Source organism: Stenella coeruleoalba, assembly GCF_951394435.1.
Source record: "Stenella coeruleoalba genome assembly, chromosome: 5".
NCBI lineage: Eukaryota > Metazoa > Chordata > Mammalia > Artiodactyla > Delphinidae > Stenella > Stenella coeruleoalba.
Window position 1 is genome coordinate 74064570 of NC_137150.1, and position 207962 is coordinate 74272531.

General features: G+C 38.6%; 2 protein-coding genes across 7 annotated transcripts; both read left to right on the forward strand.

Moving 5' to 3' along the window:
- Positions 1 to 11274: 11274 nt before the first annotated feature.
- LOC307186712 (nephrocystin-1-like) lies at positions 11275 to 13530 on the forward strand (the record flags this gene model as incomplete). The annotated part of the gene is given in 4 exon segments (XM_079922144.1): positions 11275 to 11400; positions 11404 to 11809; positions 11812 to 12378; positions 12381 to 13530. Coding segments are annotated over 4 exon segments (1968 nt in total). The 3' UTR covers positions 13250 to 13530.
- A 54463-nt stretch (positions 13531 to 67993) lies between these two features.
- Positions 67994 to 198765, forward strand: ZNF148 (zinc finger protein 148). Of its 6 annotated transcripts, none has more exons than XM_079923157.1 (9): positions 67994 to 68218; positions 99371 to 99451; positions 107381 to 107516; positions 117126 to 117474; positions 143703 to 143828; positions 153883 to 154006; positions 155208 to 155291; positions 191097 to 191215; positions 191539 to 198765. In XM_079923157.1, the coding sequence occupies exons 4-9, from the start codon at positions 117142 to 117144 to the stop codon at positions 193135 to 193137; spliced, it is 2385 nt and encodes a 794-aa protein (XP_079779283.1). In that variant the 5' UTR covers positions 67994 to 68218; positions 99371 to 99451; positions 107381 to 107516; positions 117126 to 117141; the 3' UTR covers positions 193138 to 198765. The 6 variants fall into 6 exon arrangements, with proteins under 6 accessions (XP_079779283.1, XP_079779284.1, XP_079779287.1 ...); XM_079923158.1 differs by having other exon boundaries at positions 99376 to 99451; XM_079923161.1 differs by having other exon boundaries at positions 192824 to 193024.
- The last annotated feature ends 9197 nt before the right edge of the window (positions 198766 to 207962 follow it).

Below are 207962 nucleotides of genomic sequence, written 5' to 3' on the forward strand. Positions count from 1 at the left end.
CAACTACTGGGCCTGCGCTCTACAGCCCACGAGCACAACTACCGAGCTCACACATCACAGCTACTGAAGCCCGAACGCTTAGAACCCATGATTTGCAACGAGAAGCCACTGCAATAAGCCCACACACCTCAACGAAGAGTAGCCCCTGCTCGCCACAGCTAGAGAGCGCCTGTGCACAGCAATGAAGACCCGACGCAGCCAAAATTAAATAAATAAATAAATTCCAAGTAAGTAGAAGAAAGAAATATTAAAAGTAAGAGCAAAAATCAGTGATACTGAAAACAGGTAAATCATAGAGTTAACACAGCCAAAAGTTCGTTCTTTGAGAAGAGTAATAAAGTTAAACCTCTATCAAAACTCAGTGGAAAAAGAAAAAGCACAGATTATCCCTATCAGGAATGAAATTGGGGATGTTATTATAGATCTTACAGTCGTTAAAAGGATAATAATGGACAAATTTTAACCAATAAATTAGATGAAGTCATCAAATTTCTTGAAAAATAATAGCTTTCTAAAACTGATATGAGACAGAAAATGTAAATAGCCTTATATCAAAGAAATTTATTATCAGAAATTTTCCTGCAAAAGAACTTCAGGTCCACATGGCTTTATTGGTGAATTCTATCAAATATTTAAGGAAGAAAAGCTTTAATTCTACATAACTTTTCAGAAAATAGGGAAAAGGGAATACTTTTACCAACTTTTTGAAAAAATGAGAACAAGTATTACTCTAATACCAAAACTGGTGAAAGACATTTCAAGGAAAGAAAGTGACGTATCAATATATATCATGAACATAGATGCAAAAATCATTAAACTATTAGCTAATTGAATCCAGCAATATGTAAAGAGCATAATACCTTATGAGCAAGTAGAGTTTATTGCAGAATGAAAGGTTAGTTTAAAATTAAAAGTCAATAACTATAAGCACCATATTAACAGAATAAAGGAAATACTTCATGATCATTTCAAAACATGTAGACAAAGCATTTGACAAGATTCAACACTGATTCATGATAAAATTCAGGAAACTAGGAATAGAAGGAAACAGTCTGATAAAGGGCATCTGTGGAAAACCTCCAGCCATCATCATACTTAAAGTTGGGAAAGTTAAGTCCATCACTAGACAATTGCCCTCTAGACAATATCTGTCCCCATTTCCCCCTCTCCTCCCACCAATGCTGAAATTCCTCTGCCTTTCTCCCTTCACCTACCTCCCGCCCCTATTGTTCCCTGTGCTCATTTTTCTCAGAATATTTGTTGAACCTTGAAGAAGATGGATCCCTCATTCTTAAAGCTCTAACAGGAAGTATGTTCACTTCCTGGGCACTCCACAAGTCCAAAAGGTTTGGGGAATCTGTTGATTCAGCAAATATTTATAAAATCATACCCAGATGAAGGTGGAACCAGTTGATTCAGTAGCAAAAGTCCAAATGAATAAAACATCCTTTCACACACCTGTGTGATCGAAGCACCATCAGCAGAAGATACGGAGAAATTCCTAAATATTCAGTTGTTAAGGCCTTGATTTCAGAGGATGATAGCTAACATGCATTAAATCCTTATTACTACTACACCTGAAACTGAGGTACAGTGCAGTGATGTGCTTGCCCAAGGTCCCACAGCTTGTAACTAACTAGAGCTGGAGTTTAAATGAACCCAAGTAACATGGCTCTAGAGCGTGTACTTTTCGAGGCTTTTCCCTTTCGGAGGAGCAGAGACCTGGAGGAGACCCTCTGGGACAGACCCGTGAGGATGGGGGAGGGATAGAAAAGGTAACTTTCATCATACTCAAGTTGTAAGACATTTGAAAGGAAAATGTCTTGGGTACTTCTGGGAATGGGAGCAAGAAGGGGAAACCTGAGAGAGGGGCACGCTATGGTGAAATACTAGATTAGTTTTCCAACTTTAATGTGTTTGTGAATCACGTGGGGATTTAGTTAAAACACAGATTCTGATTTGATAGAGTGGAGCCTCAGAGTCTGCATTTCTAACTAGTTCCCAGATACTGTCAGTGCTACTGGTTACACTTTGAGTAGTGAGGTGTTAACGAAATATATATATTTATATAATGTGGAATATTACTAGCTATTAAGCCAGTGGCCTGGCCAAACATCTATTTTGGTACAGTTATTTAGAAAATATACAAAAATTCAGCAGTTATGCAAAAAAAGGGAAGGAAGGGAGGGAATTAGGTAATACCAATTTCTTAGTACAGTTTCAAGTTTGCAAGTTTGTATCAAAAGCAAATTTTATGTTAAGCTTTAATGATAAAGATGAGTATATGGATAATTATGCAGAAATTAAGATGGAAATTCAATAATATGGTAATAACAAAAATAGCATTAATGAGGCTTTCATCAAATATTGTAGAAGATTTCCTATTAAATACTACAGTGATTTAGACTGTGCTTTGGGTTTATCTTTGTACCTTCTCAAAATTCCTCTAAAATGGCAGTAAGGAAAAAAATATTTTTTTGAGTACCATTAAGGACAAAGGAAACAAGAGACACTGTGTACAAGAAATGTTCACAAAATTTTGGAAGATAAAAAGATGGAGGAGTATTAATTGAATAAGCAACACAGTGGCAGCTCAAACTTATGTGCCTATAGCTGGGGCTACTAATGAGAAAGCAAATTTGCACAGCAGAATCCAAGAAAGACTCAGGAATTAGAGGAAACAGGTACACTGGTAAGAAGGAGCAAGTGTGGAGTTGGGTGTGGGGAGGGGCTGGTGGAAAGTCTATACCAAGAGCAGTTAGATGCCCGGGTCCTGACCCTTTCTTCACATGCTTAGGAGACCACCGTTGCACATTACCATGAAATTTCAGATGAATAAAAGTCGTCAGGAAAACATTTAATATACAGAAAATTGCCATCAGAACAGCATTAGGCTTCTCAATAGCAAAATTTCTTGGATGCCAGAAGAGAATAGAGTAATCCCTTCAGAATTCTGGAGGAAAATTATTTCCAACTTGACAGCCAAACTGTCAGTCAAGTGTGAGGCAGAACAAAGACTTTTTTGGATATGCAGTCTCAAAAATTTCTCTTCCTATACACTCTGTCTCAAGAAGCTATTGGAGGGGCGGAGTCAAGATGGCAGACTAGGAGGACGCGGAATTTGCCTCTCGGCACAACTAGGGCACCTACCAGGCACCGGCGGGGGACCACAGACACCTAAGGGGACGGGAGGAACCCCCAGCAACTGGGTAGGATGGGCGGGGTGGGGCGGAGTGAGGGGGAGGCGAAGTGGAGGCAGGACAGGACTGGCGCCCCTGAGGGGTGGCTGGGGGAGGGGAAGGGATCCCACGTCCAAAGGGGGAAATTGGGGGACCATTGGGAGGGCAGAGGATCAAAAGGGAGCGTGGCCAGGTTTCCCCTGCCCACTTGGGCCCCCGGGAGTCTGCTGAGATCCCGGGTCTGATCCTCTGCCCACGGGTCCTGAAGGAGTGGGAGGGAGGGATGGGGAGCAAAAGTAAAGGCCGGACCTACGGGACTGGCACCCTGACAGGTGGCTGGGGGAGAGGAGGAGTTCCTACACCCAGCGGGACCCACCCACGGTTAGGGATCCAGTGGGGATGGGGAGACAGTGGGGGAGGGGTGCGAAGGAATGGAAGGGAACGGGGCCAGTGCCTTCCCTGTCCCCTTAGGCACTGGGGAGCCTGTTGGGCTCCCGGGCCTAATACTCTACCCTTGGAGCCTCCCTCCTGCTGCGTAGAGCCCAAGCTCCACCCCTACACCCGCACCCAGAGCCTTACCTCTACACTCGGAGACCCCCTCGGAGACCCCCTCCAACCATGCTGGCCCAAAACCCCACCCACACACCCTCAGGCAGGGCCCTACGTCCAAACTCCAGAACTCCACACTCCAGAGGCCCTCCTTTCGACGTGCTGCCTAGTGCTGCCTATCTGCTTTGGCGTAGGTCCTAAACAGAGGCCCCGCCCCACACTTAAACATTGCCCCGCCTAAGCCCCCAGCCCCAAGGCCTTTTCCGGCTGCTTAGGTCCTGAGCCTAGGCCCCGCCCCATGCTCCAACGTCACCCCCCACCCGCCTAGGTCCCACCCATCATAAACCCCGCCCCTGCCTGTTCCCCCCCACCTAAACTCCATCCCCCATAGCCAAGACTTTTTTTTTTTTCTTTTTTCCTCTTTTAGACTGGGGTTCTGTTTTACCTTGTTGATTCATTGTTGTTGACTCATTTATATTTTTATTTTTTCTAATCTTTTATTCTAATTTTATTTTATTCTTTATACTTTGTTATTTTTCTGATCCTTTTGGCTTGTTCCCGCCCCCCCCCCCCCATTTTTTTTTTCTGTTCTGGTTTTATTTTACCTTGTTGCAGTTGTTTCAATTATATTTTTATTTTTCCTATTTTTTTTTTAGCTTTCTAATTTTTTTTTTTATTCTTTGTTATTGTATTGTTCCTTTTTTCTTCTTTTTTTTTTTCCATGCCACACGGTTTGTGGGGTCTTTTTTTTTTTCCACGCCACACGGTTTGTGGGGTCTTGGTTCCCAGGCCAGACGTTGGGCCTGAGCTTCTGTGGTGGGAGCTCTGAGTCCAAACTGCTGGACTAACTGAGAACCTCAGACCCCAGGGAATATTAATTAGAGTGAGGCCTCCCAGAGGTCCTCATCTCAGCACCAAGACCCAGCTCTATCCAACTGTCTGCAAACTCCAGTGCTGAATGCCTCAGGCCAAAAAACCAGTAAGACAGGAATACAGCCCCATCCATCAAAAAAAAAAAATGCAGTGACAAAAAAATATGTTACAGATGAAGCAGCAAGGTAAAAACCTACAAGACCAAATAAATGAAGATGAAATAGGCAACCTACCTGAAAAAGAATTCAGAGTAATGTTAGTAAAGATGATCCAAAATCTCAGAAACAGAATGGAGAAAATACAAGAAACATTTAACAAGGATCTAGAAGAATGAAAGAGCAAACAAACTGATGAACAACACAATAACTGAAATTAAAAGTTCTCTAGAAGGACAAATGAAAACAAAAACACGACGATCCAAAACCTATGGGATGCATCAAAAGTAGTTCTAAGAGGGAAGATTATAGCTATACAAGCCTACCTCAAGAAACAAGAAAAATCTCAAGTAAACAATCTAACCTTACACCTAAAGGAACTAGAGAAAGAAGAACAAACAAAACCCAAAGTTAGCAGAAGGAAAGAAATCATAAAGATCAGATCAGAAATAAATGAAATAGAAACAAAAAAAAACAATAGCAAAGATCAATAAAACTAAAAGCTGGTTCTTTGAGAAGATAAACAAAACTGATAAACCATTAGCCAGACTCATCAAGAAAAAGAGGGAGAGGACTCAAATCAATAAAATTAGAAGTGAAAAAGGAGAAGTTACAACAGACACCACAAATACAAAGCATCCTAAGAGACTACTACAAGCAACTCTATGCCAATAAAATGGACGACCTGGAAGAAATGGACAAATTCTTAGAAAGGTATAACCTTCCAAGACTGAACCAGGAAGAAATAGAAAATATGAACAGACCAATCACAGGTAATGAAATTGAAACTGTGATTAAAAAGCTTCCAACAAAAGTCCAGGACCAGATGGCTTCACAGGTGAATTCTATCAAACATTTAGAGAAGAGCTAACACCCGTTCTTCTCAAACTCTTCCAAAAACTGCAGAGGAAGGACCACTCCCAAACTCATTCTATGAGGCCACTGTCACCCTGATACCCAAACCAGACAAAGATACTACAAAAAAAGAAAATGATAGACCAATATCACTGATGAATATAGATACAAAAATCCTCAACAAAATACTAGCAAACAGAATCCAACAACACATTAAAAGGATCATACACCATGATCAAGTGGGATTTATCCCAGGGATGCAAGGATTCTTCAATATATGCAAATCAATCACTGTGATACACCATGTTAACAAATTGAAGAATAAAAACCATATGATCATCTCAATAGATGCAGAAAAAGCTTTTGACAAAATTCAACACCCATTTATGATAAAATCTCTCCAGAAAGCAGGCATAGAGGGAACCTACCTCAACATAATAAAGGCCATATACGATAAACCCACAGAAACGTTCTCAGTGGTGAAAAACTGAAAGCATTTCCTCTAAGATCAGGAACAAGACAAGGATGTCCACTCTCATCACTATTATTCAACATAGTTTTGGAAGTCCTAGCCATGGCAATCAGAGAAGAAAAAGAAATAAAAGGAATACAAATTGGAAAAGAAGAAGTAAAACTGTCATTGTTTGCAGATGACATGATACTATACATAGAGAATCCTAAAGATGCCACCAGAAAACTACTAGAGCTAATCAATGAATTTGGCAAAGTTGCAGGATACAAAATTAATGCACAGAAATCTCTTGCATTCCTATACACTAATGATGAAAAATCTGAAAGAGAAATTAAGGAAATACTCCCATTTACCACTGCAACAAAAAGAATAAAATACCTAGGAATAAACCTACCTAGGGAGAAAAAAGAACTGTATGCAGAAAACTATAAGACACTGATGAAAGAAATTAAAGATGGTACCAACAGATGGAGAGATATACCACGTTCTTGGATTGGAAGAATCACTATTGTGAAAATGACTATACTACCCAAAGCAATCTACAGGTTCAATGCAATCCCTATCAAATTACCAATGGCATTTTTTACGGAACTAGAACAAAAAATCTTAAAATGTGTATGGAGACACAAAAGACCCCAAATAGCCAAAGCAGTCTTGAGGGAAAAACACGGAGCTGGAGGAATCCAGCTCCCTGACTTCAGACTATACTACAAAGCTACAGTAATCAAGACAATATGGTACTGGCACAAAAACAGAAACATAGATCAATTGAACAAGATAGAAAGCCCAGATATAAACCCACGCACCTATGGTCAACTAATCTATGACAAAGGAGGCAAGGATATACAATGGAGAAAAGACAGTCTCTTCAATAGTGGTGCTGGGTGCTACATGTAAAAGAATGAAATTAGAACACTCCCTAACACCATACACAAAAATAAACTCAGAATGGATTAAAGACCTAAATGTAAGGCCAGACACTATAAAACTCTTGGAGGAAAACATAGGCAGAACACTCTATGACATAAATCACAGCAAGATCCTTTTTGACCCAGCTCCTAGAGTAAGGGAAATAAAAACAAAAATGAACAAATGGGACCTAATGAAACTTAAAAGCTTTTGCACAGTAATGAAAACCATAAACAAGACGAAAAGACAACCCTACAAATAGGAGAAAATATTTGCAAATGAAGCAACTGACAAAGGATTAATCTCCAAAATATACAAACAGCTCATGCAGCTCAATATCAAGAAAACAAACAATGCAATCCAAAAATGGGCAGAAGACCTAAATAGACATTTCTCCAAAGAAGATATACAGGTGGCCAACAAATGCATGAAAAGATGCTCAACATCACTAATCATTAGAGAAATGCAAATCAAAACCACAGTGAGGTATCAGCTCACACAGGTCAGAATGGCCATCATCAAAAAATCTACAAACAACAAATGCTGGGGAGGGTGTGGAGAAAAGGCAGCCGTCCTGCACTGTTGGTGGGAATGTAGATTGATACAGCCACTCTGGAGAACAGTATGGAGGTTCCTTAAAAAACTAAAAATAGAACTACCATATGACCCAGCAATCCCACTACTGGGCATATACCCTGAGAAAACCATAATTCAAAAAGATGCATGTAGGACAATGTTCATTGCAGGTCTATTTACAATAGCCAGGACATGGAAGCAACCTAAGTGTCCATTGACAGATGAATGAATAAAGAAGATGTGGCACATACATAAAATGGAATATTACTCAGCCATAAAAAGGAATGAAATTGAGTTATTTGTAGTGAGGTGGATGGGCCTAGAATCTGTCATACAGAGTGAAGTAAGTCAGAAAGAGAAAAACAAATACCATATGCTAACACATATATATGGAATTTTAAAAAGCGGTACTAATGAACTTAGTGGCAGGGCAGGAATAAAGACGCAGATGTAGAGAACAGACTTGAGGGCACAGGGTTGGGGGGGGGGACGGGGAAGCTGGGATGAAGTGAGAGAGTAGCATTGACGTATCTATACTACCAAATGTAAAACAGTGGGAAACTGCTGCATAGCACAGGGAGATCAGCTCGGTGCTTTGTGACCACCTAGAGGGGTGGGGTAGGGAGGGTGGGAGGGAGGCGCAAGAGCGAGGGGATAATGGGATATATGTATATATATAGCTGATTCACTTTGTTATAAAGCAGAAACTAACACAACATTGTAAAGCATTTATAGTCCAATCAAGATGTGAAAAAAAAAAGAAGCTATTGAAGGATGTGGTTCACCAAAGCAGGAGCATTGATGAAAAATCAGGACAACATGGGATACAGAAAAAGAAGATCCAGCATAGAAGGGAGATGACAGGTACACCCAGGATAAGGTCAGAAGGAGTCCTGGGAAGGCATGTCCAAAGGTGAGCTAGAGATGGGGAGCTCCAGGAGGCAGAACACCTGAGAAAAGTTGGAATTGTAGGCTTCTGTATAGATTTGACAAGCGTGGAGTGTTGTATTTGGATGCTATTGGAGTGGGATGTTTTAGCCATAGCTAGAAAGAGAAATAAGCAATAAAAACAAATCTATTATAATATTCAGGAGAAAAAGAAATGTTTTGTAAGAAGAGAATCATAATCAATATACTACCTGGCTCTGAAGTTAAAATATTTACATGATTATAATAATGGAAATAGGACACTCAGCTTATCCAAACATGGTGCTAACAACTGTAGCAGTTGTTTGGGAGGGCAGGTTAAGAGAGCCAATACTCATCTAGTATGTCTTGATAAATCAAGACATACTACCAGAAGCATTGTTAAGAAATAGGAAGATAAATGTCCAAAGAAATGGCAAAAAGAATTGAAGGGACTGAGGAATGGGGAATAGGTGGAAGTGAGGCAAGGGGCAGCTATTTTATACTATAAATCTTTTAACATGTTATTATGGAAATTCTCAAACATATTCAAAAGTGTAGAGAAAAATACAATGAGTCTCCATGTACCCCTCCTCCAGCCCCAACAAATACTGACGTGGCCAATCACATTTCATCCATACTCTCACTCACTATCCCATCTTATTTTATTTTATACCATAAACCTTTAAGTACTATTTAATTTTTTTTAAATTTATTTTATTGAAGTATAGTTTACGATGTATTAATTTGTACTGTACAGCAAAGTGATTCAGTTATATATACATTCTTTTTCATATTCTTTTCCATTATGGTTTATCACAGGAAATTGAATATAAGTATATACTATTTAATTTTTAATTGTTGATTAAATACCTGCAGATGATAGGAATAATATTTGTGAAAAGATATCACTATACACCAAACTGCTTTGCAACCAAAAGAAAAATAACAGTAATCACTCACTACCTCAGACAACATGGCCCAATAGGAACTTTATCAAAGTTGGTACATGTACTACAGATATACAATGGAATACTACTCAGCCATAAAATAGAACGAAATAATGCCATTTGCAGCAGCAACATGGATGCAACTGGAGATTATCATACTAAGTGAAGTAAGTCAGAAAGAGAAAGACAAATACCATATGATATCACTTTTATGTGGAGTCTAAAATATGGCACAAATGAATCTACCTACAAAATAGAAACAGACTCACAGACACACATCAGACTTGTGGTTGCCAAGGGGGAGGGGAGGAGGGAGAAGGATGGACTGGGAGTTTGGGGTTGGTAGGTGCAAACTATTACATTTAGAATGGATAAACAAGGTCCTACTGTACAGCACAGGGAACTATATCCAGTCTCCTGGGATAAACCGTAATGGGAAAGAATATTAAAAAAAAAGAATGTATGTGTATAACTGAGTCACTTTGCTGTACAGCAGAGATTGGCATAGCATAGTAGATCAACTATACACCAATTTAAAAAAAAGTTGGTACATGTACTAGACAGCACAATACACTGGGAATGAATATGGACATGGGTAATGAAATTGACAAAAGCACACATCTTCCCTCCAAATGTGGCTCCCAAAAGAATTTTAACTAAAAGTCAGAAGATTAAAACAAATAAGTATCAGGAATTAGGCTATCAGCAAAATATGGCTACAGCATACTGAAATGAAAGGGCAGTGTCCACACCTGCCCTTCCCCACTTATTAATAGATAATGTCTTAAAGTGATGGTTTCCAGTAACCACAGTGAGGAACACTGCATGGGGTGTAAATGCTGTGCTCCTTTATGTGACAAGATGAAGAAAGGAGAAATAGTGTGAGGCAGTAGCTAATTCAGAATATGTGTAATAAAAATGTAAAAATAATTCCTTCTTCCTCCTAATATATAATAAGCAGAGAAAAAGGCAGAGAATACACAATAGGCACATAAAGGCAAAAAAAAAAAAAAGCCAAATTCTGTTTCCCCATCCCCACCCAGGGAAGTAAAAGAGGTCAAATCAAAGACTGTATTAAAATCAAGGATCCCATAGTACTATAAATGTAAATGTTAAAGGACATATCAAAGTTTCTTGTAGATTGTGAAATTCATATTTGACATTTCAAGAGAATGTTAAAATGTTTTTTTAAGTTAATATATGGAGATGGTTAAAAATTTTTTTAGAATGGTGCTAAAGGCCTATACATGAAAAGTTGGGTCGTTCTCTCTCATTTCCCATCCCTCAGTCTCCCTGTTCCTGTCCACAGAGGTAACCACTCTTGTTGGGTTCCTGTGTATCCTTCCAGAGATTGTCACACGCATGTGCATACACCCCTGCACACACACAAAGGGGAGCATACCACGCATACTTACTATAGCTCGAAGAGGGCTCCGTGTCAATACATATACCTCTATCTCTTTTTGGCCATGTGGTATTTCATATAGACCATAATTTATTAGCCTCACATTGGTGGAAATGAGAGTGGGTTCCAGTCTGGGACCATTATAAATGATGCAATGAATTTCCTCATCTTTATGCTCATGTAAGAGTACATCTGTAGGATAAACTTGGTGGGAATTTTTCAAAATAAAGTTTTATATCCTACATAAAATGGTACATAGTGTATTTCCAATGACGTTGAGTGAACTTCATGTTCTAATTCCAGTTTGAGCATGTGCTTCACAAGGAAAAGTCAGCTCTTGGTTATCTATGAAAGGGTTGCCCTGTGAGGATTTTCATGTAGCGGCTCTGGCTGAGCCTCCTGCTGCAGCACTGGTCAAAAAGGGACTGAGGCCGAGGCGAAGGAGATGCTGGCGAGGCGGCAGCGCGATCCCCTCCAGTTCCTACAGCGTCGCAGTCAGGAGCTGAAGCAGCAGTTTGATGATTTGCTTTCTGAGAGTCGACTGAAAGGAGCTCTAGAAGCCAGTAAAAGGTGAGATATTTACCAAAGATGTATCCAATTAAAACAGGCAATAGATGAAAATAAAAATGCTCTTCAAAAATTAAGCAAAACTTATATTCTCTCACAGGCTGATGAACCTGCCCCTGTTGGGAGTTACAATCAGACGAAAGAGGAGGAACACAATCTTTTGGATAAGCTTACCCACCAACTGCAGGAACTTGCTGTGTCCATAAGTAGAGAAAATGTCGCTGAAACTGGGGCGCTTACTGAAGGAGAGGACGATGACAATTCTGCTGAAGAAGATGAAGAAGAAGAAGAGGCCACAAGTGGAGAATACGTTGCTGTTGGAGATTTTATGGCTCAGCAAGTTGGAGACATTACATTTAAGAAAGGGGAAATTCTCCTTATAATTGAAAAAAACCCTGATGGTTGGTGGATGGCTAGAATGCCAAAGGAAACAAAGGTCTTATTCCCAGAACAGACTGGGAGCCCTGTAATAAAGAAGAAGGCCAGGAGTCTAGTGAAGAAGGCAGTGAAGAAGATGTAGAGGTAGACATGGCAGAAGGAGCAGAAGTTAAACAAAGAACCGATTCTCATTGGAGTGCAGTCCGAAAAGCCATCTCAGAGCAGATTAACACCGTCGACGTATTGACCACGATGGGAGCTATTCCTGCCGGGTTCAGGCCTTCCACCCCCTTCCAGCTTCTAGAGCAAGGGGATCAATTTCGAGCAAGTTACTTCTTACAACCAGAGCTCACTACTTCACAACTGGCCTTCAGAGATCTAATGTGGGATGCTAAAACAGGCTCTATTAGGTCAAGACCAAGTTGTGTTTCCTTGATTCTGACCCTCTGGAGCTGTAAGATGATTCCTGTCCCAGGAGTGAGCATCCAGGTTCTGAGCAGACACGTGCGCTTCTGTCTGTTTGACGGCAATAAGGTTCTGAGCAACATTCATACAGTCAGGGCCACGTGGCAACCTAAGAAACCCAAAACATGGACCTTTTCTCCCAGGTTACTGGCATCTTGCCCTGCTTGCTTGATGCTGACTGTTTCATCAGGTCCAATTCTTCTTCTCCAGATCTTGGAATATTATTTGAACTTGGAATTTCTTATAATCGCAATTCAACTGGTGAAAGAGGAGAATTAAGTTGTGGCTGGGTGTTTCTTAAACTTTTTCATGCCAGTGGAATTCCTATTCCAGCAAAACCTTATGAACTCTTCTTGAATGGAGGCACCCCTTATGAAAAAGGTGTTGACGTGGACCCTTCAGTGTCCAGAAGGGCACATGGTAGTGCTTTCCATCAGATGATGACAGTGAGAAGGCAGCCTCAACTTCTAGTAAAACTGAGATCTTTGAACAGAAGATCAAGGAACATGCTAAGTCTACTGCCGGAAACATTAATGGGAAGTATGTGCTCCGTTCATTTGTTGATATTTTATCGCCAGATTCTTGGAGATGTGCTCCTGAAAGACAGGATGAGCATGCGCAGTGCTGATTTAATTAGTAATCCAGTGCTGGCCACCTTCCCCAAGCTCTTGGGGCAGCCTGACATAATGGATGCACTCAGGAGTTCCTGGGCTGAGAAAGAGAGTACATTAAAAAGATCAGAGAAGAGAGACAAGGAGCTACTGAAGGCCGTGTTCCTCCTGGTTTACCACGACCGCCTCCTCCACTCCGCGCTCCTGCCCCCGTTCAGGTGGGCAGAGGAGGAGACAGAGGCTGCCCAATGGAAGGTCATCGCTGACTTGCTCAAGCAAAACCAAGAAAACGAGGGCGCCCTCCAGGCTCTGCTGTCGCCAGCGGGGCTCCATGAACCTTTCGGCATTTCAGAGCAGACCTATGACTTCTTGGGTGAAATAAGAAAGAATGCAGCCTGACAGCGGTGCCCCTTGACCTTCCACTTCCTGCTGAATCTGATAGATCCTCCATGACAACCTGCATCGCGTGACAAAACCAGAAGTAACTGTCCCATCACAACTTAGGCTTTATTCTTTTTTGTTCAGGCCACATTCTATAAGAAATATTTATCTGATAATTTGAATATGTGTTAATACAATGAAGTAAATTTTTATAAGGAATACTGTTATATCTAAATTTAAAGAGAATTTTTTTTCACAAACCAGCTAACAAATTTTTGTTTTGTTTTTCTTTTTCTTTTTTATTGAGTATAGTTGATTTACCATATTATGAAAGTTTCAGGTGTACAATATAGTGATTAACAATTTTTAAAGATTATACTCCATTTAAAGTTATTAATACTGGCTATATTCCCTGTGCTGTACAATATATCCTTGTAGCTTATTTATTTTATACTTAATAGTTGTGCCTCTTAATCCCCTACCCATATTTTATCTCTCTCCACTGGTAACCACTAGTTTGTTCTCTATATCTGTGAGTCTGTTTCTTTTTTTTTTATTGAAGTATAGTTGATATACAATGTTGTGTTAATTTCTTCTGTATAGCAAAGTGACTCAGTTATACATATATATATATATATATATGCACTTTTTTTTTTTTTTTTTTTTTGCGGTACGCGGGCCTCTCTCTGTTGTGGCCTTTCCCGTTGCGGAGCACAGGCTCCGGACGTGCAGGCTCAGCGGCCATGGCTCATGGGCCCAGCCATTCCACGGCATGTGGGATCTTCCCGGACCGGGGCACGAACCTGTGTCCCCTGCATCGGCAGGCGGACTCTCAACCACTGCGCCACCAGGGAAGCCCAATATATACACTCTTTTTATATTCTTTTCCATTATGGCTTATCATAGGATATTGGATGTAGTTCCCTCTGCTATGCAGCAGGACCTTGATGTCCGTCCATTCTGTATGTAATGCCAAGTAACAAATTTAAGTTAACTGTATCTATAGATTTGTATGAAAGCAAGATTTTATCAAAAGCTAAATTTATGACTATTCAAGAAAGTGAAAATATAATCCACAGACTAGGAGAAGATATTTGCAAATGATATATTTGATAAGAGTCTAGGACCCAGAATATATTAAATATATGATTTTGCTAATAAACTTTGTGTTGTGAGATGTAGGGGAAATCAGAAAAAAAAAAAAATGGGGATTGAGAGTGGGAAGCAGAGTGTGTAACCCAGGGAGCAGCTGATGCAGGAATGGAGGTGTATTCTAGCACATCCATGTCTAATTAGATTCCCATGCTGGTTTTAAAATAATTTGGCAATGACCTACTACTTAGAACTGCCTACATTTTACTCATCCCCACCCCCCACCTCTGCCCACAAGGTGAGCATAGCCATATTTTGCTTGTTCAAAGGGAAGAGCTATCAAAAGTACAGAAAGGTAGCCAGCAGCACATCGAGGCTACAAAATGACAGATTCTTGTCAGATATCTGAGGCCGGAAACTCAGGGCCATCCCCAGGTCAAGGGGCAGCATGGGAGCCCACTGAAAATTGGTGTGGGCCAGTGTGGAGGTTAGGACATTTCGGTGCCTGTCCTGGCTGCCCTGCCCCTTCTTTCCCTACTTCTGAGCTGCCAGTTTGGTGGCGGGGCAGGGTGGAGAGAGGGAGAGAGAGAGTGATTTAAGAGTTTCTCCAAAGAACAGAATTAGTGTGAGAACAAATTAATACTGTACAATCAACCACCTGATGCTCAGAGAGGCCAAATGAAGGGTAGATTCCCTCTGGAGGCATCAAGCGGATAATGCTTCCCATTGCTAAATTTCAAGAGAATGGTTGAGAGGTGTATTTTCCGGTTAAAAGTGGTGACAAGAGCCAAGGCATTCATTCCCTCGAAATCAATTCCTGATCTTTCCTACTGACTATAATAAATGTGAGAAATGAATTTTCAGTGGTGAAATTTATGACTTGTTAATTAACATAATGGACTTTCGTTGATCTCATTAGTGGGAGTCAAAATTTGAAAGAAAGAAAAGTTAAGATTCTTGGGATTCTGATTCATGGAGTTTTGGGTGGGGCCTGGAAAAAAATCTGCATTTTCTAAAAATGTCCCAGGTGATTCCGATGAGCAACCAAGTTGAAAACACCTCATTCTAAGGATAGAGGCAAATGGAAATGGTAACCATTTACCATTTAGTTATAAATGACACATTCCATACCTTCCCTTGCCTTGCAGATGTGGTTGGTAAAAATGCAGCCCATAAAACTTGAAGCCCTTTCCAATATGGTCATGGATGTGGTGAAGAGTTCACTTCAGGACATGTAGAGCTTGGTATGCATGAGAACATCCAGGTGGAGGTGACCAGGAGGGAGTTGGATGTACAAGTATGAAGCTCTGGGGGGATCTTGGCTGAAGATGGGTTTGGGAGACATTAGGAGATAGATGGAATGAACAAAGTCACTGAGGAGAGCAGGCTGGATGAAAGGAGACCGAAGGATGAAACTCTATGTGCGGATATGGACGTGGCCATTGTAACTAATCTTTCTTCCTTCTACTTACATTTTCGTAAAAACTCAACTCTATTTCTATGCTAACCTATATATCCCTTGCCTTTGTGTGTGCCTTTACTACATTCCCCCCCGTCTGCTCCTGTCCAGGCTCCGAATGCCCAATTCTTTCAACTATCACTCAGTGCTTTCCAGACTCCACCCCACCTGAGCTGATATTACATGGGAGCCTCTGGTTTGAAGTATCCTTCTCAAAACTTAGGACCCAGAAATAAGTATGACCCTTCAGAGGCTGGCCCAGATTAAGCAGGAAACAGGAAGACTGCTCATTGCTGGTGTTGAGGCACCATAAGTTCCCATCAGCAAGCTGAAGCGCACCACTGTGAACTGGGGTATCGTCCCTGTTTCCCTTACACCCCCAAAGATGCTCAAGAACCAAACCTACATTTTATCACATAATTCTACTTTTCTTTTATTTCTTTTTGGTCATGCCGCGCATCTTGCCGGATCTTAGTTCCCCGACCAGGGATCGAACCCGTGTCCCCTACAGTGGAAGCATGGAGTCTTAATCACTATCACTGGGCTGCCAGGGAATTCCTAATTCTACTTTTCTTGATTCACTATACATTCGTATATTTTTGAAGAGAGAGAGATCACAAGTTTCTCTACATATATGTATCTCTGTAGGTATCTGTAGATACACACATGCACACACATGTGAAGGACTGACTTCTCTTAGGACTTATTAGCATATCAAAAATGTTGGTCAGCCCTGATAGAAACACCAGTGTTCCCCCTGTGTTGATTCAGGCAGGTGGGGATGACTGAAGAACAGTGGACCTATTGCCCCAAGTCCTGGTGGCAGCCGTGAGACCGTGGGTAACCATTAGTCAAAAATCCATTTCACCTGCCTTCACTAGTCAAGGTTGTCTAGGAAAGGCTTGCACGTCCTCCGCGCAGCACGTAGCCGAGACAATAACGTTTTTGCCCGACTTGCTTTCCGGGAACTTGGAGTCACCTGCGTCTACTCTGAGCTGAGCTGGTCCTGAGACTGGACGGACTACCGACCTTTCAACTGGGCATGCGCGAGTGTCCACTCGATGACCTTTTGACGTCAGAGGGCCGGAAACTCCGCCCTCAGGCGGAGCTAAGCGCCTCCATTTTTCAACGTGTTGATGCCTGTGGCTTGGATCCGCCTGCGCAGAACGTGGATTACCTCACCTTTTTCCAGTCACCTTTTTTCTCCTGTTCCCCACACCTCGGGCCGCCAGGTATCTTTATCTCTATCCCATAAATGCCCCGAGCCCCTTGTCCGTGGGAAGGCAGATGTGAGGCGTGTTCTCCCTTCGGCTTGGCTGCTTTGTGAATAAGCGCTGTTGTTGCTGTAAACCTCAGCGTCTCAGCATTTTGGCTTGCTGCGTGGGGCGCAGAACGAATCTGGTACCTGGTTCGGTAACAGCCCCTTGTGAGGTCTAATTCCCGGTCTGTGGCTCAGCGAGCCCCACTTCTGATTCCTTGCACCTCTCAGCAGCCCTGGTAAGTCAGTGGAAGGGAGGATATCCTTTGATTAAGAATTTGCTCAACTGACCCTTGAAATAGACCTAGTTCTTTCAATGATAGGATCCCAGAATCTTCAGCAAGAAATGAGCTTAGAGATGATTTCCCCTCTTTTTAAAAATGAGGAGACATAACCAGAGAGGGGAAGTGACTTGCTCACAGTCACACAGCAGATTCCCAACTTCCTTTCTGTATTCTCCCTTCATATTTGTCTCTTGAGCTAAAAGGCCTGAGTGGCTTGCCCAAACCTCTCTTGGCTATCACATCTCACCACTTGCCAGGGACGGGGACTGAGAGGGGGATAAGGCGAGGTCCCACACCAGGTCACGGGGGCACATGGAGAGTGGTTTGTGGGGAGGACACGGGAAAGCAGTTGGCTGAATGAATGTTTGGGATGAACACTGGCTTTCCACCACGCAGGGGCTTTGGACAGTTACTGTTGCAAACACCTCTCGAGTTCCCTCCTAAACCTGAGCCTGTGTATGTGACACCTTGCTGGGGTGGGCAGGAGGCCAGTGATACCTGTGTTTAACAGGTGGCCTGAGCCCCAGAGGATGACGGGTGATCTGGGTCACATAGCTGGGTTGGACCAGGCCTGGAAGTCTTGGCTCCCACTTTGCTTGGCCCAGCCTGCAGGCCTCTAAGGCTCTTTAGGGGTCCCCGTAGGCGAGGGACAGAGAGTTTCTTTGGTGGTTGGCGGAGCCGCAGAGTCCTGTGACCTTCCCGCTCGTGGTGAGCTAGCTCACCACGCCTGCCTGACACCTGAGCTCTGGACGGCTCCTTTTCGGGCCCAGCTCATGTTTCTCTCTGGGGGACATGCCCCAGCTTGGAGGTAACTGAAGACCCCCGTCTCTTGTTAGAGGCGGAAACTGAACCATAGCTTTTGGTGGGGCCTGGATATTCATGAGAGAGCCTCTGCCTGGAAGCAGGCTGACTAAGAGAGCTTGGTATTACAGACACCAAGGGATGCTCTCTGTAGTTCCCTGAGCTCACTTGCTTTTGTCTGCCTCAGGACCCTCGGACCGGCGACTTCTGCCTGAGGCAGGCTCAGCCCCCAGCCCCATCTTATTTATCTGGAGAAGTGTCTTCACAAACTCATCTTAGCCATAACCTCCTGTGGGGGATCTTCTCTGAGTTCCAAACAAAGAGCATCTGGCTCGCTATCCTCACCAGTCTTAGAATTTAGCATCAAGTACTGATATTTCTGGTTTCTCTGTGTGTGTGGTCAAGTCTGCATTTGAAAAGGACATGTTTTCTTCAGCTGTATGGTGCAGTGTCCTATGCAGGGTTCTTATTAAGCTTCTAAATTGTGGAGTTCAACCCTTCTTCCTTACTGGTTTTATTTTTTGTCTGCTTGATCAGCTACTCAAAGAGGTGTATTAAAATCTCCTACTTCAATGTTGAACTTGTCGATTTCTCCTGATAGTTTTGTCAATTTATGCCTTACACAATTTGAAGCTGTCTCATGAGGTGCATGAAGTCTTCTAATTTTTATCTTCATTTAATTGAAACTTTGTATCAGTATGTTATGATCCTCTAGTTCTAATTATATTCCGCACCCCAATTTATATGATGAGATTTTTCCCTTAAATTTTGAAGGACTGCATATGGGTAAGCCACAATTTAATTAACTAGTCCTCTATTATTGGACATTTATTGTTTTTAATTTTTCACTGTAATGAGCATCTTTGTGTACAACTCTCTCTGGGTAGAGTCCTAGTAGTGGAATTAAGAGGTCAGGGTGAGTGAACATTTTAAAGGCTTGTCATATCTGTTGCTCCTTCACGACTGTTGATCAAATTAGTTTTCAGTGTGGAGTCACCCAGTTGGTTGTGGTTGAGCTGTGTGTTCTTACAATCTCTCAGTGTTTTCGGCCTGGTCTTTTTTTGTCAGCTAGACATCCCCCACATTTGTGGACACTTGGTGGACAATAAATATAAATTATAACTTTATTCCTGTTACATTTCCCCTGTTAGATTTGGCCCAACATGCCAACATCTCTCAGCCTCTGATTCAGCCGCCAATGCGGGGGCCACGCCTTCCATAGCTTCACTCGAGTCAGAATGGAAATGAGGAGAACAGAACCCCACGGGGATATCAAGTTCTTTCCCAATACGACTAATGAATAGTTTATTAAACATTTACTCTGCACTAGGCACTACACATACGTTAACTCATTGGATCATCACAAAATTCCCCCAAAGCCGGTATTACGGTCTCCACTTTAAGATGTGGAAATTGAAATTCAGAGAGTGGAACTCTGTCGAACTGGTCATCCTGCTCTGGGTGAGCGGAGCCAGGATTCCAACCCTGGGCTGGGGTTCTGGTCTGCGACCCAAATGGCCAGCCCCGCGCTAAAGGAATCCACCACCAGGTGGCAGTAGAGCCAATGGGCCAAGGAAGGACCTCTTGGTGGAGATATGAAATCAGCCACAAACTGCATTTTCTTCCTATAAAGTAGCACTGACTCTTATTGACATGCTTAAAACTAGATTATTCAATAAAATAAACATTAACCCAACAGGCACATTCCTCGGGGTAAAACGATAATAAAGTAAACAGACCTTTGAACGTGGACCTCTCTAGCCTAGATTTCATCAGTATGATTCCTCAGGGGGAAATCTCCACTCCTAACTCATCTCCCTGGCTTTCCGCCCACGCCTTGCTGCTTCTGCCCCCTGCATTCTCCACCCGTAGCAGTAATCTAGGCTTTGGGGCCATCCTCAGCTGGGAGAGCCTATCAGAATCTGGGGCAAGGATATTAGAGAGGGGAACTTGATGGCCCGAAAGCCCTCCTGGGGATTGGGACAGTCCCCGTTTTGGAGAGAATTCTCAACTCACCATCCAACCACCCACCCTTCCACCCATCCAGCTTGTGAGAGAAGATGTGTCTCTTTCTGATCTAAGAGTCCACAAACCCCTCTCATTTCGTCAGTCTCCCAGTCATGGTTTGAGATTTTTCTGCCTCCTTTAAAAAAAAAAAAGAAAAAGGGTTTTATACTTTCTTTTTAGAGTTCCTGAACAAGCATGAGGGCTTTGCTTGCTGCTTTCCCCCTCTTGCCCAGCAGCATCTCTTTCAAGCCCTTCGAACAAGCACACATTTGTATTGTCTAACTGTGTCTATCCTTCAACAGAAATAGAACAGCAAAAGGATTTTTTTTTTTTTTAACATTCTGCCACACGTGGGTTCTGCCTAGATGGTCCAGGGTTGAACTCCAAGCCCGCCTCAGCAGTGTCCCTTGCTGCAATCTGACTGCTCCCAGTGCCCTGTCCTCATGCTTGGGGGAGGGTCTCTCTGCTCCACAGGCAGAGTGAGTTCCTGACTGTCACAGGAGTTAGGAACCTCTGGGTGGGACTGATGCTGGAGAAGCAGCCAGGAGTGGAGCTCTAAGCTCCACCTTTTACAAGTTCTGTGATTTGGGGTAAGTTACTTGAGTTTGATGAGACTTGGTTTCCTTGGTGCAAGGTGGGCATAAGTATAGCCCCTCCTGTGCAGAAATGTTGTATTTGGTACAATAATGCATGTCAAGTGCTTAGCACAGTGCCTGGCACACTGGGCTAAGTGTTCAGTACTGTTGGCTATTGTTCAGGTAAGTAAGGAATGGGGATAGCTCATGGAATCATGGAACATCACTGCTGATGGGCCCGTAGGGATCAGGCTACGCTATGGTCTGAGTGTTCATTTCCCCCCAGATTCATATGTTGAAGTCCTGATGCCCAGCCTGATGGTATTAAGAAGCGAGGTCTTCGATCCTGAGGGTGGACCCCTCAGGAACGAAATTAGTGCTCTTATAAAAGAGAACCCACAGAGCTCTCTTGTCCCTTCCACCATGTGAGGGCCCAGAAAGAATTGGCACCTGGAAGAGGGCTCTTACCACAACCTGAGCCTGCGGACACCTGATCTTGGACTTCCAGCCTCCAGGCCTGTGAGAAATTTCTGTTGCTTATCGGCTGCCTGGTGTGTGGTATGACGGCACAGCAGCCTGGATGGGCTAAGACAGGATAGTTCTCTCAAATAACAGATGTCTTGCTTTACCAACTTGGATGAAAATAAGCAACTATTTTTTGAGGCCCAAATAAGCGATTCCAAGCTCCCAACATACAACTTATTAAGAATGTCTCCCATTATTTTTCAATTTTACCTCAGTAAAGCTTAAAAAAAGGTGTCCTCCCGATAGTAAGTCTAGAGACCCTGAGCGATTCCCGGTTGTGGTCACTTCATGTCTGAGAAGATAAAGAGGCCAAAGGACCATTCTCCGTGCGGCCTGCCTCCCAGGCCACAGCTGTTTCTCAGGGCTCTCTCTGCAGATTATGGTCAGCTGGGGCTGGCCTGGGCTCCCGTGGCGATGGTGTTTCAGAGGTGGAGCTCTTTGAGCTTCTCCACACAGCTTATGTCAAGCCTGGGCTAGTTCTCCCCAGAGCTCTGAATCCTCCAGGGGCTCTTTGGGTCCCCCTGGAAGCTGGAGGCTGTCCCTCACTGCAGCCGCCAGCAAAAATGAAATGGCAGCCCAGTGATGCTGTGAACCCCCCCTGCGCTCCACACCCACACTGGCCACCCCCAGAGCTGCTTCCTGCCCTCCCGACATCTCCAAGCCGAGTTCCAAAACCCCTGGAGGAAGGACTTCCTCCCCGAGTCCTAAGATCATAACAGCCCTAGATTTCTCTTCTCAGCAGCACCTCCCATTTCCTTCAGCAGAAACTACCATCCTGTTGCTCCTGTATTTAGGTGCGAAAACTGCAGCCGGCTGGTCAGTAGGCGGGCCCACATGTCCTGACGCCCAACGTAGGGCTCTTAGCCCAAACCCTAATGGGCCTAGGTTCGAGTGGAAAAATTGGGAGGAACAGATAGGGGTCGGGGGTCAGGAACAGGTCAGTTAAGTCAGGGCACTGAGGGGAGCTGTGGGGGCGGGTGAGTCTGCAATTGGTGGGGGTGGGAGTGATGAAGGGGCCAAGGCCCACTGGATGCTGATATTCATTTTTGGTAGAAAGGTCCCTCAAGAGCTGTGCAATTAGGTGCTTGATGAATCAGAAAGAGTTTTTTTGAGGATGAGAAGGAAATACCCAGTGCTGGCTTATGGGCTGTAGGGCTGTTGTAAAGACCAAAACCAAAACCATGAAGTCTGGGGACTGTGAATTCCATTCATTTGCATGTGAGCTGCCATTAATTTGTAGATTGAATTTGGGACCCTAACAAGGAGCACATAAAATTAAATTAAGTAATTAGTGCTAATGTCTGCAACTGCTCTCAGGACAATTACTCAATGAGGGAGCAATGAGAGCCTAAGAACTTTAAATCGGTTCTTCTTTTCTTGGTCAGTGGTAAATGCGGAGCTGCCAAAAGCATAGAAACACACGTGAGCACACCACCACCATGCCAGAAGCCCCCGCGTGGATGGATGGGGGTCCACACGGAGTGGTCGGAAACCAGAAATCCCATCAGTCCTGACCCACGTAGGGCCTGACTTCTCTGCACTGGCAAATTGTAGACCCTTTCCCCAGGATACTGTTCCTTATTGAGACCAGGAGCAGCTTGGGACACCTGGCATCAAGGTGCTCGCGTGCAGGAGAGATGGGGGAATTCATCTAGCTTGGGGTACATGTACCTTGGGGTTGCAGAGTGGGGCATCCAGGCTGCTCAGAGCCCTTCATCCCAGACCCTTAGAAAAGAAATCTAGAGAAGCACCTGTTGCTCTAGGTGCCGGCTCCTCCTTCCACCTTAAGGCAGTGGATCTCCAAGTGTGGAGCCTGGACCAGCCACATCAGCATCACCTGGAAACTTAGAACTCCAGATTCTCAGCCCCACCCCAGACCTACTGAATCACAAACTCCACGCAGCTGGTTGCGTCAGCACCCTCCTGGTGGCTTTGACGCATCTTCACGTTTATGAAGTTCTGCCCTAGGGGATCCTCGGATGGTGGCAACTTCATGGATAAGAGTGTGGCCTGCATTCCAATTCTGGCTTTGTGGTGGGTGGGCCTATGGTGAGGCTGGGGTCACGTTCGGGTAGATTGTAAGAGGGCCTGGCTGTCTGGTGCACCCTGGCTCTAGCCGCCTCCATTGACTCCCCCTATTCCCAGCCCTGTCTTCCCACTGGATAGGTGTGAGACCTTGGACCCTAAAGAACTGAGTTCTGGTTTTGTTGTTGTGAGGTGGGGCCCTAGGAATGTGCATTTTAAGAGCTCCCCAGTTATTCTGATGGTCAGCCAAACTTGGGGATTACTGGTTTAACATCTATGAACCTCAGTTTTCTAACCTGTAAAGCAGGGTCATAGTATGTGCATCGTGGGGTCGTTGTGGGGATTAAATGAAACAGTGCAGGGAAAGCACTTAGCATCCGCCTAGCATGCAGCAAGTTCCCAACAGTGGTTGTGAGGGAGGAGTTCCTGGGTCACCATGTGGGGCGCTGAAAAGGCCTCAGGGCATCCCAGCAATTCTGTGATCCTCCCAGTCGCCTCAGCCTTTCTCCCACCTGAATTTTATCCTGTCGGGGAGGGAAACCATGGTTAACCCCTCCCTTACCAGGAGTCTGGCCACTTTCCAGAAGAGGGGCTTCGCTTGTCCCAGAGAGTGACGATCTGCAGAGGCCTGGGGTGCTGCGGAGGGCTCTCTACTGTTGAGTTGAGACTTGAGTCAAAATGAAAGCAGAGACATTGTGGATTACCAAGTAAGAGCAGATGTGCTTACACTCTTGGGCTCATCCAATTCTCCTAAAAACGGTGAGGCAGGCATTGTCATCTTCCACATTTCGCAGATGAAGAAACCGAGATGCAGAGATGTTCACCTGCTCCAAAGCCCAAGCTGGTTGCCTTACACAAGTGGTGTTCAAATTGTGCTCTGCAGACCCCAGGCCATTTATGTTGCTTTAGGGGGATAGGAGCAAAGAGAGGTGCCCTGGCCCAGCTTGGACGTCCCCCTCCCTCTTCAGCTACAGCATAGCTTTTGACTCATTTGGACCTTCAAATAGGACTCTGCCAGGATTTCTTGCCTAAAAATTTTTTTAAAAATCACTGTTGCATCCATCTGCTTGAAGACTCCCACCGTCAGTGTCTGCCCCAGCCAGTCCTGGACCCAGTGCCACAGAATCTGAACGTGAGGTTTTTTGAGCCCCAGCTTTAACTGAGGAATTAATATGAACGGTAGTAGACATCTGTGTGAGCGTCAGACAGAATTCCCATACACTTTGACCTTATAAAGGAAATTTTAAAGTGGTTTTCACAACTCCTCAGGCAGATCAGGGATATGAAAACTGGTTAGAGTGTGTGGAGAGTGTGTAATTTGCAAAGAGATTTCCTTGGAGAGATCTGTTGCCATGCTGAATCCCCCATCCTGCCATCTACTTCACCTCAAACTTAGTGAGAAAGGCTTCCACGGGGCTACTTGGAGAACTTGCAAAGCGTTTCAGTTACCTATTGCTGCAAAACAAACCACCCTAAAAACTAGTGCCTTAAAACAATAATCACTGATTTGTTCACATTTTTACAATTTAGACCAGGCTCAGTGGGGACATTTGTCTGTGCTCCAAATGGCTCGGTCATCTGGTTGGCAAGTTGGTGCTATCTGATGGCTGGGAGTTCAGCTGGGATTGTTGGCTGAGGGGCTCGATTCTCCTCCATGTGGCTGCCTGGGCTTCCTCACAGCATGGATGCAGGTACCAACAGGGAGGAAAGGCAAGGTGCTAGTCTTCTTAAAGGATGGGTCCAGAACTGGCTGAGTCACTTCCAGCTGTGCTACTGGTTAAGCAGTCACAGGCTAGTCCACACTTAAGGGGGCGGGGTAATAGATTCTGCTTCTTGATAGCTGAGTGGACACGCACATAAAGGGAAGGGAGACATTGGTGGCGGCCACCTTTGGAGACAGTGGCCACAAGACCTCTGGAGTTGAGAGGTGAATAGGGGCCCAGGGTCTGATTCCTTTCTCTGGGGGATGACAGAGAGATGTGCTGACTTGGGTCTTTGAGGCAGAGCCAGGACCTGGTGTCTTAGGATCATCTGGGACTTCATGAGAACTAAGGGGATTGTGAGTGCTTCCCATGGATCAGAAGTGGGCCAAGCAGAGGGGAGAGGCTGTGGGGCCCAAGCAGCAGGAAGCTGGAACTAAAGGTGTCGCCAGTGACCATTTAGGATACAGATGAATCACGGGGGAAGGGAACCGTAGGAGAAAGATCTAGGGGTGGGAGTCTTGGAGCACCTGCAATTGAAAGTCAGCTTGAATTCCCTACCAACCCAGAGAGTACCAAGCTGTCTAGCCTAGTGGCATGTGACCTTACCTCATCTGCTGCGCTCTCCCTCACCTGGTGATGATGGAAACAGCTGCTGTGGGGTGGGGAGGAGAGGGGATCGGGTTGGAGGAAGAAGCAGCCTTTCCTAGAGGCGGCAGCACCAACTGCAAGCCTTGGCTGGGAGAGAGGAACAAGACTCCTTTAAATGAAGAGTGAAGACTGACTAATATATAACTACAGAACAAGCGTGACTTTCTGACCTAAAGTAACTGCGAGGCTCTCTCTTCCCTAAAACTGAGCACACGAAAAATCATGAGGCCTGCTGCATTTTCATCCTGTGGCAGAAGAAAAGTTTTACCCACTGAATAAAATTTAAAGGCTAGTGGGAGACAAAAGAAAGTTCAGCTGGCTACAAACCGTGCTTGTTCCTCATACAGGTACAATCAATGATTGTGGCCACAGCAAACCCTGGGCCCGGGTTGGAACTGTGCCACAACCCTGTGGTCCAAAGGCCACAGTGTAGAGCAGGCAGAGCACTAGGTGTTGTGCAGGCTGTTTGTTCCTGTGACCTTGCTTTGCAGCGGGGAGAGGCTCACCAGAAATTTCTCCCAGATCCTGGGGAAGGTGATTTTCATTTCCCTGCAGGGCCTCAGATACATCAGATAGAGAAAGTATCTCCAACCCTTCTGGACCTCTTGTCCTGGTCTGGAGGTGTCTTCCGTCTCTGTCTGCCTCAGGCCTTGGGTCTGGAAATGACTACACCTCCCTCACAGATATGACCTTGGCACTCATGGGCCAAGATCTTCACATTGCCTGGATTCTTGGGCTGCTGTGTTGACAGCTCTGGTTGTGCGGTCAGGCAGATTGGGGGTAGCTGGTAGGAACAAAATGCTGGATACATTAATAGGATACAACCCAGAATTTCTAGGTCTGCTCATGAGACAGACTCTCTTGTTGGGGAGGGGGCCGGACCATGTGGCTCTCTTCAGCTACTCCTGTCTCCCATGCACTCTTTCCCCTTGATGCTCTGACCCAAGTGTGGATACATCGCCTACTCTCATGGTCTGGTCCTCTGAGACAAGACTAGCCCATTCCAACAGGTTTGACCAAAAGCTTAGGCCATACACATGAGCAATGGACACAGAGAGGCCCCTCTTTCTGACCCCAGACCTCCCAGTTCCACAGGGTGGACACCACCTTGGCCCCCAAGGTCGGAACAATGAGGATCATAGAGAAAAGCGGATTCCCCACTCCCGCCTGCCTAGGGCTTCATTTTAAGTGAAGAAGCTCTTCTTCCCAGAGGGGATTAGCCCTGGGAATGACATCATTTCAAGGAAGTCTGGTTGCTGGGCTTCCCCCTCCCCATTCCAAGGGATTCCTGGATTGAGTTCAAATTATATTTTCAACACCATAACCCCAAGATTCATATAGTAAAGACTCATAAACACAGCAGTAAACCTCGGATCGAGATCTTGTTGAACTCTTAAGTGGCCAATGAAATCTCCTAGGATTCTTCCAGTCATTAGTACTACTCACCAAATGTTTATGCTTCGTCTCCCAGCCACGTCTTTTGCTTTGAAGTTAGGTGCAGGCTTGTGAAGTGGTTTTAAAAAATCCACATGTTCTTTGATACTCCCCCCTTCGGGAGGTGGAGCTTAGCTTTGCCCATATAGCATGGGCTGGAGTTACTGACTCACTTAGAAGTCTCTGATTTCTGAGACTAGGTCCTTAAAGGTTTTGTGGCTGCTTCTTGGACTCTCTGTTGACTTGCTCATTCCAGGGGAAGCCAGCTGCCATGTCATGTGAACACTCAAGGAGTGCTTTAGAGAGTTTCATGCGGTAAGGACCCGAGGCCTCCTGCCAACAACCAGTCCTAAGCTGCCAGACGTGTGAGTGAGCCGCCTTGCAAGCAGATCCTCCAGCCCCTGTCCAGCCTCCAAATGCCTGCAGCCTTGTGCGGGACCTGTGGCCACAACCACCCAGCTAATCGGCTCACAGGTTCCTGACCCTCAGAGTCTACATGAGGTCATAAATGTTCATTGCTTTTAGCTACTAAGGTTTAGGGTTATTTGTTATATGGCAATTGATAACTAATACACCTGTGATTTGCTTTGGCTTATGAAGAATGGACAGAAGTGTCACGTGTCATTTCTAGGAAGAAGCCCTTAAGAACAAGGTACACGCCACTGTGTTCTTTTTCCAGACAGGTTCCAAATGGTGACAGCTTCATCAGTCTGGCCCTGGAGTGAGGACTGTGTGTGGGTCAGGGTTCAGCAGGGGAAAGATGACATAGGCAAAAGGGGAATTGAGGAGAGTTTAATGAAGGGTCCGTCCACAAAGGCTTGGGCAGCCTTAGCAGAAACCAGCGAAGGATGGTGAAACATCTCAAGCCAGCATTACTACCCCCAAGCCTGAAGAGGCAGGGGAGGGAGGAGTTGCCAGAATTTGGTGAGAGCTGTAGCTGTGGGAGGGCTTCAAGCAGGACTGTAGCTTTCTGTAGAGAAATGCAGCCACGCCAACCGACAAGGAGGCCTCTGGAGGAATGAATACCCGACCTTACCTCCTCTGGGTCTTCCCATTGGCCAACACATGTAGTCTCAAATATTGGTTTTGCCAGTATTTAAATGACTCTTTAGAAGTGGTACCAAACAGTTCTATCTGTTAGCTCTTTAAGGATACAATTTGTAGCTTACTCATTTTGCTAGTTCATTGAGAGGACATTTTTCTTAAAATAGCTGTACTGCTGAGGCCATTCTGAGGTTCTTCTATGGAAGAGGTGGCCAACATCTGCTTTAGATACTTTTTCACAATGAAATATTTTCTTCCTTGTTCGACGGAGCTTTCCAGATGCCTACTGGCCTACCCCTGGCCTGCACTCTATGAGTCTTGCTCTTGGAGGTTGTGGCCTCCAATTTCCAGAGGATACATCTTTTTCTGAATGATCTCGGGCCTTCCATAAACACATATGATGGCCCAGGCCATTCCTAAATCCACCTAGAGGATTTGCACAACACCCCTCCCCGCAGGGCTGCTTTAGCTAACCCTAGGCTTGTAAGATCCAGGAGTCCTAGGCAGAGAAAGGGCCAACTGAATAGGAATGAGCTTATAAGAAAAAAGACTCAACGTGCAAAATTCTTAGAGTGTGCTTGCTCTCACACAGTGACAGGTTGGAGATTTCAAACCTCTCCTTAGAGCCTCATTTTTCTAGTGAGATTAGCCCCGCCAAGTGTCCACCACCCAGGCATCTCCCCCCTAGAATTTCAGGTAGGTCACAATCATGAATGCTAGAGATTAAAAGATCCTTCTTGAGAAGTGTGTTGGCCCTTGCCTAATGTGGTCACTGGATGTTTGTACCTGTGTAAAACAGTGGCTGAGCAGTAAGTCCAATTCATTTATGTTCACCAGCTAATGTCACTTAAAAAAAACAACAACACAAAACCTGTCAACCAAAGCTTATATAGACCCTGTTTTCTGTACTTTAGAAGAATACATGATGTTCTGTTCCAAGACATCTAATACTGGAAAGGAGCAGTTTACTAATCTAGACTCTGAAAGCACTGGCCCAACATCAAATTAAAATAATGGTGTATCTGTGGGAGTGGGGAGGTCCAAGGCAGCTGGCCAAGGGATACTCAGATAGGACAAAAACAGCCCATCTTCCTGGAGCACCAATTTTGTTAGAAGTTTTAAGGGCGGGGGACACATTTTTACCTATAACACATTATGAAACAGACTGTAATTCACATGGATTTTAAATATAAATTGCAAATCTTCAAACACATTTTAGCTTACAGCTGGCCTTTTTGGGCTACAACATCTCACCCACCTCCAACTCCTATTCGCGTGAGGGTGCTTTCATGGCAAAGCTGGAAAAGCACGGGATCTGAAAGCGCCTTGCTGGTGGTAGAGTCCCCGGATGAGAGGAAGACACAAATATGACCAGAAGCCAGAATACCAGACCCCACTCTCACCTGTTTGCATAGATACCTTCCCCAGGTTAGGAGAGGATATCTTGCCGTGTGCTTTTATGCAAGTTCATAGAGAGCCCTCCAGGCCAATGGGTTTAACAGGATTTCTTTATAAACTGTTCAAAGATAGTAAGGGGTCTGAGCACCCAGTCCCAATGTGTGGCGGAGGGTGGATGTGGGCGTGTGTTTCCCCACAGGCAATTCTCCCCCACCAGCTGGGTGTCCTACGATTCAACTCAATTCTGACACTGTCCACCTGGAGATAGTGCCAGATCCCACAGGTTAAGGGCTCAGTCCCGCAAGACGTCCCCTGCCCCTCCTGTGCCAGTCGCACATCCAGTTTGTTATCTGTACTTCTGACCTACTGGCTGTAGATTGGAGGTTCTAATAACCCCCACTTTGGGTTCAATCAATTTGCTAAAGGGGCTCACAGAACTCAGAGAAACATGTTACTTACTAGATCACCAGTTTATTATGAAAGGAACAGCCAGATGGAAGAGATGCCCAGGGCAAGGCATGGGAAAGGGCTCAGAGCTTCCTTGCCCTCTCCATCTCCCCCCATCTCCATGTGTTCACCAACCCCAAAGCTCTCCGAGCCCTGTCCTTTGGGTTTTTATGGAGGCTTCGTTACACAAGCATGATTGATTAAATTATTGGTCATTGGTGATTGAACTCAGTCTCCAGCCGTCAGGGAGTAGGACTGAAACTTTCAACCCTCTAATCATAAGGTTGGCTCCTCTGGTAGCCAGCCCCCCATCTTCAGGTGCTTTCCAAAAGTCGCCTCATTAACATAAAGTCAGTTGTGGTTGAAAGGGACTTGTTACGAATAACAAGACACCCATTTCACCTTTATGGCTCTGAAGTAATTTCAGAAACTGAGGACAAGCAACCAAATACTACAACAAAAGATGCTCTCATGCCTCTTATAGCTCAGGAAATTCCAAGGTTTGGGGAACTCTGTTCCAGTCTTCAGTGTCCCTCAATACCCATTATATGAAGGTTCACATAAATTCCTGCTTGATTTTATTTTTTATATATATATATATATATATATATATATATATATATATATATAAATTATTAGCTTTATTAGCAGTCAAAAAGGAAAGATTGGAATCCCAGAAAAATGTCATTTTCCTCTGGCATAATTATAGCAAGGACTGACCAAGCCCTTCCCCCTGAACTGCCCAGAGGATGGTGGGTAGGGGCTTCAGACCCCCCCACACCTGCTTGATTTTAGATCCCAGAAAAAACTGCCTCCACAAAAGAATTACTCTGAATTCTTTGTCTTATTGGACAATGGAAATTATGTAACTTTATTGTATTTCTTTCTGCTTCATTGCCAGACATCTTAGAACCGAATTTCTCAGGTCTTAAAACATGTCAGCTTTGATGCCAGAAAATGCCTGCCTCTTCTGCCTCCTTCAGACAGACTAGGAGCTCTTTCATCCTTATATGTCAAGTCTTGTTCTGTGTTGTAAACAGTCAGCCAGCTCAGGAAGCAGGCAGGGCACAGATTTTAATGTAAATATTTTTTTCAATCGGCATTTAAAGGGATGTGATCAATTTACAACCAAAATTCAGATACAAGACCAAAAATTATTAACACAGACAAAAAGATAAGCACTGAAGAGGAACAGCTGATGGATCTTATTTTTAAAAAAGGAAAACCTATGCAAATTCATTTTGTTATAAATAATGCTGCAATGAATACCTATGTGCATAATTCTCTGATTAGTTCTCTAAAGTGTATTTCTGCAAGTGAAATTATTGCCCTTATGGTGTAACTATTTTCAAGGGCAAGTTAATTTTCTATGAGTATTAGGATATTTGGGGTCACAAGAGAGGCCGTACAGCACAGTGGCTGAGACTGTGGACCCCAGAGTTCAAATTCTGGTTCCACTGGGTTCCGCCTGGGTTCAGATTCTGGTTTGAGTAGAATTAAAAGCAGGCTGTTTACACTCCAGTTCATATTATGAGATAATGGTAAACACAATGGTCTACTCAGCAAAAAATAAAATAGAAAAGAAAGAGCAAGAACACATAAAAACTAGAAAGCATAAAACAAAATGAAAGAAGCAAACTCATATAAAACTATTATGAAAATAAATGTAGATGAGTTAAACTTGCTTGAGTAAAAGACAGTGATTCTCAAATTGGGTCAAGTGTCAAATGAGAGATTGGCTGCTTCCTCAACTTCAGATGACTCTTTACTGTGAAATCTGGTCACCATGCCCAACTCACCCCTGTCACTCACTGCTCTTGTCGTGTCATGTAGGTAGTCACTAAATCCATCATACTCTTTTCAGCCCTTGTCTTTCTTAACTTCTTGGAAATATTTGATGCTGTTAGCCACTCCCTTCCTCTTGACACAAACTTTTTCCTCAGCTTCTATAAGGCTGCACTTTTTCCCCCTGGTTTTCCTCCTATCTTGTTGGCTTTTCCTTCTAAGTGTCTTTTTCCTTTGCCTGTCCCTTCAGTGTTGGCGCCGTTCTTCAGGGTCTGCCCTAGGTGCTTTTCTTTCTCTCTCTACATATTCTTTCTGTAAGATCTCCACCACTCCCAAACCTTTGATTACAACCCATATGCTGATGAATCCCAAATCTAGAATTCCAGTCCAGATCTCAGAAGTGATCCTGAGCTGCAAGTCTGTATGTCCAATTGCATTTTGGCTATTGTCATCTGGGGATTTTTTAGGAGCCTCAAACTCAACATTACCCAACCAAACTCATAATTTTTCTCATCTCTTTCTCCCGATACTCGTAAATGGCACCACCTGGTTGCTAAAGTCAAAAACCTGGGATCCAGCTTTGACTCCCCTCTCTCTTACCACCCCTATCAAATGAATCAGCCTCTCCTAAATATTTTCCAGGTCCATTTGCTTCTTTGAGTCTTCACTGCCAGCACCCTCTTTTGGCTCACCACCCTTTCTTGCCTGGGCTATTGAACAGCTTCCTAAATGGCCTCCCTACCTTGAGTCATGCTACACTTCAATCTAATGTCCATTGTGCTCCAGGGTGCTTCCTCTAGAGCAAAAAAACTGGCCACGGAACACCCATGCTTAACATCCTTCAGTGACAAGGCCCTTGGTGACCTGCCACTCAATTTCTTTCGTCTTGAGTGTGTCCTGCTCTTCTCATATTCAGGCCTTTGCACATGCTGTTCTTTCTCCCTAAAATATTATTTGCAATTCTTTTCTTAGCTTAGCTCCTCTCATTTGTCAGGTCTCAGATTACATGTCACTTTCTCAGGAAAATCTAAAGTAGGTTAGGCTTCCCGGCCATGTGCTTCCTTATTACCATACAATTTCTCTACCATTTATCACAAAAGTGTTGAAATTTCTTACTTAATTGCCCTGTTTCCCTGTTGGGCTGCAAGGTCCATGAAGATGGGAACTGTGTCCATCTCTTTCACTACCATGCACCCCAGCATGTGCCCGGTAATAATCATTAGATGCTCAGTAAATAACTATTTATTGAGCAGATATACAAGAATGTGTATATCTTCACATTGCGCAGAATGGCAGAAAAACTTGGAAAACGCCTAATTTTCTAACAAGAGGGTAAGTTCAATGGAGTATGACCCTTCATATGTTGAATTACCCATGCAGTCCAGTTATTAGGAATATTATGGTAAAAAATATTTAATGACATATGGAAAGATGTTTCTCATATATAATTAGGTGAAAACAACAGTATAATGTGTATAGATGTAGAGTCTGATCATATTCTTGCCCTTGTGTTTATGATTTTTCCCTTAGAATTCTTTCTCATGCATCTACCTTTCTATTTATTTTGTTCTTTTTTCTTTTCAGCTTGTTTTCATCCTCTGACTATCTGCTCATGTTTTATGAAAGACATCTCTTCTTCCATCTTATTGAGGATGCCAAATAATTTCACAGTATTTTCTTTCTGTGTCCTGTTGCAGTCTGCATTTTCAGGGATTTGTCCCTTCCCCTTTTCCTTTCCCTTATTTAGTAGCATTTTTTCATGGACATCATTTTTCTCCTTTTACTTACTTGGATTGAATGAAACAATGCCATCAGCTTGGCCCAACACTGTCTGCTTGGGAGATAATAGCATCCTTTTCTTAGATCAACAGCTTGAGAGGAGGTTGGTGTGAATGGTTCCCAGTCAAATTCTGAGTTCTAGGGGACTCTAGTATAGCTTTGCTCACTGAAGTGACATCTCCTTCAACACCTACCGCCTGGCTCTTTGATTCTGTGACCCTATATGGTACATAACAACTTCAATTCCTTTTCTACTAAAAGGAACCAGGGCTTCTAGGGGAAATGGCTGATTCTAGGTCTGGATGGGAAATATAGAAGGTAAACCTGAACATCTTGCCACACCAGATAGTGAGTATACATCAAAAGGATTCAGGAACCTATGTGAAGGGGCTTCCATTGGCCAGTGGTGGATAATTTGAGCATCAGTGAGGATAACTGCAGTGGATTGAAACACTCAAATAATTAAATCCATGCATTCACAATACCCTAGTTGGTCTCTGTGGGAGGATGCTAGACACCAACTCATTATTTTTAAAATTGATAAATAAGAAATTAAGCATTATAGTGCCTTTCCGTTTTTGGACTGTATCATGGAGAAACCAAATACAGATTGTGGGAAGTTTCTCTTTATAGAAGTATTACAGTTAGTAAATGAAGAAGGATGGATAGAGTTAGAACCATTTTGCAACCCCCAATGTGATGATGGATCTAGGCTTTGACCATCAGCAGCCACCAGCATCACAAAAAAGAGGAGCAACCAGACATTAAGGGACTCCTGGTGGAAGAAAGCAGCAGCACCTATAAGGTAGTCGTGCCAAAAAAAATCTGACAAACCTGATTAAGCCTCTAGATTCAACTCCTTTCTATAGGAAATTCAGAGGATAGAGGAGCATGCTAAGCATTTCAGCACCACCAGCATGAGAATGCAATCATCAAAATCCAGATGGTGGGAAACTCTGCCTGCTCCCTTCCACAAACAATTTGCCAGCTATTAAAAAATCATGATATTTATCAAACAATTGAAAACTTGAGCACTGGTTGGATTTCTTTGTAATAAGAAACTACATTAACTTCTTGCGGGTGATAATGATATTGTATTAATGTGAAAAAAAGTATTTTTATAGATGAAATGGTATGATGTTTGGAGTCTGTTTCAAAATGTATGGGGATAGTGAATGGAATAGAAAAGAAACAAGATTGGCCATGAGTTGGTAATTGCTGAACTGGGTGATGGGAACACAGAGGCTATTATATCATTAGACTATTTTCCTAATTTTGCACATCTGCTATTCTCTATAATAAAAAGTTTTTAAAATTGCAATTATCAAAAAAAAATTCAGTGAAGTAAACCCTTATACTTGACCCCCAGTAAACACTACCTCTGTCCTTATAGTATGTTAGAATCCTCCCAGTTCACTGGGACCTACAGTAGATCCCATTCCATCGCAGTTACATTCTTGTGTCAGCACCTATGGCTAAAATCAAGCCAAGTCAGAATTACCTTGAAAATCTTTTAAATTTCCCACAAAATAACAAATAAGGTATTGTCTAGATGCTTCGTAGAGTGATTCTTATGCACATGGGCATTTGGAAAAAACTGAGAGAAACTAAAGGAAGATTCAATAACTTGGAATACTTTCTTCATTTGTTTTCCTGGACACCACTTTTTCTTGATTCTCCTCCTGCCTTACTAGCCACTTGCACTTTTCCCGTCATCCCCCTCTCCACATTAGAGTGTCCCAGGGTTCAGTTCTTGGATCTTTCTTTTCTATCTACCCTAACTTCCTAGTGAATTCATCGACTCTTAGGGCTTTAATTAATGTCTATAAACTGATGACTCCAGATTTCCATCTCTAGCCCAGAATCAATCCCTGAACTCCAGACTCATTTATCCAGTTGCCTACTTGATTTGTCCATCTGGGCGTCTAATAGGCATCTCAAATTAACATATTTGAAACAGAATTCATTTTATTAATTATTTATTTTTATTTTATTATTGTTTTAATTGAAGTATAGTTGATTTACAATATTGATTTCAGGTGTACAACATAGTGATTCAGTATTTTTATAGATTGTACTCCATTTAAAGTTATTATAAAATAATGGCTATATTTCCCTGTGCTGTACAATATATCCTTGTGGCTTATTTATTTTATGCATCATAGTTTGTACCTCTTAATCCTCCAACCTTGTCTCACTGCTCTCCCCTTCCCTTTCCCCACTGGTATCCACTAGTTTGTTTTCTTTTTCTGTGAGTCTGTTTTATTATATTCATTTGTTTGTTTTATTTTTTAGAGTTCAAATATAAGTGATAACATACAGTATTTGTCTTTGTCTGTCTGATTTAATTTGCTAAGCATAATACCCTCTACGTCCATCCATGTTGCTGCAAATGACATTATTTCACTCCTTTTTATGGCTGAGTAGTATTCCATTATATATATATATATATATATATATATATATATATATATATATATATATATATATATATACCACATCTTCTTTATCCATTTATCTGTTGATGGACACTTAGGTTGCTTCCATGTTTTAGCAATTGTAAATAATGCTTCTATGAACATTGGGGTGCATGCATCTTTTCGAATTAGTGTATTTGTTTTTTTCAGATGTATACCCAGGAGTGGAATTGCTGGATCATATGGTAGTTCTATTTTTAGTTTTTTGAGGAACCTCGGTACTCTTTTCCATAGTGGCTATACCAATTTATGTTCCTACCAACAATGTATAAGTGTTCTCTTTTCTCCATGTCCTCACCAATGTTAATTATTTGTGATGTTTTTGATGATGCCCACTCTGACTGAAGTGAGGTGATATCTCATTGTGGTTTTGATTTACATTTCTCTGATGATCAGTGATGTCGAGCATCTTTTCATGTACCTGTTGGCCGCCTTTGTCATCTTTGGAAAAATGTCTATTCAGGTCTTCTGCCCATTTTTTAATCGGGTTGTTTGGATTTTTGATATTGAGTTGTATGAGCTGTTTATATATTTTAGATATTAGCCCTTTATCAGTCATGTCATTTGCAAGTTTTTTCTCCCATTCAGCAAGTTGTCTTTTCACTTTGTCAATGGTTTCCTTTGGTATGCAGAAGCTTTTAAGTTGAATTAGGTCCCATTTGTTTATCTTTGCTTTTGTTTCCTTTGCCTTAGAAGACAGATCCAAAAGAAATATTGCTATAATTTATGTCAAAGTGTGTTCTGCCTATGTTTTCTCCTAGGAATTTAATGGTTTCTGGTCTTTAAAATTCATTTTGACTTTATTTTTGTATATGGTGTGAGAAAATGTTATAATTTGCTTTTTACATGTAGCTGTCCAGTTTTCCCAGCACCACTTATTGAAAAGAGTGTCTTTTCTCCATTGTGTATTCTTGCCTCCTTTGTTGTAGATTAATTGACCAGTGGTGTGTGAGTTTGTTTATTTATTGACCAGGCTGCATGGCTTGCTGGATCTTAGTTCCCTGACCAGGGATTGAACCCGGGCCCTTGGCAGTGAAAGCACAGAGTTCTAACCACTGGACCGCCAGGAAATACCCCCTGGGCTCTCTATTATGTTCCATTGATCTATGTGTCTGTTTTTGTGCCAGTATATACTGGTTTGATTACTGTAGCTTTGTAGTATAATCTGAAGTTAGGGAGCATGATACCTCTAGCTTTGCCCTTTTTTCTAAAGATTGCTTTGGCTGTTCAGGGTCTTTTGTGGGTCTGTATAAATTTTAGGATTCTTTGTTCTGGTCCTGTCAGAATTCTTGATTTCTGAACCTTCCGCATCTTACTCCTCCTACAGTGTTCCTCTTCCCTATCAATGGCACCAGTTGCTCAGGCCAAAAACTTTGAAGTTGTCCTTAATGCCTCTTTTTTTGCTCACATCCAAAATTCATTCTTTCATTAAATCCTATTTATTCTACCTTTAAAATAGAACCAGAATCCAGTCTTTTTTTACTACTTTTGCCTGGATGATTTCCATAGTTCTGCAACTGGTCTCCCAGCTTCCAACCTTGCCCCACAGACCATTTCTTTTTAAACCTAGCAACCAAGTGGTCTTACATCCAATCATGTTACTCCTCTTGTCCAAATCTGCCCACTGTATCCCACATCAGAGTAAAACCGAAAGTCTTAAAATGACTTACAAAGCCGTTAAAATTATTGTGCAGTGAGCTCCACTACTTTCCATGATTCAACCAGCTCTCTGACCTTCTGTCTTGCTATTCTCTGCCTCACTGACTTTGCTTCAGTCCCACTGACTTTACTGCTGTTCCTTGAATGTGCCAAGCACACTGCCGCCCGAAGACTTTTACCTTCTATCAGTTCTCTATCAGTTCTCTGCTCAAATGTCACATTATAACCTCTAATCACACATGCATACACAGCCCTCAGCACTCCCTCTCCCATTTAGCCCACCTTATCTTTTCTATAACACCTGTCTTCTGATATACTGTACATTTCTTATTTATTTGTTATTTGTCTTCTCTACTAGAATGTAAACTCCCTAAGAAATGGAAATGTGTCTTATTCTTATGCTGTATTCCCACTACCTAAAATTGCTCTTGGCACATAGAGAGAGCCCCCAAATATTAGTTGAATGGATGAATCAGTGAAGGAAGGAAGAAGGATGTCTAGATGCAGATGGGTAGGCATGAAACGTTTAAGATACTCCTCAGATCAGCTGTGAGTGGGGAACGGGTGGGGAATTTGGATCATTCCTGCTTGTCTCCGGGTTTACTCCATTCTGTTATATTATTAAAACTCCTCAGAAGCTGCCAGGTTGTGATAAGCCCTGTGGAGAAGCCCATATCTCAAGGAACCAAGGAATCCTCAGTCCGACCACCAGTGAAGAGCTGAATCCCATCAACAACCATGTGAGTGAGGGAGGAAGTGAGTCTTGTTGAGCCTGAAGAGAGGCCCAGAGCTAGCGACCCAGCTAAGCCATGCTTGGACTCTGACCCACAGGAACTGTGAGAAAATAAAGTTTTAAGCCCCTTAGTTTTGGGGGTAATTTGTAACACAGCAATAGTTAACTAAGACAGAATTTGGTTTAGTGGCTAGACCAGAAATTCCTTGAAAGCAGTGACTATTCAGTGCTTGTCAGATGAGTATTTTTTAAATCCCTGGATGACTTAGAGGTTTTAATCTTTTTCTGTGTCTGCATGTATTTTGGGGGTGGGGAGAGTTCCATCAGGCGGCTGCTAACCAGGTGCTACTTTAAATGTAATGTCTGCCTCTCAGTCCTAATCCCTCCATCTCATTTATGTGAACCTCCCAGTGTTTGTGATAATGTGGACAGAGTGAAGTTTCCTAAACAAGTGATCACTTTCCACCCTGTATAAGATGCATTTTTCAAAGAGAGGGATAAGCACAGAGGGGATAATTATTATCAGTAACAATGCCCCCTTGATTAGAAATTGGAACGCTGCTCTTCTTAAAGCATTAAACTGTAGTTAACAATCACAGGTTATTGTTACAGATTGAGCTGCTTGAATATTTCCTTCTTCATTTAAGATGCACATCCTTAGAGGTGTGGTCCATAGGGAACAATCTTCCCAGTCTAAATAATACATCATAGAGTGGACTTTTCTAGAGCCACTGATGATGCTAGCTCCCAGGTCACCAGCATTTAATCCCTCATTTTGAATCTCAGCCAGAGAATGTGATAAATACAAGAGATCCAACACATGAACTATTGAGTGCAAGCACCTGATTTTTCCATGTGTGCATTTTGATACAGGCAGTGCTTATACTGAGACATAGTGAATTCTTTTCATCAGAAAGCTGACTGAGCCTCAAAGTAAAAATTCCTTATTGTACCAGTCAGAGGCTCAGGGAAAACTGTTAGGCTCTGCCAAGTCACGTGGTCGGCGGCCAGGCTCACGGGGAAACTCAAAAGCAATGGATGTGAACACTTCCCTTTATACCCAGGCTGCTTCTGGGGGTGGGAGGATGATGTGAGAGCCCAGGAGAAAGGTGGTTAGGTCAGAATCTCTTCATTCAATCCCACATTCCATATTCCAAGAAATGATTTATACTCTCTATGGGGTGTGTTCTAGGGCCCTGGGGATTGGGAGAATGCAGCTGCTTGGCTTTTTTCCCTCAAATTTGCATGCTTCTCCAGCAGATGATTGCTAACACTGGCAGGGCTGGACAAGCCTAGTTCTAATTTCTTGAGGCACACACACAAAAAGAAAAATTGTAAAAGATTTTCTAAGCTGCTTCTGAGGAGGAGGAAAAGGGCTTGGTGATGCATCACCCAGCTGGGCAGGGCAGGGTGTTCTACGATTGGTAAAACTGGAGTTATGCAAGGGTGTGAGGGGTCGGGCTTGAGACCTGGGGCACAAGGAGTGGATTTGAGAGGGGCCCTCCCTGGGGGTGCGGTCAGTTAGTACGGCTAATATCAGGGGATCCCGGAGTTGGGGGAGGCAGCTCTGTGGAGGGGTGCTTCTTGATGCTCAGGCTGAAGGGGGTGGAGGTTGGGGAACTCTTGGCAATGAGAGCATTTGGGCTGGTCATTTAGAAGTAGATCTAAGGCTTCATATAGGTTGAGCCGTCTTTGTCTGTCCCTCCCTAAGTTAATGTGTAAAGTTGTCCAGAAGGTCCTCCTCTGCTAGTATCTGAGCATTTCTGTGACGCTCTAGGGAAACCAGAATCTGGAAATAAATATTTTACTCATTTATTTATTTATTTATATAAATTTATTAAAAATTTTTTTTAAATTTTTGGCTTCGTTGGGTCTTCGTTGCTGTACGCAGGCTTTCTCTAGTTGCAGTGAGCTAGGGCTACTCTTCGTTGCGGTGCACGGGCTTCTCACTGCGGTGGCTTCTCTCGCTGTGGAGCACGGGCTCTAGGCGTGCAGGCTTCAGCAGCTGTGGCACGTGGGCTCAGTAGTTGTGGCTCATGGGCTCTAGAGCACAGGCTCAGTAGTTGTGGTGCACAGGCTTAGCTGCTCCGCGGCATATGGGATCTTCCTGGACCAGGGCTCGAACCCGTGTCCCCAGCATTGGCAGGAGGATTCTTAACCAGGGAAGTCCCTTTACTCATTTATTTTTACATAATATTGATAGTCTCTGGCGTTCTCTCTGGGCCCTGATTGACATTTGATTCATTATCCATTTATACAACCATTGAATACATTCCTTGAGCACCCCCTTCATGTCAGATGTTGTTTAGGCTTTGAGGTCACAGGGGTGTAGAAGACCCATGGGATCTGTGCCTTCATAGAGTTTACTTTTGTGCGGGGATGACAGGGATCTAGCAGCATCCAAAAGGATGAGTCTGCTGGCTCATCAACTTCTGTGGGCAGTTTTATTCCAATAGTCAGCACAGATGTGATTTCCCCAGTGGGTAGCTATTCTTGACTATAAACAGCTGTGAATCAGCATGTCAAAAGCCTCCTTAAAGCAATGCTGTCTTGTCTGAGACTGTGGAAGCTTCAGAGAAAGATGTTTTTGTTCAGGCCTGGGGAGGCTGTGTGTTAGCAAGGGGTACCCAAGAGAAACTCTCAAAACACCTGTAGGTGAGTGTAGCTTGAGCACCCTCCCCTGCACCGCCCCGGAATTTTGTCATTAGAAATATAAAAACATCCCTCAACCTCCACTCCACTCTCACTCCACCATCATAGTTGGGTCTAGTGGACCTGAGGCACGAGGTCCTCTGAGAGTCAGGACAACAGATAAAAAGAATTCATCCATTGATTCCGGAATGGTGTTTTGCGATATGATAACACTGTTAAGTTTCTAGAACGTAAGCAAACTGGCTTGTTCTAAAATGAGGTCTGAGAGGAACATGGTTTAAAATGGCAGTTCTCAAACCTTCAAGAACAGAACTTCTCACCCCTAGCTGCACATTAGAATGACCCAAAGAATTTAAAAAAATGACCGATGCCTGACCCAATCCCAGCCCAGTTGGGAACCACTGCTGTAGTCTGCTCCAGACAGGAGGTGGGCTGACCTACCAGAGGACAAAGGTAAGTTAAACAGGCTGCTGGCAGAGGGACTTCCAAGCTCACCACTAAATTGGTCAATAGGTGTACATTTCAAAAGCCAGTTTCCAAAGTTCAAGTCACCTTTCTTGTGGCTAGAAACCTTTAAAATTGTAAAAGCAAATTTTAATTTCCAAAGCAGCTTTGAAGTTTGAAATTTAAAGCTAGCAAGCTGTGCCGTCCTGTAGAAGGGAATATTTTAAACTCCTGGAGAGCGTGTCAGAATTTCAAAAGCTAACAATAATAGGTGAAAGCTGACTGATGTCTAGTGTCAAACAGGCAGCAAGGCTTAAGAGGATTATAGTAACCGAAAACCTCTGGACCCTCTCTCTGTGTTCTCCATAGACATAGACAACTATGGAGTTGGAAGGCCAGCCCTCACCCAGCACACGAATCTCGTGTGGAACATCTCTGCTGGAAGGAACATTGCTGCTAGAACAATTTAGATAAAGAAACACTGTTTTCTAGAACAGTCTGAACCCCTTTAGCGTAGCTGAGTTAGTGTAAGAAAGGCACATCTTTGGGTTGGGCTGAAAGCAGCAAAGGTGTCTCATCAGTCTCTAGGACAGCCATGTCCACTCCCCAAGACCTCTCTTCTCTAGCCCATGTCCTCAGTTTCTCTGGCCATTCTGGGTGTAAGATGGCTTTCAGATCCCTCACCACTTGGTTGTTCTCTCAAGTTTGTCAATGTGCTTTTTAAACGATGACACCCAGGACTAAACACAGGGTATGAAATATCAGGTGCATCAAGTGGCAAGATTCAGACACAAGACCACCACAGTCTAGCTTCTCTGTAATTACAAGAGGAGGACGGGCCCAGACCGGGTCAGCATGGGGACTGTCTGGCATAGTCTGAGATAGACCTGGGAGAGGCACAAATCTTGGGTGACTATAACTGCGTGATCAGAGAAGGATGGACAGGATTTAGCACTGATTTGTAACCAAGGATTATACACAAATGCTACTTTGTAATTTTAGTACAATCACTCCTTTAATTTTCTTTAGTAAACATGTTGAAAATGTGTGGTCTGCTCTGTGTGGTGTCTTTGTAGCATGGGAAAAGGGAGGTCACAGATGGAAAAGAAGGAAAAGCAAGGTAGGACAGTGCTCCCTGTGCCCTGGGCAGGAAGAACCCTGTTGGCCGCTCTGGCATGTGGGCTGAGAGTCAGAGGCTCTGATGTCAAACAAAAGTGATATGGGAGGACTGGTAGTCCCCCAGAGCTAGTGGAGTAATCTGGAAGGCAAGGGTGGATTGAGACCAACAGTGGGCATTGGTGTTAGTGCCCTGTCCCCTGCCAAGAACAGTGGGAAGCTCAGTGTTCAAGGAGAGCACGGAGGCGGCGAGGTGGTGCCTAAATATATTCACCAAAAGCCACTTTTCCTGGAGAAGGAAGAGGACAGTTATTTCACGTCCCTTGCACCCCTATTTCTGTCTCGTGCCAGAGAGTCTGGGCTTTAAAGAAGGCTTCAAAGAATGTCTTGTCTTGGAGAGAGACAAGTTAAGGGAGATTTCCAAGGGTAGAAAACCAGAGGCAGCTTTGTCCTTCAGAAGGTAGGGGCTGCTTGGGGAGCTGGCAATCTGGAGGTGAGGATAAAAGCTAGCACACTGTTTCCTCATGTTGGAGCAAGAAAGAGGAATTGTTATTAGAAGTGAGGGAATCGTTCTGCTTGCTTATAATTTCTTCAATTGTAATAGTTGAACTTGGAGATTCTCCCTCTACAGTGAAGGTGTTCTGTGACTCACCAACAGAATGGGCTTGTTTCAGAAAGAACTCAGGGCAGCGTCTCAAGTGGTCATGTGGTTGGGACCATCCTACAGCAGGAGGCTTCTGAACCTATGTTGACACCAGCGCAGGCAGCAGCCACTAGCACTTTGTCATTTTGTTTAATCCTCAACACATTACCACGTACAATAACTTCATGATGAAAGACTTTCTGATTTTGTGGGGACTTGATGGCTGATACAGCCACTTCTGATCTGATTTTCTCCTGTTAATTTCACCATCTTCCTAGAAGTAATCTCTTGAAATACAAAGTAGAGATGATGAACAACTGTAAAAACTGAGGGTGAGGGAGAGAGGGGAGGGGCAGTTTCCTCATCTGAAATATCTGGATTCTTGAGTTCTGACATGGCTGGCCTGACATCTGAAACAATATGACATTATGGCAATTGGAAACAAATACATGCAAAGAACTTCCATGGAAGGATATTTTCCTCTTGGGGAAAAAGCAGCCTATTTTTGGTGCTATTTCTTTAAACTGGAAGGAGCCAACATTTAGCCGGATGGATCCTCACGAGCTCCTCTAACAGCGCAAACAAAAACCTGGATAGATATTGCCTAATAATATCCACAACATCTCAGAAATTCCAGGGTACGTATCCTTCTCATGTTTTAGAGAAGAAGGAAGCAGGTTTGGAAATGGAATCTGTTGAAACGAACGTCAGCCTGTAAGGAATTACGCTGCTTGAAGAGGAATTTAAATGTTCTGGCATATGCAGCTATTCGGAGTCGTGAAATGTGTTTGTTCATTTGCTTATTCACCCATTCATTTATTCACTGATTTAACAGATATTTATTGGGGGCCATCTCTGTATCCACAGTGTCTATTTGGCTTTCCAGGTGAGAAGGAGCTCTGTGTAGGTTTCTAACTCTGTAGGAGAGCGATAGCGCATAGTTACTAATGTCCCCCTGAGAGACAGGCGACAGGACAGTAGACAAGCACATGAGGCATCACCCTTACGTTTTGTAAGCTCCCGGCAGCCTTCACACTTGGAAACACACAGTTATGGAGGTGGATGATCTCACCTACATGGCTGGCGTCGGGGCCACATGAACCCATGCTTGTTCAGCTTCCCTACTCTCCACATTGAAATGTACATCTTTACTCACTGTCTTCTCCTGCCCTCTTGTTTCAAAGAAAGAAGTGTCCAAGGCTGATCTCTTCAGCATCTGGTCTCTCTCTTCCCTCTTGATTTTTTTCTGCTCTCCATAAGCATACCTAGTTCCCCCCACACCTTTTTTTTTTTTTGCGGTACGCGGGCCTCTCACCGCTGTGGTCTCTCCCGTTGCGGAGCACAGGCTCCGGACGCGCAGGCTCAGCGGCCATGGCTCACGGGCCCAGCCGCTCCGCGGCATGTGGGATCTTTCCGGACCGGGGCACGAACCCGTGTCCCCTGCATCGGCAGGCGGACTCTCAACCACTGCGGCACCAGGGAAGCCCTAGTTCCCCCCTTTTTGTACAGACCATCTTTCTATTCTGCTACTCCTCAAACTCCATCTCTTTTCTCTATTTCCAGTGACCACTAATCTTCTCACATGGTCTTTCTTCCTCTCTATTCACTGCATCCTCTCCCTGTGAACTCCCTACAGCCCACTAGATGAAACTAACTGCAAAGGTGACCAGTGACCTCTGTGGTAGAGAGTTATGTCCCAATGTCTGTCATCTTTTTCTTCCTTTAGAAATAGAACCCATCAGTTTTAGCTGAGTACCAAACTTCCCGGCTGAAGACTGCATTTTTCAGGTTCCCCTGCAGCTAGGTGTTGCCAGGTTCATAACTTCTGGACCATCCCCTTGAAAGGAAGGGGTACGTTTTCCATGAAGCTTTTAACCCTATGCTGCCTAGACTGTGGAGGGATGACAGGAACCGTACTTTTAGACCTGAGATAGAAACCTCATGCACCAAGCTGAGATGGTGGGCCATATTAGCCTGGAGCTGCTTATGCTGGACTGTTACGTGAGGGGAAAGTATGCTTCGCACTGTTATTTTGGCCTTTATTACAGCAGCCAAGTATGTATCCTTCAAGAATAACCCATACCTTCATCAACACAAGCTTCAAAGTGTCAATTCCAGTGTCTGTTTCTCAGGCCCCACCCTTGTTGATCTCTCTGCAGCACTGGGCACTGTGGATGACCTATCTTCCTGCAACTTCGTCCTCCTTGCACTCGCCTAGCTTTTGCACAGTCCTGCTTCCCTTCCCATCTCTCTGTTCCTTCTTCGTCTACCTCTGTGGCTTTCCCTTCTCTATCCCTCCTTTCACCATGGTTTTCTCCACTGACTTTCTCCTCTATATTCAGTGCCCTCCTTTGGAAAGCTGATTCCCAACTGCTAATTGCAATCCTTTCCTCAGAATTTACCAGCACTGCCTTGGTCTGCCTCGTGGACAGGTGCAGATACTTAGCACACAGTGGTATGGTGTGATGGTTAAGAGCACAGGCTCTGGAGCCAGACTGTTCTGTTTGAGTTCCAGTTCTGCCACTTACTCATTGAGGGATCTTGGGCAAGTTACTTAACCTCTCTGTGCCATCATTTCCTCAAGGATGAAAGGAAGATAATAAGAGTACTTATCTCAAAGGGCTATTGTGATGATTGAATGGGTTAAAAGTTGTGCAGCACCTAGAGCAGAGCCTGGCACCTGGACAGTGCCATGTAAATGTTAACTCTTGTTGTTGTTGGCATCACACCTGAGGACACAGGTCCCAGGCCACAGGACCAAAGCTGTGGTTGGCCCAGACGTTACCTCAGAGTCACAGTCACTCATGGTGCTTTGGTGGCTAGAAACATGATTGGATTTCTTCGCTTGCCTGGATTCCTGATCTCCTCCCTGCCCTGGTCTCTGGAAGTTACAAGATAGTTTTATTTCCCTTTGTGTCAATGACTTTTGACACCAGTCCCCAGTCCTGGCCCTTCACTGGAGCTCCAATGAAGGGGCTTAAATTATCCACGGCTGTGGCACCTGGAGCCCATCCTTCATGTCACTGTCAAAGCTGCCTGCGTGGGTTCTGCTTGGCTGTTGGATCATAGGCCTTGTACTGTGGGGCTGATTCATTGTGAGAATTCCCATACACTACCGAGCATTTTCACTGGGAAGTTTCTTTTTCCTTCTCTCGGGTAATTATGGTTGTCAGACTCATGTGGATTAGTAGGGAGACCTAATTCTAGAATCAGACTGATCCTAATAAAAATCCAAGCTACTCCACTAGCATTGGGGAAATTAACTATTCAGAATTTCATAACACCCAGCCCACAAGTATGTTAAGTAAAAAAAATTGGATGCATTCAGGTGATGCACATAGGGAACTTGGACATAGGAGGTAGTCAATACATTTTTTCCTCTTATTTTAAAAATAGCATTTATTCCATTTACTTTTATTTATATTTTCCTGTTAACCTTATACGAGAGGCTAAAGGGTTTGACGTTGCTTGTGCCCTTCTCTGCAGGAGAAGCTCACTCTTAGTGGGTTTGCTAGCAGTGCACTGACTCAAAAAGTTTAACATGAAATGAATGTATTTATATCAGGCTGATCCCAGAAATGAGTTTAAGTGACCCTTTAATAAGGATTGGCCTGCTTCCTTCCCCAGCCATGCTGTGTTGAACAAGTGGGGTGGTCAGTTTTTCATCTGACTGTACACAGAGCCAGCCCGGAAGGAGCTTTCCTTTTTTTTTAAAACAGGAATTGCTACTGAAAGGTACGTCATTGCCATCTGGCTCTGGTCTTTTATGCTTCTGAAGTCCCCTAACTGATGCAGTGGTGGAGAAAATAAGTAGTTGTCTATATAGCCTGCCTCTTGGAGGGGGAGAAGAACAAGCATAGAGCTAAAAAGAAATCAAGTATGTTCTTGGTTCTCTCCCCAAGTAAGACCTTGACTCCCTTAATAAAAATAAGCTAGTGCCTCCAACATTGGCAGTGGAAGAAGATTCCAAATATTATGTGGGGTATACTTATACCAAAAATTTATGTGTTGTTTATCTGAAATTCAAATTTAACTGGGGATCCTCTATTTTCTCTGGCAACCATAACTAGGAGAGCAAGGAAAAGTGGTGATGGTGATGGGTTCCATGTGAGAAGAAGGGAGGGCAGGACAATGTCCACTTGGTGAAACAAACAGAATTCTTGTGGACAGACGATTTTAGTATGTGAAGCAGCATGCTGTGGCTGGGTTTGAGACTAAGACACTGCGCCCTCAAGGGCCAGTGGGGCTTGTTTTTCCTTCCTTTCCTGCTTTAGGGAGCGTGCCTGAGGGAAGTCTCTATAACCCCACTGTCCTCAGAGAGGGAGACTCTTCACTCCAACCCAGAGCTGTTTGTTCTTTTTTTTTTTAACATCTTTATTGGAGTATAATTGCTTTACAGTGGTGTGTTAGTTGAGCTGTTTGTTCTTTTAAGAGCCTTCTGAGAACCAGAACATTGAGGGGAAAAAGAGATATGCAGTGAAATGCCTAAAGTATAACCTAATCTGGGCCAAATGTAGCCCACAGCATCCTAAAAATGAGACACGTGGGCACCTCCAGCCTCTAATTACACAGTGAGGATGACGCAGATTGGCTGCAGCTCTGGGTTGCTAGAGTGTACAAAACCAGACGTTTCTTTTCTTATGGGAAATGGGGAAGCAGTCACTTTGGTGATGGTGGGGTGGAGAGAAGGCATGCATTTAATTCTTGTCAGTATAAACATGTTGTTTATTTCTACCCAGCTAATATAGTTTATGTGAGATTTAAAGCATCCAAAATCATCTGTATGTTAAAACATGAAGTCAAAACAAAGGAACTCAACATTGCTAGTTATTAGGGAATATGCAAATTAAAAACACAATAAGATACCACTACCTATTTTCGAGACTAAAATTAAATTATAAAACAAAATAAAAACTGACAACATCACGTGCTAGCAATGCAAAATGACACAGTCACTTTGGAAAACAGTTTGGCTGCTTCTTACAAAGTTAAACATACACTTACCACAGCACCCAGAAGCCTCACTCCTGGTATTAAACTTGTCAGTTACAAGGGAAATAAAAACGATGTCCACAGAAATACCTGTATGCTAATGTTCACAGCAGCTGTGTTCATAATAACCAAAAAATTGGCCACAATAAAAAGTTCATCATATTGGCTCGGTGCTTTGTGACAGCCTGGAGGGGTGGGATGGGGAGGGTGGGAGGGAGGGAGACGCAACAGGGAAGACATATGGGAACATATGTTTATGTATGACTGATTCACTTTGTTATAAAGCAGAAACTAACACACCATTGTAAAGCAATTATACCCCAATAAAGATGTTAAAAAAAAAAAAAAAAAAAGTTCATCAATTGGTAAATGGATAAACAAACTGTGACACATCCAAACAATGAAATACTACTCAGCAATATAAAGGACCAAGGCTACTGATGCGTGCAAAAACATAGATAAATTGCAAAAGCATTATGTAAGCAAAAGAAACCAGACTCAAAGGCTACATGTTCTACAATTCCATTTATATGATGTTTTAAAAGAGCCAAACCCCCCAATAGGTACAGAAAGTAGATCAGTGTGGTGGGGAATTTGTACAAAGGGTTATGAGGGAATTTGGGGGTGATAAAACTGTTCAATATCATGATTGCGTGGTGGTTACACAATTGTGTACATTTGTCAAAACTCATTGAACTGTATACTAAGAAAAGAATGATTTTACCCTATGTAAATTAACTCAATAAAACTGACTTTTAAAAAAACCCTCTAAGGTATTATTTTTATTAGGATATCATTATCAACTATGTTTATGTGATCTAATATTAGAATATTTACTATGTGTCAGTCACTATGCCACATATTATATATTAGATGATTTTAGGTATATATATATATATAAAAGATGATTATACATACGTATGTATATTAGAGTGATTATTAGCTGAGGAAACTAAGGCTCAGAGAGGTTAAGAAACTTGCACAAGGTCACAGAATGGGGTAAGTGGAAGAGCTCAGATTGGAATCTAGCTGTGTCTAATTCCAGAGCTTTCACACCTTGCTGTTCTAGTTCAAGATGTAAGCATAATCATCTCATATATCTAGCCAGGGTTTCTCAACCTCAGCACAGCTGACATTTGGGGCTGGATAAGTTTTTGTTTTGGGGGATTGTCCTATGCATTGTAGAATGTTTAGCAGTGTCCCTGGCCTCTACCCACTAGATGCCAGTAGTGTCCACTCAGTTGTGACAACCAAAAATATCTCCAGATGTTGCCAATTGTAACCTGGGAGCAACCCCTCCACCCACATTAAAAACACTGAGATTTCAGGGAGACTGTCTCAAAGAAAAACCAATATGGAGTCACTGTGAATACCGAAGATCCAGAGAAGATATTTGGCGTATTTGGGTAGCTGGGGCCCTGACTTAATTGGAACATTTGGGTAGTGGGTGAATACTCAAAAGTTAATTAATTCTATGTAAAGTCAGGTGCAAAAATATATATGCACGTGGACATAGAAACACAGGATGAAACCATAAAGTTTCATGATAAATACTTATGTCAAAATGCATGTTTTTCCTCCTATAGTCACTGTGGGGAGCTTTATGCTTGTGCCAGAGGTGCTTCATTATCCAGGGTGGTGGTGGGGCTGTCCTTGGGAACTGCTTCTGCTTTGAAATCTCTACCCATGGCAAGTCTTCATCTTCTGGAAACAACTAGCAGTTACCAAAAATGGTGAACAAGGTAGACAACCAAATTAGGTGATTATGTGTTTTTCTCAAAAAGCAGATGTGACCACGAAGTAATAAGATTGATCTTTCTCTGCAAAGCTTGTTCAATGATTGTTGTGTGTTTGGTGGTTTTGTTAAACAAATAATACAGTAATAATACTAGCTACCAGTCACCGAGAGTTTACTATGTGCTTCGTAGTATGCAATATTCATTTCATTGAATCATCATAAGAACTCTGTGATCTATCACCATATATAAAAATTAACTCAAAATGGATCAACAACTTAAATGTAAGAGCTAAAACTGGTAGAAAACATAGTTGCCAATCCTTGTGACCTTGGATTAGGCAATGTTTTTAAAAATATGACACCAAAAGCACATGCAATAAAAAAAATAATAAATTGGACTTCATCAAAATTAAAAGCTTTTGTGTTTCAAAGAACACTATCAAGAAAGTGAAAAGACTGTCACAGAATGGGAGAAGATATTTGCAAACCACATATTGGATAAGGGATTAATATAAAGAACATATAAAGAACTCTTACAAACCAACAATAAAAAGATAAATAAACTGATTTTAAAATGGGCAATGTAAATACACATTTCTCCAAAGAAGATATACAAATGGCCAATAAGCATGTGAAAAGATGCTCAACATCATTAGCCATCAGGGACATGCAAATTAAAACTACAATGAGATACCATTTTACACCCAATGGGATGATTATGATAAAGAAGACAGACAATACCAAGTGTTGGCAAAGATGTGGAGTAATTGGAACCCTCATACATCGTTGACGGGAATGTAAAATAGTGCAGCTGCTGTAGAAAAGTTTGGCAGTTCCTCAAAAAGTTAAACATAGAGTTACCATATGACTCAGCAATTCCACTCCTAGATAGGTACCTGAGAGAAATAAAACATATGCTCACAACAAAAACTTGTACAGGAGAGTTTATAGCAACAGTATTCATAATAGCAAAAAAATGGAGACAATCCAAATGTCTGTCAACTGATGAATGGATAACCAAGTTGTGATACCCTCATCCAGTGGACTATTTTTCAGCCATAAAAAGGAATAAAGTACAGTTATTAATACATGGTGTAACATGGATGAACCTTGAAAATATTGTATGATTCCATTTATAAGAAATGTCCAGAATAACCAAATACATAGAGGCAGAAAGTAGATTAGTGGTTACCAAAGAATGGGAGGAAGAGGGAGTGGGGAGTGACTGCTTATGGTTATGGGGCTTCATTATGCGATGATGAAATGTTCTGGCTGCACAACCTTGTGAACATACTAAAAATCACTGAATTGTACAAAAGGGTGGATTTTGTGGTGAGTGAATTGTATCTCAACTTGTTAAAAAGAACTCTGTGAAGTGATTACTATTATTACCTCTTTTTTACATAACAGAAAACTCATGTTCAGAGACAACAAGTTATTCTAGGTGGCTGAATAAAATGTGAAAATCCCCCTTTGCACCTCCAAACACTTAGCAGTTTGGTATATTTGCTTTTAGTCCTTTTTCATGCAGTCACGTGTGTGTGTGTGTGTGTGTGTGTGTGTGTGTGTGTGTGTGATATAAATCTAAATCATGTTATACCTATTGTCCTACACTTTGCTGGCTGTTTTATTCTGTGTTTTACTTTAGAGATCAGTCCATGCATATTCATGTAGAGAGAGACAGAGACAAAGACAGAATGAGAGAAAGGAGTTCCTTAGTATTTCATAGAATGAATGCATCGTAATTTATTTAATCATTTCTCCTACTGATGGATACTTCAGTCCATCCATTCTGTAAACAATGTGTTTATTCCCCAGAGTTCTATCCTTTCTGGTCTCTCCACTCTCCCTGGATTCTCTCTCCTCTACTGTCATGTTACCTGCTATCCAGTGGTACCTACTCAGTACTTTCATTAGACAAGAGGGTCCTGCCCTGGACTGTGTACTTTGGAGGTCCTTACATATGCAAATACATACAATGTAAATTAATTGAGGACTACCTCAGCACCTTTGTCATCCAGAATCCAGCAGTCAGCACAGGTACAGTGTGACCCATATCTTTAAACATCTACTCTACTAATACTGTTCAGGTCTCAAGGAAATACTTCTCCACATCTCTTGCCCTACGTCCCTAAAACAAAAGGCAGCTACCTCTAAATAAGTGCTGCTGACATAGAGATGGGTGCTGCTTCCGAGTTTGAAGAGGATTTGAGCAGGGTAAGTATTTAGACCACTAACTGGTCAAATCCTTCCTCTCAGACTGCGTGAGGTATAAAAGATGATTGCATGACAAAGTGTCTCCCAGTAGGAGTAGAAAATGGCTGCTGAGCCTCCATTTTCTTGCTTCTCTTCATGTTCTAAATCCTGATTCTCCTATTACTCACACTTGTTGCACAGAATGGCAGAGGAGCATTTTATAATATTAAACAATAATATTATTTAAAATTATATATCCTATTATTTAATATAGCCTATTATTTTAAATTTGTATGTATGTAGGTCTAGGCATAACATCTGTGAAGCTATGAAGATAAGCAATTCTTTTTTTTCTTTCTTTTTTTTTTTGTGGTACGAGGGCCTCTCACTGCTGTGGCCTCTCCCGTTGTGGAGCACAGGCTCTGGACGCGCAGGCTCAGCGGCCGTGGCTCACGGGCCCAGCCGCTCCGCGGCATGTGGGATCTTCCCGGACCGGGGCACGAACCCGCGTCCCCTGCATCGGCAGGCGGACTCTCAACCACTGCGCCACCAGGGAAGCCCAATAACCAATTCTTTACATTGGCAACCAGATGGACTGTGGTAAATTGTTTGCAAAGATAGCTGCCAGTAATGCTTCCCATCCCTGTCATGGCATTTCTCCCATCAAGAAGTGGAGTCCATTTCTCTCCACTTGAATCTGGAATGACCTTATGGCTTGCTTTGATCAATAGAAAGTGGCAGAAGTGACTATGTCCGTTCAGGGCTTAGGCCTTAGGCCCGGCAGCTTCTGCTTTCCTATTGGGATCCAGCCACCATGTAAGGAAGCCACCTTCCTTCAGACCACTGAATGATGAGAAACCATGTGGAGAGAGAAGTCCCAGTCTCCAAGCCACCCCGTCACAGCCCCAGGCATGTGCATGAGGTCCCCCTCCAGTTCCAGCTGAGCCTCCACATGACTGCAGTCCCATGAAGAGCTCAGGAGAGACTAGGAGAAGAACCAGCCAGCCAGTCCACAGAATGGTGAGAGATGAGAGCTCGTTACTTTAAGCCACTAAGTTTTGAGATGATTGGTTTTGTAGCAAGAGATAATGAAAACATGAATATTGCTAGAGCTGCTAATAGTTTCATCCTTATAAAAATATTTAATAAGATTTAAATTGTCAAAAAATTAAAACTTTCAACTTTAAGTAGTTTTGATTTAAATTGTTGATATTCATTCATAGTAATTTGTATTTTGCTTTTCAATTTTAATAGTTTTGAATAGAAGAAAAAGAATTTTTAGAAATGTACATGAAAAGCAATTTAAAAATTTTTTACATTTTGATTTACATTTTAATGAAAATTTATTAAAAATTTTGGGTACTTTGAATACGGTTACATTTACTGTTTAACCCTTTGAATCACTACTGTCAATTGCATACAAGTTATGTGAAAATCTTCATTATAACAACATTATTGAAAATTTTGCTAAAATGAAGGCATGAAAAATAAATTTCATAAAGGAAAGGAACAATAATTTATGAATTACATATATATTTTATGACTCATCCCAACTGCTGACCCATCAACAGACCTCCCAAATCATCAGCCATTTTGCCAACCTTCAGGCATATAAAAAACATCTCTTTATAAACATTTTTAAAAATTTTGTCATTATGAAGATATATTTGTCATGGTAAAGGGAGACAGTGTATTTTATTTAAAAATAAGTCAGTTTGATTTATAACTTTTAAATATTTAGGTCCAGGTTATGTGCACTCTTGCCCCAGGCCCTGCAAATGTTAGGGGCAGGCTTCTCTGCCATGACCTTCCCTTCCACCGTCTGAGGTATATGTTCATTTGCCTACTAGATAGCTCCACCTGTTTGCCTATTAGAACTTCAGAATCAGCTTGTCCAAAACTGTCACCTTTCTCTACAAAACTTCCTCCCTCTTTTCGTGATTTCTCTGTCACTCAAGCTAGAAAGTCATCCTGGATTTCTTCACCCAGTTACTCTCCCTTAACTTTCTAAATAATTCTCTAATCTGTCCTCTTCTCTCATCTTTATCACACCTACCCCAGTTTGGGCCCTGAGGGGCGGTATCATCTGGAGCAATGCTTCTCAAACTTCAGAGTTATCTGGAGGGCATGGCATGTTAAAACACAGATCACTGGACCCCACCCCCAGAATTTCTGATTCACTTGGTCTGGGGTGGGACATGATAATTTGCGTTTCTAACGAGTTCCTCGGTGACACTGATGCTGCTGGGCTACACTTTGAGACCCACGGGCCTAGGGGTTGATTTTAAATTTTGCTCCTCTTATTTACTATGTGAACTTGGGCAAGTTACTTAGTTTTTCTAGGCCTGTTTCCTGGTGTATAGCATGGTATAAAAGTCTTACAGTAATAATAAACACTTAAAATAATCCTGGACAAGTAAGACCTTATGAATGATAGTTACTGTTGAGGCTCTCATCATCTTTCTCCTGGAATCACTGCTGGTCTTCTCCATCCCTTATAAGACCATCTGAGTGATTCGTCTCTCTCTCTCGGCCCACAGTCTCTTCCTTTCTATCGATGCCTACCCAATAACATTTCAACACATTCAAATCTCTTCCAATTTTTAAAAAACCCACAATCTGGCTTTGACGCCATTCTTTCCTCCTGCCATCCTATCTCTATCCTTTCCTTCGTATCTAAGCATTTGAAAGAATTGTCTAGGATAGCTGTCTCGACTTCTTCCAGTCCATCAGACTCCACAGACTCCTAAGCCAGCTCTCTCTAAAATAACACATGGCTTCCCAGGAGATTGCCAGCTCTCCTGGACACTTGATCACGCTACAACATTTAGTACTGCTGACACATCTTCTGTAGGAGGCAGTTTCGAAAATGGATCCCAGGGATCTCCACCTCCTGGTATTCGCTCCCTTTTGCGATCCTCTCCCCTTGTGTGTGGGCTGAGCCTAGTACCTTTCTTCTAAAGAACAGAATAAGACGCAAGTGAGATGGGATGACATGGCACTTCTGAGATTAAGTTATAGGAGACTTGCTTGCACTTTTCCTCGGAGTCTTCTTGCATGTTTGTTCCGTTGACGCAAGCTCCCAAGTTGCGAGGTGCCCTAGGGAGAGACCCCCATGAGAAGGACCCAAGGCCCTCATCCTAACAGCTCTTGGAAAACTGAATCCTGCTAACAACTGGACAGTTTTCTAACAGTTTGGAAGAGGATTACTTCCCAGTCAACCCTACAGATGAGACCACAGCCTTGGCTAACAGCTTGATTACAGCCTTGTAAGATACCCTGAAACAGAGGCCCTAGCTAAGCAGCGTACAGCTGACCCCCAGGAAGAGTGAGGTAATAAATGTGCTTTGTTTTAAGCCACTATGTTTTGGGGTAAGTGTTACACAGCAATAGATAACTAGTATATCTTCCTTCTTAAAACCAGTTTCCTGGGTTGGGACTTCCCTGGTGGTGCAGTGGTTAGGACTCTGCGCTCCCAGTGCAGGGGGCCTGGATTTGATCCCTGGTCAGGGAACTAGATCTCACATGCATGCTGCAACTAAGAGCCTGTATGCCACAACTAAGACCCAGTGCAACCAACCAACCAAATAAATAAATAAATATTTAAAAAAAATTTTTTTTTTCCATGGACTTCCACAACCCCCAGTTTTCCTCCTAACTCCCTATCTCCTCATCCTCTCTCTCCTTCATTGGCTCTTCTGACTTTTCAGCTCTTACCTCCTGCTGTTTCTCAAGGTTCTTCCTTCTCTACATTTTTCTCTCCAGTGTCACCCATTCAAATGCTGTCTATAATCCAGGGACTCTCAAATTTATACCTCTGGCTCTTTTGAGTGCCAGGCCCATGTGTGCAACTGCTTAAAGGTCATTCCCACCTGGATGTTGGTCTCACAGACTTAGTATGTCTGAAACGGAACTTGTTATTTCTCACCAAATCTCTCATCCTCCTAAGATTTAAGCCTCAGTGAGCATCCACCCGGTTGCTCATACCAGAAACCTGAGAGTCATCTTTCATTTTCTTTAGTCAGATATTTTTTGGAGCACCTACAATGTGCTAAGCAGCGCTCTAGGCTCAAGGAGAGTTTACAATCTTGTGAGGAGAGAGACAATGAAAATAATAAATAAATTTTATGTATGTTATATATATTTTTATATATTATATACACAACAATAAATGCTATCAAGGAAAAACTGAGCAGGCAGAGCATTGAATGTCATGGAAAGTGAATTGTAGTATCAGATGGGATGGTCAGAATAGACCTCATGAAGGAAGCGAGGACTGTGCTGTATGAATAAATATTTGGGGGAAGAACATTTCAGGAAGAGGGACAGCTAGTTCAAAGGCCTTGCTTGACCAGGAACTTAATTGGGTGGTTTGAGGAACAGCAAGGTGGTCAGTGTGGCTTGAACAGAGAGAACCAGGGGGAGATTATTAGAGATGAGGTCAGAGAGGTACCCAAGCCTAGATCATGTGCAGCCTTACCAGCCATTGTAAGGATTTTGAGTTTTACTCTGAGTATAACAGAGAACAACGGGAGGGTTTGGAGTGGAGAAATCATACAGTCACTCTGATTAGTATATTTAGAATAGGCTGTAGGGAAATCATTCTTCTTCTTTTTATCTCTTGGCCCCCAAATCTTTTTATTTTTCTCACTAAGCTCCTTTTATTTTATCTCTTAAATATATCTTGAATCCATCCAACCTCTCTTAATTTCTGTTGTCACTACCTGAGTCAAACCAACAACTCCCCTTATTCACTCAATCAACTAATACTTGTTGAGAAGCTACTATGTTCCAGGCACCATTCCTATTCTCGGTGCTCGGGACAGAGCAGTGAAAAAACAGCCTGTGTGGAGCTTACATTTCTCCCTTGGATTTATAGCTTTTAAAAACTAGCCATCCCTCAAATTGTCTTATGTATATATTTGGTTACGTGTTCATTGTATCCTCTCCTCACCAATGTGTAAATCTTGTGAGATCAGGGACATTTTCTGTTTTGTTCACCAACTATATTTTCAGTGCCTAGAACAGCACTTTTCAAATAAGATGTGCTCAATAAATACCAGTTGAATGAATGAACAAACTACTGCAACAGCCTCTTAACTGGTCTATTTCCAGTGGCTTTTAAACTTTCTTTGAACTCGACTCACAGGAAGAAAACCATTTTACACTGTAATTCAGTGAAGACACACACATGTATACATGAACATAATATATTTAAAAGTATTGATAGTGTGAAGCTGTCTGATATTATTCATTCTATCCTATTATGTTTCATTAAAAAAAACCCTGCCAGTTACAACTTTAAATTTGATTTCATAATCCTCTAATGGAATTTAATCAGAAGTTTGACAAACACTGCCCTGATGCATTCTCCACAACCAGAGTGTTGTTTCTAACTCAGAAGTCATGTCCTGTTACTTCCCTGCATAAAATCATTCAAAGGCAATCTGTCGGTCTCAGGCATTTCTCCCAAACGTCAGTCTCTTATGGTTGTTCATGTACCAGTGATAATATGACATATATAAACATTTGTGTGAATTGAATCACTTTTGTCCCTCAGCCTTACCTTGAGCAGTAATGTAATAGAATATGTTGGATGCATGCGTTACATATTTTCTAATGCATATAAAATTCATTAGCTACCAAAAGAAGAAACATTGGGTAGCACACCATCTAAAATCTTCTTGCTCACCACCCAGCCACACTGGGGAATCCTGCTCTCGGGATAAAGGTCAGATGCCTCAGCTTAGCCCACGAGGCACTCTGGAGCTGCTGGTGCTTTCTGCTGCAGTCTCGTTTTTTTTTTTTTTTTTAACCGCTTCCTGCACTCATTCATTCTGAATGACTGGCTGGTCCCCAGAACGCACCAAGCTCCCTCTGGCTCTAGGACTCTTTAACCGCCATCCCCTTCCTCTGCCCAGGACTCCACCAGAACCCCAGCCTACCTCCTTTCAGGTCTTGGCTTCAGTCTCATGTTGGGAAGAGGAAGCTTCCCTGGCGGTGGGGCTGAGCTGTGTCCTCCCAGGAGGCTGTGCTTATCCTGTCTAGACTGTATCATTCTCAAGTGAAGCGGCTTCTTCATGTGTTTTACTCCAACTGAAGGCGGTGAGCTCCTTTTCGAGGGCTGGGGGAAGAGTATTTTATTTACCATAGTATTTTTAATATTTACTATAATACCAAATATTCAAGAGTGATTTGGTCGATGAATAGAAAAACAAATATATGGATTTCTCGAGGAAATGAATATCACTAACACTCAGCACATTGCCCGATACATGCTAGGCATTCATAAAATATTGTTGGGCTTCCCTAGTGGCGCAGTGGTTGAGAGTCCGCCTGCCGATGCAGGGGATACGGGTTCGTGCTCCGGTCCGGGAAGATCCCACATGCCGCGGAGCGGCTGGGCCCGGGAGCCATGGCCGCTGAGTCTGCGCGTCCGGAGCCTGTGCTCCCGCCACGGGAGAGGCCACAACAGTGATAGGCCCGCGTACCGCAAAAAAATATATATATATATATATTGTTGAGTGATTGAAAGAAGTAAAGGCTGCTCCTCACTCTAGTGACATTACCTTTTTAAATGATTATTTGAGAGGTGGTCTTAGATTCGAATGGCTTTGCTCTATGTGACATTATTCTCTCCTCTCTGCCCAGGAAGAGGTCAGAAATGAGGTCAAAATGTCTATCTGTGGCCTAAGAGATTTTTGGGTCCCTCGATAAACAAGCTTGCTGCGACAGAGGGCAGGCAGAGTGTCAGGGAAGCTGCAGCACGTGGGGATATATACCTGTATGCTTTTCTCTTAGTGCAAAGTAGCTATAGAGTAAATATTAAACATTTGAATTAATATTTAAATCCAAGGACTTCCCTAGTGGTTCAGTGGGTAAGACTCCACGCTCCCAATGCAGGGGGCCCAGGATCAGTTGCTGGTTGGGGAACTAGATCCCACATGCATGCCACAACTAAGAGTCCGCATGCCACAACTAAAGATCCCGCAGGCCGCAAAGAAGACCTGGCACAACCAAAAAAAATAATAATAAATCCATGCTTCGTGTAGGTTTTCAGTGCATTTAATGCTATTTTACTATATATCCAATTTTGATGCCATTACTCCCCTTTTCTGAGATTCTAGAATACAACCTATGCAATTTTTACAGACTGAACAGTACCAATGTTTCTTACAACAATGTGTGCTGTAGGGATATATAATAAAGGTTTTACAGAAACTAAATTATACTCAAAGACTTTTATTTTTCTCTTTTGTAATAGCCCTACTATTTGGCATCTTGGGGAATGCAATATTTGGTATAAGTGGAGTTTCCAAATATCGATGTTTAATCTTGTAAACACCAAAACATTAAAAAACAAAAACGATGGGAACTTTTCCAATATATTGCACACTTCTCGATCTTTTTTTAAAAAATGCCCCCGGGGCTTCCCTGGTGGTGCAGTGGTTGAGAGTCCACCTGCCGATGCAGGGGACATGGGTTCGTGCCCCGGTCCGGGAAGATCCCACATACTGTGGAGAGGCTGGGACTGTGAGCCATAGCCGCTGAGCCTGCGCGTCCGGAGCCTGTGCTCTGCAACGGGAGAGGCCACAGCAGTGAGAGGCCCGCGTACAGCAAAAAAAAAAAAAAAAAAAAAATGCCCCCGATATTAATGGTTCTGTGTTGACCTGAGGCTCTTCCCATGGACACCAGTTATTTGAATGTCATATCAGTCTGTGCTAGAGGTCAGGGGAACACACATGCAGACTCAGATGATATGGGCCCTGAGGCTAATTGGGCTATCACTTTAATGGTGACCTTGAAACTTATTTTCTTACAAACAAAACTATACCCCAAGTCAGCTGATTTCTGAGCTGTCCCCTTCCCCCTTTTTTCATAAGGGAAGAAGATAGCTTATGTAGCTATATAATCTTCTTTGGGAAAGCGTAAAATGGTTGTGTTTATGAAATATCAATTAGCAAATGAAAAGGTAAAACAGCCTGTTCCCACAAGAAAATTATCCACTTTATCACTGATGCTATCATTTCTGTCTGCTACCCCTGCCATAGATCACTTTCACCTAATTTTCAACTTGTATTTTTCTCTGCAGCCTTACTTGTTCACATTTTGTTCATGGTGTATGGATGATTATTCTGCCATCATTTCAAGATGCGTGTGTGGGTGTGTGTGTGTGCGTGTCCGTGTGTGTGTGTGTGTGTGTGTGTGTTGGAAAGAATTTGCTTCGAAGCTTACACATTTTTTAATTACCAGGAGATAAATGCCTCTCTAAATGTGAAAGACCTGCATCATGTTTGACATTTGTATAGAATTTCCCATGTAAGTTTTTAGATGTACGAACAAGGTGGAAAGTATGGTTTCGGTATCGGAATGATATGTGTGTTCCATCAGTGAGGGAACCCAAAGCACTTTCTGGCTACCTCTATGTTATACAGCATATTATGCTGAAATTATCTCACTTTTTATCGCTCTCCTCTATTAGTCTAAGAGCTTCACCTGAGCTTAGACCACATCCTAGCCTTCTTTGAATCCCAGCAGTTGTGCTCTTATGTAGCTGCATAATCTTCAGGAAAATGTAAAATTGCCTTTATGAAAAATCACTTTGAGAATGAAAAGGGAACACAGCCTCCCCCATCGCTCCGTTCTCATGTTCTTGTGCATCTTGACCTTTCTCCCATGTCTCCCCCTGAATCCCTCCAAACCATAGTTATCTCACAGCTGATGAACTTTAGTGCAACCCAGGATCTCTTTTATCTCTTTTGCTGAGCCTTGCAAGTGGGCTTTTAATAAATGTTTACCCTGCACATTGGCATGTAGGAAGACGGTCATTTTGGGGGAAACTCCTTCATTGTGTTGATCTCCACAGCTGTTTAGCAACAGGGTAGTTTTAAGATTCTCCGGTAAGCCTGGAATTCTGACATGCTTTTAAAATTTAAATTATAAAAAATAGTAAAAAACGAGAAAAAAAATCATCTCCACATTATATCGCACTATCTGGCAATAAGCTAATGTATGAAATCTTTGAAAGGTCGAGAATGATAAAAATTTCCATTTGCCATTCTTTCTATTTTAAGGAAACTCACAGTTTTAATACATATAACAGTAGTTAACTTGTCTTCATTCTGCTTAAACTTTGGGAAAGAAGAGGTAGAAACTTGATTTGCTGAGTAGAAAATAGCAAGCGTCTTTACAATAGATCAATTTTATCAGCCTTATAAATAAAATTATTCAGGTAAAGATTATTCTTAGAAATAAATTCTCTGAATAATATTACATATCTTTTTCTGCAGCTTAGTTGCTTTTTTTTTTTTTTCTGGCTCTATCATATACCTTCTTTATTCCCCATGCTAAACATTCTCCAAGATATTTTTCCACTTAAATCATTTTTCTGTACTTGAATAATTTCTATCTTGTCCCTTCCCTCAATCTACTTGTAGGAACTGATTTTTTGCCCCTATTGAATTTTATTTTTAGGAAATTTGGTTCAGCACCATCTATAAATGCTTTTTAATAGTAAGAATAACAACAACAATAATATCTATGACACATAGAACATTTAACTATGTGCCAGATATTATTCTAAATAATTTACATGTATTAATATTTAATATTCTTAACAACTCTAAGAGGAAGTTACTATTATTAGTCTCATTTCCTAGATGGGGTACTTGACAGCACAGAGAAGTTAAGTAACTAAGGTTGCAAAGCTAGTAAGTGGTAGAGATAGGATTCAAACCCAGAAGGATTTAGTTTAACCACAAGGCTAACCTTTAGGTCCTGATAAGGTTTTATCCTCATAATGTTGCTTCATTTTATTTTTTCCTTTCCCACTGATATCATTCTGGCCCAAGATGTTATTTTCATCCATCACCGTGTTCTTGCACCTCTTGACTTTCACTCATGATTTCCCTGGGATCCCTCCAAACAATAGTTATCTCACAGCTAATGAACTTTAGTGCAACCCAGTACCTTCCTCAGGCTCCTGAGAGGTGGAGGGCTGCTTGTCTCCCTAAACTCAAGAATTATTGTGTAAACTTAATATCCAAAGTAGGAGTGAATAGGTCATTCATTAGCTTTAGCTTTATTACACAGCTTAATTTAAGTATAATTAATACCAAGAACTGCACATATTATGTGTACAGTTTGATGAGTTTGGACATATGCAAACCCCAGTGATACTGTCACCACTGTTAAGGCAAGAGACATCCAGACTTTCCTTTTGTGTACGTTTCTCTCTCTCTCTCTCTCTCTCTCTCTCTCTCTGGTAAGAACATTTAACATGAGATTTGTCAGGAAAACAAATTTTGAAGTGCACAATACCATATTGTCAACTACAGGCACTATGTTGTATAGCAGATATCTAGAACTTATCTATCTTGCATAACTGAAACCTTATACCCATTAAATAGCAATACCCCATTTCCCCTGCCCCCCACCCCTCCAGCCTCTAGTAACCACTATTGTATTCTCTGCTTCTATGGGTTTGACTATATTGGATACCTCATACAAGTAGAATCATGCAGTGTTTGTCTTTCTCTCTTGGGCTTACTTCACTTAGCACGATGTCCTCCAGGTTCATCCATGTTGTTACAAATGGCAAGATTTCCTTCCTTTTAAAGGCTGAATAAGGACTTCTCTGGTGGCACAGTGGTTAAGAATCTGCCTGCCAATGCAGGGGACACGGGTTTGAGCCCTGGTCTGGGAAGATCCCACATGCCGTGGAGCAACTAAGCCTGTGCACCACAACTACTGAGCCTGTGCTCTAGAGCCTGTGAGCCACAACTACTGAGCCCATGTGCCACAACTACTGGAGCCCATGTGCCTAGAGCCTGTGTTCCACAACAAGAGAGGTCACTGCAACGAGAAGCCTGCACACCGCAACAAATAGTAGCCCTGCTCTCTGCAACTAGAGAAAAGACCACGTGCAGCAACGAAGACCCAATGCAGCCAAAAATAATAGTAATAATAATAAAATAAATTTATAAAAAAAATAAAGGCTCAATAAGATTCCATTGTACGGTAAAGAAGATGTGGCACATATATACAATGGAATATTACTCAGCCATAAAAAGGAACAAAATTGAGTTATTTGTAATGAGGTGAATGGACCTAGAGTCTGTCATACAGAGTGAAGTAAGTCAAAAGAGAAAAGCAAATACCATATGCTAATGCACATATATGGAAACTAAAAAAATGGTACTGGTGAACCTAGTGGCAGGGCAGGAATAAAGATGTAGATGTAGAGAATGGACTTGAGGACACGGGAGTGGGAGGGAAGGGGAAGCTGGGATGAAGTGAGAGAGTAGCATGGACATATATACACTATCAAATGTAAAATGGATGGGTAGTGGGAAGCTGCTGCATAGCACGGGGAGATCAGCTCAGTGTTTTGAGATGACCTAGAGGGGTGGGATAGGGAGGTTGGGAGGGAGGCTCCAGAGGGAGGAGATATGGGGATATATGTATACATATAGCTGATTCACTTTGTTGTACAGCAGAAACTAACACAACATTGTAAAGCAATTATAATCCAATAAAGATTGAAAAAAAAGAAAGATTCTATTGTATGTATATACCACATATTCTTTATCTGTTCATCTGTTGATGGATGCCTGAGTTGTGTCCACATTTTGGTCATTAGTTTTAGAATATATCAGTGATCTGGAAGTGCCCTTCAGATCTGAAGCAGAAACTGAGGGAGAGGTATCCTACGAAAAGATGGCCCACAGGAACAGGAAAAGCCATGTTTCTCTGGGTGGAGTGGGAATGACAAGATATAGTGGATCAGGCTCCTGTGGACCTATCTCTGACAAGTCTATGAATTTAGAGCTTTGCAAAAAAGCCAAGTTTCTCCTTAAGGTAGAGGCAGCCTTGACAAATGGCTCATGCTGCAGGCAACCACATGGGAAGAGAATATAGTACTTCCCCATCCTCCTGAGCCTGAAAAGTCCAGGAAGCTTGGAAGATGGTTAATACAGGAGGTTCTGAAGACCTGGTGAAGTCTTTGGGGATGAGAGATTGGAAGTACATTCCTCTCCTAAAGAAGCCAGAGGGCCAAGACTGAAGAGAACTCATTCCAGAGCCAGCGGAGAGGAAAGAAGTCCTGGAAATCCCACCAGTTGGAGCAGGGGTGCCAGCCTTCCACAGGTTAGGCCTAATCAGATAAGATAGACTGGTGGCTGTAGGCTGAATCTGACCCACAGACATGTTTTGTCTAACATGCTTTCCTGTTTTACAGAAATTTAAATGTTACTTGTCAACATTAATATTAGGGAGAGCTCACCCCAAAGTTCAGATTCCTGATTTCTCTTGATTTCCTGTTCTTCACATTCTCACTTGGAAATGAGTAATGTCTACGCCCTTTAGACTGGCTTGAGCCGCCTGGCTCTTTACTGTCCCTTTCACTGTCAGTTATCTTTATATCTGACCTGCTTCACCCATTTATGTTACCTGCTTGGCTTGTTAGGCATTTAAGTTTGCCACCTGTGCACTGCATCCTGAGCAGCTTATGTGTACCACTTCCCAAAAGAAATTTCTACACCTGCTTAACAGATGTTTCCTGGAGCCGTCTCAAAAAGGGTGTCAAAAAAAGACATAAGCTATATGTACTTAATATTTCAAGAAACTTTATAACTTGAGTTGTAAAGTTATAGCTTGTAAAGCAAGAGTTGTGTTTCTCTGCAGTGATATGTAATGAAATCCTTCAACAAAAGGGGCCTGTGAGCTTGTTTAAAAACACACATGGAAAGTAGGAGTTAGAGAGATAGCATGCATCCTATGCAGGAACCAGCTATGGGGAGAGAGAACCTCTTTTTAAAAGGGAGAGAACCACAATGAGATACCACTACATTATTAAAATAGCTAACATAAAAAAGAGTGATAATACCAAGTGCTGGTGAGGATGGGGAGAAACTGGATCTCTCATACATTGTTGGTGGGAATGTAAAGTGATATAGCCGCTCTGGAAAAGTTTGTCAGTTTCTTCAGAAATTAAATATGCACTTACCATATGACCCGTCAATCATAATCTTAGGTATCTAGTCCAGAGAAATGAAAATTTAAGTTCACACAAAAACCTGTACACAAATTTTCATAGCAGTTTTATTTGTAATAGTAAAAAGATTGGAAACAACCCATATGTACCTCACCTGGGGAATGGATGAACAAATCTTGGTACATCCATACAATGGAATACTGCTCAGCAATCAAAAGGAATGAATGTTTGATACCTGTCACAACAGGGATGGGACTCAAGGGCATTATGTTTAGGTAAAGACATCGAAAGTTTACATGCTCTATGATTCCATTTATATAACATTCTTGAAATGACGAAACTACAGAAATGAAAAACAGATTAGTGCTTACTATGGGGCAAGGATAGCGTAGGGGGGTTAGAAGCGGAGGTAGATTTGTGAATACAAAAAGGTAGGTGGCATGAGGGAGTTTTTTTGTGGTGATGGAACAGTTTCATATCCTGGTTATAGTGGTTACACAAATGATACCTGGAATAAAATTTCACGTGCACACACACACAAGTGTTTTTAAAAAAATGGTAAAAACTAAGTTCTGTAGTCTAGTTAATAAGGTATCATTGTCAATTTCCTGGTTTTGATATCTTACTAAAACTTTATAAGATATTGCCATGGGGGGAAACTGGATGAAGGGTAAATGGGATTCTGTACTATTTTTGCAATTTCTTGTGAATCTTTATTTCAAAATAAAAATTAAAAAAAATAAAGGAAAGTAGGCTGAATGCCTAGGACTGGTGTTGGGGAGGTGAGCAAGAGGAGCATGAAGGAGGCAAACTGGGCCTGAGAAATAGTTCCAGAAGTTTAACCTACCAAAGGCTTAAACTTGCTCCCAGTCATCACTTCTGCTGTCACTACCTCTTTAGTGCTCTTTATTCTGACCATGTTAAGACAGTTGTTCCTCTGTTGTTTCTTAGTTATGGTGCTGAGCAGAGAACTAGATCTATTCCTGATGATAAACCAATCAACCTCAGCCCACTGGGTGTAATCTCCAGGACTTCAACCCTTTTCAGTTATTAGTTTTCCTATTACCTAATATTCAGAGTCTGCCTCTTTGCTGTCAGAGGTGTTTTTTTTTTTTTTAACATCTGAATTTGATGCCATTGCAGATGCTAGAAGTTGCCAGAAGGCTGTCCTCCAGATAACTGTCATCTGTCCCTTGCTCTAGCTTGTATCAATGTTTTGTTGCAATTAGCATTCAGAATATGCACTGTCTTTTTTTTTTTTTTTTGCGATACACGGGCCTCTCACTTGTTGTGGCCTCTCCCGTTGCGGACGGAGCACAGGCTCCGGACGCGCAGGCTCAGCGGCCATGGCTCACGGGCCCAGCCGCTCCGCGGCATGTGGGATCTTCCCGGACCGGAGCACGAACCCGTGTCCCCTGCATTGGCAGGCGGACTCTCAACCACTGCGCCACCAGGGAAGCCCCTGCACTGTCATCTTATTAAAATTTATATTTTTTAATGGAGAAAGCACATGGAGAGGTGATTGTGGAGCTGTAGTTTACCCTTGCTCTTCTTGGTTACCCGTGGCTAAATTAAGCTGAACCTCTGGGCTTCTTCTATTTCTAAACAGGCATCACAATTTACTAAGGTTAATGCCTGGGGGAACATTAACCTTGCAGACACTAACCTAATTCAGTGCCATCACAAGTGCATAATGCAGGAATTTGGAGTTTTGCCAAAAAGCACAATTCAAATGAAGATTCAGTTGGCAAGGGGTGGAAAGGTGGGTGTGGATAAGGGAAGAACTCCAGAAATGGTTATATAGATATTTTAATGCCTTTCCTTTCCCTCGCCTCTCAGAGGTTATGTTTAAGTATTGCAGAGAGATGCTAAATAAATCTTCAGACTATTATGAAGAAATCTTAATGAAGGTGTTCATCCCATGGTACGTTTCTGATGCTCATAATCACTCAACATTCACTGAGCATCTATGTTACATGGCTGACCTTGTGCTAGGGTGCGGACACAAAGATGAGTAATTGTAAGCCATCGCAGTATGCATAAGCACCTCAGGGCGCCCAATAAATGTTAGTTGAATGAAGGCACCATTAAGGAGGTCACGGTTTGGCTAAGGTCACTTAAAGGGCCTCCAAGTGTTGAGACATTAATTGTTCAATTCCAGTTCCACATAGACCATAACCATGTCTTTTGCCATACAGACCGAGAAGGTTTGGGCCCCAGGTGAAGTGAGGGGGAAATACCATGTAAGATCTTGCGCAACAGGGTCCAGGGCCGGATTTCTTGATCTTTCTCTATGCTCACACCCTGCATATGGTTGCAGACACTTAACCGGGTTTGCTAGTTTCAAGAGCGCTGTGTTGCCGCTTCCGGAAAAGGTAGCATTTGGGGTGGTGGTGGTCAACGACTGGAGGTCGCAGGGGAGAGGACCGGGGAAGAGAGGAGAAACGAAAAAGCCAAAAGATTCTGAAAGATAACCTTTCACTTAGGTTCCCGCCCCTTCCTTTGCCCCGAGCCTGAAATGCACCCGGCCACCGAATCCTCCACTTCTCAGAGCGATAAGCACTGATTAAAGCTGAAGGCGGACCCCCGTCTCATAGACATTTCCTCATTTCTGGTCTTTTTCAAATTGCTTTCCTCCCAGCCCCAGCCCGAAGGGACCCCGCGGCTCAGGGCCAGCTTCCCCGGCCACACTGGGCTGTTGACACGCAGGCGCCGGAATCGAAGCCACGCTGGGTCTTCCCAGCCCGGTCGCCGGCCCATGGAGAGCCGGCGCCGCCGAGCGCTTCCCCTTGTGCGGGGCTTCCCACAATGCACCGCGCCGGCAGTGGCGGCGACCGCGGCGGCGCTCTAGCCGCGGCATGTCTGCGTCTCTACTGCTCTGGGAGGAGGAAGAGAAGGAGGAAGAGGAGGAGGAGGAGGGGGAGGAAGAGGAGAAAGGCGCAGGGGTGGGAGCTGTTGCCGAAGCTGCCACAGCAAAAGTTCTCCCCCCTCCCCCCTTCCCCTCCTCTTAAGGCCCCTAGAAAGGTTGAAGCTGCCGCCGCCTGCAGTCGGTGACCGCGCGACTCGGCACCCGCCCGCGGTAAAGCGCTCGGCCTGGCAGGCCCGGGCCCGGGGGAGGGAGGGGGAGGGGGCGGCGGGCGGGGGGAGCGCGCGGCGGTAACGGCCTGACCCGGGGGGAGCGGGCCGTGGCGAGGCCGAGGGTGGCCAGGGGACCGGCCGAGGCCGAGGGAAACGCAGGAGCTGGCTGGGGGACGGGAGGAAGCAGGGCGCGGATGGTGGGTTGGGGGTTGAGAAAGGATAATGACGGGGGTGGCTGAAGCGAGAAGGCGGCTTCCGAGGCCTGAGGGGGGTGTCAGAGGTAGGGAAGGAGGTGGGATGGTTGCACAGGGTGGCCAGGGTGCTGGGTGTGGGTGTGAAAAGCTTAGGAAGACACCAGGTCTCTGATCACCGTGCCTGGTGCAGTGCTTTATGCACCGCAGGCCTCAGTCACTGTTGCTGCCTGAATGTGTTCTTTGGGAGAAGGGAAGGGCAGGGGTTGGAGAAAAGAGAATCCTTGCAGGAAACGTAGTGGGAGCGTGCACTAGGAGAGAGGCCGGAGGGAAAGATGCCGGGTAGGTGGAGGAATGCAGGGGGTGGCTGTGGAGGAGTCTTGAGGATTCTGGGGGGGTGTTCATTGTGCAGATACATTAGGTATTTCGTTGTGGAAAGAACTGAAGCGTTTCTAAGGAAAGAAAAGAAGGGATATAAGGAGTTTCCCTGAATAGAAAGGGTAGGTTTGAAGCAGGAGGGAGTGCTAAATACTGGAGAATATGAAGAGAATGCATGATAGAATAGACAGATGTAGCAGAATTAATAAGTGTTGGCCCAAGGACTAAAGAGTTATTCCAGATGGGCCAGGATGGCCTAGTTCCGAACCTGTTTGGGCTCTTCTGTAGATGACATTCGGTAAGTGCGGGTACCGGCAGTGGTTGGGGTCACTGATAATTAGACCTTAGGCTGTCGTTTGGTCTGAGACATTTTAGACCTGCACGAGTGAATATGAGAATCTCTAAAGCAGACCTTAAGAAAATGCCTGGCCTACAGGGATTCTCTAGGCCATGGAGTTTAGATTTTAGCAATTTTGAAATATTATCACTTACCAGAGGCTGGGTGAACTCTATGCTGGCAGATGCTGGAATGGAAATTACTTGACTTGGCGGTTTTCTTCACTGCCCAGCTTATCTGGTCCAAGAGAACTGTTGCCATATTATGCAGCTTGGGTTGCAGTACACAGGGTTATAATTAATGGTGGGGAGAATCCATGCTTGGTGGCCCTTCTTTGGAGACTCGATTTGTAGCTCAGGTTAGTCTGACTGGATTGGTTCCATAACCCTGGGGCTGGTGGGAGATCTTTTGCCATTCGCTATTCCTGAATGGATACTCTCGCTGAGGCATGGTGGTATTGAAGAATATACATCAGCCTACAAAGTGTGGGCCTGCAGAATGGAGGATTAGGATATCTGTTTTGGTCTTAAGTTGCAAGGAGGTCAGGACTGGTTGTTTTGAGGTCTAGGAGAACCTGAAGAGACTGGATGATTCTAGAGCCAGGTTGGAGGGAGTACTAGCATTTCCCTATCAGGAAATGTACCCAGGCTGTTGGATTTACTGAGCTCACACCAGACTGGATTTTGAAGAGGGAGCTCTGGGCTAGAACCATACCCTTAAACTGTATCTGAAAATTAGTCACCTTTTATATTATTAAGAAAGACTATATACACATTACGTTGTTATGTTAATTAATTAAACTGAAGAGAGGGTAGTATGAAAAACCCTTTTATGGATATAGAGGGTGGAGGGATTAAAGGCGAAGACAGAAATTTGGGGGAGGGATGGGAAAATTCAATCATTCATTCTTTCAGCAAATAACTCTAAAGGAGAATAATTTAGCATTTGAGTAGATAGGGGCTTTTATTAAAATTTTTCTTATAGAAATAATCCAGGATTATTTTTAAAAGATTTGGAAAACTTTCCATGTCAGTACATTTGGAGTTATTCGTTCTTTTTAAGGGCTTCAATATATTACATAGTAGCATGTACCCATTTTTATTGTCATCATAGTATGAAGAGGTCTGTTTTCCTCCCCCTCTTTGGCACTGTATATTATCAGTTCTTTTAATTTTTGTAAGTTTAATGGATTTAAATAAAGTATATCATTATTTTTCTCTCCTTTAAATTATATGAAATGATACATGTACATAATTTAAAAAATTGTCCTGAGGGAGCTTATAATGAAAAGCAATAACCCCTGTCTCACCTGTCCATTGCAGTCCCACTTTCCAGAGACTACTTTTAATCATTAATTTTTATAATTCTTATCATGCTTTTCTCTAGGTCTCCAAGTAATATGCATGTACTCTTATTTCTTGATTGATCAAAATGATGTTAAAAGAGGAGTCAAGAGACTTCTTACTATGAGTGGAAAGGATTTGTGTCACTGTCATTATACCTTTTCTCCTATTCAAACTTTGATAGTTACTATTTTAGCTTTTTAATTTGATGTCTTTATATCTTTAATATTCTTAAAGAAAAACATTTAAAATTAGACTGGAAAAACTGGGTGATATGATTAAGGGAAGTTTGATGGATGGACCTTTAGGAAAGACTAGGTTGTAGGAAATAGCATCTTTGCAGCGTAAGTGTTGCTGGTTAGAGATGAGGAGAAGTTGCTTGGCAGTGATAGTTGTTCATCTTGGAAGTAGTTACCAGGTCAACTGTGCAGAATTCTTTGACAGTCTTCAGGAGAGTTTCAGTGTGGGGAGTCTGGGAATGGATTAAAATGATCCTTGATTGTTCTTTCCAGGCTTCTGTGGCAATTCTTATGTTAAGGAAGGAATGGATTGGTATGAATATGTGTTTCTTCTTTGGGGAGGAGAGAGGGAGGGATGGGGAAATTTGATAAGAGGGAGAGAAGGATGAGGGACAGGGTATGATGGAGATGGTGATAATTTTGTGGGAGGCTGAAGAAAAGGTAAAGAATTCTGAGGACATTTGGATATGGTTGACTGTGAAGGAGATTTTTACAGTGGTGAGACAGATTTGTGGCAGTCTTTAAGGAAATTAGCATATTTAAGTCACTAATAAGTTGGGAATATGGTGGAAAAGAGCATGCTGCTCATGTATTATGATAGATCCATAAAATATTGGTTTTTGAAATTTGGTATGAGGTACAACGTCCCTGAGTCAGGGTGACAGATATTGGGAGTATAGAAAGAAAGATGTTGCTCCTCTTTTCAAGAGTCTTGTTTAAGTAACCCCACCTCTTGAGAATCTTCCTTACTTTGAATAAGAACAGCATTCACATGTTGATTATACAGTGCTAAATCTTATATTAGTTTATGAGAATTATTTCTCTTTGTTTTACAAAGGTAGCTAGATTGTAACCTGCTCTAGAGCTGAGACTTTCCTTAATCTCTGGGGAAACTCACAACAGCTTGTTTTTTTTCCCAATTAATTAATTAATTAATTTTTGGCTGTGTTGGGTCTTTGTTGCTGCGTGTGGGCTTTCTGTAGTTGTGGCGAGCGGGGGGCTACTCTTCCTTGTGGTGCTCAGCCTCTCTCATTGTGATGGCTCCTCTTGTTGCGGAGCGTGGGCTCTAGGCTCATGGGCTTCAGTAGTTGTGGCACATGGGCTCAGTAGTTGTGGTGCATGGGCTTAGTTGCTCCGTGGCATGTGGGATCTTCCTGGACCAGAGATCGAACCCGTGTCCCCTGCATTGTCAGGCGGATTCTTAACCACTGCGCCACCGGGGAAGTCCCAGCTTGATTCTTAAGTGCTTAGTAAGTACTTGTTGAATGCTTGATAGAAAGTAGTGTTCACCATTACTGATGGTGGTGGGACTGTGTGAAACTGCTGAGCACTATGGAGGTATTGCAGACAAAATTGTGTGTGTGTGTGTGTGTGTGTGTGCGTGTGTGTGTGTGTGTGTGTGTGTGTGTGTGTGTGAGATAGTGAAGGACAAAGGGATATCTGACTGGGGAAGGCCTTTAGATATAAGGGAAGGCAGAATGGATTAGAATGGAACTGGAACTATCCTGCAGAAACACCTAATGGGTGGGACCAAAGGTTCTCTTCTAATCTGAGGCTAGTTTAATCTGAGTAAATCTGGTCTGGAGCTGGGGGCTGGTTTAATTTGGATTTTCTTACCTTAGGCCTAAATGACTGTTTAGAGATCTTTAGCTGTTTTAAGAATCTGTCTGATTTAATTTGTTTTTAGAATAATAAAGTGTTAGATGAAGTTTCTTCCCTCAAGGAACTTATGGTATTTTTATTCTTTTAGGGAAGACATTTGTGAAGTAATTCTATAACAGTGTAAGATTTCAGAAATTTGATTTTTTTCTTTTTTCCCACAGTTCCCTGGCTCTCCCACAGTCTGCGTTTTCCCCATAATTCTCCATTCTTTCCTAAAATTCCCTGTCCCTTCCACTATTCTTTTTCCTCCCAGAATCTGCATCTCTTACAATTCCGCATGTATCCCAAAATTCCCTTTCTTGCCACTCTATCACAATTACCCCTTCTTTCACAAAATTACCCATTCTTTCTCCAAATTCCCTATTATATTCCAGTTCTTTCCCTCCCACAATTGTTTCTCTCCCACATTCCTCCCATCTCTCCCACAATCCTCCATTCTCTCCCACAATCCTCAGTTCTTTCAGAAAATTGATTTTTTAAAACAAGTATCAAAAGTATACAGTACCTCCAAATGAGGATTTTTGTATTTTGGTAGTCACTTTCAGTACTAGTGTTAAAAACATTTTTCGAACACCTTTTCTGATTTATCGTCTAGCATATTATATACAGTTTACTTATATATTGAGTTCCTATTGTGTGCTCTTGAGGGGAGGGAGTCTATAAAGGTGAGTAAAACGTGGTCCCTATTCTCTAGGAGTTCATAATCCCTCTAGGATGGCACAGTTACAAGTAATGCAAGGCATAGTGTTATTCTGAATGGTCTCATTGGTGACAAATCTTTTTAGTTTGAAAGATTTGATTTTTAGAAATGTTGAAGATCTGTCAGTATCAAGTAACATGAATAAAGAATAGTTTTGGTTTAAATTTAGTTAGTCACAGAAATGGGGACGATTTTTATTTATTTATTTATTTATTTATTTTTGGCTGCATTGGGTCTTCGTTGCTGCATGCAGGCTTTCTCTAGTTGTGGCGAGCGGGGGCTGCTCTTCGTCGCGGTGCACAGGCTTCTCACTGCAGTGGCTTCTCTTATTGCAGAGTACGGGCTCTAGGTGCGCGGGCTTCCGTAGTTGTGGCTCACAGGCTCTAGAGTGCAGGCTCAGTAGTTGTGGCACACAGGCTCTAGAGCGCAGGCTCAGTAGTTGTGGCGCGCGGGCTTAGTTGCTCCGCGGCATGTGGGATCTTCCCGGACCAGGGCTTGAACCCATGTCCTCTGCATTGGCAGGCGGATTCTCAACCACTGTGCTACCAGGGAAGCCCAGGATTATTTTCTTGATTGACTTATTAACTAACTTTGGAAAGTACTCCCAAAGAGGAATTTGGAAATATTTTGAACAGTGGCAATAGCTTCACATGTAGTTAGTTAGGTACTAGATGAATTTTGGTTAAATGCATCAGATGGTTGGATAGATGGAGTGAATAAATAAGTGGTAGCCTCCCAAGGTAACTATTTTAAAGAGGACCACACTGATTTTAATATGTAAATAAATTCTGGCTCTGTTAACAGTTCATTACTGTGAACAAGGTAGTTTATGATTAAGTTCCCACATGAGTTTTACAGACGGTAAGTGCTATAGGAGTTCAGAGAATGGAGAAATGAGTATTGGCTAAGGTTTGGGGAAAGGATTTAAGTGTACCGTACTTTAGCTGGATATTTGAAAGGATTTCTTAGGGATCTCAGGAGAGGAACTAAATTGCTCCAAATTTCTCTTGCAGCCCTAGAATGAACCTAGAGTCTGGATCTATTTTTGTCTGAAGGCTTTCTGCCTATTTCATTTTAGCTACTCCTACTGGTTGGTTCCTTTTCAAATTCACCTTTGCTGGGTAGATTTTGAGCCCCCTGAAACAACTGGTGGCGGGGAGCAGCCTCTATTTCCATCTATGTCTAGTATAACTTGTGGTTTTTCCTTTTTTGAGCCTGTACCCCACAAATGACAAATGACTATTTCATTTTAGCTACTCCTACTGGTTGGTTCCTTTTCAAATTCACCTTTGCTGGGTAGATTTTGAGCCCCCTGAAACAACTGGTGGCAGGGAGCAGCTCTATTTCCATCTATGTCTAGTATAACTTGTAGTTTTTCCTTTTTTGAGCCTGTACCCCACAAATGACTTGGTCTCTGTGAGTGAAGAGTATGAGTCAACTCGGCTCTGTTTCCTGCATGCTTTTCTCAAAGTTGCTTTCTGAATTACAGGATAGAATAGACAAGAGAATTGAGGACATGTGTCCAGTAGACACATGCTTGTTGAATAAATAAATGAATGAATGAGAAAGTGTCTGAGGTAATTTATCTAAATTATCTGTATGTTTTGTTTGTTTCAGTTTATTTATTCATAACCTGCCTTTTTCTACAAAGGGTTTAATGGGGCTGACAAAAAATATGTATACCATAAATGAATTGAAATAACTGAAGTCTAGTTGAAGAGAAAATGAAAGAAATATCTGTTTAAAGAGTATAAGACCTATCATTATGGATGTTAGAGAACTAAGAATAAAGTGGAAGATAAGCATTGGAGAAGGAAAGGTGTTATTTGATGGAAAGTATGATTCTGAAAGAAGAAAAAGGTTATTGATATATGACAGGTTATGGTTAGAGGAAAGCAAGGGAAGATTGAAGGTAGAGGATTATTGGAAATGGCTAATTTTGGGAGAAGATGGTAAGACTGTTTGAAGGATGAGAGTTTCAGAAGTTTGGAATGTAGTGGAAATTATTTATGATTTTGATTTATAACTGAGGTTTCAGAAAATAATAGGATGAGTTTTTTTAGTCAACAGGTAATGCACATTTGTTATATGCACAAGCACTGTTAGATGCAATCAGAGATACATCCTTTGGGATTTATATTCTAATAGAGGGGCTGGACTTGAGCACAAATAACTACACTATGATCACAAATGTATTATGAGAAAAATAATGTTACTTAAGTTAAAAGGTGGGAAAAAACATTTGATTAGGGGAAACCTGGGACTGCATTTAGTAGCATGGAAGTGGCATTTTAGCTAGTCTTTGAAGGGATGGACAGGATTCTGACTGGCAGAAATTATTAGAAAGCATTCCAACCCAAGGGATTAGCAAAAGCAAAAGCATGGAGGCGAGAAGCCAAGGAGATGTGAGGAATAGTGAGTTGGTTTTAATTTTTTTTTTTTTGGTTTTAATTTTTTTACTATGATCCACAGTAAGGAAGACATGTCATATCTTGACCTAACGTAGGCATGTATGAATGTTTGTGTATATGTATAAAACAAAAGGTTTCAATAACAATAACTGTCCTTACCATGTTGGATGCACTCTATGTTTTCTATTATTCTGTTTGGCTAAAAAGAAAAAAAGAAAAGATGGCTGTCACTCATTAAACTGATTTCACGATGAACTAAATAATTGATCATAACCTGTAGTTTGGAACACAGTTCATGAATAGGGCATACTTTGATATAAGATAGGAAGGCTCAGTTGGGGTTGGGTTGAAAATGGATGGCCTTGAAAGCTAAGCTGAGTAGTTTGTATTTGATGTGACATAGTGTTGTGCTTGGTAAGCAAACAAGCTGGGTTTTAGTTTTGTCCCTTCTATTTACCTCCACTATGATTATGGAGAGAATTACTTCCTTCCTGAGCCTCAGTTTTCTCATCAGGAAATTGATAATCATTATACCTTCTGGCAAGGGTCGCTGTGAGAATTAAAATATGTTAGTCTAGGATTTAAAGCACGCGTAGAGCTACTGAACTTTTTTTGAGTAGAGAATTGAATCAAGGACTGTATATTAGATACCTTAATCTGACGATAGCTATACCATACAGGATAGATTGCGGGCAGTGTGGTGGTAGAGTATTTGCAGGTGAGAAGCCCAGTTAGGAGGCTACAGGAGAAACTAAGAAGGGCTTGAATTAGTTTGATAGCAGGAGGATTAGAAATGAGGGGGTGAGATGTGACTGGACGGAGAGAGGAGGGGAAGATGCCTAGAAAATTAGAGTTGGGGAAAGAGTCAAAAGGCAGCAACTGAAATTGGGTTACATCTTTGGGTAGTTTGGTAGGGTAGATTAGAATAGATAGTTACAGTTTCTTGCATGTAGTGGGTCCTCAGTTGTTTGCTGAATGATTAAATATGTAGGGTGAGGAATGCATTGTGAGTGAAGACAGCGATAGATAGGTTTGAGAAGGAGGGTTTAGATTGGAGGTTGCTTTTGATGGTCTGCCAGGATTTATTAATTCAGGAAATATTTTTGTATACTTACTGTGTGCAAGGTTCTGTGGTAGGCAGTGTGAAGGATACACATTTATATATGACATAAACATGTTCCTATTCTTCAGGAGCTTATCCAGGGACAAAAATATGTACACATATGTCTATGACAGAAGTACTATGGCAGGTTCAACTTTGTGGACGAATTGGTACGTAGCTTAGAGCTTAAAGGATAAATAGGATTATAGTAGGCATGATGAGGGTTGGCATTCCAAGGGGAAGGAGTGATATGAGTGACAATGAGAAAAATCCTGGATATGCTGAGGGATTGGTGGTCTACATTAGCTGTAATTTAGGGTTCATGTTGATGAATGGAGGAGAAAATAAAGCTGTAAAGTAGACATCTAAAAATCCAGACCAAACTGGTTTTTAAAAATTTGTTGAGAAATAACTTATATAGAATGCTCTCCAAGGGGGGAAAGCGGAGCGGGTGGGGTGGTGGTGGTGGTGGTATGAATTGGGAGATTGGGATTGACATATATACACTAATATGTATAAAATAGATAACTAATAAGAACCTGCTGTATAAAAAAATAATAATAAAAACTCAAAAAAAAAGAATGCTCAAATCTTAAGAGTACAGGTTAATTTTTTCTTTTAGGTTTACATTGATGTAATCACCACCCAGTTCAATACAAAGAACATTCCCAACATCCCAGAAGGTTTCCTCATGTGTCCCCTCCAAGATGATCTCTCCTTCAAACAAAAGTAACTACTGTTCTGACCTCTATCACACAGAGTAGTTTTGTACGTTTTTGAATTTCATATTAGTGGAATCATACTTCTGTGTCTGGTTTCCTGTGCTCACCATATGTCTGTGAAATTCACCCATGATATGTGCAGCAGTAGTTCATTCTTTTTCATTGCTCTGTGGGGTTCATTATGTGAATATACCACAGTGTATTTATCCATTCCATGATTGTTGGAAAATTGAGTAGTTTCTACTTTTTGGAAATATAAAGAGTTTTAACTTGACTCAGTATGTAGTGGAGAGCCACTGATGATTTCTGAGTGCGTTTAAGAATACTAATCTGGTGACCTGTTTTGTTTTTTTCTCTGTTTTTTGCAATGAGGAGAACCTAGTAACTAGAAGACTATGACAGAAGTGTGAAGTGTTGAGAATCTAAGTTGGGATAGTGGTAGTGGGAATAAAAGGAAAGGGATTGATGTAAGAAATAGTTCAAAGGAAGAATTGAAGGATTTGATGGCAAATGGGCTTTTGGGAAACAGTGAAGAAAAAGAGAAAAAGAAAAGTTAAGGGAAACTCCAGGACATTTAGTTTGGATGACTGTGAGAATGGTGGTGCCGTTAAAAGAAATTATTGGATCCATTAGCAGAACCATTTTGGTGGGGAAGAATGGCTACTTTGGTTTTAAGACACATTGCCCAGTATGGGAGGCACCAGTGGAAGTATCTAAGGAGAGTTATCTAGCTAGAGTTAAAAATATTGGCTTCGGCTGAGGAAAGAGTTCCAGTGGAGATTTGGGAATGTGTACATAGAGTCGGTAATTGAAGCTACTAATTCTGGGTTTGGTAGGGCGCTGATGGCCGTAAAATTATCTGGATTAATGATTGAGGTGTTAATTGAAGCAATAATTGAAGAATTTAGTGTAAAAGCAATAATTATATATTCTAATTTCTCAGGAATAAATTAGATTGTAGCAGAAGGCGATGGTTTAAAAATTATTTTGGGGAGCTCGGGGGGAAGATATCCATATGAGGATAGAAAATGTAGAAACAGGGTAAGGGATGAAACCCTGAGGGGGAGAGAATTGGAGATAGCTCCAGGACAGAACTTGGGAAAAATACCCACTCTTTGCGCTAAGAAAAGGACTAGAAATCACTGGAGAGAGAAGAAGCAACTACAGAGACCAGAGTAGAATCATGTGTTACAGTGATGTAAATCAAAGGAGGTGGTTCAAGTGTCATTGCCAAAGAGAGGATAAGAACTTGGGTGGTGGGTCATAGGATTTGGTCATGGAATTGTTTTTTGGTCTTCAAGAGAGCAATTTGGAGACCAGAGTGCATAGGGTTAAAGGGCTAAGTGGGTTGGGAGAATATGGAAGCATCGGCTATAGGAACTGTATTAAATTTATTTTAGGAAGGAGGAACAACTCTTTTTCCGAAACTGAAGGCAAGAAGTAACAGATGGATGAAAAGATACAGCATTTTAGAAGCTATAAAGAAGATTTGATTACAGGTGGAGAAGTTGTGATCTGAGGGAATTTTATGGAAGAGATCGAGTATTTGATGAGATTAAGATATGATATGAAACTGATTTGGATTAGTCAATGAGATGGAGAGTTGTATTTAGAATAAGTCAGTTGTAGAAGATTTCATAGGTTTCTGGTGGCGCTTAACACCTACTGTGTAGGTGGCGAAAAAACAGATGGTGAAGGTTGTCTCTCTTTGGGGAGATGCATGGTGAATGTAAATGGGACGTCATGATATTCTGGAGAGGGCAGTATTAAAATGGCTGATGGACAGATTTAAACTGTGTAGGGAGATAAATGAAGCCAGAAGGAGGTGAAGAGCAGGTGTAGACCTAGAAAATAAAGTAGTTGTGGTTAAAAAAAAAAAAAGATCTCTGAAGTTACAATCCTAGTGGTACAGCACTTCCAATTGATGATCTGTTTTCAGTATATATGTGTGGGTTGCTGAAGTGCAGATGAAGGTTTTAGGAGTTTAGGAAGGTCAACGTGCAGTTCTTCAGCACCTCAGTCACTGAGGATAATGGCTGAATATGGGACAAAGTAGAATTGAAGTCTTTGGGGAAAGAAGGTGGGAAGGATTCTGGAACCTGGTAGGTGTTGCAGATGGAATGGTTTGAGTAATGTGAACTGCAAAGAGATTTTTTAGTGATAGAAGAGCAGCGGGAGTGGCCTTGTGGAACAAGAAGAAGCAGTTGGTGCTTTTATCAAGCTGAAGGAGTAGGAGAATGGATAGCTAAGTCCTGAGAAGCAGATTGTTCAGGAAAAGCCAAGCTTGAGATAAAATGAGGAGGTATCCAGACAAGAGATGATAGTGATCTGAATTGTTGTGGCATGGTGATGGAGATAAAAAGATGGATTTGTTACATTCACCAGTTCTTTAAATTTTTTATAAATAAATTATACTTGCAAAATCATTTCCATTCATGTGTAGTATACCGAGATAAATTCAACTGAGAGATATTCGTGGATTAGAAATGAGACAGTGAAAGAAAAAAAATGGTGAGGTGGAGGTGTACTAATACGAAAGGCAAAAGACACGGGGTAGTTTGTTGACATAGAACATGGATAAGCTGATAGGAGCTAGTAAATGGATAGAAATGAATGAGGAGGTTGGAGTTGCCCTGAATAGGAATAAGAGTAAGCCGAAGAGGACAGTGAGTAGCTTGTAACAGAGAAAATATGGAGAAAACATAATGCTACTTAGGAAACAATGCCAGGACCCTATTCCATCTCTGTGCATGTAAGGACAATCCTTGCTATCCTTGATGTTATTATAAAGGTGATAGTATGTCATGCATAACTTTTTAAAAAAATAACATGAATGATAGAAACATTGGGATCTTTGGTCTCTACTTGAGTGCCTCAAAAGCACATCAAACTTTGTTTGCAAAAATTGTGTGGTGATAATTTGTATATGTAAAGAGGTTCAGGTAAAAAGTGGAAAGAATGGGGTGGATGGTAAAAGGAGGTGTCCTAAGGGATCTAAAATGGCTTCTATAGTTTTTTTCTTTTTTTTTTTTTTTGGCTATGACTTTTATCTCATATATTTCTTAGTGTTCTTAGGAGGGTGGCCTGCTCTGGTTTTTCATTTCATTTATTATCTGTATAGCTATGCGGTTCTAAATATTCTTTCTTATTTCTAGTTATTTATTATTTATTGAACATTTCTAAAGGAGCTGTCATGCCAATTCCAAAACCAAAATATGGCTAAAACTTAAACATTGCTTCTTTTTTTATTTTGTTTTATTTTATTCTTTTTAATTAATTTATTTATTTTTGGCTGTGTTGGGTCTTTGGGTCTAACTGCTTTTAGAGATTCTCCATTAGTGCCTCGCTGTGGTCCCAGCAACTGGCATTTTAAATCATTAAGGGAAAAATACTGTATGCTTCAAATCCTTAGTATTTGCATTATATTCTTCACATGATAAATGAACTCTTTCGACCTCTGAGCAAATAATACTTTATGACCCTCCCTGTTCAGATCAGGGTTTTTGATGTTCTTTCACGTTTCTGAGAGAGAGCTTATTTAGTGGCAGTGAGAAAAATACGACAAAGCACAAAATATATAGTATTGGTTTTCCATCCTATTGCAGCTTTGCTTCAGAATTAGTTCCAAAATCTAGCCCTGGGTCATTCATCTTTTTTTTTTCTCTTCTTTTATTTCTACATTTAGTCAATCACCAAATTTAATAATGAAGGACCTATGGAGACCACCCAGAGCTTTGAAGGCCTGAGACAGCCCAGGGATGTCGCTTTATTCAGTTCACAACTTTGCTGTAATCTGCCAGTAGTCTAGAATTGTTTCTGGGACCTGCCTTAGACATAGCTAGGCCTTGGTGAGTGGGAGATATTCTGAATATTTGAGTGGATTGTGTGGGTTAGACTAATGATGGATATCTTAAGGAAAGTGTGAGGAATGATTATTGTGGAAGTGGAGACAGTATGTTTTAAAATGATACATTAATTTAACATAGATAAATGACTTCACAAGACGGGGGATGGATGCCTGAAAATCTTGGTTGGTGTGAAGGAGTTTACCTTGTAAATTTGAGAGGAGCCAATATATAAGGGATTAGAATGAAATACACACTTGATGTTTTGCAGGGTCCCCTATATACTTGTCAACACATACATATACACCTGCATGTGTAGATACATATAATGGTAGAGATAATGTGTTAATCTGATTAGGTTCTGTAATTAGAGTCTTTGGGGAAATGTATGGTAGTCTTGTTACGAGTGATTCAAATGAATTGGTAGAGAATATTTGGAAAGATCATTAAGTTATTGGGGTATGTTTAGGAAATAGATTTTTCAGTGACTTTGGTGCCTCTGGAATAGGTTCACAAAATTTGAGGGCAATTTGGAGCAAATTTGTGTGTTAAGTTGGAGAGTGTTAGCTTTGAGGGAATGTAGGAACAAACAAAAAATGCAGTATTTGAGAAAGTTATTTATGAATTGATTTGGTAGATGCTGGTTAAATGATAGAAGTTACTTGTGGAGAGGTTTTGTATAAAGTGGGAGGTGTAATGGAAGGGATTTACGAGAAAGCTTGTTACTATTAGAAAAGTAAATTTCAAAGGGGTAAAATTGGTAAGACGGTTTAGGGAAGATTATTCTTTTGGGAAAATGTGGCTCATAGGTTGAAAACAGGAAGGCAAGAGAAAACTAAAATGAGTAAACTAAGGTGTAGAAAAGTAAGAGGAAGAGGAAGGATTAAAGAAGAGGTTACTGAAAGAGATTTCTTATTGTAAGGAGTGTTCTGTTGGATACTACTTTTGATAGTGGTTCGGTAAGGAAAGGGCCTTACATGTCCCACGGTACGTAGGGAGGAATTTTACCAAGGATAATTAAGTGTAATAGTTTTATTTCCTGAGAAACCCGGCAAGTAGGGAGCCCTCCGGTTGGGAGCCCAGGCCCTCCCGGGCGGGATTTTGCCGGCGCTCGGCTCGGCGGCGGGCGGAGCTGAGTGGGTGGTGGGCCCAGAGCAGCCGCAGCTGCCTGCGAGCGCGGCCGAGCAGAGCCAAGCCGGGCGGGGTCGGTCCGGTGGGCCGCGGGCCTCGGGAATCCGTGCACCCACGGGCCCTCGGAGGGCGCTCCAGCAAGTGAGCAGGCCCCGCGCGGCGCGATGGGGGCCGGGAGGAGGGGCTTCCATGAGCGCCCGAGCAAACCTCCGCACGCGGCTCGCACGGCTTCCTTTTGTTGTGTGTACGTGTGTGTGTGCGCGCGCGTGCGTGCGTGAGTGCGCCTGTGTGCAGGGAGGCGGCGGAGGAGCGCCGAGAAGCTGGGGTTTTTCCTGCCGGGGTGGCTGGCGCGCCCGGGCCACGGCGGGCGGTGGGGCCTTCCAGACACCCGTCTTCCGGGTCGGGGCCCGCGGCGCGGTCGGGGCCGCTTCCCCCAGCGAGATGGCAAACTTTGTGAGTGGCTTCTCGGCGGCTAACAAGTGTCTGCCTGACAGCAGGAGCCGACGGACGTTAATTGACACCCTCCTTTCCGACCTAACCCTGTTTTTTTCAAATCTTATATTGGACTGTATTGTGTTTACAGTTTTATGGTGTGCGAAAAGGTCAGACGGGTAACTTGGGTGTACTAGACAGTTTTTTTACTTGGTATCAAGAGAAGAAAATGTACGCTTGTATCCGTATATTGGCGCTACTAAAACCTGCATGTTTAGTGGTAAGAACAGTCCTAAGGCCTTTCCAGAATTAGTCTGTAAGGGCAAACTTTGGCTCTCCAGACTTTGTGAAGCACTGATTACAGTGCCAGGAAAGAGCTACTTGTGTAGTAGACTAAAAACTAGATAGTTAGGAAATGCAAAAGTTAAAGCCCTTCCCAAGAGCTTGAATTAAAAACAGCTTTTTTTGTTATACATAATTATGATTTGTGTAGTTTGCATATAGAGTTTTACACAATTGGGCATGGCGTGATTAAAAACAGCGTTTCTTATTAATTTTATGAAGGGCAGTTGGTAAAGGCACCACACAGTTTTGAAATTTCAAGTATGTTAAATGTTGCTATAAATAAAATCCTATTCAGATTTTTAGATTTAAGAAATCTAAAAATATGTTTGCAGTTGTCCTTTGGGTGCAGAAGGAAGTCCTGGGTTTCTCGGTGCTTGTTTCTGGGCAGATTTTCAGTATTGTCAGCGTGAAATGGGTGTAGAACCTTAACCTGAGTGAATAATTTGCTTGAGATTACCAGTCTGTTTGCAGCTGGGAATAGACTCTGGGTCTCTTATTCCCAGTCTGGTGACCTATCCAAGAATAGACTAAGGAAACTGGGTATTTGTCTGTTTGGTGGAAAATATGGCTGAGTTGATTTTATAGTGAGTATTAGAAGAGTCAGAAAGTGAATGTGTGAACGTTTAATCTTTGTTGTAGCATTTAGATGTATGTAGTTTCTCCACACTGAATGTCTTTGGCCTTTATTTAAATACATAAAGGACTTGAGGATATTCCTCAGTGTTACTTTTCATGGCATTTTGTAGCACATTTACATTTGATTAAAACAGATAGATGCTTATTGTATTTAACTGTGGGGGGATGTGTTTTTCGTGTGGGTATTTTCAGTGTTTGAAGAATACACTGAAATACAAGTTAGTTGGTAACTTGAGAATGTTTAGCCTCCTCACAAAAGCTAGGGAGAGGAGGAATTATGTTAATTTCAGATTAAAAAACCTTTGGCCCTCTTTATTGAAGATGTTTACAGAGGTACAGATGGAATACCTGTGAATTTTCTCCTCTGCTTTATATACTGCTATTTTCATTATTATCACGACATTAGCTACAATTTGTTCATTCCTAGCCTTTCTTATGCCTTTCCTCCTATGTCACAAAAACATTTTCTCTTCTTCCTCCTTCCCGTCTCCAAAGAACTCTGGAAATTTTTAATCTAATACAGTGATTCTCCACGAGAGGTGGTTTTGGCAATGTCTGGAGACGTATTTGGTTGTCACGCTGGGGGGATTCTATTGGTATCTAGTGTGTAGATGCTAAACATCCTACAATGTGCATGGTAACCCCCACAACAAAGAATCATCCAGTGCAAAGAGTTAGTAGTGTTGATGTTGAGAAGCCCCGATTTAATTGTGGAGAATAATATTCTGCCTATGAAAGTTATTTGTAATGTAATTGGCATCTCTATATCACATCGGTTATAAATCTTTTCTCAGAGTTGTCATTAGAATGATCATGGGTAAAAGGTTAGGAAGTATATTTTAGAGCATCAGTACATAGGATTTTGGAGCTGGAAGATTAACAAGTATAACTCTTTCCTGGCGGTCCAGTGGTTAGGACTCCATGCTTTCACTGCCGGGGGAGCGGGTTCGATCCCTGGTTGGGGAACTAGTATCCGGCAAGCGGCGTGGCGTGGCCAAAACCAAAAACAACAACAACAACAAAACACAAGTATAACTCTTTCAGTATGTAGATAAGGAAACCAGAGTTTTAGGGAGATTGTGACTTACCCCGAGGTCCTACAGATAACGTGGAGTTCCGGTTTTGTTATTTCTATTATAATTCAATTTTAATTTACTTAATTAAAATTAATTTTAATTATTACTGAGGGAAATGGTATTTTATCATTTTTGCTTGATAAATTTAAATAATCAAGCTAAAATTTTAAAAATTGCATCATGGGAATCTCAGTATCCACTAAATTATTGTTGCTTTTTTCAGATTCGCACATTGTTGAATTCTTTAGCATGGTTTTGTAACCATTATAACCTTTTCAGCATCTGCTTTTGTAAAAAAAAGTTTGAAAAGTTAAAAAAGACCACATACAATTTAAAAACAAAACAATTGGAAGTTAATTATGATACCGTAGGCAACATGCAAATGCAAACCCAACTGGAATTGTTAAAATGTCTTAGGGTGTCTTGAACTTAAGACATCTGTTCTGTTTTGTGAAGATCACTATAATGGTCCGTTATTGTGCTGATTGTAAATCTATTCCATCAAGATCCTTTTGGTTAATTTTAGAAAAAGATATTGGAACTTTCAGGTGACATGTAATTGGGTGAAATATAAATTGGGTATTTAGATTTAAATTGGGTATTTCAAATTAAGTGCTGTATTGTTAGAAAGAACTATCAGTGGAGTTCTTTTTAAGTTTAAAATTTTTTTCTGTGGTGCTACTTTTTAAAAATGAGAAAAACAAGTAGGACAAAAGACTATATGAGCAAAGATTTCTTCAAAAATTGTTTTATATAAGAAATTTATTTTATAGAAAAAATTTAAAATGCGTATTAGCAAAAAGAGTAAAATTACTAACTGGAAGAAGCTGCTGTTAATATTTTGATATACAGCATGTTATATTTCTGTTAACCTTTTAATATGAAAAATTTAAAAAGGTGAAAAATACAATAGTATTATGAACCTCTATATACCAGTGACGTAGCCTCAACAGTTAGCAGTTAACGGACAGTCTTGTTTCATCTGTATCTCTGCCCTCTATTTCCCATCTCACATAATTAAAAAAACAGCAACAACTTTATTTTGAAATAATTATAGACACAAAGGAAGTTGCAAAAATAGTAGAGTCCTGTGTATACTTTACCCAGCTTCCCCCCAATAGTGGCATCTTCTAAAGCTCTAATAAGACATCAAAATTAGGAAATTGACATTAGTACACTACTGTTATCTGAATTGCCAAACTTAATCAGTTCTCACCATTTTTTAATCCTAATTCATTTGTGTGTTTATAGTTCTGTGTGATTTTCTCCTATGTATAAATTCATGTAACTACCACAACAGCGAAGATACAGAACTATTCCATCACCACAAAGCAAGTCCCTCTTGCTACCCTTTATATTTGCACCCTACCCCAAAATCCCTCCCTGTCCCCTGGTGACATATTTTCCATCTCTATAGTTTTGTCTTTTCAAGAATGGTTTATAATGGTATATTAATACATACTTTGTTTAATCATTCAGCTGTTGAAGGACTTTTGGTATATTCAGTATTTTGCTATTAATAATAAAGTGGTTATGAACATTCATGTACAGGATTTTATGTATAGTTCTCTGAGATAAATGCCCAAGAGTGAGCTTCCTGGGTTGAATGGGAGGCCATGTTTTTTTGTTTTTTTTTTTATTTTATTTATTTATTTTTGGCTGCGTTGGGTTCTTGTTGCTGCATGCAGGCTTTCTCTAGTTGCAGCGAGTGGGGGCTGCTCTTCGTTGTGGTGCGCGGGCCTTTCGTTGTGGTGGCTTCTCTTGTTGCGGAGCACGGGCTCCAGGTGCGTGGGCTTCAGGAGTTGTGGCTCATGGGCTCTGGAGCGCAGGCTCAGTAGTTGTGGCTCACGGGCTTAGTTGCTCTGCAACATGTGGGATCTTCCCAGACCAGGGCTTGAACCCGTGTCCCCTGCATTGGCAGGCGGACGCCCAACCACTGCGCCACCAGGGAAGCCCCCATGTTTAGTTTTATAAGAAATTTCTAAACTGATTTTCAGTGTGGTGTATCATATTACATTCCCATCAGCAATGTAAGAGATTTTCTGCATCCTTGCCAGCATTTGTTATTATTGCTATTTATTTTAGCCGTTTTGATAGGTGTATAGTGATATCTTACTGTAGTTTTAATTTGCATTCTCTAATGATATTAAACGTCTTTGTGTGTACTTATTTGTTGTCTGTACATGTCTTTTGCTCATTTTTTAATCAGAATGTTTTTTTTTAACTTTTGAGATTTGAGAGTTCTTCATATATTTTAAATACAAGACCTTTGTCAGATATATGGTTTGCAGACATTTTCTCTCAGCCTATAGCTATGATAAGCTACATCTTCTTAAGAAGGTCTTTCACAGGGCACATTTAAAAAAAATATTTTATTGAAGTATAGTTGATTTAAGTGTTGTGTTAATTTCCGCTGTATAGCAGAGTGACCCAATTATACATATATATATATATACTTTTTCATATTCTTTTCCATTATGGTTTATCACAGGTTATTGAATATAGTTCCCTGTGCTAGACAGTAGGACCTTGTTGTTTATCCATCCTATATATACTGGTTTGCATCTGCTAATCCCAAACTCCCAGTCCATCCCTTCCCCACTTTCACTCCCCCTTGGCAACCACAAGTCTGTTTTTTATGTCTGTGGGGCTGTTTCTGTTTAGTAGATATGTTCATTTGTGTTGTATTCAATATTTTAGATTCCACATATAAGTGATATCATATGATATTTGTCTTTCTCTTTTTGACTTACTTCACTTAGTATGATAATCTCTAGGTCCATCCATGTTGCTGTAAATGGCATTATTTCATTCTTTTTATGGCTGAGTAGTAGTCCATTGTGTATATATATCACATCTTCTTTATCCATTCATCTATCGATGGACATTTAGGTTGCTTCCATGTCTTGGCTCTTGTAAATAGTGCTGCTATGAACATGGGGTGCATGTAATCTTTTCAAATTATAGTTTTTTAATTTATTTTAATTATTTATTTTTGGCTGCATTGGGTCTTTGTTGCTGTGTGCGGGCTTTCTCTAGTTGCAGTGAGCAGGGGCTACTCTTCGTTGTGGTGTGCGGGCTTCTCATTGCGGTGGCTTCTTTTGTTGCAGAGCATGGGCTCTAGGCGTCCAGGCTTCAGGAGTTGTGGCTCGTGGGCTCTGGAGCGCAGGCTCAGTAGTTGTGACACACAGGCTTAGTTGCTCTGCAGCATGTGGGATCTTCCCGGACCAGGGCTCGAACCCATGTCCCCTGCATTGGCAGGCGGATTCTTAACCACTGCACCACCAGGGAAGCCCCAAATTATAGTTCTGTCTGGTTATATGCCCTGGAGTGGGATTGCTGGATCATATGGCAACTATCTTTAATTTTTTGAGCAAACTTCATACTGTTTTCTATAATGGCTGCACCAATTTACTTTCCCACTAACAGTGTAAGAGGGTTCCCTTTTCTCCACACCCTCTCCAGCATTTATTATTTGTAGAGTTTTTAATGATGGCCATTCTGACTAGCGTGAGGTGGTACCTCATTGTAGTTTTGATTTGCTTTTCTCTAATCATTAGTGATAATGAGCATCTTTTCATAGGGCATATGTTTTTTATTTTGATAAAGTTTGGTTTATTTTCTTTTATGGAACATGTGTTTGGTGCCAAGCCCAAGAACCCTTTTCTTTAGGTCTTGAAGGATCTCTTCTTTTTTATTCTAAAAACTCTATAGTTATATGTTTACATTCATCATCCATTTTGAGATAATTTTGTATGTGGTTGTGAGGTTTAGGTCTAGACTCTTTTTTTGGCATATGGATGTCCAATTGTTCCAGCACTGTTTGTTGAAAAGGCTATCTTTCCTCCATTGAATTATTTTTGCCCCTTTGTCAACTAAGAATTCATTTCATAGACCAGTTCATTTATTCTATAACCAGTTCATGGTTATAGAACTATTTAGATTATTGGCTTCATTTTGGTTTAGTTTTAGTAATGTGATTTTGATAAATTGGTCCATTTCTTCTAAATGTCCAATTTAAAAGTATAAATTTTTTTGTAGTATTCCCTTATTATCTTTTTAAGTGCTGTACAATCTTAGTGATATCCCTATTAAAATCTTGATATTGGTGATTTGTGTCTTCTCTCTTTTTATTTTTATTTGTCATGTTTGAGGCTTTTAAAATTTTTGCTTCATTGATTTTCTCTGTTTTCCTATTTTTAATTTCATTGATTTCTGCTCTTCATTGTTTCTGTTCTGCTTGCTTTGGGTTTATAGTTTGCTTTTTTTTTTCAAAGTTTCTTGTGGTAAGTAATTAGGTTATTGATTTGAGATCTTTCCTCTTTTCTTTTTTTTAAGATTTTTGTTTATTTTCTTTTTTTTTTTTTTTTTTGGCTGCATCGGGTCTTAGTTGTGGCAAATGGGGTCTTTGTTGAGGTGCGTGGGATCTTTCGTTGCGGCACAGGTTCTCTCAAGTTGTGGTGTGTGGGTTTTCTCTCTCTAGTTGTGGTGTGTGGGCTCCAGGGCACGTGGACCCTGTAGTTGTGGCGTGCAGGCTCCAGGGCGCGTGGCCTCTGTAGTTTGGCTCAGTAGTTGTGGTGAGCAGGTTTTAGTTGCCCTGTGGTATGGGATCTTTAGTTCCCCAACCAGTGATCGAACCCACGTCCCCTGCACTGGAAGGCAGATTCTTTACCACTGGACCACCAGGGAAGCCCCTCCTCTTTTCTAATGTAAGCATTTAGTGCTATAAATTTCCTTCTAACTACTGGTTTAGCTGCATCCCACGTATTTTGACATGCTGTGTTTTTATTTTCATTCATTTTTATGTATATATTTAAATTTTTTCTTTGAGATTTCCTCTTTGACCCATGGACTTTTAAAAAGTGTTCTTTACTGTTTTGTGTTCACAAGTTTTCCTGTTGTCTTTGTTACTGATTTCTAGTTTGAGTCCATTATTGTCAGATAATGTACCTCTTGTATTATTTCAGTTGTTTCAGATTTGTTGAGGCTTGTTTTATGGCCCAGGATATAATCTGTCTTCATGAATGTTCCATGGGTGCTTGAAAAGAAATATGTATTCTGCTTTCGTTGGGTGGTGTATTCTATATATATCAAGCTGACCTTGTTGGTTGGTTGTGTTAATACAGTTTCTCTGCTGAAAAAAAAAGAGTTGTCATAGCTTTTCCATTCTTTTACTTTCGATGTACGTTACTGAATTTCTTGTTAGCAGCATATAGTGGGGCATTTCAAAAATCTACTCTGCCAGTCTTTCTTGATTCGTCTGTTTAGACCATCTGCATTTAAGGTAATTATCGATAAATATTAGCACTTAAATCGCCATTTTATTATTTGTTTTTTGTTTTATTTTCTCTGGTTTTCATTTTTTGTTTCTCTTTTCTTGCCTTCCTGCAGATTACTAGAACATATTTTAGGATTCTATCTTTCATAATTTGTAAAAGGTTTATTTATAATGTTTTGAGTCTGTCTTGTATAGTTTTCGTAGTGGTTGTTGTAGTTATTACCTAATGTATATATGACTTATAACAGTCTCCTGGTATCAGTATTTTTCTACTCAACTGAAGTGTGGAAACTTTACTTCTCTTTTACCTTTTTACCTTCTTGACTTTTAAATATAATTGTTTTAAGTATCAGTAGTAGTATAATTTTTGTTTCTGTCAGTAAGTATGATCTAGAAAACTAATGATGGAAAAGATACCTTGTTGTGTATACTTGTATTTCTATTCTTTTTCTTTTTTTACACATTTGTTTATGTTTAAAATTATTTATTTTTGGCTGCGTTGAGCTTCATTGCTGCGCGCGGGCTTTCCCTAGTTGCGGCGAGCGGGGCTACTCTTTCTTGCAGTGTGTGGGCTTCTCATTGTGGCAGCTCCTCTTGCTGTGGAGCATGGGCTCTAGGCGCATGGGCTCAGTAGTTGCGGTGCACGGGCTTAGTTGCTCCATGGCATGTGGGATCTTCCCGGACCAGGGCTTGAACCTGTGTCCCCTGCATTGGCATGCAGACTCTCAACCACTGCACCACTAGGGAAGCCGCTCTATTCTTTTTCTTGTTTGGAAAATTTTCTTCAGCCAGTCTCTATGGGTAGGGTTGCTAGTGACATAGTCTTTTAGTTTTTCTTCTTTTGAGAACGCTTTAAAAAATTTCTCCTTTGTTCCTTGCTGTGGTCTGAATGAATTCTCCTAAAATGTAAATGTTGAAATCCTAATGCCCAATATGGTGGTATTGGGAGTTGCGTCCTTTGGGAGGCTGTTAGGTCATGGGGGAGAGCCCTCATGAATGGGATTAGTGTTGTTACAGAAGAGGGAGCTCTTTTGCCCCTTTTCTGCCATGTAAGAATACAGACAAAAGTCTGCAGTCTGGAAGAGGGCCTTCACCTGACCATGTTGGCACCCTAATCTTGGACTTCCAGCCCCCAGAACTGTGAGAAGTAAATTTCTATTGTTTGTAAGCCATCCATTTTGTGGTGTTTTGTTATGGCAGCCTGAATAGACTAAGACATTCCTGAAGAATAGTTTCACTGGGTATAGAATTCTTGGTTGGCAGTTCTTTTTTTTTTTTTTTTTTTCCTAGCATTCAGAAAATATTCTGCCACTTTTTTTGGCCTCTTTGGTTGAGATGAGAAATCTGGTGTCATTTCAGTTGTTGTTCCGTTATAGGTAATTTTTGTCTGGCTGCCTTCAAAGTTTTTTCTTCGTTTTTAATTTTTGAACATTTAATTATGATGTGTCCTGGTGTAAATTTCTTTGGGTTTATCCTGTTTTGGGTTTGCTCAGTTTTTTGGATCTGTAAGTTTGTATTTGTCACACATGTGAAGGTTTTTGCCATCTTTTCTTTAAATACTGTTTCAGCCCCTCTCTGTTTCTCCTCTGTTTCTGGGACTCCAGTGATAAGGATGTTGGATCTTCTGTTATTGGCCCACAGGTTCCTAAGACTCTGTTAGTTTTTTCAGTCTTTTTTCTCTCTGTTTTTCACATTAGATTAATTCTATTTTTCTGTCTCAAATTCGGTGATTCTCTTCCCTGTTATCTCCATGGTTGTATTGGGCCTATCCAGCAAGTTTTAAAGTTTCATGCTATAGTATTTTTTAGTTCTGTAATTTTCTTTTGCTTCTTTTTTATAACTTCTGTTTCTTTGCTGAGATTTTCCATTTTTTTCACGTGTTTCAGGGGAACTTATAATTAATTGTTGAGACATTTTATTATGGTGCTTTAAAATCCTTTTCAGGGCTTCCCTGGTGGCGCAGTGGTTGAGAATCCGCCTGCCAATGAAGGGGACACGGGTTCGTGCCCCGGTCTGGGAAGATCCCACATGCCGCAGAGCAGCTGGGCCCGTGAGCCATGGCCGCTGAGCCTGCGCATCCGGAGCCTGTGCTCCACAGCGGGAGAGGCCACAACAGTGAGAGGCCTGCATACCGCAAAAAAAAAAAATCCTTTTCAAATAATTCCAACATCTGACTCATCTCTGTATTGGCCTTGGTTGATTATCACTCATGTTGGGATTTTCTTGTGTCATTTTCTGTGTTATATATTACGTTAGGAGGCTCTGGTCCCTATTTACATTTTTTATTTTAGCATGTGGTCACCCTGTTTAGGTTTAGTGTACAGGTCTTGGCCCACTTTTATGACTTTGGTTCTAATGGCAGTTTAATTTTCAGAGCCTTTGTGGTTGGCTTGGTTTATCTGATCCTCTTGGGGCTCCCACTGGTCCTTACTGATGCTGCCTGAGAGAATAGAAGACATGGCCTCCTATCAGGCTTTTGGGTGTCTCTAAATGGGAGAGGATTGTGGTAGGATCCTCCTCCTGGTACCCACCTCAAACCCCCAATTCTTCCCTGTCTCCATGTCTCTGGGTGAGAGGGAGAGTCTTGGCACAAACTGAGATGTTTGCACTGGCTGGGTCCCTGAGTTCTGCCCAATTGCCTCAGTATTTCTAAGTGGGAAACAGGAGTTTCAGGTCATGTGGCGATGCAAGAGTTGCTTCCCCTTTCTGGTTTTTGTTGTTGATTGGGCTTCCAGTTGATCTCCCTTGCTTGATGTTGTAGAGGGACTCCTGTTTAGTTTGGAGGAGGAGTGTGACTGTCTGGCCTACCTTAGGAAATGCCAGTCTGGGTTGCCTTCTTCTGTTGGGTCTGGGGACCTAAAACACTCTGCTGCTTTTCTGTTTCTGTAGTCTTGGAGTCCCAAACTGGTTAGCTGCCTGCTTATCAGTTTTCATAGTTTTCTTTCAGTTGTCTTAGGTGTTATTCCCCTGGTTTAACATGGTGTTTAGTGAAGAGGGGCAGGGAAAAAGAGAGCTATGCCATCTTACCTAGGCTGGAAGTTCAGATTCCTTACTTTTTGTGAACCTGCGTCATCTCTACCCAGCGGGTTGTTTCAGCTTTGAAAATAATGGTTTATGGCCATGTGCTTTGTGAACTTTTAAGCACAATGTTTGCTTCAATTATAACCCACAGTATTGGACCCCTAGGAAGGTTTTGGAAGGTCAGTCATAACCAGTTCAAGAGGGTGCCAGGGAATAGATGCATGCAATTTACTAGGCATCTGTCACGTAAACAGAATTTTGTAGTATAGTTAATTAAAATGAAATTGTGAATTCTGGTATTTTCTTCAAAGATGTGTTTATTTTATGGATAATTTGTATTTAAGGTATTTAATAATTCCAGTAATATATAATAGTATTTTAATATTAGTAAATATTTTTCAAAACAAATATAGAAAACCTTGTATTATGCAGCCAGTTTAATATGTTTCTAATTCATAGGTTGAAACGGAAAGATAAAATGTCCTGCTTTTTACATTCCCTAGTTTTCTAATTGAGAGTAAATTGGGCCCAAATAAGAAAATGTCTATTCTACATTAGTAGAAGCTAGTGCTTCTAAATGATGAGTTAACTTGTTAAATCAACTACTACTGTTTATTTGGCTGCCCCATGCGGCATGCAGGATCTTAGTTCCCTGACCAGGGATCGAACTGTGCCCCCCTGCAGTGGAAGCACAGAGTCTTAACCACTGGACTGCCAGGGAAGTCCCAACTGCTACTATTTTTTAAAAATCTCACATATTACATGAATTGTTCAAACTAATATAGTTACTGCAGTTACAGAGAAATCACTGGGCTTCTTTGCAGCCACTTCTTGAGGTACTCTCAGATTGACTCTGAGGGCAAATCTTAGATTTCTAATCAGATTAAAAATCATTTCTTTTATGTGTGGACACACCTCTACATTGTGTCTAGTGCCTTATGTGCTTCTGGGCATGTGTTTTAGAGAAGATAAGAATGACTGACTCTAGTATTGAATAAGGTAAAATTGTCAGAAAATGAGATTTTTATGGACCATTTACATGTTTTTAAATGAGAGTAATTATATTTCATATTAGAAGTAATAATTCCAGTTCCCTCTTGTTTTTGGTTTTTAATAATATATTAACATGTTTTTATTCATGAAGAATTGACACTTAAAAATAAAATTTAAATAGTTAAACTTTAATTTTCAAATGGGTATTCCTATACTCTTTTCTAGGGTTTCCTTAGTTATTATTACAGTAGGATAATTTTTGTGTTATGAAAATCAGATGAATTTAATTTTTTGTTTATTTACATGGTAACTATTACTGTAGATAGCATTTTAATTTCAAAGTTTATGTTCATTGATCTTATCCTTACTTCAAAGATGTTTATTTATTTATTTTTGATTCTTAGAATATTGTTAAGAGTAACATTAAATGTATCAATATTTTAACTTGGGAATGACCTTTCCGGTTGTGCTATGTTAAAGTAGACATTTATTTGGAGGCAGAGGATCTGGTTGAAGTCTTTGCCGTGACAGATGTTGTGTAACCATGGGTACTTAACCTCTGGAACCTCAGTTTCATCATCTATAGAATGGAGGCAAACACTAATACCTGCCTAGGTAATTGTGTGTGTAGGGGGTGTCCCGTGAAATGTGACACTTGAAAGCACTTTGTAAACTGTGAAGTACTTTTATCAGAGCATGCTTGTAATGTTTTTGAGGAGATCATTTGAAAATTGACCTGAGTGATCTTGATCATCATAGTGCAAAATATTTTATGATTATTTACAAAATTGGTATGTATTCAAGTAAAAATTCATGTAAAAATAAAGCAGCTTTTCCTTGAGTTTAGTGATTTACTATTCTTAAAAACTAATTTCTGTTGGTGAATTTGGGGAAGGATTACATAGATGCTTGATAGTTTATCATCCCCTCTGTGATAAGGTTAGCTTTTGGAAGGTGTCTTTCCTCAACAGGTGGCTTGGATTTAAAGGTTAGATTTGTCTCTTTAGTGGTTTATAATCTAAGGATTTTCTAAAAATGCTTATACTGTTGTGTTTTCTAACGTGGGTGGGGAGTTGGTTTCTTATTTGACACATGTTTACTGGTTAGGTGATTTGAAAAGGCCAAGGGCAGGTGAACATTTTCAGTTGGTGCCTTTATTTTACTCACTTTGGCCAATATTTTTTTTTTTAATGGTGAAGGGTTTTTAAAAATTTTTTAACTTTATTTTATCTATTTATCTTTGGCTGCGTTGGGTCTTTGCTGCTGCACGCGGGCTTTCTCTAGTTACGGCGAGCGGGGGCTACTCTTCGCTGCGGCCCACAGGCCCCCGATCGCGATGTCCTCCCTTGCCACAGAGCACAGGCTGTAGGTGTGCGGGCTTCATTAGTTGTGGCATGTGGGCCTAGCAGCCGCGGTTTGCGGCTCCAGAGCGCAGGCTCGGCAGCTGTGGTGCACAGGCTCAGTCGATCTGCGGCATGTGGGATACCCCCGGACCAGGGATCGAACCCACGTCCCCCGCACCAGCAGGCAGACTCCCAACCACTGTGCCACCAGGGAAGCCCACGGCCAACATTTTTAAGAATTTATTTGATTACCGCTTTGTAGGATTTTCTTTCTTAACCGAGTGGGTTAACTACATTGGTTGTAAAATTTTTAAGATTTTGGCTTAATTTTTGGTGAAGGTAGAAATGGAAAATTGTTCTAGAAAGACCTGGTTAGGGGAGTTTCTGGGGTGGGTGGTTTGAATTTTTGGAGCTTTCATTCCTCCTTAGGATAGATCTGGTCATGAAAAATACACTGTGAGTTCTAACAACTTTAATTGTCACAGCAGGTAGTGTAAATTAAAAGAACACATATGTCTACTTTGTTACTGTGTAGAAATTCTAAACATATTCATAGAAATCTCTTGCCTGGAACAAACTTTTTTCCTTTACCTTTTTTTTTTTTTAAAAAAAAACATTGTTCAGAAAGCATTATTAAATGACAAAAGTAAAACTAATGTAAAAGTAGAACTTATGTAATTACTTTCAGATACGATCTAGTTAAAAGATGCTAAAGGACTTGAAGCATTTTTCCTCTCAGATTCTTAAAGCCATGGTAGTGATGAGGAGGAGGAGGTGATAGCACAGTAGATTGTGGAGAGCCTGCTAAACCATTATAAAGACTTTGGTTCTGCCACTTACTAATTTTATAACCTTTGGTGAGTTACTTAACCCTTCAGTTTTTTCTTCTGTGAAATGTGAATAATATTAGCACCAACCTCATAAGTTTGTTTTTTGTATTAAGTTAGTTAATATCTGCAAAGACCTAGGAACACTACTGAGCAAAGTCCAAAGCATGTGTTATTCATTTTATTCTTAAATGTGGAGCCAACATTAAAAGGTCACTTCTTCCTTTTCTTTTGGAAAGGTAACAGAGGGAGAATTAATTGATCCCTGCTTTGATTTTCCTATGATAAATTGCTTAAACTTCAGTTATAGCGCTTAACACATTATATTATCAAAACTAACATTATTTCTTGTGTTTTCCATTCTTGCTAGATTATGAACTCCTTTGGGCAGAGACCATGATATTTTATGCATGTCTTAGGAATCTTAGGTAGTGTTGCATATACATATCAGTTGATCAAAAATGTTGATTCAGTTAATGACAAAAATGTTGGCCTGAATAATTGATCAGACCACCTGCTGGTAAATACATAGAAATCCTGCCAGTCTATCAGAACTAAATAATGGACAGGTAGTAGCTAACGGTCCCTGAAAAATATTTCATTTGTTTTCCTTAATATGTATTTTGTCTTAATTTGATTATTATACCTGCACAAGTGGTTATTATTATTATTTTTAAATAAATTTATTTATTTTATTTATTTATTTTTGGCTGCGTTGCGTCTTCGTTGTTGTGCGTGGGCTTTCTCTAGTTGCGGTGAGCAGGGGCTACTCTTCGTTGCGGTGTGTGGGCTTCTCATTGTGGTTGCTTGTCTTGTTGCAGAGCACGGGCTCTAGGCGCATGGGCTTCAGTAGTTGTGGCTCACAGGCTCTAGAGCGCAGGCTCAGTGGTTGTGGCGCACGAGCTTAGTTTCTCGGCGGCATGTGGGATCTTCCCGGACCAGGGCTCGAACCTGTGTCCCCTGCATTGGCAGGCGGATTCTTAACCACTGTGCCACCAGGGAAGCCCCTGCACAAGTGATTATAATCAGGGAATAATTAGCCAGCAAAATCTTAAATTAGAGGAATTGCTAAGCAGGAATATTCAGTTACTCCTAAAGTAGGGGAGGTGGGGCAGGGAAAGAGGAAGATCTTAGCTGATCATTGGGTGGTTGCCCAAGTAACTTTATACCTTTCTTTTTATACTTACAGGGTCTTAGTTTCCAGCCTGGTAGATTCTTTTCTTTTCCCCATTTTTGGTGGAGAGGGGTGGTAGAGGAGAAGGAGGGACAGAGACTTGGAAGGATAAGTGAAATTGGTAGATGATGCTAAATGAATTAGGTTTCCAGAGACAGAGAGAGACTATGTGGCAGGTGAGTTAGGGGGAATTGTGGGTTTCCATGGTAGAGGAAAGGTTGTGATGGGAAAGACATTCCAAAATTTCTGTTTATAGATTTGGACTTTCAGGTTATATTATTTTGCACATTTGGGGGATGTGTGTATGTGGGAGTGAGGCATGCTGCTTTTTCCTTCTTCACTATTTTTGTTTCCTTCTCTTTTAACATACCTAGTTATAGTCTTTGATGTGTGACAGCCTTAATTTAGAGCTTTCAATAAAAAGTGATGCAAGGTGAGTAGGCTTTTTGTGAAAATGTTTTCAACAGAATATTAACATTTCAAAAACGTTTGTCCAGCTGTATATGTTACTATTATTATGTGATGATGTAAGTAATAATGTTTTGATTGTGGACTAGATAAATCCAGTCAACTTTAAAAGACTCATAATGTAATACCAAAGTTGCTAAGTCTAAAGACATTTTTATTTCCCATATATAGACTTTACCATGTCTTTTCTGTTCAACTTTACTCTATTCCTGTGAACTGTGTTAGAAATTCTAAAAGTTGAATACAGTAAATAATGTAGAACGGTGATAGCAGTGTAGTGCAGATACAGTTTTATTTTACTTTACCTGTTTTTGTGTCTACCACAATAATATAGTTTTACAGCTTTTATTATCTTTTTGGTACTAACACTGTAGAAAAAATATATTTAAAAGTAGTTTTAAGTAATTGAGAGGAATGGCATATATGCTCTTTTGAATGCTTGGAAACAAAACTTTGAGGCAGGCAATTAAGAGCTTAGTAGAAATAAATTATTTTAAATAGATTTTTTGTTTATAACTAGTTTAGCAACAAAGCTACTGATTGGCTAAGGACTAGAAAATGCTGAATTATCAGAAATGCTGTAATGTTTGTAATCCCTTGATAAAATTGTGTAAACACAGGTTAGAATTAATATATTTGGTTATTTTCTGAAGATTTAGAGTTTCTTTAATTTTCCTGCTGTTATATTTATAGCTTATTTATTTGCAGGGTATTTATTGAGTCCTAAAAATGTGTTTAGGCTATTATATAAAATGCTTTTTTATTTCTGAATAAAAGTTATATTTGGCCTATTCTTTGTTTCTAATAAAATTTCAGCTTTCAGTCCTCATTACCTCCATTTCATATACCAGGAAAACATATCCCAGTTGCAGGAAGAAAATTATATATGTCTGATATCAATGCAATACCAACATGGAGTGTTAATTTTCTGTATTAGTCTCTGTTAAAAGATTAATTATGGACATTAAAAAATATTTATGGACCATTTTAACATTATTAAATATCTTTGCCTTGAAAATTTTAAACATTTTTGTATTTTCAAAAACTATATTCTTAATATAATTAGACTTTGAGCTCAGGGAAATGTTACTTTGGGATTTTAACAGGAACTAGTACTATTTGAGTAATTGAGGACATCAACATATGATTTTAGTGAAATACATTTTGTGCCTTCCTCCTGTTTTAAGTTGTTTATGATAATTCTAGTTTATTACCCTGATTGTAAAGAAATCCTAATCCTCAGCTAGAAGTTAAATTTGAAAAGTCCAGTTAGTGTCTGGGTCATTTCTTTTCTTCATGATATCATTCAGCACTGATGGGTCATTACAGTTGAACTAAGTGTTCTAAGTGAAGTAATTTTATTTAATCCAATAATATCTACCATGGAAAGAATTTTGTCAGATTTAGCACATTTTGATATACCTATTTTACCTGACTTTAAGAATATGTCTAATCCTGATTTTTGGGGGGACATAACCTGTATTTTTGTACTTTTATAGGATAGAGGGAGGAATCAACAGCTTGGAAATTCGGCCAAGTGATCTGGCGGGATGGGCATTTGCCTGACCTATTTTGTAGAGGTAATCCAACCCTGTTTTATTCACCCTCTAATTTTTACCTGTGATAGATGCCCATATACTTGAACATGAACACACATATCATAGCTGTTGGGTAGTACTCTGCATTTACTGGACATTCCCTTTTTCTTTTATACTTGTTTATATATAGCGTGAATATTACATATACATAGCATGATATCGCTATATACAGATATGAACATCTGTACATTGGAAAGAATTAATGTTATTAGTTCTGTATGAAGGCCATTATCTTTTCTCACTTAACAAGATTACTTGCATTTCTCTTTTTTAGGCTCAGGTTCCCTTATTTTAGGAAGAACCATGATCCTCTCCTGTCTTGTTGGGCTATGTTGGTACATATATTAGACCTTGCTTTTATCTTTCAAACAAAGTGAAAGAAAATTAAGTATTTCACAGTTTTCAGGGTATTTACATGTTTGTCAATGGCACATATTCTCATGTCATTATTAATGATCATAAAAATTCAAAGATTCTCATAAATTTTATTTGTTTTGAGAATTCTTTTAAAGCGAAGGTGTGAAAATATTAGCAGTTTTAGTGGCCATATTTTAAGATTTCGTTTAACACTTCTCACTTCTTACCCAGGTTTGTTATAAGAGGAATATACACTTATGCAGCAGAGAATGTTATAATGTAAAAAATTTAAAAAAGTCTTTTCTTATTCCCATTTACTGTTAACATTTGTGTGTGTGTGTGTGTATCATTACAGACATTTTCCATATATATGCAGAAATTTATATGTATACCTGTATTTACATAACTTTTATAAAAATGAGATCACACCGTACATGTTTATTATCAGCATGTCTTTTTTGTTGTTAGCTTCTGTATCTTTGCATATCATTCCTCTTATTTCATTCTGTGTAGTATTCCTATATTTGGATGTACCATAATTATTTTAACTAGCTTCCTATTTATGGATATTTAGGTTAAGTTTTTTTGCAGTAATAAATGGGAATATGGTGAATATTCTTGGATACATCTTTGCACATATTTAAAAATATATTTGTAGTATAAATTCCTAAAGGAAAAATTGTTGGGTCAAAAAGTGTGTACATTTAGTAATTTGGTGGTTGAATTGCCCAACTAAAAAGATTGCCCCAACATCAGTAGTCTGGGAAAATGGGAATCTCTTTATCTCTTTGATAATACTAGCTACTGTTAGCTTGTAGTATTTGTCAGTTTTTTGTTGTTTAGTATTGCTTTTCAAAATTTCATTGTGAGTTTGAGCATTTTTTTCCCCATTATTATTGGGCATATATATATTTTCAGTGATCTGTTTGGTCATGCGTTAGGCAGATGGTTTTTACTCAGTTTTTGCTTATCTTTTTATTTTATTTTTGCCTTGTTGACGTTTTAATTTTGTATGATTGAATTTAGAGATCTTTTTCTTCAGGGCTGGGGTGGGGGTAGGGTTTCCTGTGTAAGGTTTAAAATAAAAGGTCTCCCCCACTGATTGTAGGACTCGTTTTCCCCTCCACATTATAACATCTCTGAATGACATGAATTGTTGGCTTGTCATGGTTTGGCATTGTTTTTTTCTAAGTGACAAAATTAGTTATGTTTCTTATGATTGGTAGTTTTAGCTTGGTAGTTTTATATTCAGTGAACTTGAAAAGTTATATGGGTTTTCTATTACTTTTTATGGTTTAAATTGTTTAAAATCTTGATTTATATTGAATATATTCGGTATAAGCAATAAATGTAGAGATCAGCTTTACTTTTTTCCAGATGGCTTACCCTTTGTCCTCATTCCCGTTATTGAATGATGCATTTCTTTTCTACATATTTGAAATGCCACATTTATCGTATACTGAATTTCCATGGTTTTTTCTTTTTGCATGGGGGGGGATCTGTTCCTGAAATCAGTTCAGTTCATCTGCCTGCTTGTTTTTTGTACTGAGAATTCAGTAAAGGAACTGCTTATAAAATCAGTTATACATAAATGATTTTTTAATACAAATAGTAGAATTAGGGCTAATAAAGGAAGAAGATGTATACATTCACAGTAACAACTAAAAAGATAAAATACCTGGGAGAAATCTACTTGAAAAAAATTTTAAAACTCTACTGAGGGATAGGACAGAAAATTTGAATCAATTCAGATTTTTTTAACATTTTTAATTTCTTTAATGATGTATCTATTTTATTTATTTATTTTTGGCCGCATTGGGTCTTTGTTGCTGTGTACGGGCATTCTCTAGTTGCGGTGAGTGGGGGCTACTCTTCTTTGTGGTGCGCGGGCTTCTCATTGCGGTGGCTTCTCTTGTGGAGCATGGGCTCTAGGTGCACGGGCTTCAGTAATTGTGGCTCGCGGGCTCTAGAGCGCAAGCTTGATAGTTGTGTCACACAGGCTTAGTTGCTCTATGGCATGTGGGATCTTCCGGACCAGGGCTCGAACCCGTGTCCCCTGTATTGGCAGGTGGATTCTTAACCACTGCGCCACTAGGGAAGCCCTCAGCTCAAATTTGTAATACGGAAGATGTGATATAAAGCTGTCATTTCACTATAGAAATATAATTGATTTTTCTTTATTGATCTAATATCTTGTGCCCTTGCTGAACTTGTTTATCAGTTCTCAGTGGCGGTGGCCTTGCTGAACTTGTTTATTTGTTCTCGTAGCTTTTTTGTGGATTCATTGGGAAATTTCTACATACACGATCACGTCGCTAGAGAGTGAAGACAGTTTTATTTCGTCTTTTCTAATCTGGATGCCATTACTTGATCGATTGATTGCTTGGTTGGTTGATTGATTGATTTTGCCTGCTCTATTTTACTAGCTAGAACCTTTAGTACAATCTTGAATAGAAGTGGTGAAAATGGACATCCTGATTTTTAGGAGGAAAGCATTCAGTGTTTAACCAGTAAGCATGATGTTAGTTTTTAGTTTTTTTTTTTTTCTTTTGTAGATACCTTTTATCAGTTTGAGGAAGTTCTCTTCTAGTCTTAGTTTGTTGAGATTTTTTTATCATGAGTAAGTGTTGAATTTTTTCAAATTCTTCTTTATTGAGATAACCATGTGGTTTTTGTCCTTTAGTCTCTTAATATGGTGTATTACATTAATTGATTTTCAGATGTTAAACCACCATTGCCTTCATGGGGTAAATATTACTTGGTCTTGGTGTATATATATGCCTTTTTTTAATCTGTTGCTAGATTCAGTTTACTAATATTTTGTAAGGATATTGTATCTATGTTTATGAGAGGCATTGGAGTATAGTTTTCATGTCATGTCTTTATATCAAAGAAACTCTAGCTTTATAGATTGAGTTGCAAAATGTACCCTCTTCCTCTGTTTTGTGAAGGAGTTTGTGAAGGATTGGTATTGCCCCCTTAAATATTTGATGGAATTCATCAGTGAGGCCATGTCTTTGTGGGAAGATTTTAAATACTAACTCAGTTTGTTATGTTCAGATTTTTCTGTTTCCTCATTAATTAGTTTATGTGTCAGTAATATATGTCTTTTTAGGAATTTCATAAAAGTTGTTTAATTTGTTGGCATATATCTGTTTATAATATTCCTTCCCGTATAATTCTTTTAACTTTTGTGAGGTCAGTGGTAATATCCCTTCTTTCATTCCTAATTTTGGTAATTTGTGTTTTTTCTCTTTGTTGTGGTTAGTCTTCCTAAAAGTTTGTAAATTTTTCGGATCTTTTTTAAAAAAACAAGTTATTCCCTACCTGTTTTGTATTTTATTAATTTTTGCTCTAAATTTTCAATATATTTTTCAGCTTGCTTTAGGGTTTAGTTTGCTCTTTTTCTTTTAAAAAATATTTTAATTAATTAATTGATTATTTATGGCTGCGTTGAGTCTTAGTTGCAGCATGTGGGATCTTCGTTGAGGCGTGCGGGATCTTTCCTTGGGGTGTGCGGGCTTCTCTCTAGTTGTGGTGTGCAGGTTTTTTCTCTTCTCTAGTTGTAGCACGCAGGCTCCAGGACATGTGAGCTCTGTAGTTGTGGCGTGTGGGCTCCGGAGTGTGTGGGCTTTGTAGTTTGCTGCATGCAGGCTTTCCAGTTGATGTGTGCGAGCTCAGTAGTTGTTGCACACGGGCTTAGCTGCCCTGCAGCATGTGGGAACCTAGTTCCCCTGACCAGGGATTGAACCCACGTCCCCTATATTGGAAGGTGGATTCTTTACCGCTGGACCACCAGGGAAGTCCCCTAGTTTACTCCTTTTCTGATTTATTAAAGTGGAGGCTCATGTCATTGATTTGAGACTCCTCTTTTTTTCAGTATACTTAAAGTTATATTTAAAATACTGCTCGAGCTGCATCCCATTGATTTTGATGTGTTTGTTTTCATTCAGTTAAAAATATTCTCTAACATCTCTTTTCTTTTAATTTCTTTTTTGACCCATATGTTATTCAAAATTGTGAAGTTTAATTTCCAAACACTTGAGAATTTTCCAGTTTCTAACTTAGTTGATATCTACTTTAATTGTGTTATGGTTGGAGAACGTACTTTGTATGACTTCAGTCCTTTTACATTTATGAGACTTGTTTAATGGCCTAGCATTTGGTCTGTGCTGGAGAGTGTGTACCTGACAACAGTATGTATTCTGTTGTTTGCTGGAGTTTTCTATATGCCAACTAGGTATAGTTGGTTGAGAGTGTGGTTCAGGTTTTCTATATGTTTGTTAATTTGCTGTATAGTTATTCTGTCAATTATTTAGAGTGGGGTATTGAAATCTCCAATGCTAATTGTTGAATTTTCTATTTTTCTTTTTAATAATGTTAGTTGTTTTATTTTTTTAGGACTCTTCATTATTTTAGGGTTTATAATTATTATAATATTTTCCTAATTTATTGACTGTCATTTTGAAATATCTTTCTTCATCTCCAGTAATATTTGTCTTAAAGTCTGTTTTGTCTAATACTAATATAACCGTGCCATCTGTCTTATGGTTACTCTTTCCATAGTATATATATCCTTGTTCCGCATCTTTTTACTTTGTCTTGAATTTAAAGTGTGTCCCTTTTTCGTTTTTGTTTTTTTTGCGGTACGCGGGCCTCTCACTGTTGTGGCCTCTCCCGTTGCGGAGCACAGGCTCCGGATGCACAGGCTCAGCGGCCATGGCTCATGGGCCCAGCCACTCCGCGGCACGTGGGATCTTCCCAGACCGGGGCACGAACCCATGTCCCCTGCATTGGCAGGCAGACTGTCAACCACTGCGCCACCAGGGAAGCTGTAAAGTGTGTCTCTTGTTGACAGCACATAGTTGAATCTTGTTTTTGTCCAATCTGGCAGTCTCTGCCTTTCTATTGGGCTGTTTAGACATTCATATTTAATTATGGACATGGTTGGATTTACATTTGCCATTTTGCCATTTGTTTTATATATGTCTCTTATGGTTTTTGTTTCTCTGTGCTTCCTTTGCTGCCTTCTTTTGTGTTAAATGTTTTTTAGTGTGCCATATTAATTACTCTATTGATGTCTTTTCTAAATATAATTTAAGATATTTTCTTTGTGATTACTATGGTGTTTACATTATACATTTTAACAGTTTGCTTAATATTAACACTAAGTCAGTATCAGGAACTTTGCTCCAGTAGAGCTCCATTTTCTCCTTCCTCTATTGTGCCACAACTTATATATAAATACATATATATATATATATAACATTCATATATGCTACAAACCCAGCAATACAGTGTTGTAACCATTGCTTTATAGATTCTTATATTTTTTAAAGATGTTAAGAGAAGAAATGAAAAAAATGTATTTTATAGAGTTTTTTAGTTTAACCCACATATTTACCATTTCTGGTGTTCTTTTCTTCCTGTGTATTTAAGTCTGGTGTCATTTCCTTTCAACTTGATGGACTTCCCTTAGTATTTCTTGTATGACAGGTCTGCAAAAAATTCTCTCAGTCTTTGTTCATCTGAGACTATGTTTATTATGCCTTCATTTTTGAAGGGTAGTTTTGCTGCGTTCTTGCTTGACAGGTTTTTTCTTTCAGCACTTTGAGAATGTGATCCCACTGTCTTCTGGCCTCTGTTGTTTCTGATTGAAAGTCAGCTGTTAATCATATTGTGGTTCCCTGCACATGCTGAGTAATTTTTCTCTTTATGCTTGCATGATTTTCTCCTTGTGTTTGTTTTTAACAGTTTGGCTATGATGTGTCTAGGTGTGTCTCTTTGTAATTATTCTCCATGAGATTCATTGAACTTCTAAGACTCATAGATTTGATTTCTTCTAAAAAATCAAATTTGGAAAATTTTCTGGTGGTGTTTTATTAAAAAAAATTATTTTCCCTGCCCCTTCTCTCCTCTGGAACTCCAGAAATGTTGATAAGTTGTTCTCTGAGGCTCTGTTCAGTTTTCTTCAATTTTTTTTCCTCACGGTTCTTCAGATTGGATAGTTTCTACTGATATATCTTCAAGGTCATCTATTTTCTTCTGCCATCTTGAATCCTGTAGTAGATTTTTTGTTTTTGTTATTATACTTTTCAACTTCAGAATTTCCATGTGGTTCTTTTACATAAATTCTGTACCCTTATTGAGAATTTCTTATCTGTTGATTGTTTTCATAATTAAAAAAAGTTAAAGATGGGTTCTTTTTTAACATGTCTATAATAGATGTTTTGAAATCTTTGCTTAAACCAACATCTGGGGATGCTCAGAAACTGTTGTGATTGCTATTTTTCATTAATGTGGGTCACATTTTTCTTTTCTTTCTTTCGTTCTTTTTTTTGGTACACCTTATAATTTGTTGTTGAAAACTGGGCATTTTAGATAACATATTGGAGTAATTTCAGATTGTGACTCCCTCCCTGCCTGCCCAGGTTATTGTTACTGTTGTCATTTTGCTATTTATTTATATATGATACAATCCTAGTGAAAAAAAATGTTTTTTTTGAGCAAGAGTTCATCTGCAAAAGTAGACATGCGTGAATATGCAGGAAAATTCTGAAATGAAAGGATACTGAGGGGTAAATAGTTCCATCAGAATTTAAACTTTAAAAAAATATGGATACAGTGTTGAAATGTTTTAAAAAGTGAATGTATTATACTTTCTGAAGTACAAAGATGGACTTATTACTGGTATGTTTTAGGTGAGAAAGACTATTCTTATTGCCTTTGCACCACTATAAAAACTGATATAAAATCGTAAGGTGTGTCATATCATCTGGTCTCCAAGCTTTCTGTGGAGGAGTAAATACAAATTATTCTTGATAGGTAGGAATGTAGTATTTTTGAAAACCTCTATGGTAGGAAACTCCATAAACTCTTTAGTCTGTTACTGGGTTCAGAAATATTCACTGACAGGAAATTTTCTTCTTGTGCATAGCTTATGTTTTTCACTTTAATTTTTGGGGGTATGGAACATAGTCTCCCTATGATTATTCCCATTTTTGTCAGCTTTTCTAGTCAAAGATGACCTTGGTGATCATATTTCTGTAGGTATTTAGTATGATTTTACAACTGTAATCCTTTCTACTGTGAATACATGTACATTCTATACAGGACTAGTTCTGTTTGTTATTTTTAAGGCCTAGAATTGTGTTTGCTTCTCTCTTCACTTCATAGCCTTTGCAAAGCAGATAAAAATAGTGTTATTAAGTGAGTTTTTAATCACTGATTTCTCTTTTGTAAACGTGTAGGTCTATAACCTTCTGAATTTCCTTCAATATCCCATGTCTCTGAAGTCGTACACTCCAGATCTAGGCAAATTGTTCTTTACAAGGCCAGGGTTATTTCACAGTTACTACTTATCACTATTGTATTTTCCCAGTTTCAGATTTAAAAAGAAGTCATTGCACTGGTTATTCAGGCATAGCTTACTATTTACAAAGAGTGCTCACTTCATTATGCATACCAGTTTGTCCATGTTATATTTGTACAGTATTTTTGTCTCAGTAAGTAATGTGTTTTGTTTGTTGTGTTTTATTTTTATTTTTTTTGTAGGAATTGGATGGCATAAATGATTGAAGTGGTATTGAGGGTCTCTGAAGCCTATGAAAGGTAGAAACTCAACCATGATTTCTTTTTCAACTCTACAGCATTCCCTTCCTTGAAGTCTTCATTTTTACGTTAGTCTCAGGTAACTTCAATACTTATTTTTCATAATCATGAATAAGTAAAATTTTCAAATATGAAACCTTTCTTTTGGCTGCTAGAATTTCATGTTAAGTTTGTATAATAGTTTCTTTATGTTGTAGTATTTATATCTGGAAGAAACTTGGGATTTAATATTTTTTCTTGAGAAAACAGTGTTAAGAGAAAATTGATGAGTAATGATATAGCTTTGGGTTTTAAGTTTAGCCCAAGAAAATATGTGTAGCTTATTATGTAATCTTAGGTGAAATTTAAGTGGGAAGGTTTTTCCTTCTTTAACCCTTTTCTTCAGCAGGGTTTATTGCATTTTTCACTCACCTGTCATAAACGCATACATACCCACATTAAATTTTCCAGGATTTCCAGGGAAACTATTTTCATATGTGGGGAAATTAGACCTATTAATCAAATTTAATGGTGTTTGGCATATAATTTTTTAAATGTGAAAAAGCATATGTTATTGTACCTTTGTACATATTGTATGTTTTCCTATGCTAATATAAGGAAGCAGTCATGTAGATATTTTAATAATCATTTATATTAAGTATTAGTTATTCTATCTTGTGGTCCAAGAGGGTTACCATCATGTCTGCCAACAGAAAGAGGGAAAAGGGAAGAACATTTCTTTTCCTTTTAGGAGAGTTGTGTATATCATTTCTACTTATGTCCCATTGGCTTTAACTGTTACATGACCACAACCAACTGCATGGGAGGCTGGAAAATGAGTCTTACCTAGGTCATTGTGTGTCTTACTTAATATTTTATTATTGGGCAAGAAGGAGAGAACAGAATCTGGAGGAATAGCTAGTTGTCTGTCACATTAGGGTTTGTCAGATTTACTTTCCATTTATCTAGTTGGACTAACATTAAAATATAAGTTTTAAATATTAAGACATATTAACTCTTGGCCTGTGACAGTACTTTGGAAATTGTTTTGAGTTCTGAGACAATTTTAGTTTTGTGAATAGTCATCATGGTTCTTTGATTAAATACTGCTGTCTTGATGTCATAAGGTGGAATAAGGTCTTAAAAGTTAAAAGTGACTTTTGAGATAATCCCTCATTTTGTTTCACTGCCATTAGGTTGAAATGGTTTGTTTAACATTTTAGAGTCTTAAGGCAAGGATGAGGGGCTTGGGTGAGAGGATCTTTTTAGCTACACATAAAGCTAAATGATGTGTAACTGGTTCCTTCTAACGCTAAAAAATCTATTATTCTAAATGTTTAGATCTCATCAGAACAACTTATTCCCAAAGACATTATATAGTTTATATTTTTGTAGATGAAAAATATTTCATTGTAATTACATTATATGGTTCTTGGTCTGTTGTAAATACTGTATTTTGAAACAAGTATCAAATATTGTATGTTTCTATTAGAGAATTTATTAAAGGGTTGGAAATTAGTTGTCAGTTTTCCATCATATTTTATGTCAATATCAACATATATTAACCTAGGTACCTTTTTTTTTTTGAGACTTGAGATAACAGTTAGTTTTGGTAAATTTTGTATACTTGTATCAAGTATTTATATTAGGCCTATTGATTTAACTTTATTAGAAAATGATTATAAGACATTTTCGGTGTTTTTGGCATTGAAGGCGATGAACGCATTTTTAGTTTTATTGTACTTCACAGATAGGGTTTGTATTGTGAAGTGAGAGCATTTATCCAATGTTTAAAAATTAAAATTTTGATTTAAATAGTTAACACTTTTCTGTTTTGAAATGAGTCTTGGTTATTACATAGTACATATTAAAAATAGCTTAGTGTGTAGGGAAGTTTAAGAAGTATTTTTAATGTTTCTTTTATTATACAAAACTGTAGAAAATTTATAGTTTCCTAATAGAGTAAGTATTTTTAATACAAATGTTTGAATTGTTGGTATTGGCATAAAATGAGATGGATGAAACAACTAGATCTAGCAGAATGTAGGGTTCTGTTTTGCTTGGATCTTTTTTACCTTCTCCCTTTCCCTCTCCTTTTAAAGATAAAATATAGCTGTTTCTCAACAAACAGTTGCCATAAATTTGATGTCTTACCATTTCTAAATACCACTAATTTCTTGTTGTTACATTGTTTTAGAAGACTGGTGATGAGTATTTGGAATGGAGAATATGCTTAGATTCTGCTTTATTTGAGCAGGGCATTGGGCATATAGAGATGCCTGTTAACTTTGGCTTAAATATTTATAAATTATTTTTCTGTGGTTAAAAAACGATCACAGGTTTTTATTTAGTTGTCATATTGTGTAAAGTGATTTATCTTAGTCTGTAAATTCTCTTATTAAACATCTTTTATTGTTGCTAGCACTAATAAAAAAGGCCTTTTTGTCTAGTTGCCATTATTGTAAATGATGCTCCTATTAGGATGTTTTGAATAGTAACAATTAAAAGTCAAAGAGCATAGTTTACAAAATATGCTTTATAGATGCAAGACGGTAGTTATACAAAGGTGTATCTGAAGGGGTTTCTGAGTGTAGAGTATCCCTAGATAAGAGCTAGATTTTGTTTCTAAATTAGAGATGAAGCAGTTTTTGCTTAGATCAAAACTATACTTTTGAAGGATGAGAAGCAATAGAAAAACTTCTGAGGAATGACAAATGGCAGATTGTTAAATCCATTTTGATCATGGGTTTCTTTGTAATACCAATTTGATCTTGAGGCTGATTGATACTTGTATTTCTAATGCTAATAGTTGTAAGGTGTAATTTCTCACTGACTACATACGTTAGAAATATTAATATCCAAATTAATGTAACTGGCATCCTCCAGACAGCAAGGAGTTTGTTGAAAATACTTTGAATCAGAAGTAATTTGTGAAATCTAGCTTTTTTTTTTTTTTTTTTTTAATCTGTTTCAGGTTCCTTTGAGTACTTCTCTTTAGCCTATGAGTGAAGTTTCTTTATAGGTTGAATGGGTTCTGATACAAGGCAGGGTATTGATTTGGGAGAAGACTTTGAGCTGGAAATTACTCTTTTTATAGAAAAGAATGATGTTTAGATTCCTAAGCTTGCCAACTATAATCTGTTTTGACTCATTTAGTTAAAGTTTTACATTATTCAATAAATGTTGATGGAAAATAATATTACAGCCAAACTCAGTAAATAAAACAGAAAAGCAGTATCTTTAAGTGAGATATATTTTTTTCACACTTGAATGCAGATTCAGTTAAAGGTGATAAAGTGGCAGATCAATATTCATGTACATTCTGAAGGGGAAAGTAGGTGCTTTCAAGAATATTAGAGGATTATGGCACAAGCCTTCAAATCTGTTTTCACTTTAAAACTTACAGCCCTCTTTTCTTTGATACAGGTATATCTTTAGCATAGCTCCTACATTTATCAGCCGTATTTAGGATTATTTTTTTTTTGATTTCCAAGTGAAAATGGGAAAGTAAAGGAAAAAGAAAGAGAGATTTTCCTAAAGTAACTTGGTAAAGGTTTGAAGAAAGAATGGAAGAATTAAGGGGGTATATGTGAACCCATGAAAAAAGAACGAGGAGAAATTTACTGAGCTGTGAATAATAGGTAGAAGTGGAATTTAGGAATTGTGGAAGGTGTCTATGCATGCTGAAGGAGAAAAGGGATTCTGTGTCACACAGAATTCTCCCATGGTAGCCATGCGATGGTAGCCAACTAAGGATTGCTTTACCAAGCCAAGCAGTGGTGACAAGGGTGGCTTCAGAGTGGGTGGGTGAGAAGAGAATGAGTTCAACGAGTTCTTAGTGTCCAGGGCCTTTTCAAGACGGAGGTAGTACGGTATGGTAAAAAGTGCATTAAACGAGGTAAGTCTGTTTTCAAATCCCAGTTTACATGCTAGCTTTGTGACTTTGGGTAAACTCCAGTTTCTTCGTCTGTTAAATGGGGATATACTATTACTGTCTTGAGTGTTACTGTAAATATTAAGTGAAGTAACATATCAGTGTGCCCAGCATAGTGTCTTACATCTGGTAGATCCTCAACACATGTTAGTTGTCTTTCTTCTCCAGGTTATGATAATCTCTGAATTTTATAATATAGACTCAAACCTATTAATAAATTTGGAAAGACATTTTCCTTATTAATTGCATAGAATTCCCATAAAAAACTCAGTAAGCATTTTTAAGTTGAATTCCCATAATTTATAGAATTTTTAAGTTGAATTCCCATTTTAATTTATAGAATGCCCATAAAAAAACACAGTAAGCATTGTATAGTTGATTAAAAATGAGTAGTAGGGCTTCCCTGATGGCGCAGTGGTTGAGAGTCCGCCTGCTGATGCAGGGGACACAGGTTCGTGCCCCGGTCCGGGAGGATCCCACATGCCGCAGAGCGGCTGGGCCCGTGAGCCATGGCCGCTGAGCCTGCGCGTCCGGAGCCTGTGCTCCGCAACGGGAGAGGCCACAACAGTGAGAGGCCCGCGTATCGAAAAAAATTAAAAAAATGAGTAGTAATGCCCAACTTGTTCATATATTATGCTTCTGTTAACTTTGTCCTCTGAAAATATGAAAAAGCCCTGACTCAAAGCTTATTTACTCTATTTCAACTTATACAGATCTATAAAGCATAGTTTCTAATTGCTTGCACACAGTTGATTAGAAGCATTAAATTAGAAGGTCCAACAAGAAGAGTCAACTGTCTTTTCTGGAAGGCAGGAGAAAGTGATGGCTGATAATTTATATTCTCTTTAAGTACCGCATTGCCATTAGGCTTAAATGACTAGGGATTTCTTAATCGGCTGCAATTTGGATTACTTTTACACAGCTGAACCAAACATTTTTCGGTACGAAAGGTGGGGGTGGGGGTGTGTGTGGGAGAGGGAGAATTGAATGGAGCAGAAAGCTGAATGTGGTCCCCTCAATATTCCTTTTACTATACCTTCTAGCTTCTCTGGCAGAGGGATGGAGATGAGGGAAGAACAAAACTTGGAAGGGGGAAAAGAATGCAGCATTTGAAATAATCTGCTAAAGGGGGCTTTCAGAGAAATTGGCCTGAAGTGGGCCCCTTCCTTCCCTCCCTCTCTTACTAAGTTCTAGTTTTTAGCAGTCTCTGTTCTGGGTAACTCCAGAAGGAGTGCCATCTTACCTTTAGCTGAATTAGTTCTAGAACATCATTGTCCGCCCTGTCTTGGATCATAACAGCTCTGCGGTTTTATATTCTTTGTCAGCTGCCCAAGCTTCCTTCAGTTGGAGAATAATGGGTCATTTACAAGGAGCTCAGGGCGGCTTATTGCTTATTACTCCACCTAGTCCTGCTTTTTCCCCATTTGACAGAGGCTCCTGGGAATGCAGATTAGTTGTTTATTTTGTTTTTTCTTCCAGAGCAGCCTTTCACATAAGTGACATGACTTAAGCATTCTTTCTTTCTTTCTCTCTCCTGTGTAATATTCCTGACACCTGAATTTCCATTAATTGTATAGACATTTGGGTCAAAAAACAGTTGGCTTTTTGAAGGTTTAGCAGGAAGAGACATTTAAATATTCACATGTTAGTGCAGATTGATAACATCAGTTTCCTTTCTTTACACTCAGCTTATCCTTCCTGAAAATATTGAAATTAGAGAAGGAAAGTAGCCTGTGTTAACTTTTGAGCATGGGACCTTTTGCTGTATTTGGGTTTTTGAATGTGCAGAGAAGCACATAAGAGCTTTGACATAGATCATGTAGGAGTTACAAGGGGGAAAGTTAAAGATAGTAAGTGCACATAAGAGAGCTTCAAGGACAATAAAAAACATACTTTTCTTTATCATTTTTCTTAGGGTAGCTTTGTCCTTCTCCCATTTACCATGGGCTTAGTGAAATTAACTTTTTTTGTTCGAGAGCCTTGTTTATTTCCTGTCCAGCTTACTCTGCCCAGACGCTGGTTGAGGTGTGTGATACAAGTGGGGCTTACTTTTTTGTCTATGTATCTTCTTCTTGATTTTTTTTTCCCACTTAATATATCTTGGAAAACTTTTTACCCAGCACATATAACTACCTCATTCACTTTAATGACTGTGTGTATTCCAGTGTATGGTTGAACCATAATTAATTTAACAAGTCTTCTATTACTGGATGCTTAGGTTGTTTCCAGTCTTTTTCCATTATAAGGTCGCACCAGACATCCTTGTACATACATCTTTGGTTAATTTTTATGACTAAGCACATACATAGGATTGTATATACTCCTGGCAGTGAGGTTGCTGGCTCAGTGGTACATACAGTTTTCATTCTGGCAGATTTTCCAAAACTAACTTTAAAACCTTGTCAAAGCAGTGTTCATTGATATTGAAATCTGTGTTGAAATCTTTGTATTTTCTGGTATTTAAGGGAAATTGTCTCAAGAACAGTTTTTAGGCTAGCCAGTAATTTGAAATATATGACTTAATTTGGGGTCATAGGAATAAGAAACCATATGTAACGAAGAGCAATTCCTTTTTCTGTATATATGGCCTGTTTTCAAGAAAATTTTTGAGGAGGTCAAGTTTGCCTTCATTAACAGTATTTCCACTTCCTGTTTTATTTACTACCTGTATATTGAGGTGTGGTATCTTCCTGTTCCAAATCCCTCATTCTGGCACTTTTTTGCAAACCTGCGTTTTTCCCCCCAGATATTCTCTCTCTCCAAAGTACTTTGACTTCCTCAGTACTTACTGTTTCACCCTGATGTTAGAGATAAGGTTAGTTAAAAAAAAATTATGTTTTTATGTTTATTTTAATAGGCATATTACATATTAACACAGTATTATAGGTATAGTTTTAAATAGTATACATGTATTAGGATATGATAAATTTTAAAAAATTGATGAGGTGCATGACAAAAAACATTGGAGATGAGGACCACTACTTTAGGGAAATATAGACCTTGCATTGGGTTAGTAAGCCAGTTTCAACTTCAGCTAATTTTTTAAAAAAAGTTCTGTCCTAGGTCAGTTTGTCTAATGTCTTTTATTAATGTCTTCTTTTAATAACTACTTCTTTTACTTCTCCCGTATTCTTTAAAAACTCCCAAGGGTGTGGGTTGTTTTTTTTTTTTTTAATAATGATGTATGTGGCAATAGCAGATGTCACAGCGATAAAGGGTGGCTTTGTGTATATATACGTCCCTTTTAAGTTGGGGGCTTTCCAAATCCTTTAGGAAAACAATAAACAGATTAGAAGAATATAATTGATTTGGTAAGGATTTCCAAAGAAATAAGCAAATTTTAACCCTAAGAGACTTAAATTTCACTTAGTTGTGGGATCGTTTATTCTCTAGAAATGTGATAAATAGAATATTTGAAGAGGACAGTTATTTGGTGATATGTTTTAAATGTTTGTCCTTTAGACTACTTAAAGATTTTGGAAAGAGAAATTAGATTCTTGTTCCTTTGTCCCATATGTATTCTGGACTTAACCATACTACCTGGTACCAGGGAAGACAAAGTTAGCAAGTATGAATTATATTTTTATTTACTTTGCTGTTTATATGAGCTGTTTTTTGAGCTGTACATTTAAGTAAAGTTTTCTCCCTAGATGATAACCTTAGTAAATGAAAGAGTATTTAAATTTCAGTAGTGTATTTGAATTTAACTGATCATTTATTTTACCTCTGAAAGCTATGATCAAAGTAGTAACCATTACTACCTGATTGATTTGGGAAAGAGGTGACTAAACTGAAACATAGTTAATGCATTTACTAATTGTGGTCCCATCATGTTGGGGGAGTGTGTGTGTTTATTTTGCACAATCTGATAAAAAACAAATAGTACCAATGTTCTGACATTCTTTGAGATGAAGTTTCTTTGGATTTCATGATTATTGTTATGCTAGTTCCTCAAGTAACACAATGGAGTGCGAATTTACAGCAATGAAAGTTAGAAGATTTAATATTGCCTGTTTTTTCTATAATAATGGAAAAAATAAGATAATGTAATAAGATAATGTAATTATTTAATAGTGTCTAGTTCTTATCATGACCTCTTAAATTTATTTAATCATGTGCAACTATTTAAGAATATATTAGTAATGAAAATACTGCTTTTTCCATTTTAACAAATTTAAAAGCATTTGAAAGAATAAAATTTTATTATAGAAAGTTTTCAAATTAGAGATAAATGTAAATATGAAAAAAGCCTGGTAATTTCACCACCCAGTGGTAATATTAATATTGTTAGCATTTTCAATAAACCTGTGTACAAACACATATTTATACACACATTTCCCTTAATATCAGGCTTTTTACCCAACTTTTCAAGTATTTTTCAAGAATAATTTTTGACTGTATGGATATTTTTTGAATTCCAACAGACTTTAACTTTTTACTGAAGCATAAATTCAGTAAATTTGAATTTATTTATTCTGGCAGAAATGTATGCATATCACAGAGATATACATCTTAAAATTTTACAAAGTGAGCACACCTGTGCAATCAGCATTCAACTCAGGAAAAACATTGTCAGTTCCCAGACCAGGCGCCTTTTCCTACCTCCTATCAACAGCCTCTTCACCCAAGGATAGCCATTTTTCTGATTCTGTTTTTAAGAAAAACATTGAGATATAATTTATATACAATAAAATTCACCCATCCTAAGTGTATGATTCAATGATTTTTAGTAAGTTTACTGTAGTCTAGTTTTAAAACATATGTATGAATATAATTTAACCAGTTTCATTTTGTTGAATATGCAGTGTAATTCCAGTTTTTCACTATTGAAGTACTGCTATAGTGATTTTCCATGCATATCTTTATATGTACTTCTGATTTCATCAGGATAGGTTCCTAAAAGTAAAGTCACCAGTTCAAAGAAAATGTGCATTTTTATGGCTTTTGATACATGGTACCAAATTACCTTTGAAAACAGTTGAACTAATATACTCCCACTGTCAGTAGATGAGTGTCTTTTTTTTTCCCCCTGCCACCTCAACGTCAGGTGTATTTTTTTTTTTTTTTTTTTTTTTTTGGTGGTACATGGGCCTCTCACTGCTGTGCTCTCCCGCTGCGGAGCACAGGCTCCGGACGCGCAGGCTCAGCGGCCATGGCTCATGGGCCCAGCCGCTCTGCGGCATGTGGGATCCTCCCAGTCCGGGGCATGAACCCGTATCCCCTGCATCGGCAGGCGGACTCTCAACCACTGCGCCACCAGGGAAGCCCGAGGTGTATTTTTTAAGAGTTATTATCAGTTTGGTGGATAAAATATGGTTTTAATGTTCATTTCTTTAATTACTACTGTAAGTGAATATTATTTTATATATTTAGTGACTATTTCTAATTTTTCTTTATGATTTGCCTGATACTGTTCTCTCAGTTTATTTCTTAATGTTATTTCTTTTTATTTTTAAAATATTTCAGTATATTAAAGGATGTGGATCTTTCTGGTGTTACGAATACTTTCCCCCAATTTGCTTTATGTCATGCTCATTTTTCATAATGAAATAGATTAGGATTTTGTGTCTTAATGTCAAAAACAAAAATTTGTGTTTTACTCTACCAGCCTTTGGAAATTTATCGTGGTAATTTTTAAATTGGAGGCAATATTGAATTATATGAATAAAACATTTTTATTAAAGTGTGTACCTTTCATAATTTGAAATTTAAAAAATTCAGGTAGACATATAAAACTAATTTATTATGCTTTGTTGCCAAACTTGGTCTTTCTAGGCATTTATACTTAAGCATGAACATTGACGACAAACTGGAAGGATTATTTCTTAAATGTGGCGGCATAGACGAAATGCAGTCTTCCAGGGCAATGGTTGGAATGGGTGGAGTGTCTGGCCAGTCTACTGTGTCTGGAGAGCTGCAGGAGTCAGTTCTTCAAGATCGGAGTATGCCTCACCAGGAGATCCTTGCTGCAGATGAAGTGTTACAAGAAAGTGAAATGAGACAACAGGATATGATATCACATGATGAACTCATGGTCCATGAGGAGACAGTGAAAAATGATGAAGAGCAGATGGAGACACATGAAAGACTTCCTCAAGGACTACAGTATGCACTTAATGTCCCTGTAAGTAATTCCTTTATAAGATACTAAACTTACAGTTAGAAACATAATTAATTTTGTATTAAGTGATACAAGTCATTGAAGAAATTTCAGAAAGTGTTTAAAGGCTGAATATAAATAGTTCAAATGGCCATTATTAAATAGATATACTAAATATTGGTTAAAAATCATAGCTGAAAAGGCAAAATTAAGTTTTGATATTACATACATTTCAGAAACTTATCTTTTCTGGATAACATTTATTTATCTATTTATCAGGGTTACTGTGTATTGAATTTTTGTGTGTGTGTATTAAATTTTAAGTGCTTAATTTTAAAAGATACTTTGTTTCAACTTCTGGATTTCTCCTTAAAGAGTAGAAGGATTGAATCTGGAGCACAGCTAGAAAAAGATTGTACACTTCAGAGTTTTTCCTTCAAATCCTGTAACTCTTGGCAGTTCCTGCCATCTTTATTTTTTTCATTATCTGTAAAAAGGATATCAGCTCTTCAGTCTGTTTACCCTGGATGTCATAGGTCATCACCTAAGGTACTCCTTTGTAGGCACCCATAACTTTTTTTTTTCAATTCAAACGAACATTTATTGGGCCCACATTAAACGGGACATGGTGAAGAGATTACGAGATGTCCCTTTTCTGTCTGTGTACAATTTCTGCCACTCTTTCCTCAAGTGGGTACATCCTATGTCTCAGTCTTTGCAATTATTCAAGCACCTATAATGGAATGGTAGGCTTGTTCAGAGGCTCAGAATCTTTTTAGAAAGTTGTAGTTAGCAGAGTGATGGTCACAGCTAATGAGAACTGCTTCATTTTCTAACAAAAAAACAAAAATAGTGAGCTGGACTCGTTGCTTCCCATGAAGATGCTGGGCTCATCTGGTGCTTCAGTCACGGGCTCTTTGGAATAACCAGCAGTGACATCTTCATAATCTTTACTCCATAAGTTTTCTGTGTGAAGTGACTCATTATCAACTCTGGCCTTAGTGACTTCTTCCTCAGAGTTGAAGGTGTTTAATTCTACATTAGTAGGTAATGCGAAAGTCTGTGTGTTCTCCAAATACAAGTCAATGGTTGTTTCTGTATCTTGGTCACTGGTCAAGTGTAGTAGGACAGTGGTTGACTGACTGTAGGTCAGTGATGAATTCTGGGAGTAGTGTGGGGTAAGTCACAGCCAGGGCAAACCAGGCAGAGAGGAGCAGGGCCTTCCTGAGCATGGTGCTGATGCTGGCGGGGAGTGTGGGAGGCTTACGAAGGTAAGGAGGCTGAGTGTTTTTCTTTGCCTTCTTGTATCTTTATTTTTACCTGATGACCAGCAAAACTACAACTGTAATGTAATCCTCTTCTATTGTTTATGTGATATTAAACCTGGATCCTTTCAGTACTTCTGATATACTGTGCTTTTTCTTTTGCTTTAGGACCTTTGTGTATCCTACTTGTAATATTCCCCTCAGTCATAGCCCCTCCCTGTTTTTTAACCTAGTTAAAACTTCATCATTGGGCTTCCCTGGTGGCGCAGTGGTTGAGAGTCCGCCTGCTGATGCAGGGGACACGGGTTCGTGCCCCGGTCTGGGAAGATCCCACATGCTGCAGAGCGGCTGGGCCCGTGAGCCGTGGCTGCTGAGCCTGCGCGTCCAGAGCCTGTGCTCCACAACGGGAGAGGCCACAATAGTGAGAGGTCCGCGTATGGAAAAAAAAACCAACAAAAAAACTTCATCATCATCAGCTTGCCACTTCTCTCTGGTCTAGGTGTAGTTCCTGCAATAGGGACTTGTTCACTGTCTGTCTCTCTGATAGATTGTAGGCTCTATCTATGTATGACAGCATGAATTTTGTCTTATTTTCTATTATGTCCCAGGTGTTGGCACATGGTGTGAATGAATGGATAACTACTTACAGTTGTGTTCTAATACATGTGCTCACGAACTTTTACCTAGTCCATTGCAGTAGCCTTTTCCTTTTTCAGCCTGTTGATGGTGATGGATTACATTAATTAATTTTTAAATGTTGAATCAGCCTTGCATACCTGGAAGAAATTCCACTTTGTTGTGGCTTATAATTCTTTTTACACATTGTTTGATTCAGATTACTAATAGCTGTTGAGGATTTTTGCATCTATGTTCATGAGATAGATTGGTCTAGTTTTCTTTTTGTGCGATATCTTTGTCTGGTTTGGATATTAGAATAATCCTGGCCTCATAGAATGAGTTAGGAGTATTCCCTCTGCTTTGGTCTTCTGGGAGAGTGTAGAGAATTGGTATAATTTCTTCCTTGAATGTTTGGTGGAGTTCACCAGTGAATCCATAGGGCCTGGTACTTTCTTTTTTGGAAGGTTATTAATTACTGATTCAATTTCTTTAATAGCTATAGACCTATTCAGATTGTCTGTTTCTTCTTGTGTGAGTTTTGACAGATTGTGTCTTCTGAGGAATTGGTTCAGTTCATCTAGGTTATCAAATTTGTGGGCATAGAGTTGTTCATAGTATTCCTTTATTATCCTTTTAATGTCTATGGTGTCTGTAGTGATGTCCCCACTTTCATTTCTGATATCAGTAATTTATATCTTCTTTTTTTCTTAGCCTGGCTAGAGGCTTGCTGCCTTTTTTTTTAAAAAAGGATCTTAACAGTTTTTAAGCATAAGGTATTACATACAGTATCAGCATACAGTTAACTATACTCACATTGTTGTACAGTAGATCTCTGGAACTACTGTACAACTGTTGCATCTTGTAAAGCTGAATCTCTATGCCTACTGAACACCAATTACCCATTTTTACCTCCCCCCAGTAAAGACTTACTAATTTTATAGAGAACTAGCTTTTGATTTTTTCTCTTGATATCCAGTTTTCAGTTTCATTGATTTCTGCTCTGAGTTTTATGATTTCTTCTGTGGATTTAATTTGCCATCTGCCCTTCCAGTTTTCAGTGGTGGAAGTTTAGGTGATTGATTTAGATCTTTTCTGATATATAGAAATGGCATTCTCATATAGCATTCAATGATATAAATTTCTCTCTAAGTACTGCTTTCAGTGTCCCTCACATTTTGATAAGTTGTATTTTTATTTTCATTTAGTTCATTTTATCTTTTAATTTCTTCTGAGACTTCTTTGATTCATGTGTTATTTGGAAGTATGTTGTTTAATATCCAAGCATTTGGGGATTTTCCAACTATTTTTCTGTTACTGATTTCTAGTTTAGTTCTGTTGTGGTCTGAGAGTGTTTATTATATGATTTTCTGTTCTTTTACATTTGGGAAGTTGTGTTTTATGGCCCTGAATGTCATCTGTCTTGGTGAATGCTCCATGTGAGATTGAGAAGAATTAGTGTTTTGCTGTTGTTGGATAAAGTAGTCTATTGATTGCAATAGCTTTTTTTAAAAAATAAATTTATTATTTATTTTTGGCTGTATTGGGTCTTCATTGCTGCACATGGGCTTTCTCTAGGTGCGGTGAGCAGGGGCTACTCTTCATTGTGGTGTGCAAGCTTCTCATTGCGGTGGCTTCTCTTGTTGCAGAACACAAGCTCTAGGCACTCGGGCTCAGTAGTTGTGGCTCTAGAGTGCAGGCTCAGTAGTTGTAGCGCATGGGCTTAGGTGCTCCGTGGCATGTGGGATCTTTCCAGACCAGGGCTCAAACCCGTGTCCCCTAGCATTCGCAGGCAGATTCTTAACCACTGCACCACCAGGGAAGTTCCACAAAAGCTTTCTTATTGGACTGATTGTAGCCTGACCCTTATCCAGTCTGTATTTCAGATGGTTCCTATAGTGATCTTTCCAAAACGATTTTTATTCTTATCACTCCCCTACCAAAACTTTTTCAGAGGTTTCTTATTGCTAAACAGCTGAAATGTGTTTTGCTTGGGCTGAAAGGGCCTGTGATCAGGTCTCTTCTTATCTTATCCAGCCCCTGTGTACAGTGCTTCAAGCCCCTCTCCCCGCTTCATATTTTAAGTACACTGAAATTACATTAGTTGCCCAGGTCCAATATGATTTTTTCTGTTACTTCTGTACATGTTGTATATACCTGTAATACTCTTTGTTTGGCAGTCTACTGTTTTTCACTTCTCAAAACTTTCTTTTGTGTAATTTTCATTATAGTAACTAACTTATTTTTCATTTCTTGGCTTGCAGGACCCTGAGGTCTCTTTTCTGGAACCTGTATTTTAACTTTGTGTTCTCAGTAACTGGGCTGTGGTAGGCAGTCAGATATTTTTTGAGTGAAAGAAATTTTTTTTAATTGAGAAAAAGTTTAAATTGAAATGCTGTGAGATCCTAAGTTTATAGTTTAGAGTTTTGACAACTGCATAAACTTGTATAACCCACAAGGCATCAAGGTACAGAATATTTTCATCATCCTAGAAAGTTTGTGTTTCTTCCTGGTCAGTTCACTCCACAACAGTTGTTGTGGGTTTTTTCCCCCCATCATAGATTAGTGTTGTCCTTTGAGAACTTTATGTGAATGGAATCATATGTAACTCTTGTGTCCAGCTTCTTTTTTTCTTTCCACTATAGAATATCAATTTTATTTGAAAAAATTCTAATATAGAACTAAATAGGGACTTCCCTGGTGGCACAGTGGTTAAGAATCCGCCTGCCAGTGCAGGGGACACAAGTTTGAGCCCTGGTCCCACATGCCGCAGAGCAACTAAGCCCGTGTGCCACAGCTACTGAGCCTGCGCTCTAGAGCCTGTGAGCCACAACTACTGAGCCCTCGTGCCACAACTGCTGAAGCTCATACTCCTAGAGCCCATGCTCCGCAACAAGAGAAGCCACCGCAATGAAAAGCCCTTGCACCGCGACAAAGAGTAGCCCCCAGTCGCCGCAACTAGAGAAAGCCTCTGCACAGCAACGAAGAAAATAAATAAATAAAAATTTTTAAAAAGAACTAAATAGGTGAAACATCAGTATTTTTCACCTAGTTTTTACTTACTAATTGAAAAGTAACTGAAACAATGTAAAATAATAATTGCTTTTCCTGTGGATAAGTATATTAAAAAGTAACATTCATCTTTACAAAGTGTGCATTCCTATTGTGTTATAGTATAATACCACAAGTTAGAGATTGATTGAGGGTTTCATTTCTCAGGTGTTGGTACTGAACACCTCAAAGCAGTAGTCTATTGTGATGTATTTTAAATTAATTTTCAGTTGCATTAGAAAGAGAATGATGGCTTGGTTATTTAGTTGTCACACTAATGAAGTAGGTATTTTAAAATTTCTTCTCCAGCTTCTTTTGCTCAGCATAGTGTTTTTGCAGTTTTTCATGTTGGTTGGGTGTATAAGTAGTTCATCCCTTTTCATTGTTGATTAACATTCTGTTGTTTTATTATCCTAAATTTTTGTTTATTTATTTCCTTCTTTATGGTTATTTATTATCTCTAGTTTTCAACCTTTATGGATAAAGCTGCTATGAACATTGTTGTGCAAGTCTGTTTTCACTTCTTTTGGGTACATTTTTTTTTTTTTTTTTTTTTTTGGTGGTATGCGGGCCTCTCACTGCCGCGGCCCCTCCCGTTGCAGAGCACAGGCTCCGGACGCGCAGGCCCAGCGGCCATGGCCCACGGGCCCAGCCGCTCCGCGGCACGCGGGATCCTCCCGGACCGGGGCACGAACCCGCGCCCCCCGCATCAGCAGGCGGACTCCCAACCACCGCGCCACCAGGGAAGCCCTTGGGTACATTTTTATAGAAGTTAAACTATTTCTCTTCTGTTTTCATTTTGTTTCATTTAGTGTCTATCTTTGCATTAGTATTACTCTTTTATTTTAAATTAATTTTTGTTGGAGTATAGTTGGTTTACAATGTTATGTTAGCTTCTACTGCACAGCAAAATGAATCAGTCATACGTATACATATATCCCCTCCCTTTTGGATTTCCCTCCTGCATCAGTATTGCTCTTGATAGCTGTATTTTTTTTTAATATAAATTTATTTATTTGTTTGTTTATGGCTGTGTTGGGTCTTTGTTGCTGTGTGTTCAAAAAATTTTCAATGTGTAATTGTTCATAACTAGTATATAGAAATGCAGTTGATTCTTTTTATATTGACCATGTATTCTGTGATCATGTTATATGTACCTGTTAGTTCTAGTAAGATTCCTTAGGTTTATTCACAGTCCCTATTATCCATAAATTTTACATCTTCCTTTCCAATCTAACTTCTTTTTTCTTCCTTATTGTATTGAATAGGCCTCCAGTACAGTGTTGAATAGAAGCGGTAAAAGTAGACATCTTTGCTTTTTTCCTGATCTTTAGGGGACTGCATTCAGCTTTTCACCATTAAGAATTATTTTAGCTATAGATTTTTCTTAGGTGATCTTTATTTATTAGGTGGAAGAAGTTTTCTTTCTAGTTTGTTGAAATTTTTTAAAACTATGAATGGATGTATAACTTCATCAATATTTTTTCTGCATCTGTTAGATGATTATATGATTCTCCCCCTTTTTTAAAAATAAATTTATTTATTTTTGGCTGCGTTGAGTCTTCGTTGCTGCACGCGGGCTTTCTCTAGTTGCGCCAAGCGGGGGCTACTCTTCATTGCAGTGTGCGGGCTTCTCCTTGCGGTGGCCTCTCTTGTTGCAGAGCACGGGCTCTAGAGCGCAGGCTCAGTAGTTGTGGCGCACGGGCGTAGTTCCTCTGCGGCATGTGGGATTTTCCTGGACCAGGGCTTGAACCCTTGTCCCCTGCACTGGCAGGCGGATTCCCAACCACTGCGCCACCAGGGAAGTCCCTCCTCCCTTTTCTTAATATAGTGAATTTATTGATTGATTTTCAAATGTTAAATCAACTCTGCATTCCTGGGATAAACCACACTTGGTCATGATGTGTCATCTTTTTTATAAGTTGCTGGATTCAGTTTACTAATTTTTTTAAAAGAATTTTTTTGTGTATGTTTCTGAGGGATACTAGTTTTCTTGCAGTCTTTGTTTTAAGTATACTGGCCACATTAAAAATGGGGTAGGAAATAGTTCCTTCTCTGTTTTCTGTAAGGGTTTGTGTAAGATTGGTATTATTTCTATCATACATATTTAGTAGACTTCACCAATAAAGCTAATTTTTGGCTGAGTTTTCTTTGTGGGAAAGTTTTTACTTCCAAATATAATTTTTAAAACATGTAAGGCTACTCAGATTTTAAATTTTATTCTTTTTTTTTTTTTGCGGTACGCGGGCCACTCACTGTTGTGGCCTCTCCCGTTGCGGAGCACAGGCTCCGGACGCACAGGCTCAGCGGCCATGGCTCACGGGCCCAGCCGCTCCGCGGCATGTGGGATCCTCCCGGACCGGGGCACGAACCCTTGTCCCCTGCATCGGCAGGCGGACTCTCAACCACTGCGCCACCAGGGAAGCCCTTAAATTTTATTCTTGATTTAGTTTTGATAAATTATATTTTTCAAGGGATTTGTTCATTCTTTTATTTTTTAATTGAACAAAAATATTTATAATATTTTCTTAATTCTTTTATTGTCTAAAGGATTTGTAATAATTTCTTTTTTCACATTCCTGATAGTGCTAATTGTCTTTTTCTTGATTAATCTGGGTAGAGGTTTATCAGTTTTACTGGTCTCTTCAAACATTAAGGTTTGGTTTTATTGAGCTCACTATCGTTCATTTGAACTTTCTTTCATCTTTACTCTCATTTATTTCTTTCCTTCTGCTTACTTTATTTTTGATTTGCTCTTCTTTTCGTAGCTTCTTAAAGTAGAAGTTTAGATGACTGTTTTAGACCTTTCTTTGTATACATGTAGGTGTGTGTAACTACCATGACTCTCAGGATACAGAGCATCATACCAAAGATCTTCCTGATGCTACCCCTCTGTAGTCACACCTCTTCTTGTTACCCCCACCATTCCTAACCCCTGGCTATCCTACCCTAATCTGTTTTCCATCTATAAAACTTTGTCATATTGAGAATATTATATCATGGAATCATATAGTATGTGACCTTTTGAGACTGACTTTTTTCACTTAATGCCCTTGAGAGCCATCTGAGTTGTTGTATATATCAATTCTTTGTTCTTTTTAATTATATAGTAGTATTCCATGGTATGGTTGTACCACAGTTTAAACATTCACTTATTGAGAGACATTTTAATTGTTTCCATGTTTTGGCTATTACAAATAAAGCTGCTGTGAACATTCGTGTGTAGGTTTTTTGTGAACGTAGGTGTACATATCTCCAGGATAAATACCCTATCATACCCCTGCCACTGGATATAATCACTCCTAACATTTTGGTGTATGTTCTTCAGTGCTTCTTTGATATGCCTACCATGCATAGGGTCATGTTGCTTTTTATCTATTCTTTCCATTTACCAGCATGGTTTGCACTTTTCTCAACTCCTTACTCTTCTAATACTTCTTAAATACCTGCTAGGTATTCCAAATTTTGGATAGTCCATAATTGAGTCCTGTTACTCCTAATAGATGATGATAAATTTGAGTCCCTTGTGAGAATGAATCAATGAAAAGTTGTCTCATACTGTATACCAAATGGCAGAATTTAGGATTTGTATAATATTACTTTATAGTAGTACATAACAGGCATGAGACATTTTGTCCCTCACTTACTACTTACGCATTCCTGCTGATAAGGCAAAGTGGTGAAGGGCAGGTCTTGGGATCATGAATATACATTTTTGAGTTAAATAGAGGGCATTGATGTAGAACAGTATGATCCAGGTCCCCCAGAATGTGAAAGCTTAAGCTACATGGCCTTTCATCCTTTCTAGATTGTGTGCTAAAAGTCTTTTAAAAATAGATATTGAACATATAAGTGTTTTTTCCTTTTATTTGCTCATTCACTTGGAAGTCACAAAGAACTTTATTTCATATTAACTTTTTTTTGTTAATTCAAAACAAAAAGTTGAGTTTTGTGTTTTCTTAAACTGTTAATAACAGTTTAGGTTCTGTAGCCTATGTAAACACCCTATTGTTTCGTGACAGTTGAAGTAAAAGTTTTCCATTTGTGGTAACTGCTGGTTTTCAGGATTTATCTTGACCTTACTACTCTAAATCAATCACCCAGCTTCAACTCTGTGGCTCTACATTTTCAACAGCAGTCTGAAGTCTGCAGGCCAACCTTTTTTAAAAAATATTTTATTTATTTATTTTTGGCTGAGTTAGGTCTTCGTTGCTGTGCACGGGCTTTCTCTAGTTTTGGCAAGTGGGGGCTACTGTTTGTTGCGGTGCGCAGACTTCTCATTGCGGTGGCTTCTCTTGTTGCGGAGCACGGGCTCTAGGCAGAGGGGCTTCAGTAGTTGCGGCAGTCGGGCTCAGTTGTTGTGGCTCGTGGGCTCTACAGCGCAGGCTCAGTAGTTGTGGCGCATGGGCTTAGTTGCTCCGTGGCATGTGGGATCTTCCTGGACCAGGGCTCAAACCCGTGTCCCCTGCATTGGCAGGTGGATTCTTAACCACGGCGCCACCAGGAAGTCCTGCAGGCCAACTTGTGAACGTCCGTAGTTTGCTCATTAGAACTTTGTTTTCAAAGATGTTAGAAATTTGAATTAAAATGAGCTAAAACTAATATTTCAGTTCCTCAGTTGCATTAGCCACATTTCAAGTGCTCAGTAGCCACATGTGGTTAATGGCTTCTGTATTAGCATAGATAAAGAATATTTCCATCATTGCTGGAAGCGTTATTGGATAGCACTGTGTTAGAAAGCTTCTCAACTCAAAAACTAAATCTATTTCAGAAACTTGAAAAAAAGTATTTGGCTTATCCTTTTAATTCTTACACCCATAGAAGAGGGATTGGGAACTTTATGGTCTATTGATATCAAGTATGTTGAAGAGTAAAGGACATGTTTGTATTGACAAAATAGAGCAAACTGTCATTCGTAACGATATATGCCACATTTGTTTTCTAGAGGGCTATTGGATTGTACTTGAACGAAAGGATTTTATAAATTAGGAGCTATAAAAAATCATGTTCTAGTCATTTGATGATATAATAAAGTGTAAGTTATTTCAGGTATTTATGACTCCTGAAAAAATATACTTCAGCGCTTGTGTAGCTTTTTAATTTTAGTCATGAATTTCTGTGCTGTAAAACAGCATAAATAAAATTGTAGACATCCTTTTATGCATTTAGTATTTATGATTATTTTGTTTAATGGTCTAGGAAACTCAAGACTTATTTAGCCCTTGCTTTAAGACCTCTCTTTTGTTTTTAGTTTTAAAATTGCCTTAAATCCTGTCACTAGTTTAAGGAGAATTGTATAGATATTTCCCCAAATACATGTTGCTCCAGTCAATAAAACTCCAATATGCTGTTGCTAGGAATTTGAGTATATGTCCTGTAATGAGTGACTTTTCCTCTCCTATTTAACAACAACAAAAATAATAATCATTTTATCCATGTCAGTGATTTTAAGATACTTAACTATTTTTGCCACATATTTTATACTCTGTTTTAGTTGCCAGATTGTATTACATTTATTGGTAACAAATGATCTTTCACAATCATCCTAGAAGGTGACAAGTCTGTGTGGCTCTATTTATTTGCTTAAATAGTCATTGGTATGATATGTTTCTTCCTCTCTTTCTGGCTAACTCCCAACTTGTTATCCCTGTGACATTGTATACTTTTTCAACAAAGTTATTTATTAGTTGTAGCCAGTTCTTATTACCATTGTATTTCTTTTAAATTCATTTGGGTGATTCAGAAGTAATTTTATGTTCCTTGCAGCTTGGGTCCTTGTCTTTTGAGGCGATTGCATTGGCTTTTATTGGGTCTGTATACTTAAAGAGGTACTCCCCCCGCCCACATTCAAATGCTTTTTACTTCAGCATACCCTTCGGCTGTCATTTTCAGAAACACATTTATTAATTGAGCTCATTTTAAAGAAAATATATGGTAATTTATATCAGTTCTCTAGGGTTTTTATTTTAAACAAGATTTTACTTGCTTGTATGGCACTTAGTGTCCTATTTGATAGGAATCAATATTTTAGCAGAAAACATGGAGTGAGTAATCTTGCTTTATAGTTTTTCCTGGTGATAGTCATATTATTGCTTATTGTTACTGATTTCAACTCACCTGGCAAGTCGATGAATCAAGGTATCTCCACTAGTAGGTTGTTTTAGAGAGCTAACCCAGAATGGTCTATTTTTCAGTATCCTCCAGTGCTCGTAAAGTTGTTGGACTCAATTTATCTTTTTCTTTTCCCCTTAGGTGGACATAAATTGTTAATAGAAGATTTCTTTTTAGATTCTTTAATAACATAGCCAGTCTCCTAACACTTTTCATATAGTTCTGTCTGATCTTTGATGTCTGATTGCTTGGTTTGGAATTGTGAGATAGTGGTACTGAATGAGAATTACACTCTTTCTTACATCAAGTAGTGCCCAGATTGTAAATCATTATAGACAAGGCTGTGATAGGGTCATTCTAGCTAGATCAGTCTCAGAGATGTCTACTTGGGGTTTTTTCATAATTGTATGATGAAGTTTATTATAAAAGGACTACATAGTCCTTATAAAAATTAAAATAGTATAGAAGAGAACAAAGAAAAAAGTAAAAGTTCCTTGTTTCCTACTCTGATTCCAAAGAGATAACCACTAATACTGATACCCTGGAAATTTTAAATTTATAACAAACGTACAGAATATGTGTTTGTATTTATTTCTATATAATGTGTTTTGTAAATATATATCTTATGAAAATATACATTTTGTTTTATACAAATTAGATGTTATTTTTATATACTTTTGAAATTTGCATTATTCATTTAATAACATTTTGTAGCAATTTCCATGTTATTGCATATAAAGCTTGCTTATTTATTTTAATGAATGATTAAATGACGTGCCTTATTTTATTCAACCGCTCCCCTATTGATGGATATTTGTTATTCCTAGATTTGTTTGAATGAAATAATGATGAAAGGATCATGCTTATATATAGAGATATCTGTATACACAAGCATGTTTCTTGTATCTATATGTCTACATATTTGTAAAGCTCTTTCTCTAGGTATATGTCTTTTTATTGAAATACAGCATTCATACAGAAAAGCGCACAAATTGTAAGTCACGAATTTCCTCAAAAATGAACATACATGTGTAACCAATACATTAAGACATAGAACATTATCAGTATCCCAGAGGCCCTCCCCTTCTTGTATCCCTTTTAGTCACAACCCTCCTCTAATTCCTAAAGATAACCCCTACCCAAACACTTTTATCATGGTCAGTTAGCTTTACCTGACTTTGAATTCAGTATAAATAGAATCATGTACTATCTACTCTGATGTCTGATTTCTTTGTTTTACATTTTTTATGAGGTATGTCCATGTTATTGCATAGGTAGTTGTTTATTCTCATTTCTGTATAATTGTCAGTTGTGTGAATGTATCAGAATTTATTCATTCTAGTATATCTAATATAATAGCCGTCTTGTTTCAAGATGTTGGCTGTTCTGAAAAGTGCTCTTTTGTTTTGGTTGTGCCAAGTGGCTTGCAGGATCTTAATTCCCCGACCAGGGATTGAACCCCGGGCCCTGGCGGTGAAAGCTCTGAGTCCTAACCACTGGATTGCCAGGGAATTCCCTGCTGTGTATATTCATGGCTGTGTCTTTCGGTGCATGTGCACACTCATTTCTGTTGGTTTTATGCTGCTTAGGATTGAGTTTGCTGGGTATGGATATGTTCAGCTATAGGAATTTGTGTCAGAAGTTTTTCTCAGTGGTTTTGCCAATTTATACTAATTGCTCTGTATCCTTGGTATCTGTTAGGTTGCATTTCACTGATAACTAATGAAATTGAGTGCCTTTCATGTTTACTGACAATTTGGATATTATTTTTTTGTAAGGTACTTGTTCATCTTTTGCCCATTTTTCTATTAGGTTTCTTTCTCTTACAGATTTGTAATAGTTCTTTATATATTTATTGGATATATATATATCAGTTAACTTTTCCACTCTTCCACTCTGATTTGCCTTTTTACTCTTTTGATGAACAGAAGTCAGTGTTAATGAAGTTCAATTTATGTCTTTTCCTTTTGGTGTTTTGTGTATCCTATTTAAGAATTCTTTGCCTGCCCCAAGGTGATGAAGATATTTTCCTTTGTTAACTTCTAGAAACTTTGATTTTCCTTTTCCATTTAGATTAACAATCCATTTGGAATTGATTTTTGCTGATGATGTGAGATAGGGATCAAGATTTACTTGATGGCTTTTTCTTTTTTCCAACTCACCCATAGAAATTTTTTCAGTTTCACTTTGCTGGCTTAATGTTTCATTTCTTAGAATAACTTAATGCATTAAGATAACAATGAATAGATTTTTCTTTGATTAATACTAGGGATGTGTACTAAGACTGGACTTAATGTCTTTTTAGGATTATAAAGTAACACATGTTTGTTGAGAAAATGTAAAAATTTAAAAACTATAAAGAAGATAATAAAAATTGCTATAATCTTACTACTCTAGGATAATCACTAACATTTTGTTGTTAATATTTTAGTGTTTCCTTTTTTTGTTTGTTTTCTGCATATGTTGTGTTTATATAAAATGTGCTGTATATGTATTTGTTTGTGTAAAATTGTAAAAATATATTTATCAACATATTTATCTATATCATTTAACCTCAAACAATGAGCATCTCACTATGTCATTAATATTATTCAAAAGTAAGATTTCTAATTACTGTATGTCATATAGCTGTACTGTAATTTATCTCACTCTTTCTTTACTGGGTATTAGACTGTTCGCACTTTATTTATGATCGTAAATAATATTGTGATGTTACATGTAGGCATTGTTGTCATGTGAGATTATTTCTTCAGTATAGGTTTCTTAAGACTCTTGGTTATATATTGGCCAATTTATAGTCCACAAATGTTGATCAATTTATTCTCCCTCTAGTAGTGTATGAGATTCCCAATTTAATGTCTTTTTAAATGATCTGGAGTAGGAAATGTGAAATATAATTTCCAGATTTGTACGTGATATTGAGAAAAAAGGAAAACAACTGGACTTGGTCTTGGGTTGGGAGTGGAGAAGAAAATTAAAAGATGTCTTTAGATGGGAGACTGGGATATAATACAGCATATTGAAAGGCACGGGGAAGAAAAGAAAGGCAAGGAGTTTGGAAGGAGGTTCTGATGTGAAAAAAGGTTTTATTTTTAGCAGTATTGAGTTTTAGATAATAGGATGTCTAAGTGGAGATGTCTGTAGAAATTGGTAATCTTCTATGTATCTAAGCAATTACACATCTGCAGTTGTGTAATAATAATTAATACCATAGATATTTATTTAGAACTTGAAGGTTTTCAGGGTGCTTTTTATGTAATCTCATTTGATTTTCTGATGTGTATAAGCTGGATATTATTATACCACTAATAAACAGATGAGGAAATGATTATGATAATCAGTAACATCAAAAAATCAACCATATATTGCTATGTACTATAGTTGATGCTTTACATATATAATCTCTTTTAACTCTACAGAAGTTCTGTGAGGAATATTCCCTCCATTTATAGGTGAAGAAAGTTCCAAATGATTAAATTTTAGTTGTTTACCCTCATGCTGCTAGTATTACTCTTTGGGATTAGATTGTATTTCTTTTAACTCCCAACCTGTGCTTTTTTTATTTTTCCGTGCTACTTATGGAAGCCAAGTTTGCCCAATAATAATTGGAAGAGAAGGGATTGAAACTCAAGTCTTAACACTTCAATAAATATTGTTGACATTTTGTCCACTTTATTTTTTAAAAAATTATTTCCTTTCGCTTGAACCACTAGAAGTTCTTTCCACATTTTGGCAGCAACCTAACTATAGTTTATATAAGGGAAAATGAAATATGTTTGTGTAAAAATCTTTTTAAATAAGTTTGATTAATTTAGATTTTTAAGAAGCAGTTATATTGGGTTGGCCAAAAGGTTCATTCGGTTTTTTCCGTAAGATGGTCTAGTAGCACTAAGTTGTCTTTAACTTCATTCGAAACAATTTTGTTTGATTGTATTGTGACAGCTGTCATATCAGTATGCATTAAAAAAAATATCAAAATTGGTGAATTTTTGTGTAGCCATTTTAATATTGGAGATGGAAGAAAAAAAGCAACATTTTTGGTGTATTATGCTTTATTATTTCAAGAAAGGTAAAAACCCAACTGAAATGCAAATGGAGAAGGTGCTGTGACTGATTGAACGTGTCAAAAGTGGTTTGCGAAGTTTCCTGGAGATTTCTCCCTGGACGATGCTTCTCGGTTGGGTAGACCAGTTGAAGTTGATAGTGATCACATCAAGACCTTAATTGAAAACAATCAATGTTATACCACGAGGGAGATAGCCGACACTCAATATATCCAAATTAAGCTTTGAAAATCATTTGCACCAGCTTGGCTATGTTAATCACTTTGATATTTGGGTTCCACAAAAGTTAAGTGAAAAATACCTTTTTGACTGTATTTCCGCATGCGATTCTCTACTTTTTTGGGGAAGCTTTTTGGTTTTTTTTGTGTGTGTGTGTGGTATGTGGGCCTCTCACTGTTGGGGCCTCTCACGTTGCGGAGCACAGGCTCCGGACGCACAGGCTTAGTGGCCATGGTTCACGGGCCCAGCCGCTCTGCGGCATGTGGGATCTTCCTGGACCGGGGTACGAACCCGTGTCCCCTGCATCGGCAGGCGGACTCTCAACCACTGCGCCACCAGGGAAGCCCTGGGAAGCATTTTTTAAAAATGGACTAATTTATTTTTGGCTGCGTTGGGTCTTCGTTGCTGCGGGTGGGCTTTCTCTAAGTTGTGGCGAGCGGGGGCTACTCTTTGTTGTGGTGCGCCGGCTTCTCGTTGCGGTGGCTTCTCTTGTTGTGGAACACGGGCTCTAGGCGTGCAGGCTTCAGTAGTAGTGGCACGCGGGCTCAGTAGTTGTGGCTCTCGGGTTCTAGAGCACAGGCTCAGTAGTTGTTCACGGTCCTAGTTGCTCCGAGGTGTGTGGAATCTTCCTGGACCAGGGATTGAACTCATGTCCCCTGCATTGGCAGCCGGATTCTTTTTTTTTTTTTTAACATCTTTATTGGAGTATAATTGCTTTACAGTGGTGTGTTAGTTTCTGCTTTATAACAAAGTGAATCAGCTATACATACGGCAGGCGGATTCTTAACCACTGTGCCACTAGGGAAGTCCCACGATTCTCTACTTAAACGTAATGAAAACGTTCTGTTTTTAAAGCAAATTGTGATGCGCGATGAAAAGTGGGTACTGTACAATAATGTGGAACGGAAGAGACTGTGGGGCAAGCGAAATGAACCACCGCCAACCACACCAAAGGCTGGTCTTCATCCAAAGAAGGTGAGGTTGTATATATGGTGGGATTGGAAGGGAGTCCTCTATTATGAGCTCCTTCCGGAAAACCAAGCAATTCATTCCAATGAGTACTGCTCCCAATTAGACCAACTGAAAGCAGCACTCATCGAAAAGCATCCAGAATTAGTCAACAGAAAACGCATTATCTTCCATCAGGTTAATGCAAGACTGCATGTTTCTTTGATGACCAGGCAAAAACTGTTACAGCTTGGCTGGGAAGTTCTGATTCATCCTCCATATTCACCAGACATTGCACCTTCAGATTTTCATTTATTTCGGTCTTTACAAAATTCTCTTAATGGAAAAAATTTCAGTTTCTTGGAAGACTGTAAAAGGCACCTGGAACAGTTCTTTGCTCAATAAGATAAAAAGTTTTGGGAACGTGGAATTATGGAGTTGCCTGAAAAATGGCAGAAGGTAGTGGAACAAAACAGTGAATACGTTGTTCAATAAAGTCCTTGGTGAAAATGAAAAATGTGTCTTTTATTTTCACTTAAAAACTGAAGGAGGGCTTCCCTGGTGGTGCAGTGGTTGAGAATCTGCCTGCCAATGCAGGGGACACGGGTTCGAGCCCTGGTCTGGGAAGATCCCACATGCCGCGGAGCAACTGGGCCCGTGAGCCACAATTACTGAGCCTGCACGTCTGGAGCCTGTGCTCCGCAACAAGAGAGGCTGCGATAGTGAGACGCCCGCGCACCACGATGAAGAGTGGCCCCCGCTTGCCACAACTAGAGAAAGCCCTCGCACAGAAACGAAGACCCAACACAGCCATAAATAAATAAATTAAAAAAAAAATACTGAAGGAACTTTTCGGCCAACCCAATAGTAATGGAAATAACACCAGATTAAGAGATACAAAATCGTGGTTTAAGTCCTAGGGTTGAAATCCAATAGCTTGGGTAAGACACTTACCTCTGTGAAGTTTTAGTTTCTTTATTGGTAACATGAGGATAAAAAATAATTCACAGATAACAGTAAGTAGGATCTCTGTTGCTGGATTTGGAAGACTTGGGTGGAAATTTTTGTTTCCCTTAGACAAATAACCCTTCTCAGCCTTAGTTTTCTTATTTGTAAAATGGGATGAAAATGCTAACCTCATAGTCTTACTGTAGGATTAAATGCAATAGATTATACAGGATAGAGACCAAAAGCACCCCCCTCCCTCCCTGCATGCCCAACCATTGTATCCTTAGTACCTAGGACAGTGCCTGGTACATAGTAAATGTCAGATAAATCATAGTTACTATGCTGAGGAGGCATCACAAATTTGTAGAACACCATATAAATGCTGTTTTTTTAAAAAAATTATTTTATTTTTGGCTGCATTGGGTTTTCATTGCTGCTCACAGGCTTTCTCTAGTTGTGGTGAGCAGGGGCTACTCTTCATTGCGGTGCGCGGGCTTCTCAATGCAGTGGCTTCTCTTGTTGCGGGGCACGGGCTCTAGGCGCACGGGCTTCAGTAGTTGTGGCACGCGGGCTCAGTAGTTGCGGCTTGCGGGCTCTAGAGCGCAGGCTCAGTAGTTGTGGCACACGGGCTTAGTTGCTCCGCGGCATGTGGGATCTTCCCAGACTAGGGCTCAAACCCACATCCCCTGCATTGGCAGGCGGATTCTTAACCACTGTGCCACCAGGGAAGCCCCTGGGTTTTGTTTTTTAATTGAAGAGTAGTTGATTTACAATGTTGTGTTAGTTACTGATTTAAAACAAAGTGATTCAGTTATACATATATATGTATATATGTGTGTGTGTTTATATATATGTACATATTCTTTTTCACATTCTTTTCTATATTCTTTTCCCTGTGCTATACAGTAGGATCTTGTTGTTTATTTTATATATAGTAGTTTGTATCTGCCAATCCAAAAGTCCTGATTTATCCCTCCTCCGCTCCCTTTCCCCTTTGGTAACTGTAAGTTTGTTTTCTATGTCTCTGAGTCTGTTTTGTAAATAAGTTCATTTGTGTCATATTTTAGATTCCACATATAAGTGATATCATATGATATTTGTCTTTCTCTTTCTGACTTACTTCACTTAGTATGATATTCTCTAGATCCATCCATATTGCTGCAAATGGCATTATTTTGTTCTTTTTTTATGGCTGAGTAGTATTCCATTGTGTATATGTACCACATCTTCTTCATCCATTCATCTGTTGATGGACATTTAGGTTGCTTCCATGTCTTGGCCATTGTACATAGTGCTGTTATGAACATTGGGGTGCATATATTTTTTCGAATTATAGTTTTTTCTGGATATATGCCCAGGAGTGGGATTGCAGGATCATGTGGCAACTCTATTTTTAGTTTAGAAAAATTATAGAATAGTTTTTTAAAACTTATTATGAAATAATTTTAGATTTATGAGAAAGTTGCAGAAGTAGTACTGAGTTCACATAATCTCATCACCCAGCTTCCTCTAATATCAAAGCTTATGCAACCATAGTACAGTTATCAAAACCAGGAACTTAATATTGGTAAAATACTATTAAATAAACTACAGACCTTAGTTGCATTTCATCTGTTTTTCCCCTAATATCCCTTTTCTGTTCCAGGATTCAGTTCAGGATTCCACGTTGTATTTAGTTGTATCTTCTTGAGTCTCCACCATTCCATGACAGTTGTTCGGTCTTTGCTTATCTTTTATGACCTTGTTAGTTGATGAGTATTGGTTAGTTATTTGTAGAATGTCTCTTAATTTGCAGCTGCCTGATGTTTTCTTTCTTTTTTTTCTCTTTTTAAAATATTTATTTATTTGACTGTGCTGGGTCTTAGTTGCAGCATGTGGGATCTTCAGTTGTGGCATGTGAACTCTTAGTTGTGGCATGCAGATCTAGTTCCCTGACCTGGGATTGAGCCCAGGCCCCCTGCATTGGGAGTGTGGAGTCTTAGGCACTGGACCACCAGGGAAGTCCCTGCCTGATGTTTTCTTATGATTAGATTGAAGCTTTCATTTTTCGACAAATTCCACAGAAATGTCCTCTTCTCAGTGTATCATATCAGGGACTATAAAATGTGGATGTATGTCTTATTACAGGTGATATTGCACTCTCAGTACTTTGTTAATGTCATATCTGCCAGTTTTTCCCTTAAAGTCACTTTTTTCTTCTTTGTAATTGGCAAATATCTTGTAGGAAATAGTTTGAATCTGCTTAAATATCCTATTTCTACTGAAATTTTTTCCTACCTATTTAAGCATGCATTGGTGGATCCTGCCAGTTGTAGTTATTAATGTAGTGTTTGCCTAAATGTGAATTTGTATTTTCCTCATTCCTTCTATATTTATGTTAATTGTAGCTGTCCCTTCTCTCCATTTAAAAAAATTATTTCCATTTGTATCAGGATGGATATTGCCTTATTCTTTGAGTTATAATCTGGTACTGTCATTTATTTTTTTGCTCAAGTTGTTTCAGCTTTGCCTATTGGGAGCTCTTTCAGACAGACCCTTGTGTCCTTTTGACCTGTACTCTAGTTTCTGGCACCACAAGATGTTCCAAGGTCATCGTATAGTTTTCTTTGCCCAGCTTTGAAATCAGTTGCTTCTCCAACGAGCTCCATTTCCTTTTGTTTGGATAATGGTATTTAGAAACTAAGTTTTGGATGCTAGTTGTGTTGGATTTCATTGCTTCTCAGTGATCTCAGCTGACAGAGCTAGGCAGTACATGTGTGCCTACTGACTCACACATGCATACACGTCTGTACTAATTTCTTTATGTTGGTTGGGCCCAGGCACCTGTATTGAAAGAAATTGAATGGAGAAAAGGGAGGGAATGCAAAATATAGTTAAGATGTATCTAGCTCAGTGGTTCTCAAAATTTCTGGTCTTGGGGACCCCTTTATTCTTAAAAATATTGAGGACTCTTAACAGCTCTTCTGTTGGTTATATATATCGATATTTACCATTTTAGAAATTAAAACTGAGAAATTTAAAATTTTATTTATTAATTTATCAGTAACAAATCCCATTACATGTTAACATATAGCATATTTTTAATGAAATATAACCCTTTTATAAATAAAAAATTTCGTGAGAATTCGTTTTACAATTTTGCTGCTATATACTCATAAGAGGAGAGTGAAAAAAAATAGGTATTATAATGGAAGTATTTTTGACCTCATGGAGCACCCCACTGGAAAGGGTGTCAGGGATTTTCAGAAGTCCCTGGACGAAACTTTGAGAGCCACTGATAGAGGTGTACTAAAACTCTTACAAAATAAAGGTACATATATAGTAGAAGGATGGATGCAGAAGAACTTGTGTGAGGAACAGCAAAGAACTTAAACCATGGTGCTATAGAAGTTAAAAGAATAGAATTTCTGGGTAGGTTGGGGGTGGTCAGCACTGTTTCAGGTAAGATAACTTGATTTGATCACTTCTTCCACTTCATCTTATAGTTATCTAAATTGTAAGATGATGATATAGCAACCAAAATGCAAATTTATAATGAGAAATATTATAGAGAAGTACACTAGAATGTTTGTTGTGAACTGTGGGTCCCTGAACCTTTTCAAAAGCAAAAGATAGTTATGGACTTTCTCAGACCCTGACAAATGTAGCTCCTTTCAGAAGTTTGAATGCAGTCGGGTCAGGCAGAAAGGGAGGGTTATGGTTCATGATTCACATAAAGGCCTGTCCATCAATGTGCTGCTTTTCTTCCTGGCCCTATTCTGTGGCTTCGTGAGCTTGGAATTAGAAATCTTCCTGTTCACTGGTTATATGTAACTGTTCTTTCCAAAACCATCCTGGAAATAAACACGCATACACACAGAGATATATTCTTGGCGTTAAATTTCTCTTTTTCTGGACTCCATGAATACTTCTGAATATTGCTACATTATTTAGGCAGTATATTTGCAGTACAGTTAATTGTTTTATATCTTTATTTTTACATTCAAACACTTGTAGTACTTGTGGTCACTTTGATTCAATTTGCTTCCTAGGCAGTATTTTGGAACCGTTTCCTTCTAGCGATAGTTACACGTTCTTCTTATATGACAACATACTGTTTTTACTCTCAGAATAACCATTTCTCTAAGTTTGGTGGCAGTTATTTTGCCTATATGCTTATTACTACAGATTATTCTTTTGAAAAGTTTGGCCATGAGAGGAAGGAAGTTGCTGGAAATATTTTGGTCCACAAGAATTTATAGGGTAAATTTAAGCGTGCTTTTAGGCAGAGAAGTAGTTGGTGAAGTAAGGGAGATTACTTTAGAGAGGCAGTGAAGCTGCAGAGCCTTAGAGATGGGTGGTAATGGAGTCAGTAGCACAGAATATAGAGGAAAGCACAAGATGCTTTATTTTTTCTTAAACAGGGGTGGGAAGATGAATGAGAATACCTAAAAGAGAAATTGAAAATTGAAAGGAACATATGGCTCCAGAAATGGGGAGATGGTAAGAACAGATACTTCTGCCAAGTGACCTAGGTCTTTTCTGTAAAGTAGATCGTGTAGAATCTTGAAAGCTGAGCTGGGGAGAGTATAATTGATATTATGGGCAACAAGGAGCTATTGTAGATTTCCTCACTGGGGAAATGGCAAGAAAACAGTTTTATATTAATTTATTTGTGAAAGAATACATTGGTAGATGATAATGCCCTAAAGTATCAAGGTTGATAAGGCTACTTTGAATGAAATGCATATGGACGTAGGATATTGAGAATGAAGTGAAAGAAGAGTCCAAAGTGATTATAAGGGGTCACCTTGTTTGGGAGTTAGGGGTAGATCAAAATTTGCAAACGACATGAAATGTTCTTCACATACTATGTCTGGCAACATTATTTTAGGTATGTTTAAATTTGTTACATCGCTTAATAACATTATTGAGTGTGGAAGAAAGTTGTTGGGAAGAGTAGCATGTTTGGAAGAAAAAAATTAAAGGGGGATAGATACAGTTGCAGTTATTTCAGATCTCATGAATTTCTCCGTTTGGTTCCTGCCCTTATTCCCTGTATCATTCATTTAGATTGAGCCAAATCTGTGCCATTTTATTCATTTATTAGTGTTACTTGTTTTTTTTTTTTTTAAGGCATCAAAACGTCCCATCTCCATTTTAAGACCTTTGGAAAGGAGACCTTGTCATAGAATGTGTTCTCAGTATCTAGTATTTTTCTCTGTACATATTAGAATCTCAGTAAATTTAAAGCTTCCATTGTATTACTTTAGACTGACTGAATTTAGCATGTAGCAGGTACTTAATAGCTGTTGAATGAATAAGTGAGTGAAAGCTGTTATGAGAAATACAAAAGAAGACTATCTTATTTTCAGATACCAAGGTAAGATACAGGTACATGAAATAGTAAAATATAAAAGACATGAAATAAGTCCTGAAAAAGAAGGAGTCATTCTGGATTCTGGGCGTGATTTACTAGTGATTAGAATCAAGGGAAAGATTTTTTCAATATAGAGAGGCCTCTTTATGTTTAAAGTTGGGAGAATAAAGAGAGAGTGATCAAAAATGAGGAATACCTCAGTATAATTAGGAGATATATATTAGAACTAGCAAGAATGAACCAGCTTGGGCAGTGGAAAGGGGTGAGGAAGCATGGGCTCTGCCTCTTGATAGGATGTTGGGGAAGAAGTTAGATGAATATACAAGGTAAATATGACATGGGAGTCATGCCTGATGGCTTACCCAGTCTCAAAGTGGAGATCCAGAGGGAGCTTTGATCAGTGGATGAGCAGGGGTCTTAACAGCTTCAGGTGGAGAAGCGTCTGGGTTTAGTGAAATCTTATGAAAGAAGTAGGAGTAGGGTGATTGACAGTATTGATGGTATTTCTGGTTTGGTAGTGAGAAAAGCATTGAAATTCAGGCTCTCAAATGTAGGCAGGAGGTTGTACATGGCACTAGGTGAAATGGTAAAGATTAAGCTATGGGGAAGAAACCAGAGGTTTTTCTTGCCTTTGTTTTTTAATCTGACATACTTCCTAGCCTATTGATTTTCTTGATGCTCCAATGAATGTTTCAAAAATCCAGCAAACCTGTCTTTTCAACTATCACACATCTGCAAATGCCTGCTTTGATTAACTATACTTTGTTTTATTTTAGGTGAAAAGTAACACTGTACTTGATTTTCTTTTAAAGATAGTTCTCAAGGAAGTAGTAGGGAACTTATAGATGAATTGTTGTCTCTTTTGTCATGCTTAAGAAGTTTACATGTTTTTATAGATTATTGTAGTCTTTCTTGGGCCAAAGAAGATTCATTTTCCCAGACTTTTTGCACCTCATTCTTTCTAGTTGCCTTGTCATTTTCATACCCATCTCTTTATGTTTATGGATTTACCAACATCCTTTCTAAGCACCTTAGGCTGGACCGTATACTTTAGTGTGTGGTTGTGTTATATGTAGAGATTACTTTATTCCATTTATGAGTGATAAGCCTGTTGGACTGTTCTAAACATGTAACTTGCTATGTGCCTGTTGGTATTCACAATGCTTTGATTCACTGATACTTCTAAGTTTTGGTCTGTGCTTTCATATTGTTAAAAGTGTACCTTATATTTGTCAATGCTAGTACCAATATGATCACTTTCCATATATATGAAAATAGATAAAAGGTTCAGATATATGAATTGATGTTTTTCACTGTGTGCACATAAAGGTTTTTCCTTTGTTTGTGATTAGCTTCTTATTGAAGAACTTATTTGTGAATCTGTCTTACACTCTACTCGACACTTTTGCTGAAAAAAAGTTGGTCTCTTATTTTTTTAAAATTAATTAATTAGTTAATTTATGGCTGCATTGGGTCTTCGTTGCTGTGTGCAGGCTCTCTCTAGTTGTGGCGAGCAAGGGCTACTCTTCGTTGCAGCACACGGGCTTCTCATTGTGGTGGCTTCTCTTGTTGCGGAGCACGGGCTCTAGGCGCACGGGCTTCAGTAGTTGTGGCACGTGGGCTCAGTAGCTGTGGTTCGCTGGCTCTGAGCGCAGGCTTAGTAGTTGTGGCGCACAGGCTTAGTTGCTCCGTGGCATGTGGGATCTTCCCGGACCAGGGCTCGAACCCGTGTCCCCTGCATTGGCAGGCGGGTTCTCAACCACTGTGCCACCAAGGAAGTCCCCGGCTCTTTCTTACTGCTGCATGCTATATTTTCATGGTTTCTTTGTAATTTATAAGTTGACAGAAATGTTGGAACTACTTTTTGCTGCAACATAAGACCAGAGTAGTTAAGCAACTGCTTAGTCTGTTGTCATTTCTCCTTGTCTCATACCCAGTTTCAATAGTTGTATTTCAGTAAACATCACTTCAAAGATGGTAACATGTCTGTGTTCCAAAGCCTTGTTGGAGGTGACCTTACCATTCTATTTTATGTTTCAAATAATTACACCAAAAGAAGCCATAAGAATGGTCATTAGTACGATTCTCTAACCTGATAGAAAGAATTATTAGCTAAATAATCATTTACAGTCATGTTTTTATGCCTAGGTTCTCCTTGATTTGCAATTCTCACGCCCCCCACATTTCAGGAATTTTTGAAAACTTCCAGTTCTTTATTTGGTTAGTTTGAAATTCCTTGCTTATGTTGCATTTCCCTCATGAACCCCTCTGCACAGCTCTGTCTTCCAGCTTTACACTATGAGTCTGTAAGATGTTTATAACCTTTTGCACCCCCTTTTTAAGTGTATTTTTTGAAAATGTAGCCATTAGCACATTGTATTTCCTGGACTATTATCAAGATTTTTTTAAAAGCTTATAAACAACAGAAATTTGTTTCTCACTGTTCTGGAGGCTGGAAGTCCGTGATCAGGGTGCAAGTATGGTTGGGTGAGGGTCCCCTTCCAGGTTGCAGACTTCTCGTTGTGTCCTCACATGGTCGAAGAGTCAAGGATTTTTAATGTATTTCAGAGCTTGTTGGTTGAAAGTTTCTTAGTTTTAAGATACTTGTGTTTTCATTTCAGGGATAGGTTGAAAATGTAGCACAGCAGGATGACTGTGCGCCATCAATTCTGATGAGAATTGATGCTACTGTTAATGATCATAGAACCTCCATATATTTTTTAAATTAAAAATTTTTTTTTATTTTTGGTTGTGCCAGGTCTTAGTTGCTGCTTGCGGGCTCCTTAGTTGCGACATGTGTGCTCCTTAGTTGTGGCACGCGAACTCTTAGTTTCGGCATGCATGTGGGATCTAGTTCCCTGCCCAGGGATTGAACCCACGTCCCCTGCATTGGGAGATGGATTCTTAACCACTGTGCCACCAGGGAAGTCCCCATATTATTTTTTAGGACACGCAGCTCTTCACATCTGTGAGAACTGAGATCTAAAGATGAGATAACATTGTTGACATCTTAACATTTCTTGTTATCATGTAGCTAGAATTGTGTCTTGTACATAGCAGGGGCCTAAAACCATATGCAGTTCTATAAACACACATTTGATGATGGTTGTAGAGGCCAGGAAAATACTGGCTAAGATATTGCCAAAAACATTGAACTTAAAGATAATTAGATTTCATTGTTAGTTTATCATTCCTTTTTTGATGAGATTACCTTTTAGAATTTTGTGTTGTTTTTGTGATGTTTTGTAAATTGAGAGAAACCCATCATGAAGTCTGAATACGCCTTTTATCCCCCAGTATTTTATTGATTTTGGAATTTAACCTTTTTTGTGCCTTTAACTTTAACATCAGTTTCCTTAAATGTGGGAGTGAAATTGTGTGCTCACTTCTGCTTTATTCTGCTAGGTCGTAATTATCTTTTCCCAGGACATTTTAATCTTTTTCTTTCCAGATAAATTTTTGTAAAATCCTAGTTTATTCCCTCAATTTATATACTGTTGATTCTTATATATCAATTACATATTAATGAATTCTTCAACACACTCTTGCACACACAAATAATCATTTTGGGAGCACCTGTAGGTAGGTTTAGCAAAGGATTAAGCATGCAATGGCTTTTTGTCACAATAGACTTTTTGTTTATTTCTAAAATTGGCTTTTTTTTTTTAACAGATAAGTGTAAAGCAGGAAATTACTTTTACTGATGTATCTGAGCAACTGATGAGAGACAAAAAACAAATCAGAGAGCCAGTAGACTTACAGAAAAAGAAGAAACGGAAACAACGTTCTCCTGCAAAAGTAAGAGAATATTTTAAGGTGGTGGTTCCTAACATACTACTCCCATACAATTGCTTAATCTTATTGGCAGGAATCTGGCTGGACCATAGGCAACATAAAAGTCTCATATGGCTTAGTAAAGTTGGAATGTTGCATCAGCTTCACCAGGAGAAAGGAAGGGATGCTTGCCTGAATAGAGGTGGTGGGCCACTGCTTTAAATTTTTCCACTTCCCTTTCACCGTGTTTTTTTTTTTTTTGAAAACAAACTTTTCTTACCCCGTGTCTCTCTTTTCTTTAAAAACTAACAGATGGTATGCAGTGCCCTTGCTTCTCATTCATATTAGTTTTACTTATGTTAATATATGGTTTCAGGAAAATTCAGTATTGATTCCTCATTAGGAAAAGGTTGTGTGATAACTGTGCTAGAATAGAATGTGAGCTCCACCAGGGCAGGGACTAATTTTATTCACAGCTATATCCTAAGAGCCTGGAATAGTAGGCCTAAGGGACTCTCAATAAATACTGTGGGTGAATGAATGGATTAATAAATAAACAACTGACCCGTAAATACTATTAGGAATTGCCTGCCTTTTTTCCTTTTCAGTACAGTAGTAGTTGACTATATGTAGCATTTTGGTATTCTGGGGAAGTCTTTGAACTCTGTATAGTATAATTTGTATCTTTATAGTTATTTTTCATCTTTTGTTTTCTTCCCTCGTGTAGTGAAGAAGACTTTTTAAAAAAGATTTTATAACATGACCTTTTTATTTTGAGGGCTACTTGTTTTTGTATTTGTGATTTAAATCATAATCATCATCATTATTTGTATACTTTTGGACTCAAATGGTGTGCTGAACCCAGTTTGTACTGGCTTGCCAGAGCTGATTGCTGAGTTTTCAGGAATTTTGCAAGCTGGTGCTAAAACCATTGGTAGCTTGAAATTAGGCATGGTGAGAATATTTACACCATGGAAATCAGCAACGCAGCCCACTGACTCCTTAAACTGTTGTTAAACATTTACCAACATACCACTGCTTTTGGGATATATAAGTGTGGCTACTGTTTGAAAAATATAGAGACTAAAATAACCCATAGTTACATTTCCTAGAGGTGAATACCTTAATTTTCTGCAATATTGCCTTTCTATTTTCAAATTTGTGTAGATTGTCTGAATTTCCTGATTTGTAACTTAAAGAGTATGTAAACTATTTTTAAAGTTATTAAAGATTTTTTATAACGATTTTATTACCTGCATAATGAATGTATTATTTTTTGATATATCACATTATATTCAGTGATTGCTCTGTTGTTGGAAAGTTGTTTTCTCTTTGCCTTCATTTTAAATCATGCTGCTCTTGAAATATTTGTGTATGGATCTTCGTGTACTACGAAATCAAAGGGCGTGAACTTTTAAAAAGGTTTCTTTAAAAATAAATGAGTACATAAGCAAGGAAGCAAGCAAAATAAGTAAAGTTTCTTGATAATGTTACTCCTTCCAGAAATGTTGTATCAGTTACATTGCTACCTGCAGTGGACCTAAGGTGTGTTTGTCCATACTCTCACCAGCCTTGAGTATGAAACTTTGTTTTTTTTGTAGCTTAAGATGGGTGTCTCATTATAGTTTAAATTTTAATTTCTTTGGATATTGGTCATACTAAAACTTGTGTTTTTTTTCATAATTATTGACATTTTATATTTCATGTTTTGTGCTATCCCTTTATGCCCCCCTTCCTTTCTTCCCTTTCTTTTCTTGAGGTTAATATTTTTCTCAGTGATATATGAGACTTTTAAAATTTTACATTAATGAATACATCAAGTTCTTTGAGGAAAAAATTAATTTCTAAAATTGAGATAGTGATTATGTTACTTTGGGTTCATTGCTGATCTATGGGGAATCTATTTCAAGTCTTTAAAAATAATATATGTAAGTTGTACATTTTCCTTGATGTTTCATTGCCATGTTTTTCTGATACTATGCTTGAGTATAATTCTGAAATTCTGACTAAAACTCAGATTATTATCTTCTAGTAGGATGTTATTTGGAATCTTTATATGTTCTAGGTAGTACAGATCAGATTTTTACAGTTTAAGCCATTTTTGCTTGTCTAATTTGAGATAAAGTCATTTATAATGTATTATCAAAATATTTCTAAGGACATTATTTAAATATTTGTATATATATCTATGTAGTTGCTAGATGAAAGATTTGGCCTATTCTGAGTATACTGTATATAAGAAAATGTTTTGGGCAGTCTTTTTAGAGCAGTTCTTAGGAGGCTGAAATGACTGGAAATAATATATGGCAGACATGGATGTGAGAATAACAAAAACAATTATTTTTAGATTGTCCTGACCTGTTACATGTAATAGGACAGAGAATGGTTGTGGTCTGTTTTTAACACTGGTCTTGCAGTGTCCAGATGAGTGGTTTTGTGTCTGGAGTCTCAGAACTTTGAACATGTGTTTAAACATTCACACTTCTGATTTTTCATTAAAGTAACTCTCCCCTTTCTGTATGAAGAGAAAGAAAACCTTATCTCATGTTTATAAATCAATGTGTTGCTTGTTTTAAATTCCTTAAAAACAGCTTTAAGTTTCTCAATTAATTGTAATGTATTATGCTTAGAGGACTCCACTCTCTGCAAACACTTTTCCCAAATCTTGGATTTTGCCATTACTAATATTTTGAGTATATGTTACCATTGTGTCATGTTAGATTGGGGATCCATACAGGAAGTATCACTGAAGTTATCTTATGGACTTTTAGTAAAAATATTAGAGCTTACACATCCATGTAGACCTGGTCCCTTCCAACTAAGCTTTGTGGTGAGAAATACTGTAATGTTATGTCATTTTTAGCTGCCATGAATTTTAAGCAGTAGTTGCTTCCTGAGCCTTTATCATATGGCAAAGCTTAGTCATCTTAAGGTAGATTTGACACTTGAAAATTGCCAAAATACGTTTGGCAGCATGTCTGAAGAAGAGGGTAATCAAGCTAGGGAATGTTATCTTGATCAAGTTATTTGATACTGTCATGGAATAAGTTGTTTTATGAAAGCAAATTTTCTATATAATAAAAACTTGTCCCTTTTAAATGTTTAATTTTATTTTAACCACTTAGTTGGAAATCTTTAATATGTTGTTTTCTTTTAAAACATAGTACATTTGAACATAATTCAGCTTTTAATGCTTTGGGGTTGATGTTGTAAACATTAAAGAAAAAATCATACGTATCATAGTGAAGCCCTCTGGGAAGACTGAGATGTTAGGGCTTTTTTCCCCTCATCCTGAAAACTCCTGACTGCTAGACTTTAAGAGTTTTTTGACTGCTTATAATTGCTTCACTGTCTCATTCCTTAATGATATACTATTCATTTTTACATTGCTGTACCCATGTGGCCACTTAACATCACCTTCCATTGCCCCTTTGACTCTTTTTTTGTTTTGTTGTGGATTAGGACTACAGAGAACTAAAGTTATTAGAAATGTATGAAAAGTTTTAGTAGACTTAATCCAGTCTCAGTGCATTCATGTTGGTGGTTCTCGTGGCTCTGCGTTAGATCACCCATAGGTCTATTCCAGTTATAAATACGCAGGCCCCATCCTCGGAGATTCTAATTTAGGGGATTTCCATTTATACTAAGAGTCCAGGGTGATTATGGTTTACATTTTTTTTTTTTTTTAAAGATCACCTAGTCTTTTTTTGTTGAATTTATTGTCCTGACTTTAATGTCATGTCCCTGCAGTACTTGGCGAGGTCAATTTTCACCCTCTTTTTATTGTTCTTTGCAAAACCTCACATAAAATGGTCTACCCTTCCACCATATTTAACACTACTGTAAGAAATGAAATTGCTTTCCTACTATTCTGGTTCATTCTCTTTTAACACTCTTTGCATACTAAAAAGGTTGCTCTCAGCTTTTCTTGTTTTCCAAACTTTATAATAATAACAACTATTTTTATAGTGCTCTTACACACACTAGTATGTGCCAGGCACTGTTCTAAACACTTGATATCATTAACTCATTTAACCCTCACAACTCTGAGTACTGTTTTTTTTTTGGAATTTTATTTTATTTATTTTTTTATACAGCAGGTCCTTATTAGTCATGTTTTATACACATCAGTGTATACATGTCAATCCCAATCGCCCAATTCGTCTCCCCCACCCCCGCCGCTTTCCCCCCTGGTGTCCATACGTTTGTTCTGTACTTCTGTGTCTCTATTTCTGCCTGGCAAACCGGTTCATCTGTACCATTTTTCTAGGTTCCACATATATGCATTAATATACAATATTTGTTTTTCTCTTTCTGACTAACTTCACTCTGTATGACAGTCTCGATCCATCCACGTCTCTACAAATGACCCAATTTCGTTCCTTTTTATGGCTGAGTAATATTCCATTGTATATATGTACCACATCTTCTTTATCCATTTGTGTGTCGATGGGCATTTAGGTTGCTTCCATGACCTGGCTATTGTAAATAGTGCTGCAGTGAACATTGGGATGCATGTGTCTTTTTAATTATGGTTTTCTCTGGGTATATGCCCAGTAGTGGGATTGCTGGGTCATATGGTAGTTCTATTTTTAGTTTTTTAAGGAACCTCCATACTGTCCTCCATAGTGACTGTATCAATTTACATTCCCACTAACAGTGCAGGAGGGTTCCCTTTTCTCCACACCCTCTCCAGTGTTTGTTGTTTGTAGATTTTCTGATGATGCCCATTCTAACTGGTGTGATGTGATACCTCATTGTAGTTTTGATTTGCATTTCTCTAATTATTAGTGATGTTGAGCAGCTTTTCATGTGCTGCTTGGCCATCTGTATGTCTTCTTTGGAGAAATGCCTATTTAGGTCTTCTGCCCATTTTTGGATTGGGTTGTTTGTTTTTTTAATATTGAGCTGCATGAGCTGTTTATATATTTTGGAAATTAATCCTTTGTCCGTTGATTCATTTGCAAATATTTTCTCCCATTCTGAGGAGTGTCTTTTTGTCTTGTTTGTAGTTTCCTTTGCTGTGCAAAAGCTTTTAAGTTTCATTTGTTTATTTTTGTTTTTATTTCCATTTCTCTAGGAGGTGGATCAAAAAAAGATCTTGCTGTGATTTATGTCAAAGAGTGTTCTTCCTATGTTTTCCTCTAAGCGTTTTATAGTGTCTGGCCTTACATTTAGGTCTCTAATCCATTTTGAGTTTATTTTTGTGTATGGTGTTAGGGAGTGTTCTAATTTCCTTCTTTTACATGTAGCTGTCCAGTTTTCCCAGCACCACTTTTTTTTTTGGCTGCGTTGGGGCTTGAGAATCTCAAGTCTTAATAGTAAAAGTTTCTGGATAAATGAGGTATTACCACCCGACTTTGCTATTGACTTATGTGAATTGGGTGATGACGTTTTCCACCACAGAAGGGTTTTATGAGGATTGTTGAGTTAACATTGATGAACTCTAAGAATCCTTTTCAGTAAAATATAACAATATTATCTTAATCCAGTATTATATATGCTTTATAGGTCTTTTCAAACTCTTTAGTAATAGAATGAGGTAGAGCAGAGTGCTTTTTGATTACCTTATTCTGAAATGTATCTCCTTTTTCATTCTCTCAGCAAATAATTTGAGTGCCTGTTATGTGCCAGGATCTCTTATCAGGTACTGAAGAAAGGAACTGGGTTTTTTGTTATAACACTATAGGTGGTCTGAGTAGAAATTGATTTTTCAGAGTTGTGCTGACCTCAGGAAGGAAGAGCCTGTCCCACAAATCAAATAGATTATGAATTATATAGAGAATCCATTCCCAGCAATTTATTATACACCACTGGTTCCCAGAAAAGATTAGTGATTTTAGTATCAAAAAGATTCTAAATTGAGTGATTTAAAATGAGGAAAATTTAATTGAAAGAAGGAGAGAAATAGATATACTAGCTATTTGTCAAGCTTTCTCCTACATGTTAGCTTGATTGTGGAAGGAGTAGCCTTACGGTAAATAACTGATTGTAAGAATGGGGATGGAAATAAGGAATAGTACTTAAGAGAAAAACGAAGAAGAAAATTAGTTAAAAAAAAAAAAGTATTAGTATTTTATTTATCTAATTTCTCCAGGGAATTTTGTATTCTGGGTAAATAATTTTTCCACAGAATCAAACCCTAATTTTAAAAAATATTTGGATGTAAACCTTCCTTTTAAAAAATTCACATGCTTCTTTGCCTGATATTTAGGAAATATGAGAGAAATAACCTTTTCTAAGGCTCAGGGTCATTCTCCTGAACATCAGTTATTGATATCATGTTATATATACCATGCTTATGATATAGTGAATTTCATGTTCTAGCACTGGCAAAAGCTTGCCATTTAGAAATGAAATTTGTTAATAAGTAAAATCAAATGCTGAGAGACAGTAAAAATCATGGAGAATGAAAGAAAGTGACAACGTGAGGTGGGATATTAACGATAAGTAGGATGGTCAGGATGTTTAGGTGGTTATTGCTTTGGGCTACTTTGTTATTTTGTTGTATGTCTTTGGGCTTGCACTCTTCTTCCATTTCTAGTTGGATTTGGAGAGTAAAGTGAACTTTAGATCTCACTCCCCACCCTCAGTTGCAGTAAAACAGCTCATAATAGGTGAGAATTTTAAACTGTCTCCTCCAAATTGTTTTTGGGGTTTTGGTGGTTTAGAAATTGATTTAAGAATGTATGATAAAACTTATAATCATTAGTTTAAAATATGCTTTAACAATTTCAGTAGTACATAGTATACATAGAGTGGGGAAAATCACATCTGCCTTTTAAGAGAATAAAACTTTCTCACTGACGGGTGTCAAGTTTCAGTTATTTGGTGGCAGTGACCCTTGAGGAGTCAAAAATCTCTAAATTGAATAGGCAGAGGTTAGTGCTTCGTTGGATGAAAATTGGTATATTATTTAACATAGGCATTGCTATGTATATAGATAGCTAGCTGGGAACAGATTTGGCTCAGAACAAAAAATATATCTGCTAATGGACCGTGAGGTTAAGAAAGAAGATTAATTGAGGAGTTCCATTTGGTATTGAAATATTCTACTGAAAAATTCTGTTTTAAACTTATGAAACAGTTAAGGAAAAAAATCAAGTATGCTGAGTATTGTTTAGACTATTACTAATTTCTTTACTCTTGATGAAGCCTGGTTGCTTGATCTTTATAACGTACCATATTTCTCCAAAAGCAGCAGTGACAGGAGTCAAGACAAATCATGTGGAGATATTATAGCAGGCACCTTAGGGTTTAAACTTGGAAATTTCAAATTCTTCCGTTGTAATGGTGCTCATATGTTGAAGGGAAAAAGAAAAGCAAAAACATTTTATGGTACTCGTAGCAAGTAAGCCTGCTAATCTCAGGCAAATCCACTTACCTGGTAGATCACATTTTACTAAAAGATCTGGAAAGGATGTGAACAGGAAAAGAAACCAAGTCTATACCAAGGAAGATAATTTTACCTGTATTAATGAGCCATTTCTGTTCCACCAAGGAACTTTGTTCTTTACATAGCCATTTCACTATGTTACTACTTAGTGAATTTGCAGCAAGTTTTACAAAGAATAGAGTGGTAAGCTGTGAGGATGTTCGGTATGGGTAGTAGGCAGCCATATCAACAGACATTTATAGAGTTTCACTATGATACCGTTTGGGTACTGGGGTTATAGTGGTGAGTAAAACAGACAAGATCTGTCGGTTATATTTAAAACATTATAAATTGGAAGAGCCACTGGTGTTCTTCTGAGGCAAGATAATTTTCTTTTATATTGATACAAAGATGTGTGTTACCCTGGCCTAAGAAAAGAAAAAAATTAATATAAAATTAAATACAAAATGTTCAACAATTTGATTTTTGTGTCATTGAACTTACAAATATGCTAGATTTTTCAGTCTGCTTATTCACAAGTCAGTGTTTGCTGTTTCATCCATAAAATCCACCTTGAATTAAGGCTTGAGTCCACAGTGAAAGGCAGTATTACCCCCAGTGCCAGAAAACAATGACCTAGAACTCCTTAACTCTTCATAAAAGGGCTTTGTATAGTCAAGGATTACATCCGTTTCACATTAAGTAACTTGGGCCGGATTTGTTCCTTACAAAGCCTTTCCTTGCAGTTGCTATGCCACAGAAAGCTATTGAGTTGCCATGTTTTTGGCACTTGGATCTTCTTATTTGTTATCAACATATGCGAAAAAATACCTGGTGCTATCTTGTTTTTATTCTGTTTCGTATAAAATGTTTAACATCTTTTTGTTACTTATTTTATGTTGGAAATATTTTGAATCATGTTTTAAAAGATTTTGTGGGTTTTTTGTTCGTTTGTTTTACACATTGTTAACTTGAATATTATTTTGTGACTTGGAGGGGTTGAAAAAATTTTAGACTGACTGACCAGAGATGAAACTTTCTGTTCTCACTGACTCTTCAGGAAGCTGTGACACCCACTTGCATTCTCCTGCCAAATGTTTCCCTCTGTGACTTTGGTACATAGACTTTGAAGCATTGTTGACCACATTGGCAGTTTGCCCAGAACCCACATGCCCTGTATAATTTGCATAATAAATACCGTTGATTTACATACAGTATAGGCTGAATTGTCTTCCTGAATTTAAAGTAAAAAATTGTTTTAAAAAAATTAAAGCCCTTTTTCCTTACTTACTCCCTCTTTCTAGGTTTTGGGAAGGGGGTCATAGCTGTGTATTTACAGGCCCTAATCAGTTTCCACAGGACTTTGTATTTTGTAAGATGTTTGCTAGATTTCTCTACCCTGTGTGGTACACAGTTTCTTGGCTCCCACTCTGTATGCCCCCACCTCCAATACTGTTTCCCTCTCACTTGCCATATTCCTCCTGATCTTACCTCCTAGATTTCTCTGCTTCTTATCTTCACATCATATTTTGTCATCTTTCTTCTCTCCTCAATAATGAAAAAAGGGATTATTTGTTATTTTCACTCTGCCATGTGTCTGGTGAGAAGAGGCAGTTTAAATGTTGCATGTTGGACAAATGGTTGATAAACTGGAATACATGAAGCCCAAAGGTGAGCTTCTCTCCGGAACTGTCCAGACCTGGCCCAAGATATTCTCGACCACAGGAAGCACAGGCAGACAAGGTTGATGTCTTTTGTCACCTGTCTTCCTTCCCCATACCCACTCTCATTTATTAAGGAATATGCTTAACAATAGTTCAGTAGTCCTAGAATAACCTTAGAGGTCCTAAACTGAACCAGACTCAAAATTCAGTTCTAGGATGACTTAAAAAGTTAGTTTTCTTTTTTTCTTCTTTAAGAAGAAAGAAAAAGGAGAACGTAATAAGTAAGCGTTTGTATGGTTCAGAAAAATGTTTTAAGTATGTACAGTGTAAAACCTCCCTCCTGCCATATCTCCTATATGCCAAGTTCCCCAGCCATGACAACCAAGGTTATATACATTTTATGTATATCCTTCTCAAATAGTTTTTATGCATATGCAAACAAATATATATTGCTATATGTACTATCTTGTATACAAAATTAGCAAAATTATATACTAGATTCTGGACCTTGCTTTTTTTCTTACTTAAGAATAAATCCTCGAGCTCTTTCTATGTAAGTATATAGAGAGCTTTCTCGTTTTATTTTACAGCCACATGATATTAAATTGTATTCATTTTCCATGATTTATTTAACCAGTGCTATTTGATTGATATTTACGCCATGTCTAAAACATAAGACTTTTGTCCTGCATATGTGATATTTTGAAATTGAAAATAAAGCTATACTCACCCTAGCAGAGAACACTTAGGGGACTCTACTAGACATCAGGTTTGGAGAGGAGGGAGCAGAGTGCTGAGATCTTACCTAACCAGCTTCCAAGGTTTTATTAGTGATTTTTACCCATACTGAGTCACATTGTACTTTCTTAAAATTAATGGTAACATTATTCTAATAGCCCTCTCAAGATTATTTAGGAAAAAATATTTCATAGTTTCTGGTGACCATTGTTTGCATTAAAAGGCATTATCTGTTTTATAAGTTAGTATTACGTTTTAAAAATTTCTTTCTTTTGTTTCGCCTTTTTTTTTTTAAAACCAGATCCTTACAATAAATGAGGATGGATCACTTGGTTTGAAAACCCCTAAATCTCACGTTTGTGAGCACTGCAATGCTGCCTTTAGAACGAACTATCACTTACAGAGACATGTCTTCATTCATACAGGTATTTCTTGAATTAAAGTGGGCTTATGGCCATTAAAATTATTATCTTTGCTATTTTCATCTTCTTGTAAATGTCATTCATTTCTAAGGCTTTAGGTAACCTGGCATTTCAAATCAGAGACTTCATAGGCCAGGATGTAAGAAGGAAAGCAGGAAAAACTTTAAATGAGAAAACAATTAGTATAGATGTGCAAAATTAGTCTTAATTGAATATTTATCTGGCTTAATGTGTTCTTTTTAGCTAGAGAAACAGTCAAAGAATGAACTATTAAAAGCCTGTCAGCATTTATTTTTCTATGTAAGATGTCCAGATGGAGTTTGAAATATGAATTTGGGAATCAAATATAAAAAAATAACATGAAGTTGTGGAGATCAGAACTAAAGACCTGATCACAGATCTTTGGGGAAAGATTACTAGACATGTACGTTGAGTTAAGGGGGGGGTGGGTAGGGAGACAGAGTAATAAGGTAGATTTGATGAACTGATAAAATACAGTGTTCCAGAAGCCCAAAGAGAATTCCAAGGAGGGTAGGATCAACCATAGCACACAGCCTTCTGAGAGGATAGAGAGAGACCTGAGAGCTGAGAACAAACCATTAGAATAAATAGCAGGGAGATCATGAGTAAGCTTTTCAGAAAGCAGAGTATAAGGATTAAAGGACAAGTGGGTGGTGAAGAATTTGAGACATAGGGTAGACTACTGAAAGGAAAGGCTCCAACAGAGAGGGAACGTTTGAAGAGACAGGATTAGTTTTTTTTTAAGGGGATGTTTAGAAAGTTCTGAAGGTTCTGGAGAAAATAAGTGAAAGGGCATAAAGTGGTGGTTAGCCAGGGAGAACAAGGTGGGTGGATCTTCCTCCAGATAAAAAGAAGAGATGTTTAAGACACACTTGGTAACCTGTAGAGTCCTTTCTAGCCTTGTGATTTTTAAATTCTATTTTAAATTGCTTTATTTATTTACTTCTTTTTCCCTTGAAAGATTTAATCTCATTTTTGTGAGGTTGTGAGAATGTGAATTTTTAAATCTTGGGGAGGAAATTGAGAGGAAATAAAATTCTGTTAATGAATAGTATAAAAACTTTGTGTGGATAATTTGGAATTTCCAGAATTTGGGCTTCTAAGATTTCTCTTTCTTCAAAAATAGTAACTATAAACTGTGTTTTATCCAGTAACTAATTTGTGGATGTGAAATTATTTTAAGGTGAAAAACCATTTCAATGTAGTCAATGTGACATGCGTTTCATACAGAAGTACCTGCTACAGAGACATGAGAAGATTCATACTGGTGAGTGTTGCCTCCCTTACTAGGGTCATTAAAATTACCATTTCAAATATAGGGAAGAATTTTTAATAAGGAGCAACAACTTGTTGCAACTTTTGTCAGTTTTGTTTCTTAAGAGTATTTATCACAGCTTGTCTTTTTTCTTCCTTCAGTAAATCAGTATTAACTGTAGGACTTGACTTAATATCTGAGCCTAATAAATTACTTTGAAATAGAGTTTCATAATAGCTTAAAATATGTTTAAAGTGACAAATGGAAAGAAAATTTTGTGTAATAGCTGTTTCCTTAGATGTTTAACAAGTTTAGAGTAGGTAAAAATATCATTTGCAGTAATTAGCCAGGGGGATGAAGCAAAGTGCCTGAGTCCTAAAATAGCGATACCACTTTTTTCCCCCTTACAGTTTCATGTATATAGCTTACTATATCAAGAGAGTTATAATCTTATAAATTGTAAACTTCCAATTTTTAAGTCAAGTTGTTAAAGATTTAGAAACAAATATTTTGGAAGATCACTATAAAGGAACCCATACCTTTAAAAGTTGAGCCTCATTTTAGAGCAAACATTTAGTTGCATTTATTCTTTTTTTTTTTTTTTTTGACGAACGTAAAACCAAGTTTTATATGTAATCTTGATTTAGTAAACTATCAACTTTTGACATCTCTAAGCATGATGAAAAGTGTTTCTTTAGAATTTATTTCCAGTATTTTGCCTTTTTGTGATGGAATAAAAGAGTTGGTAAATTTGTATAACTTTGGTTCTTACATTTAAATAGAATTGAAAATGATGGTGATAATATATGAATATTGAAAATATTAAGGTTCTTCATATATCTCTATATTAAGTAGTCAAGCAAGTACCTGCCCAGTGTTGTTATTTAGATGTGTTCTCATGGTACCTACAGTACCTGTGAAAGGGGATCTTTGGACAGTTTGTCATATAGAGGAAGCAAGCTTTTCTGCCTAATAAACTTTCCTTAACTTTATTGGCCCCTAACAAACATGAACATGGCTAGTCTCCTAAATAAAACTTCAGCTGTGTAGCACATCTGTATGCTTTGATGTTCTACTTTTCAAAGATCATTATGCGCACCACCCATTTCAGTTTCTTAAGTAAACATTTTTCACCATTTCTAGATGGGAGTATACAAGGCACTTGGGAGGAAGAACAACGGTATTGATTTTTTTTTTTTTAAGTCCTGTTATTTTTTTTTAATATTCTATTTTTTTTTTTGGCTGTGTTGGGTCTTAGCTGTGGCATGCGGGATCTTCGTTGAGGCATGTGAGCTCTTTGTTTTGGCACAGGGGCTTCTTTCTAGTTGTGGCATGAGTGCTTAGTTGCCCCCGTGGCACGTGGGATCTTAGTTCCCTGATCAGGGATCAAACCCGCGTCTTCTGCATTGGAAGGTGGATTCTTTACCACTGGACCACCAGGGAGGTCCCAACTTTATTGATTTTTTTGTGACTTATAGGTAAATTTAAAGTTTATACAATAATAAAAGCCAATCAGATAATGATAAATGAAAACAGTTAAATGTTTTGTATTTTTTAATACCTATTAGATTTTGATGATTTAATCACTCATTCAACAAATTTTACTGAGCTGGCAGTATTTTTCATGTACCAGAAATAGGTAATAAAAGGCAGTTTCCTTGGAGTTCACCTTTTTAAAAAAAATTTTTATTGGAGTATAGTTGATGTACAATGTTTTGTTAGTTTCAGGTGTACAACAAAGTGAATCAGTTATACATATACATATATCCACTCTTTTTTTAGATTCTTTTCCCATATAGGCCATTACAGAGTACTGAGTAGAGTTCCTGTGCTATACAGTAGGTGTTTATTAGTTACCTATTTTATATATAGTAGTGTGTTTATGTCAATCCCAGTCTCCCAATTTATCCACCCCGCCCCCACCAAATCCCCTGGTAACCGTTTGTTTTCTACATCTGTGACTCTACTTCTGTTTTGTAAATAAGTTCATTTGTACCCCTTTTTTTAGATTGCACATATAAGCAATATCATGATATTTGTCTTCCTGTGTCTGACTTACTTCACTTAGTATGACAGTCTCTAGGTCCATCCATGTTGCTGCAAATGGCATTATTTTGTTCTTTTTTTGTGGCTGAGTAATATTCCATTGTGTGTATGTACCACATCTTTATCCATTCTTCTGTTGATGGACATTTAGGTTGCTTCCATGTCCTGGCTATTGTAAATAGTGCTGCAGTGAACATTGGGGTGAATGTATCTTTTCGAACTATGATTTTTCTCTGGGTATACACCTAGTAGTGGAATTGCTGGGTCTTATGGTAGTTCTATTTTCTTTTTTTTAGTATTTTTATTGGAGTATAATTGCTTTACAATGGTGTGTTAGTTTCTGCTTTATAACAAAGTGAACCAGCTATACATATACATATATCCCCATATCCCCTCCGTCTTGCGTCTTCCTCCCACCCTCCCTATCCCACCCCTCTAGGTGGTCACAAAGCACCGAGCTGATCTCCCTGTGCTATGCGGCTGCTTCCCACTAGGTATCTATTTTACGTTTGGTAGTGTATATATGTCCATGCCACTCTCTCACTTTGTCACAGCTTACCCTTCCCCCTACCCATATCCTCAAGTCCATTCTCTAGTAGGTCTGTGTCTTTATTCCCATCTTGCCCCTACGTTCTTCATGTCCTTTTTTTTTTTCCCCTTAAATTCCATATATATGTGTTAGCATATGGTATTTGTTTTTCTCTTTGACTTACTTCACTCTGTATGACAGACTCTAGGTCCATCCACCTCACTACAAATAACTCCATTTCGTTTCTTTTTATGGCTGAGTAATATTCCATTGTATATATGTGCCACATCTTCTTTATCCATTCATCTGTTGATGGACACTTAGGTTGCTTCCATGTCCTGGCTATTGTAAATAGAGCTGCAATGAACATTTTGGTACATGACTCTTTTTGAATTATGGATTTTTCAGGGTATATGCCCAGTAGTGGGATTGCTGGGTCGTATGGTAGTTCTATTTTTAGTTTTATAAGGAACCTCCATACTGTTCTCCATAGTGGCTGTATCAATTCACATTCCCACCAACAGTGCTAGAGGGTTCCCTTTTCTCCACACCCTCTCCAGCATCCATTGTTTGTAGATTTTTTGATGATGGCCATTCTGACCGGTGTGAGATGAAATCTCATTGTAGTTTTGATTTGCATTTCTCTAATGATTAATGATGTTGAGCATTCTTTCATGTGTTTTTTTGCAGTCTGTGTATCTTCTTTGGATAAATGCCTATTTAGGTCTTCTGCCCATTTTTGGATTGTGTTGTTTGTTTTTTTGATATTGAGCTGCATGAGCTGCTTATAAATTTTGGGGATTAATCCTTTGTCAGTTGCTTCATTTGCAAATATTTTCTCCCATTCTGAGGGTTGTCTTTTGGTCTTGTTTATGGTTTCCTTTGCTATGCCAAAGCTTTTAAGTTTCATTAGGTCCCATTTGTTTATTTTTTTTATTTCCATTTCTGTAGGAGGTGGGTCAAAAAGGATCTTGCTGTGATTTATGTCATAGGGTGTTCCGCCTATGTTTTCCTCCAAGAGTTTGATAGTGTCTGGCCTTACATTTAGGTCTTTAATCCATTTTGAGTTTTTTTGTTGTTTGTTTTGTTTTTTTGTGGTACGTGGGCCTCTCACTGCTGTGGCCTCTCCCGTTGCGGAGCACAGGCTCCAGACGCACAGGCTCAACAGCCACGACTCACGGGCCCAGCTGCTCTGCGGCATGTGGGATCTTCCCAGACCGGGGCACGAACCCGTGTCTCCTGCATCGGCAGGCAGACTCTCAACCACTGCGCCACCAGGGAAGCCCTTAAGTTTATTTTTGTGTATGGTGTTAGGGAGTGTTCTAATTTCATACTTTTACATGTATCTGTCCAGTTTTCCAAGCACCACTTATTGAAGAGGCTGTCTTTTCTCCACTGTATATTCTTGCCTTCTTTATCAAAGATAAGGTGACCATATGTGCGTGGGTTTATCTCTGGGCTTTCTATCTTGTTCCATTGATCTATATTTCTGTTTTTGTGGCAGTACCATACTGTGTTGATTACTGTAGCTTTGTAGTATAGTCTGAAGTCAGGGAGTCTGATTCCTCCAGCTCTGTTTTTTTCCCTCAAGACTGCTTTGGCTATTCGGGGTCTTTTGTATCTCCATACAAATTTTAAGATTTTTTTTGTTCTAGTTCTGTGAAAAATGCCAGTGGTAGTTTGATAGGGGATTGCATTGGATCTGTAGATTGCTTTGGGTAGTAGAGTCATTTTCACTATGTTGATTCTTCCAATCCAAGAACATGGTATATGTGAGGGAGCAACACTCCCAAACTCATCGTACGAGGCCACCATCACCCTGATATTTTCAGCTTTTTAAGGAACCTCCATACTGTTCTCCGTAGTGGCTACACCAATTTACATTCCCACCAACAGTATAGGAGGGTTCCCTTTTCTCCACACCCTCGCCAGCATTTATTGTTTGTTGATTTTTGATGGCGACCATTCTGACTGGTGTGAGGTGGTACCTCATTGTAGTTTTGATTTGCATTTCTCTAATAATTAGTGATGTTGGAATTTACATTCTAATGGGAGAGATACACATATAAACAGGCCAAGTGTAGTAAGTGTTGTAGAGTTTTATACAAAATGCTCTTGTGCCCTGAAGAAGAGCCAGATGTGCAGTCTTTAGAAGACTACATAGTGAAGGCAACAGAGAAAAACTGTGGGAGGCTCAGTTGAGGGGGGTGGGGAGAGAGAGAAAGAATGTGTGTCTGAGTCTGAAAAAAGATTTTCAGAACAATACTTGACTTATTGCGCTCTGCTGTTTTCTTTTCAGTTCTAGCAGTAAATTCTAGCAGTAAATTAATTTTTACAGTGCTGGTCACAATTTTGTAATATTAGTTTGGAAAAATAATTATGCTAAGCCATGGGCTATCTTGGATTTCAACAGGTTATATTGGGTAGTTAATGTTTATTGAGAATTTACTAAGACCGGATATTGTGCTAAATGTTTTGTTAAATGTCTCATTTAGTCCTCATTAACCTTGAAAGGGAGGCGCTATTACTATCCCCATTTTTTAGATGAAGAAGAAGTAGGATGCACACAGAAGTTAAGAAACTTACCGAAATTTATATAATCTAGTATATGGTGGAGCCAAGATTCCAGCTCAAGTCTCTGCGACTCCAGACCACACAATGTGAAATCACTAACTATGAAGAATGGGACTAGAAGCAGAACGATATCGTTTGCCTTTTTGAGTTTTTCTTGCTCTACCAGTAAGCCAGTTACGGCTTAGCCTTCCTTGTGGGTTTAGTAACATCTAAAAGGAGTGGAAGCCATATTGTCTTGATTACTGAAGCTTTGTAGTATAGTCTGAAGTCAGGGAGTCTGATTCCTCTAGCTCCGTTTTTTTCTCTCAAGATTGCTTTGCCTATTCGGGGTCTTTTGTGTCTCCATACAAATTTTAAGCCTTCTTGTTCTTGTTCTGTAAAAAATGCCATTGGTAATTTGATAGGGATTGCATTGAACCTGTAGATTGCTTTGGGTAGTATAGTCATTTTCACAATATTGATTCTTCCAATCCAAGAACATGGTATATCTCTCCATCTGTTGATATCACCTTTAATTGTTCTTTGTTTTGTTGACTGTTCTTTTATCAGTGTCTTATAGTTTTCTGCAAACAGGTCTTTTGTCTCCCTAGGTAGGTATATTCCTAGGTATTTTATTCTTCTTGTTGCAGTGGTAAATGGGAGTGTTTCCTTAATTTCTCTTTCAGATTTTTCATCATTAGTGTATAGGAATGCAGGAGATTTCTGTGCATTAATTTTGTATCCTGCAACTTTACCAAATTCATTGATTAGCTCTAGTAGTTTTCTGTTGGCATCTTTAGGATTCTCTATGTATGCTATCATTTCATCTGCAAACAGTGACAGTTTTTCTTCTTCTTTTCCAATTTGGATTCCTTTTATTTCTTTTTCTTCTCTGATTGCCATGGCTAGGACTTCCAAAACTTTGTTGAATAAGAGTGGTGAGAGTGGACATCCTTGTCTTGTTCCTGATCTTAGAGGAAATGCTTTCAGTTTTTCACCACTGAGAATGATGTTTGCTGTGGGTTTGTCATATATGGCCTTTATTATGTTGAGGTAGGTTCCCCCCATGCCCACTTTCTGGAGAATTTTTATCAAAATGGGTGTTGAATTTTGTGAAAAGCTTTTTCTGTATCTGTTGAGATGATCATATGGTTTTTATTCTTCAGTTTGTAAATGTGATGTATCACATTGATTGATTTGCATATATTGAAGAATCTATGCATGCCTGGGATAAATCCCACTTGATCATGGTGTATGATCCTTTTAATGTGTTGTTGGATTCTGTTTGCTAGTATTTTGTTGAGGATTTTTGCATCTATATTCATCAGTGATATTGGTCTGTAATTTTCTTTCTTTGTAGTATCTTTGTCTGTATCAGGGTGATGGTGGCCTCATAGATGAGTTTGGGAGTGTTCCTTCCTCTGCAATATTTTGGAAGAGTTTGAGAAGGATGGGTGTTAGCTCTTCTCTAAATGTTTGATAGAATTCACATGTGAAGCCATCTGGTCCTGGACTTTTGTTTGTTGGAAGCTTTTTAATCACGGTTTCAATTTCATTACTTGTGATTGGTCTGTTCATATTTTCTATTTCTTCCTGGTTCAGTCTTGGAAGGTTATACCTTTCTCAGAATTTGTCCATTTCTTCCAGGTTGTCCATTTTATTGGCATAGAGTTGCTTGTAGTAGTCTCCTAGGATGCTTTGTATTTCTGTGGTGTCTGTTGTAACTGCTCCTTTTTCATTTCTAATTTTATTGATATGAGTCCTCTCCCTCTTTTTCTTGATGAGTCTGGCTAATGGTTTATCAATTTTGTTTATCTTCTCAAAGAACCAGCTTTTAGTTTTGTTGATCTTTGCTATTGTTTTCTTTGTTTCTGTTTCATTTATTTCTGCTCTGATGTTTATGATTTCTTTCCTTCTGCTAACTTTGGGTTTTGTTTGTTCTTCTTGCTCTAGTTCCTTTAGGTATAAGGTTAGATTGTTTATTTGAGATTTTTCTTGTTTCTTGAGATAGGCTGGTTTTGCTATAAACTTCCCTCTTAGAACTTCCTTTGCTGCATCCCATAGGTTTTGGATCGTCGTGTTTTCATTGTCATTTGTCTCTAGGTTGTTTTTTTTTTTTTTAGCGGTATGCGGGCCTTTCACTGTTGTGGCCTCTCCCGTTGCGGAGCACAGGCTCCGGACTCGCAGGCTCAGTGGCCATGGCTCACGGGCCTAGCCACTCCGCGGCATGTGAGATCTTCCCAGACCAGGGCACAAACCCGTGTCCCCTGCATTAGCAGGTGGACTCTAAACCACTGCGCCACCAGGGAAGCCCCTGTCTCTAGGTATTTTTTGATTTCCTCTTTGATTTCTTCAGTGATCTCTTGGTTATTTAGTATTGTTTAGCCTTCATGTGTTTGTGTATTTTACGTTGTTTTCCCTGTAATTGATTTCTAATTTCATAGCATTGTGGTCAGAAAAGATGCTTTATATGATTTCAGTTTTCTTAAATGTACTGAGGCTTGATTTGTGCCCCAAGATGTGATCTATCCTGGAGAATGTTCTGTGCACACTTGAGAAGAAAGTGTAATCTGCTGTTTTGGGATGGAATGTCCTATAAATATCAATTAAATCTATGTGGTCTGTTGTGTCATTTAAAGCTTGTGTTTCCTTATTAATTTTCTGTGTGGAGGATCTGTCCATTGGTGTAAGTGAGGTGTTGAAGTCCCCCACTATTATTGTGTCACTGTCGATTTCCTCTTTTAGAGCTGTTAGTAATTGCCTTATGTATTGAGGTGCTCCTACGTTGAGTGCATATATGTTTATAATTGTTATATCTTCTTCTTGAATTGATCCCTTGATCATTACGTAGTGTCCTTTCTTTTCTCTTGTAACATTCTTTATTTTAAAGTCTCTTTCATCTTGTATGAGTATTTCTACTTCAGCTTTCTTTGGATTTCCATTTGCATGGAATATCTTTTTGCATCCCCTCACTTTCAGTCTGTATGTGTCCCTAGGTCTGAAGTGGGTCCATTGTAGACAGCATATTGTATCCATTCAGCAAGCCTGTGTCTTTTGGTTAGAGCATTTAATCCATTCACGTTTAAGGTAATAATATGTTTGTTCCTATGACCATTTTCTTAATCGTTTTGGATTTGTTTTTGTAGGTCATTTTCTTCTCTTGTGTTTCCCACTTAGAGAAGTTCCTTTAGCATTTGTTGTAGAGCTGGTTTGGTGGTGCCGAATTCTCTCAGCTTTTGCTTGTCTGTAAAGCTTTTGATTTCTCCTTGGAATCTGAATGAGATCCTTTCCGGGTAGAGTAATCTTGGTTGAAGGTTCTTCTCTTTCATCACTTTAAGTATATCATGCCACTCCCTTCTGGCTTGTAGAGTTTCTGCTGAGAAATCAGCTGTTAACCTTATGGGACTTCCCTTGTATGTTATTTGTTATTTTTCCCTTGCTGCTTTCAATAATTTTTCTTTGTCTTTAATTATTGCCAATTTGATTACTATGTGTCTCGGCGTGTTTCTCCTTGGGTTTATCCTGTATGGGACTCTCTGCGCTTCCTGGAGTTGGTTGGCTCTTTCCTTTCCCATGTTAGGGAAGTTTTCAACTATAATCTCTTCAAATATTTTCTCGGGTCCTTTCTCTCTCTCTTCTCCTTCTGGGAACCCTATAATGCGAATGTTGTTGCGTTTAATATTGTCCCAGAGGTTTCTTAGGCTGTCTTCATTTCTTTTCATTCTTTTTTCTCTTTTCTGTTCCACAGCAGGGAGTTCCACCATTCTGTCTTGCAGGTCACTTATCTGTTCTTCTGCCTCAATTATTCTGCTATTGATTCCTTCTAGTGTATTTTTCATTACAGTTATTGTATTGTTCATCTCTCTTTGTTCTTTAATTCTTCTAGGTCTTTGTTAAACATTTCTTGCACCTTCTCTGTCTTTGCCTCCATTCTTTTTCCAAGGTCCTGGATCATCTTCACTATCATTATTCTGAATTCTTTTTCTGGACGATTGCCTATCTCCATTTCATTTAGTTGTTTTTCTGGGGTTTTATGTTGTTCCTTCCTCTGGTACTTAGCCCTCTGCCTTTTCATCTTGTCTTGTCTTTCTGTGAATGTGGTTTTTGATCCCTATCCATTTTTAAATTGTCAAATAATAATAAGTCACCTATCAACTGAACCTCAAAGGTTTTTTGGTGAGAAGAACTACCAGTTCTTACAGGCTTTGTTTTCCTTATAGCCTCCCTCATCCTTTTGGGTCTCATTATACTGTCACCTCCAGTCTCCCAGCCCCCAAACCTATTGTCTTTTCCATTTGCCACATGGTTAAAAATCATTACCTGCTTGGCTGCTCTTGTTACCAGTAAAGAAATCTTCTGTGGCTTTTAAAAACCAGGAACCTAGCTTGATTTTGTTTCCAAATCAAAAAATTTTTAACTCAGCCTGGACAGGTTATTACTTAATTGTTTGGGCTAGCCTATGAAATACCATTTTAGGGGAGAGTACCAAGGCTGATCCCTGAACTTCTGGTTAAAGCTTTGTTCCTTTAGCCTAAGGCACTGAAACTGTCAAAAAGCAGATATCCTTGGGACTGCTATTTTTGGCAATTATGGGAGATTTATATCTTTTGTGAATGTATTATACATCCTTTACTTAGAGTATGTTTTGGGGATATGGGAGAGAAGGTGAGGACTTGAAGCCAGGGTTGAAGATAATCCTAATTGATCATTTTGGTTAGGGTCAGAATTACTGGTAAGGTATACAGCCAAGGTTGAACATTTGTCACTGGCAGATTTACTATGTGATCAGATTCCTTTATCTAAGGTGTCTTTTCGTAGCATTTTTTAATGCATATGTAAAATAAATGTTAGAATGACATATCTCCAGTTGCATGTTCTTTTCTAGTCATTTTGTTACCACTTTAAGGAAATGCCATCTTATTGCCATGGGTAGGGTGTTTTGGTTTGAGGAGTAAAGAACTTAAGTACAGTTTTCAGTATTTTAATTTTATATTAATTTTAGGAATTCTTTTAAATAGTAAGCCACAGAATACTTATTCTAATATTGTGACTGTTATAGCAAATTATGGCTGTTTTTCAATAGTTATAGCACTTTTCATAATCTATTTTTTATTTCATTAGTAAAATGTTACAGAATTATTTCCATATATAGGTAAGTTTTTATAAAATGATTTTTCTCCCAAATAAAAGGGATTTTGAAAATAAATCAAGTCATTCAGAATTATACATATTCATTAGGTTTCTTTTCCCACAATGTTCTTTTTTAAGGCTTTAGTTCTTGAATATACACAATTCTATAGATACAGATGTAGCAAGAAACACTTTAAAAATCTGTCTTCTAAAAATCTGTCTTCCAAGTTAGCATTCTTCACACCTGAAAACATGCATTGATCTTCTTTTCCTCTTGACTATGACTTTTATTCGCAACCATGTTAAATAGCTGAATAACAGCGTTACTATTTTCTTTTTAAACCAGTTGGGCTAGTGAGGTGGAGTCCGAGAGAATGTTGATTCACCCCTGACTAGGTTTGTTCAGCACTTTGTATTTCCTTCAGTATGGTTCAGTTATTGTCAAAAATTAGTATACCTCTCATTACTTTGAAGCCCTAACTTAGAGTTTATTAGCCATAATGGAGAAGTCTTATTAAAAGAAAATGTTACAGACCTAGTTAAACTCTCTTTGTGGAGATGAAGGAACTGTTGGGCTACTGCAGTATGAGCTCCTGGCGTTCTGATTGCTGAAGCCAGACAGCGCTGGCGTGGGCAGAGCTTGCCAAGAAAGATTAAGCAGGGAAGTTCAGATTGCTGTGACTGACATTCTCCAGTTTAACAAAGCTTTCAGAAGCCAGATTTTTGTTTTCTTTGCAGAACTGTTAATAATTCACATTAAAAGATATAACATAAAACACATATAAAAGTTTGACTATTTAACAAAACATCCCAGAGAAGATATAAAAGAAATCATATACATATATACATACATACCTACATATAAAACTATACTGTAACTTTTAAAAAATATTTTGTTTTGGGGGATAAGAGAAGTCATCCAGAAAAGTAACTCCATTTAAACGTTATACTTTAGAACTGAAATATAAAGAATCAGAGTCTTTAAAATGAAAATTGCATAGTTTTCAATTAATTGTAGGTATTTTGTGTGTGTGAGTATCCCTCCCTCTCAAATCCATATACAGTGTTGTTAGTTTATAGTGTCTATAGTTAAAAGAAGAATGTTTACCATTTGTTTTGACAAGTTTCTAGTTTAACAAATTGGGAATCTCTTGAAGTGGTCTCATTCTTGTTTAGGTATAATTATTGACTGGATCAACATGTGAATCACGCGACTCACAGTTTGACAAACTATACAAGTAGTACAGACAACCTGTGCTTTAGGGGTTCCGATAAAATAGACCAGTGAGGAGTCAGATTGGTGGCCCTGTGAGTTAGATTTAGTTCATGTGTTACATGGGAGTCAAGTGTCATCACAGGAACTATCGAGCAGAAGCATGATGGAAGCCAGGACCAGGAAAAAAATCTGGGGTGTACTGAAGTTGGGAATCTTTGGGGAAGGATAGGTAGACAGATACACATATAGTTCAGAAACACACAGAGCAGCAAGTTAAAAATCAGGCAGACATGAAGCCATTAGGATCATTGCAGGTGCTGGATACCAGGAGAAGCAGTATGTCAGATTTGCTAGTTTAAAAGCACCAGGAAGAGGAAGGTACTTCAGGATAGTTAAAAAGCTAGAAATTCCTAGAAGTCATCATTATTATAAACCTAATAATACTGTCAGATAGATTTATTGAGTACCTATTCTCTGCCAAGCACTGTATTAAACACAGTACATAAATTATCTCACTTTATCATCACAGCAGTTCTGTGAAGAGGGTACTATTACTCCTTTTTTTTAAACAGGAGTAAAAGGAAACTGAGGGTCAAAATGATTAGGTAATCTGCCTCAATATGCACACCTAGTTTATGACATAATTTAGGTCTTCAAAGTTCATGCCCTTAACCACTATGGTATTGAAAGAGTAGATCAGGCACCAGGAACATTTTTAGTTGACAAAAAATTTGGTTTTAAATGTGGAGGTTTTTATTTTGTTCAGGTAAGAGCAGAGCCACTCCTGGACCTAGACTTATGGCTTGCAGGCAGTTGGGTATGTCGGAATGAGATGAAGTCTATGGATGGAGGAGTAAGAGGAAATTCCACCTGATGTGGAATGAACAAAGGCAAGATGAACAACATGTAAATGACCATTCTGAGTAGAGCAGAAAGGGGTGGGTAGAGTGGGAATGAGGAGATAAGAGTAGAAAGCTTGATTTTAGAATTATATTGTTAAACCTTGATGCCGAATGGGGTGTCAAATTTATCTTGTAAGCATTATTAAAAAACTGCATTTTAACTGCCATGTTGGAGGAATATTATTGTTTTGTGAAGAAAACTACAAATTTGGCAAATGTGTTACTTTTTTGTTTATGTATAACTAGTAAGAAAAATTATAGTTTATACACATAATTGCACATTTATTAATCAAGTTTACTTTCAGGTATTAAAAAATCTTTTAAACAAATAAAACAACATTGTTAAGCTTCATGGAATATATTATTACTTCATTTTCACCAAGTTTATCAGAAATAGGCAAAACTTGGAAACCACTGAATATTACAGTGAAACAAAGAAAATTAAGTTTTCTGGACTTCAGAGCCTCTTCTTTGAGCAGTATAGGATGAACTTAATTTTCAGAAAAAAAACTGAAAAGGGACTCCCCAAATTTAATTTCACACATAGAACTTTCTCATTTTTTAAATGTTACTTCTGACAGCAGTTTCTCATTTTTGATGTTTTGGTTTTTCTTTTTTTAACCGTTTTCAATTACTTTAGAAAATATGGTTAGTCTAGAATGACGTAAGTTTCTCTACTCTTTGCCTTGTTAGTTTGCCTTCCCTTAATGTGGCTTTTTCCCTGCTTCCTCCCCACCCCCCAAATTATTTTACATTCTGCAGAAGATGAAGCTTTAAGATAGTTGAGTCTAGATCTGATGTTTTGTTTTACAAATCCTTTGGCACCATATTCTTTTGGAAAAATACTCAATTACTTCCTTGAAGTCATTCCTTGAAGTCGTACACCTTCAGGATTCTCCAATATTGAAGCTGGCTTTTTGACAACAACTACTACTTATTATTCCAGAGCCTAGTTGAGTGAATGACCAACATTCTTGCCTTTCAGATCTTGAATTCATTAAGTTTCAGATGTCTGGAGTGGCTGACAACAGAGTTTTAAAATTTGTTGATAAAGTTTTTCATTTCACTGACTGAGTTTGAATGATACTTGAGGCTCAGAATTCATATATTTTATTTGGGCCTTTGGTGGAAGAGTGGCTGACAAAATGTACCGTCTGATTTGGACTCAGGCATGGTGAAGAAATTGGATTTAAAATATTTAGGGCAACCTAAATCTACTTTTCAAGGTCATTCATTTTAATTTTTCTGGATACTTTTAAGATCTTTAGATGTTGTTATCTCTGAAGAGTTTGTTTTAAAAAAAATGCCTAAAGTGTCATCATCATTTTCAACCCCAATTTGAATTTGTTGAAAGCATCTTGACATTCTTTGAAAGCAGCCACAATAATAATAACAGCTTCTGCATATTTTGTAGTTTGTTTTGCTCTTCTGTAGATCTTTTGGAGAGAGTCTAACTTCATGATACTGTTGCGAAGCAAATGGAGGTCATAGGATTGATATCCTAAGGCAGTACTAGGTACTTATCTATCCAGCTTTATCTCCCAGGGCTGCTTTTATGCTCTTAGCATTATTAGTCATTGATGCAAATACTTCTTGCTCTTTATTTCCTATAGAAGTCTGACTTGTCTCCTCTTCGTAGCTATGTTAAAAAGCTGATAGACAATTAAGTTTATTGTCCAACCCCCCTCCGCCCATATATTTTCACCCCTCTGTAAATTCTTTACAGGACTTAATTTGTTGTTCTTTACCTACATTTCATTATCTATTTTGACTTTGACTTTCTAAGGGTGTTTAAAGAATTACTGCTTTCAGTGTTTATTTTTAGTTATTCCAGAAAATATATTCAGTCAACTCTTAATTTCCTTCGGGAATTGACCAGATTGACAAATGCAGTTGTGAAAAAATAAAATGATTACCAACACAAAAAGAGCAACATATTTATTGCTGTTGTTTGAATAACATAGTGTTCTGTGTTGTGCTTACATAATAAACACTCTTCATCCTTAAAAATCAATCGGATATGTTCTTGCCTGCTTCATCTAGCTTTTAGTTCTTTATACTTGTATAGAGGGGAGGGACATGGAGTCTGATCAGCTGAAACTCTAGAGTCTTGAGAAGGTCTAACTTTATTCCTATAGAAAAATAAACCTGTTATTAAGATACTTTATTTTTTTATATGAGAATTGGGGGAAATGAACAGTGGACTCATGGGAACCTGGAACTGAAAGATCATTTTAAAAGGTTAGGATTCAGTGACAAATGCAAGGGTTTTCCCTTATGCGGAAGCTGTGGACATAAATATTAGGGGCTGATCAGGAGACATTTGAGGGGCTGTAATTAAGGGGATGAGATACTAATAAGCAAGGGTGAAGAGAATGATTGTTACAGTGAGTGGTAGAGACTACCTTACCAAAAGTATTGCTTGATGCTCTGCTTAATCACTGAGACTTCTAGATTATTATTTAGTAGGAGAATTTGCTCAGTGACTAATATTACCTAGGCTTTTTATGATATTAAGAAAAAGGTTGCAGCCAAGAAATAGACAACTATAACGACTATTTTAGCAGAATAATAGCATTTTGGGTCATTTCTTCCCTTGTATGTGGTATTTTCTATTTCTGAGCTATTGCATTTGCATTGTTTTTATGTCTTGGATGAAAGTTCTTGAATAGTAAATATGTCCCTGAATATTGTGTATAAACTTAAAGTTTGCATTAAATCATTAACTGTACTGAATTGAGTTGAAGCTACTGCTCTGTAACAGTCCTGATTTATTTGCTTAGCAGTGTTTGGGTTTTAGATTAATTAATTAGCTATTAAATTTTTTTCCACTGCAGGAAATTAACTTCTGAAACAAATCCCAATCTTTCTTTTTCTCCTTCATTGAAAGAATTGCTTTTATAATGAGATGATGAGGGTCTGAACTTACAAACAAGACATTGAGACTAGAAATCGAATGAAATGGCTATGAAAGACATTTCAAAGGAAGAATAAATATAGATGAAATTTAATAACAATTTAAACAGAAGGAACTAAAGGAGCAAAACTAATACAGGGTAGTGATTTTAAGCTTTTCTTGTGGAACCCTGGTTTTCAAAGGAAATCCTACATGAAGCAACATCAGTAGTCAATTAAAAAACAAGACAGATGATTTCAAGTGGTTTCTTGGCTCTTGATAAGTTGACAGATGTTACCAATACTACTTAGTTGTTATTTATTCAAGGAGACAATGCCAAATTTGAAGTGACTGAAGAATTAGCCTCTGTGGAACAACTATAGGCAGTATTTTCAAAATGGAATTATATACACTTTAAATGGTTGAATTGTATGGTATGTGAATTAGATCTCAATAAGGCTTTTTTTTTTTTAATGAATACATGAGAAAACATTTCAATATAAATGTGACGTGGACTCCACTAAGATGTGTTGCAGTTGATGGTGAGAGAAATATGTGTGGAGCAGAAAAAAGTTTAGTTGGCCTAATTTACAAAGCTTGAGAAAATGTAAAGCATTTAAAGCTTATGGCTATTCATTGTATTACATGAGCAGAATTTTGTGGAAGACATTTGAATATATTATGTGTCATTGACCTAGTAGGGTCAACAGCAAACTTCATTTGCTCTGGCAGACTTAACCATGAATTTCTTTCTTATATAGAAACTGAACATCCTGACTTATTCTACTATACAGCAGTTTAATATCTTAAAATTGGTAAAGTTTTATTGGGAGTTTTTGAGTGTAGAGCCAAGGTTAAAATTTTTTTGAATGAAACCACTCTCAACCACTGTTATTTGAATACTGAAGAATGGCTTTGGAAAATTAGCTTTTGCTGAAGACTTGAAAATGTTTCTTAATAAATTCATCCTAATATAACAAGGGAAAAACGGTACTTACAGTGACACTTCTACTGTGGCAAAGTCGTTTTGACAGCTGTTAATGTTGAATCACAAAATGCTGCTTTATACACTTTCCATTGTTGTTACAAGTTTCAAGAAGCACAATCTCTATTCCCACACAAATATGGGGCAGATCATTTTCCAAGTTCAGACCACACTTTGATCAGTTTTTGGACCTTGATGCACGTGCAAAGGAAATTTCCATATTTCAAAGTTCATTAAATTGTTAACTTCACCTAATCTTCATTCGGAAGTAATTAATCTGTAATGTGATGGCGTGTTAAAAGACACATATCAAGAAAAGAATCTAATAGAAGTCTATAAATCCCTTCCAACTGATGAATGGTTCTTAAAATTATATTTTCATGGATATCAGTACCTATCTTTGTGACAAAACAATTTCAAAGGTAGAATACTTGTAAAATCTCATTGCAGATTAGCATTAGCAGATAAACATTTGCAATTGACTTTGATGACAGGGAATAACTAACTTTGAATCCCAATTCAGCAAAATGCTACCACTTCCTTTAAAAAATAATTCCAGTCTTCTCATTAGTACATCTGTATGGTGAAAAATTGTATTCTGTTGTCATCATCATTGTCATCATCAGTATTATTATCATTATATTTTGAATTTCACCAATAAAATATTGGGTTGGCCAAAAAGTTGGTTTGAGCTTTTCCATGACATTTTGTGGAAAAGTCTGAATGAACTTTTTGGCCAACCCAATATATGGAAGTTGTTTTCTCTTGTTGTACGAGTATGTATACAATATCCTTGATTGTACGTTTCTGCCCTTTTAGAACAAGTTTGCTGATCTCTGTAAAAGTTTATTCCTTGAACGTCCTACTCAGATTTCTGCTTTGCTGGTGATCTTGTCATTCATTCTTCCTCACTCTTGGACTAGTACTTACTAAACTTCAGTCTCCTCATGATTTCAGTTTCTCATTTTCCAAGCATACTTCCTGCTCATGCCTTCTAGTACTTAAGTTTCAACAATCTTTTGTCTCCACTAGTGCCTTCAGTCCAGTGATTCTACCTCCTTTTCACTATTCCTGTTTTCCTCATATCGTCATTACTTTTCTTACCCAGGGTAAATTCTGTTGCCATTTATTGTAATCACTCCCTTGCTTACACTCAGACCTCTTGCGCTCTCTTGTATATAGTATTCACTTGGCTAAGTTACAACTTTGGGAAATTTATTACTTTTTAAATTATTATTTTTGTAGAGTTCAATAGGTTGATCTTTTATTTGTTCTTCCAGTTTTATTAATTGACATGCAGTACTGTGTAAGTTTCAGGTGTACAGCATAATGATTTGACTTACATACATCATGAAATGATTACGGGAATGTTTACTGAACATCTGTCATCTCATATAGACACAAAATAAAAGGAAAAGAAAAAAATTATTTTTTCCTTGTGATAAGAACTTTTAGGATTTACTCTCTTAGCAACTTTCATGTATAACATACAGCAGTATTAATTATATAAATCGTGTTGTATATTATATCCCTAGTACTTATAACTGAAGGTTCTGCATTTTCACCACCTTCATCACCATACAAAGATACTACATTATTATTGCGTATTTTCCCTACATAATACATTTCATCCCTATGACTCATCTAATTTTTTTTTTTAAACATCTTTATTGGAGCATAATTGCTTTACAATGGTATGTTAGTTTCAGCTTCACAACAAAATGAATCAGTTATATATATACGTATGTTCCCATATCTCTTCCCGCTTGCGTGACCCTCCCTCCCACCCTCCCTATCCCACCCCTCCAGGCGGTCACACAGCACCGAGCTGATCTCCCTGTGCTATGCGGCTGCTTCCCACTAGCTATCTACCTTACGTTTGGTAGTGTATACATGTCCATGCCTCTTTATTGCTTTGTCACCGTTTACCCTTCCCCCTCCCCATAGCCTCAAGTCCATTCTCTAGTAAGTCTGTGTCTTTATTCCTGTTTCACCCCTAGGTTTTTCATGACATTTTTTTTTTCTTAAATTCCATATATATGTGTTAGCATACGGTATTTGTCTCTCTCTTTCTGACTTACTTCACTCTGTATGACAGACTCTAGGCTGGAGAGGGTGTGGAGAAAAGGGAACCCTCTTACACTGTTGGTGGGAATGTAAATTGATACAGCCACTGTGGAGAACAGTATGGAGGTTCCTTAAAAAGCTACAAATAGAACTACCATATGACCCAGCAATCCCACTACTGGGCATATACCCTGAGAAAACCATAATTCAAAAAGAGTCATGTACCAAAATGTTCATTGCAGCTCTATTTACAATAGCCCAGAGATGGAAACAACCTAAGTGTCCATCATCGGATGAATGGATAAAGAAGATGTGGCACATATATACAATGGAATATTACTCAGCCATAAAAAGAGACGAAATTGAGCTATTTGTAATGAGGTGGATAGACCTAGAGTCTGTCATACAGAGTGACTCATCTAATTTTGTAACTGGAGGTTTGTACCTGTTAATTTCCATCACATTTTTAACCCATCCCCACCCCCCTACCCTGGCAGCCACCTCTTTGTTCTCTGTGTCTGTTTCTGTTGTTTATGTTTGTTTATTTGTTTGGTTTTGTAGATTCCACGTATAAGTGAAATCATAAGGTATTTATCGTTCTCTGACGTATTTCACTCTGGCAGGATTTCTTTTCTTTAATGGCTGAGTAATATTCCAGTGTATCTATATACCACATCTTCTTTGTTTAGTAATCTATGGTTGGGCACTTAGGTTGCTTGGCTATTGTGATTAATGCTGCAGTGAATATAGGGATGCATATATCTTTTCAAAATATTAGTGTTTTTGTTTCCTTTGGAAAGATAGCCAGAAGTGGAATTGCTGGGTCATATGGTAGTTCTGTTTTTAATTTTTTTGAGGAACCTTCATACTATTTTCCATAGTGGCTGCACCAATTTACATTCCTACCAGCAGTGCACAAAAGTTCACTTTTCGTCACATCCTCACCAACACTTACTGTTTCTTGTCCTTTTGATAATAGCCATTCTGACAGGTGTGGGGTGATATCTCATTATTATGGTTTTGATTTGCATCTCCCTGATGATTAGTGATGTTGAGTATCTTTTCATGTGCCTATTGGCCATCTGTGTCTTCTTCAGAAAAAATGTCTATCAGGACTTCTGCCCATTTTTTAATCTGTTTTTTCTGTGGTTTTTTTGTTTGCTTATTTTGGGGGGGTGTTGAGTTGTGTGAGTTCTTTATATATTTTGGATATTAACCTCTTATCAGATAAATCTTTTGCAAATATCTTCTCCCATTCAGTAGGCGGCCTTTTCATTTTGTTGATAGTTTCCTTTGCTGTACAAAAGCTTTTTAATTTGGTGAAGTCTCATGTGGGAAATTTAACTCTTTCCATCTCTGGAATAAAACAGAAAGCTGTGCTTGAATTAGGAGCACTTTTAATTTTGAGTGGGCCCTTAATGCGTACTGGAATTTATTTCCTTAGTCTGCTCATTCTACCACTCATCTAGATGGGGTCCGTATTTCAGCCAGTGGACTAGTTCCACCTGCTGCCTGTTACTGTAATTAAAATTTTATTGGAACATAGCCATACCCATTCCTTTATGTAATGGCTGTGGCTGTTTTCTCTCTATAATAGCCGAGTCCAGTAATTGTGACAGAGGTTGTATGATCCTCAAAGTCTAAAACATTTACTGTCTGATCTTTTACAGCTTTATGCTTGCCAACCTTTCTCCCAAACAGGTATTTCTTACTTTCTCCTTTCAATGAATCTCCATTTCCTCCTTCCCTCTCACTTTCAGCTGATTATTTGCTTCCTGTTTCACTGAGAAAATCAAAATAATTAAAGAGAACTTTATCCTAGTATCATATCTGTTTATCTGTGAGTTGGAAGGTTTTGATCTTTTGGAGGAAGATGGGTTAATAGTGATTTTATTTTGCAAAGTAGCTGAGGATTTTCCAATATTTTATATAGATAGGCATATGGATAGTTTAAATTTTCATTATTTTTTTCGTCTTAAGGGAAATATGTTTTGTTGACTTGCGACTTCCTTTTTTTTTTTTTTTTTTTTTTTGCGGTACGCGGGCCTCTCACTGTTGTGGCCTCTCCCGTTGCGGAGCACAGGCTCCGGACGTGCAGGCTCAGCGGCCACGGTTCACGGGCCCAGCCGCTCTGCGGCATGTGGGATCTTCCCAGACCGGGGCATGAACCCGTGTCCCCTGCATCGGCAGGCGGACTCTCAACCACTGCGCCACCAGGGAAGCCCCCATTGTTTTCTTAATAGACCTCTTGGTATCTTCCAAGATAACGTTGCATTTAATTTTATTTTGATATACAATATTAACTTCATATTTCTAACTGTATTGCAAAATAAAGAGTAAAATGGTAATGAAATACTTACATTAATGTATTTTCTGAAGTATGCAGAAATTCAAAAACAAAAATTTGCCAACAATATTACGCTTTATTTTTCTTCCTTATATTGAGCATAAGTTTTATTATATATTTCAAAGAACAGTATGAATATTTTTTATATTTAGTAGATAATAAAGTATTGTCACATAACATCTATTATCTAAAAACTGGTTAAACTGCTTATTTCACATAAATCAGTGTCAGTACCAAAGGGAAGCACTAAAAGAATTTAACTTGCATCATATGGAAAACAAATTATCTTTGGAAAATATTTTTAGTATCTGACTTATTTTAATTATATAGAATGTAATTTATCAGATTTGTGCTTTGCTTGCAACAATTAAAGTGCTGTTACCACATTATATGTTAAATTAATGGTGCATTCTCAGTAAGCAAAGACCTTTATTCATATTGAATAATCTAAAAGTACATAATGAAATTCATAGAGACCTGATAATATCGGAGAGAATAGGTATGTAAAAATGTAGAACTACTATTGTAAAAGTGTATAGTTGTTTGGTACTAAGTATTAAATTTTAAAGCACTAAGGCAGTTTGCTTGTCACTGACCATTTTTGAGAGTAGACAGGAAATGGGGAAGAGAACAATCATTTCTAATTTTGAAAAGCTGGTGTCCTGGGTTTGCTGTAAAATAACCCAGACTCAAGGTGGCTTAATCCATTTGGGGATTTAGGTTATCAACGCTCACACACTATTTGCTCAGAAAGAGGGTGAACCCTCTTTAAAAGAAGATAGCATTATCCAGAGCCTGTAAAATTTTTTATATACAGTGTTTTGCATTCAGTCAAGAATTTACAGTGCATACCAAGTGATAGGATGGAATCACAGAAAGGCAAGAGAATAAAAAGATAATAAAAACAATCTCTCAGGTTATCTAGATACTAGAGTTACCAGAGAAGGGCTTTACAATTTAAACTGTGACTAATATGTTTAAAAAAAATAATAGGGACTTCCCTGGTGGCGCAGTGGTTAAGAATCCGCCTGCCAGTTCAGGGAACACGGATTCAAGCTCTGGTCTGGGAAGATCCCACATGCCTCGGAGCAACTAAGCCCGTGCGCCACAACTACTGAAGCCCATGCGCCTAGAGCGCATGCTCTGCAACAAGAGAAACCACTGCAGTGAGAAGCCCTCTGACCTCAACAAAGAGTAGCCCCCGCTGCCCGCAACTAGAGAAAGCCTGTGCGTAGCAATGAAGACCCAACGCAGCCAAAAATAACAAATAAATAAAATAAATAAATTTATAAAATAATAATAATAATAGAAAAGACGCAGGAAATAGAAGAAAAGATGGAGAATTTTACCAAAGAATTGTAAGCTGTAAACAAGAGGCAAATGAAAATTCTAAAACTGAAAAATACAATAATTGATACAGAGAACATAGCACATGGGTTTAATGGAATAATAGAGGCAGTAAAAGAGAAGGTTAGTGAAATGGAAGACATCAATAGAAAATATCACAGGGAGATAACCTTTCTTAACTAGGATATAGAAACAGTCATAATAGAAAAAATTAATACATTGGGTTACATTAAGACCTTTTTCCCTTAAAGACACCGTTAAGAAAGTGAAAAGTAAGCCTGATACGTATGTACAGGATTCCTACTAACCTATTAAGAAAAGCACAGGCTAGTAGAAAAGCATACAGAATGTTGAACAGACACTTAACACACACCAAAAAAGGATACCAGGGTGATCAGGAAACATATGAAAGCGTTCTCAGTTTCATTAGCCACCAGGAAAATTACTTAAGATTGCAATCTGATACCACTTGTACACACTTCAGAATGGCTAAAATGAAAAATACAGGTGGTACAAAGTACACTAGGCCCTCTGTATCTGCAGTTCTGCACCCATGGATTCAGCCAGTCACAGATCAGAAATGCTCCATGATCTTCAGTTGATTGAATTCTGGCATCTGTGGATTTTGGTATCCAAAATCCAGGGATTCCTGGATCCAAGGGTCTCCTTGGTTACTGGATGCTAAGGGATGACTGTACTTGCTAGGATGTGGAGCAGTTGGAACTCGTATATTACGCTGGTGGGTACGTAAGTTGGCACATCCACGTTAGTAAACTCTCTACCAAGGCTGCACATCCACAGACTCTGTGATCTGTCATTTTCACTCCTACTTTAATGCATATGTAGTATACATGTATTCACCAAAAGACACGTACCAGAATGTTAAAGCAGCATTGTTATGAATAGACCAAACTTTCCATCGAGAGTTGAATGAATAAATTGTAGTACATTCATATGATGGAATACTAGACACAGCATTATAAGAGCATAACATTGAATGAAAGAAGCCAGACACAGAAGAATACATACTGTATGACTCTATGTGAAGTTCATAAACAAGGCAAAATGAATTATTTGTTAGAAATCAATGTAGCCATTACTAATGGAAAAGGGGTAGGAGTACTTCTGCAGTGCTCGTAACTCATAAGAGTAGTGTTCTATTTCTTGGTTGGGAGGCTCATTACACAGGTCTGTTCACTTTGAGAAAATTCATCAGACTATATTTATGTTTGGTATAGTTTTGTGTAGGTATATTACATTTCAAGAAATTTGCTTTCAAAATATGGTGAGAGTACTTTCTGTGTACTTTTTTATGTGCTTTAAAATTTCCATAATAAGCAGTTAAGGCAGAACTGATCTCTGGTGTTGGGAGCATTTGTTTGCTTTTCTGTATGGCTGTTATATTCCAGTAAAAAGTTTACTTGATAATAAGAAAGGAAGAAAGAAAGAATTAGTTGAAATAAAATTTGCCAAGTGATGATAATTATTAAAACTGAGTGATGGGTACCTGAGGACTCTACCTTTTTACTTCTGTGTATGTTTGAAGATATACATAAATAATAATAAAGATAAACTATAGGGACAGACATCGGATAATTGTTTGCCTGGAGAATGCGGAAGGGAGTGATAGAGGGGCAGGAGGAAGGAATTATAGAGTAACAGGAAACTGGTTTTAGGTAAATTCATTCTTATTATCATGGTGATGCTTTCAAAGGTGTATTCATTTGTGAAAATTCGTCAAATAGTGTAAAAAAGGAAGCAAACTTAGGTTCCAGCCATTCCACTACTATCATTTTCCTGGACATTTCCTGTCATTTCCCAACACTGGCAAACACTTAGTACTTGTGAAATGAATTGATGAAAGCCTGGGTGAGACTTGATGTATTATTGGTCCACAGTTTGGGATTGTTCTGAGATAAACCATGAGGTACATAATTTGGTACTAAAAACAAGGCCACCAGGGTTCAATACTGGGCCTGGTTTATTATCACCATGACTTTGGGCAGAAGTTTCCTAGCCTTGCCAAATGGGGATAATTTACTTGACAAGAATAGAGTTGATTTAAATGTAAGGGTACCCAGCAAGTGCTTGGTACATAGTAGGTGCTCTATAAAATTTTAAGATAATGACATAAATAAGATATATATTCTAGGTTGAAATGCTATTTCACCTGCGTTTTTAAGGTCTCACTTTAAAAAATAGAGTGCTTGGAGCAGATCACTTCATAAATGTCCCTGGAACCTGTAGGGCTTGTTCATTCTCTTTAGCTATTTAACTGACAACTGAATTCAAAAAAGATAGCTGCTGAAATCATCACTGATTATTGAGTCAGACTACCTAAATTCTTTTCATATACATTCTGTTATGCTCCTTGTTAAAATTAGAGCATCTACACTGTATTTCTCAAATGAATTGTACATGAAATAAAAGTGTAGGGTGCAGTTAATATAAAAAGGCAAATCACTGTATTGTGACAGAACAGTAGAGACAGTTTTAAGGGTGGGCAAAAAGTAAACGGCCCTGATTAGTTAGCTCTGGTTAGGAGAAGGATTTTATTGTTGAACAGAGTATGTTTTTGAGAGAACGGTCCTTCACCCTTTGATATCCTAGTTAATTTAGGGGAAAAAAAAAAGGATGAAAGCTGATATGCATTTGTCCAGTCTCTTATGAAGACAAGCTGATGACGAGTTCTTTTCTTTTACGGGATGCAATATAAGGGATTTAATATAGAGTCTATTGATTTGGTTAACCCCCTTTTGTGCTTAATGTAGTCTTAACTGCTGAACTTTTGTTCTAGAGCACTTTTTTTCAAGAGGTAGCTGGAAATTGGGGGTTTATATATAAAGTTCAAAAACAGATGGACTAATTTAAAATGTCTACAAGTCAGGATAATGTTAACTTAGCTCACTGCTATTTTAAATCTATTTACATTTTGAGATTCTAACTTAAATTTCTTTTTGGTGGGGATATAATGACACCCATCTATCCAGCCATTTTACTAATTTTGAAAACATTTTAAAACCACATCTGTGGAAGATAGACTTGTGTGATATTCTGAATTAGTTTTTTAAATAGATAGAAAATAGTTATTCCACATTTAGATGGTGTTTACCATTAATTTATTACTTTGTCTTGTATGCCTAGGTGCTGTCATTGGGACATCAGTTACTTAGGGTTAATATGCTTAGATGTTAGCACCAGTTGTGTATAGGCTGACAGAAAAATGAAATGTGGAAATTGCCATAATTTAATGAAGTTCACTTATTTTCAGAATTAGGGCAGTGTTGTTTGTTTTTTTTGGTTTTTGTTTGTTTTGTTTTCTTTTCGTCAAATGATTCCTAGGCCAACTTTCCCATCTTTAAAAATTTGAACAGAGTCTGGGATGCTGCTCTTACTAGAGGTAATTGATCATTTTCAGTGTTGTCTGTCTCAAAGCAGGGGTCCAAAACCTAATCTGTGGTATCCAAGAAATAGTTCCCCACTTGTCATTTGCTGTTTCATCCTAAGGGAACCAAACCACTTAAAAAGATTACACTGTAAATGTATAATTTCATAGCTCAAAGAAAAGAAAAGAAGCCCAGAAAAAAAATAAAAGAACTCTTTCTTCATTTTCTTTTGTGGGGGGAGGTGGTGACCCCAGTGTTAGTTTGTCAGAGTTTCTGAAGTTTAAAATGCAGGCATTGAAGTTTCTCCCTGACCTCCATGCTAAGGAAAGAAAACCACTCTATACTTATAGAAGAGTGGGGTTTAAAAAATTTGCTACCCAGAAAAATTACTACTTTCATTAATTAAGACTTTTTGGGTTTTTGCCAGTTTGATTTAACTGACATGTCTTCATGATACTGTGGCAACTTCACAGTTTTTATTTAATAACCTAATTTGTACTTCATAGGTTGTGGTTTAGTCTCAGATGATTTCCTATAAAATATAGTTTCCTGTATAGTATGTGGGTTCTTCTTAGACTGATAAATGAACTTTCTAACCTCCTATATGCCAAAGATATTCTTTTTAGTTTGTTTATTTTTAAAATTTTACTGTACCTTCATTTTATTACAGAAAGTTTCCTTGTACTACCTATTTATGGTCACACCTTACTTCCCCTACTCCCCCTCCTCCATGATTAACCCCTGACAAACACTAATGTGTTTTCCATCTTTATAATTACGCCATTTTGAGGATGTTAGATAAATTTAATCATGCGGTAAGTGACCTTATTTCTTGTATGCTCTAAAGTTTTAAGCAAATTACTGGGTGTGTGATTATGTTTCCATGTAATTCTTTCAGTAATCCTCCTTGTTTCCCATTTTTCTGAATTAATTGTCTAGCCTAAGGATATTTTCATTTGCGATATATAGCCCAGTCACTGGGTTTTAACTGTAATCAATATGTTAATATAATGATAATCATTTACCATCAACCTCTTAATTTGTATTTTTAATAGCTAATATTTGTTGAGCTATTAAAATGTGCTAGGCTTTTTCTTAAGCAAAGACAGGTTACTCACACACGTTACCTCATTTAACATTTGGTTCTGATATATGTTTTATTAATATTTTCACTTTATGGATGAGAATATCAAGTCTTAAGAGTTTAAATAACATCCTCAGTGTCTCACAGTTAAGAAATGCTGAGACCAGCACTATAACCTGGCTAGTCTGGCTCTAAAACCTGTACTCTTAAGTACTTACAGTGCTTCTCATAATAATGAATGATCTTTTTTGGTTAGTGTAGTATTTATTATACTTGTAAATTTTGTCTGATCTCCCTTTTTTATGACTTATTAAAGATAAAAAATCCCTTCTACTATCAAGTATGTTTTACTAGGCCATGTGAACATTGTCATAGATACCATTAATACCTAAATATTATAATATTTTATTATATATTATTATATTAGATGTCATAATATCTAAATAATATAAATATTTTGACCTAGATTTTATGAAGACTTCATTATTAAAATAATTGCCACTTCCATTCTGATTACTAAGAACAGTAGATACCATTTCTTGAGTGTAAAGCACTTTAGATCCACTATCATGACAAAGAATTGGTTTTGGGGAGGAGTTATGGGAGAAAATGATCCTGGGGAGGAGAAAAAGCATGACAGTACTAGGAACTGAAAGACCACTTTGACTAGAGCTCAGAAAGTGAAGGGCAGGGTTGTGAAGAAAGATCAGGTATGAGAGGAAAAGGTAGGGGCCAGATGGTAGTGGAGGGACGGAGGGAGGGGGAGAGAGAGAGAGAGAGAGAGAGAGAGAGAGAGAGAGAGTGAGTGGGAGTGAGTGTGTGTGTGTGTGTGTGTGTGTGTTAATCCTAGGAACAGTAGGCTTTCAACATGATCAGATATACTTAATGTTAAAATCTCGCTGTGATGTAGAATTAGAGATGAGAGTGAATCCCATAGAGACTACTGTTAGGAGGATATTAAATAGTAGTCTAGGTCAGGGAATGATAGTATCTTGAACTTGGGTGATGACAGTGGAAAGTGGAAAGAAGTGGGCAGATTTGACAGGTATTTAGTGGGTAGAATCAGTAGGTCAGTAACATGTTAACTAGTTGAATATGGAGACGGGTATATAGAAAAGCTGTGCAGGCCTCTGGCTTGCAAAACTAGATGCCATTCATACAAAGGGGGAATCTGGATAAGGACTAAGCTGTGGGTTGAAGATCACAAGTTTAGTGTGGGATATGAAGCATTAGAGATCCCTAAGTGTCATAGAAGTAGTTATGTTCAGTAGGCAGTTTGGATGTGTGGTCTGGGGCTCAAATTAGAGAGTAATTAAAGCTATGGAAATAGATGTTTCCCTTTCTGCCAAAGAAAAGAATATAAAAGGAGAAAATCAGGGAGCTTAGGAGGAAGCCATGAAGAACTAAAATATTTCATGGTTGGAGGGAGGAGAGTGAGCTGGAAAGAGCATCGAGAAGGAGCAGTCAGAGAGGTTGAAAGAGTATGAATGTCATAGAAGTCAAGGGAAAAGTGAATTCAAGGACAAAGAAAGGGATCACCTAAGTTGAATGCTGTTGAGAGGTCTAAGATAACTGAAAACATTTGGTTGTATTTGATAACCTGAAGGTGATTTACAAGAACCGTTTTGATGAAGTAAGTGCAGAAGCCAGATTAGAATGGTTGAAAAGGACGAAGAGGATTAGTTGAAACTACCAAAAATGAGATTAATGTATCAAGTCATGTTGAGCTAGTTTATGCATAAAGCTTATGTCCATATCAGTTTCTTCTATATAACTTGCCCTAATAATTACCCACATTCTAAGTAAGAATTCTTACCCGTAAACAACTCAGTGTGTGCAGTGTCAGAGTTACCAGGGAGAAACACTGCAGTGGGGGAAAAGTGTGGTCTCATTGATAACCGTTAGAAGTGAAACTCCAGGCTCCTTGGGTATTGGAAAATTATCATTAGTGGAACACCTTGAAATTGTTTCTTCTTCACCATGTTATTGCTTTCCAAAATTGTAAACAGTATTTACAAAATTCTTGGTATTTTTCATGTAAGTCTTTCCTGTTCACCTTAAAATCACTCAAGTGCTGTATAGATTGTCTTCCTTTTCCAGCAGAGGGTCTCTGGTCCTTAAGGGGAAAAACAATAACGGGATTTTCTCCTAAAGATATTTCACTTAAGTGTTTTTATGTTTCTTAAGGAAATATATATCAGCTATTTTATTTTCATTTCCATTCAAGAGACATACCAGAGTACCAGAGTTGGGAACAAGATACAGAGCACGTTATCACCGTTACTTTTAACATAATATTTGAGAATAGTAGCCAGCAAAAGTAGGAAAAGTATTATAGGTTAAAAATAACTGTATTATTGTAAACTTGGAAAACCCGTGAGAGTCAACTGAAAATGACTAAAAACCAGCAAATTCATTAGAATTGCAGAAAACCATATGCTTTGTATGTGTACACACACAGAGTAGAAGATTTAATGGAAGTAAACACCCTCTTTATAATATCAGCAACAAGAAATGTGGAAAATTCCATATTAGGAAATTATTAAAACACTACTGAGGACACAAAACAACCCCAGCCCCACTTTTTTCAGTGAGAAGAGTTAACATCATAAAGCACATAAAGTGTATCAGTTTTCCATAAGTTAACATAAACATTTCAGGCAACTCTCCCTTCCCCCCACCACAGATACTAAGCTAATTCAGAAATGATTTGGAAAGTGGACAAACAAGACAAACCAGAGAAAAACAAAAGAAGAACAGTGAGGGGGATTAGTCCTACCAAATGTTGAAGTATATTATAAAGTCTTAATAACTAAAACTTGTTTGTTCTGGCTTATGAATAGTCCCATAGAACAGAATAGAAGGTCTAGAAATAGACCCATGGAACTTATTAGTGTATGATTGTGATAAAAAATGTGATCAAGAAAAGATGAACCTTGCAGTAAATGATGTTGGAAAAACTGGATAGCCATCTGGAAAGACAGTTTTATCCATCACATTCTACCTCAGGATGAACTCCAAATGTATGCGATTTAATGTAAAAGATGAAACTACATACGTGTCATTAAAAATATGGACAGATTGGAACAGGAATGTTCTTTCTAAATAACACTTAAAATTTAATATCCATAAAATAAATGATTGATAAATTCATCTGTGTAAAAATTAAAGCCCCTAGTAGCCAAACAACTCCACCCCCACTATTAAAAAAAAACCAAAAAACTGGAACTAATACAGACAGATGACGAGTCTCTTTAATAAAGCTCTTATAAATCATCAAGAAAAAGATCAGCAACCTAGTTTAAAAAAAAATAGGTGAAAGATAGGTGCAGACAGTTCTTAGAAAATGACATGTAAGATGGTCAACGTCATACTGAAATATTGTTTTTTCACATATTAGATTTGTAGTCATCAGGAAGTTTAACAACATAGTAGTATATAGCAAGGTTATAGGGAAACAGTCACTCATACATGGCTGGCGGGGTACATATTAATATCTCCTGTGGAGAGCAATTTTGGCAGTGTATTTCAAAAGCACAAACATATTTATTATTTGACCAGGAATTCTGTTTTTGAGAATTTATCCTACAGATGGACCTGCACATTTTGCATTGACAGGGTATATATTACAGCACTATTTATAACAGGAAATGTTTGGAAATAATAGGGGATTGGTTAAATAAATTGTATGTCTATCCATCAGTGAACGATATCAGCTATCAGAACAAGTGAGCTAGCTCTTTTTCTACTGATAAGATCTCCAAATTACTGAATCAAAAAAAAAGATGCAGAACACAGTAAAATACGCCATCTTCATGTAAGAAAGAGGGAAAAATTACAAAAAGAATATGTACTTATTTTTGCTTATGCCTGTGTCAAGAAACTCTGGAAAGAAACAGACCCAAACAAATAAATGTAGTTACCTATGGAGGGGCAAAGATAAGAGGAAGACTTTATCCTGTATATTTCTCTATATTGTTTTGATTTGGGGGGGGGAATCATTTAAGTATGTGAGCTAATCCATAAACAAACAAGGATCCTTAAATGGCAAAACTTAAAAAGTTTTATTCTGGAATGGCTAGTTAAAAAGGGAGAGAGAGAAGAAGAGGGAAAAAAATGGGAGAGGGAGAAGAAGATACAGAGAAAGATGGTAGAGTAAAAAAGGAAAATAAATACTAAAGCAGAACAAAAAACAAAGGATTAAGAAATAAAGATAACAAAAGTGGGTAATCAAAAAATAAATGACTACAGAAGATGAATTTGTGTTTACATTCATTTCTGGCTGACTTAGCTGTCATAATTGTTCTATTTAGGGGACCGGGAAAGTGTTCTGTTTTAAGCAGCAAAGGAACATTTTTACAAATTGCTTTTAAGGCATTAATGTTTGTTAAAGTAAATTTCTTTTTTTTTTTTTAAAGTAAATTTCTTAATGTTGCTTCTGGTTAAATAAGCTTTTAATTCTTGATCTTCTACTAATATGTAGCAAATAATTTAAGCACGATTTTTCTCCATTTAATTTATTTTGAATTTAATTGCTAGCTCCTTGTGGGAAGAAATCATTTCTCATTCACTTTACGTGGTGTCAGTTGTGTTATCATGCATTATTAAAGTTGCAACTTTATTGAGATGTAATTGACAATATCAAAAAACCCACCCCTTTAAAGTGTACAATTCAGTAGTTTATGGTATATTCACAGAGTTGCACAGCTATCACCACAGTCTAATTTTTAGAATAACTTCCACCATTCTGAAATCCTGCACCCCTTCCTCCCAGCACTAGGCAATCTTTACTCTCCTTTCTGTCTCTATGGATTTCCCTGTTCTGGACATTTCTTATGAATGGAATCATACAGTAGGTGGTCTTTTTTGTCTAGTTCCTTTCACTTAGCATAATGTTTTAAAGGTTCATTCATGTTGTAGCATGTACTTCTATTACTTTTTATAGCTAAATAATATTCCGTGTGTGAAAATACCATATTTTGTTTATTCATTCATTAGTTCAGGGACATTTGAGTTGTTTTTACTTTTTGGCTTATATGAATAATGCTGTTAGGAATATTTGTTTTTGTGTGGAAATAACGTTTTCAGTACTCTTGGGTATATGCTTTGGAGTGGAATTGCCGAGTCATATGGTAACTCTTATGTTTAACATTTTAAGGATCTGCAAAATTGTTTTCCAAAGCAGCTGTACCACTTTATAATCCTACCACCCAAGTGTGAGGGTTCCAGTTTCTCTGCATCCATGCTAACCCCTTCTTACTGTCCTTTCTGTTTTAACTGTCCTATTGGGTGTGAAGTGGTTTCTCGTGATACTGATTTGCATTTCCCTAATGAGTAGTGATGTTCAGCATCTTTTCATGTACTTATTGGCTATTTGTATATATTCTTTGGAGAAATGTTCATTCAGATCCATTACCTGTTATTAAATTAGTTTATTTGTCTTTTTATTGTTGAGTTGTAAGAGGTTTTTTTAGCATACTGGATATATACATCCCTTATCAGACATATGATTTGCAAATATTTTTTCCCATTCTATGGATTGTCTTTTCACCTTTTTAAAAAAAACCCATAACTTGAAGTTTATCATTTAATCATTTTCAAGCATACAATGTAGTGTAGTGAAGTACCTTTATAACATTGTGTAACAAAATTATACACAAACAAAAACCTGTAACCATTAAGCAGTAACTCCCTTTTCCTTCCTCTGCCAGTCCCTGGTAACCTTTATTCTACTTTCTATCCCTGTGAATTCGCCTACTCTAGGTATTTCATATAAATGGAATCACGAAGTATTTGTCCTTTTTGTGCCTGGTTTCTTTCACTTAGCATAATTTATTCAAGGTTCATCCATGTTGTATCATATATCAGAATTTCATTCCTTTTTATGGCTGAAAAATATTCCATTGTCTGTATATATCACATTTTGTTTATCCATTCAACACTTGGGTTGCTTCCATATTTTGGTTGTTGTGAATAATGCTGCTGTGAGCATTGGTATACAAATCTCTGAGTGAATCCCTGTTTGCACTTCTTTAGGGTATATACCTAGGAGTAGGACAGTTGGCTTGTATGGTAATTCTAAGTTTAACATTTTGAGGAATTGCCAAACTGTTTCCCACAGCAGCTACTACAGCATTTGTCTTTTTACTTTCTTGATAGTGTCCTTTGAAGCACAAAAGTTTTTAATTTTGATGAGGTATATTTTATTTATTTTTTGTTTGTTTGCTTGTGCTTTTGGTGTAGTATCTAAGAAATCATTGCCTAACCCAAAGTCAAGATTTATTCCTATATTTTCTTCCAAGAGTTTTACAGTTTTAGTTCCCACATTTAGGCCTATGATCCATTTTGAGTTAATTTTTGTATACAGTGTGAGGTTGGGGTCCAACCCCATTCTTTTGCATATGGGTATCAAATTGTCCCAGTGTCACTGTTGAAAAGACTGTTTTTTCCCCACTGAAGTCAGTCGACTATAAATGTAAAGGTTTATTTCTAGACTCTCAATTCTGTTCCTCGATATGTATGTCTATCCTTATGCCATTACCACACTATCTTACTACTGTAGCTTGATTGTAAGTTTTGAAGTTGGGAAGTCTGAGTCTGCCTACTTAGTACTTCTTTTTCAAGATTGCTTTAGCTGTTATGGATCCCTTGCATTTCCATATGAATTTTAGGATCAGGTTGTCAGCTTCTGCTTTGACCAATGTGGGGTGTATTATCATTTTTAACATTAAAGTCTTCCAGTTCATGAATATCATGTAGAATTAATTGAATTCTAATAAGTTCACTAATTTTCTCTTTTATCCTCTCTCACTTTTGAAGAATGACTTTAAATTCTGATCTTAATGAGCTCTATCATATACAGTCTTTATTTCAAAATATGCACCTATTCTTAAACTTCTTTTTAAAATAATACTTGTACTCTCCTTCCCTTTTCATCCTAGTTCTTCTGGGATCTTGTTATTTCGATTATTCACCATAATATTCCATTTTAGTTCAGTTTCCCACCCTTACCAATCCTTAATCTCGAATGGATTGCCTCCTATTACTTCTCACCTCCTTTTTCTCATTTCTTTCACTTTCAAACTTCCTAAATAAGTGGTCTTCTCTTCCAGCTTTTGTTGCTTCATTAGTTATCCACTTACTAACCCCTTGGACAAGTATCTTAATTTTTCTGGACTTTCTTTTTTGTAAAAATAAGTAAATTGGTCGAGATTAGTTGTATTAGGTCTCCATTCTAGCCTTTGAACTCTGGAGTCCTTACTCAGACTCCCTGTGTACGGAAGTGGAGCTGTTCTGTCCTGAATTTTGGGTGGCAACCTTAGAGCCATTTGCCACACCAGGATGATCCTTTGCAGGCCTCTGTGGAGCCCCCAAGAGCAGAGTTTGAAGCCATTTCAAAGTCCCTTCAGCCCTAAAATTTGATAACTCCATAGCAATTACAGAAGTTGCAGTTCTTGAAAGTTTCAGATAATTTATTTGTTGCCAAATTAAATTGTCTTTTTAGGTACCAGTTCTCCACTATATTTTATAGTATCTCAACCCTTAGTTGCTCTGTTATTCCTCACTAAATTTTCTTTCCTTGGCTTTAATCTCATACACACAATCCCTTAAAGGGCTACTCAGCTTAGGTTCTAACACAAGAAGCTTTCCCAGATCATACCAGCTCATAATAACATTTTTTCCAATTATAATCCACCGTAATAATCCTTTATGCCATTCATGTGGCCCTTAAAAGTTGCCCGAAGTGTTTTGAGCTACATAAAGATAATTTAGGCCCAGATTCTGACCTAAAGGAATGTAATTTAGTTAAAAGAATAGATTCGTACAAAATAATTATTGGAATGAAAGTAATGAGTGCCATTGGAGAGGTACAGCTGAAGTTCTCTGGAAAGTTAAAGAAGATAAAGATGCCTTTCCTCTAGGGGAATAGGGCAAAGTATCCCAGAGGAGATGGGCTGGGCCTTGAGGGGAGTGTAGTACCTGAACACACAGAGGTGGACTGAGGGAGCTGCATGAATCAAGGCAGAAGTAGGAAAGCATGAGATGGTAGGTTCTTCGATTTGGCTGGAGAAAAATGTTAAGATAACTAGTGGGTTATAAAGGTAAACCAGAGCTGGATATAGTTCTGTTAGTTGTTTCTTTCTTGTTTTCCCAATTATGTCATAAACTCTTTGAGGACAAGTAACATGTCTTATATTTTTATGGGTAGAGGAGAAGTATTAGTAAAGTTTTGCTGACTGTATGAAAGGTAGAAACAGTAGTTTCCCAAACAAGCATTATTTAAGATAACTTCTTGTCACACCCTTCTATTTACTTAGGCTGTGGCTTTATCATTAAAAGCTATTTTAGATCTTCTTCGTTGTGGTTCATTAAAGCTGAGAAGTCCTTATGTGATTAAAAAAAAAAAAACTGGGGGTGGTGTGGGGGTCATGTGCCCAGTTAACAGCCCTCAATTTATTTCGCTCCCGAAAGGACATGAGAAATGCTGGTTTGAGTCGAGGAAAAGAGAATCGGTATAAACAAACATTACTTTTAAAACTTAGTCTCTAATTTAAGCTCTTCTTATGTTTTTTGTTTGTTTTTTCGGTACTTGGGCCTCTCACTGCTGTGGCCTCTCCCGTTGCAGAGCACAAGCTCCAGACGCGCAGGCTCAGCGGCCATGGCTCACGGGCCCAGCCGCTCTGCGGCATGCGGGATCTTCCCAGACCAGGGCACAAACCCGTGTCCCCTGCATCGGCAGGCGGACTCTCAACCACTGTGCCACCAGGGAAGCCCTCTTCTTATGTTTTAATAAATTAGATTTAAAAAATATTTTCCTAGGATTCAGATTTCATTTAACCACAAATATCTTTGAAAAGACATGAAGAATTAAAAAGGTATACCCAAGAATTGTGTTGGACTACGTATGGGTAACATTTTGTTTTTTCAAAAATTTTTCTGAAATACTTTTTGTATGATTGAAAAAAGGATTAGAAACATCAGCCACTCTACTGAAACCCTGTTCATATTACTGTTAAGGTCCTGGTAATAATACCGGTCCCTATGGAAGGAGTATATTATGTACACATACAGTAAAAGGGAAATTGAGTATGCCTGCTTTCAACCTTTTCTTTCCAATGGCGTGTACCAATCTCTTCCATTTTTACAAAGCAAGATATTCTTGACAAATTAAACTGGAAGATATGTTTAGTATAAGGGAGACTTTGGTCATTTAAAAAGAACAAAGTATGGCAACGTTCAAAAGCCATTTATTTAGAGGTTCTTGTGGTGAAGTAATTCATTATTTTACAGTATTTGTTTTGTTTTAAACTTTCTGTATCATGTGCTAGGTGAAAAACCATTTCGCTGTGATGAATGTGGTATGAGATTCATTCAAAAATATCATATGGAAAGGCATAAGAGAACTCATAGTGGAGAAAAACCCTACCAGTGTGAATACTGTTTACAGGTAAGATGTGGTTTGAATATTTTTTAAAAATCATTTTATTGTGGTATGAGTGACATTGAAACTCTTCTATCTGAAATTAAATTATAAAACAATTCTAATAAGTGAAATTAGGAAATGTTACTACTAAAACTATTTGAAGAACTTCCTAACTGCTGTTGATTCAATTTGTAATAAACAGTTGGCTCAGCAAATTAGTTTGGAGTTGCTCATATTATTATGCTTATATCTATCTTTATATTAATTCCGTTTTTTCTTTTCTTTTCTTGGTTGACCAAAATACAAACTAAAACAAAAAACTCACTTCCGAACTTTGAATTCGACAGTATTTTTCCAGAACAGATCGTGTACTGAAACATAAACGTATGTGCCATGAAAATCATGACAAGAAACTAAACAGATGTGCCATCAAAGGTGGCCTTCTGACATCTGAGGAAGATTCTGGCTTCTCTACATCACCAAAAGATAACTCACTGCCAAAAAAGAAGAGGCAGAAAACTGAGAAAAAATCATCTGGGATGGACAAAGAGAGTTCTTTGGACAAATCTGACCTGAAGAAAGACAAAAATGATTACTTGCCTCTTTACTCTTCAAGTACTAAAGTAAAAGATGAGTATATGGTGGCAGAGTATGCTGTTGAGATGCCACATTCTTCAGTTGGGGGATCGCATTTAGAAGATGCATCAGGAGAAATACATCCACCTAAGTTGGTTCTCAAAAAAATTAATAGTAAGAGAAGTCTGAAACAGCCATTGGAGCAAAATCAAACAATTTCGCCTTTGTCCACATATGAAGAGAGCAAAGTTTCAAAGTATGCTTTTGAACTTGTGGACAAACAAGCTTTACTGGACTCAGAAGGCAATGCTGACATTGACCAGGTTGACAATTTGCAAGAGGGGCCTAGTAAACCTGTGCACAGTAGCACTAATTACGATGATGCCATGCAGTTTTTGAAGAAGAAGCGATATCTTCAGGCAGCCAGTAACAATAGTAGGGAGTATGCGCTGAATGTGGGTACCATAGCTTCTCAGCCTTCTGTAACACAGGCAGCTGTGGCGAGTGTCATTGATGAGAGTACCACAGCATCCATATTAGATTCACAGGCACTGAATGTGGAGATAAAAAGTAATCATGACAAAAATGTTATTCCAGATGAGGTACTGCAGACTCTGTTGGATCATTATTCTCATAAAGCTAATGGACAACATGAGATATCGTTCAGTGTTGCGGACACTGAGGTGACTTCTAGCATATCAATAAATTCTTCCGAAGTACCTGAGGTTACTCAGTCGGAGAATGTTGGATCAAGCTCCCAAGCATCCTCGTCAGATAAAGCCAACATGCTGCAGGAATACTCAAAGTTTCTGCAGCAGGCTTTGGACAGAACTAGCCAAAATGATGCCTATTTGAATAGCCCGAGCCTTAACTTTGTGACCGATAACCAGACCCTTCCAAATCAGCCAGCGTTCTCTTCCATAGACAAGCAAGTCTATGCAGCCATGCCCATCAATAGCTTTCGATCAGGAATGAATTCTCCACTAAGAACAACTCCAGATAAGTCCCACTTTGGACTAATAGTTGGTGATTCACAGCACTCATTTCCCTTTTCAGGTGATGAGACCAACCATGCTTCTGCCACATCAACACAGGACTTTTTGGATCAAGTGACTTCTCAGAAGAAAGCTGAGGCTCAGCCTGTCCACCAAGCTTACCAAATGAGCTCTTTTGAACAACCCTTCCGTGCTCCATATCATGGATCCAGAGCTGGAATAGCTACTCAGTTTAGCACTGCCAATGGACAGGTGAACCTTCGGGGACCAGGGACAAGTGCTGAATTTCCAGAATTTCCCTTGGTGAATGTAAATGATAATAGAGCTGGGATGACATCCTCACCTGATGCCACAACTGGCCAGACTTTTGGCTAAAAAAAATGTGTAAATAATACTGGCACTTTAGAACAGATTAATCAAGAGTGGGGTTACTCTGTGTAAAATGGAGTGCTGTACAGATTTAAGAGCAATGCGTTAAAACAAGTTAAGCTGATATGAATAGCAAGATAATCCAATAACTGCATTTTGTTTGGTTAGTCAGCATTCTTGAACTGCCTTACATGTTGTCACCTTTATAGAAGCAATGCATTACTTGTTTTAGATCAGAAACTTGCTATTCCACCTACACCAAGTTTAAAAGGAAAAAAAAAAAAGACTTTCGCACAATTGTTTCCTAACTGATAATATTGTACATTTTTAGGAGATTAGTAATTGTGTGAAATTTACTCATACTGTTTCTAAGTTTTTCAGCATAGTCATGGCACTTCAGCAGGGAATCTGAGTATAGACAGAGTGAACTTAAAAGTTTAAATGTCAAGAGATTATGGCTTAAATAAATTAGTGTGTCCTATAGGGGGAAAAAAGGAAACCACCTTTTAAAAAGAATGATATGCCATATACCCTTGATTTTCATTTTGCATTATATTGACATGTTTTTTTTTTTGAGAAAAAAGTAATAAAAATCTGATAGTCTAAGACTCCACTATTTAAAAGCCTAATTACTTTAAAAATATGCATACTTTCAAAACTTTTACCAAAATACATAACTGTTGAAGCATTCACTTCTGTATGGAAGTATGCATATTGGTGTCAGTTTCTTTGTACAGTTGTACCTAGATATTTTTTATGATTTTTCATGTGCAAGTATCAAGGTTTTGAAGTTTTAGTAAAAAGATATTCTGTAGATTACATTCCCAAGAACATAATGCTTATACAAAATGTATATTCCACATTTTAAAGCTTAATTGTATTTTACTTTACATATACACTTCAGTTAACATAGAGCACTTAGAATCTATTTGGTATTTTTGATTTCTCAAAGTAAAAAAAAAAATTTAGATTTTTAGGTTTGATATGGTTGTGTCATAATCATCTCATAATTGAAAATTTTAATTTTTGGCAATAAAAGGAAATTGGATATCTTTGGAACTGTAAAACCTGGTTTAATCCTTCTCTTTCTAGAATCTTGATAGATTGGATAATTAAACAGTATCCAGAGAAACTAAAGAAATGGGCATTTTAATTGCTTATTTTATCTTGAGTTACTTTTTAATGAACACTGCTCATTACAATTTTACAAACCAAGAGTGTTTACTAATTCTAGTAACTACAGTTTCTTTTTCAGCTAGATGAGTGATCGGAAACTTTTTGTTGCATTTCAAAATCTAAATAAACTACAGACTTTATCCTTATACCACGAATGTTTTTTTTTTTTAATTCTTTGTCTTAAAATAATACAGCATGGTACAATAAATAGTGCTTTTATATATATACATATTATATATATACTTTTCTAAAGAATGATGGTTTGAGTTACACATTGGACAGTTTTAATTTTTGGAAAGTAACATTTTATTATCCTGTTTAATTTCTTCCAACTTTTTGGTTTTTTATTTTAAATTTCCACCATCTTTGTCACAATGCACACGTACTGATATAGCACCAGTGATAATCTAAAATTAAAACCCTTGGAAGATGCAACTTTATGTTAATTTCCATTTTAACTTTTGTATTGGCCTTATAGATCTGCAGTCTTTGTTTCAGTATAGAATGTTATACATTTAAATTATTTTTTTCTTTTATTTAATGTTATCCCAAGACTGTTCTCATAAAGAAAGGGAACAAAGAAATATCTACCCTTAACATCTTTTGCATTTATTTTGAATATATGGTGTTTTTATGATAAGGAATATAAATTATGTTTAATATGGGTTTCCTCTACACTTTGGTTGTTAAACTTTGCTTGAAATGTTTTCCCATTTGACAGCTTTCTTTGCTGCCAAATTTTTCAAGAATTTTAGACTTCTTTGAAGTAGATATTGAAGTTCTGCCATTACTGACTCTTAAGAATGGTGTGTCTTGCGTTGCACATTACAACCTCAAGAAGGCTTCATTCAGGCGAGATGTTAACAATGGAACTGTGCTCTCCCTAGGTACAGGCAGTTTTGTTTTTCTCATACTACTATTGGATGATGGTAGGCATTTATTTTGGTTTTTTGTTTTTGTTTTGAGCCTGGTTAGAATTTCTGTTCTGTTGAGAACTTGGTACAGAATAAGGTTTTTTGTTTGTGTTAACATCACCAGCACAGTTTTTAGAATGTGGCTCTACTGCTGAGCAGTAAGTCAAGGAGGGAAGGCCTTTGAAAGTGGCAGTCATGCAAGCAGTTCAGGTGTTGCATTCCTGTGTTCACCACATTTCTTTACATCTACATAATGGCAGACTTTTCTACCACATTATAAGCATATTTTGAGATAAATGATACTTTGGCATAATTTACTGACTTACCACTTTTTAAGTATAGTCATCGCTCTCTTACTGTGAAATTCTACATGCCTACCAGAGTTACCTTGTATTATCATCATATGATAAACATCTCAGCAGTTTGGGTTTCCCCACTTTGGTTCAGAAAGTTACTTAATTTCTATCTGGGCATTAATAGAGAAAGCAAGTAGCCTTTTGTGCTGCTTTAAATCAGAATATTGAGGATATCCTTTTGCAATTTTTATTTCATTTCTCTTGGTGAGCAAATTGTTCTATGAAAACATACTCTTACACCCTTAAACTTGGCGAAGTGTGAGTGAGGTGTGCTTTCTTAGGACCTGTTCTCATGTTTGAAGATTGGAAACAGATCACATTAGTTGAAGTAATATCTCTTGAACATCTTCTAAAAGCGTGTTTTTTTTTAAATTTATTGCACACATATTTCATTTGGTTCAGAATATTTGAAGTGGCTCTTAAACTTTTGGGATCTACTTGCAGATTTTCTAGTTGATACCATAGAAATCCATCCTTTTAGCTCTGGCTGAGTGAGGACTGTCCATGGTTGGGTAATTTTTCTCGTTTTGAGAGGCAAAAGAGGCCTTGTGCTCAGGGTAGGCTTTCATTTCCACAGGCCAGAGAAACTTGCAAAGTGCCAGCTAGGTTAGATCTTTTGCCACTTCTTTCATTTTATTAATTTGGGTTTTTAAAGGGCTGTTAAAAAAAAAAAAAAAAAGCCGGGAAACTTAAAAGTAGGCATTACTGTAAAACTACATTTCTTAGACTTAGAACATTTTAAACTAGAACTCGTTTTTTCACAGTATATTTACTTGAAGAAGCACTATTATAATCAACGAGAAACTTTTTGACTCTGCAATTTAATTTAAACATTTTCCGTTTCAAATTGCTTTATTTCAGGGAAATAATTTTCCAGTTGTTTTTGCTATATTCTGCAAATAAAAAAACGTATGTTTCCTTTTTCACTTAAACTTTGGTAGGAAACTAAAGCAGACAAACATTTCTTGTTGTGTTTGTTGCTTTCTTTAATCCAATGGATAAAAAAGTAAAACCCTGTAAACATTATTTTATTTTTTTATGCAATACCATGCTGTAAATATGGTTCATCAAATAAGGATGTACCTATGATTGAATCTTTAATTCTGCACAGTTAGAGTTTATATATAAACGTGTCTTGACAATCAAGGACTTTTATGTGAGTCTTCCTTTATGATGTTTATTAATGTTATGCATTCCATTTGTTTTGAAGTGAGTACCAATGTGCTAATTTGTATTGTCTGAAAGTATGTAATGTTTTTACAGCTTGTTTTTAAGAATCTGTAAATATGTACAAACAAATCACAGTACTGCTTTATGTTAGAAGGCATATGATGTTGTACTGTATGTAAGCAATAATACATAGCAGTGCTAACTTTACAAGTAGCATCAGGAAAGTTCTAAAAACATTTCAGAGTTATTAATTATCTTTATTTCATTTAATAATGATTATCTTTAATCAGTTTTTATAAGCAAATTCCATTGTTCCTCCTATTGGAACGTAACACTGTTTACACAGCATAATTGAAGTTGCAGGGGAGACAGGCTAAATCTGCCTTCATCTGTACTCACTTTCACTAAGCATTGAATGGCCTTACCACCCTTCTGCAAGATGGAGGAAGACTGCAAAACTTAGTGCCCATCACACTGAAGGAAGGGGGTGTGTTTTTTTGCCTGCTTCTGTACTGCTACCTAACTTTGTGGTTTGCTTTGGATTTTAATATTTGTTTCTGTTTTAGATTCAAGCCCATAAGTTTTGAGGTGACTTCAGCTCCATTGTGAAATAGTTCTCTTCATATTTCATAGCTACATTTCAATAATTCTAAACTTTCTACTTTGATTTTTAGATACTTATTTTTCAACCTTGATTTCTCAGCTGATCAGATGAATTTATTCAACTTCAATACAAAGAAAGACAAACCTATTGTAGTTTGATTTGAGTAGATATTATACTGTACAGAACAGCTAACTATTTGAACACACACATCACTGCTTTAGAAATAAAACCGCCAATTTATAAATGTATATGACCTACATTTTATAGGAAAAATGTTTTTAAATGCTAGTCATTTATATAATGTGCTTTGAAGGATTTGCTAGTCCACTTCTGTCACTTTTTAGTACACTGGTATCTTTTATATGTAATGTATGCTTTTTATTATTGTAGCAGAGCATTTCAGTAGAAAGAATTTTGCAACAATATGGGGGAAATTTTTCATTGTTGGATTTGAATTATACTGGATTTTATCTGTGTAGTCTTACTTGTCTTTATTTTAATGCTGTCTGGAAGGGAACTTGTTATCCAAATAAAGCAGGTAACCTCATCTTACTTCAAGGGCATACTGTGTAGTGCTGAATTTAACCTGGAAATCTGATGATTTTGAAAAGAAAAACAAGTTTCTAAAAATTGTACAGAAGAAATTAAATGTGTAATGGAAATCCTGATGGTGGAGCACGTTGAATTTTCTGATACATAGTGTTATTTTCCTGGGATCCCCTATGCCTTCTTTGTATTTCAACTAATAAAGGAAAAACCTTGTCATTGAAACTGGTAGGATAATAGGATATTCTGAATATACAGTATTACTTTTCCTATCCCATTTTCTGACCCTTTCTCAATCACTGTAAATTTTATTTTCTATTTCCTATTGATAATTAAACATGTACATAATATAGACACTGTTGTATAGAATTGAATGAATTGGGTTGCTATGCTTGAGTGGGTAACTAAGTGGAAATATGGATACTGGGAATTTATAAAATGCCAGAACAAATTTATAGGAAAAAGGGGAGCATCATGTATGTCCTGAAAGGTCATAGCCGATGTTTCTTCAGCCCTCTGGGAAATCAGTGTGAAAGAACTACAAACTCAGTATCTGACACAAGTGGGTCTTTTCCTTCCCCACCTCCCCTTCAAATATATGAGCACTAAATTTCAAAGTACTCAGGTGAAAATTGCTTTGCAATGAAACTTATCACATTGAAATTTTCACTGTCAAATGAAAAGATATTTGTGATATTTTTAAATACAAACTTTCACATTGGTAGCAGCCTGGCAATTGAAATTCAGTCAGTATATTTTAAAATACATTTTACCCTCCAAACAGAATTGTTTTTAAACAACTGGGAGGATTTTTTGTTGTTGTTTAAATGCATTTTTTATTGTCATTGTAAAAATAAAATTTTGCTTGACCCCATGTTATGCTGAATGAATTGCTGAGCCTTTATAATACAATGAAAGTTTGTTTCATGCATAATCATGGAACACAGAAATGTTCTTTAAACTGACCTATTCATTTAGAGGTTTAATGAGTTTCACAGCTTCTGGCATTGTCATGTAGTTAACCTTGCCATTTGGAGTTTATAATACCATTTTATGTATTATGATACTAAAGGAAGTTGTTTTTGTTTTATTTTTAATTGAATTATTAGATAATTTATATTTGCAAATTCTGCATTTTAAATGTGGACACTGGCTGTTTGAAAAATAAAATCAGAATACAGTTTTATGAATAATTTCCTAGCTGAATTTTTCACAATATTCTGAACCAAATAACTAATGGAAAATATTTTAAAACTGTGGAAAGATCAATATTAAAAAGAGAAAAAGGATGTCTATATGGAATGAACAGTTTGTTACACAAATTGGGTAACAGCAGGGCCTTTACTGTAGCTTTGTGTAGAACATTAGTTATTAGACAGTTCTAAGGAGTCAAGTGTTAGTCACCCAGTATTTTAGACTTGAGATAAACTTAACATAGAGCCAAGAATAAGGGCATAAGAACATATATGATTTTTTTTCTTTGTAGATAAGATTCAATTATCATCATACATGGGAATTTTTTTTTTTTTCCCCGTTAATGAAGATTTGTTTTCATCCATTTACCTCCTTGCCAGTCCCCCCTCCCTATTTTGTGACCAGTGGGACACATTGCAAGAAAGCTGTCTGCAGCTAGGAGTGCAGTTTGGGTCCTTGGGACAAATAGAAACTTACTGGCTTTTGCAGAGATTAATCCTAGGACCCTGACTTTATTAGCATGGTGCTTTAACCAATTATACATAATAATACCACCTATAGTCTACTAACCCATTTCCTAGATCACACTTTTTCTTGAATGATTAGGAATGGTAGGGAGAGGGGTGGTGAGATACTCTACATGATGGTTCTCCCACCTTCTGAAGATTACAGAAAAAATTGAAGTCATTTGAATTAATGTTACGTTATTGAGTCTTACTTGACAATTTATCATGCACAAAGGGAGTATGAAGATTTTAATGATTATATGTTTGGACGGAATTAAAAAATTTTTTTCGGAGTGCTGCCAATTTTTCCCTCCACTTTGATGAAACTGATGATGGTATTGGAGTAAATTATATTCATTTGATGGATAAAGAATCAATGGAGCAGAAGAGTTGTAAGTGAACTAAAGGTAAATTTTGAGTCTCATGATTTTAGTTCTTTTATCATTTTCAGATGTCCTTAAAAGGACATTTATAGTAAAAACATTTTACGAACGCACTCATGCAGTTGTATACGCATACGAGTAAGAGCTGGGATGTGATACTGTAAATGCGAGTGACATTTTCAAAGTGATTTTTCAAACTACTGGGAAAACTCAAGTTTAGAAATGGACTTGAATTGTGAAGTAGAGAACATTTGAGCCTTTGCGTATTTATCAATTTATACAGATGAATTCTTAAAGTTGTAACTTTCTTAATCTTTCCTAGCTTATCCCATTGTTAATAAGATTCTGAAACTATGATGCCTGTGTCAAGGTGGTGAAGGGGCCCAAAGAATGTATTATCTGTGATAGTAATTGTGTTTTCTATTGATTTGAATCCTTACTTGTGGGGGCATGGTATTCAGCGTGGATCACCTACTTAGTAACAGGCTTTGTGCTAGATGCAAATAATAGGTGGTTGAGGCTACTAGTGTCTTTATTTGAGCATCTGAAAGGTATCGGTTGCAGGATGGTATCAATTGCAGGATGCAGGACTGTACTTTAGGTTATTAAAGCAAATATTCAGCGTTAAGATGTGTTGGGCGTTGTGCTGAGTAATTTATATGTCATTCCTCAACAAATGGGTAAGTAGTAGTGTTTCTTATTTTAACTAGAACAGTTTTCTAGACAATTTTAATAAATTGGTTCCAGAAGATAGAAAATGTATACAAATACAGTGGAAATAGAGAATATCATTAAAAATTATCCCCTAATTAAAATATCAAGCTTATGAATAGGATTCAAACCTGGTCTGTGGAAATGAGATAGTAGGCTTTGTTCAGAAGGAACTGACCTATTACAGAAATGGAAGATTAATACTCTGTAGGGATTCACAAACCTGAGGGTAAAGATGCATGAGAATCACTTACCCCTCGTTGGGGTTTGGAAATGGATGCTGGAGGATTCTTTCCTAGAAGTAGAACCAATGCTTTTAGTCATTTCTAGCACAGACTTCATGAAACTGTATTAATATTATTTTAAATAGATTGAAATCATACACTACTAGTCAGTACTCCCAGATATGATTACGATACTCTTCGTGTCAGATAACTTCCACTAGCTTCTAATTATCCGGTATTCTCTTTTCCTTAGCCATTTCCTTCAAGGTGTTTAGGCCACTGTAAAATTTATCTTTAAACCTCCAATATGGTAGTTTTCCTTTGTTTCTTTGTGGGACCTCGAGCACTATCATGTAACTTTTGTCAGTGGCAACATGAGGGTTAAGACTGATTCGTAGAGCACAAAATTAAATGTTAGGAAGAGGGCACAACCGAGTAAATGAGTTCAGAACAACTTGGGGCTCCAGCACAGTTTGTGGAGTTGGCCCTCCGGATTTGGGAGCGGGTGATGGCTCCCGAAGGCAGCATAACCAGTGCTGCGTGGGACGGCTTTAAATAAGCTGTGTGTGATTTTGCTGAGGATGACTGTGAGACAGCAGGCGTCTAGTTTGGTAATATTCCGCATGGGCAGATAAGGAGCAGCGAAATAAGCAAGGAACTTAGACCTTCAAGTTCTGGCTCTACCTTGACCTATCTGTGTAACATTGTACAAGTCACTTATCTTTCCTGAGTCTCAGTGTTTTTTTTTCATGTGTAAGATTGGCATAATAAAAATCCCTATGAGAGTTGCTGTGACTATCACATCATTTGAGATAATTTGTAAACTTAACAAAAGCACAAATATTCCCTAGTTTAGATTTTAGGAGTAGCACAAAGGCAAAATAGAGCAGAATTGGACAAATTTTGGAAGCTTCATTTCATGTAAAGCAGCACATGAGTAAATTCCTGACTTGCTGACAATATCTTTCAAAAGATTAAAGAAGATATGATAGGATCTGTCTGTCTGGATTTAATTGACCAGCAAAGAATAACTAGTTAGGTGGAAATGACAAATTTTGTAAATTTATGATTCCATTATCTGAGACCCTGGGAGGGATGGAGAACGGCCTATGTTGCTGTGAATGAGAAAATCAGTAGACTTGCAAAGGAAGAAAAAGTCATCTTCCAAAAGCAAGAATATATTGAACTTTTGAATCCCAAGCTATTGGTTAATCGTGAGCAGGGACCTGGCTGCCCATGAGGCCAAAGCAGAGTCATGGACAGTAAGACTGGAGCACTGCAGCCAGCCTCACCCGGCGGGAGGGAGGGTCGCGTGTCTGTGTGAATGCGATGGGCCTGCTCACTCACCTTTTCATCTTACATTTATTTTTCTTTCACCATTTCTGTTTATTCTCTGCTATCTCCTTTGTTTTCTTCCTCCTGAATGGCTGTATGGCATGTGCCGTAACAGGTATACATCAACCGGAAACAACTGACTGATGGTATGTGGTGCCTGGCCTTTCATACAAGTTAGATTTATTTATCATAAATGTTTTTTAGTATTAATATTTCGGGAGAATTCAAAACTGTTTATCAGGAAAAGACTCTGGGACTCCTGGATTAGTTTGTAGGCTCCTTGAGGACATTTTGTTCCCAATATAGAACCATGCCTCACACATAAGCAGATATGAGTGAATGAATGAACAATGTTATGGGGTAAAAGAGGCATTAGCAGTGACGATATTAGAAATGGTGGTGGAGATCTGATGCCATTAAGATGATGCTATGATTAGGGAGCCTGGAAATGATGGATTTCTGCACTCAACCACAAACGTCTAACAAAATCCCCAAAGGAGATGCTTGCAAGGATCAATGGCTAGTAGGAAACAAGGTATCTTCTCATGTGCTAGACCTGTTTCCCATACCCTCATGTAGAAATGTGCCAGAGTATGTGGCCAGGACTACAGGCTCCAGAGCCATTTTCTTCCCCTTGTCACCTTACAACGCTCTGGCTGCAGAGAAATGAGAACATCTCAATACATGAGAAGAGTAAGAAACAGGACAGCCAGGATCTCATCAATGAGCAAGTGGGTCCCAGCCCTTTCCTCACCCCAGTTGCATAGGAACAAAGAACCAGGTCCACATGTGTGACCTGTTAATGGAAAATGACCTCACTCTGCTGGGTGTGGCCCAATAAATGTTCTATGATCTAATCAATCAGATTGGCAAGTCATGGAGGCAGAGCTTGCTAATATTTCTCAAATCCTTTTGAACCGCCCCCTCCCTTTATCACTACCACAGCCCAGGCTACCCTCAAGTCTTGCCCAGGCTCCTTCAAGTTTCTGCACAACGAGTCTAGATGGCCTCCAGTACTTTCTCCAGATTAACGCCATGCACAAAACCTCCAGAAGTGTCTCAGTTGCTACTTGGGTAAATTCTAAGCTCTTACCTTGGCCCTCATGGTTTTCTGCAGCCATTAGCCCACGCCTCACCCGCAGTGAGCCTCTCATCCTCTGCTTTCACTACTCAACTGCGTTCAGCCTCTCATACTTGGTTATGACCCTTTCTGCCACTGATACAGTTTTCTCTATTAACCTCCCCACCCCAATTTCAGCTGCAGCATCACTTTCTCAGAAAGGCTTATCCTGGTCTCCCTGATCAGGTCATAACCACCCGCCCCCTTGTGCCACCCTGAGCTTTGGACCACCCTGTACAGTTCTTTCCTAGCATGGTTGGCTGTTTGTAATGATCTCCTTATCAGTGTGGGAATTTGACTTGATTTTCTGCCTGTCCAGAGCCATCTTGCTCCCCATTGTATATCAGCACTGGGCACAGTTTGGTGATCAACAGATGTCTGGAGAATATAGTTAGAAGAGGGCATCCAGGCCCTATGAGTTACACCTGAGGATGCCAAGAGAGCTTGCAGGTGGTGTAGAAGAAGCACTGCCAGGGAGTTTGAGGCTCTGTGGATAGCAGCTGTGGGACCAGGAAACTGGTCATGTGAATTTCACAATGGGAGGAAAGAAAGTGGATTTTGGACACGACAGATAGCTGAGTTGGATTTCAATCTCCAGCAAATTCTAGGGTGTTCATAACAACTCTGCCAGGTAGGCTTGAAAGGTCTTATCATTAACTCTGTGTTACAAATGAGGACACTGAGGCTGAGACATATTAAACACCTTGGACAAGGTCACATAGTGGAAGAGAAGATCCGGGACTCAAATTCAGACCTAAGTTTTCTCATCTAGACTCTTGAAGGTCTGTGATTGGGTCTTATGTATATGATATTCAAACAAAGGCTGAATGCTAATTGCACTGTTGTCACAGTTCAGCAAGGTTGCCACTGTCATCCATAAAATAAACTGTACCCTGTTCACTAGGCTTCTCTCTGCAACCCATATTTTCTTATGGTCCCACCAGGTCCTGGCTCATGCCGGATGCCAGGTGGCTGATAGAGGGAGAATGCCTTTCTCTTGTCTGAGGGCAAACCCCCAGAGTCAACAAATAGCTTAGATCCTGGAGGAGAAACCTGCTCAACAGGAGCTGGGGACACCGGCAGCAGGACGTTGTCGGCCCCTCCCTCCCCACTCAGCCCAATCAGGGAAGCCAGAGCAAGGCTTGTCTTCCAGGGGTCCTGTCCACCCCTCTCTGGGAATGGAGAGCTCTCAGGCTGTGTGAGGGGCTGGTACCTCCATCAGGTTTGCATCTCCTGATTCACCCCCTTCCACCTCATTTTAAAGTCCAGGAAGAAGGAAAATCTTTTTCTGCCTCATCTCTTCACCTGGTTTAGAGAAGTTGTATTGTGTACAGGAGAGAGGCTGGTATTGGAACTAAACCTAGTTTAGGTTCAAATCCTGATTCCTCAGAGCCAGCAAACTTTTCTGAGTGTGTGCAGAATATCTGTGATTTTTTAGAAGTCAGGCATGCCCCAGGGAGGTGCATCATAATGACCAACTAAAAAGAAAAAAATATATGTATTTTATATTACCTGTGTTCTCTGGGTGATATATTTCATGCTTTTTCCTTGTCCTTGAAGATTATAACTGAAGTAAGACACCAATGTGGACAGGATGTATGCTCTCTCTCAGGTATCTTAAAGAAGGGGAAAAAAAACAAAAAAAAAAGATTGAGCTAGAAATTCCACAGTCTTCAACCTTGGCTGTACCTTAGAATCACCTGAGGAGTGTAAAGAAAATACTGATGCCCAGGCCCCACCCCAGACTCGGGTATTTTCTTAAACTACACCAGGTGATGGTAAAGTACAGCCTAGGAGAAGACCACCAGACTAGCTGACCCACTCTTTGTGGCCCTTCTGACTCTGGTTCTAAGGCATAGGCGATGAAATATGTTTTTGTAATTATACATATTTACATTCTGATCTAATGTTTTCAAACTGTTTTCACATTTCTGTTTCTTGGACTTTGTCCACACTCTGATCCCTCCCCAGGGTTCAGACTTTCTGACAAATGAGATCATTTTTCAAGACATGGTCTCTTCTCCAGTTTTCACACAGAAGGCAGTTCCCAGCACCAACCACTGGAAAGGAATGCAATGAAGGATCTTCTGTCTGCAGCTGAGCAGGGTAAGACACACAGAGCAACAACCTCACTATTGTGGGCTTCAACTCTAGCTGGAGTGGTTCCTGAATAGAAAAAAAGACGTGAGTTTAAGAACAACATTATGATTTTTTTAATATAATGGTACTGCAATAACAGTAACTTTGAACGATCTGAAATGACTAAAAATACTATGAAAGGAAACAAAATATTTTTTACCTTGGTTAGATGCACTATGTATTTGCTATCTGTTGCTGAATAACAGATCACCCCAAAACTTAGTGGCTTAAAACGACAATAATTTATTATCTCTCATGGTTCTGTGGTCAGGAATTCAGACAGATACCAGCAAGGGCAGCTTGTCTTTGCCCTGCAGTGTCTGGGACCTCAGCTGGAAGAATCTAAGGTTGGGGACTTGAATCATTATCTGAAGGCTTGTTTCACTCACATGTCTGGCAGCTGATGCTGGCTACTGGTGGAACATGTGGCTTCCCCATGTGGCCTGGGCTTCCTCACAACATGGTGGCTGAATTCCAAGGGTCAGTGCTCCGAGAGCAAGGAAGCCAGATGGACTCCCCACTGCCTTTATGACCTAACCTAGGAAGTCAAACAGTGTCATTTCTTCCATTTCTCCTATTGGTTGAGGCACTCACAAAGATGCGTTCTGGCTCAAGGGGAGGGAACATAGACTCCCATCTCTTTTTGAAGGAATGTCAATGTCGTATTGCAAGAAGAGCATATGGGATGGAATATGTTAGTGCAGTTATCTTTGGAAAATGCAATCTGCCCTACATTGCTTGTCTTAATTTTCTTACTCATTTTTTTTCGGATTCCTAAAATAACATGTGCTCATTGTAAGAAGAAAAATTCAATAAAAATCAAGAATTTGTACATTAAACTAGATTTCCTCTCCCATTTTACTCACTATCTCAATCCCCCTCCCCACTATTAACAAATTGATGTGTATTTTTCCAAACTATATACATATATGCACTTTTTTAAAAAGAACATTATTCTACAACATGCTGTTTTTACTCATTATTATGTGATGAAAAAAGTTTCATGTTAGTGCATATAAAAACACCTAATTCTTTCTAGTGCTGGTTGTCATAGTATGGCTGTACCATAACTTATGTAATCAGTCTTCTATTAGTAGACAGTTAGGATGTTACAATTTTAAAAAACTATTACAGGGCTTCCCTGGTGGTGCAGTGGTTGAGAGTCTGCCTGCCAATGCAGGGGACATGGGTTTGTGCCCCGGTCCGGGAAGATCCCACATGCCACGGAGCGGCTGGGCCCGTGAGCCATGGCCGCTGAGCCTGCGTGTCCGGAGCCTGTGCTCCGCAACGGGAGAGGCCACAACAGTGAGAGGCCCGCGTACTGCAAAAAAAAAACCAACCAACCAAACAAACAAACAAACAAAAAACTATTACAAAGTAATGATGCAGTGAACATCTTTGTACTAGGTCATGTAGGGTAGTATCTTAAAAATGGAATTGTTCTGTTCAAAGGTTATGCAGTATGCTATTTTTTGATACAATAAGAGTGGTTTTTTGTTTGTTTACAGTTAGTGTCATTTTTATACATCTACATTAAGCAGGGTACACTTTTTTTCTTTGCAAATGGCCAGGCTTCTCTAGCCTTAACATGAAGCAAAGAAACAAATATTTGTTCTTAGGTGTAGAAGATGCTCATAAGTTTCAAAGGGAACTTTTCATTTGTTTAGAAAGTGATGAGTGACAGGAAGTAGGTGGTTATGAACAGAGGGGTTGATTTCCTTTTTTAATGTTTTTAGCTCAGGCTGATATGGAATTGAATGTGGATTCTTCAAAGTTCACATTGACACTTTGAAAGAGGCTCATCAGAAGGTGACGGCAAACTGGAAACCAGCTTGAGGCAAAAAAACAAAGTGTCATGTGTGACCCCAAAGTGAATAATAAAGATGGCACTACTATTCTCTGTACAGATGTAATACATGGACACGTAGTGGATTCCAGTAATATGCCCACCTAGCCATGCTTTGTTCACAGGTGGCTAATCTGCAATTTATCCTGGGGTTCTTTCCTCTTACAGAGATGGGTTATTAAAAACTTCTTTGCTGGGAATGAAGTTTTGACACATGCCACAACATGGATGAACTTTGAGGACATGATGCTAAGTGAAATAAGCCAGACTTACAAAGGACAAATACTGTCTGATTTCACTTATGTGAAATAGGCTTGAAGAAGCAAATTTATAGAGACAGAAAATAGATTAGAGGTTACCACTGTCTGGGAGTAGAGGGGTGCGGGGACTTATTGCTTAGGGGTACAGAGCCTCAGTTTGGGGTGATGAAAAAGTTTTGGAAAGAGCAGTTATGGCTGCACCAAATGGTGAATATGAATAACGCTACTGAACTGTACACTTAAAAATGGGTTAAATGGCACATTTTGTGTTATATATATTTCCACACCAAAAACCCCACAAAAAACAAAAAACCCTTTGCTGGAGCAGGAGAGGTTGGGGCTCTGTC

Bases quoted from the DNA above. Each gene is read 5' to 3' on its own strand.
- ZNF148 (XM_079923157.1), top strand. From the start codon at position 117,142: ATGAACATTGACGACAAACTGGAAGGATTATTTCTTAAATGTGGCGGC. The intron at 143,829-153,882 runs GTAAGAGAATAT...TTTTAAAACCAG, and splicing joins AACAACGTTCTCCTGCAAAA to ATCCTTACAATAAATGAGGA. The intron at 155,292-191,096 runs GTGAGTGTTGCC...ATCATGTGCTAG, and splicing joins ACATGAGAAGATTCATACTG to GTGAAAAACCATTTCGCTGT.